We start from the raw sequence: 288,358 nt of genomic DNA on the forward strand, positions 1-288,358 counted from the left end.
GGGAAGGAGGGTGCTTACCACCTCCTGGGGCAGCATATTTTAAAACAAAAGTGATGGGCCCGGCAGCCAAAGAGGTGCACAAATACAGTGTCATGATGTCAGCAAAGAAAAGGAGGGTCCCTTTTCTTTGAAGAGGGCCACCCTCTTTCAGATCAGGCTCATTTGAGAACTTCCATTCATGCCACGCTGACTAGGAGGGGCCGGTGGAGACGCAACAGGGAGCAAAGGCTGACCCCACCCGTGGCGGGGCTGCTTCCCTCCTCTCTTGCTTGTGCTCATTGTCTCCTAGCCCTGACCCATCTCCAGGGCTCTGGGGTGACTGGCAGGGAAGAGAGGAGAGCAAGGAGGGAGACAGCCAACTTGGAGCCTGGCCCAGTAAGGAGGCAGAGCTGGAAGACCGGGCTGCATGCTAGGCAGATGCTGAAAGGGCCTCTCTTCTCGCCATCGAGGACTCAGGCAAAGTAAAGTGAATATTCTGGAAAGTGTGGTCCATGAAGGAATGTTCCTCATGGCAACACCAGCCATGCCGCAGAAGGGCCGGGACAGGCCAGCTAGTCCATGGGCATCACAGCTCTGCCGCAGACCCCTCCTCTCTCTCTCCAGGCTGCACCGTCACCCGGGAGAGCAGGGTTCTGAGGCCCTCAAGCCTGACTGGTTCTATGGCAGCCTCTCCCTGGGCAGGGTCAGGTCCAGGGACGAGCCGCATATTAGCTTTCTTGTCACTTAGGGTTCTGAGGTGGCCCGCAACAGAGCACACATCTGGGTAATCTGGGAAGAAAACAAACCTATTGGACAGACACCAGAAGAGGAGGGAGAGTTGAGTAATCAACGTCTGAAAGAACAAGAACCAGGGCAATCTGGGACCTGACTGGCAGAATCACGTCAACAGGCCCATTGGGAAAATCCATGCCTATTGACCTCATGGCTGCTCAGGAGAAAGAGTCTGACAGGCCAGCCTGGTGGCTGTGGCCATTGCAAGCCGGTTGACGGTCCCACAAGGATTGAGGGGAATCCTGCTGCTGGGGCCAAGAGAAAGAATCCTGGGCAGACGAAACGCCTGGCACAATCCCACCACCCTCAGTTCGTGGTTTGTGTCCTCATGTGCCACCGGGCGTGTTCCGGTAATGTGGGGCTGTGGAACACACGGCGCACTGCCCCTGTGTGCACCAGCTACGCTGCAGCTTCCTTCAGGCCCGCCCCCCGCTGCCTGCCAGCTGGGGTTGCCAGCAGTGAGCAGAGCAAGTGGAGAATGTGGATTCCAGGATGTGATAGTCTCCCAACCCACCAGCCAGGTTACGCTCACACGTGTGTTTCCCAGGACCCGTAGTGTGAACCAACCTAAACTCAGACTGAGGAGGAGTTGCCCCTGAACATCACGGGATGATCTTTCGAAGTTACCTCTGTCCATCTGGCTGAGCAAGTCCCACATCTTCTTCCCTTGCAAGGCCTGCCCCAAACTAGGCTTTCGGAAAGTCTTAGGTCTCTTCTGCAGGCTGTGCTGGGAGACTATGCAGATAGAAGAAGAGGCCCACAGGCCTGAATCTAATCTGAGCCTGGCCCCGTAATCCGCACCAGCTCCCAAAGTGACAAGGATGAGGAAGGAGGACAAGGTTGGGGATAGGACAAGGGAGGACAAGAGGCAGAGGCAGGGACCGCAAGACACAGGATGATGGAATGCCTATCATCACAAACTTAAGGCTGGAATTCTTAAGAATCCGGTTAACTTCACTCATTCTTCGGTAGGTCCTGAACTCCTGGAGGGTAGGGCTGCTCCTGCGTTTTGTTTACAGCTATGCCTTCACTGCCTAGAGCAGAACCTGACCCATCTGGGAGGTTTTTGTAGCACGAAGGGGTAACAATGCTTTGTGTTTATTTCAGAACTAGTTTGGGATCTTCTTCCCCAGTAGCTGGGCCCGTCTGCTGAGAAGGGCTAGACAGGCACCTCTGCCATTCGGTCCTGGCCATCGGAGGTGGCTGAGTGGCCAGGCCAGGCAGCTGGCCAGCTGCTCTGCAGAGCTCAGGGCTGGGGTGAGTCAGGAGCTCCGCCTTCAGCGCTTAGCTGCAGAGGCTGTGACGCACACAGGCCGGTGGCCCCTCTGGGCAGTCGCTTGCAGCGAAACACGCAGACTTCCACAGGGACCCCTGAGCTACAGAGGGCCGGAAGCCGAGCAGCGTGGTTATATAAGAGACAGAAGGGAGGGAATCAAAGGCCTGTGCACACGCTCCCCCACACTGCACTATTCCTGGGCTGCTTTTCTCCCTGCAACTCCAGAGGATGTGATGAAAAGGAGGGAAAAAACCTGCCCCTGAAAGAAGCTTCCTTCACTGAGCTTGGGAGATGAACTCTCATCTCAAAGAGCTCAGACTCCTCAGGTGCTGAGAGAGCCCCAGGAGAAGTCCCAACCCATACAGCCCGGCTGCTGGCAGGGAGCTGCTGGTTCTCCTTGGGGGGCATCCTGTGCAGGGGCGGATTCCCTCCCAGCCCCCACGGCGACGCTGTTGGCTAAGCCCAGGGTTGGTTCCCGTCCCTGTTCCCCATTCCTCCCCTGGGGCTGTGGATCTGGTGGTGATCGTGGTCCCTTAACTGCAGTCCCTCTCGGCACCTGCTTCTGCTTCTCCCCATGGTTTCCGTGCTTGGAAAGGACCTCCCTTTGACAGCCACCTGTGCTGTGGCGCTGAGCGCCGCCTGCCAAAGCTATGCCCCCAACAGCCTGACAAAGCTCTTTCCCTGCTTGACCCCTCCCACAGCTACTCTGAGCCAGTCAAGGAGCTCATTGCACCCCGAACTCGCACCTGAGCCTTCTTCTCCTGTACCCACCCGGGAGCAGTAAGGGGAGGCTCAGAAGCAGGGCCCTGGAGCCAGATGCTTGAGTCACAATCCTGGCATTTCCTCTTGTGAGCTCCTACCAGGGTACCCCAAGAAGTGCCCTCAGCTCTGCGTACCTCACCGTCCTCATCTGTGAATGGGGCGTAATGACAGGACCCAACCTCAGAGCCCCCCTGTGAGGAGGAACTCAGTTAACACAGAGCCTAGAATGGCTCCTGGCAGGTAGGAAATGCTTGACAAATACTTTTAATTATTACCACACCTATCCTAACCCCGCCTACCCTCAGGGCCTACCTGGAAGTCTCGTGAGGTCTTTTTCTTCTCTGAACTCCCAGAGAAGTCTCCTCTGAATCACACAAGATAATGCTTGTGTTGCATAGTGGCAATAGTTTGGGGGACTCAAACTATTCCCCGTACTCCATGGGGTTGCCTTTGCTCCTCAGCGAGATGCGAGTGCCCAGCTCAGAATATGGCCACTCATGGTCATCAGTTGCCCTGAGCAGCACAACAGCCTTCATGAACTAGGTGTGTGTGCGTGTGTGTGTGTGTGTCTGTGTGTGTGTAGGTTAAAGGGAGCTGATTTCTTACAAACTGATTTCAAAAATCTTTTAGGTTTTTCATATTTGAGCTCGAACAACCAAGGAATATTTTTCACAAGTCTATGTTGTGTGTTAAGTACCATGGAGACAAAAACCCATCTGCTCAGTTTGAGCCAGAAAGTTTTGAGTCATCTGTGCCTTGCTCGCCCTGAGCCCCCGCCTGAAGACGGGCTCGGCCCTGTGGCTTTCACCGCATCCTTCCCCTGCTGACTTCCTCGCCCTCCGCTGGGCCCTCTGCTTCTTGCCTAGGCTGCTGCAAAAACTCTTGGCGGGTCTCACTGCCTCCAGTCCCTACCTATAACCCCGGAGGCCTCATACCAAAATACAAACCAACCCCGTCTCTCCAAGAGTTAGAAACCATCCATGGAATAAAAGTTCAAATTCCACACAAGGTCACTATCAGTGTGGTCTACAACCTTAACCAACTCAATGCTCACCATCCCCACTACACACCTTCCAGACATCTCATACCCACACCTTGACAGAAGTCTTCCTTCTGCTAAGAACAACTTTCTTCCCCTCTCTGCTTGGCAGCCACCACCCTTCCCTCAAGACCAGTTCAGATGCTGCTTCCTTTAACTTCCCCAAAGTTTGTCTCTGCCTCTTTCTGCTCCCACAGAACTTGGTGTTATCCGTTATTAGAATACCCATCACTGTCTGTAGATGGATTTCATCTGCCGGGAGGCTCCTCCCAGCGGGAGGCATGGCTGCAGGCTTGCTCTTTGGGCCCCTTCCCTGGCCTGTATTCATTGATCAAGAAAGTTGGGCTTGACCTAGTGCCAACAGCACCCTAAAGGGACTTACCTTACGTTTTTCTCCTCCCCACCCCCAGCAGTTTATACTTGCTGCCCCCAGTTCTGCTGGCCCCATTCTCTCTTGAATCCACCCAGCCAACCGCTTGCTCGGACCCCTTCTCGTCAGGGCACCAGCGACCCCCATGTTGTTAAACCCAGCGGTCAGATCTTTCCTCATCTTCACAGTTGATCGCTCCCCCTTCTTCATCATCTCCTCCCCCAGTTCCCAGGACACACAGTCTCCTTGTGTTCCTCCCATCTGGTGGTGGCTCCTCCTCAGATGTCTTTGCTAGTTCATCCTCGTCTCCCTGTCTTCTTAATGCTGGAGAGTCTCAGAGCTTGGTCCTTGGACCTCTTTTCTATCTACTTTCTGTCTCGCTCCCTGGGTTACCTCATCCAGGCTCATGGCTTTAAGCGCCATCTTCATGTTGATTATCCCTGAAGTGTGGCTCCTGACTATCCTCCCTTGAACAGAAGGCTCCTCTATCCAACTGTACACTCGACAACACCACTCTACCTTCCAAACATGTTAAATTGAAATCCTGACGTGCCCACGCCCCAACATCACCTTCTCCTGCAGTCTTCCCCGTCTCAGCAAACTGCATCTTCTTGTTGCTCAGCCCGAACACCCTGAATCAACTTGGAGTTCTTTCTTTCTCGCGCACCCCACCTCCAACCCATTACCAAAGTTTGCTGCTCTACCTTCTACGTAGATGCAGACTCTGACCACTTCTCACCTCCCTGGCCAGTCTCACCTGGACTATTTCAATAGATCCCGAACTAGTCTCCTTGCTTTGGCCTTTGTCCCCACTAGTTCATTCTCAACGCAGCCACTTCAAGGATTCTGTGAAAACCTAATCCAGATCCTGTCACTCCTGCGCTAAACTCTCAGCGGCTCCCCTCCCACTTCCAAAGACCTGGAGGGCCCCGTGAGGTCTGGCCCTATTCCCTTCCTGACACCATCTGTACCTGCTCCCTCCCTCCTTCCCTCCCTCCCTCCCCGCATGACGGTCTGGCACACTCCTGCCTCAGCGAGAGGCTCTTACTCTTCCTCCAGCCCCGGGTGCTTCCCAAAGGACGCATGGCTCCCCACCTATGACCTTCAAGTCTTTCAAAAGGTCACGTTCCCCATGAGGTCTTCCCTCAACACCTGTTAAAATATTAGTAATTTACTTTCAAATATTTTAGTGGCATCGGTATGTGCCAGCTCATTTAAGTTTCAGTTCTAGAGATGGTCAGTTAACAAGCGATCAAGAGGGCTCTGCTGGCCTTCGACCAGGCAATGCCGCCCTCCGCAACTGCCGCCGCAAGACTCCCTGATGTCCGCCTCTCAAACAGCGGTCAACACTTTGCTAGTTTGCACACTGAACTTAAAAGAATGGTCTTTATTGGTGAACTTAGAAACATGTTAAGGAGCCCACTGAAAGTGAAGAATTGGCTTTTTTTGGGTAAAATTAAAATGATTTCTGTGAATTGCCCCCCATAGGTGACCACAATCATTTGGGGCTTTTGGGACGCTCCCTGCTGTCGCGTGAACAGGGTGCAGGGAGCGCTGACTGTGAAAGGGACAGATAGGACGTAGGAAAGATGTTTTGGCCGGAAGCCCTGGAGCCTGCACCCTTCAGGAGAGACTTGTTCCCTATTCTGTCCCATATCCAGATGTTGATTTGAAAGGATTTGTGGTGCGTTATCCCAGCTAAAAGGCACAGAACATCGGAAATGGGGGCAGGTCCATGAGAATTCAGAACAGATTGCATGAAAAATTTGGGGCCTGCTTTGCTAACAATTATTAGGTTAATAAACATCATAAACAGCATCTGGTTTGAGATATGCTTTGATTTTTCCCTGACAGTGTCATTATGGGGGACTGGCTAACCCTCAACTACCTCGAACTCAGTAGCTTTGATTATTTACCCAAAAGACCCTAAGAATAGAGCATATGCAAACCAGCTTGGGTCAAATTTTCAAGACCTTCTTATTTTAAGTTTTTACCACCTTCCTGGCCTTGTATCTCTCTCCTGGTGTTATTTTTCTCCATGACTTATATTCAACATCTAATTTACTGCATATGTTACCTTTTTATATTTATTGTCCGTCTCTACCTGTAGATGATGTAAGCTCCATGAGCTCAGGGATTTTTGTTTTTACTTGTCTGTTTTGTTCATGACCATAACCAAGTATAAATAACAGCGCTAGGTATAACAACAATGCCTTGATATTTGTTTAGTGAATGAATGAAAAAAGATAAGGGAGTCCTTCAAGAGAACAGACAAAATGATGAAGGCGGTCAAAAGGAAAGAGGATTACTTTGGGCTGGAAAATGAAGGAAACATAGAATTTCGTTGTGCTGTGGAACAAAGATCACCAGTGTAGTCTAAACGCACAGACAGGAACTGAAGGCTTGCCAGGCAAAGAGTCCTCACATTGTTTAAGAAAGGTCAGCGAGTCTCCATGAACTGAAAGTGAAAGGGTCAGAGGTAAGTAATGTGGAAAGGAAGTTTTGTCTAAATTTCCAACTGATTCAAAAGTGAAGTTTGCAGTCTCCCTTGAGATGGGTTATTATTCTGGTTTTGCATCACTCCGGTGGGGTTGCATAAGGCCCTGGCGGGAGTGGACTGGGGATCACGAAGAGAGCACATTCGTGGGGGCACGCTCAGAGCTGGCGAGGTCGTTCTTCGACTGTCTCAAGAGATCCAGGAGAAGGGCATTTGGGGTGGAGAGAACAGTGGGAGCCAAAGCTCTCAGGAAAGAAAATACAGAGCTCATCCAGGGAAGACACAGGGCAAAGGGTGATTCCAGACGAAAGGGCAGAGATATTGGGGGCGGGGGTAGAGGTTCCATTGTAGACGCCTCGAACGTGGCCGGCTCCAGAGAGTCATCAGACATCTGGAGTCAGGAAATACGCTCAGAGCTGTGTTTAAGAACATTGATCCCGCGGCAGTATGTAGGATTCACTGCAGCGAGAAGAGGCAGAGGTCAAGTTAGGAGACTGGCACAGTTTGCAGGTGACAGGTGGTAAAAGCTGAAAGACTCGGAAACCGTGAGAAAGGCGAACCGGCTGTCAGGAAGGTCGGTGGTCACAAGAGGGCATGAGAAGTCGCAGACGGATCTAAGCCTGGCCACAGTCTGAAGCCCACTCCTGCGTGTGTCCCCTGTGCGCACACTCTCCCAGATCCTAAGTCTTGTGGGCTCAGCCAGGGGGCATGCTTGACACCACAGTGGCAGACTGGTGGCCTGCCACTGCAGTTTAGCCGGTCACAGGATGGAGGTGGAGGGAAGGGCAGGAAGTGCCCACCCAGGCCCAGGAGAGACTTGGAGCAGAAATCAGGGCGAGAGGCCAGGCCTGCGCCCGGGGGCAGACTCAGGGAAAGGCTACCACGCCAACCACTGGGGCTGCCGGCTGGTGAGGAAAGGGCGCCAGACACACGCCAGGCTTGCAGGGGACAGCGGTGCTGAGACATCTGGGTCTTAATGGCCACGCTGGGCGGGGCCGTGCAGCCCCCTTTTCATTCAGTCTTTCCTTCCCTGCTCTCCAGCGGAGCAGCAAGCAGACCCTCAGCTAGGGAACGGGCGTGCTCATTTAACCTTTGTCTTTTTCTGTTGCATTGGGAAGAAAGGGAGGTGCTTCTGACTACAAGATACCCAAATAAGTCTAACGCAGCCCTGCCAAGCAAAACAGGCTTGTTTCTCTGCCGCCTCTTCCCCTTGTTGCACCTCCTGAGGAAGACGGGAACCGGCTGTGGCGACAGGGAGATGGGCGAGGACTTGGCCCCCCACGGGCCAGCTGCCCCATGCAGAGCCCACCACGTGGCTGACCTCTCCTTCTCACCGTTCCCCTGCCAGAGGGCGCTGCCCACCGGAGCCCTGGCTTCAGTGGTGAGAGCGTGGGAGGGGCGGGGCGGCCCCTGGAAGGCACTGACCCCAGCAGCCCTGCAACCATCTTCTGATTGAGCAACTCCTTGCCTGTCCCCAGGGACGTCCTCCGCACGCGGCCATCGAGAGCAAGGACAGCCAAGCTCTTCCAGGGAACTGGCACCCTCCCCGTCCGTCTCCTTCCCCTTCTTTCTCTCCGCAACTGCCCTTAGCAACTGCTTCTGCCTCTCCTGACCAGCCACAGGTTGTTCCCCAGCCTGGGAAATTGCAAATGACTGGCAGCTGATAACTGGTACACGTAGCTTTGGTGTGGGTTCCAATCCGAGGCCTCAGTGTTCTGATTTCTGTCTGTGGCCACCCTGGCATCTCCAAGGGGAGACCCCTGCCCCTCCCCCTGCTTGTCGTGGGGTAAGTGCCCTTGGAGATGAGTCTCCCTAGCCGTCCGCTACCCCAGCCCAGCCGGGGAAGGAGCTTCTGTAGGGACCAGGAAGAGAGGAGGACCCCAGGAGACTGAGGTCCTTCCCTGGAGGTTCCGAGATGTCACGATGTGGCTCTAAGTGACTCACCCAGCAGGCAATTCATTGTATCTGTCTGCTCTCTGGATGGGTATGTCCTTGGGGACTGCAGAGAAACCCATGAGTCAAGAGGCAAGATAGCGGAACTGGGTACTGAGTCAGGTACCATGCCGGTTCTTTTACATCATCTCATTGAATCCCTGGGCTTACCCTGAGGTGGGTGGATCTTGTCACTACTTCACAGCACACGAAGCCAGGGCTGAGAGATATGAAGAATCCCACCCAATGCCCAGACCTGTGTGGCTCAGTTGGTTGGGTGTCATCCTGCAAAGCAAAAGGTCACGGGTTTGATTCCTGGTCTGGGCACTTGTGTGGGTTGCAGGTTCGGTCCCTATTAGGGGTGCATACGAGGGGCAGCTAATTGATGTTTCCCTTCCACATCCATGTTTCTCTCCCCCTGTTTCTCCCTTCCTTCCCCTCTCTCTTTAAAAAGAAAGAAAAAAGGAGGTAATTAAGTTAAAAATGAAGTCATTAGGATGGGTGTTCATCCAATATGACTGGTGCCCTTATAAGAAGAGGAAGTGAGGCCCAGGACACCCAGAAGAAAGGCCGTGTGGGGTCACAGAGAGAAGGCCGCCCTCTGCACGCCAAGGAGAGAGGCCTCAGAAGAAGCCACCCTGGCCAACTCCTTGATCTCACACTTCTGGCCTCCAGGACTGAGAGAAAAACAAATTTTTGTTGTTTAAGCCACTCAGTCTATGGTCTTCTGTCACCGCAGTCAGAGCAAACTAAGACAAGCGACCGTTCCCTAAGCATTCATTGTTGTCTAGCCCCTGTGCAGGTGGGTCACCCTGAGTTCTCTTCCAAACTGAGTGCCCCCAGGAGGCTGGCAGAAGGCGGAGGAATGGCTGGCGTCCCCAGAACCCCTGACTAAGGGCGCGCTTTGCCCACACATCTCGGCATGTGCCATGTGCCTCGGTTGACTATCTTTCCGTTTTAATTATCACGGTAACAGGACTTGAAGGAGCACAGGAGGGTGGGTGTCCGACGGACAGACACTGGCCCTCCCTGACTGCAGACAGGGCTGACCTCGAGCGCCTGAGCGGGGGGCAGGGGGTGGGGGGGGCAGGCGTTTCTTCCTGTGGTCTAAGTTGAGCAACTGCTTTTCTCCTGTAATAATCACAGGGAAACGCACGGTGCTTCGCTGCGGGGTGCTCCCTGGCCCCACCTGTCAATCATCACCCAGGGACTGCAGCCGACCTTCCAAAGTGATAACCAACCAAAGACGCATCGTGGGTGAGAAAACCCAGACTGGAGGTGGAAGCAAACCCGTCTCTGAATGTTTTGAGCGTTTAGTGTGAACACATCCTGCCACAAGGGAAGAGGAGTTAACACTCACACAAACGGCGGGTGGTGGGGGGAAAAGAAAGCCCCTCTGATCTGCAGGAGATGGAGGAGGAACAAAAGGGGTTTATGAAAACGAGCCCCAGTGTAGAGGCGGAGGATGCAAAGAGATGTTTCGAGAAGAAAAAGTAGACTTCATACACAGATGTGTATATACTCACATGTCCCAATGCACACGTGTGCACACATTCAAGTGTGTGCACACGCACCCACACACCCTTCCTCTCTGCAGCACAAGGCCTTCGGGGCTGCCACACGCGAAGGGCCGTTGCTGGAGCGCCCCACAGGGAAGGCTGAAGCCCACCCCCAACAATTCCCTTGATTCTTCCATCAGCGGGAGAGAAGGGACAAAAATAGGAGCCTCAAGAGTAAGAAACGCACCACCCCACCCCCCGCATCTGTATTTTTAGCATTCTTTAGTTTGCTATCCTTCAAACTCAGTCACTTCCAAATGGAAATCCTGATAATTTTTAGAAACTGTTTCTGTGTTTTTCCTGACCCAAAGGCGCAGAGCCTACTCTCCTGTCTTTCCCCTTCGACCAACAACAGATACCCCAGAAGAAGTCTGCTCTAGAATCGCATCTGCTGACATATGTGTAAAATACTTAACAGCATGCTTTGTTTACACTATTTTTATTCACATGTATAAAACCGAAGAAGGAAGAAACCTCCGGCTGACCTAATATCCTAGAAGAGAACACATTCTGATCGCACTTCATGACAAGCATGAAAAATATCCCTGCTGAAAGGGAAAAAATATACGTGGTGTTTATGCCTCAGGCCAGGAAGTATACCCTTTAGATTGCGTTCTGCTCAGAACAGTCATCTGGACACATCAGCGCGTTTCAGTGTAACTGCCTCAGTGCGTTTCAGTTGAGCGGAAGCCATTTCATCAGAAGTTCCTGCAACAAACACGAGAGGGTTAATAAACCTGCCTGTTTGGCACAGGCTTGGAAAGTACCTGGAGTTCTTAGCCTGTGCCTGGAGCTGAGGAAGTCCAAGGGCAGAGGCTGAGGATGTGGATGGGCCTCTGCAGAGAAGCAAGCTGTGGCCCTGGGTATCCCAGCAGCGAACTCAAAAACCACATCAAAGGGGCAGGAAATGGTAGCCAGAGAAACCGGCAGCAGTGATGGTGTGGTGAACAGGTAAAGCCTACAGAGTGTTTGAAACAATGTAAGGAGCACAAATAAAACAGAGACACGGGGCGGGGCGGGGGTGGGGGGTGTGGGGGTGGGGGAGGTGTAGGGTAGAGAGATGGAGAATGCCTGGCTTTTTTTTTTTTTTCTGAGCACAGTAATAATAAGTAATAAAGTAACAGATCTTTGTTCCCAGCTTTCTGTGCATGGCTCTGGCCTGAGGATTGTAGGATTGTAGAAGTGTTTTGAAGATCCAAGAACATATTTTATAGTGTTGCAAGATAGAGAATATAGACAGGGTATTGTCATGTGAATTTGCTGCAGTATCTATGATTACTTAATTCTGCTATGGAAAATGAGAGAAACTAAGTATAAAAGCAAGTAGCTTGCTATGGACTGAAGGTCTGTGCCCCCCACGATTTGCATGTTGAAATCCTAACCCTGTGTTATAGCAGGAAGCCAGGCCTTTGGGGGTGACTCGGTCATGCGAGCGCAGCCTGGTGAATGGGGTTAGTACCTGCCTGGGAAGAAACAGAAGAGAATTTCCTTCTTCTCTCTCTGCTCTGTAACATGTGATGATGTAATAAAAACCCAGCCATCTGCAAACCAGGAAGCAAGCTCTCACCAAACACAGATCTGCCAGCACCTTGATCGCGGACACAATCCCCAGCCTCCAGAACTGTGAGAAATAAATGCCTGTTGTTTAAGCCATGCTGTCTATGCTATTTTTGTTACAGCAACCCGATTGGACAAAGCCAGCTTGCCTAGTTGTGGAATTGGAGGCCACAACTGCATCAAGAAAAATTTTCATAGAATGCCAGTGAAAAGACAGGGACTGCACAGGAAAGAGTAGGAAGTGAGGGAGTGAAAAGCAGTAAGGGCTGGAGAAGAGGGGAGGATCGCCGTTGCTGCTGAAGGGGCCACAGGTTTCACCGCAACAGCGAGGTTTGTGCTTGGATGAATGGAGGCCCCTATGGAGACACATCAAGGGGACTGGGAGGAGGGGTCCCGGAGCCTCCAGGAGGGTGGGGGCACAGAAAGAATTGAGGAGCCTTTCATGTCACGTTGGCCGATGGGCGAAAGGCCAGGCAAACTCCTGGGTTAACAACTGAGCCATCTGGTCCAATGACACCAGAACCTACCTGTGCTTGCAGAGGTACCTGGTGTTTTGTCAATTGCATTTCCATGGAGAAGAACAATGTATAAATCAGAAATGCTGTCTCGAAGACATCTCTCCGCTGTCTGAAAAAACAATCTCCAAGAGAAAGGAAATAAGATTTGTTGAACAGCATTCCCAGTAATTAGTCTAGATGTCAGTAACATCCCATTGAAGAGATGTGGAAAGTAAAGGTCTGAACTCACCCAAGTTCCCCAGCTGCTAAGTGGCCAAGCCAGCCCTGAAAACCATGTTTGACTGGCTCCTAAGCCAGCGTCTGTTTTCATTGCACCAAATAAAACCCAGGTTGGAGAGGACACGGCTGAGACTCAGGGCGGCATCCAAAAGTGCCCTGGAAAAGGGGCCTTGGGCGCCTACAAGACACACATTGTTCCCTTGATACTTAATGAGGAGGTTGAAGACCGTGGGATAGAAAGGATGCAGGACTCTGGGAATTGGTGGGGGGAGGGGGGGGGAATATAGTAGATTGAAAATGGAGTGGGCTGGGTGTTAATTAGTCAACCCTTAGTAAATGGGATAAATAGCAGGATGTAATTAACCTCTGCTGAAAGAAGACCCTAGGTATTTCCCTCAATGAATAAACCCTCTGGATCCTTAGGTAATTCCAACAGAAAAGGTAGAGAGAGGCCACAATTCTTATCTGGAGAAGAATAGAATACATTTCATTGTATTCCTTTTGTATGTTAATTCTAGATAACCCGAAAGATTTTTTTTTAAGACAAAAAGTAGATTAGACAGAAGGTTAAATGATATAGAGGAAAATGCGCCCTATCCGAGGAGTAGCATCCTGGTGGCGGTGACGAGGGCCTCGTGCGGCTCAGGTGGCCTGAGCAGGTGGGGCTGTCTTTTGCCCACGTCCTCTCAAAATGGCGGCCCGCGGAGAAGCTTGAGGTGGAAGGTGGGTTCCCTTTGCTTCTCCTCACCTCGGCTTCCCCTTTTGTTCCTTTTAATGCTGGTAATCTGCGTATTCCATCCCACTGGGAGAGGCTGTTTATACTCTGACTTCAGAAAAGCACTATTTCAGCTAAAGTGAATCGATTGATGTCATGGAGTGTCAAAGGCCTTTTGGTTTTTGACAAAATAGTTAAAGATGGAGATTGAGGAATTGTTCCTGGTCCCTTCCTTTGTCTACCTGAAAATTCAGAAGTAAAGACCTTCGGGTTGCTAAAGGACTACAGGGTTTCTAAGGGTGCTGTTGGCTGAATGGAACTTGCTCGTCATTCATGCAAAGCTCAAGCTGACGTCCTAACGCCTCTCTTTGCACTGCTGACCACTTGGTCAAGCTGTGCTATGGTTAGGAAGGGAATCAGAATATGCCACTCAGGCAGAAGGATTATTTTGAACTAAAGGCAATTAAGAAGAGCAAGCATGAGAAGAGCTCTCTTCCACCCTTCCCGTCTGCCTAAAAACAGGCCCTAAGTTCCCCTGGTGTGGGTGTTTCCTTCTCTCCTACCAGGAACAGAAGAACAGCCGTTATCACCGGCAGTGGCTGGCGGCTGGGGAGATGGAACCAAGATTTGAGTCTGCATAGATCAGCTTTACTGAATAACTCTTATCTACCATTAGTTTCCCCCGTTTATTTCTTACCTTCCCATAATTTATCAGCTCTAGAACCCCAAAGTCCCCTTCCTTTGTTTAGTAGCTTCTTGACAATTTATTGCCCTTTGTTAAACTGGCACATATGCCCCCAACTCTAACTTCTTTGGGTTTTCATTTCTTTTCTGCAAGTCCCTGTGCAGATGTAAAAAGAAAAGAAAAAAAATCAACATAAGTTAACATTGCTTGTTTTTCCTTCTGTTAACCTGTCTCTGTCAGTTTAATTTGCAGGGCCCAGGTACAAACCCAAGACGGTAAAGGATGATTTTTTTTTTCTTCCCTACAGTTGTCATGAGAGTTAACCAACCATCCCACAAAAAGCCTTCAATGAGGTCAAGGTGTGGAGGGGAGGAACAACCGCAACATCTGAAAGGCAGGACATGCCCTGCTCACACTTATGAGGCAGGAAGGACTGTGCATGGCCCGAGACATCAGTGGCAGATGAGGACCTGGGGCGCCCCAGCGCACAGCAGTGCCAGGGGGAGTTCTGTAAATTTGTTTTGACTGTTTCATCAATGAAGAAATAATGCCCCAAAGCTCCAGATTTTCTTTGAAAGTCTTCATTTTGGGTTGTTTTTATTGCTTTCCGTAAAAACGGTAGAATATACATAAACAAATGTGACTTAATGTTTACTTCTTAATGAGAATTCTTATCTAAATAATTTCACAAGTCCAAAAATCTTTTCTGACCTCACACTCCAACATTTGGTTTGGAAAATATGTTTATTCCTGTATCCTTGGAAAGATGACTTAAATGTTTTGTTGTCATGAAAAAAAAAATAATTACATGATTTTTCCTAGCTTTAGGGATGGTAAAATTAAGGTGTAAAACAATTGACCTGCTTAACATGACAATGCAAATTAGAGAGATGGGCCCACAGCTAGGTCATCGTGCATCTAGGTCAGCTCGCTGTCCACCGCATAGATTTTCTACAGAGCCTTTGCATCATGTTGGCTCCCTTGCAGCTTCTGACCAATCACTCATCTATTTTTAGCAGGCAAACCCACTGGGGGAGAGTGAAACTAGCAAATGAAAGGAAAAGATATAAGGCACAAAGACCCAATGAATATCAGAGGTGGGAGAAAAGTTAGAAAGAAAAAGGACCATAAGAAAAGCCAAGGATAACTTGCAAGTAGATGAAATTCATTTTATTCAAATGCACTTTTTCTTTCATTTCCCTAGTCCAACAACACAGTTCAATTCCTTTCTAGATTGAATCCCCCTAACATTTTGGTTGTCCTTCCCTACTGATATTTTTTGGATCCTGAGAAGGATCTAAATGAATTTAGATATATTTTAGATACTGTGACAGTTACAGCCTGACCAGACCTACTAGATTATAAACTCTTTGAAGGCACAGTCAATGTTTCAGACAAATTTCTTTCCTCCATCTAATTCAACGGGTGTGTTGAATAAATAGGAAAGTATTCACAGCTACAGCGATTAAAAAAAACAACAAACCAACCAACCAACAACAACAACAACAACAACAAAAAAGGCGGAGCCCATTTTTATCTTCTAGTTAGGGAAGTATTTGGTTCCAACCTGTGATTTTGAAAAGCTGAAGAACTTGTGTGGGACATTATCACTTTACGAAACAGATAAATGAGAGCTACCAACTTTGTTTTCAATGAGCAGAGGTGGGACAGAAAAAGAGCTGGAGATTGTTCTTTGTGCTGTGGCATTTTAGTGCACCTGGCTTTGGGGAGGAGGGGACAGAGCCGTGGGCTTGGGTATGGCTTGATAGAGAGCTCTCCTGCTTAGGTTGCGCAGTGTTGGGAACAAACTGGACCTGAAACACTGTCCTGCCTAAACTCTTCCTTTGCTGAGAAAGAAACTGAGGCCCAGGGAGGTGGTCTTGCTTAGGCTCACTAAGCTAGATGGTGGCGTAGCCCAGACTACATGGTTTACAAATAAAGTAGTGAACGAAGCAATATATTAAACTTTTCTGCTAGAGACCCTAGGTGAGAAACCTAGCATTTAATTCATTCTAGGATATAGTAACATGCATAGACAAATAAATGGAGGACATTAAAAGGATCTGTGACAAAAGCAGGATGAAAAAAAACCCTTCGGGCTGTGGTTTTTGAGGTTGTTGGATGATGTTCAGTCTAAATGTTGCATCCTCCAGTTTTTGTAGTCCTGACGTGGCGGCTAGAGGTGGGCAAGGAAGGGCACGCATTCCTCAATTCCACTGGTTCCTGTTGCTTCATGTTGATTCATGGGACACAGTGGACATAGACTTCTTTGCTCTGAGGAGCAGGAGACAGCCTCCCAGTTCTTTTGAGGATTCCCATTCCCACCCAACAATCCACTCAAAATGCAGAAGGGATCACTCCTGTTCCAGTTGAGAGTCGTGAGGAAGCCACCCTCTCTGCTCAGAAAAGAGGAACCCACAGGGCCTTTCTCCCCATTGCCACCTTGATTAATTCATGAATGATTTTTCAGGCAAGTTTTATTCAGGCACTTTGGGGCAGGGCAGTGAGTCAGAGGTTGGCATCAAAAACCAGAATAGAAAGCCATTGTCCTCTCTGGGGATCCTACTCTGGGCTTTAAATTCCCAGATCACACAACTTCCTAATTTGAAAGAAATGCTCTTAAACAAGAACATAGGTTTTGCCAGGCCTGACAGTGACGAATAAAGTCGGTCTGAGGACTGTCTGATGAAAAAGAAGTTGGATTTACATGACACAGTGAACTTTTAAGTATTTTCACCTGGAGGTTTATTTGATAAATGTAAATAAAATTTCTCTCCTTGGGCAATTCCATCTTCTGCAGATATACTTTGGTTAATTAAATTAACTTTGAAATGACATTCAAACAATATCTTTCTTCCAAATGCCTTTGTTTTTTCCAAGATCTACTTATTGACAAGCTGTTTCACAAGTTCCTGTGTAAAATGATTAAGTGCCCCACCCCCAACTTGCATACTAATTGAGACGGTTAATTTCTATAGTCGGTATCCAGTAGCCCGAACCATGTTGCCATTTGTGTGCCCAAAGGCCACCACACAATACAAATCTATCTATCTATCTATCCAACTATCTATCTATCTATCTCTCTCTCTCTGGGGTTCTTACAAAGGATCCGGATAAATACAAAATTTAAATCTCATTTACTGAAACTCACACAAATGAGGGCAAATTCCTGAGTTAAGGGAGGATTTAAAAAAATTAGTCTCTTTCAAAAATCAGGCATTCGTTTTGGTAATAAAAGCGGCTCTTGGCTTAAATCCATTCAGTCCGAAGCCGCGGCTCCTCTTCAAGGTGCGGACGCGCAGGCGCGGGCACGTACACGTGGACACACAATCACTCACACGCGCCCGCCCACACTCCCGTCCCTGTGCATCGCCTGCGGGATTTACTGGTTTCGCCACCACGGATTACTGTCAGGTGCAGAGAGCAAGTCTTGTTCCGTAGGCATTTTCCTTTCTCCCGGATTTGACTTAGTATTTACGGGCCACGTGAGCCCTGGGCGGGGGTCGGTCCGCGGGAAAGAGACCCCAGCGCAGGGGAGACAAAGGCCAGAAGAGCGGGGCCAACACCGCCCAGGGACGTCTCCGCAGTTCCTGTGACAAATGCGAAATTGGCCTGGATCTGCTTGCGACTGCGAGGCTCTTGCAAGAGATATTCTGTCCTAGCCCTTGTGAAGGCGTCGGCATTTTCTTGGGCGGGGAGAGGGCCCTGCCCGCGGGCCTGGCATGGGCCGGATTCCGGGGTTCCACGGGAAAGCGAGTGAGCCCTGGACGGTCGGAGCACGGGGAACTCCTTGGAAATGAGCGCTCTCGGTGTTCCCGAGAGAGCGAGGCTCTAGACACAGCTTCACAGCTACGTCAGTCCTTGAGAAACGACCGAGGCCCCCTTTGCCCTCGGGAGGGAGTACGAACCCTTTCCCACCGGAGAGGCCAAGCAGTGAGCCTTTCACCGCTGACCTCACACCCGGAGTGCCCGGTGCCCGAGGTTCTGCCTCCCGGAGGCCTCGGCTGAAACGCGGTTGTGGCCCCTTCCAGGGCTGGGACTAGTGGGAGCAACGCGCCTCGGGCGCAGAATTTAAGGGCCACCAAAAAGTCAGTGGTCAAAATAAATATTTTAACGCAATGCTTTTTGAAGCAATTAATTGCCAAAAAAGTATGGTGAACAAAATATTAAATTCTTAGTAGGCACAGGTTCAACGCTGTGCCCTGCGGAGCCATTTGTAGCCCTGGGTAAAAGGGAGACCCCCGGGCCTGGGGTGCTGGGAGACTCTCGGCGCAGGGGGAGAGGAGCGCGAGCTGCAGGCTTCGGAAGCACAGGCCCCGAGAGGGCCCGGTAGGGGAGTGCGGGCGTTGGGCGGGGGCGGGCCTGGGGGCCGGAGGTGGAAGGTCGGGAGCGCTGCTCAGCCCGGAACAAAGGCGGAAAGCCAGTGGGGGCTGAAGGGACTCGAAGGGCTCCGCAGCCTTCGATGCCTGGGTCGCGCTTCCACACTGACCCGGAGTGGAAGACTCGACCGCGCTGCTACCGAGGCTGTGAGCGAGTCCTGCGATTCTCCAGCTCGCGGGTTAATTCGCACTAACAAAACTTGGCAAGATGTCGGGCGAATAATTTTTGGCTTCTGTGTTGTCCCCATCGCGACGCGCACAGCCCCCCTGCCAAAACAGCCTCTGGGAAATTAAATGCATAAGTAAAACTGGGGACGGGAAAAAATGCCACATGACCTGGAAAGAGGGGTGCAGTGCCCCGAATCGGCCTCAGAGCTTATGAAGTCCTTAACGCGTAAATTTCACAGGGTCTAGCTTCCCACCAATATGTGGACCCTTATCATCATTTCCTAAGAAGAGAATTCGCACATGTTTCAGATGGGGTGGGGAGTTTTCCAAAAAGGCAAAAGCATTGGTTTTTGTGTCGCCGCCCTCCCCCCCTTCCCCCGGTTAAACAAACATCTTTAGGAAGCCCGGACGGGAGTGGCAACCCCTGCCTTCCTCCGGAGGAACTACAATACATTCCGGCAATGAATGCCTCCCTCTGGGTCGTAAAGCAACAGACCCAACACCTAGCTCCCATTACTGGACTTCGGGGCGGGAGGGCTTTCTCTTTAATCTTCTAAGCTGGGGCTTGCCCAGGTCCTCGGGAAGCTATAAAGCTGATTTAATGGTTTAAGATGAAAATCGATCACACTAATGCATAGTCCAACGTCAGGGGAATCGCAATTGAAAAACCGACTAGCCGGACCGGACGCACTCCGTCAGCCTGGGACGAGGAGGTCCCAGACTCTGCCAGGTGGGCAGCGGTGCCACGATCCTCCCTTCCCCTCGCTTCGGGACCGGGGAGGAGGCCTGAGAGGATGTTAAGGGGTGGGGAAGGGGGACCACAAAGAATAAAGGAATCAAAACCGACCCCCCTAGTCTCCGTTAGGCCGTCTTCTCGGCCAGCTAATTCCTTTAAGCCCAACGCCGCAGCCGGACCAGCGGCTGCGCTGAGACTCGCGTTGGGTAGATCGCGCGCCGCCGAGGCTCGGGCCCGCGGCTGTCAGCGAGACGTGCCCCGCGCTCATTCACAAAGTCCAGGCGAGCAGCTAGCCTGCGGGTCGGAGGCCTCCTCCTTCTTCCTTTAGGTCCCGGTTTTATGAATGGGCCTGGCGACCGGCGCTCAGCGTCCTGTTTACTCCGCTCTTTGTGACGTCGCGTCCCCGTGACTGGGCGCGAGCTGCCAGCACTCCATTCACGCGCAAGGGAGGAGGTGGGGGCAGCGACTGGCTGGGCGGAGGGAGCAGAGATGGGGCGGGGAGCCAGCGCTGGGGGAGCCAGCGTGCGGCCCCGAATGGAAGGAGGCGGGGCTTCTCCAGGTAGTACTGAATCTGCCCCCTCCCCGGGGAGAGCTGAGGAGCGTTAATAAATCTCTAAGCCGAGGAGGAAACTCTGGCTGGGGCAGTGCGCTGAGCTCCGGCTGCTCGTGGAGAACGGCGGCCGAGCGGCAGCGCCGGAGTCTGCGGCGGCAGGAGCAGCACAGCGGGCAAAATACAAAGAGACCACAACAGAAAGGAGCCCTTGGCCCTCTCCCCTAAACACTGTCCCTTCCACCGTCGCCTCCCCTTCGCACCGCGCGCGGTGCTGCTCGTGCCCGGGGCCACTTGGACTTCTATGTGACCGCGAGACTGCCGAAGGAAGGATCCTGGGGACAAGAGGGTCGCCTGTGGGAGCCCCCGAGGGCCAAGTTTGCGGCCACTTTTGCACGCACCCGCCCTTAGCCCTCGCCAGGCCCTTTCTGCAGCCCAGCTGTCCCGGCTGTCCTTCGCCTGCTCGCGTGCCCTGCAGCCGTTGTTCCCGGCGACCATGGTGACCGTGGAGGAGCTGCGGGAGATGGACTGCAGCGTGCTCAAAAGGCTGATGAACCGGGACGAGAACGGCGGCGGCGCCCTGGGGCTGGTGAGCGGCGGCAAGTGCCTGCTGCTGGACTGCAGACCGTTCCTGGCGCACAGCGCGGGCTACATACGAGGCTCGGTCAACGTGCGCTGCAACACCATCGTGCGTCGGCGGGCCAAAGGTTCTGTGAGCCTGGAGCAGATCCTGCCCGCCGAGGAAGAGGTGCGCGCCCGCCTGCGCTCCGGCCTCTACTCGGCCGTCATCGTCTACGACGAGCGTAGCCCGCGCGCTGAGAGCCTCCGCGAGGACAGCACCGTGTCGCTGGTAGTTCAGGCTCTGCGCCGCAACGCCGAGCGCACCGACATCTGTCTGCTCAAAGGTAAAGGCGAGCGCAGGAGCGCGAGCTGGAAGCGGGGCGTAGCGGGGCTTTGGCGGCCTGCGCCTTGGTGGCTAGGGGAAAAAGTCCCCGGAAGGACTCGCGGCGGCGCGGATCCCCTCGCACTGCTTTGTGCGTGTTAGTGTGTACGGGTTTGCAAGGGTGTTGTGCGTTTGTGTTGCAGTGCGAGCTCCTGAAGTCCTCGGGACGGTGAGGGCACGTTTCCTCCGTCACCTGCAATTCTGCGCCCTTCCTGGCTGTTTTGCATTTGTTTACACTCACTAACGGTCAGGCCGCGCCGGCAAAATGCCTCTTCTGGTTTGCCCACCTTCAAGTCCAGGGAAGTGCTCCCAAGTGCCACTGTGCGGGTGGGGACAGATTAGGCCTGTCGGTTTGGCATGCCGGGGCCCTGCACGGAGTCCAAACCCGAGAACCCGAGAGGTGGGGAAGGGGGTGAAGGACAGAGCGCTGGTTCCACCAGGAACCAGCCCTATGGAAATGCGCACAGAAGCTCGGGTTTCGGACACGGAGCGATCTGTATCTCCTCCCCGACTGTCCAACTCCGAGCTCCTCCTGGAAGGTGGCCAACTCCTCCGGTGCCGGGCTAGACCCGGGCTCCCGGCGCTGCAAGCGGGAGGTGTGAGTAGTTGAGGAACGCAAGGCGAGACAGTGTCTCTTAAATATTCAGGCAGCAGAGAAGTACGACCTTTTGTTCAGACACGATTCTCGACGAGCAGATGGCGGTGCCGTGCTTGATTAAAGAGAACCCTGATGAAACTCTTTGGGGAAGAGAGGTCTTGTCAGATCTGAAAGTAAGACACGGAGCAAGGACCGCGTGCTGTCCACGTAACTGGAGGGACGGTGCGCCCGCTGGCACCTGCGGGCCGGGCCCGGCCGCGGTCCTCGGCGGCCCCCGCGCGGGGGGAGCCTCAGGACGCGTGGGGTGAGGGCGTCCCCCGGCCGTGCGGAGCCCCTGCCTCCCTCCGCCACATTCCGCGCATTCTTTCTCCCTTGTCCAGTCCTCGCCTCCGAAGCCAGAGGCGTTGCAGACCCGGCCTTCAAAGAGTCGCGCGGTTCCCCCCTGCCGGCGCCCCGCGCCCCCTCCCTCCTTTCCTTTCCTTTCCTCCCTGGACCTGCTCACCCTAGAGGAAGGGGAGGAGGGCGGAAACCTCTCCCCACCGCCCTTTCCAAAGGCACCACAAAACTGCTCAGTGGCGACGGGCCGGGCTTGCCCTGGTGAACAGCGGGGGGCTTTGTTCTCGGCAGTTGTTTCCTGGCCATTTGACCTGTCAGCTGCTGGGGAAATGCTGCTGTTGACCTGTGGTTGAACTACTAAGGCGATTTTGCTGATTTTTCTTTCTCTGTGAGGCTGCCTTTTGCACCTCCGGTGGAGCCCAATCCTCCTCCCCTCTCCTCAAAGCCCTTTCAGAGAAAGTGCCAGGAAAGGGCCAACCCCGAAAGGACCGGGCGCCCCGTGGCGGGCGCACATCCCCGCGTGCTCCCGCGTCCAGGTACTGGTTAGATCGCCCCTGTGGGGGTATAGGCAGTTGAGCACACCTGCTCGCGCTTGTCGGGTCCTGGCGGGAACGACAAGAGAAACTGCTTTGACACGAAAGTCCCTTCGAGTGGCCGGGTATAGCCAAGGTGTTCTCCGTGCCGCCCTGCCCTGGGTCCCTCCTGTGTTAGAGCCCCCGCGCTCTCCTCCCTCCGCGGGCCTCTGAACCCTGGACCTTTCTCCGGGGAGGGCAGACCCACGTGGAGTCTGGGTTTGTTTTGTTTTTCTTGGAAGAAATCCGGAGGGTCCCCCCTCTAGAGCGGCAGCTCGGGGACCTTGGCCCTTGGGCTTCCTGGCGCGCAGATCCGTAGGCCCCGCTCCCGGGGAGGGAGGCTTATTTTTAAGGTCCCCGGCTTGCGGCACCTGCCTGGTCCCCCGAATCCCACCGGGAGAGCCTGGAGCCAGATCGCTTGTGGGAGCCTCCCCACGGCTCTGCACGAGGCAAATGCTAATGTAAAGCTTGAGGAGGACAGGAGCCTCTGAGTAAAATGCTAGTCCCCTGACGGTTGGCGAGGTGCCTGGCCAGCGGAAAAGCAGTGCATTCGAGGCCTGCACTGCCTCCTTCGGTCGGACCTTGCGCGGGCCAGGAGGAAGACCCTGTGCCCCTCACAGTGGGCAGACCCACTCTTTCCTCTGAGATGCCGTGTCTGGGCCTGGTCTCAGGGTGAACTTGTCTCTTTAGAACAGGCCACGGCAGTAGCCAGGAGACTCTCAGCGGGTCTTCATAAGCAAAGGGAGCCTGCCTTGGGCATCTGCTGTCCGAACTTCTTAGAGGTGGCAATCCCGGCGGGTTCTGTTGTGCTGGTAGAATATCTTGGAGGTGGTTGGCTGGGCCATCGTCTGTTTAACTGAACTTCTTTGCATATATGTGTTAAGCTGAGGTCACCTTAACACAATTCCTCTTCCTTCTCTTTGCATCCTACTGGAAAAGGCTTTGGCAGTGAGGGCAGAGAGAAACTGGGCAGTGTCTGCTCCCACCTCCATGGGGAAGCTGCCCTCGCGGAGGAGACCAGTGAAGGCCTCCCCACCCCCAGCTGAAGGCAGGGGAGTGGAGGCGCTGTAGGGGGTGGGAGGGGATAGGGAGCTAAAGGGAAACTTTGGAAAACACCCTTAGATTATCTTTAGTAAAATGCCTGAATTGATTAGGGGTTGGGTAATTTGGTTCCTACCGGAGCTGTTCCTGTTACTTTGTAGCTAATGGGCCTTTCTGCACGTCTCATTTCATGGGTGGTGGTGGGTGTGGAGTAAAAATGGTCGGACACTGAGCCAGTCAGTGTCCAGTCAGCCAGTCGTTGGGGGCTGTCGTCCTGCAGGGGCAGTAAAAACAGCAGGGTCTTTTCAAAAGTTATATTATCCTTCCTGGCCAAAGGCTATCTAATTCTACCAATTCATTGAGTTTAAAAGTTTGATTTTTCTCTTTCTGTCTCTTTCAAGGGCAATTGGTTGGCTACTCGTTGCAGGTCGTTAAAATGACTGATACTGCAGTCAAGAATTCATAGTTAAGAGTAAATTTCACTTAATAAAATGCTGCCTAATTTTTGCATTTTGTAACATTACCCGTTTCGCTAAAAGCAATAAACCCAAGTCACTAAATTATTTGGCCTTTTTGCTAGTAAAATTCCCATTGGGGAAAACTTTTTTTTAAACCTAATTTTATTTAAAATCCTGTGAGGCATTTTTAGGGGCCGTTTAGAAGCTTCAGCTTTTCAGATTTTATTACAGTACGCTGCTCCTTTCAAATCTCTCTCCTACATACGTGGATTAGGGTTATAGGTGCCACGTTCCCCCCTTCATTAGAGAAAGACTAAAAGAGAGTTTTCTTATCCTAACAGAAGTCATTCTTTACCTCCCATATTCCCCAAATAACCAATCAGTCTGTTATGCCGGAGATTTCAGATATAAAAACATTATCTCTCTTTTCTGTCTAAAATTAATCTTAGCTCGTGACTTTTGCCTGATTTCACGTTCTTGATTTCAAAGCTCTCCTGGAACTGTTCTGAGAAATTTGGAGGATCAACCAGATTATTTGAGCCCCTCCCTTCCCATGGGAGCTCCTGGACTCTCCAGTCCCGAGGCCTGACCCTTCAGGCCTGACTCTTCAGACCCCGACATCACACTTTCTGTAGAAACAGCTACTGAGACCGATAATGAAGGAGATGGGGTGGAGCTAGTAGCCCTGGCCTTTCAGGTGACTGCTGAAGTTGTACACCTCCTCCACCCAAAGGGACTGGCTTTTCTCCTTACAAGTGTCACCGTGGCTGTGACAGCCAAGGATTGTTAGAATGACAAAAAGTGGTGTGCCCGAAAGAGAATTTCTATCCTCTATTGTAATTTCTTACAGAATTAAAATGATTGAAGCAAACTTGCTACTTTTTGCATCATTTGAACTGCATGATCCCAACACAAAACTAAAGATGGTGTCTGTAAGTTGAGTGTGAAACCTGGATCGTTATTAAGCCAATGAGCTCCCTTGGGCTTGGCCTTGCTGCTTATATTATAAGAGAGGGGGGACGCCCAGCGACTTAGAGGTGGCAAGGGAGGAAGGAGAGGATGGCCTTTTTTAAGGAGCCAAGAAATTTCTTTGAAGAATCAGAACATCTGAAACCAGATAGCCTGTTTCCTTACTGGGAGGCAGTTCCCGCCTGACAAAGAGGAAGTTTGACAGGAAGAAAAGGTCACTCTGGAACGGAAGCCAGTTGCTGAACGAAGCAGATCGCCCAGGACCGCCTGGGAGGGACCTGCAAACTAGAGCCAGCCAAGAGCCAGCCGAGTGTGGCCTTAGGTGTCAGCCAGCTCTCCGGGGACAGACAGGTCTGTGTTGGGAGTCCCAAGGTGAGGAGCCCACTTCAGAAAAATTTAAAATCTTCCCAGCATGATATGGGCACTTTCAAAGTCAACACCCACCTCAGGGGAAGTTCTCAAAGCCACATGACCTTCAGATGACCCCAGAGTTTCTTGCTGGGCAACATTTGCCTCGAATTGATACAATGGCCCAGGAAGCAAGGCCTTGAGAACGGGGATACCCTGGGCTCCGAGGGGGAAAAGCAGCAGCCGCATCGAGACTGGTGACCCTGGTCACCGCCAGTGACAGTCTCCCCCACCGCACACCGTTAGGGGTCTTGTTCTGGTGATGGGGCAGCCCTGCCCGCATCGCCCGTTCTCTCCAAAGCACCCCACACCCCTACTGCCTCAGCCCTGCACGGGCCCGGACTGAGGCCAGCCGGTCGTCACCTTCAGGAGACTCTGGAAAGCGCCTTGCTGAGCGAGTGAGTGTGTGAGCGACACAGAAGAGCAAGGAGTTGAACTGGAAATGTAGTTACTCCTCAAGGAAGACTGGTGAAAAATTACGTTCCTTCCCCCCAAGTTTTCAAAGTAAGATGAGAAAATGAGAACTTTTTAACACTACAAAGCCTGTTATTAATTAAGAACATGGGAAAAACAGGTCAAAATGAGTCACTATGTTGTAGGATGACATATACTAGGACGTAGGAAAAACAGGTGGAATCTGTTGTGAAATTGTTTTCAGAAGGTAGAAATGGGGATCTTGGGCCCCTAATGTCAGTCTGTAGTTTGCCACTAAGTAAGTTGTGGCCGTTAGGGATTGTGGAAGATTGGAATTTAGAGATGACATAGCCTGAAAGCCTCCCATTCTTCCCTTCCGAGGGCAGCACGGCCGGGGTTGGGGGAGCCTGTGCTTGCCCCACCCCTGGCTGGCGCCTCGCCGGTGCCCTCCGGCCTGCTCGCCTGCAGGCGGCTCGGGATGCAGCCAGCCCGTGGCCTCCGGGTGGAAAAAGCCTTCCTTCTCGTAGGTTCTGGATAGAACTGGGTGATCTAAATCGAACTCCTACTCACAGGGCTGTGGCTGTGGTGTTGGCACGGATTTGGGGGTGGGGAGGGGAGGGGAGGCACTGAGAAGTCTGGGAGCAGCCTTTGGACCCCACCTACAGTAAGAAATCGTTTTCATTTCCGTCATGATCCAGTACAGGGGTACAGACACACCTGAAACTAGAGTTCCTTGAAGTGATACCATCTTTAAATGCAATGCAGTCTAGTCGTTTGTTTTATTTCATGAAATTGAAAATGCTGGTCACAGCTCCTGAACGACATCCCGTAGTTAGGAAAGCACTGGGAAGCAGCAAGAGTTTGGTGAGATGGCCGCAGTGTTCTGTTCAGAGGTTTTTGCACAGTCTCTTCACTCGAAACGGGCAGGCGGGCCGTGCCCCCCGCAGAAGGACCACCAGGAAGGCAGGCAGGGTGGGCAGTGGGGCGGGCTCCTGACAGCTGGTGAGAAGTTGCCTTTGAGGCCAGCGGGCTGAACGCTGGCCATGCCCTTCGCTGGGGGCTGCCCCACAGCTCAGCTTCCTCTTCTGTAAATTGGAGGAAAGTCCCATCATCCTCCAGGACTACTGGTTGGACACATGTATGGGAAGAGCCTGGGATGCAGTGAGCATTTCCTCTTAAGAGTGCCTGTCATTTTTATTAACACAGATCTGATACCCAGAGACCATGTCCTGCAACATGGCCTTGTGTGGGGGTGGCCTTGGGGGGTTCCTGCCTGGGCACCATTCCGGGTGTACCACCTGCTGTGAGCTTCTGGCCCCGGGGCAGCTCCTGGCTCCCCCAGGAGGTGCTCCCTTTGTGACGCTGCTTGTAACAACCAGCCACAGACCCGCCCAAACCGCAGCTCGGGAGGAAAGCCCCTTTCCTGGCTGCCACGGCATGGATGTGACCCTCCCACGGCTCCTGTCCCTGCTGGTCTGCTTCCTCACTTCCTTCCTTTCTGCTCATTCCCTAAAGGGCCGCCAGAGGAACTGCCTCTTCAGCCATCATCTTTCTGTTCTGTTCTAACAGCGTCTTCTACTGACCATTGCGGGTCTGGCCTCTGTCTTGTCCCCGCCTGTCATCACACACCCTGGGGTCAGCAGCTGCTGCGGGTTCTGCTGCCCCCCGGGGTTGGTTGATGATGGGAGTGATGGTGGCGGCGGATGTCCCTGGCTGGGGAGGGGTCTTCAGCTCAGGAAGTACAGTCAGTGTCTGCCCTTTTGCTGTGTAACTCCACCGTCTCACGACTCCAGCTAGAAAAAATCAGGAAAGCCCAGGAGGAGGCGGCAGCGGCGGTGGCTGCCCAAAGTCTGGAAAGTTGCCAGGAATGCTGGAGTCCCCTTGCAGGTGCCTAAAAAGGAAACCTTCATTATGTGTCTCCCCGAGGCCAGGCGCCGAGCACTGGCTGGACCAATCAGTCCTCGAAGGGTGCCAGGCGGGGATGTTTCATCACAGCCTGCAGATGAGGATGGCGCTCGGAGGCTCCGCGGCAGCCCTGGGCCTGTCCCCCAGGCCTGTGCGTGTGGCTCTGAAGGCAGTGCGCTTTCCAGAACTTGCGTCTGGTGCCCTGTCCTGTACCTTCTCAGCAACGGGAAGAACATTCCTTCCACCACCTGAAGCTCCTTCCCCTTCTGCCCTCAGGGGTGCTCCTCTCTGTGACCTTGGAGCCTGGCTCTGGCCCTCCTGTGCCTTTCCCTTTGCTTTTGGGTGGGTGCCACTCTTCTGACTGTCCCGGTGATGAGCGTTTGGGGGGCACCGCTTGTTCCTTATATTTCTTTGGGGGCAGGGGAAACATGCTTTAATAGCTCGTATTATGTAATAAATGCAGGGATCATTTTTTTGTGTGTGAAAATGCAAACCCTGCAGAAGTCTACAGAGTAACACGTGATGACTTTTTATATAGGTGTTCAGCATGGTCTGTGGATTGATCCATTTCCGTTTCTCCTTTGGAGGAAGCATTTACAAAGTTTCCCGTCCCTGACTTCAGCCAGAGCTGCTGGGTAGCTCTTCTCCCCACCCCTCCCCCAAGTCTGTTCCGTCTGGGCCAGCAATGTCTGCAGCTTTAGAAGGAAAGAGGGAGCAGATGAGGGGAGGCAGGGCTGGGGAGCTGCTCCTGTGATGAGGCCACCACTAAGACCACCAGCACGTCTGAAACTGGCAGTGAGGGCAGGTCCCTCAGCAGGTTTTCTATCCCAGGAGGCTGGCCATTATGACTCAGCGGGAGCAGGTGCCTGTGACCAGAGAGATCTCCATTTATAGCCCGATGAGGGAGGGGGAGGGGAGCAGGGGAGGGATGTCTGCCCTGCCTCTGGAAGCCCTGGGATGTGGCAAAGGATCCTGCCCTTCCTCTCCGAAGCAGTTTGTAGGGTCGAGATCCTGGGCAAGCAATGGACTAACCATCACGTGCCTGCATATTGGAAGATTATTCTGCATGTTACAGGAAACAGTGGCACCGCATCACTAGCCAGAAAGGTTTAACAGTACTAGCTACATACACGGCCATCCGCGGAATGGGCCCACGGCGGTGGCTGCTCCACACCATGCAGGCCCCACTGAATTATTTTGATCTAAGTCTGTGTACATTTTTAAAATTAGGTATAACTGACATGTAGCATTAGTTTCAGGTATAAAGCGTAATGATTTGCTATTTGACTATATTGCAAAATGGTCGCTGCAATAAGTGTACCTAACATCTGTCTCTGCACATGGTTAAACATTTTTTCTTATGAAGAGAACTTAAAGATCGACTCGCTCAGCTGCTTTCACATGTACAACGCAGTCCTCTTAACTGGCCGTCCCCGTGCTGGACATCGCAGCCCGAGGGCTCGTTTATTTTATAATGGGAAGTTTTGATCCCTTTCGTCTGCTGAATTAATTTACAATCCATCTTTGGTCCTACAGTAAAAAGACAAGCAGGGCCAGACATTGACAGTAGATGGTAAGTTACCCACAGAGCAAAGGCCCAGAGATCACAAGATAATCGGAGATGGAGGCTGAATGTTTCTTCTTGGAGCATTTCCTGCCCGCCTCTGCCCAGCCAGCGCTGTTCTGCTTGGCACTAACGTGATTCCATTCAAGTTCATCTCTTTTTTACTTGAAAGACCTCCCTTCCCCGGAAGGTGATCCCACAGATAACCATTCCTGGGCTTAGCAACTCTCGGGTCAGGAAATCCTCCCTTGCCCCAAACCTGTATGTAGCAAGAGGGATTTATTTAGATTTAAGCCCATTTCCTCCCGTTCTGGCCCTTTGTTGGTGGAACAGCTGTTCACAGGGCCGTGCGACTGGCATCTGCTCTGTTGCTGAGATCCAGGAGGCCGGTGCCGGTGCCAGGTTCTCCTCTTCCCTCCCACACTGAACCCCTCCAAAGGAGGTGCTCAGGCTGGGGAACGACAGACATCTTTGTGGGTCCCAGGGCCCAGTGGCCGGTTTCTCATGCTCATGGAAACCCACGGTGGCCTTTCCGTCTTCCATGCCTTGTTGTCGCTCTTAGGAGCTTTTCTGGGGAGAGTCCCTTTTGCATACTCCCTGCCCATCTTCTGTGTGTCTGCATCCCACACTCAAGTCTTGACCACAAAGCTTTCCTCCAAGGCCTCCGCGTGCAGTCCTGGCTGAAGGTGGACCCGGCATCTCTGAAAAGGCTCCATAGCCATTATCTCTGGGCCCACAGCGCCACCCAGTGGCAAATGTAGAGCTAGCCAGGCCCAGCGTCCCAACAGTTCTCCTCAGTAAAGGGTTAGGATTCAAGATCTTTGTGGTTTCTTGCTGGCTTAGTGACCCCACTAACTTGAGCTTCTGTCTCCTTTGCAGGTGGCTATGAGCGGTTTTCCTCCGAGTATCCAGAATTCTGTTCCAAAACCAAGGCCCTGGCAGCCATCCCGCCCATCATGCCCCCCAGCACGGCCGAGTCCTTGGACCTGGGCTGCAGCTCCTGTGGGACCCCACTGCACGACCAGGTGTGCGGGGGCGCGGGGGGGCTTCTCTCCAGAGGCTCTGGGTGCAGAGCCTCCACTGCGGGGAGAGTGGTGAACCCCGATACTGGGATGGGATGTAAGGTAGTTTAGGAATACATTCCATTTATTCCTTGGAATGCTTGCTCTCCGCTCTCTTATTACCCTCACTGAAGAAAGCGGCGCGGAGCCAGAACTCCCTGCTTAGCCTCCAGCGTTCTGTGCAGACAAACGAGGAGGTGGCTGAAGCTGGAAGTGGTGTGACCTGCCCTGGGGGAGGGAGCGGCCTGTGGACCCCAGGCCCAGGCCGGGACAGTCGGGCTGTCTCCATTTACGGGTCAATCGTAAATGCCAAATGGACATGAATGGTCAGCAAACCCTGCCCCAAGAAAACCAGTGTAAGCCATTGCATTTCTTTAAACCCACCCCTTCCAGGACCTTCCAGTTAAATGGCGGGAGTGAACTTACGGAGTCCAGCAACTCTGCTCCCTAAACCCCAGATTTTGAAAATTGCCATTAATTTAAGCCAACGTTACCTAGTTTTGCCAAGAGGCCTCCTCCCATCTGTGAGGCCGACATGATATGTGTTCTTGATGTACCAACCAGATAAGTCCCTCAACTTACACCTGGTGACTAGCAGGTGTCAACTCTCAATGTCACAGCGGTGGGATAAGCCAGCACTGTGTCTGCCTCCTCATTCACCACGCAGGAGGCGGGCTGCTTGAGCGACGCCGCACCCCTCCTGGCCTCTCTGCAGAGGGCAGTGTCCCAGGGCGCCATCGCTTCCCTCAGGAGCCCCAGCAGGATGCGGGGACACCGAGGAGGGCTGTGTCCACAGGTGCTCTCCCCAGGGCCTGTGAAAGCCACCTCTCACTGTCCCAAGCACCCCAGCCTCTTCCTGGTTGCTCGACACTCACGCTGTCTGTTTCCCCTCTGGCACAGGGAGGCCCGGTGGAGATCCTGCCCTTCCTCTACCTCGGCAGTGCCTACCATGCCGCCCGGAGAGACATGCTGGACGCCCTGGGGATCACGGCCCTGCTGAACGTCTCCTCCGACTGCCCAAACCACTTCGAAGAACACTATCAGTACAAGTGCATCCCGGTGGAAGACAACCACAAGGCCGACATCAGCTCCTGGTTCATGGAAGCCATCGAGTACATTGGTAGGCTGGCCCTGGCTGCGGTCTGGGGCCAAGGCTGGGTGGGCGGGAGGCGAGGGACCACTTGCCCCTCGGGTAGGGAAGGAGGGATCTAGGGGGCGCTACTCACAGTGTACCCATTCCCTGCCCCCCGGCCACCCCCCCACCCCACGCCCCCTGCTCGTGGGAAGTCCTGCCTGTTGCATGTTGCAAATTTTGTTGGGCAGGGAGAGGAAGAGGGATCTTGCTCCCTGCCGTTGGCTTATGGAGCCAGTAATCTTTTGCTTGGGTGTCTCCAGGTGTCTAGATGGCAAGGCTCCTGGGATGGGGAGGAAGATAAAGAAAGGGAGAATTGGGTCATTGTTTTTCTTCCTGCAAGTGGAAATCCTTGCATTTGTGTTAGGGTGTAGCATGCGTTTTTTTCCTACCATAGTTTGGTTAAGTCTCAAAAACAGCCTAGCCTGGGTGGGATTCTGTAGCGCCTCCGCGTGGGGGGGCCCCCCTTCTTCCCTTCGGTGGGACTGCCCCGATCTCCAACACCTGTCCAATACCCTCCTCCCCCGGCCCCCAGGTCTGGCTGAGGCCGGCTGCCTTGGCGTTTGGGCAGAACGGGGCCTGCCGCGGGCGGGCGGGACACTGACGGAGCGCTCTCTGCCCCAGATGCGGTGAAGGAGTGCCGGGGCCGCGTGCTGGTGCACTGCCAGGCGGGCATCTCGCGCTCGGCCACCATCTGCCTGGCCTACCTGATGATGAAGAAGCGGGTGAGGCTGGAGGAGGCCTTCGAGTTCGTCAAGCAGCGGCGGAGCATCATCTCGCCCAACTTCAGCTTCATGGGGCAGCTGCTGCAGTTCGAGTCGCAGGTGCTGGCCACGTCCTGCGCAGCGGAGGCCGCCAGCCCGTCGGGGCCGCTGCGCGAGCGCGGCAAGGCCACCGCCACGCCCACCTCGCAGTTCGTCTTCAGCTTCCCGGTGTCGGTGGGCGTGCACGCGGCCCCCAGCAGCCTGCCCTACCTGCACAGCCCCATCACCACCTCCCCCAGCTGTTAGGGCCGCTCCGGGAACCCCCAAGCCGGGGCGTCAGCGACCCGACGGGTGGGGGCCGCGGGCCGGCAGCCAGTGGGGCACTGACCAGCCGGGGGCCGAAGACCCAGCCCCTTCCCATCCGCCTCTCCTCGGCCGACCACCAGGCCGCCAGAATGGCAATAAGGACTGTGAATACATATTAAAAACAAACAAAACCCTCCAACTTAGAGCAATAATGGCTGCCTCCACGGGCAGGGAAGACCTTGGTTTGGTTCATGTGTCGGTTTTACGTTTCAGATAGGAATTTCTTACCTCATTTTCTTAAAGCAGTAAGGCTTGAAGTTATGAAACCCACAGGTCCTGGCAAATGTGCCCACCCAGGCTTCTTAAGGGGGGTGGTGAGGGAGGGAGAGAAATAAGAAGAAAACGAGTTTGCCAGAAGTGCCTGGTTCTGTGTGCTTGGCCCTTTTTTTTGTCGTTGAGGCTACAGGATTTTTTTTTTTTTTTTAAGGAATCTTTGAGGACACGGTTTTCTAAGTCACAAACACGTGAATCATTATGCTTAATAATAAATAAAAGTATTTATTACGAAGTTCCACAGAGTATCTAAGTACGAGGGGTCTAGTGGCATGACTTCCGGATGTGTTTATGTTGATGTCGGTCATCGGAGCACAATGGCGAGCTGATGCCACAGCGGTGGCATTCAGTGGTACCCTTTGGTGTGGACAAGTTAGCCTGATGGTCTACTGGGACCTGTCACTGAGAAGCAGGCAGGGTTGGGGGAGAGGAGGAAGAAAGAGACCACTTTTTAATGACTTTTAACTAAGCTGGTTCCTGGGCAGGTGGTCACTGAATGATTTTAAACCACAACAACACAGCCTCTTCTCTCTGATGCTCACTAATTCAGTTTGGCGGTGGGAGCCTTTTCCTCATAGACCTGCCTGAGGACTTGCCCATCCTCTGTGACAAATGCCATATCAAATTAGGTGCTCCTGAAAAAATCGGGTGCCATTCAGATTTCCCTACAGTGAATCACTTGGTGAGGCCCTTGGGGAGCCCCACCAACCCACACACCGGGAAGGAATCCTTTTGTAGGTGGAAGCACCACCTTTTTCTTTGGCGTACATTGGAGTTTTTAATTTTAGGGGGTTTACTTGGCATGAAGTATAACCAACACATTCAGATGCCTGGTTTGAGGTGAATATTTGCAGAAGCCCTCTTTTGATAAAAAGGGGTGGGGGACCCCACACGCAGGTCTCCTGAAGTCTAGGCTGGCAGGAGCATTAGTGTGGCGTCCGGTTAGACCCTGTGCTCGGGAGCTGACTCCTGGGCTGCTGTGACAGGCATCAGGAGCACTCGGGTGTCCTTTTAGGATCCTTTCTTGGGATAATGCCATTTTAAGGGGCCTTCCCAATGGAGGAGTGGCTTTAGAGGGACAAGGATGTTTTCTGTGGGTGGGGCTGGGGGGAGGGAGATGGGAACAAGCTACATGTTGTTTCATTTGTAGTATTGTGGAAGTGTTGTTATGGAGTGCCAGATTAGAGGTAACTGCAAACTTGTCTAGAGATGAGAGCATGTTTGTTATTTTTAAAGCCCTTTGAGAGTCTAGATCTAAACATTCTTGTTCACACATAAAAAACTTCCAGCCTCAATGTCAGAATGGTGTTGCAATGCGCTTTCTCATCCTGGAGGTCCACATGGGACCTGGTTTGTTACATTTCCTTCCTTAAATGTGAACCTGTGTTGGCATTATCAGCCTTGCTTTTGTCAGGCCCCATCTTTGGGTGCTGCCGGAGCTCTCACATCCTATTTTTGAGAAAAGCCCGAGGCTTCCTCCTCTCCGGGGGCGGGGGGGGGGGCGGACGACACTTGGCTGAATAGTTAGAAGTGAGGGGCAAAGGGGTAGGGGTTCGTGGACAATGGAACTATTTAGAGACAGCACGGTTGGAGATTCCCACTTTTTCCTTGATTCCTGGCAGTCACTTCATGTTTTGTGACAAATGGGGTCCAGTAGGTTCTGCAGCTGAACAAGCTAGGGACCCCACAGTGGATAGGCCTGAGAGGAGGGGGCTGCTGGAGGGGGAAGGGAAAGTAGCCTGGAACAGATTCCCTTTTTCTAGAATGAGTATTCATTTGCCAAAACCTACGTCTCCTGCTTTCCCAGACTGGGTTCTTAGCCACACTTAGTCAGAGCTCAGGACCAGCCCCAGACAGGCCTCCCTGCTTCCCAATTCAGGTCTAGCACAACGTCAAACTGCTATTACAAAGCCATTTTCTGTGTGCCTGGTAACGGCCTAAATCTCAAAACTTAGAAATAAAACAGAAAAATTGGCTTGACTGGCAGTGGGGGTGTTTGGTTGTCACTGTCTCATGAGAAGCCACTTCGATGACTTGGAATAGCTCCAAAGAAGACTCAACCATGGGGTCAGTCCCAGGGGCTAGTGGGTTTCAGTAGACATCCCGCCCACAAAGTGATTTCCGGTGATGCGAAATTTCTGTAATGGCCAGAAAACATCGCCACTCCCACCAATTTTCAACTGTGCTGTCGGTGACAAAAGTCCATGGACTGTAACTCCTATAGAGACCAAGAAACGCTGCCAGTTCCCTTTCAGATTCTGTGTGGCCCACGGGCATTGGTGGCGCTCTTAAGGGAAATGGACTTGGCCCTCCCACGGAGCTGAGTTAGGCTGAGGTCACTGTGAGCAGGTGGCCAGGAGCTCCCAGCTTCAGTCATTCCCTCCTGAGGCCACCGACCTCGGGTGCTCCTTCCAGGTGGGTTCCAGGCAGCATTCCACGAGGTTGGGAAGTCGTGGAAAGTTTAAATCCTTGGGCAGATGGGACAGAGAGGTGGGACAGCTGATTCCAATGTGAGAAGGGGCTGGTCCATCTTAAAGCAATGGCTCACCTTGGCTGCCTACTTGCATCCCTTGGGGAGCTGAGAAAACCTGCTACCAAGCTATCCCAGACCGATTAAACCAGGACTTCTGGAAAGGGACACAGGCATCAGCCTGGGTCAAAGCCCTCCAAGCGCTCTCCAGGTGGAAGGTAACTGCAGGAAGCTGTTTTCAGGGTGGGGCAGGTGCTGTGGGGGGGGGGGGGGGGGGGGGCAAGGTGCCCTTGAAGGCTGGGTCTTACTCTCAGAACTAGCTTCTTTCTCAGAAACACCTCCAGCAGCTTTTCACTGGCTCATCCTGGCCTCCCTTTCAGTTCCAGCCCAGCTGGGGACAGGTGGTTTTTCTCAGGAGCTCAAGGAGCACATGACCTGAACGGGGCACCATATCATGCTCCCTGAAAGCTGATCAGGGGAGCAACGTTAGGGAACTGAGGACAGTGTCTGCATGTTGACGTTTTTCCTGGGAAGTCTTGTCTATTAAGAAGAATGGAGAGCTTTGCCTCTGAAGATACCCCTCCCCCCCGGAGCATAGGAGCAACCTGTCCTTCCTTAGAGTTTGAGTCAGAGCAGGAGGAGGCTGCTTCACGGCACAGCAGTGCGACCCTGGTAACTTCTGTAAATAGCCCCATCTTCCAGAGTGATGTCATTTCTACATTTGATATGCTTGTCTTTCTGTAGGATGTATATAGTGTAGGGGATTTTTTTGTTTGGTTTTGTTTTTTAGAAAGGTCAACATGTCTGTTTTTATTTATTGCTTGAAGAAAATCATTTGAGGAATAATAAATACATTTTCCACCACCTCTGGCTTGGTTTATTTATCTTTCTGTTGGAAATGATGCTGTGGTTGCTGACTTGGAAAGGGAGGAGAGATCTGGGCTGTTTGATAATTTTGTGCACTTAGTAATATCCATCGTGGAGGCTGCTGGTAAAGTTGGTGAGCCCAGTGTTGCTCTTGGAACAGTCCTCAAGGACGGTGGCCAGAGAAGGCCGATAGGAACCTGTAAGAATCTGACAGCTCCAGCGGAGAGGCCAACAGAAGAGCTGAATGAGCAGAGAAAGGGAGTGTCCTTCCTCTGAGAACCTGCTTCGTGCCCAGCACAGGATGGAGCGATAAGCGTGGCTCCTCAGTGGGAGGCATCGGTCTTAAACAGCCCACGCACAAGGGGTTAGGGCTGGGAGAGTGTAAGGGATTCCCGCACTGCTGGACAACAGCCACCTCCTTCCCACCCCCTGCCCTTCCATAACGTTCCCACGCTGGCTTTATATGTACTTTTGTTACTAAATTTACTAAAAAATCATGTCACTACTTTTTTTCCCCACTAAATTTACTAAAAATCACTGAACTGTGTACGCTTCAAAAGGATAAATTTGGTGTTATGTCAATTACACACCAAAGAACGCTTCGTGTATGAAAACAAAAAGTTCAAATAACACAAATACATGAGTCAAAAGGGGAAGTTCCTCCTCCATATCCCCACCTTCCATCCCACTTTTATCTTCAGTAACCAAAACGAACACTTGGTGTAATTACTTGCTCTTCATGCATCTTATACAGTGAGGTATTTGACAGGACACTCCTCGAGGCTTCAGCCAAGCCCTTCTTTCTCCCTTGGTGTCCCTGACACTCCTGCCCTCCCCTCAATTTGCTCGGCCATTTCCCCTTCCTTCCCAGTGGTAGGCGTGGCGCTGCTGGACCCAGAAACTGGAGAATCGCGTCCTCATCTCTTGAGTTGCAAAGGCGCAAAGCAACGTGCTGGAGTTGGGAAGGGGTGTTTGCTCAGTCAGGCCCTCCCGCCCCAGGCCATGGGGGAGCACCCACGTGGGTCCTCAGTGGCTCTTTCCTTCCCTGGCACAGTTCTGCTTCGCCCTTCTTAATGGCTGCAAAATATTTGATAATAGGGACCAGTTCTTTATTTCTAAACAGCATTAAATTTCACTTGACCACTGTTGACTTGGTTCTTGACCAAGTAGTTCATAGAAAGAAATGCATTGATTGTCCAACAAAATTTCAGTTCTTGAATCTGAGCCTGACGGCCCTTTCATGCTGATAGATGTATGATCAGTCATGCATCTCTCAGGTGACAAAGGAAATTTGGTTTTTGAACAAATCTCTTCTTGAACAGTTTTCTGTAAATAATTAAGTTCAAGAACGAAGGTTCTACTGTGGCATTGTAAGAAACTGCCAAACTGTCCCCCCAAGTGGCTGTACCACTTTGCACTTCCACCAGCAGCAATTGAGAGTTCCTGTCGCTCCACATCCTCACCAGCACTTGGTGTTGTCAGTCTTCCAGAGCCTGGCCATTCTAATAGGTGTTTAATGGCATCTCATAGGTTTAATTTGCAATTACCTAGTGACCTGATGTTAAACATCTTTTCATATGCTATTTGCCATGTGTTTATCTTCTTTGGTGAGGTGTTCGGGTTTAGGGCTGTTTTTTTACTCAGGTTCATTTTCCTAACACTGAGTTTTAAAGAGTTCTTTGTATATTTTGGATAGCAGTTCTCAATCAGATGTCTTTTGCAAGTATTTCCTCCCAGTATGTGGTTGCCTTCTTATCCTTTCCAGTGTCTTTCACAGAGTGGAAGTTTTAAACTTTAATGAAGTTTAGCTTGTCAACCTCTTTCTGCCATGGACCATGCCTTTGGTGTCGTAGTTTAAAGACACTGTGGTATGGGGTTTCCAGTTCCATGGGTAAGGAGCTTGCAAGTCGCCAATCTGTCTTAACGACATGTAAAAGGCTGAACAGATGCAGAACAGCTCTTCTAGGATATATAAGGGAGGTAAGGACACAGGGAAAACTACCGTCCGCCAGATTGGAAAGACTGACAGGTGAACACAGAACATGACCATTTACCAGAGATGAGACGCATGAGGGGAAACCACTGTGGGAACCAAGCCCAGGTGGGAAAACAAGACTATAATTAATGAATTGCTGGAGGCTCGGGGTGGACAGTTCTGGAGTTAAAAGCTCCAGGGGTACCCAGTCATAGGGGCCAGTATAATTTTGAGAGATTTACTTCCAGGAGCTCCAACAGGTTCCCACAGTAAACACTGGAGAAACATCTCCTTGTGCCTCTGGCCAGGGGAAGAGAAAGCCATTCTGGGCTATGCCAGAGCACTGCCTGTCTGGGAGGTCAGGGCCCACTCGGCCATACCCTTGGTTCCAATCCAGCAGGAGGCTCTATCTATTTAATTCTCATGGCAGCTCCAGGGAAGAGTTGGGATAACTGAGGCACAGGGAGGGTAAGGAACTTCCCGAGATCATGTGACTAGCAGGTGGCAGAGCCAGGCTACAAGCAGGCAGGTGGACAGCGGTGCTGGTCTTAATCCTATACAGTCTTTTGGGAAACTTGTCCACTAACCGGACCACCCAATCATCTACATGTCTTGTTACACTTCTATCTTCTTCTGAGGACCCCAATAGCATTGGATTTCTAACACCTTGAGCATCTTCCAAATATTCCTATTAAGTACCCGGCAGACAGTATTCCTTGATGGTAGGTATAAAAGTAGAGACGTACAGCCTTCATCGAATTTCCCAGGAGCTGTGAAGCGGTTCCGTGGGATGTGGCGCCACAGCTCCCTGGTAGCTTCGGCGCCCGCACACCTCCGGTGACTCACACCGGTGCACTGTATCACGCGCTCCTGATTCGGAAGCAGAGTTATGCAAGTGAAGATGAATAGACGTGGCAATCAATTTTGGGCCAGGAAAATTGTATGTCAATAACCCTATTAAAAAAATAGAAACGTTACCTACATCTCCTAGTCTTATCTACATATACTGTCTCACTTAAGCCGAGCTGTTTTATTAGCATGCTGACAGGTGGGAATCAGTCAAAATAGAGACATACACGCCTCCTTCCACTTGCTTCTCAGTCCAGGTCTTCAGGGGAGATGCCAACCCAGAAAACCTGGCAGCTAGGTCCCACCTTAATGGGAACAGATGGCTTTTTATTATTCCTAATGTAGTGCCATGTGCTCCTTCAGCTTGGAGGCCTATTGTACTGCCTGACAACTATAATCGCAAGGAAAAGTGAACTGTACCAAATGATAAAGGTTTTCAAGTCCTACACAACACAGCGGGCTGCCGCTAACCTGAGACCCTGGGTCACAACCACCAGGCACTCAATGTAGAAAATGTCATTAAAAAACAGTCCTTCAAAATTTGCTGCCCAGAAAAACACTACCCCTTTATAGTAATAGGAATTTAGTTCTCTGGGAAGCGATTTTCTTCAGAAAATAAATCCAATGCAGTAACCCCGCCTCCCACCAACCTGCACCCACACCCACTCCCGGTCCCTTCAGCCTGCCGCAGTTCCAGCTATAAAAGCAGGCCCTCGGAATCATTCTCATTCAGTAACCAAACCAAGCTGTGGAATTCTAAGTTATTTACTTTATATTCCACTTGCTTTTTACGCACAATTCCGATCATTTCTATTTTCTAACCCAGCAATAACCAAAGGGGAGCACCTGAGTCTGAAGGCATTTAGGGTCTGATCTCAGGAGACAGGGAGGACAGAAAGCCACGCACACACGTCACCTCGCTGTTTTCCTTCCTGCTAACGCACTCACACTCCACACACAGTCAGAGTTGGTGGTGCATTATGGGTCCGTGCCTTAGTCAGTACAAAGAATTCTGGGATATAAAACAAATGTTTTTACCACTTTGAGTGCCAGTTTCTTCAGCTGTAAAATGGGGATTAAAAAACCTACCTTGCAGGGTGTTGGGAAATGTACGCAAAGTACCTGGTTCATCTTATGGGCTCAGTGATAGCTATTGATATGTGCAGGGTTGTTACCAAGGACTTAATTTATGTCTTGTGGCAACTCTTGACAATCCCTCTGGCAAAGAAATTAGATAAAATCCTAGCTTCCAGTTTACTATGTAATCAATCACTAGGTAGGGAGAAAGGGGGAGAAAAAGAAACAATTTTCTCAGTCCTATGCACCAGGCACTGTGCTGGGCACTCAATGTTCACCGTCTCATGAGGTTCACCTCTCTCTCCTCCAGTGCGGCCGGTGGGGGGCTGCGGTCTGAGCCACAGGGGCTGGGCAGCGCCTCTGAGCAGCGCTGGTGACTGGGGTGGGTCGGCCTCCAAGGCCTGTGCCCCTTTGTTTCAGAGATTTTTCTTTTCTTAAAGATTTTATTTATTTTCTTTTTAGACGAGGGGAAGGGAGGGAGAAAGAGGACGAGAAACGTCCATGTGTGGTTGCCACTCACATGCCCTCTACTGGGGACCTGGCCTGCAACCTAGGCATGTGCCCTGACTGGGAATAGAACCAATGACCCTTTACGGTTTGCAGGCAGGCGCTCAACCCACTGAGCCACACCAGGCAGGACTCGGAGGTTTTTCTAACAGGAACCAGCGGCTCTCCTGCGACTGCTGAACTTCAGTAACCCCCACGTGGGCTTCGAGGTGAGGATAAGGCATTTCCCACACAGGTCACGCTAGATAGACAAGGGGGACAATTGTTATTTATATTCTGACAGTTTTAGGTCATTTAAGGTTGGCCAGGCTGAGATGAACACACGGAAATGAAAACACTTCACAGCTAAATGCTGTCCACATACAGTATACTTTAAAAATGTTTTTATTGAATATTAAACAATTACAAGTACTGTAAGTTAGACATTTAGCCAAAGCACAATTACAGGTTAAATATAATCATAAAGATGCCTTAAATAGGAGCCCACCGTGCAGGCAGGTTAAGTTCCTCGATGTCCTCTTTTGGAAAGTAGAGGGTGGTGGAGAAAAAGGTCTTCCATACCACAGGAAAGACAGTGAAGACGCAAAGAATTTACATGCTGTCAGCGATTTCCCATGACCGAACTGATAGGGTTGCCAGATTCAGTCAAATAAAATAAAACAAAGCAAAAAAGCCAGGATGCTCAGCCAAATTTGAAGTTCAAATAAATAGGAATTTTTTTATTGTAACTATATGGCAGGTAATGTACGAAACATGGTTAAGCTAGAAAACTAGTTATACCTAAAATTCAAATTTAACTGGGTGTCTTGTATTCTATCTGGCAATCCTACAAACAGACAAATGCAGAAAAGAAAAAGGAGGGGACTGAAACCTCCTGCCACTGGTGGGTCAAACAGAGACTAAAGTTTAAAAAAAAACCAAAACAACACTAATAATGAACCAGAGTCACCACACTGGTTACTACACAGACCAACAACACGTTGAAAAAGTACAAGGACTATGCCAAATGCTGTTGCTAGGAAACATTTTAGATTTCCTCCAAGCTGGTTTTGTAAATGTTTTTGAGAAACCTTGTTGATAAAAGTACCTTTTTAGTTTGTAGGTATCAAAGACAAACACTACTATCACAAAGACAGGATGAACTTGAAACAATGGAAGCAGAAGCAGGCATTATATATGCACAGGAAGAGTTTAAGTATTTTGTGTAATGAATACAAAGGTTATATAGTCAGGGTCTTCATCTTCTAGGTCTAGGCTATCGGCCTCGAAGACTTTGGTTGCTTTCTGATTTTTACTGTTGTGTTTTCTAGCTTTTTATCCTGCACCTTGGGAGGGGCACAGGGGTGTGTGTGTGAAAGGGACACCCCACTGTCAGAGTTTAACTGCATTTCTCTGCGAACACTTTTCAGGGGAGTCTGCAGAAATGGGCAGATAAAAACTAACAAAACAATCTGAATTGTGGAGAACAAGAAATTTGCCTGAAAAGATGGGTGGCAGGGTGGGTGTGGAGATGGGAAAGTGTAAAACAGAAACGAAAATGTGAAAGGATGAAGAGCCAAACTGTAATCCTCTCTGCAGCGTGAATGTTATTTCAAGGCAGGCGGCACGCTCCGGCAGACGCAGGAACTGTCGCGCCCGGAGCATGCTTCCTGCTGCTTTCCCCGATCACCATGGCTTATAGTTTCAAAAGATTAAAAAACAGCTTGTGCAACACTTAAATTATACAGGGTACCACTTGGTGAACTGTTGCTGCCTCCCCACATACACAAAACTTAACAGGCTTTAACATTTTTTCTAGCATTTCTCCTCCAAACCAGATGATCTGGTAGCTGGGGAATTTCAGACAGAGAGAAACTGGAGCAGGCTGATTAGATCTGCTCCTTGGCGCGTAAGGGAGCGAGGCTTAAGAAGTGCACCCCCATCAAAACAGCATGACAGGAAGTGCAGTACACAATGTTACACTGGCTCACTGACACCTTTCAAACACTAAGAAACGGAATTACAACTTATTAAGATATAAAAGGTGAAAAAGTTTCTGCCACAGTTAAGGCTCTCTTAAGAATATTTAATTGTCTATTAATTTCAGAATCCACAAAAGTGTCTGAAGAAGGCTCATCTTCCAGGGTGGTTTCTAAAAAAACGTATTTCCTTGTCATACGCTAGACATGTCCAACTGAAGCTCAAACATTATCTTCATAATTACTTTCTTTTCATTCCTCTGTTGCTGATTTGACATCAAACAAGCTTAGTTTTAGTCTTGAAATGAATTTCTGACACATGAAACTTTATATTAATGTCAGTTGTTAGTGTTCCCTGAATGACTAAAATCTTTTTCACTGTGCAAGATAATAGCCCAAAAGACACCTGGCACACCGCAAGCACTTTCGGTAAGAAGGCCGTTTATCACAGATTACCATGCACATGGGGTCTGGACACACTGGGGGAAAGGTGCTTAAAATACACACCATTTCCGTTTCAAAGGCAGTTTACAGAAATCCAGAGTGCATGGATTAAAAAGAGGGCAGGCAACATCGCCACTGTGCAATTAGGAGATGCACTGAGAGAGAAAAACCTAGACAGCTTATTGCATTCTAATGCTGTTCTTCCAGAGGACGCTGACATTTTTTTGTATAAAGGTTGTAATAACAGAACATTGATCTATGTTACTTTATTTGCCATATTCAGGTATTTACGTAAATCAATGCACTTTGCTATTGTTAGAGCAAAGGGAAACTAGTCTAGCCACCAACATGAAGCTCAAATGAGCACAAGGATGCTATTTTGTGAAAACATCCTAATATTGTTTATTCTACTCATTTTATTGAAAAGCTAAAAATTTCAAATTCCACAAAGAAAAAGGTAAGTAAAAATCCTGGTTGTACGGCTCTCATTTTTCACAGAATTCTAACTCTGGGTCCCATGCTGCCCTTGGCTGATGATGAGGCACAACTTTCCGAGCAGAGCATGGGGGGCCTCGTACCTGGTTCTGGTTGTGACACGGAAACAGGGACAAGATTCAAAATGAACAAAGGAGGAAAATGAGTGGGGTCAAAGGTAAATGTCAGAGCTAATTATGAGCCCAGGCTGGCAACCTGGGGAAACGGGAAGGAGGCCAAGTAGAAGGAGGAGAAAGCGTCCAGTCCAGAGCGCATAACTGACACCTGACTCAGGCCGGCAGGCCGGCCAATACCTAATAAACTGGGCCCATCCCGCCTGGAGCCTTGTGGTTGCAGTACTGAGGTGAGGCTGGGGGCCGTGTCCAGTGTCCCATTTGGTGTGGGGAACAGAGGGGCCAGTTCCGGGCAGGCCATACTGGAAGTCCTCAGCTTGCTTGTGTTTCTATATAGTACAAATACGAGAACTTACATGGATTTCTGCCTAATTCAATGCCATGCTTTTGCATTCCAGAGGGTTTTTCGCATTGCTATAGATGCAAATTCCAAACGTAATCAACTTTTGCTCATTTGAGTGCACTCATGATGACCTTTGGTTTTCAAGTTTTGGGTGAAAAGTTGTATTTGGCTCCTGTGAGATACCAATTAACCCATTTTCTTTAGCCGATGAATAATATGTACACACTCTCCCAAGAACTATTATATACTTGAATTATTACAAGACAAAAAGCACCGCAAGTGTCTTCCTCACACAGTACCTTTACTCGGCACACAGAACGCACGATACATAACGTTGGCAATTTCAATACTGAACCATGGTTTAACTTGTCAAGTGTAAGGCTGAAGTTTAAAACTGGCACATCCATGAATCTAGTTAGTAGGAGGGAAATGACACATGACCACAGTTGGGTAGTGGCTTTCGGTATCTATACTGTATTTACTCTTTCACTTAACTAAAAATCACAGCTGTGTTCACCATTTTAAACTATAGCTAAGTGGAGAGGCAAGTAACATACACTTTCACAGCTACTGAAAACTACACAGAATGTTGATGCCTTCAGCCCAGTATTACACACAGCAAAACAGGAGGAAAGGAGAAAAGCCCTCTTAGTGAACATCAAACTTCAAAGCTTCATGTGGAAGCCTGGTGCTATTAAACGAGCAGCCAAGACAAAAACACCCAGCTCAGTCCACTAAAACTGCAATAGAAGCGAAAACGAAGGCTAGTTCTTGATTTAATTTTGAGGACCCATGCAAGATTCAGCTATGAAACTCAATCTAGTTCCCAATGCCTAGATCTAGCAATGGACTCAAGCCAGAAAGAAAGCAAAATGTATTATTTTAAGAGCCTATTATAGAATTTTTGCAGATAACTATTTTATTTTTATTTAGGCGATTAAATGAAGTCACAGCTTAATCAGCCTGTATTAAAAACACTTTAGTTTTCAGGACTTTAAGTTGAAATGCCAAGTCTGTGCCACACTGGTTTTCTTTTTATACACTACATATTACTTTTGCTTCAAAGCTGAGTAGGTGCGCAGCATGTCCAAGTAAATCAACGCACTCAATTTGACATTCAGTTAAGATGAAAAGGGCAAGCGTGAGAACTGTAATGGGTAATGTTTTACAGGTATTGATGTGCACTTGGCAAATGTTGATTAAAATGAGCAAAACAAAGTAGTAATTTCAGAAGTAACAGTAAAGTATTTCTCCCCCTTCATTTAAAAAAGTAACTGAAAGAGCTTTGGTTTCAAGTTTTTGTTCTCCTTGTCTATTACACTGTTTGAAGAAAGGGTTCAAAAATTCAGTGCAGGGACCTCCATAAACTATTTGAAGCACCTCACTCAAAATAAACCCCGAATCTGGAGTAAACAGGAAAGTTCTTGCATTTGTGCCTATCCATCTACTAAACAGGATTCAAAGCCTAGCTTTCTAACCTAAACGAGAGAGTAAAATTTTTGTGACTTCAATGAAGTACACTAATTTGACTGAATTTGGAAATAAGGCAGCTAATTTGGGGGGCGACAATTCTGGCGGGGCGGATCACGGAAGAGAATTTTGTCCTGTGAGGAGTCCCCGCGGTCCTTTTCCGCCGCAACAGGCCAGACCCACAGGCCCCTCGCACGTGCTGCGCGGCTTCTCCTGCGCGGCCCTCCCTCGTGGTCTCCCCTCTGAGCCTGACGACAGCGTCACTCAAACCTCTCCCTGCCTGTGCTCCTCTGGGCTCCGGCGCCCCGTCCACCTCGGCCCAGGCTTGTGTTGGAGAGAGCAGGGGGCCCTCACCGACCCGCCTTCTCTGACCGTGAGAGCTCCTAAGTCAGGTTGATGTCTGTGCCTTTCCCTTGTAAGACTGGCCAATTAATAAAAGGACGGAAACTTGACGTGTTTTCTTTTCATCTCAATTTATGTGTTTAAGAGGTACAGATATAAAATAAATCAAAGTGAAAAAAAGGTGGAAACTAGTGTTCCTCAGCCAGAAGCTTGGGCTGCATTGCTACTGATTTTAGTCAGTGTGACTTTGTGTAAAGTATCCTCAAGAAGGCTCTCTGGCTCATTATCAAAGAACAAAAAAGCCAATGACGCATGTTTAGAAAAAACTAAAAATGAGCTGGCGTATGCATACTTGTTATACACATGTGCCATATATATAACAAAGCAAAGCAAATGTAGTGTGTAAATTGTGAACATTTGGGAAAGTATTGGTTGTTTTCTTTGTCTCCATTTCCAAGTCTAGATCAAAGCAATCTTAATTTAGAAATGGATAATTGCAATGAAAGTGAGCCTGAGATATATTAAAAGGCCGCCCCTGTAAACATTTCCTCAACGGGAACAGCAGCAGTTGAGTATGTATCAGTTACTCATACTATATTCATCACTATCGCAATGCTTCATAAGACAAACAGCTTATTCTAGGCTGTCAGGGATTGATAGAATATTGACTTTGTTGGAAACAATCCATTACAATCCAGTCCCAGTTTAGATCCGATCTGGCCTGCACCAGTGGGCATTCACTAGGTCTTCTGCTCCGCAGCCGTGGCAGTCTGTGATGGAGCCTCGGGCTTCATGATCTGGTAGGTGATGAGATACTCCGGGTAGGCCTGCAGGCGACAGGAAGAGAAACGGTGACCCTCCCAGCAGTGACGGCAGTAAAGCCTCACGCCCCGTGGAGGCTTCAGAGGCTGCTGCTTCTAACTAATGTTCTACTCTGGCATATAAATGTACTAACACTGATGAAATCACTTCTTTTTTTGATTATATTAATACAAATTTCTAGAAGGGGAATTACTGAGTCAAAATAAAAGCATTTTCCCTAGAAGTCTGGAGTTTCTAACTTAAAAATTTGACAAATTTATTAAACTTTTTATTTGGAAGCAACTGCATGCTCACACATTAAGTTGCAAAAATGAAAGCTGTACCCAAAACACCTGTATACTCTTTACGCACATACACCTAGTGTTAAGATCCTGTTTATTCCATTTGCTTTATTATGTTTGCTCCCCCCACCTCTGCATGTGCCAGGCAGACAGACAGACACACAGACATTTTTTTCTGAACCATTTGAGAGTAAGTTGTGTGTGTGCGCGCGCGCGCATGTATCTCTTGTCATGGTTCTTTATCCCCATATATGCCAGTAATTATTCCCTAAGAATACAGATACTCTCTTACAAAAGCACAGTCAACCATATAATTTTATACTGACAGACTTTTATCTAAGCACCATTCACATTCCAACTTTGTCCGGTGATCTAATAATGTCCATTCTCTTCTAGTACCAGATCCAATTTGGGGACAGTGCATTTAAAGTCAGTTGTCCTATCTCTTGGGTTTCGTTTAATCTGGAAAGTTTTCAAAGCCTTTGTCTTTTATAACAATGACATTTTGAACAATCCAGTCTTCCCACATTTTTAATGAACAGAACGCTTCTCATTTTGATTAGACTGAGGCCATGCATTTTTCAGCTGGAGTGCTGCGCAGAAACCGTGCCTGTTGCAGAGCAGCGCGCTGGAGGCATATTCTATGTTTGCCTGCTCTTCATGGTGATGCTAATCCTGACCATCTGATCAGGTATTGCTCCCCCTTCTGCAGTGTGTGATCGCTGGGATTCTTCCTCCTTTCTAACTAGTAAGAAAACCATGCAAATATCCTTTTCTTTGTGAAAAGCATCCCCTCAGCATCCACTAATCATTCTTGCCTGATGCAATTTTTACAATGGTTGCAAGATGATTTCCCAAATCCAGTGCTCCCTCCACATCTACCCACCTGCTCTTGGCTTCCTACTTTAAGCAGAAGCCTCCTCTTCCCTTCACCTACTTATCTAGTTGTTATCAGAATCATGAATTCCTTTTGTTTCAATGGTTTAAAATTTATTATTGCACTTATTTGGTGTTCAACTTGTCCCAGACTTGGCCAGTGGAGTCCCTTCCAGCTGGCTCAGGGTCCTTGTTACATGTCCCCAACTTTTCTATTCTTTTTTTTTTTGAGTACTTCATTACCTTTTTGCATTCTAGATGTTTCAGGCTTACCTTGTGCCTATTCTGCTCCAACCCTGGAATTAGCTGTTTTTCCAAAAAGCCTGGGACCCTTCCAGTGGGGAATGGTATTAGAGACCAAGATCTGAGCTCTAGAGGTGCTCACTGCTACTGGAGATTCTTTACTTTCAGCAAATTCATGCACAAACACTCACAACATATACATATGCTTATATTACTCTTACACATAAACCTGTATATACACACATGTGTGCACATACAGAAACCATGAGCTCCTACCAACACCTCCTATTTCAGTCCATCCCTGAAGTGCCACCCTCTCTCTCCCATTCCATATTTGTTTGTCCCTTCTTCAACAGTGAAAACTCCAGCTCCCCAAATCAACACACTGACTCATTTGCTCAATCCTATGATACACCTAGAAGAGGTTCATTGCTTTGCCCGTACCGCCACGATCAACACATCTACTACCAGAGGTGCCCAACCTGTGGCTTGCGGGTCACATGCAGCCCAGGATGGCTGGGAATGTGGCCCAACACAAAACTGTAAATTTACTTAAAACACTGAGTTTTTTTGTGATTACATGTCGTAATGTATTTAATGTGTGGCCCAGAGACACCAAAAGATTGGACACCTCAGAACTCAGGATTTGTTTCCAATTCTTCCCCCTAACACCGCACTCCATCTGGCCAAAGACTAAGGGAATACAATAAAATACTGTTTTCATAGGTTACCTGTATTTAGTAAATTTATTTCTCCTTTTTACCTCTTCACTGCCAGTAAAGTTAAGTAACCATTTAAAATTCAATTAAGTTCAGACAAATCAAATTTTGTTCTTAGAAAAATTGGTAGTATTCAGTAGTATTGTGAAAATTAAGTATTGGATTGAAAAGGATGGAAAGTTTTCCTGCTTGCTGACAATTTTATTTTGGAGCCTCAAGCTATTGGCAGAATTTAATGTAGTGTAGCTTTATGACTCTGAAAGCTATCATCTATGTAGTACCATGATCAGAAGTACAGACGGTCCCTGACCTATGATGATTAGACTTAGGATTTTTTGACTTTACAATGGCACAAAAGTGATACACACCAGTAGAAACTGGACTCTGAATTTTGACCTTTCCCAGGCTGCTGACACGTGGCGCAGTGCGCTCTTGTGGTGCTGGACAGAGGCGGCTGTGGCCTCCGGCCATCCTCGCGATCATGAGGGGAAACGACCTCATTCTGCAGCGTGCTGTATTGCCAGTGGTTTTCGGATATTGTTTTCGCATGCGTCACATCTACAGAACACATGCCTGTGTGCCCGTGTGTTCTCAGTTGTGTACATAATGGTGAGTTTAACCACTCTGCTTTTCACTTTCAGTGCAGTGTTCAATAAATTACACGAAATATTTCAATACCTCACTATAAGATAGGTTTTGTGTTGGGTGATTTTGCCTAACCGTGGGCTGATGTAAGTCTTGCGAGCACATTTAGGACAGGCTAGGCTGCCCCGGCGGGTGTGGCTCAGTGGACTGCGTGCTGGCCCGTGAAGTCAAAGGCTGCTGCTTTCATTCCTGGCCAGGGCACGTGCCTGGGTTGCAGGCCAGGTCCCCAGGTGGGGCCGTGCAGCCAGTCGATGTTTCTCTCCCTCTCTTTACCCTTCTTCCCTTCTCTCTAAAAATAAATACATACAATCTTTAAAAAAGGGGATAACTAGGCTGAGCTACAATGTTCAGTAGGGTGTGTGTACTAAATGTATTTTTGACATAGTATTTTCAACTTATGATGGGTTTATTGGGATGTAACCCCATTGTAAGGCGAGAAGCACCTGCAGAGATTCACTCACATGAACCGCTTGTGGCAAGTACGTCCACAAAGAAATTCCATTCAATGGCAGCTGCTCTTAGCTCTCCACTGCCATGTTGGGGCATGAAGGACACAGAGCATTAGTGCAGAGTCGCAGGCCTTAAGAACAGCATGAGGTCCCATGCCTTTACTTCTTAGATGCCCTCTTATTTACACTGTGTTACTTGGCTGACATGACTGATGGGTTCTGTGTGTAAAGCTGACGTCAAAGAATTTTGATATCTTTATTTTGACCTGAAGTAACTGATACTATCAGACTATGCAGCAGATATCTTATCAAATGGTTTTCTTTAACTCTTAGGTGGTCTCCATATTCTGCACAGTCATATTTAGCAACTCTGTGTGTTTATCCGATGAGCAACATACCTGTTCTCCCCTGTAGATGACGTATTCGGCGTACGCCAGCCCATTCACACTTGGTCTCCCAATAACCGAGTGATGTCCTGGAGGGGCATGAGCCATTTTCATGGTGCTGAATTGCAGAAAGGATTTTCCAAGGGTCACTCTACAGAAAAGCATTTGTCTAAAGGAAAGAGAAAAGCACTATTTTGAAGGAAGCTTTAAATCTTGAAAGGATATAACTGTTAGGTTTATTGGTTTAAAAAAAGCTTAACACAAGGCAGGTTAATTTAAATGTCCCTTTCATATTTATAAGCAGGAATGGGATGAGATTTCATATACTGATTTATCATAAATAGTAGGCTCAATAGTTACCCTTGAAGTTTAAAGTAGTTTTGGTGTAGCTAAGGAATCGATCACGAAAAGTACCTAGTCTGTTTTGACTAGTGGAAAAAGAAAAGTACTAGTGAAAACCGAGTTCTTGCAGGGAAAGATAGGAATAAAGTGAAGAAAATGAGCAAATGGCAGCAGCATCTGAAATTACAATTTGATTTTACTCATTATAAATTAGTAAAAAACTGGGATGAGAAAAATAACATTAAGAGTGGATCATATAAGCTTAAACATACGCCTAAAAATGACACTACCTGGGTGAAATGTGAGCTGGGGGCGGATATTAAACATTACAGAGAAGAAAAAAGGTTGCGAGGGGAGAAATTATGCTAAATAAACTAGAGGTTAGCAAACTACGGCCTATGGGCCAAATCTGGTCGGCTGCCTGTTTCTGTTAATAACATTTAAGTGGAACATGGCCACTAATTTACATATTGTCTGTGGTTGCTCTTGCACTGTAAGGGCAGAGTGGAGTCATTATGACAGAGAGCGTATGGCTTGCAGAGCCTAATATATACTGTGGTCCTTTAAAGTTTGCCAACACAATAGAAACAATAAACATTTAAACTATACAGTAAGGCTGGTCACGCCGTTAAAGGTAAGTAATTATTATTCAAATAGTTTGTTTCTAGTAATGGAATATGATTAATCAGAGATACTACTGTCACTCAACTGAAAATTGTGCCACACCCAGTAGAACTGGGTCCTGACTGAGCTGGCTGGGCTCGGTGTGGGGCTACTGGCCCTCTGGGTGGCCGGCCAGGCTCGGTGTGGGGCTACTGGCCCTCTGGGTGGCCGGCCGGGCTCGGTGTGGGGCTCCTGGGCCTCTGGGTGGCCGGCCGGGCTCGGTGTGGGGCTACTGGCCCTCTGGGTGGCCGGCCGGGCTCGGTGTGGGGCTCCTGGGCCTCTGGGTGGCCGGCCGGGCTCGATGTGGGACTACTGGCCCTCTGGGTGGCTGGCTGGGTGGCAGCCGTAATCTCTTCTCAGACCCAGAGGAGAGGGTTTTGTTTGACACGAGAGGGAGGTTTTCTGAGCTCCATCCCCACATTGTGGCAGCACTGTGGTGTCACTGGACTCTGCCTGCTCAGCCGGCTGGGCCTAGTGCCGCAGCCACTCCCAGTCCGTGTCACACAAAGCTTGACCAGACAGGCCATGCCTCCTGCATCTGCTTCCTTCCCCAGGGCTTCGCGGTGGCTGCGGAGGCGGGAGGAGCAGCAGGACGGCCCAGCGGCCCACGAGGCCACAGGTCCTCATGCCCAGGTGGAGAGCACTGGCTCCTGCCTTGCCCTGCGCATCGCCATGCAGTCCTCGGATGCAGCAACCCAATGTGCCGGGGCGCTCGGGGTGCCGGGGGAGAGGTACTAACGGCCGGCGGGGCAAATGCTGACCAGTGCAAGACAGGAACCAGCAGATAAACCCATCTCCCTCCTCCCACCATATGTTGCTGGGAGATGTATTACTCCAGACAGCTTCCCTGAAGATGTCTCATGGACCGAGTAGCCAACTGTGCTTGCTCGGAAACTGGTCAGCTGCTGCTGACCCGCAGTCTGTTCTGCCACCTTCTGACTTCACTTCGTTTTGTGCCCTCACTCCTGCCTCCCTGGGGTTGCACTTGCCAAGACAGTGCCAGGATCTAAGCTTTGGCTTCCGGCTCTGTTTTCTAGAGAATCCTGGCTAAGACATAAAACTGCATTTTTAATTTTAATAAGCAACTTTTTATCTTCATCTAGGTTCACTTTTATTGCTTATTTCCATTCATTTTGTTTTCAGAGGAATTAGGTTTGAAGCAACAAAGAAAAACTTTTGCATATTACATATTTCTGGGAATTTTGGTGTGTTACTAACCACAGCAGACTTAAAATTCCCGTCTGGACATACGGCATCCATCTTAGAACTGCTGATGGCTACAATTTGTTACAGTATCGCTGAGAGCAGTAAGTTTCAAGTCAATTATTATGAATTTTAAGGTTATATAGGTCTTCTTGATATTTTAACTGAATCACAAAATTTCTTATTAACCCAACTTTGCAAAAATAACATATTTGGTTAATTTAAAGAGAAATGTAATGAGCTGCAATCTTTGTAAAATATAATTTTTTGTATTTTTTTCTATTGGCAGGAAATGGAATAGGGAAGGGAATTTTCACTTCAGAGAGAGTATATTATTATTCTCTTCAACTTTCGAGTTTTAAAACCCTACTTAAAAAGCTAATATTCACTTGTTTAATAATTCCAAAGTTAATATTCCAAAATTGGACTTTTTATAGGCAATTATATATCCTGCCTTAAAATATCACAAGCAATATCAAGCACATTAAAGATGCAACTCGTTTCTTAAAAACTTGTAAAAAAATTTTATTTATTTTTAGAGAGAGGAGAAGGGAAGAAGAAAGAGAAAGAGAGAAACATTGATGTGTGAAGAAACATCAATTGGCTGCCTCTCGTGCACCCCCAACTAGGGACCTGGCCCACAACCTGGGCACGCGACCTCACCAGGAATTGAACTGTGACCTTATAGAAGATACGTGTCTTAGTACCAATGTGACTCTCAAGACAGACAGGGCTCCCTCTTCTAAAGAAGTAATTCTCACCCCTCTCGTACCCATTCAGAAGCAGGAAACATGAAGCCCAGGGAAAAAGCCAAAATGGAGGGAGTTGCATTGCAATCTATGATTGGTACACCGAGCATTTATCACCACTAACACCAGCCCCACCAGAGCGCACGCTGATAAGCTATTCCCACCCAACCCCCAACGTCCTGACTCCTCAGGATTAGGACGGGATAACTTCTGCACAGCCTAAGAAACACACCTGGTTGGGACCTGAGCACAGCAACTGTAACACAGGGGCCAGGGTGCTCACCTGTGGCATATGTAACATGACCGATCTTTGTGTGTGGGGCAGCCTGTTCCTCCTCCAATCCCATAAACATACTGGTTGCTTTTAGAGGAGTTTTCAGCAAAATAAATACCAGCACCAAACATTCCTCCTATGTATGCATGGCGCTCATCAAACCCTTTATGAATGATGGCATTAATGAAAGGAGAACCTAAAAATATAAAGATAGAAAAATTAGTTTTTGAACACTTTTCTAGAATATCAATTAGCTACATACTATTTGCACTTGGCAGATTGATATTAAGTAATTAATAATACATAACTTAAAAATGTATTTTGCCAGATGTCTACTATACATAAATTATCATGTACTAGAACCTTATCAAGGACCTGTAGCACTCACCAAGGCAGGATGTTATTTTGCAGATGGCATGAGATTTTAGATAGCAAAGTACAATGTGGCTTTGAAAAATACAGATTATTTTATACCCAATCTTACTTTAAGCAAGTACAGATAATCTGATAAACTAAAACAATTATGCTAAACAATGAAAATGAGCAACGAAATAAAAACATTTCATTCTCTATATGGCTCACATTGCAATTTAAGTTCTGAAAAAATTTCAGACAATTTGTTTTCATTGTATATGCCTTGAAGTGTACAAGCATGTAATGCATTAGAAGGCTGGTACCAGCATGTAATTATTTGGGAAAAAATCAAAACGGACCATTTTGAACGTAACACTATCACAGTCAGTAACACGGGCCTTGCGTGCTGCTGGGCCCTGCAGCCCAGAGACGTCCGGGGCTGCGGGCGGGACGCTCACCGTGAAACAACATGCGCTCGTTGTGATGGTTATGATTCTCTTCAGACACTTCCTTCTGTCTGTGACAGAACCGTTCCCTCAACTTCTTGTTGACAACTTTTTGAATCTTTAAGGAAGAGGAAGAAAAAAGCAACTGAGTGTAATGTATGTTAACTGGTAATTATGATTTAAAATGGAAAGTATGTTTTCCTGGAGGAAGGTCCCATTTTTGTATTTAAAAATGATAAAGTGGCCAGGTCAGTGCAATTCAGCTAAACTCTGGCCTTCGGTGGCATGATTTCCAGGTATGCTTTTTGTTTGTTCTTCTGCACTAGGCCTGGCTACATACGTCAGAGTTACCTGAGGAGTTAAAATAGAAAAAAGATGAAGAAGGTCATTCCTAGATTCTTCCCCAGACTTACTGACTTTAGAACGTAGGGCTGTAAATCTGTGGTTTGCTGCAGGCCCCCTGGGCTACTCTGATGTGCACTGGTGTAACTCCCACCTGTCCACTAACCCAAGGGTTAAATCAGTTCTCAACAGACTGCATTCGTCTTCACGGTATCCTTTGGAAAGAAAGCATATAGCGGTCTTCTATCCCATATTACTGATTAAGGTACTGAGATGAAGAAATACGTGCACTCTGATACAATCGCTGACTCAGTTAGATGGAAAACTCCAGGCCTTTAATGCTACCTTGAAATGGTGATAATACAAACAGCCATCAGTTGTTGTCTGAATTTATGGATGAGTCGGGAGTCTCATCGCTGTGTCTGCATTGCCAATACCCGCGACCTAGCCGCCCGCTGGCAGCTTTGGTGTTTCCTGGGCGTCTCTACTTCTAGTGAAGTATGGTCTCGGGGGAATAAAGATTATATGGTAGTGGAGGGGGTGACACCTGACTGCCGTGCCAGGTGAATGCTCATCCATGAGTTTGAAAATAGGGCTTTAAAAAACAGCTTTTCACTGTTTACAGTTGATTTTCAGGAAGGCTTGCAATCTAATTTCTGTTCTAAAAACTTACTCGAATGACATTATATCTGTTGAAGATACCGCCGGCATTACCACCATCTCTGTGCTCTCGAATTGTACTTTGCATCTGCAGAATAAAATGAAGTAAAATAAAATGAAGTAAATTAGCTTTCTGAAAATACGCAAGTGTATAATTCTAAAGATACTTCTTCCATTGTTTTCAACATTTCAATTCTATCACATTGTTTCACTGATGAGTCTAAGATTTAGCACTTTATAAACAAATACAAGTCTACTATAAATTGATCAAGAAGTTTAGCAGATATTTCTGGTGAGAAAATAGTGATAAACATAAATATTAACCATCTGCATTTTCTTTCTATTTCCTAATAAGAGCCTGGAAAGAGTTTGTAAACACAATGAAGAAGCATAACATATCACATTAAGTTATCTACATTACTATTTTATGTTATTGAGAATGGGGGCAACATTGTGACTAAGCCAAACTAAAACTTTTTGTATTCAATTAATACCCCACTGGACAAATGCTAAAAACAAACAAAAATTTTAAAAAATCAATAATTTTTTTCCCCTGAGGTGAAATACTTCATGTTATCTTCTTAATTTGGGAACTCCAAGTACATCTACACAGACCAGGAATAACTTTCTTCTTCTACTTTCCAAATTAAAAAGAATTATTACAGAAAAGTAAAATGTTCTGAAGACCTAAGTTTCTCATAGAATTGAATCTAAGAGTCAATTCTCTACCACTCCATTATGAAGTTACTCACCACATTTTGATATTATTATCAGAATGTACTAACTACTAGTAGATTAGGCAATAAGGCACTAGAAAACATGATGCTTTCTTGAAAAACTGGCAAAGTATGAGCTACAGTACTACCCTAAGGTAATTGTTCTGAGTTTCCAGAATGGGAATAATATGAACACTAATTAAAAATGAACAAAAATGCAGGCATGCTTTTCTACACAGAATAATGCCACTTGGCCACTTTGTTTATTATGTGTCGGAAGAGAGGCAGAAGCCATGAGTAGAGGGGGCACCTGGACAGCATCTGTCTACCAGGAGGTTCGTACCATTCGCTATGGTGCTTTAAAATCATTGTGACTGGAGAAATGAAAGGTGACTCAAGTTCTGAAGCATACTTTCTAAGCATATGTAAAAATCAGGCCTATTATTTTATAATCATGGTTTATAATGCTGCACAGAAATCAAGATGAGACTGTATTTGCTCTCTATCTATGAGGCAAGGTTCTCACTCCATAGCATTCTTAGGTAGCATTTTAGCAATATAAAAAAATAATTCTAGAAGGGTCGTTACTTGTATGAGTTTCGAGAATGTCTCCAGAATAAAAAGGCAGATCTGAACCATCCACTGGGAAACCTTATGTTTCCGATGTGAAAGCCATGTGGCAAAGTTCTAATCCACAATCCTATTTTAATTTTGGCAATATTCCACCACACTGGTTAAGGGAGATAGAGTAATACATAGGCAAGTGACTGTAAGCCAAAGTAAGACAAGCTTACCTCTCCTGGAAAATAAGTTTAGCCATGGATTTCAGGAAAAGATAACTAAAAACTATGTACATTACCTCTTCTTCTACTGACTGATACTCCTTATCTTCTGGAGCAAGATCCAACAAAATAGTTCCCTGATTAACACAGTGAAAAGTCAAATAAGGGTTGGTTCCTGTAGAAAAAAAAATTAACATAGTTAACAGAAGTCTACTAATCAGGCTCTATTTTAGGGAAAGCTTTGTCACAAATAATTGATATTTTGGAACAAGTCTAAACTACTTGCGATTTGAACCTAATATTTAAAGTTATATAAACAAGGACATCCAAAGACATGTGAATGGAAGTGTGTTTGGGGATTGATTTTATTGGTTCTTAAAGAGTTCCTTGTATATACAGCAGGGCTCAACAATTATTTGTTCAACTAAATTTAACCATGAATGCTTTTATAGCTATGTTTGATACAAAAGAAACACACTGTAATTACAATGTAGTCAGGTTTAAATTTTAAGGATTATCCTTTTCTAAAATCTCTGTGAGATGGCTTGAAATGTTCATGTGATATGTTTAAAATATACTATTCTTGTTAATTTCATTATCCTTGTGCATTTAATCCAGATAAATAAGATTCAAGCTTGAAACGTGCTAATGTTTAGTTTCATGTCACTCTTGCAATTTATTAGCTCTGCACACTAATCAACTAATTTAAGTTGTTTCTTTTCTCTCCTCTTCCTTTTCTACAGTAAAAGCACTTCTATGGTGGACCTTGGAAAACATTGTGCTAAGTGAAATAAGCCAGTCACAGAAAGACAAATACTGTATGTTTCACTCATATGTGGAATACAATGAACAAACTGAACTAACAAAATAGAGACAGACTCGAGAGCGGATGACAGCTATGGTGAGGGAGGTGGGGGGTGGAAGGATTGAGCAAAAAGGAGAAAGGACTCATGGACACGGACAACAGTGTAATGACAGCAGCGGGAGGGAGATATAAGGGGAATAAATGATAATGGAAAAAATACAATAAAAAATAAATTAAAACAAACCAAAAAAAAAAAAACAAATAGAGAAATGATAAACACAGAAACATACAAGATATGTTTGGAAAAACTCCAGCCATTGTTTATATGAGAATAGTTTATGTGACATTGATGTACCTGGCAGCCAAGGAGAGTGGACTGGAACATGCATGCACGAATAATGACAACTTCACTGTACTAGTCAGTGGGGGCCGTGGGGGCTGTTGAGTGAGCACGTGTACTGTGTGACCATTGCATTCAAAATGACTGGGCAAGTACAGCAATGAATCTGCGTCAAATTTTGCATGAAGCTTGAATATTCCTCTGTGGAAACTATTCCAATGATTCAGAAGGCCGCAGCTACGGGCAACTGGTGATTGGCAGCTTCATTGTGACAACATGCCCACTTGTGCATCACATCTCATGCAGTTTTCTGGTTAAACATCATATCCCCCAGGTGACTCAGCCCTCCTATAGGCCTGATTTGGCACCCTGTGACTTCTGTTTTTTTCCCCAAACTATAACCATCTTTGAAAGTGAAGAGATTTCAGACCATAGATGAGATTTAGGAAAATACAATGGGCAGTTGATGGGGACTGGGAGTAGTGTGTGAGGTCCCAAGGTGCCTACTTTGAAGGGGACTGAGGGGTCATTGTCCTAGGTACAGTGTTTCTTGTATCTTGTACCTTCTTTAATAAATGTCTCTATTTTTCACAGCGCATGGCTGGATACCTTCTGGACAGACCTCGTACAAAGGAGATAGGGTTGTAACAACAAAGTATGATGGCAGAAGACTAAGCTGATAGGTGTAAGGGAAGGAGAGGGGTTCAAGATGAGTAAGAGAGAAAGGTCAGATTACAAAAAGCCACGCTGTGAATGTCTGATTTTATCCTAAAAGCAAGAGGATCCTATGGAAGGGTTTTAAGCAATGAAATGATACTGAAAGGAGCCTCTGGTTATAGTGTAGGGAAGGTGCTGAGAGGGAGGCAAAGGTGAACGTCGAAGATAAGCTGGAAGGCAATTGTGACATTCCAGAGATATTTAAGGTATAAAATGTGGGGAGAGAGGCAAAAATGGCTCAATTCCAGCTACAGCAATCAGAGGGAGAGTGATGCCCGTCAGGTGGGATGGGGAAGGCAGGCACTGCCACGCGGGCCGGGGACGCGAGCCCCAGGGTCAGAGCACCTGAGGTCAGAAGCCAGCCCTGATGCTTATCTGGTACCACTAATACCTGAAATTGATTTTTTCTGAATAGCTTACCTTGTTGTCCACCTAAGAGTCTTTCCACTCCTTTGATTAGTTTATGGCGGTGTCCATATGCATTGATGCCTATTTCTTTCAACTCTTCATGACCCATATCAGCCAGTACATCTAGCGTAATCTGAAAAGTGAAACAAAATTAATTGCTAAATCTTTAAGTTCCTCAGATGATGAAAGTGATGAAAACTCTTCCATTTGTCTTCAATGGAAAATATGCATCCATTCAAATTAAGAAAAATTCTTGTTTCCATTATAAGCATGAACTTAAAAACTTCTTAAAGTTGTCTTGATAACTTTATCAGCTTTTTGCTCACTTTAAATACTCCTTAATTGCTTTTAGTCAATGGAGAATTAAAAACAGGAGACATAATGCTATAGAAATATAAAATCATCATCGCTGTATTTCCTTTTGATTATTTAACTCTACCACCCTTTGTTTGCCTCAAAATATAAGAGGGAACAACCAGCAGGCCTGAAAGTGGGGAAATACCAGATCCCAGTACCCAGCAGGTGGCAAACGTGAATAGTAGGTAAAGGCAGAGGTGGTGTATAGCCCAAAAAAACAGAATGTGGCAAAAGGAGTAAGCATATTCAGGTAATGAGGATTTACAAGAAAGTAAGGAGGAGCTTCTCAGAGCTAAGAAATATTCAAGCACGAAAAAAGCTCCCTTTGAAAGGAGTGAAATTTATAGCACAATGTATTTATTCACATTACAGACCATTTTCTATAGAAGCTATGTAAAGAATTCCAATCTGGAGAAGAGAGGAAATGGATTTTAAGTTCTCTCATAAATTCTCAGATTTAACAGCTCCTCAGATTTAACAAAAGGATTGAATTTTTTTTGGTACAAAATAAGAGTTTTTAATTATTGGTTATTCATCTTGGTAAATGGAAATGATCCAAAATTATCTAATTCTTTTGTCAACTAAAAGTAACTGTGACTCTATCGCCACCAAGTGGCAGTGTTCTGAATGTACAGGGTGGAATCTTGGGCGACCACATTTCTTGAGGGCTAAATATACTATTTTCCAGCTCAGAAGAAGGTGGTTCTGTGACAATCCAAATACTACATCACAATGTTAGCCTTAATTTTTCTTTTTCCTTGGAAAACTGAGGAATCTTTCTGAAGACACCCCTTTTCCAACTCAAACGAGATATGTTTTAATATCTCCATAGCTTCTCTCTACTTTTATACTTGTACATAACATTTAAAAACTGCAAATGAGGCCTGGAGCTCTGCTGATTTTTATTATCAGAATGAAATATTACATAATGAACCTGATTTTCTCAGCACAACAAGCATTCATTACTCAGTCTTTGGAAATAATTTACTATATTGCTCCTAAACGGCCATTTAAAAATAATTCTATTGCACAAAATTGGCAATTTACTTCCAATCACCCAAAGGAAGTTTTCAGCAGACCTTTTAAAAAGCAACATAGTTCTGAAATATACATCTTTGAGAAAGAAGAGTTCACAATATAATAGGGGTCTTTACATTTTTAGCTAGATAGGATTTTAATATAATTTGAAACATACACAGGGTTTTTATTATTGACATCCCATTTTTTTCCCTTCTAAATATGCTAAACTTCAGTTCAAGTAAGAGTTGACGTAAGAATAGGATTTAACATTTATGCAGTAACTTTAATTCAAATAATCCTTAAGCTTTTCTGAATTGATGCACACAATGCATATCTGGAAAAAGCAGGAACCAGGTCTGGAAAACACACTATTTGTCAATTATATAGCTTCAATATAGAAAATAAATACTGCGTTTAATCCTCACAACAGCCCATGAAGTGCTATCCCTTAGAAGGGAATCCAGACTCAGAGAAGTCATAAAAATCATACAGAGAAGAGCTGAGAAGTATTACCATTTCTGTCTTTCACTTGCTTGTCTTTCTTAAAAGGGGTGACTAGAAAGCTAACATAACTAAATGCTGAATTTAATTTCTCTGACTTACATGGCATCATACTGGTCCCACATTTATCAGGCAGTAGCCACTGGAAAACTTTCGATGACAAGCTAAGGAATTCAGATTCATGATTTTTCATTCATACATATTTAATGAGTACCTTCTATATGCTATTTCCCCAAAAAGTAGCTAATGAAACATTTCATTTCATTCTCAAACAACCCAGTATAGCTCAACTTGAAGTTAAATAACTGGTCCAAAATGACAGAACAGAGCGGTGCCAGGAAACAGAGAACTACCACCAAGTTCACGCTATTTCCTCTACCAAGGAGATAAAAAAGTGAACACAAACACATGGTAAAAAATGTTCAGTATTTTGGAAGGCTCTCTATAGGAACTCTGAGGACGGTTACCTATTTGGTCAAGGCTGTAAGGAGGGCAGGGAAGGAAGAACAGGAAATGTTCTTAGAAGAAGACAATCATTCAGCTAAGAGGCAGGAGTTAATCAGACACAGGAAGGAGGGAAGGGTATTTAAGACAAAGGGAATAATATCTGCAAAAGGAAAATCAAGTAAGAGAATACAGAATATTTGAGACTCTAGGTACCAAAGTTCAAAATAGAGAACAATGCTCTTAAGGCACAAAAGAAGAAACGGAGAAGCAGGCCAAGAGCAGATCTTAATGGGCTCTACAGATCCAGAGAACATACTATTATACAGTCCTAGGAAGCCTTTTACACAGGAAAAGTTATATTTTAGAAGACACAACATAATGCCACCAATAGCATTATGAAGGGCAGATTTGGAAGGGAAATGACTGAGAACAAGATCGGAGTGGAGTGGAAAGAATGAATCAGAGGGCAATTTTATAAATTTTTAAAAATACACTTACTGATTTTAGGGAGAGAGAAAGAAAAACATTGACGTGAGAGAGAAACAGTGATCAGTTGCCTCATGCAGGCACCTTGACTGGGCACCAAACCCGCAATCTGGGTTTGTGCCCTAACCGCTAATTGAACCCGCGACCTTTCAGTTTATGGGATGACGCCCCGCCAACGGAGCCACACTGGCCAGGGCCAGAGAGGGCGGTCCTGAAGGGAGAGACATTACAATAAAAATTAATTTGACTGCTTAATGATTGGGCCAGAAGACAGTCAGACACCGTTGAATACAAAGAAAGGTAGTATCACTTATCTGGAGGAGGGGGATTGTACATTAAGTAGAATAGTCAACATACTGATTAAAAAAAGGACACAGAAAATATTCTGGCAAAAAGAAAATCAATGGAACCATTTACTCAGAAAACTGCAGTGACAAAGCTAACAATGAGACCCATGAAACCAGGATAAGCTGTCAAAAGGAGTGACTGTAAGACTAAACTATTACACTTTTAAAATCAATAAAATGAGATAACCATGTCATAGGAAATCAGTTACTGAAGTACTAAATATAAGGTAAAAGGAAATTAAAATTATGATGCACAATGACTAAAAAGAGTAGAAACTATCCTTTGAAAAACTTTCAACAATCAGTCTTTGTTTCGTGCAGGAAAGGTGTGTGGAGTCTTGGTTACTGCGGACACAACTAGGGAAGAAGGGATCTGGCAGCAGCAGAGGATAATTAATGCTTTTAAAACAGCTTTAATACCTTCCGTGGGGAAACAGGGAAAAAGATTTTTACAATTTAGGATATTACCATGAAAAATCTCCAAACCAGAGGGTGAATCAATAGTAGGCAAAGCTTAAAGGAAAAGAAACAATGACACGAGTCTCTTAAGTCCTACCACCAGTTAGAAGATACATCTGCTGCTTCATCAAAGCGTATTTTAAAAACCGGCACAGCAGCACAGTATGACCAAGAATTTTAACTATCTGGACATTTAAAGGTATTATTTTACAAGTAAGGAAAATGATAGATTAAAAGCCTCACCCAATGTTACACAGCCTGTAAAAGGGAGAAAATAATCAGAAACAAGGTCTTCTTTTAGTTCACTGCTATTTCTACTCCACTGAGAGTGTTCAAGATGAACTACAATAATGATATAAAGAATTTCAGCTAAAAACAAAGACATTAGAAAATGTTAACAGTGTAACTGATATGAGAAAGACCTGAGGTCTTTAATTAACTCCAAACTGACTACAAGCCTACAATGAAACCAGAATGGGCCAACAGGCCAGTGATGAATTTGGAAACTATGTTCATACAAAGGATAATTGAAGAAGATATATTTATCCTAAAACAGGAGAAACTTTGTGGGGGTCGGCAGGTGGAAGGGTAAGTCCCTTCCTGTCTGGAAAGTTGACTAGGTCTTAGAGACAAAGAGTTACACGTTGTGTGGTAGTGAGCTGAACAGTTGTCCTCAACAAGCTGTATCCATGTTCTAATCCCTGTAAAGAGCCTCATTTGAAAACTTTCCCCACATCTTTGTAGATGTAATTAAGAATCTTGAGGGGCGGAGACCATCCAGAGTTAAATGGGCACTTCAATTCAATGCAAATATTCTTATAGGAGATACACAAAAGAGAAGACAGAGAAGGCGCTGCGAAGACAGAAGCAGAAACTGGAGTCACGTGGAGACAACAGCCAAAGGGGCCCTCGACCACTAGAAGCTGGAAGAAACGTGGAAAAGATTCTCCCCTAGAGCCCTCGTGTTGGGTTATAGCCCACATGACCTCTTGATTTTCAACTTCAGGCTGAAATAAATTTCTGTTGTTTAAGCCAGGGGTCCCCAGCCCCTGGGGCCACTTTTGGGCCAGGAACTGGGCCATACAGCAGGAGGTGAGCGGCGAGCTTCTTCCCACTACTACCTGAGTTCCGCGTCCTACCCCCACCTGCCCGTGGAAAAACTGTCTTCCACGAAACCAGTCCCAGGTGCCAAAGAGGTTGGGAACCACTGGTTTAAGCCACCAAGTTTGTGGCGATTTGTGAAGCAGCTCTATGAAACTAATACATATGTAGACTAGAGATTAGATTTCTCTGCAAAACCGGGTAAACATAAAAAAAAAAAAATCAATGAATTTTATACATGGGGGGATTTTGGCAGACTTTAAATTATAAGCATTTTATTACACTTGCCCAAATTACAACAAGTTATCTTCCCATATGGATGTTAAAAGGGTAATTCCTACGTCTGGAAGAATAACTTAATCTCCAATGACCTTTCCCATTCTAAGATTCTATGGATATCAATAAGCATCGATTTAAACTCAGGAACTTACTCATTTTTTATCCTTATTTTTTTGAGATAAAATTGACAACATAACATTAGTTTTAGGTGCACAACATGATTTAATATTTGTATATATCTTGAAATTACGATTCAGTATTTACCATCAACTATGGTAAAAAAATCATATAGTAATAAGTTAAAAACTTCTCCTGTATAAGAACAGAATGACAAACACAAGGATCTTAATTCATAAATACTCTAATGATGACTTCATACTAAGACCTTTAGAGACGCTCAAAATGTATCCAAAAATAAAATAGGTCTATTTGAGTATACGGCCAAGTATTGGTTCAACATTATTTTAGACAATAGAAACGTCATAAAGGGCCAATTTTGAAAAGGTACACGGTCTAAAGCATTACTTTGCTTTCTAATTTAATGAACAATCTCTTCATGTATATTTTGCTAAATACTTTATATAAGAATTTCTCATTGGTTGTAAATGAAGTCTAATCACATCAATAATGAAATAAGCTGAATAAATGCCAACATTTTTTGGAAAGAAAATAATGAAAATTTTTTAAACGTTCTTTTAAGGCCTAAGTTTTGACATGTAATGAAACATATAGAGCCAGGCTGCTTATAAAGATATAACAAATAACAATTAAAGACTCTCATCATCTGTTAGACCAGCGATTTTCAACCTTTTTTCATTTCATGGCACATATAGACTAATTACTAAATTCTGTGGCACACCAAAAAATGTACTTACCAAAAATATATTATACCAAAAAAATAGGTACAATTTTGATTCACTCACACTGGATGGTAACTGTCATCAATGGCTGTTGTCATTCTTTTATTTGACAGTCTAAGGGGAAAGAGGCCAGTGCCCCTGACTAAATAGGTAGTAAACATTTTAAAAACTCTCACGGCACACAGGGGTGCCTCTTGTAGCACACTGGTTGAAAATCGCAGTGTTAGACAATTTTGGGGAGACGTATAAACTACTGGAGTCCCCTGGCTTCTTTAGAAATTTGTTGTGGTTTTAAAAAAAAGAAAAGAAAAAAAAGAACTCAATATTTAATTAAAAACACTCAAAGAGGCCTTACCTGTTCTGTTTCAAAGATGTCTCGAAGATGTTCAAGACCAAGGCTTTTTAGAAACTGACTGATATTCATGTCAAGCCCTGCAACTAAAACAGACATAAAGCTCCTCAGCAAACAGTTTATTAATCTAAAGGAAGTTCCAGTGTTTTTTTAAAAGTTGTGGCTCTCTGACACCCGTGGCTGTGCAGATGATTTTACACAGCATAAAGTAATCCTCAATTTCATTCAGACACTTTGAGTTATCTCTGAATTTGGTTGAGAAATAAAAGCAGTTTAGCAAATCAGCAGTATTTATATTAATTTTAAAACATTTTAAAAATATTTTATTTATTTCTTTTTAGAGAGAGGGGAAGGGAGGGAGCAAGAGGGAGAGAAACACCCATGTGTGGCTGTCCCCTGTGTGCCCCTACTGGGGACCTGGCCCACGACCCAGGCCTGTGCCCTGACTGGGAACTGAACCGCTGACCCTTTGGTTCGCATGCCGGCGCTCAATCCACACCAGCCAGGGCTAATTTTAATATTAGAGAACATAAGATAATGCTTTTAGTAAATGAAATACTGAACAGTAGATACAAAATTCCAAATTTACCAGGTATCATTTTAGTTTTTACTCCTTAAATAATCTGTTTTTTCCTGATACATTTCAGGATTAAGACTCACTCAGTAGTTCAGTAAGATATACTGCGCTTTGCAATGGATGTACTGAGATATATATAAGTAAGAAAAATGCAGATACCAAGGAATTTATTCTATGAAAACATATTTTTTATAAGCTGTTATATATGACAACTGACAAATAGTTAAGGTGTCTGTAATTGAGATGTTCAATGATTACCAATAAAAAAAATGAATCTGTTAATTAAAAAACAGAACAAAAGACAAGAACCAAGTAAGCAGTCACAGTACTCACCTTCCCCTTCCTTCCTTTCTGTGCCCGCTGCGCCATCCCCGGTGTTGGATGCTCCTCCCACCGCCAGTTCTGCTAACGGGACAGTGAGGTTGTCTATGCTGCTGGCGGCAGACAGGCAGGAGGGGGTGGATGCTGGTGAGATTAGAGAGGCACTCACTACAGTAGCCTGAGGTTTAAAACAGGTGGGTAAGGCCTCTGGGGGCATGGCATCTATCAGCAGAGCTCTGATATCATCAGCCTAAAAAATACAAAAAGCGCAAAAATGGTACATATTAAAGTTGTAAGTTTTTCACTAAAAACCAAGTACTTTGTGGATTCGATCTTTAATAAATGCCTCATTATCCTATTTGTTTTTAATAATTTCTTTCTCTTTCCTTCTCTTATCTAAAAGGTCCAGCAGTTTCAATAGGCAGAACTGGGAAGAACATTAATTAAAAAAAATTTTCATTTTTGCACAGCTAATGTTAAGCTTGGTGACTATAGTTAACACTGCATTATATACTTGAAATTTGCTGAGCGCAGATTGTCTTTTGTCCAGACACACAAGAAGAGTGAACCAGAAGAAAAAAATCTAACAATGTGGACTATGTTAATTCCTGAAAACGCTTTTTTATCATTATGTGAAAAGTGTACGCACAACTGTTCAGATTACATGTGTATTTAAAGGATATGTAAGTTAATGAAGATTTGAAGAGTTATAAAAGATTTCATCTTTCATTAAAAAAACACATTTCAGAGTGTTGACTTTCAATCTCTTCCCTTAGAAGTAGTTCCCATATCTATAAACTGTGTTTTGTTTATGCTTTAACAACTACAATAATTTTTGTCCAGTGATTTAGTGCACACCTAATTTAATGTACAATTAAGAGTCCGGTGAACTTTTAAAGGAACACTATTTTATTTGGCCAGCTATTCGTGAACGTCCCAGTCGGTCAGACACAACCGCTGTTGGGGGATGCGGGAGGGCGCTCCAGAGGGCGAGCACGAACCGTTCCTCTGTGTGCATGCACGTGGCCACTGCTCCCTCTCAGAGGGGCCGTCTATCTCCCTTCCCTGGAGCCTGGGCTGCCACGCGTTGCTGTGACCAACAGAACGCAGAGGAAGTGATGTTCTGAGGCTTCTGAGGCAGGCTTCTTGGAAGCCACCCTCCGTGCGGTAAGCAGCCTGGGCTAGAGCTCTGAGCCTGGTGCCCGCGGAGGGGCCCAGCAGGGTGAAAGGCTGCGCTGGACGCTGCAGCTGCAGCTGCAGCAGAGGCCCCAGGAAGGGAAGTGCACGCGCAGCAGAACTGCCTGGCTGAACCCAGTCAACCCACAGAGCTGGGACAAATAATTAATCATTGCATTAAGCCACTTACTCAATTTTGGTTAAATTACAAAGTGTTTTCAATTCATCTGTTACTTAGCAATGGCTGTATGAAACAGAATGTGGGTTGGAAATGTATTTCTGGCTTAAAAAACTGTGATTTTTAGAAAGTTTGGGGAAGACAGTGTTGTGTTTAATTTTGTAGTTACATTAATTTTTAATTATGAAAACTTTATTCCTAGTTTTGAAAAAGTATATCGATTTACTTTTCCATATTCAGAAGAATAATGTATGGCCCAGAAATTGACTGTGTCAAAGCCCCAGATAAATTATGAGCAACAGTTGCTCTATCCCTGACTGGTGAGCCTCAGCTGGTTGGGCATCGTCCTGCAAAGCAAAATGTTGCGGGTTCAATTCCTGGATCAGGGCACATGCCTAGGTTGGTTTGGTCTTTGGTCAGGGCACATACAAGAAGCAACCAATGAATGTATAAATAAGTGGGACAACAAATCAACATTTCTCTCCTTCCCTTCACTCTCTAAAATCAGTAAATTTTTTAAAAAAATTTTCAGAAGGAAGTTTGTTTTTATTCTAAGTAAAATATGCATGACCAAAGGTAAACCCGCTAAGGCCTGGGATTTAATGTCATCTCTAAAAGTATAACAAGCAAGTCTGAGTCTTTGAAATGAGGACTTACTGTTGCCAGATCTAACGGCGTCTGACCTTCTTGGTTCTTCATAGTGGGATCTGCTCCATGTGCTAGGAGGAGGGCACATAACTGGGTCCTTCCTTTCTGGGCTGCTTCATGAAGTGGAGTGAACGCCCACTTATCTGTTGCATTTACACATGTGTTGTATTTTATCAATAATGCTGCTATGTCCACATGCTGGAGAAAAAGAAAAGGAGGTGAAGAGTTAAGAAAGATGACCTGTAATGCTCCATCAAATACTCTTGCTTTTATTTAACAATTCATTCTCTCTGTATCTCTATTATCATCCTTAATTGAAGTTTCTTGTATAAAAAAGAGTATTTACCCCACTCCTCTCCCTGTATTCTGGACTCCATCTTTCCTTGCCTCCTCCAGAACATCAGTCCCACAATTATTCTTTTACCCCATAATTCTAATTCTTCATGTGGCCATTTAAAATTTTTTATTTAGCCCTCTAACATATTCAGGCCCATCTTAAAAACAAACATTTCTCATCTAACCCATTGCAAGCCTGTCTATTTGTTGAAATACTCATCTCAAAGCTTCTCGATGTTCTTTTTTTCCAGCCTTTGGAAAAGTAACATAACACAACAAAACCACATTTTTCAAAAACTAGTCTCTCATGTCTCCAATGCCATAGCAGATGAAGGAAATGTCAGCAGCCGACACATTAACAAATAGCCTGGGCATGAGAGGATGAGATCTTCTGTGAACTGTGAACTGGGGTGGCTAGAGAAGAAAAAGAAGAGCTAAATTTGAGGAATTTTGAAGGAAAACAATATTTGGTTTTAGAAAAGGCAAATTAACTACAGAGGAAGAAAAAGAAGAAAAGTCAAAGATGACTACTACCTTTGTAGAAAAAGTTTAAGTAGGAATGAAACTATTAAAAAAGATAAAGTTCACTCGGGGTATATCGTTTTTGAGGTAAAGTATCAAAGTCAGGAGGTTCTGTAAATAGTCTGACACAAAAGGCTGGAGTACAGATAAAAGGCCACCAATTATTTATTCACTTACTCTCATACTCACTCACCACCAATAAAACATTAACTGAACACCTACTAAGTGCTTGGCACTAGAGACAGGGACTCGAGGGGAATGACAAAAACGGAATATTGAGCAGAAAGTTGTAGCTACTTGATAAATGGGCTCATTAAGAAAAGGAATACAGAAAAAGGGGAATAAAGCTGTGAAAACAGTATTTTGGGAAAGGAGAATGGAAGACAAACAGGGCAATAAAAACAGGAGAAGAACTAAAAAGAGGTGGGACTATTGAGAACCAATGCAGGAGAAAGTTTCATGAGAGTAGATTCTCTCAAATAATAGCAGAAGCTTTTACTTTCTTTCTGAAAATTCTTCTAAATAAGCCTAAGACAACTGATTATGCAAAGGTAAAACTGATTCATGATTAGGCTTTTGAGAATAATAAAGACAAACTTTATTCTTAGATAACCATTTAGGGATGCTAGTTTAGTTACTGATTGAGTATTTCTGAAATCCATTTCAACTCCAATATTCTATAATTTTTGTGTGATTGGAATATTGGTGTTCTTTATGGATACAGTTCCTGGTCATAACTTGATTACTTTTGATAACTCAGGAGCACATTATCAGTTGAGAACAAATTTCTAATTCATGCTGTTGATCAACTGTAATATACTGAGTTATCTGAAGGTGACTTCCCTGAGACTGGGAAAAGATGGCGAAGGGAAAGACAAAGATCCCGAGATGGGATTTAGGGTATGTTTCTTCATATTTTCTGTAAGACAGTCGTGGCTCTCTTGAAGATAATCACTTCAGAAAGAACAGGCACTTTTTCCCCCCTCTAAGGTAGTATTAAAGTTTTTTAAAAAAATATATAATACAAATACTTATTCACTTTAAGAAAGATAATTTCAGAAAACAAAGAAAACTTATTAGAAAATACAAATCAGACGACTTCTAATAAAGCTTCCATATTTACTTTGACAACATAAAGACAAAAAAAGTATAATCAGACTAGGGCTTTTGAGAATAGGGGTATGTTTTATGATTTTTTGGGGATGACAAACAATATCATAAAATTGATCTTAACAGATAAAAACAGGCACTATCTACGGTACTATATCAAAATCACTTAAAACAAAACCCACTATTTCATTGCCCTTATTCAATTGATATATGTTGAAAAGAATAGCTATTTTTGTTCAGTAAGTCCAAAAGCATGGAATAATTTCAAGCTTCTCCACTTATAGGCTATTTAAATTGTGTTTCTGATGATTAATTTTATTCTATTTCCATGTGTATTAGAAGAATAATATAACTTGGTAGGCTAATTTGCATAGGCTTCCAAAATTAGTCCAAGGAAAATTGTGTGTGAGCATAAAACGAATTCCATATATAGTATATATTATTAAACTTTCCTTATATTGACTTTATATTTTATGCTTGGAGAAATTAGTTATATGCTTTTTAAAATTTGCCAACAAACATCTGAAAAACGATAAAACAGAAAGGAGTATATTACTACCCAAGTGCACTAAAAACATAATTCTTAAGTCTTAAATATCTACACCACTGGGGCAAAAGTAGAAATTGAAATTTAAGGCTGACAAACACAATAAATAAGAGCCAGGTATTGAACTGGAAGGTAGAGAAAAGGAACTGAACTCTTGGAATGTTTTCAGGAGAAAGAGTCAATTTAATCTGGTGTTAGAATCCAGCTGCAGCACAGATGCTTTGAATGACAAATACAATGTAACAAGACTAGGAGAACGGTGGGAAGCAGGGAGAAGAGAAACATGCTTAGTTTTTGCAAGGAGCATGAGGATGAGGATATTCTCATTATGAAGGGCAAACAAGATGAGAGTAGAGAATGTAAAAATCTTGGTGACTCATTTTTATTTATAGTTTGCTAGGCTTTGGCAAATCTAGAAACTGCCCTCATCAAGAGTGAGTGATTCCAACTGTGAGAACCTCTGGGATGTACAATCTGGCATCTGTGGATTTTTACAGCTAAACAGGGACTAAGTCGATGAAGAGACAAGTGCATGAGCATTCACGCCATTCCTGCGGGACTCATTCGGTCTGAAGGGGGCCTCGGTGACCCCAGCAGTCCGCCTCCACAATGGCATCGTGGGAGGCGGTATGTTTCTCTTTCTCTTTTGGCCTGCGAGGAGTTACAGTGCTTTGAGAGAATGACTGGACTTTCACCATGGGACTTTAGCTAGTCAATTCAAATGCTATGAAGCCATATATTTGTATACCAATAGCTCAACCATTTACTTGATTATTTAAAGAATGCTGATGATAAACATGAGCAACCACAATTTCCATGCCTAAAAAGGAGCCTCCTGGCTTTTATAGTTTCTAAAATCTACTTGAGGTAGAATATTACCTGTACCAATAAATATTAACTGAACAGCTATTATACACCTATGATTGTGCTAGATAATGCTGAAGAGACCAAAAAGCTATAAAAAGCGTAGTCTTTGGCTAAAAAGAGTGCTTAACTGGGAAGGCTAGAAACACTAAGAATAGAAGATTATGATTGTGCTAAATTATGCTGTTGGTTAGATTATCTACTTACTTCATGCACAGTATACTTTTAATAAAGCAGTAAATGTCAGTGAAGTTTTCTAGATTTGAACTCTAGCATGCTCACCCCATAGGATGCTGCATTATGAAGGGGAATTAAGCCACCTTTGTCTTGTGCATTAACATCTGCTCCATGCTCTAGAAGATATTCAGCAACTTCCAGGTTATTGTAGCCAGCTATTAGAGTGAAAAAAGGCAAACATGTCAGCTTAAAATTAAAAAAAAAAAAAAAAAAGTATATAAATAATAAGGACTGGAAAAATGTTAAAGTTTTAATACTTCTTGCTTTAAAAGTGAATACTATTATTACATAATTAAGAGCCTTTACAGTAAGAAATGACATAAAATTATGTCAGTCGAAAGTGCTTTGCTAAGTAATACTCTCCACGGTCAGCATTTCTTTCACCTCCTGGCAACTGGTATTAGGTATCCAGGAGTGGACGGCGAGGCCTGGGGGTGCTGCCGATGCTCACCTGCCAGGTGCAGAGGGGTTGAGTTTCTGCCCTGGGTGTCTCTGCAGTTGATATTCTCTGGGGTACAGAGCTTCTGCACTCTTGCCAGGCAGCCCTTCTTGGCAGCATCCAACAAGGCAGCATCTCCTCTCAGCAAGTCCTGAATGTCTGTGTCCCCTTCTTTAACCAAATCTAAAGGTGTATTTCCATCTCTGTTCTTTTTAGTTGGATCTGCTCCATGCTGCAAAGAAAAACCAAATGGGGTTTGTATTTTCTGTAGTATCCTTCTTCAGGTCTGTTTATTTATTTTTAACTGCACTCATCCAAGGAAAGATATCTATTCTACATGCATTTTGAACAGAGGCAAGATCCCGTTTTATTTTGCAAATTCCCTACTTAGCAGTATACTGGAGCAGCTTTCCAACGAATACTCAACCAAAGCCTCAAGCCTCAGGATCACTGGTGATGATGGGGAAGTGGGGATGGTGCTGAGGACCTTTTCCTTTTCACCTCCTACCCTGCCTCAGACTCCAAGCTTTGAAAGATGTTTTTGAAAACATCTTTTCCTTTAAGAATGGTCTGGCTGTTATTTTTACCAGATTTCAACTACATAAAGATATCCAGTGAATATCATGAAAAAGAACAGAGAAGAAAACACACAGGTAGAAAAAGTATTGATTCTAGCCCTGGCTGGTGTGGCTCAGTGGACTGAGTGCCGGCCTGTGAACTGAAAGGTCACCGGTTGGATTCCCAGTCAGGGCACATGCCTGGGTTGCAGCCCCGGTCCCCATTTGGGGGCACGTGAGAGGCAACCAATTGATGTATTTCTCACACATTGACGTTTCTCTCCCTTTCTTTCTCTCTCTCTCCCTTCTCTCTAAAAATCAATAAATAAAATCTTAAAACAACAAAAACAACAACTTGATTTTAAATGCAAAAGAAAGTTTGGTAATTTTAAAATATTTTCATTTTAGGCCTTAATACCTATCATGAAATTAGGTATAAATATGTTAACAATTAATTTGATTTTAACAGTTCACATATACTATGAAATAAAGTAATAGTCAAGGATTTTTATTATGGGCCAGGCAGTCCGTAACCTGCCCAATGGAGCATATCTGTAAGATACCAAGCTAGACAATGAATTTACAGTGACTTGCAAGTTATTTCTTACTAACCAGTGACAATAAAAATGACCATCAAATACAGTGTTATTCTCAAGACTCTAAGAACATATTTGATAACATAAAAGGTGAAATAAGAATTTTATTTATATTTAACCAGGACAAGTTTTTCTCTAGTTAAAAAAAAAGAGAGGAAGAAAACTACACACACACACACACACACACACGCACTCTTGACCATTTTTCACATCCTTAAAAAGACACACACACACAAATTTATTTAGTTTCATATAACTACCAGTTTCTACCATTTCGTGTATATCCCCCAAATTTATAAAAGTATCTGCTGAGATATATTTTAATAAAAAATCTGATATTAAAATAAAGTTATTATAAGATATATATTTAAATAATCTTTAATAATGAGGGATGAGTTTGTTAACAACAATAAAGTAGCCAGTAAGAAAAAAATAAAATTTGGTCAAAAACTTGTTTCTCCTTCTACAAATGTTTTCTAATATTAATACTGGAAGCATTAGATATGCAATGCAAACTAATTCAACTCTTTCCAAAACCTACCTTGATGAGCTATGATTAACTCAACTTAATCAAATCAGTTCAGAAAGGCACTTCAGACAGTACTCAATGCTATGTAAATATCATATCACACTTAAACATCCCCCTAAAATGCAAAATGGAAGTGTCTCTATAACACTTACTATACTTAATAGAATAATTTACTTTGATGTAATTTTACATGCTAACCAAAAGTAAATATAATTACTTTATACTTTATAATTTTTAAAATTACATACTTTTAAAAGGAGCTTGCAGATTTCGTATTTGCCTTTCGCTGCCGCTTCATGGAGAGGGGTAAACTTCCACAAGTCCGCAACATTGACAGAGGCCCCGTGCCTCACCAAAAGCTCGGCCACCTCATAGTGTCCATACGAACAAGCATTATGAAGGGGCACCAAGCCACTAGATGGAAGAAAATTATTTTTAAGACACATAACAAATCTTTGAGTTAAAATGATACTTCCGATAAAAATAATGTAATTTTTCTACTGCATTGACTATTTTGAAGACTCACTTAAAAAGAAAGAAATGAACTGGTCTTTAAGATACAGTGATCCATTTCCAAATAAGAATTAGTAATTTTAAAAATGTTCCTTTTAATACTAGGACTTTGTACAGTTTCTTGGTGATAGATACAAATTTCACAGCAATCCTTACCCTTAAAATACATGTATCCTTAAAACACACACACACCCCCGCCCCACACACACACACATGCGCGTGCGAAAAGATCCCATCATAATACTTTTAATTCAGGTTTCATCCTGGCAATATAAAGCAACACTACAAAGTGATTTCAGGAATAATTAAACAATAATTTGGGTTATCACCTCTCAGATTTTCTTCCATTTGGGTTTTCCTAATGAAAACTGCTTTTAAAATACACAAGGCAATTCAGTGTACTTATTTAGACAAGTTCTACTTTTTTTTTTTAATGGTTTCTGTGAAAAGGTTTAAATATTTAGGTGCCAAGCAACAAAAACTCAAAATCCAAGTGATACAGGCTCCAGTATTTAGCAAGGAAAATAATGGCATCAACCATAAGCTCCACTCAGCTGAGCAAACCCAGCTGCCTCATTCTAAGGAAACTATTCTGAGATGACTAGGCAGCTGACATTCTAAAGGGACTGAGAATGTTCCCATCAGAATGGGTGAATCAAAAAGATAAGTTTAATTTGCACTTTAGACATGGCAAAAACTGGGTATGAGTGCCTTTTTATTTAGTGATCAGTGCTTTTTAAAAAAATCTTTTGAAATCAAAATACTAAGTGCTAAAATGGGCAATAGAAAAAAAATGTTGGTTGTTCTCCAAGGAGCTATAATACTTTAGAAGAGCTGATGGTATTATCATTGAATACTAATGTCTGATATGTCTCTTTCAAAAGATAAATAAATTCATAACTATTCATTGGCGTCTAAGTTGTACAGTTTAATTCTAGTAGTACCCTGGTATGTAATTGTACACAAAGGTGCTTACTTATATATACTTTCAGCTGATATGAAATTAACTCAGAATATGGAAACTCATTTCAATTAAACTTCCTTCTTGCATTTCTAAATAGCTTCTATGGTGGCTTTAAAAACTGTCCAGAAAAAGAGAGATAATTTAGTAAACTAATATAAAGAATATGTGAACTAGTAAAAAATAAATTAATAATTTTTATTAATTATTAATACTGAAGACTTTGGAATGGATGGCTTCTTTTTGGAAGAGATTATACATTTTTAATAGCAAAACAAGAAATAAACAATAAATTATAAAGCATATAAATGCATTCATACAATGCAATAAAATACTATATACCGCCATTAAAAGGATGAGATAAACCATAAGCACTAATACGGAAAGATATTCAAGATCTATGACTGGATCAAAGAGCACGTTGCGCACGCAGTGCGCTGCCTGGAAGGGTGCCCTCCTTGACGGCAGAGACCACTCCCGCCCCCAAAAGCAGCCGCACGTGAGGAGCGCAACCAAATTGTAATGTGAGCTCTAGGACGTGAATTTTCACTACATTTCTATAATGTTTTAACTTATGCTTTAAACTTTAGAAAACATGCATCACTTTTTAAATAGGGAAGGAAATGAAGGCTTCAAAAATATTAAAGTAATTTTTTAAGTCTCAAAATAATGAATCCCAAACAGCTAAACTCCAACACATACCCTTTGTCTTTGGCATGGACGTCGGCACCGTGGTGTAGAAGGTACTCCACAACAGACACACGATTGTAGCCTGCCGCAAAGTGTAAGGGTGTAGAATGGCGGCCCTCCAAGTCTCTGCAATTCACATTTTGAGGGCTGCAAAGTTGCTTTTAGGGCACGTACACACAGACAAACACAAAATGAATATTAATATTTATTCACTGATTTTGCTCCAAAATATTGCAGGCATCTTGGACAACTGTGATTTTCTAATGAATGTTTATTTCCAAAGGTTAGATAATACAAGTGATGTTTAAAAATCAGCACTATGCTCGGTTTTACAGTGTCTAGAAATAGTCCCACTGTTCACAGAACAACTGAACCTTTTTCATCATTTCCTGGCCAAAACCCTAACGAAAAAGAAAAACCCATAGTTAAGCAAGCAGCACTAGGCGACTGATGCCTCCCCTCTTTGCCTTTATAGGCGGCCCTCCCTGAGACTGCCTGTCACCTTCGCCATTCTTCGCTCAAATATGAGCGATGCTGGCTGACTGCAGAATTACTGAGTTCTTGTCTCCTCTGATGTGGAAAGAAAAAGGCTCTGAGAAATTACAGTAATTTTTCTTGGGCCACCCACTTGGCCCTCTGATCCGCTCAACAAAGCCACACAGTCCACAGCGCTTTACTGGCCCTTCAGGGGGTGTCTGTCTAACTCTGCAAGTCAACCTGATTCTAACCCTACTGTAGTTTTCGGCTTTACTTCCATCTCCTTCAGCGATGCCCTCTAAGTTTCTCCTCTGTCTCCTTTTCAGTGTTACCATTTCAGCACAATCTGTTAGATTACAAGCAGTAGGAAGCAAAGTTAAGGACTGACAGGATGTGGTGACAGATGAATGACAAAAATATTGGAATAATTTACAATCTATAAAAATTTCACATTCCTTAGCGAATTACTACCTATCTGTGGAGTTGATCATTATCTCCATTTTACATATAAATAAACCAAGGTTCAGCAAGGTTAAGTGAAATCCTTTTTCATACAGTTTGTAAGGGGTAGTAGCATAAAGACTCAGACCCTGTTTTCCTGATTATTAATCTCTTGATCTTTTTGCTGCATGGTTGGTTAAAAACTAAGAAACTGTTTCTACTGATACACTAACTAGGGGCTTTCATGCTGGTAGGGTAAAAACAGGACTTTTCAGGAGGTGTAACTTTGACATGACAGAAAAAATCTGGGCAGTACAAGGGAGTGCCGACAATTTCTTCAACTCTTAAGTGGAAAAGCACCAGACTCTCAATTCTGAAGAATCATTATCATCTGGGCAGTCAAATACCTTATCTTTTCATGACATGTGAGGCTGTGGCTATATTAATACATAAATGAGAGAATTAAAAAATTAAATAGAAGTGAATAAATTAACAGGTAAACTAAAAAGGGTGCAGAGATTGGTGGTAAAGACCAGAGGTCTTACATGACAAGCTGCTTCCTGCTGCTGCTTTTTCTTCTAGTTCTTATTTTCTAAATTAATTTTTTTTTTTTCAGAGAGTACTGGTGAAATAGGAATGAGGGAGAAAATTAAGAAACACAACCCATTTTCCCAGGTCAAAAATAAGAGCCCATTCTGCTTATTAAATATTTACTTCTTAATATTTGGAAGTTCTTTATTCTCTCTTCTGTTTCATTTTCTTTTTGAAAGGCAAAAGCAACTTTGCATCTTTTCTGCCTGTTTTACATAATTTCAAATATGTTACTTAGCAAACAGATTTTTCTTCTAATATCAAATTTCTAATACTTCCTAAAGCCTCCAGGGAAAGAAATTTATCAGGCTTTACCTTCATTTAATTTGTGCTTTGTTTTTTCCTGTCACTGTGATTCCATTAAAAAAAAAAATAGCTGGCCTTTATTTTGAATAGACTGTTTAGGAAACCTGAAAGGTGCAGTATATTGCCTGCTACATACAAAAGATACTGAATTATGTTACTTTATTACATTAAAAATAAACTATTAGTTTTATTATAATGGGTACATGCAGCAACACTAGTGCTGAGATTACCATGCTGTGACACGGAGAAGGAGTCCTAATCATTTTTACGCTTAAAGATTTTCTTTTATTAGGATACATTACCAATGACAGAAGTATTTTTAAGAAAAAATCCCGTAATTTTAGATCTCAGAGAACTTGAAAATTTCTTCCCAGTGGCTATTAAAACTGATACTATTATTTTTCTTTAAATAACGTCGATGTTATTATAAGATGAGAGAGAGGTTGGTAGTGACCACATATTAAAGTAAAAAATAAAATTTCTAGGCCAGAGCTTAGAAAGTGTTTACAGTCATTTCAAATAGAATACATCATCAAGCATGCTAAAATTAGCTTACTAAAAAATCACAAAAATTAAGTTTGCATAATAATAAGGAACAAAGTTTGGTCTGTAAAACAATAATCTGGTATGACTGCTAATACTGGCATTGTAATTGGCCTTTCTTAAAAAAGTGAAAAGAAAAAGAAATATAAACAAAAACAAAAGCCCTTTGTTATTTTCATCCTTGCATGAGTGATTGTAGATGGCAAGTGTGTGTGTTTTTAAAAAGCATATTCAATTTTAGAAAATAATTTTTATTTGAAAAACATTAAATCTATAACCACTGTTTCTATACCACGCAAAAAGGGTTGATAAAATTTTCTTGGCAAACAGAGTTACATCGGGAAAAAACCCATCCTCTGCATAAAAATAATTCCAAGTGGTTGCAGGATCATAATACTTTCCCAGAGCAAATTTGAGAATCTCTTGGAAAACTTCAAGAAACACCGTTTCAAACACTACTGTACTATTACCTGGGCTTGAACTAGCTCAGAAATTTCAGAAGGCAGCAAAAAGTAACATTTTAATTAATATAGTGAAAACAAAAGAGCTATCATAGAACCAGAAGAAAAGTGACTAAAAAGTAGGTGAAGCAAATGGATGTAAGGCACGTCCTTGGACATTTTTTGTGGTTAAAAATCTCTCGTTTATGTATCCATTCTGCTCAACTCTTTCATTGTTTTTATTTGAGTAGTGTCACTTACAAGTTTAAAATGAATTGATTAGCAAGGGATCAATGATGCTACTCTAGACGTTAAAGACATTGACTTACCTTCACAGTTTCCAAGTCTCCAGCTTTAGATGCCTCTAAGAGTCGATAGTCAACGTCAGAAGTACGTATAGGTGTACTTTCTGCATAAAAGGAAGGAAAGGTTATTGCTGGTTTTCAAGGAATCATAGAGTAGTTAAGAAGGGGAAGTTATCTGGTGAATGGAGAGAGAGATTGAGGGGTCCGATTCTAAGATATAATAATATAGGGTTCCCCCCCAATCTTTACTAGGTAAAACATAAGTGGTTTCTTACTTCATTCTATATCCATCTCATCCTAAACCAAATTTAAATAAATTCTAAGACACATAAGTCTTCCTCCATCCCTACGAGTCTATCCTTCAAATTTTCTGGTCAAACCTGGCAAAGGGGAATGAAGAAACATAGGACCATGAGCTCACGGTCATCTTCGTGGTACACTTGTCTTACAAAGTGTTGTAGCAAAGCTTTGCCATGGATTTTGTTATGCAGACCTAGGGAAGCCACTCAACTGTCAGTGCTTACTTAATGTTCAGCCTTTCTTTTGGGCCTCAGTTTCCTTAAAATGAAACAGAAGTACTACTCCTGAAATCAGTGATTCTAGAAAATAAAATCAGTGTACAAAAACGGCCTACTAAATACAGAAATGTAATTCACTCTTATTAAATGGCTTCAGGGAAATACAATTTAAAATGTCTGTAAATTGGGAGGTGTGATACAAATGCTAAGGAGATTATAATTAAATCAGGCTGTTAAGTCTACACCTATGAGGCTAACAAATGAAGCTTTTTGATTAATCCAATGTAAACACACCAAAAATTCATTACAGGTTGGCCTGAATGAAAAGGTTTAAAAAAAAAAAAAATCTGAGCTATATCACTCAAAATACTTCATGAACATTAAGTGTGGCTTTTATAATGCGTACACATACCCAGATAACGCAAAAAGGGACCGGAGTCCAGGAGACCAGTATTTTGACTGGCTCTATTAACTGTGACAGTGGACAAATCGCTTAATAGCTTAGTTTTTGCTAAGTGATTTAGGTGATTGTTAGTCTCCTTTAAATTCTCTCAGATTTAAGACTGCATTATTTTATGATTGGAGACATCTTTCTGGAGTCCACTGTACAAATGAAAAGAGCAACTGTTGCTAAAAAAAGGTTTTAGATTTCAGAAGAAATACCGTGCTTCTCTCTAGTCTGAAGTGCTTCGTTCAGGACAAAGGCTTTTACAGAGTAAGTTATGAGAACTCTTCAATGGAAGATAAACTGTATTTCTTTAGTCGTAATAATAACAGCAGATGAAATGTTAAGATTAAAGGGAGGAAAGAAGAGAGTATTTCATATAATAAAGTATGTTTTTGAAATAACAATTATGTTTCTTTAAAAGGGAGTTTATTATATTTGTTAATAAATATATTATATACTTATAATTATTATATATTTTAAATAATATATTATTTTAATACTTATTAATTCATTATAATATAATAATTATTATATAATAATAAATAACATATATGTTTGTGGAAGGGAACTGTTGAGTTAGACATCTTTATACTCCTTTTCACATGGAGAACATTCAGAAAGCATTTGCTGAATTCACTTCCATGCTACATCTACATTGGGGCCAATGTATATGTCAAATCTTAGCTCTTTGGCTTCCCTTATTCTGTCCTTTCCCATCTCATTTGCCTCCACACTCACGGTGCCTGACACGGCATCTAATGCGGGTGTGCTATGTCCCGATGGCAGTGGTTCTGGCAGTTGGTATAACTCACCGAAACAGCCTAAGGAAAGCCATAGGTACTATTTTTAGTTTATCATTTCAGCAGAATAAAATGACAACTGTTTATGTATACAGAGTTAGAACTCTGGATATTTTTAGATTCTAGCATTTTAAGGATACAATTAATACAGCTCAATTTTTTTAAATTCTGAAAACTATTTGAGGTTGGCACACCTGTCTTGATGCAGACTGGTTTGCAAAGGGTATAATTTCACAATCAAACAAAAATTGTTATGCAAATATAAGAAAGAGTAGAAAGTAAATAAGTTATTTAAAGCTATTGATTAATTACCATACAAGTTACAGCGCTTTGCATCCATTATAAATCCTGAACAGGGTTGGGACAGATTCATTTTTAGAAATCTCTCTCTCTCTCTCTCTCTCTCTCCCCCCCCCACACACACCCTCCCACACACCCACCCCCCCACCCCCAGAACTTTGTATAGAGAGATACACAATTTTTACAAAAGGACACACACGGACACACACACACACGCACACCCCCCCCACCAGAACTTTGTATAGAGAGATACACAATTCTTACAAAAGTATATAAAAATAAATTTAAAAAGGAAATACAGGCAAAAGAAGACTAGCTGATATGCAAATATTGTATTAGTAAAATCCTTTATCAGCACACTGGTTTTTGCACAGCATGAAAATAAATATTTCACCTAGAGTTAAACGCTGGAGATAGGTTTCTAATTTTCTCTCCAGTTCTATTCTGTTTTACCAGAATTAAAAACGAAACAAGAACCCCTAAAGTCTCAAAGTTTAAAAAGCAGTTGGCTATTTAAAAAAAGTCTCCTGTAGACTTGCTTAGTTAGTGTTAAGATGACAGGACTGGCAAAAGGTCTTAGTGGCTCATTTCAAGGTGCAAATGTAACTGGGGATTTCAGTTTTACCTTAGATATCGTGAGCCCCCAAATCCTTACCTTTGTAAAGGGTTAGGTAAAAGCAATGCGATAACAATATTGGAATACACAGTCAGAGGAATTCAGGTCAAGATCTGTTCACAAGAGCTCTCCGTGAGGCTAGAACTGTGCTTTATCTGTGCTAATACAGCAGCCACCAGCCACATGTGGCTACTGAGTACCTGCAATGTGGCTAATACAACTGATAAACAGATTTTAACATTTTCTTTAATTTAGCCACATGTAGCTAATGGTTACCACCTGGGCAGAGCAGGTCTAGAGAAAAAGGTCAAATCTTCTAAAACAATTTAAAAATTGCTCATTTATTTAAAAAACTGCTTATTTTCCTTCATGCAACATTAATTTCAACACAAATATTGCCTGTAGTTTATAATTAAAACTTTATTAATTTTGACAACTACAGATTGGGAACTGAAAGTGAAGGTCTCTGAAAGTAGATATTAAATGTGGTATTAGCAGGTGTATTTAAATAAATCTTTACAATGTTGCAACTTACTATGCATTCTATATGATTGATACATACTTTTGGGAGTCATTACAGATATAACCTGGAATGTGATTAATTAATGTAGGTATAATTGGAAAGTTTACCTAGTTCATGGTCCACAGACTAAACATTCAAGTTTCCTGTAGAAATATTAGTCTAAAAATTATATATATTCTCTTCCAAAAAAAGAAACAATTCCCATTTTTAGAAACCCTTCTAAGGACAAGATTTTACCATATAATTGTGGTATCTTTCCAGATCAATAAAGAATATGAAGAATTAAACTAAAAAGTTCTGGCATGTACTAAATTAAACATTTAATAACCTATCTTGAGTAATGATTTATCTCACAAATCAATTTTTAAAAGAAGAATTATCAAAAGTATTTCACTTGTGATTCGGTATTTAATATTTTACCAGGAGCCATATATCCTAACAGTATTAATTTAGAAGACACTTTAAAAGCTTTAACACAATAGATCTCCCCTGGCTGGTGTGCCTCAGTTGGTTGGAGTATTGTCCCATAAACCAAAGGGCTGAAAATTCGATTCCCATCAGCGTACACGCCTATGTTGCTGGTTTGATCCCTGGTCGGGGTGCGTGAGAGAGGCAACTGATCAATGTTTCCTTCTCATATGGATGTTTCTCTCCCTCTCATTATCCCTCCCTCTCTCTAAAATCAATAAGCATATCCTCGAAGAAAGAAAATTAAATAAATACATGCATTAATAGATCTAACATGCTTAATTTATTCAACCCTTTCCTCCTCATTTTGTAAATTATCTCTAAAAGTTATGTATTGTTAGAAATTTCGATACGGTAGTTATATTTGCCTGATTTATAGTTACAACTTAAAGAAATTTAAAATCAGTACTACATGGTTCTTAGTGAAAAGTTTAAGAGGAAAATTGAGAATGTTTTATAAAAAAATCATACCTTTTAGAAATTAGAATTTAGTGAGAAGGCAGAAATATTTTCTAGTTAATGACGGGCTAAGTAAATGTATTATTGCTAAGCAGAAACAAGAAGGTAAATGAAGTTCTGCTTTTCATAGTTCAAACTTGAAATTCTGTAATAGGAAATTTTATTCCTTTAGACAGATCTTACTTTTTTTAATAGTAAAAGATGCCCTAGACAGGTCTTACCTCAAGTGTCTAAAAATCACTGTCTAAAGCTGAAGTAGAATGATCACTATTTAAGAATGAACTGGAATGAGGAAAATAAATCCTTATCAATAGCTTTCACAATGTAGCACAGTTACTCTTATGAGGCTGGTTAGCTCTGGTTCAGTTCCAGTAACACATGTCATGATCTCCAGAAGTCTGGGAAGGGCCCCTATTTCAGTACGTAGTGGTGATTCTCAACTGGCTGGGCTTTCTAGGGGCCCTAGAAATCTGTGGGGTTATTTTTTGTCTTCTAGTATAGTCTTGCCTAAGCCATTACTATTATAATATTGTAATTATAGCTTATTTTATTATGACTTACTGCCATTTTCTCTTCCTGGTATAGTTAGGACATTTAATACAGCTTTTTGAAAGATATTGTATAGTTAGACCATGACCACATCATTTATGAATTCATTCTGGATCATAAAGGGGATGTTATAAAATATTCACTGTAAAACGGGCCCTGCATCTGATAGAGCGAAGGCCGGGGCTATAGGCAGGACCAAGGACTGGGACTTCGGATTCCTAGCCTGCTGCCTTCCTCATCTTATTCTTCCATTTTGTTATGTCATTTTGGATCAGATAATTCCACAGACAAAAATGAAAGAAATGAGAAAGAAGAGTTGATTATATGAATTTTTTTTTGTATCAAGTTCATCATCTTTCAGTAGATGGATTATGTTATTTTTGTCTAATTTTAGGGCTTCAGAAACTAATGTCTACTTTTGTATCAGTTTTATAATCTTCCTCAGTAAACTAAGAACTTAAAGTATCAAATACTATACTAGGAAGGCACTGTTTACGCTCAGCCAGGTCTTATAATTATATTTAAACCAGGAAAAGATAATTTCATAAAAGTGCAATAAAGTTAAGAATCACAAAACACAGCTCAAAATATAACACATGCATGAATAATTAATTAAAGATCATTACCATGTAAATAATGTGTAATTTTCTCTACTGATAGACTTTCGAACTACTGTAATTCCACACTGTTTACATGAGCTTTAACTACTTTTTGACCGTAACACGTAAGTCAGGTTTTTAAATTTAAAATGAAAAAAATTAAAGGGTGTATTTGCTTCCTTCTCATGACACCTACCTCCCCGCAGCAAACAAGGCTGGTAGTCAGGGCCACAGGCTAAATCGTAAGCAAGGAAAGGCCGGAAAAACATTGAAACAAGCAAACATTCCAAAGAGCCACTTAAAACAGGAGGTACAAAGTTTGTCTGTGTTCAGAAGTGGACGTGCAAGAGAAAGAAGAGGACGCAGCGGCCAGCTGCCGGAACTCACCGCTCAGGATCTGCTGCACGGCTTCGTTCCCCATCTGCGCCGCTGTGAAGCCTTGTAAGGAGATGATGGAGGGGTCAGAGCCGTAACTCAGCAGGAGGCGGCAGGTCTGCAGGTGGCCGGCAAGGGCGGCTCTATGCAGAGCGGTCTGACCGAGAGTGTCCAGTGCATTCATCTGAAAAATCATTGGGTGGGCACATGAAACTGAGCATCGATTTCTGTTCCTTTTCATACTTAAGCAAATAAATTCAAATGAGAAGAAACAATTGTCAAAGCTTTTTGAAAAAATTCCAAGGATACTTACTGGTTCTCAAGAAATACCATCGTAAGCCACCCTTCTCTGACCACCTTATTGAAAATTACAACTTAACTATCCCTTCCCGAAATGACTGTCTTTCTTTCTGTCCATCCTCTACTCCCTGCCATTCCCCCAGACAACGAGAATGGGGCCGGGACTTCGTCCAGCATCCCCTGCCTATCACATTAAAAATGTATGTTAAATACTTTTGGATGAATTGGTTTTTATCGAACTTGTTCTCAGAATATAAAAATAATATAATATGTAAAAAAAGATAGTTGAAGTAGTTCATTACATTTCTTTTCTAATTTTATTAAATTATAACACAGTGCCCTAACTGAATTACAAATATATTTAAGCAAAAAAAAAAAAAAAAAGAGAAAAGAAAGAAAATGATTTAAAGGTCAAATGTTCCATTTTTAAAAGTTTGAAGGGTATAAAGAATAATATTTGAGCTCGTTTTAAAACTAAAATATTAAACTTTTGGATCATGTTCACAATTTGATCAAAGCTAAATGGCCTTAACCTGTGTTCCAGAATGTCCCAGTAAATACCTTCTCCTGCCGTCAAAACCCAAGTCCCTGTTCACTGTACATACGGCTACTTCAGAGAAGCCCTTCCTTCTGCCTTTAGGGATCAAGAGATCCAGCCCAAGCTACCCCTCTTCTAAGAAGCCCTTCTTGATTACTTGGAGCCTTGGTAATTACTTCCTTTCTGAACACCTATGTCAACTCAGTGCTATCTTATAAATTAAAACATTAGAAAAGCTTTTGTTTACCAAGTAAAACTAAGGTTATTGACAATATAGACTGTATTAGGTTTTCTGGGCCCTCTATAAAGCTCCTGTTAATGGTGAGGAGCAAATTCCCAAATATATGCTTCTTGGTTATTCAAAACATTTGTGTACACCCACCAAATGCACAACACAAAAAGAGGTTTAAACAAAATGATCTCCCCGTCTCCAGTCTATCATCGTTACAGGTAAGGCTGTCACATCTGTTTAGGCAAGGGCTCACCTAAATCTGTAACGGTGTTTCACAAAATTCTCCACAAAATACTGACATATTTAATTTTATCACCTTTGCAACAGAAAAAGGACTGTTTTATATACAGGCAGCATAAAAGTGAAGCCGTTAGCACGTACTGAATGGAAAACACAAACTGCTTGAATTTTTCTATGAATATTTCTTTACTATTTTTTTAAAACCTGTTTCTTTTTAAATCCTCACCTGAGGATGTATTTGCTAACTCCAGAGAGAAAGTAAGGGGGGAGGCGGGCGGTAGGGGGAGAGAGAGACAAGAACGTCAGTGTGTTGCCTCCCATACACACCCTGACTGGGGATCAAATCAGCAACTGAGGTATGTGCCCTGATGAGGAATCGAATCTGCAACCTTTCCGTGTACGGGATGACACTTCAGCCAACTGAGCCACCCAGCTATGGCTTTATTACTTCATCACCGTAGGAGGAAAACATCAATTTCAGGATATTCTAATTATTAACATTTTTCTGGAAATTGGATAAGAAACCTACTAAATTCTTTAATCATCATGATGAAAATCCTCAATGCACCTTGTTAAACAATGGGAACATGGCTTAAGAATTATGTGAGAATTATTACTCTAAGATACAGAACTTACCAAGTTACTCCTCAGCTTAGTGACTGTTCAATGCCTTCATTTAAACTTAAATGAATTCCTCAACATGTCATTTAAGATTACCTACCATTTACTTTTATACTATCCTGCTTTCTACTATATATATTTTTATGACAGTCTAATAGAGCTGTTATGCCCCAGCTTTATTAGATTATACTGAAGCCCCACTTTATGAAGGCTAGATTCTAAAGTCATTGCAAAAGGTAAAATATGCGTCTGGTCAAAATTATCCTTGAAAACACCTTAGCAATGCAATGGGAGAGAGATATAAAATTTCTTGGTAAATCTAACACCAGCTAGTTTTACCTCCAGTGTCTGAGCAGACTGACTAATAAACAGCAGATAAAATACAGACAGTATTTTTAAACATTAAAAACACTATGTGTAATAAGAGGTTCTCTCTATAAATATGTATGGTGAAACTCAGCACAATATAGAAAACAGCAAATTCACATTCTTTTTTTTTCTTTTAAAGATTTTATTTATTTTTGGACAGATGGGAGGGGAGGGAGAGAAACATCAATGTGTGGTCGCCTCTCGCATGGCCCCCGCTGGGGACCTGGCAGGCAACCCAGGCCTGTGCCCTGACTGGCAATTGAACTGGTGACTCCGCAGTTCACAGGCCAGTGCTCAATCCACTGAGCCACACCAGCCAGGGCAGATTCGCATTCTTTAAGAATTATATTTTAAATGGCTATACAAATGCCTACATAAAATTGTCGATTTTGTGTCTTGGCCTACCAAGCCTAAACATTTGCTATTCGGACTTTAAAAAAAAAAGTTTACGGACTATGTTCTGAAGTAAGAAAGAAAGGGAAAAATGATTACTGAATGAAAAATCAACTATCTACTTGAGTCATTACAGATCTTTAAATTGACTCAAAATTAAGAAAAAATTTAAGGTTCCTAACTTCTTCTTCTGTTTAACTGTTATCAATGCTGTTAATGTTCTAGCTTTGTTTACTCTTATTCAGTCATGGGATAAAATCAGGACTCTCTAAAAAGTGGTCAACCTCATTTTTTCTCCCACATATTCTGAAGTGGTTCAAGGCCCAGAAGTACAAAATTTATCAGGCCTTCCTGAAAAATTTGTTTTTTGAGGGTAGCAGTAACTATTTTACATGACTACAGATCAATCTCCAGCCCCTGACTTTTTAAAATGGGTAATCTAGAAGGATTTGTATTACTGCTCCAATTCCAATAAACAGTGAAGAAGAGTGATACTTTGGAGCTACAATAATTTTATTGTGTTGTGATTCTCAGATAATAATAGGGAACTCTAATTGTTTAAAGAAGGTTATCCTAAATTTGGATTTATTACTCTGATTTCTACCATAAGTTAGATAAATAGCAAATAATAGTAATTTACTCTCTTGTTGAAAAAATATAGATTAAACGACTTGTGCATATCACTGAGAATATCAATACTGGAAGCACTAACAAAAAAGGCCAACTGACGTACAGATGATATAGCCTATGACCTGAAAAACCTCTGAGGCAACCTTATTTTTTGTATTTTTGACTTTGACAATTTTGACTCACACACTGACAATTATTTACTGAGGCAAAAGAAACTAAAGCTTAATAATATTCAAAATATTCTTTATATAATAAGAATCAAACTCTTAAAGAAAAAAGAAATAGAGCATAGTATTATACATACAATTAAGTGCCTCAGTGGTTATCAAGCTGAACTATTAAATAACTAAGCTATTAAATAACTGGGACTGCCACTCATAAGGATTCTAGAACTTTCAAATTAAATGTATACATATTGCTGCCCATAATATGTATTTTCAACTTGGAAGATATATTTGACAGGTATATTTTATATACCTCATCATTAATTTACACTTCATATTTTAAGGACATACAATTTTAATTCTTAATATTATTTGGAACTACCAGCATACATATTTACTGAAGAAATTAAGGAATGTTAAATCAGTTTTTCTGATCAAGTCTTTTTTAGACCCAGTGCCCTCTATCACAAAATCCACCATGATATGCTAAAGGACATCCTTACCACTCAGCACTAGAGAGGTTATTTTCACTAAAATACAGAAACTACCTCAAATAAGAAAAATGCCACATTTAATGACTTATACCCCAACTGTGGTAATTAATCAGTTAGGAATGGCTTGAGATATACCAGGTCTGTCTAGAAAGTACTATGTACTACGTACTATGAAAAATAGAGACATTTACTGAAGAAGATACAAGAAACATTGTACATAGGACAATGATGCCTCAGGCCCCTTCAAGTTAGGACCTTGAGGAAATCTGCTTCTTTGGAGTGGATTGAATCAAGTCATTCGCAACTGCAACATGATGTTCCTTCTGCTCCAGCAGTAGAAGCCACAGAACGAATTTTGCCACAACACATTTCGTGCCAAGATTCTGCATCGAAATCTCGGACACAGTAGTTTTTGGAATCCCCAGATCAGCTTCTAGCTTTCCCACTGTCAGTCGCCAATCTTTGTGGATCGCAGCCCATATAACATTCCACATTCTCAGGTGTTCCACTTGGTGCGGGCCTTCCAGAATGTCAGTTTCAACAGGTTCTCGACTGTCTTTGAAGGCTGAGTTCATCATTCTACTAAATGTAAAGCTATCATTGTCTACATCGCTCATTTGGTAGTAAGTCCTGAGCTGTTCTGTGACATTTCTGTAATCAGCCTTTTATTGTTAACGCACCTTGTAATTTTACTTTAACTATGAAAACATATGCATCTCTAAATCTTAACCTGCTTTTAAGTACCTGGGAGTTGACATTAGTCTCTATGTTCCTTTAGCTAGAGTGACAATGTGTATTTTTCCTCCAAACCCGGATACTTTGTGGTGAAAGTGAACAATAAAAAAAATGAACAGGCATTAATAAATATATCATAGAGGAACAAAAGATAGGGATCTAGAAGAGGTTTATGTCCTGGTAGACAGAGACTCTAACCTAGGGTACAGGTGGTGGGCATATTACAGCCTTTTTAGTTCGAAGGTAAAAAACCTTATCTCATCCCTCTTTACAAAAATCTTAAAAAGCGATTTTTGTTGAATAGTGCCAAATGATTATGCAAGCTATTATACATGTACCTTGAGTCTGCAAGTCTGTAACTGGTTTTCTAAGAGAAAGCAGTGTCCTAGGAAGAATGTATCTTCTGGAAGCAGGATTCTGTTCCTGCCACCTACCTATTCAAAATTTTCCAATGGCTCTCCAAGTACGACGAGAACAAAATCACGACTCTCCATTGATACTACCAAGATCTTTGCAGATTTTCATTATTCCTCTGTACAAAGTGGACTAATCATAACTTCTGACCAACAAATTCTCTTTAGCTGGACTTGACTGTATTATTATTTGTGAACCTTCAAAATTCACATGAAATTAAAAAAAATCAAGTTCTCCAAAAAGAGGTATATACAAATATTATAATAATATATGATTTCTTTGCTTCAGTAAAGGACTGCCTGAGAAAAAACTGAGTGCCTGAGAAATAAGTCCCTGAGCATAGCTGGTCAGACTAATCACATGCCCTGAGTGCCTGAGGAATAAGTCCCTGAGCATAGCTGATCAGACTCGAGGATGCCAATCCAATAGCTGTGCTGAACAAACTGAAGTCTCATTCATGTTTTCCTTGTCTTGTCCCTGAGACCTGGGAGAGCTGGTAGCTGCAGGAAGGATATCTTTAAGTCAAAGACATACAGTCGGGGGTTGCAAAGACCACAGTTAGGCCATAAAAAAGTAAAACAGAAAATTATAGTCTATTAAAAAAAAAAAGAATGAAACAGATGCACAAAGACTTACAGAAAAAAGAAACTCCTGCACCCGAGGAAGAGAGACAGATGAAGGGGGAGAACAGCACCCAAGGTACTCAACAGTTCCCAAATTCCGTGTTCTAGTCTTTTGTGAATCTTAGCTACAATTCTTGCAGATTATTTCTGCAGAATAACTATATGATTATCTCAAAAAAAGTAATAAGCATACATTTATGTAAGTATGGAATCGATTTCCGTTTGTGCTTAATCTAAATTTACTTGTTCTCGTACTGGCAACTAATATGTCTTTGAGGTACTGGCCTCTTTGGTCTGTATTTTGCTATCATCAAACCTCAGATATTATTTGAACTATAAAAGACGCTTTGGAACTATAGCTTTAAAAGCACTTTACCACCTTTGGGCTAACAGAATCTGCTTATCAATCCACTTATGAAATAGAATTAATAAAACCCTTCCAATGAGCTAACACGTGAGCAAAGACTCTTGATCAATTCTCAGTGTGAGAAATAAGCCCATTTAATGCCAATTACTATTGACACAATTTCTTCTTACATACAATACAAATAAGTCGGTCAACTTAAGACATGAAAAATCAAAAGAAATTTAGTTATCTTCTACACATTTAACAGATGCTCACTAATGACAAAACAGCAGTGCTTTTTTTGTTTGAAAACAAGCACCTCTGAATGAAACCTTTTGTTTTTAAGTATTAACAATACCGTATGCAATCGGGGCTCAAGATCTACTTAATAATGATAGCAGACAAGGCTGGAGCAATAGCATGCAGAACGCCAGGGAAGGCTACCAATAATAAAGAAAAAACTGATGTACGAAGGATAAAATCTTCATGTCACTCCTGCTTATGCTTTACAGTCATCCTGCGAAGCAGGTGTTGGTAGAGAATTATTAATTTTTTTAATATATAGAAGTTGACTCCTAGAAAAGTGGATTTCTCACATAAGTTGGTTAATATCCTCATTTTAAAAAAAAATCCTCCTTTCCTTACTAGCCATTTGTATTCTGTCTTTTTGCTGATATTGCTTGTTTGCCCCTCTGAGTCCATATCCAGTCTCTGCCCTGCTCTGTGTCTTAGGAAAATCAGTCCCATGGATCACACTAATGGGCTCCTGCAGTCTTTAACTTTTTGCTGCATTTGGCCAATGGGAAGCAATAGCAGGAATAGGGTTGGATACACCTCTATCAAAAGCTGCAGGTGCAGTCAGGTGGCCTCTTCCACACAGCTATTCTCTTTTCCTTTCTGTGTTCCTTTAGGCCTAGGGATGATATTATCTCCCCATTTGCTACTAGTACTACCTCATCCCTTGATTTCCTTAAACCTTCCCCATACCTTTGTATATAATTTCTTTATTAGACTGTCCTCAAATTACCCAGTTTGAGTGTGCTGTTTATTGCCAAAACCCTAATTTAATTGTTTACTTCTGTATCTGTGGAATGCCTCCTTCCAAGGCTACCAAAGCCCTCATATGAGAATTGCCAAATTAAATGCCATCGTCTACCTTGATCATCTCTTCTTTCTTCATCCTCATTGCACTCAGTAAACATTGGGACAGACCTTTCTGTCTCCTCTTCCCATTACTGCTCTATAACCACGGGCAATCCTCACAAGCTCCTTCCTTAACTCTCAATGCACCTCTCCATATTCCTCCATCAGGAGCCCTACTCATTCTTACAACCTACGATCACTATGTTGATGGCTATCCCATTGATATTGCTACCCTAAACTCTCTTTTACGTATATTATAGTGCTTTATTTCCACTGTTAGTTTATCTAAATGTTCTTCTATCACTGCAATTTTCAACCGGTGTGCTATGGCACGCTGGTGCACAGCAAGAATTTTTAAAACATGCCATACCTGACGTCAGGACACGGACCTCTCTTCCCTTAAGACTGTCAAATAAAAAAGGGACAAGAGCCAACACAACTTCCAGTGCGAATGAATCAAAGGTATACCTATTTCTTTTTGTTGGACTGGCAAAAAATAAATTTTTTGGTGTGTCACAGAATTTTAGTCATTAGTTTATGTGCGCCATGAGATGAAAAAGGTTGAAAATCATTGCTCTATCAATGTTAACTTCAAGTACAAAATCATTATCATGGCACAGGAAACCAGTATCTCTCCAGCATTTTTACTTCCATTTCCTAAGTTCATTCAAACACCCAATTCATTTTCAAGTAATATAATTATTTTTTACAAGTGGCTTTCTTCCCTCACCTTTTTCTTCCGTCTTCATTACTATGCCATGGAATTCAATGCCATGAAACCAGTTTAGGGTTGGCTTCACATTTGATAACTGATAACTGCACTGACCTCTAAACCGTTATCTCCCTCAGTATCCAGCACACAGTCTTGACCATTTCGCATCTCAGCATTTGTTGTTGGTGAATCAAAAAATTATAAAGGGGTTACACACACACACACACACACACACACACACACATACAAGTTTTATATAAAAAGTAAAATATTTAAGGGGAATACATGGTACATAAGTCTGAAAAAAAGGTAGGGAAAAATGTAATGTTCATACTTAATGGTAATCAAAGTATTGCTTGTGAACTCAACTGAAGTTCAGGGAATTAAGCCCAAAGTCACAAAACTAGAACGTGGAGGATTCTAAGCCGAAAAGTATGTCTATTGATGTTAATATATACAATATGTTTAGTCTAATATGCAAAGGAATGCTTTGGCTTATATAATTATTACTAAGTTCTATCTGTCTAAGTAAGACGTTAATTACTGGTGTTAACTCTCCCTGCCAGGTTCTCTGCCTTTTCTGATTTAATAGCCTCAGTTTGAGAACTGACTCATCATGAAGAGAAGGCGGCATGATGGTAGATGCAGGGTAAGAGGCAGAATCTTCATCCAAGGTTGGTGCTGCTGGTTTAGAAGGTGTTTTTAGAATCCAACGGGACACCATGAGGTGTCTGAAAATCAAATTGAAACTACAAGTTCCCCAGAAAGAACACTAAGCCAGGAAACACGGGGTCCATGGTAGCAAAGCTGGGTTTTTACCAATGCATCGGTCACCAGGTAAACCAACCCTGAGGGACAGCAGCCTGTGTTGGAACCAGGGAATGAGTGAATGGGGTGACGGTAATTGGTCTCCATTAGTTTAGAACCCCAATAAATAGGATTCCCCTCCCATTTTAATGTACCTAATAACAGGTATTCTGAATTTAGTTGAAATTCTGTGGAAAATCTAGGGAGAATATGCTAGTTTAAAAGTCATTCTATATCAATGCCGGGGAGTTTAAAAGTATACATGTCCTCCTGATGAATTTTGACACTACTGATGAGAATGCGTTATGAACATGAAACATGAAAGGCAGACAAAGATTGAGAACCACAGACCTAGAGTAATGCTGACTAGGACAAGTTATAAAATAATGTTATTTGTCACTGAAACTTCATGAAATAAAATGACTCATGGGCGACAACAAATAGATATTTTCCTAAAATGACAACCATTGTTCATGTTTTTTTAAGAACATTATAAATGACATAGGTATTTTATTATTAGTATTTTCAAAGATTTTATTTATTTATTTTTAGAGAGAGAGGAAGGAGGGAGAAAGAAAGGGAGGGAAACATCGATGTGTGGAAGAAACATCAACTGGCTGCCTGGCTCGCAACCCGGGCATGTGCCCTGACCAGGAACTGAACCAGTGGCCTTTCCATTGATAGGCTGATGCTCAATCCACTGAGCCGCACCAGCCAGGGTGCCATAATGTATTTTAAAAAACAGGTCAGTGATAAACATGTGATGTTCCTAAGTGCAGCAGAAAGCCCACTTAGTTTTTCTTTCTTGAAAAGCAACGAGATTCTATCTCTATAACAATGTAGTATAGTACCATCAAAACAGGTAATAAATCTGTGAAACTCTGTTTCCTTTCATTCCAGCTCATCCTGATTTTTTAATTAAAAACAGTTGTCTTTTTAAAGCGAGGGTATCCACATTTTTGGATCATGTACCTCATGAATGAAAATGTTTTAAGAACATGCAATATACATGTGCTCATGTATAAATTACAACCAAGCAGAGTTCTTCTAATACATAATAAATATGTATAAAGCTTATATAAAAAGAGAAATTACTAAGGACAGGAAAGAGATAAAACAATTAAAATTTTAAAAAATATTTTAATTACTAATGGTACACAATACCTTTTGGCTCAATTAAAACTGAAAAGTCTTATAAAAGTTGTGATGGAGATTTGAGGGTCTGATTCGAAGTTAATTTTTAGTTGGTCCCAGTGGCTAAAAAGATTCCACACAGATATGCAGAGTCACTGGACAAAGTACCTTGTGAGCAATGCCTTCTAAATCACATTGCTTATTTTTTAATGTAATTTATTAATTTATGCTAAGGTTTGAATTGACATTCTGCTACGAAAATTGCATCTTTCTTGATGTTCTTAACTCATAAGGAGACGCTGTATTAAAATGTTTTTAATAGGTGTAAAAACCATCTAAACACAAATTAAGAAAGACTTTTAAAACACTTTAGAAACTTGTTTTTAAGTTTTTTCATTATATAGCTAGGAGAGCTGGTAATATATTTATATCATTTTGGGGGCAACAAAATAAAAAAGACAGTGGACATTTTCTAAAAATCTATTTTCAAAATATCCTCTTCATTTTTAAAAGTTTCTTTTAAAAGTCAGTTACTTTCTCATTTACTTTAAAATATGTAACTTTTACATTTAAGGGTCTGATTGTGTTTTGTTTTTTAAAAAAGTACCTACATACAAGTAATAGTCATTTGTCATCCAACAACTATCAGCAAATTTTGAACTCTCTTATTTTCATTAAAAAAAGAACACCACTATGACGATTCCTGAAAATATTAATTCATGAAATAGCCAGACAACCTCTTTATGCTATAGGACTGTTGCAGCCATTCTCTCTTATCAACAACACTGGGATTAATAAAGGTCCTATTGTACTGTTTAGGATACCACCCATAAATCTCCTGATGGGACACACGTAAAGTGCAGGGCGTCACAGCACGCTGAGAGTGAACAGGTGAGTGAGTTTTTCACACCAATCCCCTCCTACTCAGGCTCCCGTTCTTCCTTAGGAAACACCTCGGACTGGGACACGGCTCCGACAGGCGGACACATGGACCTGATGAGGTTGCCAGCATATCTCTGCACATTAACTATCGACTGATCTTAATTTCTTTATTCTTTTTAAAGATTTTATTTACTTATTTTTAGAGAGGGGGAAGAGGTGGATAAAGAGAGGGAGAGAAACATCAATGTGTGGGTTGCATTTTGCACACCCCCTGCTGGGGACCTGGCCTGCAACCCAGCCATGTGACCCACATTAGGAATCGAACTAACAACCCTTTGATTTGCTGGCCAGCGCTCAATCCACTAAGCCACAACAGCTAGGGCAATTTCTTTATTCTTAAATAAAGATTACTCTTTTAACAAATTAAAACTTTTCAGTATTGAGGTTATTTGAAAACATCATCATTATCAGTTTTAAGAAATACAGATGCTTGTTAAAATAAATAGCAGTATTTTGGCTATCATTTACCTAAATTATTTTCTGATAAACTATCACTGGTATTAACTAAAAAAAAAAAAAAAAAAAAAATCAATTCCACTATTAATGGAAAATAATGCAAAGCTGAAATGTATTTCAAATGATAATACTGTAGTTACATTTTATTGCTTTATAGAAGAATGATACTAAATTATAATGAAACAAAGGTAATTATTTTTTCTAGTAACAAGATTTAAATCAGCCTTAAAGGAGAATCAATGAATTCAAACACATGTTAACAGTCCTTTATAAAATTATTTTCTCTGACTTTCCTGAAATTACCAGTCTTCAGAGCAGCTAGCTCCCTAATGCCAAGCCCGGCACTTCGTTTGAGGGGTGCGCCTTACCTTTGCTCCATGCTTGTGTAGAACTTCCATGACATCATTGTGAGCTCTTTCTGCTGCAACATGCAGAGGAGTCATGAAACTATGGAGAGAAGAAAAGGTGGTTTACTAACTTTTATTGTGTTTCCCCCTGTAAGAACTGAACAACTGCCCTGGCTGGTGTAGCTCAGTGGATTGAGTGCCGGCCTGCAAACCAAAGGGTCGCCAGTTTGATTCTCAGTCAGGGCACATGTCTAGGTTGCAGGCCAGGTCCCCAGTAGGCGGTGAACAAGGGGAAACCACACATTGATGTTTCTCTCCTTCTCTTCCCCTCCGTCTAAAAATAAATAAATAAAATCTTAAAAAACAAAACAAAACACAACTGAACAACTGCAATTACACTTACTCTTTATTTTTTTCATTAACATTTGCTCCTTTTCTAAGTAACAATTCTGTCACTTGTTTTCGCTTGGGATGGAGGGAGGCCACAGCACAGTGCTGTAAAGTAAATAAAAGTAAGTTTGTGAAAAAAACTTCTATTTAAAAGTAGATTTCTGAATGAGCACATGCTGACTATTTAGAACACTGTTAGCTCAAAATACACATTTTACATTATGAAGATGATCAAAATTCCTCCTAAGTACACTGGGAGTACAAAACAAAGTCTTGAAAGATGAAATTATGCTCCCAGTTAAGCACTTAACAAAACTTTTTTCTTTTCCTTTAGCCATAAATAAGTATCCAGTCTGTATTTACTTGTAGGTATCAGAATACTGCCTCTTCCAGGCTACAAACTTCTGTAACTAAATTTCTCAATTCTCCATTAAGCTGTCAGCCACACAATCGTATTTCTCAAACTCCTCCACAGAAGTGCTCCCAGCACTATAGAAGAATGAGCCTTTATGCCCAGGGAGAGGCAAGGAGGTAAGAGACCCCAGACAGTTTAGGGGGAGAAGTATTCTCAGAAATTTTGTTTTATCCTATATTTACACAACTTTTATATTCAACTCCATTTTATATTAATGTTTGTATTAAAATTTAAAAAGTAAAAAGCTATTCACAATAAATAAAATGAACACTCCAGAAAGCAGGTCAATTTTATTCTGTGACTTGGAGTATCTCCTGGCATAATGCTGTGTAGCATGAATGTATCTGAACACCAGTTTAAGAGCCATGTATTTAGGTGTACATGCAGTTGGACGATTTGAGTTTCGTAACACTTTTAATGTTGTTCCCACATGTACTGATGACAGTAGGACTATTTTCGTGCCAGGTATATAAGAGAATGTTCACTGAAGTATACTTACAGATCTGTGACAGAAGTATCACAAATGTTTACACTCTGAATTTAGGAGTAATCTAACCAGCCCTATACTTGAAAGCTAACTTGGTCAGTTACAATGAAAATAAACTAATTTTTCTAAAAGTACATTAGAAGGAAAAACGTGAATAATGAAAAATTTCACAATCTTACCATTTTCTATAATGAATGTACTAATTCTTTGAATGTGATTACTCCAAAGGATAATGCAAGTGTCTCTGAAAATACTTTAATCTTCATTAGAAAACAAATATGCATTTGTCTGGCAACCACCAGAAAAATGATTCTATAGAGAAAAATGATTCCATAGAGAAAATCGCATCTTGTATTTATGAAAGCACTGGCCACAAAGGTGGAGTTGCTATAATACGGTTGGGTAAAAACAAATGTAAAAATAATCCCCAAATTAAGGTTGAGCAAAAGTCTGTTCCCACGCTGGAAACGATCGCCTCTTGAACCAAATTTAAAAATTAATGTAACTAATATTAAAATGGAAATCTCTGTCACTTCAGATACCTGTTACTTTAAGGTTCTAAAATAAAAATCACATTTTGTACTCACACCACTATTAAAAACCCACAGAATGGATTAACAATAAAATCTTACCAATGCAGTTTCATGAGACTGTGGTTGTTTGAAATTAATGATTTCCAAGGCAAGTGTTTTTTTAACTTTGGCTAGGTCTGCTTCTCTGGCTGCTTGTAGTAAAGAATGACCTTTAAATTCATCTGTTAATACAATAATGGTTGACATAACAAAAGTTTAAAACCTATAAAATCATTAACATAATTATAAATTACGAAAATGACTAACTTTATACATCTCTAGCAACAGCAGCAGCATGACGATACAATGAGAAAGGTGCAAATGTTGAGGGTATAGGTTAATGAAAAATTATGAATTATGTATGCTCTGAAATAAGACTGTCTTATACTGTTAAGAGTTCATAGAGATATACATGCAAATATACTCACTCCAGGAAAGTTTTAAAACAAACATCCTAACTGTCTACCCAATGGAAACCAGTTAAATAACTTTTGAGCACTTACACACTGAAATACTTTGTGGCTCTTAAAGAGAAAAGATAAATCTGTATTTACTGACATAAAAGAGTGTACTATTAAATGAAAATTCAAGTAGCAAAAGAGGAAGGATAAACTGACCCAATTTTTTTGTACTGTTACTACTATTGCTACCATAACTAAATGTAAATAATGATATAAAAAAGACATTTAGAAAAATATTCACCAAAATATTATATGATGATTATGTCTTGACACAGAGAAGGATGGAAGTGAATTATGGAGAAAGTGCCAGAATTGGAAATTTTCAAAGGACAATTAATATTTTATTTATTTTTGTATAAGCAAGTAAGAGATTATTAAAAAGGGGTTTCTAAGTTAATTGCATAAATAAGGATTCAATACTTTTTAAAAAAATTTTTAAACTTTTTGTGAAAGGGTTTTTTCTTTTTTTTAAGACAGAGGGGAAGGGATGGAGAGAAAGTGAGAGAGAAACATCAACATGTGGTTGCCTCTTGTGCACCCCCAACTGGGGACCTGGCCCGCAACCCAGATATGTGCCCTGACTGGGAACCGAGCCGTCAACCTCTTGGTTCACTGGCCGGCACTCAATCCACTGAGCCACACCAGCCAGGGCAGAATCCAATACTTTCATTTATTAAAAACATATAGTTTAATTTCTATTTTACAAGTTTGGTTTTATTTTGATATGACAGCTTATTAACAAAAAGCTGAAAACTGTTCCCCAAGACACACAGATGGCTGACATATAAAAAGATGCTCAACATCATTAATCATCTGGGAAATGCAAATCATAACCTCATACCTGTCAGAAGAGCTAACAGATAACAAGTGCTGGCGAGGACGTGGAGGAAAGGAGCCTTTGTGTAGTATTGGTGGGACTGTAAAGTGATGCAGCCACTATTGGAAACAGTGTAAAGGTTCCTCAAAAAAGCTAAAAGTAGAACTACTATAAACCCAGCAATTCCTCTTCTGTATATTTATTCAAAGAAAACAAACACTCTAATTTGAAACAATATATGCACCCTATGTTCACTGTAGCATTATTTAAAATAGCCAAGATATAAAAGCAACCTTTGAGTCCAACAATAAATCAATGGATAAAGATGTGTCAAAATAAAACAGAAACACATTTATAGATACTGAGAAAAACTGATGTTTGCCAGAGGGAAGGCTGTGGGAGGATGGATGAAAAAGGTAAAGAAAAATAAGAGGTACAAACTTCCTGTTATAAAATAAGTCACAGGATGTAATGTGCAGCATAGGGAAAATATGAACAATACTGTAATAAACTTTGTATGGTGATAGATGGTTACTAGACTTACTGTGGTAATCACATCAAAAGGTATGTGTTATACAGCTGAAACTAATGTAATGCTGTTATGTCAACCATACTTAAATTTAAAAAAGAGACACAGAGACGCAGACACATGTGTCGCACGCACTACTGCTCATCGTTCAAGGCCTCAGTTTGGACTCCCCGGTAAGCCTCCCTGTGAGGTCCATCGCACTTACATCCAGCCTTTTGTCTAGGGCGCATCACCGTGCCCTATTGCCATGGCGGGCCGATTGCCTGCACAGTGTGTTAGGTACTCGGTATTTGGTGCATGAATGCTGACTTAAAGAAAGAATTTTTTTTCATATGACCTCTGGTTTAGCGGTACATTATCACTGCTCAATTCCTCAAAATATAGGACTTTCAAACTTCAGAAACTCCAAATCAAGGTCAAATGAAAGTAAACAGTATTTCAAACAACAAAACTGTAGATTATGATAAAATTAGGAATAAAGTGAGAGAATTATAAACTGTCATATGTAAGGAGCAAGACTCCTGACAACTGGGAAGGAAGGCGATGTAGTGAGAACTGATTTCAAGTAAAAAGTATGGTTTTGCTTTGCTCATCCATTAGTCTCAAGAAATTACTCGTTTAAATTCAGTAAAGTTGGCTCAGGAGAAAACTAAATGGGTAAATTTATGAAAAGCATAAACAATAAGACTGCAGTATTAAGGAATTATGGAGCAATAATACAATTAAACAGCATAATATTTTCTCAAATAACAAGAAGTAAAATATTCTGTATCTTTGCTCTTTAAATAAAAGTAAAGATTTCTGCTCAAATTGATTTTCAAATTTAAAATATTTAATTAACAAATACTCAAGATTAAAAAAAAAAAACCCAGAGTATGAAAAAAATTCTATCAATTATATAACTGTCCTTCTAAATGCAAAGGTTACAGAAAGGTTTGTTTTTAAAGCCTTAGTTAAGTAGTGAAGAAAAACTGGTAAAACTGCAAATTACTCAAACTAACCCTGAAAACTTAATATTTATAAAATGTCTTAAAAGTTTCTCTAAGTGCAGTATGAAGCAAGAATGAAAGCTGCAGGAATTTTTAGCTCCAATTATGTGCAGAACCCAAACTACCTTGTTCATCTGGCTTCATAAAAACAGCAAATTAAAAAAAAAACAGACAAGAACAGAAAAAAAAGTATGTGCTGAAAATGCTATAATCACGGGTCTGATGAAAATATTGTTTTTTGTGACCTGTGTAATACATAATGTTCTTAGAAAGAATTCTGCAGTTGTAAATGCCTAGGATAGAGCAGTGGGCATGATGATGAAAAGTGGAGTTAGAAAAGTTCCAGTTTTATTAAATCCTTTTCTTTAGAGAATTCCTTGGTAGAGTCTTGTTTAACAAAATAAAGGAGATACTGAGAAGTTCAAAAATTTCTTCCTTTATAAAACTATAGAAATTTAGGTTAAATCTTAATGTTTATGTAGGATCAGACCAATGAAATATAATTCGAAATCTCATAAGAGTAGTCGTAATTTGCAAAATGACTGAAAGGGAAAACAAGAGTCAAATGGTGACACAGGGCTTAAGCTGAGCCCAGGGTATAAACTAAAAGAAGGTAATGGGAAACAGATTTAAAAAAAATTAGTTTTGAGTTAAGTTAATCTCAAATCAGTGCACTTGAGCACGTGCACAACACACGGGGCCAGGTGGGGGCAGGTGGAGGCAGAGGCCCCGACACACACACCGCCACGCAAGGCTCTGTGCAGGTGCGAAGAGCATGCAATTTGAACTTCAGGTCTTTCTAAGAATTTAAATTTCTCTGGGAAAATAGGACATACACAGAGAAAAATAAACTATATAATGCAGGATAACATATGGCAAGAGTCATCTGAGTGTCAGGGAGAATAAATGCACTTCTACGAGGATTCGTTGCTGAGACATCTGCCAGGTTTGTGCTGGCCTGTAATCTAGTAGATTCATCTGTTCAGATAAATAGGTTTAAATTTCCACTTACGATCAAAACTGAAAGGATTTCTTTCTGTTTTACCATCAACTAGTCTAAAATTCGCTTAAACTTAAAAGATGTTAACATCATTTTGACTATGCCCTTTTTCTAAAGTTACTGTTTAAAGGTTTTCTCAGTTGTTTCAATAGAGTTACCTGATTCTTAGAACCCCTGATGTAAGAGAGAATATCAACCATAGGACGAGTTAAAAAATAGATAGATAATGCCTAGTTCAACTTAAACCTGAAAATGCCCACATATAGAATTAAGTATATCTCAATATTTGATATGACAAGTAAATGTAATGTGGTATCCTGAATGAGATCTAGAAAAGAAAATGGATGTTTGGTAAAAACTAAGAAAATGTGAATAGAGTATGGCCTTTAGTTAATAATGTATCAATACTGGTTTGTTAATTGTGAAAAATGTACCATATTAATGTAAGGAGTTAATAATTGCACAATCTGGGTATAAGGTATATGAGACCTCTGTACTATTTTTGTAACTTTTCTATAAATCTAAAACTATTCTAAAACAAAAAGTTTATTTAAATATATGCATACATAAATAGATAATATATATGAGTATTTTAGATTACTTCCACTGAATCTTAAAATTTATCTTATATAAATTTGGGCAAGAGATTTTTCTTGGGCTATAACACACAAAAGAAAGAAAACATGACTGTGCAATGCTGCAGGGCTTGGGAACTAGTGAAAGCTCAGTAATGTTAGATATCATCTCTCATAACCAACAGCACAGGAATATAAGAGCTCTATGAGCTCGGAGAATTTTTTCTGGTTTTATGTTGCTGTATTTCCAGTGTATGGCACATAGTAGGTATTCAATAAATGGTTAGTGACTGACTCATCCTCAGCCTTAAAAAAGGTGGAAGGAGGGGCTTTACCTTGTGAATTAGAATTAGGTTTGAATAAACACAAATATATATGTAGTATATGAGTATGAGTTTCCTGCAGAATCATGAAGAAAAATATATGATCAGAAATGAGGATTTTAAACTAGTACATGTGCAAGAATGGAAGCATATTTTCCAAGTCAGACACAACACTGGCCCTAGTAACTAAGCAAAAATGATATATTCTAATTTGCAACAAACAACAGCGATTTCAAGATATAAATACATACAAGTCAATCTCTCCCGGAGCTCAGGAGTTGGAGCCATATCCACAGCGCTTTTCCCATGGCAATTGACTAGCGTAGGATCAGCACCATGGCTAAGTAACAAAGAGCAGACTTCGACACGGTTCTTGGAAGCAGCCTCATGGAGCGGAGTGAACTGCCAGAGGTCCATAGCATTAACACAGGCTCCATGCTGGGTTGAGAAAAAGAAGTTTTAGGTCAGTAATCATTTCCCTGGATCAGATAAAACCCAGAAGACATTTACTTCACTGTAAATGTCAGATACAACTCTTTCAAATGTCAACAAGTGTTTTAATTATATTAATTTTAGCTTTAAAAAAATAGTTTAAAATAAGTTGAATGTTTAAAAATTTTAAGGCAATGATAATACTTTAAAAAACTGTTTAATTCTCTTTAAAAACCTTATTCACTAAAAAAAGCACATGCAAATTCTCAAGTTAAAAAACGCAAATAAAATTCAACATTTTTTATTTCTTTTACCTTTAGTAGCAGTTCTGTGACTTCGTAATGTCCATATGAACATGCATTATGAAGAGGCACAAGTCCACTAAATGAAAAAAGGCAAACGGAAATACTGAAATGTCAAATGACTTATAGTCATCTATCCAAGAAATGCTAAGAAACAGAAACCTAGTAAATCCCAATATAATTATACTAAAATATTTTAAAGTATTTAATTAGATGATACAAAACACAGTTAATGTTTAACCTTTTGTATCTACCTTGTATTTTGTGTATATAATCCTTAAATATATTGATAAGAACACCAATTAGGAGAGCATTTAGGCAAAATGAAGAACATGTGCTAACTGATAATTGCATGCTTTATATACGAAGTATTTACAGTAAATAAATGTTAATTGATAGAGAACTGAAATATTCCTACCATTTTGTTTGACTTTCAAAGTAATTACCAGCATAAGACTGAAATGTCCAGACTACAGTAACTTGCATTTCGAAGTATAATTCTACATGAGTCAAAGACCCTCTTGTGCTGTACTCTCTTGACGACTCACCTATTGGACACCCATCTGTTTTCAGACAGGCACAGGGACACAGAGACGCACAAGAGCATCAGGCATTCATGCCCCTGTACTACTGGGACACCACTCACATGCGGCGTAAAACCTGGCTCAGGCAAGAGAGAAACAGAGCGTGCAAAGGAGGAGGTTTGAAATGGATGGATTCCCCCTTTGATAACTGTCTCAGGTGCTAAGTTCTTTCTTCATTTCTATTTTCCTGACATGGAAAGGGGCAAAGTGAAAGAAAACCCTCCTCCAGGGCTTCTCCTCTGCATGCTGCCAATTCCAAGTGCGTAACACTAATCTACTTCACCTGGAGAGTAAGGTCAGATTATCTTTTTGATTTTAAGGTGGAATAATGAGAAATATCGGCCCATCACATAGCACAGCAGACTTGATTCCTATGTCCCTGGAGGCTAGATGGGGGAACTGGTACAAAGTTTTCCAAAATATACCTACTCATAAAGTAAATGACATAACTGCTTTCTTGGTGTCCCCTCCCCCGGTCACATCAACCTTCATAAGGACCGTTAGGTTTTCCCCGGTCAGATATCAAAGATTTCATCAGGAAAAAGCCAAATTAGAATACTGCATACTTATGATTTTGGTTTATTAATAAGAGATGATCCTTTCAGGAGAGATGAATATCATAACTATATCAATAGATGATCAGAATTTTCAATTTGTTTTATCTGTCTTTCTGAAATGCAACTTGAGTTGAAAAATAGTAACCGCAATTGAGAGAAACAAATTTTAACTTCAAATATTAGAATTGCAATAAAATTAAACTAATTAAGGAATTTATTATGAGAAACACCCTTAATAAGTAGTATACAAAAAGAAAATCACATCAAAGTTGCAAACATTCTTAAAATGCAACCCAAGCTCTAAAAAATGTGACATATGACTTTCTTTGCCTAGTGCTCAACAACTTTAGCATAACAGATGGTGAAAACAAAGCATAACAATCCATGAGCAAAACCATTAAAGGAAATAAATTAGTACACCTACCCTTTGTCTTTTGCATGAACATCAGCACCATGCTGGAGAAGCAGCTGAACTATGCGAACTCTGTTGTAGCCCGCTGCTAGATGCAAAGGAGTAGACTAGAAAACCCAAAGGAAAACACATTCACTTCTTCAGGTAAATAATTCTTGCTTTACCATTTCATCTAGATTTGTTTAGATTTAAACCAATGAATGTTAACATACACACAAAAAAAGTACTGAGTTGAAGTGCCAAAAATTCATATTTCCTAACTGGATGAGAGACAATTGACTTACTTCCAGAGTAAATTCTAATTTCAGTATCATCCACCTGTTCCTCTTACTTGTTTTTAAAGGCCTTCGGTGATCAAGCCCTACCCTCACTTCTCTCCATTACTTCTCCTTCCTTCCAACAAGAACCACTCTCGCTGTTCTGAGAAGACATGTTAGGGCTGATGCCCCTCATACTGGAAACATTCTTCCTTGATCTATTTAAATCCTGTCCACCTTTCAAGTTCTAACTCTTCAATCCCATTTCTATCATAAAGACTTACTCAAAAATTGTCTTTAATAAAAGTCTCCCTCAGGAACTATTTGAAGAAACTTTAGTGGAAACAAAAAGGACAATGGACTATATTCATTCCACGTGGCTGCTAGCAATGGGTCAAAAGTAATTTGCTGCATTGCATTCAATGAAATATGCCAAGGTAGTATTTAATTCTTTTATTTTATATACTCCACATACAGTATAAATACAAGAAAATATAAAGTTTCTTCCTAGCTAATTTCTGCCACATTTTAATTTGAATCAAATTATTGAAACGTTTTCTGTTGAAATTTAATATAGTAATTAAAATAAGCTCAACTTTGAAAAAATCAGAAATAACATTATTTAATTAAGTTTCTCTATGACCACAGCAATTTCTCCACTTTTGCTCATTTACTTTAAGTTTAAATACTGTGACATCTTTTTACACAGGGCCTAATAGACTTTTATGCACCCTCATTTTTCCTGTCTTCTATTTGGGCCTTCAGATTTAATAAGATTTTCAATTTATTTTCTTTACATGCTACTCCAAACTTCAAGATACAAAAGAAATATTAAATACTGTAATAGCTATTACTGCATGCATAGCACTCCACACATTTTATATATTCTGATTGTCTCTAAGTTTAAAAAGTATTTTTTGAGCAAAACACAGCTAATGAGGTGGACTCATTACAAGAATACTGAATAGGAAGTCAAGAAACTTGATTACATTCCTGGACCTTATGAAACTGAAAATCGTATTACCTATGTATTTTAGCTTCTTCAGGTGTAAAATCACCCACCCTAGCTATCTTAAAAATGAGCGAAAATCAAGTTTTCTCCCATAGAAAAGCACCTTTAAAATGTAAAATGCCATATAAAAAACAGATTAAAAATTGTGTATCATCAAGCAACATGTCCATCCGAGTTTCTACTTTCAGACACATGTCAAATGTTACTGCAAATAATATGTCCATGGTGTATCAAGTTATTTTCAAGGACTGTTTGTGCCCTTCCTTTACTATTTTAAAGATGTGGTTTATCTGCTGGCTTGCATTGTGTCAGACTAGACATCTGCCAACATGCTTAACTCTGTTCCTTTGTATGTGTGGTTATGTGGTTTTTTCCCCTCTGGATGCTTTAATACATTCACTTTATTACTGGTTTTAAGCAATGTGATTGTGATATACCTTATTACAGTTTTCTTAATTTTTCCTCCCTTTCTTGTCTCACTAAGCTTGTTGAACCTGCTATTTAGTTTTCACCAAATTTGGAAAACTTTCCGTTATTATTTCTTCTAATACTTCTTCAACCCTCTATTCCACCATTCTCTCCTTCAGAGTCCCCAATTACAAACATACTAGGTTGCTTTCAAAGTTTGCTTTTAAACTTCGTTAAGCAGGACTAATTTTTCTTTTTCAATGAGGCACTACCCTTCTGAGTACTTTAAGGTATCTAATGAATTATGAGGTTTGCCTACTCTAGCAGGTGGCAACAAAAACGATTACAAACTGTGTGTGTTGTTAGGATCACTATCTTTAATCGTTTTTGGGTGGTTCTTCTATCAGCCTGAGGCAGCTTCTTCTGTTAGTACTCAGCTGAAGTCAGTAAAGAGACCCTTTGGCGCTCTGTGCAGCATTCCTTTCCCTGGTCCTCCGCCCTACTGACTCGTGCCCCTGGTCTCCTCATGCTTCTGAACCCATCTTCTCAAATCGGGAGACCACTGGGCTCCTCCCGGGTTTCCCTTGCCCGAGTTAAGGCCTGCAAATGTTGAGGAGGCAGTCAACTCAAGAGCAATAAAAAAACTCAGCTTATTTGATTCCTTTCTCTCAGGGATCACTGCCAGGTACTGCCTGATGTCCAATTTCCGAAAACCATTGTTTCATATATTTTGTCCTTTTCTTTTTTATTGTTTCAGGAAGGAAAGTAAAACTAGTCCCTGTTATTCCATCTTGGCCCATTTTCAGGACAAAATTGGACTTTCCACTGCAGCTGGGAAGCTTCCTCCGGAGACAATGATGGCTTTGGATGACTGGCCAGTAAGTCAGTGAGCTCTTTTAAAAGTCGCAGCTGACATTTAATATTATATGGAAAAAGTGCCATCGTCATTGCTGATGTACAAAAAGATTTTCCTTTTTCATAGAGTAGCTTTAGAAAATTGTATGTGTATATAGTTGATTCAATAATAGCGTTATTTCTTATTTTTGAAATTGAACAAAGTTACTAAATAAATGAATCACAGTTTATTTAGAAGGACAGTAATTAAAAATCTAGTTTCTAGATTTTTAAAAATCACTTTGAGACTATAATGCTTTAAAATGGTAATCTATTTAGTTTTTAAACTGCTGAAATTTAAGTAACAAATGAGAGGGCCCTGTAACTGACAAGGTATAACATGATAGGAAGCCTGAAATAAAGCAACCGTGAAAAAATGGAGCTGAAGAGTGAGCATCACAAACTATCAGGAAGCAGAATTGATAGAATCTGATAACTGACACAGGTTAGGAATATCGAAGTTCTAGTTCAATGTCAGTGACAAATGAAAGAAAGGAAGGAAACAGGGGAGGAAGGGAGAAAGGGGAAGGGCAGGGAGAGGAAAGGAGCTCAGACAGAACGAATGTGAGGTTTGGGTTTATTGGATTTCCTAGTGATAATGGTTCTAGAATTCAAGAGAGGTGAAGGCTGAACACAAATTTGGTCATCACTGGTATTCATTAGAAATTTTAGCATCTGCTACATATCTGGCACCATGGTAAGTGCCAGGGATAGCATGGTAAATAAGAAGGCTCCATCCTTTGCAATTATGGATTTGCTTAGTCCTTAAAAACATAAAGTCCCTAAATCGAATATATATAAAATAATTTTTTATTCAGGACAAAAGATGAGGAAACAAAAGTCTAATTTCTGAGGAGTCAACCAGAGAAAGGAGACAAATACAATTAAATGTGACAAATACTAAGGGAAGTGCAGGATGCCACGAGAGGCTAGAGGACACAGACCCACAGGACTCCAGAAGCTAGTAGAAAGCGGAGGCGGGTGGTCAGGAGGAGTCTCAGAAGAACTGCTCCCTGGGGGAAGACTTGAAGATAAACCTGAAGACTAGATAAATTTGAAGAAAGACTCGAAGACTTGAAGATAATCATAGAGGCAAAAGGGTGGGAAACTTTATTCTAGGTGCTGTGAAGAACACATATTAATACCCAGTGGACATAATGTAACTGAGGAACTAAAAATATTCCAGTGGCTAAGCATATAATAGTATGAGATTGGGGGAGATTTTAAGAACAATGGGAAACCTCTGAAGGACTTGAAGGCAGAAAATTACTTAAGACTGAAGTTTTGGAAAGATCATTCTAGTTACTCTAATGATAATGAGTTGGAGGGGAGGGCAAACCCGATTCCAATAAGACAGAACAGAAGATGGTGGAACTAATCTAGGGGAGAGTTAATGACAGTGTCAGTTAGCAAAATTGATAGCAGCATCAAGCAGAGGTAGCTGAGCTATGGGAGTGGATGAATTCACAGGGAAAGTAAATATAGAACAATATGGATGAGATTTTCCAAGTAGTCATTCTAATGTGGATGCTAATTATGCAAACTAAATAGTATCACTAGCAGGCACATAAAAAATCTGTAAAATGCATGCAATAAATTTGAGGAAATGGTAGAAAGCAAAAAAGAAAAAAGTATAAATTGAGAACAAAGGATGATTTAAACAAGCTTATACTACTAAGAGCCCAAAAGTTTTTCCTCTAGAAAAAATTTACAACTAAACATTATATACACCAAATGCTATCTTTTGATGCAAAGCAATTAACATCATGTGGCCCAGACTAAATTTAATGAATGGTTACCACATAGTGCCAAGTTTACACCCCAACTGCCAAGTGGCAAAGCAATGATAAAAGTAATTTTCTAAATGGTAGGATAATTAACAGAACATAATTTCAGTTTTGAAAAGATAAAGCACACCCATTTGTAAAATACTCACACATGTTATTTGATAATTTTGTGGTGGTTGTAAACTAGTGAACACAAGAATCCAACATTTAAGACATCATTATACACTGTCAGTTTGTACACCTCAGATTTATTCTTGAAACAGATTTTGTTTTTGATTGGGAATGTTTTAAAAGTCAAACAGGAACAGTGATAAAGTATGGAACAATTGCAAATACAAAAACTATTATCTAAAAATCTGTCTAAATATTATTCTACTGTAAGAAAAATATTATTACTAATATTTTCATATTGCAGAATGTTTACAAAAAAAGAATCCTTACTTAAAGAAGACCCATAATTCAAAGTTTTCTTCTTGGAATCAGGCCATTAAAAAAAAAAAAATCCTGCATACATACCTATGCCTTTTATGATACAGATTTGCAGCAAGGTGTAAAGCATTAAAGGTAGCTTATCCTACACATACGTGCACAGCTAAAATAGTGACAACTGACAACCCTGTTATAAAACTGGGTGCAACTTTAGCATCAGTCCAGGCAGCACGATGTAAGGAAATGAATAAAGGCTTTTAAGCTTTGGGTTTGCATTCTTCCTTTGCAAAATTTTAATATATGTGGTTTTGGACTAATTTCTTCATGTCTGTGAGCCTTGGCTTCTGATCTCTGTAAAAGGAGAATTATAATTCCTACCATAAAGGCTATTTTATGGATTAAAGATGAATATATAAGAGAATATCACATAGCAAAAGCTCAACGAATGAATTATTACTTATTACCTTATCAACTATCTTACACACTTATAAGTCTTTATGTCCACGTGTCAGTCCTCTTCTTACTTTACCTATCAGCACTATTTGATGTAGCTGATCCCTCTGTCCTTCTGGAGGTTTTCCCCACAGTGTCTAGGACACCTAGACACCTACCTCGCTGGTCCCTCAGTCTTCTTTCCTGGCTACTCCTCATTTTCTTGACATTGGTGTACTCCAGAACTGTGTCATTAGAACTCTTTATTATTATATTCATTCCTGTGGCGATCTCATGCAGTCCTGGGGCTTTCAACAGCATTCATATACTGACAACTTAATTTATCTCCAGCTCAAGTCTTCTTTGCTGAACTTCGGTGTCTCATAATCTAACTTGCTGCCTGACATCACCACGGGGATATACAGGAGACATCTCATGTGTGCCATGACCAAAACTGAGCTCCTAGGATTTCCCCCAAATCTATTCCATAGAATTTTCTATTGCTGTTAATGGCAACTCCATCCTTTTAGTTACTCAGGTAAAAATCTGAGAGTCTTTCTTGATTCCTATCTTTCATACCCTACGCTCACTGTGTCAGACAGAATTTCTGTTGGCTGTATCTCTAAATATCTCCAGAGTCCCATCACTTCTCACCCTATGAATTGCCACGATCCTGGTCTAAGCCATCGCCCTCTCTCAGCTTCTTGGTTGTAAAAGCCTTCAATTTGGTTTCCTTGCTTTCAGCATACTCTTCTTGGAGTCTACACAACATAGCAGGAGAGTGACTCTGTTGAAGTACGATAGATACACAAGGTCTTTGCTCAAAATCTTCTAATGGTTCTTCATCTCAGTCCAAGGAAAAACTAGTCTTTATAATTGTGTAGATGGCCACAAAAGATCTCTCCCATCACCCCCTCCAACTTTCTGACATCATCTTTTACTCTGCTTCTCTTGGTTCACTGTACACAGCTTGAACGCCATAATTATTAATTAGCTGAAGCCACTGGGAATTCGATTGTACTAGGTGAAATATCTTATGGAGAATCCTCAGGTCCAAATTTAACCAAATCCAACTAGGTGTAGGGGCTTCACTGAGTGCTTTTTGTGTCTCCTCTCATTCAATACTCTCAAGCCCTTACTACAGTGCCTCCATTTTACAGATGAACAAACTGAGGCTTGTGCCCAAGGACACACAGCTGGCATGTGGTAGAGCGGGGATTCGAACCCAGTCACTCTGACTCCCTTCTTCCTCACCAAACCAGGCAAAACCTTAATAAAGAAAACTGAAGATGGGGGGCGGGGGGGAGGAGTTGAAAGGAAGGCTTCAACTTTTTATTGTATACACTTTGGTATTTTTATTTTTTACAAAAACATGCACTTGTTAAGTAATTAAAAAGAAAAAGTACTTAAAAAAAAAGTGAAATGCCTTCTGAAAATGTTAAAGGCCTTCCAGTAACAAAATATGTTCCCACTTAAATTTAATTTCACATGACTTCTTAACAATTCCAAACAATGAAGACAAAATATTCCTCAGGGTTAGAAAGCAAAATAAAAAATCTCATGGATACATAATGCAGTTATCGGCTTTGGAAGTACATGCTATCATGTGTCTAGAATACTAAAATTTAGTTTCTAGACCTTTTTTTCCCCCACTGAGAAAGAAATCATGGTAACTGTTTCTGAAGATTTAAATGTATTATCACATATTCAATCCCAAGGGGATCTTAGCATTTACATTCTAACACAAAGCACATGTCTCTTTCGCAAATGGCTGCTGAGTACAGGGGAGAGTTCCCTCTTCTAATGGTGCTGAGAGCTCCTGACGTTAACAGCTACCGTACAGGCAGAAAACCCCGACCGTTTTAACTTTGCATGTAGGAAGCATAAAATATTAGAAAAAATTAAGTGTTACTTACTTAAAACTATTACTATTATTCTATTTTTAGAAACTACAAAGCATTCCTTAAATAAGAGAGTCCAAAATATCAATACTCCAAAATGATTATTTCTTTTCCTTTTGTTCTGTCTTTGGACAATATTTTTGCAGTAAAAACAAAAAAAAAATTTACCAAAGACTGGTCCTAAAACTATTTGCCATAATCTTTCACTAACACTTCTCATAAAATAATATAGTTATTTATTCATGTATCTGTCTCCTCTAATCTACATTGAGGTTTCAAGGGCTTAACATAGTACTTCATAAGTAGTAGAGTATTAAAAAAATGAAAGTTATTGTCAGCTTTCGATTTGTATTACCAAAAAAGAACAGAGGACAAGAATAATCCAGCTTGGTGAATTTAACTTGAAATTTGTGTGAAAGGTTTACGGCTACATTTCTACGCAGGCCTGTGTGACGTCTGATGCACTCCCTAGGAAAGAACAAAACCACAGCTGTGAAGCCATGATGTTAAGTCATCAGAGCGAGCTGTCTAACCTCATGATGCATAGTGCACACTGGTTTTCTTTAAGATGGAGACTCAGTTTGAATTAGATCAAATCCTTTACAATTCCCCAGAATAGGGTGACCAACTCATACTGGTTTACCAAGGACTTTCCTTGTCCCAGGAAACCCACCCGCACTGGGATGGTCAGGTGCTCTACTCTAGCCACACTTAATGCTGAACTCGTTTCTCGGTTTCCGGAGTGCCCCCACGTCAGAAAATTGTGTGTGTCTGTGTGTGCACGTGCAAGGGCACCCGAGCATTCGGAATAAGACAAGGCTTATTATTACTTTACCAAATTAGGAGGAGAATCCTATTAGGAGGCAGCTCAAGAGATAAACAAAAGGTATTACTCTTTCTATCTAACAATTCATTTCTTAAAAAGACAAAAGCGTAGTTTTTCTCAGTTCCATACAAGCTCAATGATATGTCATACTATTCAAATTCTTCCTCCAAATTCTTGCTCTACTGTTACAATTACAAAATGGTCTCATAAGATAAAACTTGGTATTTTCAGCACTTGAACACTCACGTACTCATGGGCCAGATTCAACATACAGTAATTATTAAGACTTTGTTACTCAGTCTTCTGGTATCACTTTTATCTTTTATTTTCACCAAACAAATTCAAGACACTGTAACATTTCACCCCTAATACTTTTGTAGGTACCTCTAAAAATTATAGGCATTTTCTTTCAAAGCACTAATATTATTATTATATTGAACAGAATAGTGGTAAATCCTTGGTTACCAACTAATGCCCATGTCAATGTTCAAATTTCCTGATTACCTCAAAAACTTTTTAAAGTTGGTTTGCTGGTCAAGGTCAATACATTTGGGTGTTGTGCCGTTAAATCTCTCTACATTCATACCAGCCTTCATCCTCTTTTTTGTTTTTGTTTTTTCCATAATACTAACTTGTTGAAGAAAGTGTTTGTTGTTCCCTTTTCCTGTATGATTATTAACTTGTGCCTATCTCTTCTGTACTTTATATAAAATGGAAGTTACTTTCCCCACTTCAAATGAAACTAGAATATTTCACAGGTAGTACTTTTATCACATCAAATGACACCCTGTATCTGGATATTTTACTTTTAGTGATAAGACTGCTCAATGTACCACCAAGTTTACAAGTACCACTTCTCTGAACTTGTGAATCCTAGATATCACCTTTGTAATATTAACTTCCTGCCATCTTCTTGATAAAACATATAAACAAACACAAAATCATTACACTTAAAAATTTCAATATGTGCTTCTACTTTTTTTGATATATACATCATGCCTTTATTCAGATTTGGTTTAAAAAATGAGGTACTACACAGATATTTTCTCAGTTTTATCTAGTCTCATTATCAATTACTTTACATTTACTCACCATTCCCCAAATGAATTCCTTTCTGAGTTAAAAAAAATAACATAATCCCAAATAATATAAAGTAAATTGTTCTCTCTCTCCCTCTAGCCCAACAAACCCCTTCTCAAAGGTAGTCAGTTTATAGTTGCAAAGTATCATCTGAGATAATTTTTTCTGTATAAAACATGTTTTTCTCTTGAGTTCTTTTTGCTGTTGTTTCATCTCTTAACGTATTAGTACATATGGGACTAAGTCTTTGTACAGTATTTCCATTGCATAAGTAGACTGTAATTTATTTATTTACCCATTACCTATAAATGGATATTTAGGCTATTCCATCTCTATTCTGGCTATCTTAAGAAAACACATCTCTTTCAAATTTATTTGGTTAAGATAGATCAATTTTCCCTTCTATGCATAAGATATTGTATCAGCCATTAACATAAAATTCCCAGGAAAATATAATAACTACATAATCAAACCTTATTAAATTTCTTTTAGACACAGAGACATGATTAAGAAGTTCTTTGAGACAGTGATACATAAAGCAGAATCAAAATAAATTAAAAGCTGAAGAATCAATACAGGCATGAGTCCATGGAAATAAGTACATCTCAACCCCTCTGCCTATCTTTTGAAGGGATATTTTAAGTAGTATCATAATGAATATTAAACAGTGTCCTTGAAGTTTCTCAACTCTTGGGCTATTATGAAGAAAATTAAAAAGAAAAGCTATATCTGGAGAATATAAATTAATGAACCAAAGTAGAAACGAAATTTAAAATATATTTTATTTATATTCTTCTTACAAACTATGTCTCCTTAACTTGATTTTTCCTACAGATTACACATTATTAGACCCTCTTACAATAAAGTTTTCCTTCTCATTATGAGTCTTTTCCTCTGGTCCTGGATCTCGTGGTCAACTGTTCTCTCAAACACTGTGCCTAGAGCAGACCATGCCTAGTCTTAGGTATGGGCTCATCTCAGTGGGTTATTTCGGGACTGTTCATTAATAGACATGACATTACTCCTATAACCTAAGAGCGTTTAATGTTTTAACGTTTTAAAGTCACAATCTTTGTAATGGGGGGAGTTGGGTGACAATAGTATGTGGCTGCCTCACATAGTTATTTTCAGGCTAAAAAGAAACAGAAGATACAAAAACATTTTGAAAAAATACAAAGTATTTTTTGAAAACAATCACATCTACTGGGTATCTCCTATGTACCAAGTACTACTCAAAGTGTATTATATGCATTAACTTGTTTACTTTACCCAACTACTACCAGAGCTAGAACTATTAGTATCTCCATATAACAGACACGAAAACTGAGGAATAGTGGGATTACTACAGCAAGTGAATGGCAGAGTCAGAGAGAAAATCCAGGTCGTCTGACTTCAGAACTCTCGCTCTCCCTTTTTTCCCCCTGGGCTGGGTACTGAGCTTCTGGAAGGAGTGTTTAGAAAGGAACTAGTACAGCAGGGCGGCAGGAAGAGATTTTCTTGAGGGGCAGGGAATGGTAGTCCTGACTACTCAGCACTCTGGCCCATGGGCACCACACACCAAACCCTATCGGTAATAAGGGTGTGGCCATACCATTGGAGGAGCACTTTGGAAATGTAGGGCTTGTTAACAACAGAAGTTGTCTAAAATAGTTAAGTACTGAAGGACAAGGAAAAGTAATAAAATTCTGTAATTAGAGAAGATAATTTATCTGCCTCTTTCCCAGTGCAGGATTTTTCTACATATCTCTAATAGATAGTCATTTGATCTCTGCTTGAACTCGATCCCTCCAGTTGCCTCAATTGCTTTTTATAGAATAACTTCCTGTTCAATATCCCTCCTGAAAGTCTGAAACCCTAAATTCAACACTAAATTCACACATGGTTTGATACAAACCAGTGGGCTCTCATTAAAAAAAAAAAATTAAAAAAATATATATATTCCCACCCCCCGCAAGCAGAGCAGATGACCAAGTCACCTGGCTGTCAGTTGCCGCAGGTAAGGTTCCCACACTGCACTGGGAGGTCAGATGAGCTACCACTCAACTCCTCTTCCAAATGAGAGTCTATGAATTCTAGAAAGACAGAATACTGAACACAGGCAGACTACTGGATTGATATCTTACCGCCTCAGAGAGGAAGGTGTTTTTCCAAAGTAACATGTGCAATCATCTTCAGAAAGGGACCTAAGGCACTTGAAAGTTTGTTGAATTTATCAAATATCTTATAAAACTAAGTTTCTATACTTTACCTGCCATATATAGTAAAAATTTATTTTTCAAATGATAATAGAAAGGACTGTCTTTATCTTAAGTGCATATATTGGGAAGAGAAAAAGAGAAAGGAACAAACAAGAAACAACAGGAAATCCATAGGGTAATCTTGGTGACAATAACACTCTGAATGCCAACTTAATTCAATTCTGACTTAATGTTATCATTGTGGAAACTCCAAGGGGATTCTTCGACAGCCAAAAAATTTTTTTTCCAGTCTCAGAATCAGCAGAAAAATTGAAATGTATGCATGAAAATGAATTTCTAGAGTCCTCAGGGTTTATATGAAAAAAAGTTTAGCACTCTCAGAAGGTGTGACATTAATTTTGCATTGTTTAATGAGAAACAGCTGGCATATTTTATGGAAAACAGGTTTCCTGGTCTGATAGCAACTTGATGTCTTATAGTTTTAAGGAGAAGAGTTTTCACACTACGCAAACCTCACATGAATTCCTTTTTACAGTTAATATTTACAATATTAGGTTTTCAAATCTAAACATCCACGATTCTAACTATTCAACAAATAACTTGTTTTTGAAACAGGGGACATGTTACACTGACTGGCATTCAAAGACTACTTATGAGAGAATCATTCCACTTTAGATCATTAGACAGACATTTTAACTGTGTAAAGAAGGAGAAAGACATATTCCTTTAGCTGATTTTAATGTGGCTGAGAACTCTAGGACTTTCAAGATATGTTGTCACCTCAATATTCCCTCAATGACAAAGTCCTTGTTGTTTCTGAGTTTGCACGTGTGAATTCGGCAGCCGGAGGGACATAGGTGGAGAGATCTCTAGTTCTGTTCCCTGCCTCAGGCTCCTTCCCCAATTCTCATGGGTTCTGATCCCTCTCTGAGACTCAAAGATTAACTGAATGGCTATCATGGTAGGATATTCAGGGTAGGATATTATGATGTTACTATTAAAAAACTAAAGTATCTTTTCAGAAGGAAAAATCAATATATGAAACATTTTATATTTGGAGTTAGCCTTCTTCCGAATGTACTTACTTGGCCAAATATGCATTTCAAAAAATTATGCAAAGTATTTATAGTGTTTTTAAAATTTTACTACTGATGCCATTCTTAGTATAGAAAGATGTTTTATTAGTCACTGAAAAGTCTTCTTTTAAATAGAATATTATGGAAATTCTTGATGCTTCTGACATTTCCCTTTATAATTCTAATTTAGTTGAATGAGTGTGTGAATGGGTGCATGTGCTTGAGGGGAGAGGGAAGAATAGGCTTCCAGAGTGGTTACACTTCTTTAAAAAGAAGAAAAAAGTGGTGATACAAAAATAACCAAGTGTTACAATGTTTGTGTTGCTCCCCCAGACTCCTAAGTGAAAGCCCTAACCCTCACTGTGATGACACTTGGAGACAGGAACTTTAGAAGGTCCTCCCGAAAAGGGAGCAGTGCCCTTACAAAGAAGAGACCCCCAAGAGCTCGCCTTCTCTCGCAGCACGCAGGCATCCCTCCAAAAGCCAAGGACAGAGACCCGCATTAGAAACCAACCTTAGTCTTGGATTTCCCAGCCTCCAGAACTGTAAGAATAAATTTCTGTTCTTTAAGCCACCCAGACTATTGTATTGCAGCTTGAACACAATGAATTAAGAAATCAATAGTTTATGTTGGTTTTGTATTATGGCCAAAACAACTGTTTCTAGTAACACTAATTCAAAGCTACAGATAGCTTCAAAGTTCTTAAATCCATAATTAACTCTTCACTTTTTTCTGCTTCTCATCAGGCCAGAAGGATTTCTGAAAGCAGACTTCTCTCTGTGCCTAAGTATACCTTTTTACACAGTAAGGTTCACCCTTTACTGAAAGGATTTTGGAGCTTTATGCAGAATATTCCACTGTCGACTGATACTAACTGAACAGTTTAAGCCAAAGAGATCATAATCATTATAGGGGTATTTTAAAATCTTTTTATCATGTAATAATTGACACACAAAAATATGTAAATGACACCACCCACTATCCCACTTAACTGAAGAACCACTGAAGCTACTTTGTGTGTTTCTTCCTGATCCTCCTTATTCCCTTGCCACTCAGCCAGATGGGTATTTTGCAGCTACTGCTGCAGTTGTAATCCACCCTACCCTATAGAGTTTTTAATTGTAGAGGCAGAAAAAGCAGTTTTAAATGTCAATTTCTACTATTTTGAAAGGATATTCAGAAGTGTCAATTTTTGTAATTTGGCTTCTGTATCAATTTTTAATAATGAATCACATGCACAGGAAAATGATATAGTACTCACTCGTTTTCTATCCCTCAACTACAAACTCAAAACTCCAAGAAAACTTGTGCTTTTTGAATATGAGTATAGGAGAAACCAAACTTAGGAGGAGGGTGGCTAAGCACAACTAAAAAGAACTCCCGGGTTTTACCACCTACTTTTTTACACTATGGCCTCTCTCCACTAACAATTCATTTCTCAAAGAGAGCAGAGCTGGCACGGGTCCTAAAGACCCTCACCAGCAGAAATGTCATGCTTGACAAAATAGGGCTGTTTCAGTAGAAGTGATTCCCTAATGAAAAATAAAAAAGACATTGTAATCCCTTGTTACAAAAAGAATATACATAGCATAAAGATTTTATATAACACATCCCAACATAAGTAGGCAACAAAACTTGCTCTAAGGGATTTCTGCATTACAATAAGACACGCATCACTCAGCAAGATATACTTTAAAGATGTGACTTGATTAGATATATAATTAAACCTAAAGTACTTGAAGAATTCCCTAATGAAGACTTATTGCATATTGACCTTCCTGTAATCCCCAGCAGCATCTGAAGTATGATCCATGAAAGCTGAAAATTAGAAAATGGTATGACCTTTTTTCTACCAAAATTTGGCAAGAACAGAGAATGATGATAAAGGCCACTAAAGGCCATAAGGAGTCGGGCATGTGCCCACAGGTAATGCTAAAACTTTCTCTAAAGAGAAAAAGGCACTATATAAACTTTTTTCCAGATATCAGAAGTGTTGCCTAATGTGACTCTACAGATTCTTATATAATCCAATTCTCTTATGGTAATTACTACTAATTGATAAAAAAAATTACCAAATATATTATAATCTTAAAATGTTAGAATTGAAAGGCATCTCAGATCTAATATGGCCTAATCCTTATATTTTAGGCTAAAGAACTGAGAACTCAGAGATACAATCAAACTTGCCATGATCACAGAGCTAGTAACAATGTTAACTTAAAATTTGGTCTTCTTCTTTCAAGTTCCTGCTTTTTCTCATAACACCATAACCCCAAAACCTGCACATGAAATTATTTTTTGCATTCTGAGGGAAAAAAAATTTTAAATTCTAAGATACAAATTCAATATATCTAAAGAAATAGTATTTGGGGATTTATTTTAAAATCTTCACTATTCTTCCACAGAGCTATATGATATCAAAGAACCATTTTCAGTAATCCACCTGAGAAACACTGCCATTTTTCTTGCCCAAAAGATAATAAGCACTGATTGAATTATACTTCCTTAGAGTAGCGCAGTTCAGTTCTCTATTACTAGATAAAAAACTATTTCCAAAATGGTGGGTTTGCTAGGATGCAAGGATGGCTAAGGTCACCTGGACACTGGCCTGGGAGTTCAGCAGAGGCTAGGACGCCTGGGATGCCTGGATGGTTAGAGTCCTTTCGAAGCATAACAGAGCTCAGGTGGGTCTCTGGCTAGAGGCCTCGGCTCTCCACGTGGACCCCTCCACATCGCTGCCCGGGCTGCCTCATGGCATACTGCGGACTTCCAAGACAGAGCATTCCAAAAGCAGGAAACTAGCAGCTGCCACGCCAGCTCAGGGGCTGGTCCTGGAAATGGCAAAGCAGCACTTCTGCTTTGTTTTATTCATCAAAGTGGCCCCGGGCTTAGCTCGTACTCTGTGTAGGAGGGGACTAGACAAGGGCATAAATAATGAGAGGCACAGTTCACTGAGGGGTCTTCAAAGTACCATCTACCATATAAGGATTGTTAAAATGCTGGTCTAACATGATATTCGGAGAAGAATTACACTGATGGAGGGAGCTGTTTGGCAAGAACACTGTGTTAGAATACGACAAGTGTATATAACCCTAAAGTTTAAATATAACCACAAAACACGACACCAATCCTATATGTTCTTTGTGCTTCATGGTTGTGCTTCATGGAGTTCAAATGAATACTGTGGCATTATTTTCAGCCAAGTATATACAGCTCAAGGACACACTTCTGAATTTATAAGCTGCTAATTTAAATAAATGTATTAAATGTGATGGTGGGTGGTGAAGGGGTAAAGGTCAAACTCCAAAATAATTAAGTCAGTTATATGCTTTGTAGATTACCTGGTAACCTACATTTTAACCAAATGCCACCTGGGACTAAGTCTGAATAATAAAGACAATTTAAATAGGGAAGTGTGGTATGTTGGAGTACTTAGGATGTATCCATCCTAAATATGTTCAAAAGCTTCAAAAATGTATTGAAGGAGTAGAAATCTTATTTACTAAGGTTCTACTATGTGCTACAAACTGTGTATATTAATCACATTATTTCACTTAATCATCTCAAATGCCTTGTGGAATGGGATGATTATTATGAACTGTATACATTAATCACATTATTTCATTTAATCCTCTGAAATGCCTTGTGGAATGGGATGATTATTCCCATGTGAAGAAATACACTGAAAACTGCACAGCCACAGTCACACACTTAGAAAGTGAACAAGCAGAGAATCAAATCCAATCTGTCTGACCTCAGAGTCCATTCGCTCTTTCAATTACATCACACAATTTTTTGTGTCTTCAAGGGATGGTACTAAATTCTACTTTATTTCTGATCTCTATTTAAAAATAGTTTTTAAAGCACTTCAATTTTCTGTTTCCAGAGTCTTAATCATTACTATTTTGTGGAAGCAAACATTTACACAGTAGAAAGGTGACATTTTAAAAAAAACCATTCAGTTAATCTTTCTGAATTTAAATCATGTTCTTCCAATTGTCTGTAAATCTAAACCTGTGGTTTCTTACGGAAGAGAATACATGTCTAAATGCTACTACTTTGAAAATAAACGGGTCAGGAAAACAAATCTCACCTTAAATCTACACTTTATAATTGAACCACAGCAAAAGAAATCATACTTTTTTTTAGTGTGTTTGTTTCAATGTATAAGATAATGTCTTAATCATTCTAACAATTTTTAAGGTCCTTGTAAACCAATACCACTAAACACATATTTATCTCCCATAACACTTAAAACAGTTATCTATACATGGTAAGTATCGAGTGTTGGTTAAATGAATGAAAGGATCAGAAAAAAATCTGAAGCACCATAAATTACATTGAACATTTTATAAAAGTAAATTACCAACCAAGTATCAGTTATTTTCAATATTTGATGACATAAAATCATAGCAACCATAGGTATTGCAAAGATACATAGTATTCCCATTTAGGAATATGTATATACAGTAATGCGCAACTCCAATCTATTCATTGTTATAAGGAGGTGATAAATTTAGAACATTTGTTTTGAAAGAGATAAAGGCAGCCAGGAAAAGAGAGTAACAGGAGAGGGACCAAAATGAACTCTGAAGAGGATTCAATGTTAAAATAATGAGATGTATTCTATTATTTTCATTCATTGTAAAAAGGTATCCTTATGAAAATTAATATTGAAAAACAAGAGACCACCACACCTTAAATTTACATATCAAACAAGGCCAGAACATTTGTATAATTGCTAATAAAACATCTGATATTGAGAGAAAATACTGTAAAGGAAGATTAAAGACAATAAATCTAAGTTTGAAAACATAGGAATAAAAAATTCCAGAAAAGAAAACAATCTGGTTTAAGGATGTGGTTATACTTCATTGCAATTCAAAATAATTGTGGAATGTTATTCTTAATTGTAATGGGCAGGGGATACAAGAAGAATAAATTCTATCCATGCCCCTGTTTCTAAAGTGACCATCATTAAAAAATGTACACACTTCTATAAAAGTAGCATTTCAGAACAAATTATTACCAAAAAATGTTTTGCCTTTGCTTTTTAGGGAAGAAAACAACTGGAAATTTCTAGACTAGTCAAGTTCCACTTTGATTTGCATGTAAAATAAAAGCATAATGTAAAAATATAAATTACTTATAACTTTATTTCACTATTCAGAATTCTACAGGTTAGAAAAGCAAATGTCTGTGGAAAATAATATTAACCATTCACATATTACCTAATTAGATAATTATCCAGTCACTGTATAGAATTTACAAAGTATTTCAAAGATACAGTCATTGTCTAATCCCACGCATCATATTAAAAAGGAATGCTGAAGTCTAAAAGCCCCCACAGATATCTAGGCAAATCCTCCACCTATTAGTTAATGTATAAGGAACAATTCTTTTCTAAAAGCATTACAAAATTGACATTTCCATGGGCCTTTTAATTTACAAACCAGGAATCTTAGTAAAACCAGAGAAGGCAAGGACTCAGGCAAGCATTGATATAGTCATTTAGAAACTCTGTAAAAAGGAATTTGATTCTACACTGTGTTCTAAAATGCAAATTCAAGAAATAAAACTTTATATACCTGACTAAACTAAGTGTAAAGTGCCTTTATCCTCTTAGTACTCGATCTGACTTCCTAATTCTAGATAAAGACGTGGAGATGGCTTGAAAAAATATTAAATATAAAAATCAGACCTGTAATTTAACAGAGAGATTTGCTTACACATTTTCTTGACATCAAAAGTGAGAACACAAAAGATAATGTCATAACTAAGGAACCTTATCCCAATCTCCATAAGCATCCAGAGTATTTACTGCTTTGTGGCTTTACTGCAACTGACACATTTAATAAGAACTGCTCTATGCCATGAATAAGGACAATATTTAAATATAAAAAATATTCAATTTTAATTATGAAATTTTATTTGCATTTTGCATACCAATGTACAATTTTAAGTGACTTTTGTTATATGCATAAATAGCACTAAAATCTAATAAATGCTTAAGTTTAATTTTTCTAATTTGAGATAACTGATAATCTAAAAAATAAGAGTACATTTAGAAAAATTATTGCATTATTTATATGCAATATGAATCCTTCAGTAGAATAATATTTAAGACATGTTTAAAAATGTTCTATACATTAAAATATGTCATCCTTCATAGTATAATTACTCAAAATAAATTAATAAAATAGTACTAGCAATAATATATAACAGAAAACATAAAATCCCCTATTCACATATTTCTGCGTTAATTATCTAAATGGCAAAGAGTACAGGTGATTTTTTTTTCACTCAGAGGATAAAACTGTTTATCAGGGAACATATACCTTAAGCTCCTGCTACATACAAAGTGCTTGGCTTAGTCTGATGCAAAATACAACAGAAAGCTAATAGATTAGTAGAAGAAAAAGTCATGTATGAATAGCTATAACTCAAGAACTCTGTGGTAAATGCCACAGAGTAATGCAGAAAATGAGCCATAGGAATTTGGATGAAAAATACATTGGATGCAGCTAAAAGGAATGAAGGAAGTGTAACCTCCCTTGAGAAGAAGGAAAAATAAAGGAGTTCTATATATTTGTGTAGGGGGTGAGGCAGGGAGAAGTAATTTGTTAATTATTAGTGTTCACACTCCTTAACTAGTATGATTTTCTGAGCTACAAATGGGACTGCCAAGGTATAAGGGTAAAGATGGGAGAATGAGGCTGGGCTGGCAATCAACTCTTGCCGTAGTAATCGCACATAAATTGTGGAAAATTAAAATGGCTATGGAAAACTGAAGTATGCTGAGTCCTAAAAAGGGCTCTATCTGAAGATATAGCTGCACTTACCATTGATAAAAAGGCCCTTTTCTGTACGGTGTTAAAAGTCACTTTATCTACCGAGAGGATGCAAACTAAATCTGGAGCTTTAAAGTAACTCAAGAATGTTAAAATCCTCAAAGCAACCTCACAACTGAAGGAAAAAGGAGGAATTACTTAAAAAAATCTCCAAAAAGCTACCAGGAGCACTGAGTAAACCATTGCGAGTTTAGAGCTTGATATATACATAATTTGACCTTACATAAAATAGAATTCTCTCCACATTATCCAGGGAAACCAAACACTCATCAGGCTGCATGAAATAATGTGCAAGCCATCTACAGTAACAAATAGCATATATTCTGAGGGGTACAATTACATGGGTTTCATCAGAACGGGAAAAAGTGTGAAGCAGTAAAGGAAAACTGAATAATTTTGATATAAAAAATTATAACTTGGAAAAACAATTTTTAAAGGCAAAATAGTTTATTATTTCTAAGGGGCACCGGTCATCCTGATATTTTTCATAGCATAGTTTCAATATAAATAATTGCAAACAAATTCATTAAATATTAGTATGATTAAGGTGACTTCCCTCAGTATGTGCAGCGTAACTTTTAAAATACTTTAGATTTTTAAAATATAAAAGCAATCTTTTAACCATTAAAAAATGAACTGCCATTTTAAAAAAGACGTTCTAGTACAAAGTACTTTGTTTTTCAATATCTATTAGGTAAATAAATCACTGTTCAACTTTTCAGTCAATTACCAAAGGCTATAAAGGATTGTATTTCGGTCTATATTCAGCAAGAATATGAAGCAGATAATAAGATGCCAGCTGTACATTTTATATACTACCTTACATTTATGACAACTGCATATTAATATTTCTCTCTGCTTTGGTATATTTTCTTTCAATATATCATGATAAAAACTTAGCCAATAAAAAATAATACACAAAAAAGTAGGGCTATCACATAAATCTAAAAAAAAATCACTAACAACGTTTTCTCAGCTTTAAATGGAAAAAGTGTTGGTATCTAGTAAACAAATCTTCCTCTGCCAAATAAGAAATCAAAAATGCATATATCCTAACCAAGATGGGTAAGCAGGAGATGAACAGGTATTTCCAATTTCCATCATCATACACAGAAAATAATATACGTTGTTATAATTCTAATCACTGACAAAGCTGCAGTTTCATTTAACAAACAACTTTCAATGTCTGACATTTAGAGAGAAAAGGCTTAAGATCCATGCTTCACCAGCTCTATGAATATGTCACAACTGCCAATAACAGATACAGCAGCATTTCATTTTACAGTGAAAAGATGCCAGTAAAAATACAGCTACATATGCGTACATATATATGCCAACTTCGAATGTTTTAACTGTAAAGCAAAAATAAATTACTGAAGGGGACTGTTTTATTTTAAATAGCTTACCTTTCGTCCATCACTTGCATGGCAATTCACATTTAGAGGAGTCAGTAAAGCCATTAGTTTTTCTTCATTACCACTCCTACGAAAAGGTATAAGTCAATTCTTTTAAAATTATAGAGCTTCTTATGAATATTTATAGATATTTTTCACAAGAAAGTGGAAAATAATATGGGTTTGCTTCGATTTCTTTTATATGGTTCTGAATGAATCTCTTTTGCCATATTCAATTCAATTAATATATTCCTAAGTAATTCCTGTTAATCATCATATAGTTGTACAGCTTAGAAAACGTGGCTTTCTACATTTTTATTTGTTTTCTTCATCTGCATAAAGTCACCTTCCTAATTACAAACTTTATTCCGATAAGTGATCTAAAACACAGGAGTTAAAAATTCATACAAAATGTTGTAAAAAGCTAATCAATTAAATTATAAATGAGCAAGAACAAAAGAAAATGGATGAGAATTTTAACATTTACTTTATGCCTCTCCTTCAAGCTTTTGAAAACTAGAAAAATTTTTAAAGTAAAATGAAGGTGTAGGTATTTAAATACTCCGAGAATATCATTGGAAAAGCTGGGCAACTACGGTTTGCAGGTACCTTAAGATTTGTTCCAAATAAAATTAACCTTATAATCATCACCATACTGAAAGACTACCTCATTTCATAGACTAATTACGTAAAATAAAGTACACAAAAATTCAGTTTAAGGTCTTATCTGCATTACTGCATAAAATCCAAGCAAGACAATAACATGTTATAATTTGTATAGTCCTCCACCTGCCCTCCCCCTTTTCTCCCTTAAATGCATTATACTCACTTAAAATGAATGGAATCACTTACCTAGCAGCTTCTAGGAGTTCGTCTTTCTTGTATTCACCTAGATGATTGCAAAATATCATGCTGTTAGCATTTGGCAGAAGACAGATTAAGAAATGCAGTAGGCAGCAAATAGAGAATTAAATAGAGAAGAACAGAAAAAGATAGTCCACACCCCGCTGGGTGATGGAGCCGTGACGTTAGCCAGCTTGTGAAGGCAGCATCACCAGTGCCTTGGAGACGGGCAGCAAATTGACGCAGCTTCTTGTCCAATCCTCAGATGAAATAGCTTCCTTCAGACAACCAATGAATGCTAAATCTCGTGTCCAGAAACACATTCCCTCTGATAACAGCATGCCAGCTGAAGACAATGTCCCCTCCCCCCCCCCGTTTCTATTCAGCCTGTCACAGTATACTTGTGAAGCATAATACAGTCTGAGACAAAAGCAAAATAATGTGGCTCTTTAAAGGTATGAATTACTTGTCTTCAAAAAATTCAATTTTATTTGTGAAGATATGGAGAGTTAAAAAAAAAAACATTAATCACGACTGCTGAGCTTATAGCGACAGGAAAAAAAAAATCAGAACCCTGAAGCCTTTGCCTCGATTAGGGTAGGTCTGTAGACTAGCAATACGTGAACAACGTACCAAACGCTATGAACCTCTCGGAGGCAGCGCTCCAAAACCCAAAACAGTGAATACATTCTTAAATGACAATCATATTCTAACGTGCTATAGCCTTTACACTTTATACAAATTCAATACCAAATTTTAACAAACAACAAATCTTAAAAATATTTTTAAAAAGAAGGCTAGGGTTTCTGGGACAGAGCAGATATCCAACTATCGAGATGTGAATCATTTTTCTTCATTCTATTTTTTTAATATAGCACAGACTGAAAAGAGGTATATAATTTAAGACCTTCAATACAAACTTAGGGTAGTCAAGATCTAACAAACTAGATTCTTTTGAAAGCTTAATTGAAGAACAAGAAATTTTAACACCAAGGTATTTGTTCATTCAAAGATAAAAGAATAGCCAGGACTATGATTCAGCTAGAATACACCAACTCAGTTTTGCTATATCATTAAAGAAATAATTATATTTTAATGCTATTAAGAAATTAGCTTAGCAAGAAATAAGCTTAAATTATTTTTAAAAATCTTACTCGTAGATATAGGCTTCTTTGCATTCTGTTTCTGTTTTGTTACACAATGCAGAATATTGATGCAAATACTATAAAGGCACCTCAGGACCACCAACACATGTTTAAGTTCTATAAGCTATTTGTCTTGTTTCTCAAAAATTACATTAAAATCTGAACACTCTAACAAGTTATTTTCAAATAAAGAAAAAGTTTCTAAATATCTATTCTTCCCTAAGGAAGTTCTGTACACCAAGAAAGTCACAGGTTCAACAATATACATAGGTAAGTTAGAATGCATGATTTGTGATCATAAAGAGATCTTTCTAATTTCCCATATATTATATTCCAGATTCCTTAATTGACTGACAGTTTAAGATTTATATTATTACATCCCTTTCCAATAAAGTTCCTGACTTCCCAAAGCCAAAAACCTATCTTTATCAAACATTTTAGTTGGCAACATGGCAGTTAGTGAGCCAATTTAAAAAACTTGTTTGAGGAAAACAGCATAACCCACATCCTCAAATACCTTAACTATTAAGAGCAAAGTCAGCCAAATTATGGACTCATCTATAAAAGTTATTCTGTCAGTCAATGAACATTTATTTGAAAGGCCTATATGCCAGATTCAAACCCAAAACATACACTATCATCTCTGAACTCAAGGAATATTAGTCTATGAAATGAGGTAGACGAGTAAACAAATGATTGCAGTAGAGTATAAAAACAATCTTCTGAAATGCTATAAAAAGCTTAAAGGCTAGTCTAAATGGGATTACTAAAAGGCAGGTGATTGCAGTTCAAAGAAGGCTTCCTGTGATGGAAGAGGGGAAACTTGGGCAGAGTTTTGAAGGAAAAACAGGCGATCCCCAGGTGAAGAAGGGTGGGGCAGAAGGAAGCAACCAAAGTGAAAGAAATGACAAGGGAAACCTAAAACTAAGGACACTTGGAGGGGCATGGTTAAGAATAAGGCAGAGAAGAATGAGATCATGAATGGCCCTCTGAGAAATCTGACATTATTTGGAAAACAATGAGCAAATACCGAAATATTAAACAGGAGAGTACAAAATGTATTTGAAAATCTGTAAGTCTTGAGATTACGTAAACTATTTCCATACTCTACTTGACCGAACTTCTGTTGGGAAGGAAAGTGGCCCAAAGTGAAGAGGATGTGGGTAGAATGGGACAATGAATTCTGACATAGTTTATATTTTGGAGTAAATGCAAATTCCTGAATGTACAGTAAAAAACAAACAAACAAACAAACACACGTTAAAATTGGGAACTGAAAATAGCTACTACTGAAATTTAAGTCATAGTGAAACATGTCTCCAATAAGCTAGGTCATAAAACTGCAATGTATTTAGGATTTTCAAAGTTCAAATCAGTTTACCTACATAAACATCTCATCAAGTATAGCTTATTGATGTTTTCTCCAAAAGGCACATTTTTGCAAAAATGTTATTCCCTCCTGGATAAGCTGATAATAAAACAAAGCTTTCAAAAGGAAAAATTTGAGTATATCCAACAGAGTCAGACAGAGGTGTACAAATGGCTTTCTACTGGTACTGTTAGAGATCCCAGTACTTTAATCAGCTCTTCTGCAATACATTCCAACATCCACTATCTGGTGCCCAAGGACCACAATCCATACACAGCTGAAGCTATTTTTCAAATGCTACATTGCAGCTACAACTAACATAATGAATTTAAAGGTCCTTACATACTCTGACAACAAATCTGAACTACTTACTTAACAGCCAAACCTCAAGTTCTGTTTCATTTTAGCTGAGAATCTGAAAATATTCTGGCTGAGACTATGATGCTCTACGGAGCATTTATATTCTTTAATAACATTCAGATAAAGGCTAGCAATAGATCAGCCAGAAAGGAAACTAGGCAATTATAGTCAAGATAATAGCAGGCAGGAATGGAGAAAATGGATGGCTTAAAATATTTTCCTTTGATTAGAATAAAATAAGTGGGATAAAAAAAAGCAAGCCAAAAGTTTACTTCCAAAAGTCTGAACTGTTGTTATTAGTGAACTAATGAAGGATACATGTAAAGATAAACACACACACAGTATACACACAGCAGGGTCTATTAAGTTAAGTGTTCAAGAGGTATGTCATCAGAAAGAAGGTTAAAAATAAAACTCCCCATTGGCCCTGGCTGGTGTGGCTCAGTGGACTGAGTGCCAACCTGTGAGCCACAGGGTTGCTGGTTTGATTCCCAGCCAGGGCACACGCCTGGGTTGCGGACCAGGTCCCTGGTAACAGGCACATGAGAGGCAACCACACATTGATGTTTCTCTCCTCTCTTTCTCCCTCCCTCCTCCTCTCTCTAAAAATAAATAAATAAAATCTTTAAAACAAAACAAAACTCCCCTTTGTATTTCTCTGAGGTAGTCAGGAGACAAATTACTTTTTGAGTAAATATGAAGAGCACCTCTAGCAATAAATAGAAGTCTTGATTATTGACTTATCTCAATTTTAACATATTGAGGAGCTTTTGCCCCTTTCTTTAGCAACTGACAGGACCTGAGTAGATTGAATTTTGTACAAATGAGTTCATTTGGTATTATTGAGGTAGAAGAGCATGGAATTATGATCATGAAATCACAAATTCTTAAAGCAGTAAGGAATTAAAAAGAATTATGACCTTTCTTTTTCTCTACTTTGAAGCCATGCATAATACACGCTTATCAGTAACATCTTGTTATATGCCATGAGGGGGGTGTAATCTGAAAGTCACCTTTCTCCTGTCACCTCGCCTTCAATTTCAGAATCGCTCTCCTGAGGGACCATCTGCAACAGATTCATTTACAGATAATGAAACTGACACTAGGCAGTTAAGTGAATTGTCTAAGGTTTCATAACTATTATTCACTATTTGTTAGGCCCTGAACGAGGCTAATATTTGAGCACAAACTAAACAAATGTGAGCTTTCAAAGAAGCAAAGTAAACAAAAGAGTAACACAAAAATAACAGCAGAACAATTTTAAAAATAATGACAATAACTATAAACAGATTAAGCATATTTACACAATATAAGCCAAATATTACCATCAAAACTATTTTAAAGCACTGGCGCTTTCATATGAGCTTGTAAACATGGGCGAAGGAAAAAAAGGTAATTTTAGTTTAATATTTTGGACCAAGGGAATAGGAATGAAGAAAATCTACTCTAGATCTATTCAAATGATCGATGCGTTTTGCATTTCCCATAGCATGCTTTAATTCCTCATGCTTTAGATATCTCAAGGGAAGGGCTATACATAGACTTCAATCAAGAACCGGACTCAGAGATATGGAGAACATTTCGACAGTTGCCAGATGGGAGGAGGGTTGGTGGGATGGGTGCAAAAGATGAGGGGATTAAGAAGTACAAATTGGTTGTTACAGAACAGTCATGGGAATGTAAGGTACAGCACAGGGAATATAGTCAATAATATTGTTATAACTATGTACGGTGTCGGATACAAGATTTATCGGGGTGATCACTTTGTAAGTTATATATTTATATGTGTAATCACTGGGTTGTACACCTAAAACTAATATAATATTGTATATCAACTGTAATTGAAAATTAAAAAAAATTTTTAAATAAAGAGCCGCAGTTACCAGGTATAAGGACCTTATGTTGCCAATTACTAAGTAGTTACCATGAGTTGAAAATTTTCATATATTTTTTTCATCAACGTACCAGCAACTATAAGAGATGACTGATTCTTATAACTAAACTGAGAACCTATGTGTGGAATAAAATATTAATTTAGGTGTTTTCACTAACAGTTTGAAAATTCAGAACCAGCTATGTAGTTATGGAAGGAATTTCACTAAAACACCAGGAGAAAATCTAATCTCAAGAAGTTAAAAGTTACATCTACCAAGAGCAACTGCAGACTAACTGATTATCTACTATATGGAAACAATGACTCCAAGAATTTTTATTTTTTTCTCTCTGAAATCTCTCATAAATATTTTCCAGACAGTTACCAGAGTTCTCAATGCTTTGTTTCCCCTACTTCTGAATACAATTACTCTTTCCACTCCTTTTGGTACTTGCTTCAAAGTCCACAGCATTAGTTAAGTCTAGAATTATGATCTATTAAACACGCCACGGCCATTCTAAACATGGAATAATCTGGGGCTTTCAAATTTTAGGCTTGAACAGAGTATCTTCCTGGTGGAGACCCTTTCCTTCTTTTGCTGCCTACAACTTTCACCTTTTAATTAGCTAATATAATATTAAACATAACTTATGCTATAATACAATATCTCCATACCCTTTCAAGTGCATTGTCCAATACAGTATCCACTACTCTCACATGGCTACTTACTTTTAAGTGAATTACAAAAACATATTAAAAAATGAAAATTCTGTGCCTCAATTGTACTAGTCATATTTCAGGTTTTTCAACTGGCACATGTGGCCAGTGCCTACCACACTGGAGACAGAGAGAATGTTACAACAGTTGAAACTTTTTGGGGACCATGTTACTCTAGAGTGTTTTTAATGACAATCTAAGAAGTAATCTTTTACTCTAATAAAATACTTTCCATATTATTCTTACATTTAAAATTGTTCTTGCCAGAAGTCTCTAAACATTTTTTCTCTCTACTAAATATCACACAACTTCTTCATCAGCATGAAATACAGGGGAAAACACTGAGCTGCATGATACAAGATTTGGAGGGTGTTCTAACTCTACCATCGATTTCCTTGTGTGACTTCAGGAGAGTCACTTTAGTTTCCAGGAAGCCTTCATTTTATTGTCACTTGGAAAAGTGAGAGTGAAGGGTTCAATGATCTCTGAAGTTTGAGCTCTAAAATTCTCATCTTGTATTTGATTCTCTAATACTGCTCAGATCTTTTTCTAAGATAATTTTAATATTGTTCTAAGTACACTTTAAGGAAAAAATAAAATCTTGGGGGAAAATATCTCTACTAAACTGTTATAAAAAGTAGTACTTGGAATTGTAGAGTAGGTATAAAGCAATTTTACCCAACCTGCACTATTGTCTATTTTGTTGTAAATTAAAAGAAGAAAAAGTTCACCTAAATATAGAGCTAGACATAATCCGAGAAGATTATTACTTAAGAAGAATTTTCCAATTCATTAGAAAAAAGGAGATCTGTCTCACTCCCTGTGGGGCAGCTAAAAATCATTTTTCAAAGAAAAAGATCCCCAAGGATAACTATATTATCCTGTGTCACAATATTTAAGTGATAAAAATTATAAAAACCTAAACTTATGTCCTAAAACATTTCAAAAATATAACATTCAAACATAACAAAGACTCTGAAAAAGAATATAATGTAATCAATAGATAATATGATTGTTAGTAACTAGTTTCTTGGAATGCAATACTACTACTTCGCTTAGCCCCAGCAACATCTAAGATACACATCCCATTTACAGATACTTATCAGGGTTTTAAATAATTTATGCCAGTTTCTGACATTCTGTCAATTATATTTGAAAGTAAGACTTTCTGCTGAAATTTATTTTTTTGTTAAAATCTAAGTATTAAAATTTGGAACATAAATATAAATACATACTGGTAAAAAAAGTTGTATTACAAGATATATACATTCTCTGAAGTTGGATATTAAAAGTTAAGAGAGAAGTCCCTATAGGATGTTGTTAACCAATGAGATTCTGCAAAGTTTGTCTGGTTATGGACATTTTGCCAACAGAAATGAAGAAAAACAAAAAAGAAAAAGTTGACTATTGAGAAATATGAAAGTGCTGCTGCAAGCTCAGAGCTAGAAATCCCAACTGTGCCTCTTGGGGGGGCAATTCAACTCACTTGCACACCTTTCTGTTCTTCATTTCTCACTTGTTCTCTTTCTTTTATATATTTTTTAAACAGGAAAAACGTACATATTTGATTTCTTCATTCCAGAAACTATTTAGTATATAGTACCTGTAATCTCAGAGATGTGAGAATATATGAACAAAGTATATTTTGATTCATAGGAACTATACAATTATCTGAAAAGAAAATTACTTTCCTGAAGTCCTGGCTCTTAAATCAGTATGCTTGGCTTCTCGATGCATCAGCCTACTGAGGGCCTGGAGTTAATGACACCTTAACACCTTTTTGGAGACTGTCAGACTTCTGCTTCTTATATCAAATATAAGGAATGAAGGAAACAAAGGCTAACACAGAAGTACAAGTGACTATTTTTGAATGATGTAAGGACTGCCTTATCTACATTGTGATAACTGTGTATGATTGCATTTTATTCTTTGAATATTTTGTCCTTGGTTTACAAAGTCTCTGAAAGGTGTAGTAACTTTGCAGTTTTGGTCTTCTTGAGAAGCACCAATTATGAGTTAGTTCTTCAGTTGCAAATGCTTAACATTTTTTTTTTCTTATATCTTCCCAAAAGTGTCACTCAATCTTTTATTCAGGATTAGAGTTAATTGACTTCAGTGAAGTCTGATTAATGGTATTACCCTAGGCATATAATCTTTTTCATTCAAACTCTCATTCTTTCCTTAAAATGACATTCATTTAGTTCTCCTTTGAATACCATCATTTATTTATTCATTTAACAAATATATTTTCACTATCTCCAATATATCAAGCATAATATAGCTACTGCTACTTTATCATGTGCTGAATCTTGAACCAGTAGGAGAAAAAGTGATATACTAAGGGCTTGCACACCAGGAATGGCACACGCCCACAGAAGATCTTAGGCATCTGGCAGGCCTTTTGTTCATGGAACTGTATCGGTTATGTAAACATTATCTGTCAGGTGGGTCAAGGAAAAATGGCTGAGGACCACTTTTAGAAGATAATGGAGCTAAGTGCTATGTCCTTCTTCAGATATTTACCATTGAGACTGACAGATAGACTGAGACACTGTGTATTTTTCTGTAAAGAAAAGATTTACATCAGGGAAATGATAGTTCCTAACCTTTTTTGGATAATGAATCCCCTCTTAAGGAGCTAATGAGAGCAGCCTTAGGCTATTCCAAGAAAGAAAATACTTTGAACATTAGAACATAAACTTAGTGTTTTGTCTGTAGTTTTAGAATTCTTACAGACGTTTCGGAGTCCATGAACTTACCCCGAGTTAAGAACCTCTGTTTTTTTTTTTCTTTTTAAAGAACCTCTGACTTATACTTATTAATTCTAAATATAGTCTTAGAACAGGCTTGACAAGATAAACTTGGCTTGATATCCTTATTTTACACATGATTCAGTTAAAACCCAGAATGGGTAAATAACTTGCCTAAAATTTTAAAATTATGTAGTGGCACAGCTCGAACAGAAATATATGCCCTTTTTTTTCCATTGGAATGATATGGAGGGATTTAATAAAGCAAATCACATATATAACATTGGCCATATACTTTCAGGCATGATTTTAACATGGCAATGGAATGGAGGCTGGATAATTATCAACATGAACAAATAAGTTCATTTTCAGGAAAAAAATGCATGATATATTTGGGGGACAGTGACTGATGTCAAACTTATAGTCTATGTTGGGAACTGGAATGGGGAACATTAAATAATAATTTAAAAAAAAATATGCCCTATATTTTAAAGGATCTTGACTATTAGATTGTAGAGTTGAACATTATTTTGCAAGGCAGAGGAATAGGGAGCCTTTATTTTTTTATTTTATTTTATTTTATTTTTGAGCAAGGTAGTAAGCGAATTAAGGCTGAACTTGACCTGGTGACCCAGCGGACTAAGACCTAGAAACTGGGCTGCGGGTGGGAGGGTGGCAGGGGGAAAAGGCACACGAAGTGGGCCTGGTAAGAAGGGAAAGAACGTCCAACAGAGAGGAGGCATTTAATGGGTCAAAATGCAGCGGAGCTTGTAATTTGATGTGTTAGCTCTATGCGTGACCAGGGATATCATGTTACACAGCTATAAACTAATGGTAAAATTTAAAATATTTACATCTCGATCTTAGATTAATACTTTGCCCAATAATCTTTCTGAACATAATCAAGGCAGCAACATTTGTTGATTCAGCTTGTACTTACTGGATATACCACCACAGGTTCAGACTTGATACGCTGAGAAATGCCCAATCAGTTAAAATAAGCTATTTAAATAATATAGCCAGTTTATTTACTTATTAATTTTGAACAGTCTTTGATTCTAGTACAGCTAGCTTCAGAAGAGACACTGAGTGTTCACAGTTCAGCTACAAGGCATATTAATCTCACTCAATGCCCCTCAATAAATTTTTTACTGTAAGTTCACAACTATGATGCCATGTCAAGAATTAGGAATACTGTATCTAAAAGATTATAAAGAGAGCTATTGAGATAGGATGTCTGGAAAGCCAGTTTGTGCCTTTTCTGAGCTTATTAGTTTTTAAAAATTCCAATACAGTTGAACATTCACTTTATTTACTTACCTATTTTTTTATTATAAAGTTGATACCATGGGCTATTTATTGTACTATCACATGATGGTATTGGTTTTAACTTTCTTGATATTTTTAATTACTTTCCTTATTTTGTCCAGTTGAGAAAAAGATATGTGAGGATATTTACTCAGAAAAATATCAAGGAAATATTTTAAAGTTGAGAGAATGAAGAGCACATATTTGCATATTAAAAAAATTATTTTGTAGTATTTTGCTGTTTCAAGTCTGTCTAAATATTAAGTTGGAACTGATGAAGAGGAGAAATAGAAGTTCAATATCAGATAATCTTGAAATTATCTTGCTGAGAAGCCTTCCCTTATGTAGGGAGGGCATGAAGCCACATGTCAACTGTACATTTTAACTTTCTTATTTGAAATACATTTAACCCACCCTTCAGTATCAGTTTTACTGTCTAGTTCCTTCTTATTTTAAATACCTAGCAAAACAGGCCAGCAACATTTCCATCAGGAACATATATAAGACAAGCTAATATTTATAATAATTAAATTTGAGTCAATACTCTTGTCTTTTTTGTGTGCCTAGTTATTATTTCTTAGAGGGCAAAAATTAGATCTATAAGGTTTTCAGTGCTTGATTATTATTTTTTGGTGGATTCAGAACTCTCTTGTCCCTCATTTTTTTTTTTTTTTTTTTTGAAAAGCTGCTTGCATTACCCTGAAATATACATCCCTTCATGCATACAGCCTGGCCATGATGTTCAGACCCTGATGATAACATCAGCTTTTCCAGGGTTAGGTTTTAGTTTTGCATTATTCATAACTTTATTGCATAATCTGCCTGTGAGAAATGTTTGCCGCCATTTTTAAACAGAGATGACCAAAGACAGAGACTGCAGGTGCTACGTACAAGTGTCTTGAATAAAGAGGTAAATTTGTGTACTGGTTTAAAAAAAATGAATTCTTTCTGAAATAATGATATTAATATAAATACAATACTTCACATCAAATATTAAGAAACATAGCGAAAGGAAAAAATGTATTTTTGAGTATTTTGTTATATTTACTCTTTGATAGACTTATTTTCCTCCCATGAATTTATCAACTACTGTCATATAAAAATTACCACTTGGCTTTACTAAGAAACCACCACTATAAAAATGAACTTTCTTGGAACACTCAATGACTAAATCACCCTGAATAGCCAAGTTTTCAATATAACTGCTAATTTACTTTAATTCCTCTGCTCTTGATGGAATTTCTTTCTGAAATATATTACACATTTCTATGCATTCAAATATAGATTATTCCAAACATAATTTCACCTTATTTGACAAATGAGGGTCTATTACTGTAAACCGCCATGAGGTTGTGAAGTAACACAGCCATGCTCTCTGGGCCTGTGAAGATGTGCAGGGACAGTTATACCTGTGTAAAATGGCTATGGAATGCCACGCATTTTATTGTTTTTTAATGTAAAATTCATTTTTATCTTTTCCTGTGTGTTAACCTCTTTGTGCATTTCCTTTTAATTTACAGTATCTAAAATGTCCAGTAGAAATATAATGCAAGGCACGTATTTAATCAATTTTAAATTTTCTAGTAACCATTTTAAAAAGGCAAAGAAACAGAAGTCACTAGTTTTAATAATACACTTTATTCAACCCAATTTATCTAAAATGTTATTTCCAATGTGGCACTGGGGCTGTCTCACAAGTTCAACTGCCACCTGTCGCTAGGGGCTCCTGCACTAGAGAACAGTGCACATCTAAAATTACCACGTGCTGAAAGGTTACAAAACTTAGCAAACACTGTCACTAAAGAGCACATTCTCTCTGCATGATGTAAGAAGGGCACGCCAACGTACAAGGAACTTCTGAGATCCAGAACATGACTTCCGACCAGTTGTTTGGTAGAAGTGGAGTGATGAGTGGGAGAGAGGAGAAAAGGGAAGGGAGGGCATGAAGGGAGAAGCTGGAGCGAAGGACAGCAATCAAGGAAAGGTAGGAACGAGGTCAGGAAGGGGAAAAATCGAATAATAAAGTTTATGAGGTGGACACCAAGAAGGCTTGAGGCTCAAAGGTGAGTAAAACGTAAGAAGTACTGAGCATTAATGACCAGAATAATGCAAAATGAGGCTTTCTTAGTAGGTAATCAAGGGAAAGAAACATGCAATAATGATGAGCATTCACAGGTATCACAGACTGAAGAATCCTTGCACCATGCTACAGTATCCAGAGAAAAAAGACCAGGGGCAGTTACTGATGACTCAGAGAGGCAGCGCAAGCTTTCTATCAGGCTACTCAAACGCACACGCCAGGGAGTGACTGAGAGTGTGCTTAGAAAATATGTCAAGCACACCACTAATCACTTTTATGGAACCTTGTAGAGATGAACAACTTCACCAGGAGAAATATAGACCATGTCTAGTGACTCTTAAGTCCTAGGCACGGGACCAAAAAACTTGGCAAATTCATCATTTTTCTTGCTGACTAACTTAAAAGAAATGGAAATTTGAAGAAAAGGAACAGCTAGCTAGCCATGAAAGAACAAAATCTGGTCTTGAGGAACCTGAGCTTAGGATACAAAATGATGGCCACTGATGATGAGCACTAAAAGAACACAAATAATGAGGATTAAATATAATGTCCTGTTACTAGAATTAAAAAAAAAAAAAGAAAAGAAAAGGTCACCTGGCCCTGGCCGGTGTCGTTCAGTTGGTCAGAGCACTGTCCTGTAACCCAGAAGGTCACAGGTTTGATTTCTGGTCAGGGCATGTGCCTGGGTTGCGGGTTTGGTTGCCGGTCAGGGCACACAGGAGAGGCAACCTATCAATGTCTCTCTCTCACATTGACGCTTCTCTTCATCTGTCTCTCTCCACCTTTCACTCTCTAAAATCAATAAGCATGTTCTTGGGTGAGGATTAAAAAAAAAGGCAACTGTTTAAATATATAAATCAAGACTAAAAATTCATTTAAGACTAGCCCAGACAAAACTACCTTGAAGCTGGTTTGACAGCAAGCTCAGTGAATCACTGTGACAAATTTACAAAAAAGTAAATGGAAACTTATGTTGTATCAGCAGAATTTTTTAAAAAAAATGGGAGTGAGGAGGTTATTTAGTCTACAGTAGGAAAGACTGAGGTGGCAGAGGTGATTACAGTTATGGGAAGAATTCTAACTGCTACTACCAGTATTTCAGAGGAAGCCCTCAAAAAGAAAAGTGCTTAGTCACCCATATACAATGTAGTTCCAAAAAGAAGTTACTGTATTTGGCTTAACAAATGGGGGAAATATTTCTAACCATTTAAGTTAGTCCACAAAGGACTGATTATGGCAGATGGCTCATGAGGCTACAGCATAGAAATGCCACGTTGGAATATGGTATCGAATCCTTGAAGGGCAGTGGATTTGATTAGGTAACCTCTAAATCGAAGGACCTTTCCAGATCCATGATTATATGTGTAACTTTCATGATACAGTAGTATACTTGTTAATTATAATAAATTTGGACTTAAATTACACATGCATGCATTCTTTACTATTTTTCATTAGATCCAACCACTGGTCTGTAAACTTAGTTCACATATATAATTATATACAAAATGCTCTGATTTGACAGGCACTTTCCTTGAATGAACTCATTCAATTCTCAAATAATGCTTCTGTTCTATTATTACCTCCATTGTACAGATGAGAAAACTGAACAATAGAAGGTCACACAGTCAATGTATGAGGTTACTTATGTTATTGTAACAAATTACTAGAAACTTAATGGTTTAAAATGTAATTTTACTCTCTTACAATTCTGGAGGTCAGAAGTTTAAAATGGATCTTTGGGGCTGCATTTCTTCTGGAGGAACGAGCCCATTCTCTTGCTTTTTCTTGCTTCTAGAGGATGCCTGCGTTCCTTGGCTTATGGCCCCTGCAGCATGATGATCTCTGCTTCCCCATCACATCTCTTTCTCTGTCTGACCCTCCTTCCTCTTTTCCATAAGGACCCTGGTGATTTTACGGGGCCTACCCAGGTAACTTAAAATAACCTCCCATCTCAAGATCCTTAATCACATCAGCAAAGTTTCTTTTACCCCCGAAGGTGACATTCACAGGTTCTGGGGATTAGTACGTATATGGATATCTCTGAGGACCCATTATTGTGCCTATCACAGCTTAGTGTATGGCAGATGGGAGGATTTTTAACCACACTGAATGTTGCCTCTCAAATACTGTTCCTCTATAAGTGGAAAATAGACGGACTATACTCTCTAAGGTATTCACTAGAAGCTGCTAGGAATAAAGAATTTTCTTCAATGGGGCATGTGAAATTTAACACCTAGGATCACAGACTGTAAAGCAACAAATAGAATTCTACCTGGTATGACTTGCTTTTGGAGACTAAGCTGTTTAAAAAAATTTACGGTGAACATGTAAAGAAGGCAGCTACTCTACTTTTTGGTTAAGTTAGTGATAATATAAAAAACATTATCAGGAAAAACATATTTGTGTATTCTGAAAGAAAAATTCCAGTGAAATTCTGGGGACCCACATTCATACCTCCTTTTCAATTGCAAAGGAATTAAAATTTAATTAAAAAAATTTTTTTACATAAGGAACATTCCATTTTTAGCTATTAGTACAAAGTTAGAACTAGGGGAAAATATAAATGTAAGTAAAAAAGCACAGTAGACACGTTATTTTTGTCTGCCCAAATACCTGCGGAGCGCTCCTTCCGGGAAGCGCTCTCCCTTGGTTTGGGGATCGGCCCCTCCTTTACTCCGACTGTGTGATTTTGGTGGAGTTCTCAGCCACGGGGTCCTGCTCCACCCTTGGCCAATCATCATGCTCCAGCCACAGACTAGCGACTGATCCAGGTACTGATAAATGACCCACGCAACTCGGGAGTTCATCCTTCAGACTTTTCACTAGACAACTGGGGAAGAGCCCTCTTTCTACATGAGAAAACTAGTAAAATCTATAGTGTTGTATCCCCAGAGCTGCCAATAGCCATGCTCTCAGACACATGAAGAGCTTAAGAAAACAAAAACACACAGTCAGAAAATGGAGACAGGAGAGGCTGAGGTCACTGGGCAGTGGAGGTGGGAAGGAACAGAGAAGACAGAGAAAGAACAGGAAGAATGCTGGAGGGAGAAGGTGTAAGGGGGAGGGGGAGGGCGCAGAGAAGACGGCAGAGAAGACGGCAGAGAAGTGCCCAGAAAGCGGCACAAGGCAGTGGGTGGGTTGGAGAAGCAGTGACAGCCTGATACTGCCGTTTGGGTCCCTGAATCCAGCAGACCCCGATGCCCCATGTATCTTTGCCTTTATATGGTTAGTGCCCTTCACCAACAAACTTCTTATTTTTGTCAGCTTAGCAATAATAATTGGATTCACAAGCGTTATAATGTGCTTTGTTATGTTCCATTTAACTTCCTCCCGTTTCACCTTTAAAAATACTATCAAATTCAAAACAATCTTTAGCAGCTGAAGCCTCCAACCTACTTTTTAAATAAAAAACATGGCATTAGGTAGATTCTAAGTAATTTAACACTAATATGATTTAATTCAAGTTCATCTGCTTCATATTGTTTTTTTAAAAATGTTCACATTTATTTTTATGTAAATCACAAGGCCCTTTAAAATGCACATTACATAAGCAGTACCTCACTCAGAAATAATTTGACCCCAGAACAAAGTCTTTTGGCAAAAATATTTGACTCTGGGATTTTCACAGTAATCTTTGATATTAGATAAGATGGGTTAATAATAATAATAAAAGACTGAACAGACATAATAAAAAGAGAAGCTAAAAAGTTCTAATTTAGGATGGTGTATTATAACTGTTTTTAATATTGTTCTTCTTGTAACTTTATGACTTTTATTGAAAAGAGACAATAGGTCCCAAATGGAGTCACGTGTGCTAAACCCACATCATCAAACCAAGACTTAATACCTAACCTACTTGTAGTTTTTGGGTATTCCTCTCTAAGGAATGTGACATTTAACCAGCTGATCTGCAATTACCTGGTTGGCACTAAGGTGGTAATCTGCCCAATAAACCCCTTCTATGACCCACAGAAAGATGCCCTTGCCTGAAACAACCCGCTTTTTGCTAGAAACTTCCTTTTCCTGCCCATTTCAGCTTATAAAAGCCTTTCATTTTGTACAGCTCTTGGGAGCTCCTTTCCATATGCTAAACGGGATGAGGCTCAACAGATGAACTGTTAAATAAAGACAATTTGATCCTCAAATGTACTCAGTTCAATTTTGTGTTTCAATGCTACTGTCAAAAAGATGGGTGCACGCACACGTTCCCGGGGGAGATGGCCTGGGCCTGGCTTGGGGATCACTGCTAAGTCATAACAAGGAGCATCATCTTTTGCGCCAGGCATTTTGAAGGAATCCTGGGTCTGCTCCTATCCAGCCACGGAGTTTGAGCAAATCCTTTAACCTCCCTCTGAGCTTCATGTTCCTCATTGTAAAATAAGAAAGATAATGCTTATCTTATGGGTTGCTCTGAGCATAAGGGATAATATAAATAGAAAAGCCAATAATGCTTGACTCATAGTAAACCTCCAACGCAAGATAATAACGATGGTGGTAATAATAATGCTTTTCAAATTTTAAAGCATCTGATTTTTCTAACAATTGTTTATTATTTCTCCCTATAAACAACCAAGGAAATGGAACTTCTTTTTCATTAACTTCAGTGAAAGAATTTTAATTAAAAAAAACAACAAACATTTTAAGAATCCAAGAAAACAGATTTCTCCATTATAATAATAATATTATAAACCTTTATAATAAAGCTTTATAATAAAATAGCTTTTATATAATTAAAATGGGGGAGGGGGCATTTGATCTTACCGTGCTAAAAATTTTGCTCAGTCTTTAGAATGTTATAATCACAAGAAAAATAGAAATGGATGTATACATTAATAAAATAGTGGAAAAAATAGAGGTTTAAATAACTTCCAAAAAAATTAAAAACTATTCAGAGGAAGGTAATTAGAAAAATCATGCAGATGAACTTTCCCTTCTCCTCTCTACCAAAAGAGAGAGAAATTTATTGAGATTGATGGAACCTTACAAGGGGCAAATCTCTCTGTCCTCATTAGAGGAAAAACCTCATTTAAAAGGAAAGATACATGTATTGGTAGTAAGTTCCTTTCACACAGATATTTGATATTTCTTAATATACTAATTGGTGACCTTCTGACTTCTAGCAGCTTCAAGTATATCCATGTGTCAGTAATGATAAGCCATAATGGAAAATATGAATTGTTACTATATTTCATGTATTTCTGTTGGTTAATTTTTAACTTTAGATTTCAAAATGTACCAACCCTGCAATGTAGCAATCCTTATGAAACCTGACTAAAGGTTAATATGCAAATAAGTAGTCATTATTTTAAAGCATGCACTTTGAGATAAACTAAAAACAAAATTAATCTCAGACGAGTACTATGTTAAATACTGAGGAAGTGTAAGTCAGCGCTACTGACAATGACTGTTTCCAACAGGACATGGACAAGGCCACAGAAGACAAGCTTCCTCTATAAGGCCATGCCACAGCTATAAAAGTGACCCACAGTCCTTTCTTCTGAGTTAACTGTTACTGTCTTAATAATGCCATGACCAGCCGGATTTCAGGGTCAGGTCTGCTAGTCACTGATTACCCAGGCCTCTGGCTGGGTGGGTGCAAACACCTTTAGTAAACCAGCCGGAGTAAATACTAAATGAAGCACAAATAACTATGATTTGCAGACTGGAGATATCTTGCTTTTTCATTAGCAAGATATTAATCAACACCTTAGAAAACTAAAGAAAGGGCACTTTTGGAACTCAAGTTAAATAAGTTACTGCCTACTAACATCTTCAGGAAAAGATTCCAAGATTATACAAGCTTTAACGTTAAAAGCAAACAAACAAACAAACGAACAATCACCTAGCAAACCAGTGCATGCACACAGGCAAGCACACTTTTATCCTCGTTCTAGACAGTAATCTTCTATATTCACGGCATTAATCACCTGATGCCTCCTGATGGATGCAGAAGAAAGTGCTATCTATTTGGCAGAATGATACTATTGTTGAGAACAAGCTAGAGAAAAATTGTGTATTTTTTCCTTTTGTTTAGTTTGTTCATTTCATTTATTTTGTGTCAAGCTTTCAGATTATGACCCAGAAGCAACTGGAGAGTGAAATTGAATAATATCATGTAAAGCATTATTCTTTTAACACTGTTGAGCAAAAAAAAAATTACGGAAAAACAAAATATTCTAAATGGAAAAATACACAAAAATGTTAGACCGGAAATACTAAGCCTCAAATGTAAATAGAGAACAAACCAGGAGCAATAAATGCTGAGTTCTTGGCTTTACTAATTTCTACAGGGAATCAATTGCTCCTTCTTCTGTGCTCTGTAACTTTCTATATTGTAAGAGAAATCATTTGGGGTCTGTTCTTCCTTGCCCAACTTGAGCTTCTAGAAGTCAGGGATCATATTTTATACTCATTCTTACATCTCCATTTTAATTTTTTTAAAAAAGGAACACTTTTTTCACTTCCCCATCCTGGAGTTGCATATATATCTTAAAAAGAATGTCTTATCTAGAGAAAAGCTCCACTGCAACAATGGAGGAGTGTATTGCATTTAGGTTTAGAATTGAAAATGAAAATACCACAAGGATACATAAGAAATTCCTGAAAAAACCAATAGGATAGTACTAGAATATAGATTTAGAAAACAGCATTATTAGTAAATCAGGATAAATAAACACAAAACTTGATGTGGCAATTTGAAATTGCTGAAAACGGTATACTTTTAATTCAGTCAAAAATTATAAACAGCATCTGTCTGGAAAGTATCCAGCCATGCGATATGAAAAATAAAGGTATTTCTTGAAGAAGATACAAAGAAACATTGTACATAGGACAATGGCAACACAGTCCCCTTCAACGTAGGCACCTTGGGACCTCACACAGTTCTCCAATTGCCACCAGCTGTTCTGCTGTATTTTTCTGAATCTCATCAATTGTCCAAAATCTTTTCCCTTTGAAAGGTCATTTCAGTTTTGGGAAAAGCCAGAAGTCAAAGGGCACCAAATTTGGGCTATGCTGGGGCTGAATCACCTGGGTGATTTGCTGTTTCACCGAATGATGCATGAATGGATGTGCTGTCATGATGAAGCTGCCAATTACCACCATTTACCCATAGCTGTGGCCTTCTGAACCACCCCAATAGTTTTATGGAGGAATGCTCAAGGTTCGCAAAATTTGATGCAAGACGCATTGCTCTACTGTCATTTTGAATGCGATGGACATAGTACACATGCTTGCTCAATGGCATCTACTGCCACCACTGACGAGTACAGTGAAGTCATCATTGTTCACGCATGTCCATTCCGGTCTACTCTCCTTGGCTGCCAAGTTACATCAATGTTGCACAAATCATTCTTGTTATATTAACAATGGTTGGACTTTTCCCAGACAGATTATAGTGTGTATGTGTACATATATACATATTCACGCATGTGCATTCTAGTCTACTCTCCTTGGCTGCCAGGTTACATCAACTTTGTGCAAATCACTCTTGTTATATTAACAATAGTTGGACTTTCCCCAGACAGATTACATACACACACACACACACACACGTATGTGTACATATATATACATATGAAAATATGTACATATACATATACTTTCCAGTACAAAGTCTGGCTTGCTGTATAGCTTGTTAGCTTTTTAGAACCTATCTAATTGAATTACTGTGGGAAGAAAAAAAAATTTAATAGCAATCAATAAACTAATCAAGCATATAGCCATTTATGTCATGCAAAGAGCTTGTACTTTCCTCTTCAGGAGAACACTGGACTAATTAAAGTGGTGAGCTTTTATAAGAATGAATAAACTACATTTTAGGTACATAGCACATTTTATTTACCCATTCTTCTCTCAGTGGACACGAGTTGCTTCCACCTTTTGGCTCTTGCTAATATCCTACTATCAATATGATTGTACAAATATCTCTTAAGAGTTTCTGCTTTCAATTCTTTCGAATATATATTCAGAAGTGGAATTGCTGGACCACAATATTTCTATTTTTATTTTTGAGAAATCTCCATACTGTTTTCCATAGTAGCCACACCATGTTACATGTCCACCAATAGTGTATGAGAGTTGCAATTTTTCCACATCCTCACCAATATGTTATTTTGTTTAATTTTAATAGTCATCCTAATGTGTGTGATGTGGTATCACCCCAAAATTCTATTTCTTTTCAAGACTATGTCTAATGAGTAAATTTTTAATAAAAACTGACTTTCCAAGAGTCTATAAGTGATTTCAAAATATGGGTAAAATGTAAACCTATTTGAATAATTTCTCGTATTATTTTAATAAAACAGATTTTGGGTTTTACTTGATCTGTGTTTTTCTTTCACTAACTTAAAATTTATATAAAGATAGATAAAATATTCATCTTACTATTATGGGAGCACAGTATAATCAGCTACTTTATGACAATAGGGTATAAAGAAGTATACTACTTATATACTTTTAGTCAGGTTGCTATTATGATAGGTCATCCAAATAAGGTAAAATAGTGAATTTTCTATGTTTCAATTTGAGTTTCCATGAATTTTTATTTATTTAATAGTATTTTCTTTGCCGGTGTAAACCAAAATTCATATGCTAGAAAGAGTTAACACATTTTTACTAACAGTACTATTAGTTCGTTTTAAGTAGAGAATTAAAACATCTCCAGAAAAGACCTGATGAGAAATTAAGAGCTAAAAAATGATGGAAGAAAATGGTGCTCAATATTTTACACTAATTAAACTGAGTCTTATTTCAAGGATAATATTAAAAGACATTTTATACATACAAGAACAGTCTGACAAATTACACCTAGAGAGTTCATGGCTGGTCATGTTTATGAAAGATGACATTATTCTGGCCCATCTGCCACACCTCAGATTATTTGCTGCCAGCTCAAAAAGTTAACAAAGCATTCAACTCCTAAATGTTGGAAAAATAATATATCTTAAAAGTATCTACAAGGAAAGTGTCAATGCCTTCCAGCCAAAGACCACCAAAAACACACCTGTAGTTGAACAAGTTGAGTTTGTTACTAGTTAGAATGAGGGGAACACATGTCATGGGGACCAGTGGGGCAACTGAGTAAGAGGGTATCAGAAAGAACCTGTGATAACATCTGAGATTTGCTGGGAGGCCCTAAGGGAGCAGAGGTTTATTCGGATTGGACACTGTTAGAAAATGGGGGCAATTCTATGACTGGGAAGAAAAAAAAAAGCAGCTGTCTCTCATGATAGGCAGATGATGATGTGTGACATTTTGTGACTTCACAATGCCCTTCTTTTTGTCTGTGGCCTAGCTGTCACAACAGTTCCCATATATAAGGCACTACTTCCTTTCTCAAAAAGAACATTCAATCGATAATGGAAAAATTATTCCTGAGTACAAATTAATAATTTTTTCAAAAAAGATGAACCTGTCCTGGAGAATGCTTAGTATGCTAATTTAATACTCAATCACTAATAACCAAAGACAGATTCCTGAATAAAATGGATCCAGTGAGACAGTAATTTATTTATTTTCCAATATTAGAGTCTAACTAAAAATGCTCTGGGGTACGTGAACAATTCTCCAATAAATAACTCAAACAGTATAGTCTTGTATTTAAGGAAAAATATAACCTTGGCATGATCACGATGTAAGAATATCACTTTTCAGCCAAGGAGCTCAAATATCATGGGAAAGAATTACCAAGGTCCATGATGCTTGTCTGTAATTATCTTTTGTTGAGTAAATAAAAGGAAATCTCCCATTGCTCCTAAGCTTTCCTGATTGTGTTGAGACATTTAGCTTTATACATTTTACTGAAAGACCTATGTAGAAAAGAGTTTCTAAGGGAAAATGATGAAAGACACTAAGTATAGGGGCTGAAAGTACTCAAAGAAGTTGTTTCGCTTCTGCACGCTCTTTTACTCACCACTCACTTTAATACACTCACAACATAAACCAAAGTCCCCTAGCTATAACACTAAAAACTCATGGTAGTTCTAGGAATAGCCTCAGTGGTTAATTAATCCATTTAGTTAGATCAGAGATAAATACAAAAGTTACTGAACTGCATTAAGCACATAAAACATAGTAAATAAATATTACATTCTCCTACATAATAAAAAAGTAAGGTCTTTCACTGAAAGATATCCAGAAAATCCAGAAAGTCATACAAATAAAAGACTAAATGAACAAGATTATACAGTGGAAAGAAAATCAAGTATGTAATATATCTTAAAGTGATCATATATTTCATTATTTCAACTAAAAACTAAGTTTCTTTCTCCTTATTTTATTTTATTTTTTAACCAATGGAGAAATGATTGGTCAAAATCAAAACAAAGCTGCTTTTACATCCTACCAATAAAAACTGTTGATAGGCTCTTTTCCCGTGTATAAGCAGCTTACAGCTTGTAAACACGGGTTAATTTGAAAGCCTAATTGGTTTTTAGACCAAGTAAAGACAGGTCTGTCTAAAAGCAAACAAATAAACACCTAGTGTTCCTGAATTTTACACTTCAAGAATTGATAAGGCAGCATTATGATTTGCTTTAAATAACAACACTGGGAACATTCAGACTTAATTGTATCACATTACTGGACAATGGCAAATCTATCAGTAAAGTAAGATGATAAAAGTCTTGAAATATTTTCAACACAGCTTCATAGGAAGAAAGCCAATTTAGTAATAGAAGTAGGTCAGAAAACCATTTGTTTTGAGGGAAAACTCTATTGGAAGGCGGTCATTTTGTAAAAGTCTTTCTGCAATCTATGTAGCTTCCTAAGGACTTCGTTCACTTTGTTCTCTATGTGAAAAATTTTTAGGTCATCCCCACCCTATTTCCATCTCTTTTAATTAAGTTTATAAAAATTTTTTGCAATCATTCATTTTTTTAAGTCTTCTTTGGCCCTGTGAACTGGGCACCAATTTTGTAACATATACACATTTATTTCTCCTGTGGGGCTTTCTGTACATCATCTTCTTACTTTTTTCCATCCCAAACAATATACCAATCTCCTTTCTGCTCCTACAGCATGTAGCACATTGAAAAAAATTTTCTACTTCACATTTTCAAATGTTTCTTAGGGGGGACTATCTTTATTTTCATTCTTTGGCCAAATCATGTTGAAAAATATCATCTTAACTTTTGTTTAACCATTTTTCTCTGAAAAGTATCACTTAAGGACCTAAAGTGAAAAATATTTGAAATAATCGTTTCCATTCTCTTTTCTTTCAGAAACAAAATATATATACTATCACATTCAGTACCATTCCTTTGTTCTGGGGGAAAAAAAGTAATCAAGTAAAACATACGTGTGTGTGCATATATAGACATGGACATGGCTGTACGATCATGGCTATTTTCTTCTCCCGGAGACCGGTCCAAAACCTGCCAGGATTCAAAGTATCACCTACAGTATTTAAGCGTGGCATTTGGCCCAAGCCATCCTTTAACTAATGGAGAGGACAAGTGGCAGTCACATGAGAGCTGTGATTAGGGTAGTGAATACATATAGGGGAACATGAAAGGATCCAAGAGCCTGCTATGAAGCGCTAGTCCTTCAAGCTGTCAGATGCTCCCTAATTAAGAAATAAAATATTGAGACAAACATCAATAAAAATATAACCTCAAGAGAAAGGCATGAGTAAAATCACAAACTTTTGGTATAGTAGTACTAATCATAAAGCATTAAAATAATGCTTCCACTTTTAATTGAGTTTCTCTTCTGTATTCTTAGCTAGCCTCTTTTATAAACCATCATTAATATTTCTATTTGGCATGTTTTTATTTTACAAAGAGTATAGGCAAGTGGTTATTTTATTTTCCTACATTACGTTTTAAAAATAAAAGAAGACCTATTTTGCAAACAAGTTCAAAAAATTTGTTGCTCTTCTGGGGAAAAGGATATTCTGCATGTCTGTTATTGCCACTGGCATTCTAATAACTTCTTAAAAACAAGAGCCATTTTTATGTCCTGTCATAAGCAATATATCATTCACTTTCAGTGCAATGGAGGGTAATAGAATAATAGAAAAACAACATATGGAAAGCTTAGAACATCAATAGAGAAAAAAAGATTCTTTTTCACTCACCTGGGGCCTCTTTCCAAACATTGAAGCCAAATACATATAGCTAGAATTATAAAGAGCAATGAATTTTTCCCCACAAAGAAAAAAATCAGAGGAAGAGAACATAAATAAAAACCAATACACAGAAGGTTATCCTCTTCAGAAAGAGAAAATATGATACAAACTGGAGTAAATAAAGTTGATCATCTTCAAATCAATGGGCAGCCTATTTGTAAAGCATTCCTTACCTAGCACTGATTTCCTGTCTAATTAATCTCCTAAAAACTAATTCTAAAAATCCCCACATCTAAGAAAATATTCATAGTCATTTCAGATCATTACACAGTCTCCACTTTCATTGAAAAAGACTTGAGCAGGCCTATGATTCACTGTGCTCGTCTCTATGCCCAGTCAGGCTGTCAGTTCAGGTGATCTTCGGCGTCCACTGCAAAAGCTGAGGATGATGATCAAATGCACAATTTTAAGAGACTCTAAATTACTGACACTCTAAGTAAGCCTCATCCTTTCCCTGAGAAGGGAAAACACTGCCCACCTCCCTATCACAGTCAGATGCATAAAGCTAAGAAGGCTAATCTGATTTAAAAGCTTCCTGGGAACTAGTTAGTACCTACCTAAGGTCCACTAACATAATGTATCCTCAAAAAAGGAAGTGAATACATGCTTACCCAAAGTGGAACACTCAGTTTGTTGTGTCCTTGAGTAAAGGAAAAGAACAAAAAGGGTACAGATATCACACGTTTCAAAAACAATCAACAAATTTAATACCCAAGAGAACAAGATAGAAAACAAGCAGAGTTAACAATTATAATAACGTCCATAAGATGCTGCTCTGATCTAAAAAAAGGTAAGGGAACATTGACTTTCATTCACAGAAAAGAAACAAGTATTTAATTTGAGGCAATAATAAATAAAAAAGAACAGCAATGCAATGAGAAATAAAATGTGAAGAAAAAAGAAAGGATTGAGCTTTTCTTAAAAACAAATTTAAAAAAGAGACTATGTGAGGCTGAAAAGTAGAAATAGTAATTTATTGACCTATTATTTTACATTTTCCCCAGAGTAATAACTCTAAAAAATTTTTATTTGAAATTATTTCAAAAAGAAAATTTGCAAAATCAGTAGAGAACCCCTGTATACTCTTTGCCCAAACTTACCAATTTGTATTAAATACTTTGCCCATGTGCCTATATCCTCTGACCCTCACCTCTCTATGTATTTATGTATTTTTGATTAATAATTGTTCTGAATCATTTCAGAAAGTTACAATACATTGTTTCTCTTTGCCTTTCATTATTTTCGTGTCAATTTCTAAAACACAAGGGTATTTTCTTATGTATGTACTGTACAGTAATTAAATTCAGGAAATTTAACATTGGTACTTTTACCTAACAAAGAGTAAATGTTTCATTTTTGCTATGTTTTAATAATATCCTTTATAGCATTTTCCCTCTCCAGTCTAGGATCATAGATTTTGCATTTAGTTGCCATGTCTCTAATCTTTAATTTGGAATGCTTCCTAAGCAATTTTCTTTCAAGACACTGATATTTTTGAAAAAATACAGGACAATTATTTTGTTGAATGTGCTTAAACTTGTATGTATCTTCTGTTTCCTCGTGAGACTGAGTTATGTATTCCTGGCCAGACTATGACATAAGAGATGCTGTGCCCTTCTCAGGCAGTAGACCTGCTGGCACATAGTGTTCATTTGACTTTCACTGGTAATGTTAATTTTGCCTCCCCAATAAAGGTATTGTCAGATTTCACCACAATAATTACTGTTTTTTCCAAATAATCAATCTATGGAGAAATACGCTGAGAACCATGCAAATATATCGCTCCTGACAGTATTTGGTCCTTGAGATTGAGCATTCACTAATGCTTGCCTTAACCAGTCTTCACTATCATGGTGATTTTCCAACTCCAATAGCCTCTCCACATTTATCAGTGGCCATTCTACAGAAGAAAGCTCCCATTCCCTCCTTCCTTCCTTCCTTCCTTCATCATCACTGCATGAACATATATATTCCTATTTTATCTAATGGGTTTACTCAGCATTACTATCATTATTTATTTTGATAGTCAAAGTGTCCCAGATTTGGTCAGTGGGGTCACCTCCAAGCTAGCTCCAGTGCCCTTCTGACATGACTCCATTACATTACTGAGCTCTTCCTTACTTTCTAGCTCAAGATAGTTCAGGCTCCTCTTATACCTTTCCTGTCCTAGTCCTGATATCAGTCAGTTCTTCCCCTAAGATTTCTTTTAATAGCCTGTAGAGGAATAATGCACAGAAACCAAGATCTGGGAGCCAGGAATGCCTCATTGTTACCGGGGGTTCAAGTGGGGAGGGGGGTGAGAGGACCGCTGCTTCTCAGCCTTTTCTGCAGCAGACCTAGGAGATTTCCCACCCCACCCCACCCCCACCCTGGATTCTGGTATCTACAACTTCAACCCAACTCCATAAGGTTTTCTTCTATTCCACATTTGTATATTTCTTATTCTAGAGTAAGACCCTTGGTTCCCAACACATTTATTCAATTTTACAATATACATAGAATAGTTTCAGAATTACTACACTATAGCACTGCAAAACGGATGGACAAAAAGAATTTAAAGTTTCTGTGAAATTGTCCCTTTCTTCCCATTCTACACTTAGTTATAAATTTAAAGTATTATATTCAAAAGTTACTTGGATTCGTTCTGTATTTCCTTCAACGTGGTTATTTATTCTTCTTTTTCCCCACTGAGATAAAAACCTTTTATTGAAAAATAAAAGCAAAATTTACCTTATATAACATATTAATTCCAGCTTAACTTATTAAACTCTTAATGCAGTTTAGTTATTTGTTCCCTTAGAGGCAAGACAGCAAACTCACTATTTCCAGAAATAAATGAAGAAACCCAACAGCTGAAATTTTGAGAAAGCAGTTTGTAGACATCTACAACTAAATGCAGGCTTGAGACAGACAAGGAGATTCTTAGAAAAGCTTTCCCTGTTACACCTTTACATACATTCAAACTTAGAGACTGAAATTAATGTTTCACAGAAATTCTAGAATAACTATATAAGGAAACTTTAAGCAAAAGCTCAAAAATACTGTCAATTCTGAAAGTCTTAAGTATTTGTCACCCAACAGCGCGAATCATTTACATATCATTGCCTGTGGTAGCTACGTGGAAACACATGGCCTTGAAGAAACATACTTGTGTTTCCCACAGCAAAACATGTCAGAATTTGGTATTCTCTGCACCCTTGGGGGGTGGCTGTTTGCAAGAGGACGCTGTCCCTTTCTGTGAGGAGAGCTGTGGTGATGAAGACACAGTGCTGTGTGTGACAGCTAACTGCAGGTCACAATGGACAGCAAAAACTTAAAGGCAACCTGTGAGGGGCTGCAGCTGAGACCGTGGAGGAGGTTCGGGAAGAACGTGCAGTGGTCTTAATGAAAGTCAGACACGGGTAGCAACACGAAACTATGGCAGGGCAGCGCCCAGAGCAGCCACGTGCTGCCCATGTTCCACGGCTCCACAGGGAAGCTGCAGCGACAGCTGCGCAAGGGCGAGTTTGCCATGTTCAGGCACAGTCCCATGTTTGAGAGTGACTTCATCCAGATCAGCAAAAGAGGAGAAGTTATCGATGTGCACAACAGTGTGCAAATGGTCACTCTGGGCATCGCATACAGCAGTCCCAACCTCGTGATACCTGATGTCATGCTGCTGGCACGGCCAGCTGCCAGTTGTGCAGTCGATGGCAAACATGACCAACACACCCAGGGAAGCGGACTCAAGTCAGCCAAGAGCTTGGAGCTGACCAGGCTGCTTCCTTTGAAGTTTGTAAAGTTGTCTGTCTACAGCCATGAGAACAAACAGCTCCACTTGAAGCTGGCCACTGGCCTCTCTTTCTACCTACAATTATGCCCCGCTTCAGATGCAAAAGATCTGTTTGCACACTGGGAAGACCTGGTGTTCTCCCTGCAACCGCCAGTGGAGGCTTACAGCAGCACCCACGCTGTACCCGCTTGTGACGGGATGGACCTACCTGTGCTGGAGGCAGAGGACAGGAAGAGCCCAATGGTAAGTACATGCAAAGGCTCTCAGAGGGGCAGCCTGAGAGCTCTGGGAGGGCAACCGAAGACTTTCTGGCTGGCCTCCTTGGCTCACAGGGAAACACAGCATGAGGAAGGGCTCAGGCCAGACGAGCCACTACGTGGAGCCCTTGACACTGGGGAGGTCCCGAGTGCCTCTAAGTGTCTGATATCCCTTAGATGTCAGCTCCTCTGACCCCATACCTGATGTAGAGCTGTCACCAGCATCCTGACCATCCAGTCTGTCCTGGAACACTGACATGCTACTATGGACTCCGGCAGTCTGATCTGCGTGGGACATTTTTAACTATGGGAACGCCCTTCCTCTCTTTGAGCCATGAGCTGATTTTTGTATGAACCTGCAGTGCTGCAGCATGCTCTGCACCCAGGTGCACAACTGGCAGCAGCTGTCAGGATGTAAATCAGACATGCTTTTCACACACAGCCTCCCTTCAGGAGTCTGTTGTGTGGAAGCGCTGAGGCGCGTGCCTTCATGCAGGTGTAGGGGTGCTCCCTGGTGAAGCATGCTCGCTCTCCCCGCCCTGGAACCACCCCAGCAACGCTGCAGTGACCCTGGGGGGTGCCGCAGGCAGGTTTCTGCCTCCATTGGGAGACTGCACTTGGTGACTTTAAAGGCTCTTCTATCGATAAGCTCTTGAAGACAGGTGACCTTTCTAATCTCACTTACTTTCTTCTCTACTTCCCTGTGTCTCCTCTCTCCACAGGCCATGGAGAGCCATGGAGAAGGTGACCAAGACCAAGTCAGCATTAGAAGCCTTCCCATGGTCACTGAGGTGTCTGGGGCCACCTCTCTTGCTTATGCTGGCGGGGAAGAAGTCCAAGAACATGCTTCAGACAAATACTCTGTGCCCAGGATCACACTGTCTTTCCTAACCCCGGCACCGGCAGGGCCTGACCAAGGGGCAGAGCCAGGAGCAGCAGCAGCAACCCCCCAGGGCAGTGTGAGTGAGGGCGCAGGAGGCAAGGTGCCCAGCAGCCCTGTTACGGAGACCATGGAAAGTCCAGGAGCTGAGCCCTTCGTCTCAGCTTGGCCGAGTGAAGACAATGTGAGTGAACAGACTGGAGCCCAGAAATTCTCCCAATGCCAGGCTGAAGCCCTTAGAAAGGGAAAGAAAAAGAAGAAAACTCCCACCAAAAGGCCCTCCCATTCTAGTAGGAAGCAAGAGGACAGGTCAATCCCAAGATCCCATGGAACCACTCAGGGAGAGCAAAAGGACAAGGACCAGAGCAGCCTGGAGGGCCAAGGACATGGCTCCTCTCCTCAGGAATACAGGAGCCTCAATGTCACCCAAAAGGGGTCTAGGTTATCTCAAAAATCGGTAGGAGCTGATTCAGAGTGAGTTCTGCAGGTGGGGGCATATCCAGAGATCCGTCCCTCATCCCTCCCCCTGCTGCTGAAGATCTCCCGAGTCTAGGAGGGAACACTTGCCATTCACAGAACTTGTGGATAGCGACTAGGATGAGTCTCCAATGTTACGATCCACCCACCCATTTCAAGATGGGGAAACAATGCCTGTTATATGCTTTAAAAATAAAGAATTTATAAATTGGTCTGATATGGCCTCAAAGAAATTCCAATTTGGCTCCCTTCTGTCTATCCAAGTTGAAGTGGACATTGATTCATTGTTTATGCTTGGCTTATTTGGACAAGAGCGTCAAGATGCACAAAGAGTTTGGTGTGTCCAGAGCTACCACTATGCATCAGATTGCCTGTATGTTGAGCTTGCCAGTGTATGACAAGTGACTATGCCTGAAGTGCTACATACTGCGAGCCTATAATAATTTGTGTCCAGAGAGTTCAGTGGGTTTGGAACGGCCCATTTGTCTACAGTACTTGCTTTTTTTTCCAAAATGGTGCTTGTCTGACACAACTGTGTGTTTGAAGGAGTAAATCTGTCTTGGTTATTAATATGTATAGACTGGTAAGATTTGTTTGGGTATATTTTGGTGTTGGCCATACTACTGCATTTACCACTGCTTCCCACATTCCAAGAAGTTTTGACCATGGCCCATTCTTCTAGCTGATAATGTGACCCAAAGCAAAGGTGGTAGTGAGTGGTGGGATCCAGTCTGTCAATGCTCCAATGTGAGCCCTGGCACAGATGGGATCCCTGAACAGGCCATAGGAAGCATCCCAGCTACATTAAGATGGGGAGTCAGTCCATCGTTACCTGTCACAACTATGCCCCACTTGCCACAATTCCGAGTCATATACTCAGTATTCCCATAAAAAAAGACGGATACTAATTCTGCCCCCGAGAGTCTCATATTCTAAACTCTCATCCTCTCACTGCACCTCTACCCCAGGCTGGAGGCTTCCACACAACTGTCATTCCAAAGGCCCCCTCCTACCTTTGTACCTCCAAATAGTGAGGGCTTATATGAGGCTGAAAAACAGGATTATCCAGAGGGAATGTAGACACCAGCATTAGTTAAATTGAGCTTAACCCCAGGGTTTCCCATTCAAAGGCCGTTTTGACCAGGAAAGCAACATTTAACCTCTCTGAACTCTAGGGATGATGACGACGACGACGACGATGATGATGATGATGATGATGATGATACCACAACCTAACCAACAGGGTGTTGTAAAGATTCAATTAATCTCAAATTCAATTCAGTTAGTCACCTTAGGTGCCTAAGTGGAAGACAACAGTTATCGAGATCCTTAGGTGCCACCAGGAAGACAACTGGAGAATTGGGGTTGTTCAGGCACCAGCCCAGTTGGTTTCAGGACACTGTCAGGAGATAGGGTGGTCGCTTAAGAGCGCCACTTGGGTGCTATGGAATGTCAACCAAAGGTCACTGGTACCAATTCAAAAGCCAACAGAAACCCCCAATTTGGTGAAGAAGGAAAAGTTTAGTGCCAAGAACTCAAAAGTATTACAATGTGGCTGGGGAAACAGCATTGCTGTGGAAGAGCTGGGCAGCGCTACAGCCTGGCTGTGAGGCTGCACGGGGCCGGGCCCCTCTTCAGCAGGGCAGCTCTGCCCCGTGATGGTCCGCTCCCAGGCAGCCCTGCGGCCAGGACGCACTCTCTCTTTTTCTAAGTTGAATTTGTTGGGGTGACATTAGTTAATAAAATTATATAGGTTTCAGGGGTATAACCCTGTAATACATCATCTGTACATGTTGTATTGCATGTTTACCACCGCAAGTCAAGTTGCCTCCTATCACCATTTATCTCCCTCTATCCTCTTTCACCTCCTCCCACCCTTCTTTCCTTCTGGTAATCACCATACTGTTGTCTGAGACTTTTTTTACCTTAATCCCTTTACCTTTTCCGTCCAGCCTTCTTACCCCATGTCCTCTGGCAGCTGTCAGTCGGTTCTCTATCTACAAGTCTGTTTCTGTTATGTTCGTCAGTTTATTTTGTTCATTAGCTTCCACACATGAGATCACACGGTATTCGCCCTTCCCTGCCTGGCATATCTTACTCAACAGAGCATTCTCCAGGTTCATCCACGCTGTGCCAAAGGGTAGGATTTCCTTCTGTTGTACAGCTGAGTAGTATCCCATGCAGTCAGGCAGTCCCCCTGCTCCGCTTCACTCTGCTCCAGCGAGACAGCTTCAGCGTTTCAGCTTCAGCCGGGGGAACACAGACTTCGGTCTTCATAGAAAATCTATTTATACTAAATGCAGATGGTTCATTTGTTTCTGTCTGCATTCAAGTTTTAGGGGTTTTCACCCATCCTTGATTTAATTTTATTTTTTGAATATGTAAAATATTAACATACTCTAGAAGTTAAACCTATATTTCTGATCAGCAGGTAGATTTCTAAAAAAGGTATGCCACAAAGATTCCTACTCCAAAAACACATTCTTAACATTTGTACATATACCAAAATAGACCCCATTCTGGGAAATAAAATCAAAATTTTTGTTTTTGTTGAAAAGAATTGAAAACATTAAGAGTGTTGTCCAACTACAATGGAATCAAACTAGAAGGCAATATCAGAAAGGTAATAGAAAAATCTCCAAACACTTAGAATTTAAACATACTTCTACTAAATAATCCATGGGATAAAAAGGAAGCCTCAGACAATTAATAAAAAGAATACATTGAACTAAATGAAAATATAAATATAGAACATAACAAAATTTGTGGAATACAGTTAAAGTAGTACTGAGAGGGAAATTTATAGCATTAAACATATATATTAGAAAAGGAAAAAATCTCAAGTCAATTTTCTAAGTTACCACCTCAAGAACCTAGAGAAAGAGTGAAACAAAGAAGATAATTATAAACATAAAAACAAAAATCTATAATACTGAAAACAGAAAATAAAACAATGAAATAACTGATTCTTTGAAAAAATTGATAAAATTGACAAACTTCTAGGCAACACATAACACAGAAAACACAAATTACCATTAGGAATGAAATGGGTCATATCACTACAGATCTCGCAGACATCAAAAGCTGTCCAACAAAGGAAAACTAACAACTCTACACACAGAAACTGGACAACTTAGACGAAATCAACCAATTCCATTAAAGGCATAAACTATTCAAACTCAAAAACTCAAAAAACACAGGGAGAAATAAATAACCTAATTAGCTCTATTATCTATAAACAAATCGAGTCAATAATAACCTTCCCAAAAAAGAAAGCGCCAGGCCCAGATATTTTCACTGGTGAATTTGACAAAACATTTAAGAAAAAGAAAATCCTCCAGATAATAAAAGATGAGACACTTCCTAACTCATTCTATGGAGCCAGAATTACTCTAACACCAAAATAGATATAGTAGGGAAAACTACAGAACAATATTTGTCCTGATGGAAATGTTTTGTATCTTGGTTGTATCAATGTCAGTATCCTGGCTGTGATACCATATTACCGTTTGGCAAGACGTTACCACTAAGGGAAAATAACACAGAGAGGAAGTACAAGAGTCCTTCTCTGCATTATTTCTTAAAACTGCATATAAATGGACAATTATGGCCAAATAAAATTTTAATAAAAATTTTGAATAGAGCTATTAATCCTTATAATATCGAATCATTCCTGAACTCTAATGTCACATGAGCTATTTTAAGAAAGCAAATATTAACAGTAATTATTATTAGAAAAATTTTAAAAAAACATTTAAAATAGCTATTTGGTTGTAGGTGAAGCTCTAATACAAACGGCAATGAATATGCTACAAGGTTGCTACAGTTCATAGGGAAAAATGACAGCCACTCTCAGGATCGACTCTGATACGTTATTATGCTTCATAAATATGCCATTTTTGATGAATTAAAAAATCATGCTGGTTTTAATGATAAAAGCCTGCTGGCTTTAATTATATAAAAAGGGTGATGGGAAGAGTCTGAAATAGAGTGCTGGGTTGTCGAAACAAAGTATTTCCATTTCCTCCCACTCCATATATCTATCTAATCTATATCTGTATCTGTATTATATATCTGTCTGTAACTCAAGTAAGACAGTATTTGAGCTGTCTCTTACTTATGAATAGTTACAGAAACATTTTGAATCTTACATCTTTCCTTACAGATTCTAAATATTGTTTTATTAATGCTTCAAATGAATGGCATTCAAGCCTACTGACTAGAGACTAACGACTTAAGAATAGCATTCATAAAGTTGGATAAATCAACTTATTACCCAATTAATTAATTTTATAATAATATGATCATAAATCATGCAGATCATATTAATCTAATATTAAAGTTAAATTTTCTTTTTTTTAAAGGAATTATCTTTTAAGCTAAGAAACTAGTAAAACGTTATATTAACAGATTGGATTTAAGTCCTGAATTTATGGGTCAGTCAGATTCTTTAAATGATAAATATCCTTCTAAATAAGTAAGTAAAAAGTCTGATTCTATATCTAGAAGAGCACTAATCCTGGGGCCAAACTGCTTGAGTTCAATTCCCAATACTTTCTTTTAATGACTGTGGCTTTGTAAAAATAACTTAGCTTCTGCAGCTAAAAAAATGGTACAATGATAATATCTATCTCCTAGTGTTCTGCTGAGGATTCAATGCCCTTAGAACAATGCTTAGCTCACAGAGGCACTCAGGCGTTGTCAGTTGTTATTGTTATTATTACTATTAATATGGCTGCTATATTCTACATAAAGATAACTTCCAAAAGAAAGTTTAACTTGCTGTATTACCTAAAAAACAATTCAATAATCACTACCAAGTAGCTGCTAAAAAGAAATTAATTACCTTCAAGTATATCTTTAACTTGTTTATTCAGAATAAAAATAACACTTTAAAATTTAAATTAATGTGAACTAGATGGGTATGATCTTTTAGAAAAGGTACTAGTTCTTTATTTCTCTTCTAAATTATCTTCATATTTTTAAGGTTTAAAAAAATGCTTCAATGACTTTTAATAACAAAATCTTATATTTTTCTACTCATGCCCAAAATTATGACAGATCAAAGCATTAATAAAATTTTCTTAACAATTAGTTAAGGGATTAACACTTTCAATCTGTCTTTAAAAAGGTATTCACACTATTTTATTGCAATGAAAAGTTGTAAATTTCTTGATCTAATACTAAAGAGAATTTTTTTAAAAATCAGGAATTCATCTATCATAAAAATAATAAACTGAGACGAACAAACATATAGCTTTTCTTAAAAACTAAAGTATTTCTTCTTATGGCTTATTTTTTAGGAAGAATGCTGTAGTATTAGGCTTCCTAATAACTTATAAAAATAGTTCCTAAAGTTCAAATTAAGAGCATTAGAAATCTGTCTTTAATCATGTAGGCTGACAGAAAAAGGGTACTACACATGATATGCAATATGTTACACTGTAGTACAGCTAATATGCAAAACAATGCATTAAAAGAATAATGACAAAAAGAAGAGTAAAAACAGGCCCTAGTTTGACATCTGGAAGTCTGATGTATGACAGCTGCAGGAAGTGGGATCTTTTCAGAATTGAAATGTTCTCAAAGGAACTATCCAAGAAATCTGTTGATAAAAGGGTCAGTACCTACCTCACGCATCATACCAATTAAAAACTATTTTTAATGCAAGGTTTTAAGAGGTGTACATGACTATCAGCAATTCAAAACAATTTTTAGGAAACAGAAAACTTAATAGACTACTACAATATAGCATGAGATGTCAAAAAATTACTGGCTAATAAGTATTTGTGGGACCTGGAAAATACGCTGCCTTGTTTTCAGTTATCAGACCTGAGATGTATTTGTTTACTTGGGCATTTATGTACTTGTCTAAGTTCTGGGCAAAATGAAGTAAGCAAGATGGACAGAGGGCCAAATACTTAAGAAGCTTTCATTCCACTGGGGCAAACAAACACAAATCAAAAAATGATCAATTTCAGATATCAATAAACTCTTGAAAAAATAAAGTAAGCTAATGGGATTGAGGACAAGTAGGCATCTCTGAGGAGTAAACCACTGAGTGGAGACTGAAGTTATGGGGCAGTGTTCCGGTTACAGGAAATAGCATCTGTTAATCTAGACACAGAAAGGGCTTCATCTGAATGAGGAACAGCAAGTATCCAGCTGTAGCTAAAGCAAAGAGGTCAAAGACAAATGCAGCAGAAGACAAGCTCAGAGGTATGTAAAGCAGGGGCCAGATCATGGTAGGCTATGGTTAAAAAGTTCGGATTTCATTCTGGAGTAATGAGAATATATTAAAGAGTTTTCTAATCATAGGGCAGATTATGCTTTAGAAAGCCCCCTTTGGCTATAGTGAGAACTGAGTGAAGTATCAGTGGAGGCACAGAGACCAATTATGAGGCTGCTGCTGTCATGAAAGAAAGATGGCTCTGGCCAAATAGCTCATTCCAAACTCCAAGGTTGCCGGTTTGATCCTCAGTCAGGGCACATACAAGAAGCAACCAATGGATACATAAATAAATGGAATAACAAATCTTTCTCTCTCTATTGCTCTCTCCCTCCCTCTCCTAAAAAAAAAAAAAATTTAAAAAACCTCACCATGATGAAGGTATGTACTAGGGCTGAAACAGTGAAGCTGGTAAGAAACAGTGGGTTTGGGGATTTGAAAGTATGGTAGGCCCAAATTACTGGCAGGTTAGATACAATGTGCAAAAAAAAAGAAAGAAATCCTACACTTTGGCTTGAGCAAAAACTTAGTAGTTAAATCTATACAGGCATGTCATATACAGACCCTTCAAGTCATGTAAGTCCTCACTGACCATGTTGAAGCCTTTGGTTTTACCTGAAAAGCAGTAGTAAGCCCTGGAGAAGAAAAAAAGAGGTAGAATTCCAGGTATATTTTGTTGATTTAACACTGACGGCTCAGCAAGCACACACCAGGACCCTCAACACTGCCTTCAGCTTGAGCCACATCTGATTCTTTCTGGAAAGACTAGGAGCCAGCCCATCAATCAGATTAGGATTTCCTCCGAAGTGCAAGGAATCCAGATTAAGCTTATTCCTGAGACACACCTTGGTGCAAATATATCCTTCTTCTCTACTCCTGTACCCCTAAATCTATTAGGAAACTGCTGGGACCAATGATCACAACAACCCTGTGACCATCTAAACTCACCTAGTTTACATCTCTGTCAGCCCTGGTTCTGCTTTGGTCACCTATCCTTTCGCAAACTCTCAGGATCAATCTATTGTTACCTCTTCTCCTGACCCAACTTCCCACTGTCACATGATTAATGAGCACCTCTACATGCTTACCCTCTTCAATAAGCATTCCTTTTGCCAACCACTTTTAACTTCAGTGTGGCTCTCTCAAAATAACACCACAAACATTGCAGCCCCTAAAAAGAGAAGCTCCTCCTTCTCCAAATCCTTTCACGTGCCAGCCAGGAATGGAGAGATATAACGTGTGTGGATGCTAAGACTGAATATGGTAGAGAAGTACAATTCCCAAGGAACTGATAAAAAGACAAATTCATAAAGAAAGCAACCTACCTAAATACTAAACATTAGAGTACTGGCTAAAAAATACCTAAACTATATCCACAGAAGGTTATTAAAGTCATTATAAATCGATGTTGCAGAAGAATACTTAATGCCTTTTAAGAATATTTAGGTAGCTATTAAAAAAAAAAAAGGATTATTAGGGCCCTGGCCAGTGTGGCTCAGTTGGTTTGGAGCATAATCCCATACACCAAAAGGTTGTAGGTTCGATTTCCTGGTCAGGACACATACCTAGGTTGCAGGTTCAGTCCCTGGTCAGGGTGCATACAAGAGGCAACGCAGTAACATTTCTCTCTCACATCGATGCTCTTCTCTCTTTCTCTCCCCCTCCTTTTCCTTTCCCCTCTCTCTAAAGTCAATAAACATGTCCCTGGATGAGGATTTAAAAAATTAAAAAGGCCCTGACCAGTATGGCTCAATTGGCGGGGAACTGTCCCGCAAAGTGAAAGGCTGCTGGTTTGATTCCTGGTCAGGGCGTGCGCCTGCGCTGTGGGCCAGTCCCCATTTGGGATGTGTGCCATGATTCTCTCACATGTTGATGTTCCTCTCCCTTTCCTTCTTCCTTTCCCCTCTTTCTAAAACAAAATAAGTAAATTCTTTTTAAAAAAATTTAAATGATTATTAAGCAATATGTAACATACAAGGTTGATTTGATTCAAAAGAAAGAAGACTATAGAGTATATGTGCTCAGAAAATTATAAACTGTACCAGAATGTTCTCTCTAGGTGGCAGAATTACAAATAATTTTTTATTTCTCACTTTTCCTATTTTCCTTCATTTCCACAGTAAGTGTAACTTATTATAACTGAGGTGAAAAGGCCAAAATAAATAGTAAAAAGCCATAACTGTAACACACCAAAACTACTCTTCAATATAATTTACATAAGACTTCTCATGCCCCCGTTTCCTAAAAAACAATCAAAACCCCTTGTAAGTCCTTTAGTTGACTGCTCAGAACTTCACAGAGTCATTAACAAAAAAACCCCAAACCCTCAAGATTGCTTCTAATCATTTCATTCATTCAACATAACAAGTCAATAAAAAGTTGATCTTGAAAAAATAAAGTAAGCTAATGGGAAATAAATAAATCAAAAATAAATCTCTCTCATTAATTATTCTCTTCAAAATTCCGAGGTGGACTATCCAAAGCAAGGGGCTATTTGCTGGGGTTCATTAACTAAAAGTTGTTTACTACAGCTTTGTAAAAATCCATGCATTCTTCATGCAGAAGAGGTTATTACTCAATTACATATTTTGGAATATTCTGTAGAAAGAGATTTTCATTTTGCTAATTTCCTTGAAGAAATATACATATATATCTTTACATAGTTTTGGGTTATGCACAGTAGTAATATGTAAAAACATACTGTAAAGTCATTTTTAGCAAATATATTCCCAAAAAGGAAAAAAAATTAAGAACAGAAACTTTACTCTCAAGGTAATGGAGTACTATGACTGCATCTGCCATAAAAATAGTGACAGCTCACCCAGAATAATCTCTAATAATGTTGTCATTCCCTTAAAAAAATTCCTTTCTTTTTAATGAATGCTCAATCTTTTAAATTTAGCTTCAGAAATAATACTTCTACTATAATTCCAAAGAATTGCTTAGAAGAGAACCTGTGTGGGAAGAAAAACATTTGGAAATGTATTTCATTTAAGTGTTATTTCACTGCATTATATAACACGAAAGCGTAAATATCAGTGGCTTATGTTTTCCACAAAGTTTACTACTATTACTAGAATGTTCTAGAATGCTTTTCTTTTAAATCGTAACTGAAAAATTGTATGTTATTTCCAAAAACTGTAATTATTCTTAAAAAGAATAATTAATGAACATTATAACCAAGAAGAATTAATATCCTCCTTATCTAAGCAAGGTGCAGTGTTAGATGCTTCTTAAATCATGTTTAATATAGATACGGTATCTGTTCTCCAGGAATCTTCAGTCTCCAGAGTTACTATGCCACCACTGTCTCCCAAACTAACAAAAGCCAATGGGATATCCCCTAAAGTCCATTCCAAATTAGGACATAGCTTCTTGGTTTTAATTAACTTTTATATTTAAAACTCTGTCTTTAAGAAAAATATAGGTGGATCTACAAGCAGTGCTGCATTAAATGAGTCTAACAAATGAACACAGCAGGAGTTGAGGGCTGAAGAGAAGGAAAGGTCAGAGGGAGGACAGTCTTGGTCAGTATTTATAATCTACCTCTGTTACTGGGAACCATATTTCTCCTTTCGTCAGAGACCAACCCAAGGTTGCTATTGTTGCCCAGGGCTTTGTTAAAAGATGGCACATAAAGGCTGCAGAGCCTGAGCAGGCCTGAGGCTACATATTTCGATTTCGTTATTTAAAATTTTATAATTATATTTAAATTTCTTCTTATCTACACTGTTTTAAAATAGCTTTATTCCTCTAATGTATGTTACCTTGATTCAGCATCCCATTCACCTAACCTTGCAATGGGGAGAAATCATACTATTCTGATGTAGCAGAGATTATATTAATTATAACACGGTGGGGAGGAAGTTGTCTTTCTATACAGAGTAATTAACCAGAATTCTGCATATTTTAAAAGCTTTCTGTGTATCAATGTTTTCCATTCACCTCATAATCTTTGTTAAGGATGCACAGCATGGACACGAAACTTAAAAGTGAACAAAGATTTATTTTCTTCAAACATGGGCATATTCAAAGGAAATCGAGTCATTTACTTGCACACAAGCACTTAAACCAATACTCTGAGCACTGCAGTGACAAAGGGGCTCCAAATTACATAGGTCAGTGAAGTAAAAGAAAGCAAAGGCGGCAGAAATCAGTTGCTAGGAATAAAAACAGAAATAGATCCAATGCAGCATTTTGAGAATGAAGATCAATGAAAACAGTTGTTCAATACCATATTACTTATAGCATTATTTTCTATACTATTATGACAGATCCTTTCTTCTCTGCAGGTTCTTGACATTTGTCTTAATAAAAACAATGCTTAAGCCAAAAAATTTTCATTACCTGAAGTAAAAAGGTAATACCTTGCCTTAGTTAAAAAGTACTTAAGTAACATGGTAAAGTGAGAATATATGAGAGAAATATAAATAGCGTGGCAAGGAAAGAGCAGTATCATATTTTATTTACCTATTGATCTAAGTAATAAGGCAGCAGGTTGTCTTTCCGATCAAAACTACTTCTATAAAGTAATACAAATGCCCTTGCTTGCTCCATAGTGAAGGTCTTCAAAAGAACCAACTGAGATGAGGTACAAGAAAATTATGTACTAAAGCATGAGTGAATAATGTATGCTGTCATTTAATGCTATAATTCTCAGAAATTTTACGTAAACAATCTTATTGCTTAATGCTTGTAAGAGCAAGCACAGAATTAATGAGACTGTTAATGTATCAAGTCAATAAGGAAGTAGAGATAATGGCATATATATTTGTTGAGCTTACTCAGTAGAAACAAATGAAATTCAGTGCATAAAGATTTTCTAAAATCCAGCCAGCAGTGCCATAGATAAAAGAACGCAGTGGCTCTCGGTTTGCTTACCGGTAAGAACGGCTTTTGCGGAAGGGTCGGCCAGGTCCAGGGCTGACTTCCCGTCGGTGTTCCGAATGTTTGGATCGGCTCCGTGCTGCAGCAGCACTGTGCAGGGAAAGCAGAAACAGTATCTTACCTCAGGGACACAAAGATTATTTACTGGGAAGTGTCGTCTCGGCATGGTGTAGGCATACACATACATTGCACAATGTTTTTCTCTTTCAAGAAAAAAAAAAGGAGAAAGAAAGAGAAAGAACGGGAAAAAAGCACTGCAGCAAAGGATCCTCTCTAGAGTAAAGCAAAGTTGGCAACTTAGGGTACAGTATCATCACATGACTGAACATCATAAACATGAAACCAGGAAAATCTTGCCACGGACAGTTTGGGTTTGCTGCCTCAGGCAGCAGGACGGGACGCTGTGTGCTCACTGCCTCACACTGTGCAGTAGGCAACCCGTGAACCGGCCCTATCTTTACTACCACTGTGGCTGCTTGTTGCTGCTGCTGCTTTCCAGCTGAATTTCCTAACACTTCCTCTCCTAAGAAGAGTTGTAATACTGTGCAAGCCTTTTAGTGGCTCACCGCTTACATATAAATCTCTCACCCTAACATACTGGCTTGCTTCCAAGAAGTTTCACAGACATAGCAATGCATGCAACTCCGGTCCCCTGCAGTCGAGCTGCAAAAAAGAACTGCCTTCTACAATAATTCTTTCCATCAAAAATGTTTAGAAATAGAAACTCAATCACTGTAATATATGCTAAGGAATAAATGCTGAACATGCTATATTGGGTAGAAAGTAGCTATAGAGAATTCTTAGATATGGGGGCTCCCTAAAGACAATCAATCAATGCTTAAGTAAAATCCAGATATAATCGTTTATCACTCTAAAACATTTCTCAACTACATGTGGTGTGGGGGCAGGGGGAGATGAGAGATGGTGGTGTAGCACTACCCAGCCAATGGTTAAATTGGTAAGTACAATAAAAACTAGTCCAAGTAAGCACAGGTCAGTCACAAGCTATTCTAATAGTTCAAATAGTTGAGATTTTGTGTACTCCTGAAGAGAGCTGCATGTACATTTAAAACAAAGCAAAAATATTCAATTCAAATAAGTATTTAAAAATATGTTACATAATGTCTAAAAACACCTGAGCCACTACCGCTTACGAGTCCCAAATTTTCATTCATTAAGAGTTCCATGCTAAAGTATATACATTCTTTTGGAATATGTGGAAGGCAGTTCTCGGAAGTCCTGCTGTTTATGAAGCTCTTCCTCTTTCTTTAATGCACAAGCCATCTAGTCGATGGCTTTGTTATAACATACAGAGGAAGAGCCCTGTCTAGAATGAGGGCACGTCTGCCGGGGCACCGCTCCTCAGCACTCCTGCATTAAACCACAGGCGCTCTCAGATCTGAGGACATAAGAATTAGCCATGGCTTGCAAAGGTACAGTGAGATTTTGCCAAAACTTTCTACATTATTTTATTCTTAATTAAGCAAGAACATAATTATTTTACAGATGTTTATAAACTGACTCAAGAATAATTACAGCAAGAATAAAAATAGCAGGTGCCAATATCAAACTGTACTTACTCATTCATCATAATGAATAAGCTTTCACAGATATAGATATATATATACCTCTATATGTATATATATATCTGAAAGATATATATTTTATAGATATTTTATTCCAGGAGGAAATCCCAACCTGAAGATTTGGCTTTTAAAGGGTCCTTATCATGAGCAGACTCATGTATCAAAGGTAAAGCTGTGGCTGTCGTTGTATCATGAGAGCAATATATTGCTGAGGGATCACATGCAAAGCCAGGAAACAAAGAATTAACAGCTACCATGGAAAACAGAGGTTTTTACTGCATACATCAAGAAAAAAACCACAATACGTTAATTTACCAAGGCTTGACAATAACATGATGGGGGCTTTTATTTTACAGGTTAATGAGAAAGAGAGAGGCAAAACAGAGAAAGCCTGTTGTTCCTCCAAGTCACGTAGAACCTCAATCTTTTTTGTTGTGACCAGTACTTCATCTACTCTATCATTGCTATTTTGAAACAGAAATATGCCATGAAAGTTTAGTTGCAGTTTCTTTACTTTACGTAATTTTTAAAGAACCATCTTTTTACTAGAAATAATCTGTTTTCTAAACATTTCTGAGTCATACGTAACTCTTTCCTTGGACCTGAACACACAGAAGCATCCACTGCAGAGTAATGTGACAGCAGGGAAGCAGCTGAATTTTCTGAACCACATGCTGATACCAAAATCCACACTAGGAAATATTTACTGATTTCTAATTCACCAGATATGTGTTTAAAAAGCAAAACAAACAAACAAAAAACCCTGAAAATAGAGTTGAGTTTTAGGAGCAAGAATGGTATCTAAACCTAGACCATAGGGATATAAATTTATCTAACTTTTATATAAGATTACTAAGAGGATTAAATAAGAACAAAAGTGGCAGAATATGTATCAGCTAATAATATTTAAAACACATTTATGAAATGTAGACTGTTTGTACTCTCACCTCTACCACTAACTACTAATTTTGTCCTGAAGCCATATCTTCATATCTTTCCATTTTTGTAAAGTGCCATATAGTAAGTATGTTAGTCTTTGTAGATCATAGAGTCTCCTCAACCGCTCATCCCTGCCCCCACCCCAGCAGTACAGAGGAAAACGCAGCCACAGACAACACTAAAAGGATGGCTGTGGCTGTGGTTCCAAAACAATTTTATTGAAACACACTGAAATATGAGTTTTATATAATTTTCATGTGTCATAAGACATTATTATTGTAAATTTTAAAAAAGCATTTAAAAATGTAAAAACAATTCTTAGCTTGCAGGACACACAAAGAACAAGTGCCGAGTCAGATTTGGTCTACAGACCATACTTTGCCAACCCCGGCCTTGGCAGTGATACACACAGCGAAGTCTATGGACTGTTCTAGTCCCAGAATGCTTTGTAATCCATCCACACTGAGATAAACAAAGAATTAAGAGGAAGCATTTAGAAGTATATATGTCATTTTTAGATTATATTCTCCGATACTTCATTTTTATCATAGTTTACAAACTGACTGGCCTGTCGTGAACAGGGCAGAAGTAGCCTGGCTCTCCACCAAAGACGGTATGCAAAGCTCTGAGCCAGGGCACCTGCCAATTCTCTGGGCTTCGGTTCCCGGGTCTCTGAAGTGAAAGGAGCCGGTGGGGGTAGGTGATTTCCAGACAACTGGCGGGGGCGGGGGGGGGGGGCGGCTCAAATCCCCCATAATGCTTTTAGAGTTATGGCCAAAACCCTGAAGCATTGTGATCTAAGTTCTTTAAAAAAAAGGGGGGGGGGGGGTATCTTCTAATACCGGAAGAAGAGCACATACATGGGGCAAAGGTAACAGCAGCAAAGGCTTTCAAGAACATCAGTATGTCTCTGAGGTGGCAAATAGGACTCTTTATTCTGGATGCTTCAATATATGCTTTAAGAGTTCTTAACTACTGAATGGAATAATAAAATGTGACTACTAACACATACTATAATTAGAAATTCATTTTGTAAAACCAATATACATTGACAGCACACAAACATAAAACAAATTCTTTTAAAGTAGCACAAATATGTGAAGCAAAATTCCTAAAATATGCAAATATACAGAGTAAAATTTGAAAGAAAAACAAGGAAATTAAAATGTGAGTAACATTCAGTACATAAATTCAAGACTAGTGTGGGTATTCAAATCTCCTTGTACTATCTCTTTATACCAGTAAGGCCATTATCAGACCTCAAATCTCAAACAACTTGGCTATATCCAGTTGTTCTACTGATGCATCTCAGATCCATTTATCTCCTTTTGATATGGGAAGGATAGAGAAAATATAGCAGCTGATATAAAAATTGATTGTTAAAACTAAGGTAGGATAACAATATTCAAAATGTCACTCTCAAAAAGTGCTTATGGCAAGAAGGACATGTGATTCTCCTATTTCTGCTGCAGATGTTTAGCTATAGTGAGCCAGATTCAGAAAGCATGTCTTTAGCCTGTGACCAATGCAGCAGAGACTAAAACTATTTCATTTAATTCCTCAAAACTATTAAATTTAAGCATTCACATCATTTTAGTTCTTCCAGATAAAAATATTTTTCCATATATTCAAAGTTTCATCCTGTTAAACTCCTAGAAATATACAAAGTGCTATATGATAAAATGCACTTAACTTATAAGAACATTATTAACTGATTTAATAAGACAGAATAAAAATAATATGAACTTCCCAAATAAAAACAGTATGAACTTCCCAAATTAAAAATGCAGCAAGTCTATTAGGTAAATTATCAAAATGGGTTTTTAGCATAGTTTTCACTTTAAAATACTGTCAAATCTTTGTTCTGTGAATTTTAGAGCTACATTAATGGTCTAAAACTGCTCCTCACAATGAAAATTTTTAAAAGAAGTTGTATTTATGTTAAAATGTTTTCCAAGAATAGTCATCTTACTCTTTAAGAGTGTAGACATATTCATTTGACCGAGTTTTAAAAATTCAGTCACACAAAGGACCAAGTTCAACAGATATGTTAGCAAATAAGATTATTTTTAAAGCAAAATATCAAGGGATCACTATGTTACAGGAGTTTCAAAAACATCTTGGGCTTTCCACAAAATGCGATAAAGCATAAAACCAAACCTCTAAAAGCTCAAGGTGATTTGTCAGCAATTGAACTCTGCTAAAACAAGAATAAATATTTTTCAGAGGAAGGTTAAATGAAAATAACACTGCAGAGTCTCTACAATGTATATTAAATGCAAAATTATTAGACATATAAAGAAAAAGGAAAATGTGACCCACAGTCAAGAACAACAAAAAGCGGTCAAAAGAAATCAAATCTAAGATGGCTCACATGTTAGACTTAAGAGACAAAGACTTTAAACCAACTATTATAAATAAGTTCAAATATTTACAGGAAAATATGGCATGAAGAAGTAACAGAGAAAAATATTCTAAGAACCAAGTGGGAATTTTTGACCTGAAAAGTTGAAGGAATCGCGCTACTTAAGATTTATTATAAAGCTATAGTAATTGAGAGTATATTATTGCAATATTTAGATCAATGGAACAGGAAATAGATCAACACAGGTATGGCCAACAGATTTTTTTTTTCCCCAAAAGAGGCAAGGTAATTCAATGGTAGAAAAAAATAGCCTTTTTCATAAAATCATGCAGAAACAACTGGTTATCTACATAGAAAAGAAAAAAGAAAAAAGAAAAACATAAAACTTGATTCTTACTTTACAGCAGACAAATAAACTGTACTTTTAATCTGAAGGAGACAAAGAATATCTCTTAAATTTTCATTCCTTGGGAAGTTTGCAAAATCTTTTTTTTAAATTTAGTTTTGTTTTTCTTTGGATTCAATAAGTTATCCTATTAGCAACTATTCTTAATGATAGTACTCAGTCACATTTTTTATATCCCACCTCAGTTCCTTTCCTCCTTGTTTAGGAGAAAAAGATGTTTTTTTTCTTTTAACATAATTCCTCCTTGGCTTCCAATTCTCTCATTCCTAGTGCATTACAATTTTCAGAAACAGCAACTATAATACATGCCCTCTGGCAGCTTGGAGAACTATTTGCTCATAATTAATTCGCTTTAAAAAACAATCATTATTCACACTTCTTCACTTTCAGACACTATACTCAGTCACAGCCAATCACCAGAACTTCATACTCCTGCTACTGAAATATCTGTGGGGAAAATGTTTGAGTTACACTAATAATTTCCCATTATCCTATCTGCAACATCTCCACTGATTAGGTTAAAACACCTAATGGCAATCGAAGAAAGGCTGATTTCATGTCTTACCAAATCAGAATTCAAGTTTACAAAATTACAGAGGAAATGAAACAAAGGATATAACATTAATTCACACTGATGGTAACAAAGAGCAGCATACGTATGTTCTTCAGCTCTTCATTCAGCTCTTACTGAGAGTCAAAATACAAAACTGATCCACGAGAACACCTTACTCTTGCCACCCATGGGAGAAGAGTGGAAGGAAACCAGCATTTACTGGGGCTCTTCCTGCTTTATTATTTCACTCACTTCCCACAACAACCTGATGCAGTAGGTAGCACGCTCACTTTATAAACGAGAATATGAGGTTCAAAGCAACTAAATTATTTGTGCAAGATCAGTTTTTAAATCATAAAAGGGAATTCATACTTAATTCTAAAGCCAAGCATTTAATTTGTATCTTCTCGTTCTATACAAGTACAAGCCAAGGTCACCCCCAGAACTGTAAAATTCAAGTTCTTCCCGCTACGTGAATTCTGAAAGGCACACATTTGGTCATAAATACCTCACCACCCCTCCTATGACCAATGTCCTCTTCCTAATCTCCTACCAAACAACCCTCTGTGGAAGTGTGAAACCGCAACTCAGAGGAAATGACGTGGAAAACGTCCATGCCAGCTAGGGCTCCCTTTTAGGCAATCCACTAGAATGTTTCCAAATCTGCTCTTGCCCCCTCAGTCCTCACACTCAAACATGTTCTTTCAGAGACCAACACTCAAAACTGTGCCCCAAACAGGCAAAATAAAACATTTTCCCTCTATCTCCAACCATGATTATTTATATGACTGCAAATTTTGAAATTTTTAGGTTGGATACAAAATAAATATTTAGACACACAGTAGGCTTTCTTAATGTCTTATTTCTATTGTCCTATCTGAGGGCAGGATGAAGCAACTCAGAGCGAGGTTTACTTCCTCCATCCTGGATTCTGTTTACAGATTGAAAAGTCTAACACCCATCTCAATTTAAAAAGACAATTAATAGATTCCAATAATTCAAAGAACAAAGAGAGTACATAACTTTATTTTAAAGTCTGACACTGCAATTATTATACTTAACAACTTTCTATTTTGGTCAGCTGAGAAGGAGGAGTGAGAAGGACCCATAAATCTCTACTGTCAACCTGGACCTGCCTCTAAGATCTCAGTGACCGCAGAACTGCACAGAGCGAGGACACAGTCCTAATGAGCAACGAGTTGCAGATGACATGGTAACCATGTGAAGCAAGGACTGAATGGGCTACAGGAACCATTGGCTTCAAATACCATTCCATACACCCCAAGCTTAAGCCAGGCATCTCCCTGAAATCCACAGATGGTTCTCAAATATCACAGTTAGTCTAGAAGTAAATGCAAATGTGTAAATAATTTCTTTAATGGACAGATTGGGCAATAAGCAAAGCCTTTTTATCACTTTAAAAAATGAATGTGATTTTTTTTTATTTTTGTTCTGTTTTTTAACATCCCGCCCCGTCCCAAATTATGCATCTTTCACATATTTCTTAAGAGCTTAGGAGAATAAAGGTATACATACTGGTGCTTTTCAGGGAATACTAATAAAATGCAATGTACAAATATAAAACTCAACATATATATTTGCTACCATTATCCAGAACGCCTACTCAAGTAGTCTGAAATTTATCAGGTTAATGCATAAAGACTCTAACCTTCTTGAAAATAGCTACGTAAGTGAGCAAGTCATCAAGATAACGGTGCTCAGTGTCAGCGGGGATTATTTCAGAGGGAAAAAATCACTATCATTCTTGGCTTGTCTTCTCCTTTTTAAGTATACAGATAGGGATTTTTGCCAACTTTAACTTTTTATGAAAATGCTACATTGAGACTTTTTTTAAAAAGATCATGATTTAGTTTTTACATGAAAAACTGCTGTTAAAAATACAAAAGGGAGGTACTGTGTCAGAAAAAGGGAAAAGAGACAATAATGAAACAAAAGCAAATGAATAAAATTCTCAAGGCTCTGCTGAATTTTCAATGAATTTTGGAAGAAGTAAGGAAAATGTGGGAAATGCTTTTTCTTAACCTAGCAAATTTATGGATGACATATGGATAGATAACATGATAGAGCAAATAACCCGAACCCTAACCCTAATCCTAACCCCTAACCCTAACCTTAATCCTAAAATCAAAAGCCCTGATGCCCGAGTTCTCCAACAGTAACAATCTCTTCAGTTCTTATTAAGAAGCTGTGGCTTTCCAGAATCTATCCTATAGTAATTAAGGTTTAAACATATATATAATGAATGAAAGGGCTATTCCCTACAGTAGTGTTTATAAAACAATAAAGAAAAACAAGAAATAACATAAATGGCCTAAAGGAGGTGATTGATTAAAAAATAATGGTTATTTCTATATAATTCTTCATTGTCTTTAAAAATGCGATTAGATAGAAATATTCACTGATAATGAAGTATGTTCTCAACACAATGTAAAAAAAATGAGAAAACAAACATTTAGGCATGGAATGATCCTTACTTTATTTTAAGAAGCACTACGTACACAGGTACAATGAATCTGACAGCACTACCTAACAGGACTTTCTGTAATGATGGAATCACTCTATCTGAACTCTGTGATAAGATAACAAAGAGCCAGATACGGTTATTAAGCTCTTGAAATGTGACAAGTGCTACTGAAGAACTAAATTTTTTAATTTTTAAAATTTTAACTGATTTTCATTTAATGGTTATCATATTGGATAGGATAGGTCTAAACAGACATATAATGTGTGACAGTTGTATTTTCTCATTTTTCCTTAATGAATATCCATTACTTGTAATAGTACTATTAAGACAAAACCAGAAAATTGTTCATCTCTAATATACTGTATTTAAAATCATAGGAGATAAGATTATACCAGAGTTAGTACCACACTGACCCTACCCTTTGCTCCCCTCCCCCAATCCCACGCCACTCCAAGTTCCAGGACTTTTAACGTTATCAAAGTGCAAGTAACCATGGGAGTGATCAGGTAACGAAACACAGAGTTTGTACAAAGAAAGTAAATATATCTTTCTAGACAGCAGATACATAAAATGGAGTTACAATGAAATTATAAGAGGGATACTACTTTAGGAATAAATTATAAAAATAAAAACTTGGTTTAAGTTTTAGTAGATAATTTTAGGATTTTGTTTTTATTTTTATTTTTGTTTTATGGTAAAGCTAGGTAAAGATAATCTGTCACTGTAAATTTGCTAAATATCAGATGATCTAAAAGGCTAAAGAATAAAGAACAATTTGTTTGACAGACTTAAAGAATGAACTTTTTATGCTTAAAGAAATGTACTCTTAAATCCCACTAAGTGGAGAGAACTTTCAGTTCTCAGTCAAGAAAACATTTCTATTAAAACAACTCTGTATCAGCTCTATAGACTGTAGCAAACTAACAACTTTCTCCTTTCTTCACTGGTAAGTGGCAGAGAATCTAAATCATTTGCCTCTTACATAGGATAAAAGTGTTAGTGAAATTATTTGGCTAAGTACTTTGAGCTGCCTCTTGGGAAAACATTCACTGTGCATCATCTATCCATAGCAATTTTGGGTAAATTTACAAGCATCACCTTGTTCTCTCTTCTTCCTCCCTAAGTCAACTCTTCAGTTCCTAGCAGAAACAACTCATGGGTTTAATCTGCATGTAACAAAAACAAATGTTTGACTGCCCATTCATTATTTTAAAAAATCCATTGTAGCCCTAGCTGGTGTGGCTCAGTGGGTTGAGTGCCCAACCTGCAAACTAAAAGGTCACTGGTTCAATTCCCAGTCAGGACACATGCCTGGGTTGTGGGGCAGGTCCCCAGTTGGGAGCATGTGAGAGGCAACTATCAATGTATCCATCTCACATCAATGTTTTTCTCCCTCTCTTCCTCTCTCTAACAATAAATAAATAAAATCTTAAAAAAAGAATCCATTGCAACCAGAAGTCAATGCATGATTAGAATCAATATCCAACAATCCATCCTAATGATGGACAGCAATGATTTCACAAATGGCACATAATGTAACACAATTTATGTCTGACTATAAAACGTGTCTTATATTTATATATGAATATGAGGGTGCTAGACATACTGCAAATTCAGATTACTTTAAAATAAAAGAACCTCAAAATACCACCTAAGCAAGAAGTAGAAAATTACTCGGCTTCCTTATCTATACTAACACAGACTAATGCAAAAACAAACAAACAAACAAACAAAAAACAGCCAGATAGAACTGAGCTGCCATCTTGTGAAATTGTCCATCCATGTACATTTCTTGAATATACAATTAGATACCAGTGAAAGACCATAAGAATACAAATATGAATAAGGTTATTGTTATTTCCCTACCACAGAGAACTAAATCAACCAGGCAAAAAGAAACAACTAAGATCTAAGCAGAATACTACAGGAATATATAACAAGGCACTAACTGATTTGGAGCATGTTCTAGTTCACACATTACCTGACTCAGTTTAAGAGACTGTCTCAATACTGTGGGACTACGAAAAGCTATGAAAATTCTACCCAAGTCAATCACATGAAAAAATAGGTCACAAAAAAATCTATGTGTATTTTGATCTCAGTAAACAAAGAGAAGGCATAAACAAAAAAAATGCTTAACTATTAGGAATTAATGTGTTCTTTTATGGAATGATTCAGGCAATAAGCATTAAAAATAACCTATTTCCCTAAATGATAAAAATATACTTCCAAATTGGAGGGGCAAATAATGTTATTTTAGAAATAACTATGTATTTTAGGGAATTATTTTCTAATTAAACAAGGTCTACTGATTTTTACTCTTAGATTTTAAAAATATGCCACACAATATATTCTACTTTTCATCATGAAGTAGATTATTCTTTCATTTTAATTTAAAAAATACATGCTAAACAAGTTGTTATAAAGTACTTCAGAGATCCTTAAACCAAAACCTGCTTTCCTGCATTTCTGTATGTAATTAAAAACATAATCTTATTTCACTAGAAACTGTTTTTAACCTAAAAAAATTGTCTAATAGAGATCTTATTATTTTAATACTGGTGAGGCGCCAAACACATTTGTATTTTAACTGATAGATTAGATTTCACCAACATTAAAAACATTCTCTTGTCTAAAGACACCACTAAAAGTCAAAGCACGGACTGGTAGGAACCACGCACAATACACACATCTAACGAAAACCCATGTCCATTGAATATGCTCACAACTCAACAATTGTGGTACCAAAAAAGGTCAAAGATCTGAACCGAGGCAGCCCAAAGAATATACACAAATAACCACTAAGTACAAAAGAATATGCTCAACACATTCAAACATCAGAGCTTCTCTATCAAGTTCAACATACATGTATCATTCTACTCAGCAACTGCACTCTTAGGCATCCACTCAAGAGAAATGAATGATTTGTTCACACCAAGACCTAAAAACCAATGTTCACAGAAGCCCTCTTCATGACAGTCAGAAACTGGAAACAACCCAACGTCCGCCAACTGGGCTACATCTGTATGATAAAACACCACACAACAACAAATAGGAATGAACTACTGATATGCACAATATACACGGACAAAATCTAAGCTTAAGCAGATCCAGAGGAAAAAAAGACTTAAATAGCTAGAATCACACGTGAAAGGGGGTCCATTACTACCAAGTTTACCAAAATAGAAAAGATTATAGAGGAACGTTATGAAAAACTGTGGAAAACCGGAATGGGCACAGGTATAAGAATGAAGCTGGACCCCTTATCTCACATCATCCGTAAATATTAACTACATGCTGACCATCCTACCCCTGGGTTGGCCTAAAAATAGAGGTAAAGCTATAAAACTCCTACGAGAAAACAAAGGGTTAAATATTCATAACCTGGGATCAGGCCATGGATTCTTAAGTTTACGACAGCAAGCACAAACTAAAAAAGAAAAAGCAGACTTTTTACTGCTATTAACAAATTACCAAAACTAAAAACTTGTTGGCCTCAAAGGCCATTATCAAGAAAGTGATAATACAGAATGGGAGAAAATATTTTCAAATCACTTATCTGGTAAGAAATTTATATCTAGAATACATTTTTTAAAAAAACTCTTACATCTCAATAACAAAAAGACAACCCAATTTTAAAATATTAACAAAGTATACAAATAGGCATTTCTCAAAAAAAAAAAAAAAAAGGTATATAAATGCCCGCGAAAAAGGACATGAAAAATGGTGCTTGATGACATTACTAATCCAGGAAAAGCAAGATAAAACCAGAGTGAGGCTCTGGCACAGAGTCCCCATTCTCCCCTGGAGACGCGCTGGGGATCAGGCAGACAGGGCCCCCGTGTTTCTATTCAGGCAGAGTGGACACAGCACACAAGAGAGATGAAAAACAAGCACATAAATACACCATGAAACGAATATGTAATTTCAGGTAATAAGTGCTATAAAGTAAAATGAGACCTGGTGAGGGAAACCAGACCAGCAGGGCAGGTTAGGAAAGGTTAACAGCGCCCTCTACACAGAAATCCCGCTAAGGTGCTTTACTTGAATTATCTCATCTAATCCTCTTAACACCTACATGAAATATAGTTTTAACCAACATTTTAATAATTAGAAGAGAATAAGTAATTTGCTCAAAGGCTTGGGTCTCTTCGATTCTATCTAGTATGACATACGCTATTGAGAGTGGAAATGAAGCTTTTTTTTTTTTTAAGTTCTGTTAGATTTTAAGTAGCAGTTTGAATTTGGGGCTCCCAAGTAAGGATCCCCTTAGTCTCTCCATAGAGGACAAAGGAAACCTAGAATTATCTGAAAGTAAAGAGGAAGAGAAAGCAAGTGGCAGGAACTTTGTTTCTTGAAAATAATGTCACTTGCTCTATTCGGTCTTTCTTCCTTCTCCAAAGAACTGCTCTTTATTAAGAGAATTACAGCTTAATGCTTTTCTTCCAGGAGTGTTTTAGAAGGCACTCCTGGAAGGTGGGGGGCATTCCACCCCCTGTCTTCAAGCTCTGAAAGTTGTAAATGGAAAGTCTTTCACCTCCTTTTTCCCTCTGGTAGGCACCTTATTCTTTTCCACAGAAAAAATTCATACATCTTCCTCAGTGTGTCTTCCCATCAATACAGCAAGGAACTCCATCAGCCTTTTCGACCTGAAGACCTGGGTTTTTCTCTGCTTATCATTTGTTTCATTATTATTAATCTCGTCCATCAGTTATTTTTTCCTTCTGGAAGTCCTATCCCCATGTGAGGTTTTAAAATAATAATGTTGACTTCTTAATTTACTTACCTTTTCCTTCATGATTCCCATATGCTAACATTTTGCTCTGTGCTGGGGAATATTTCTCACATATGATTTTCCAGACTACTATTATGATCTTTCTTTAATTCGTCTGCTGAATTTTTTACTTTAGAAAAAATGAGATATAGTTTTGGCCCCAGAAATTTTCTTCCATGCTACACTTCAATTTCCCTGAGGGATCTTTTTATTTTTATCTCTTCATGCAGGTGTTTATCTGCCCCTTAAGCAGTCCTGGATGTGTATTCTGATTGTTCACTCAATCTCCCTCTCTAGTTGACAAAGGCTGTTACTTTTGATTAGCCTTTCTGGACTTCAAGTCTAGATGTCGGGGTATTCCAAACACTGAAAACACCACAGGTGTTAGAAGACCATGCATCTCTATTATTCTGTGGGGCTGTTTGCTGGGGAAGCCAGAAAGCTCTGTGTTCCCTGCTAAGGAACCCAGAAATCTCCAAAGGACACATGCTCTGTCCTCTTCTCCCTTGAGACTGGCAGAGCATAAGGAGAGATGGGAGTGTGGTATCCATGTAAATAGTGTGAAGGCAGTGGGAATTGTTATATAAAGACTCAAGAGATCTCTTTATTAGTTTAAAGGCCCCATAATAGAACTTCCACTTCATTATCTTTTCAAGATCTCTGCATCAGTTATATGCATTTGGAAATATCAGAAACCAATTGTGTCTACCTAAACAGAACTGACAGGAGGGCGGAGGACCAATCTCAGAAACTAAATTAAAAGCTGTAGCGCAAGTAGAAGGAAGTACATTATTTTAGCAGGAACATTATAGCCAGGCCCCTGCCAACACTTTAGCAAAAAAGTTGCTGCTGTGAATGATTCCTTGGTACCTCTAAGACTTTGTACTCAAAATTCTACACTACAGAAGGGTGTGTCTGATCAACCAAACCACGGCCATCCTGACTGCCCAGGGGTAGGAAGAAGGAAGATCTGAGTCCACAGGCTTCTGTAGTCTTCCCCAAAATGACAACTCAGCATTTCAAATGTCCAAAATCAGTAAAGAAGTTGGATACTAATCAGTCAAACTTAATAAAGGAAAAAAAAAATACATGTCCATTATGACTCCCAGACCTTATTATCAGGTGATTTTGTGAAAGATGTACCTACAGTTTGCTTTTAAAATGGAGTATGAAAACACTAACACCTGGAGAGTCTCAAAAAAATCATATGACATATTTTCAGAAGAGAAGACATTATATATCTGGGTGTAGGAGAAATGAATACAATCTAAAGGCAGAAAATGTTGATTTTTAAAGTAAATTAGATTAAATACAATATAAAATTACATCATCAATACCACTGTAATGAACTCCAGCATTTAGATTATTTTTTAAAAAATAATCTCAGGCTATATTTTGTTCTTTTCAATGGTAACAAAATTGCACTTATGAAAGTAACATGGGTTCTTAGGCTTTTAAATTGAAATTTTTTAAAAATGTCAATAAAGGGCAAACAAGAGGAACCAGGAAGTCTGTATCACACAGCAGTAATAATTTTGGTTGAGATTTTAGCCATAACAATAGTAATAATAGCAATCAATATTTATTTAATGTTCACCATACCAGGTACTCTAAGTACTTTACATGTATTACCATGCTGATCCTCCCAAGAACCGTGTGATATATGGGTAGTATTCCCATTTCACATGTATTGAAACATGGAGGTGAGGAAGTAGCCCCTGATCTCACATGCTGCTGGTAATTGGAGGGGTCAGGATATAAGACCAGGGCACTGGGTTTTTGCAGCAATCCATTCAACCAGTGGTAATATGGCTTGGGCTCTACCTTTATAAATATCAAATGTATTCATTATTCTATATAGAGATATGATTAATCTAAAAATAATCAAGCCAGCATTTCACCATCCAATCAAAAACCTTTTAAAAATTAAGTTTGCATAGTAATCACTCCAAATCATTATTCCAGTGAGAAGGTGTATGTGTGTGGCGGGGGACCTTCCAATTCTTTTACCCAGTTGTCCCAAAGAGGAGATACGCCTAATAGAAACATTGCAGAGTTCCTTAACTACACTCAAATTCAGAAAGCATGATGTAGAAGCTACCAGAGGTTTCAGTGTACCTAAGGATAAAGTTAGTAGTTTTCCTGAAAGCTAATTAAGTGTACAGAAGGGTCTACAACCACTCTTGTTTCCCACGATAACTGTGTTACATACTTTAATAGCAGGTGTAGCCTCGATTATATTTTGATTATAATTTCAAAAGAGCTCTTTTCCTTCTCTCAACTTTAACAGGGCCTAAGAACTTACAGGGAAGGGGTGCCAAAGCCTACTCAGGGCAGCAGGAATAGGAGAATGTGGGAATCCATTCTTTAAAAATTCAAATCTTACATCTTGTCCTTTATTTCAATGGGACCAGTATAAAAGGAACATACTGCATTATGTACTTTGGAAGGGGGATTAGGAGAAGGAAAAGGAGAGGCATATTAATTTCAATAAGACATTAAAACCACTAATAGAATGAAAAATTCAGAGAGGTACAGATAAGAAAACAGAATACTGAAGCACAGAAAGGAGAATGTGCAAAAAAGGTGAAAACTATATAAAATTCTATGACTTATGACAGAAAACTCCAAAGTATATGACAAGGTAAAGCAATAAGGGATGAAGGTAAGGAAGTCAAAAGTCTAGAAGATTAGATAAGAATACGAATCTAGTTCCGTAATAGTTATTACACAGTAACTTATCACAAATAACTTAATTTCAAGCTTTTCAGGGCAGTGTTATGTAAGGACTTAGTCCGCAACATGGCTGTTTTAATCAGAGACTTAGGAGGTAATGGAAGAATCAACTAAAAATAGAAGATGTCAATGATCAAAAAGGATAGGATATCCAAATGGTCATGTTAATGGATGTTAAAGTGACAAAAGATAATGACAGAAATGTGATTTAAAAAGTTATATGTTAAGCAATGCAATAATCTGAGAAAAACCGAAAAGTGTTAAGGCTGCAAAAATCGCTATTTAGAGGGAGAAAATCTTAATGGCACCACTACTCTGTCTTTGAAAATGACATTTATATTTGAGCCTTAGCATAAAGATAACTAAACTGAACTGGACATCATCCAGGAAGACAACAATTATGGAAACCAACCTGCCATGGGCGAAACAAACATCCACCATCTTGAGTGTGAAGAAATAGATGATACACTCAAGAGAAACTATGCCTGTCCTATAGAAGCTTGTTTTAGATTTTAAAATGAAAAATGTTATTCAATAAAGCAAAATCTAAAGTGTATATATATTTACATATATAAAAGAGAAAGAAATGCTGATTAAATACAATTTCATATAATCTCAATATTTACAATGGTTGAAAAGCTCAATTTTGTTTGAAATTGCTTTTTCTCTAGACTGTGGCACATACTGAAAATATTAAGCTTTGAATTACTGTATTTGAACTAGTCACTCAAAGCTTTCCAGTCCTAATAAAATAGCTGGCATTCAATTTAAGCAACATAAAGAGAAAGGCTTTGCCTCAGTACTAGATAACTTTCCTTGAATCAAACTAAAGCTTCCAAATATGGGATCCAATTCAGTATGAGTTTGTGCTTTATGATGGCTCTCATTGATGCTAGGGTAGAAAATTTGCCACCCTTTGGAGACAAAATTAACTAAATTTGACAGCAGTAATCTATCAAAATTTAGTTCCACACCAGTTAGCATTTGACTTGCATTTGGAGTGTTAATGTTGTGAATCTTGTTCTTAACCAACTTTAGATTACCATCTCTTTATTTCACTTTTGATGGAAAACCGATGGCCTCGAAGAATAAGAAATAATAAAACCCTCTCTGCTTATTCTAAGGGAACACTATTTCCACCACAATAAAAACACAAGAGAAAACAGTAAAGTTTATTAAGATTGTATACTGTCAGGTTGATCTTGTAATTTAGATATCCTCAAGTAATACTTACCAATACATACATCAATTTTCCCTTTAATAGCAGCTTCATGCAGAGGAGTGTAGTTCCAGTTGTCCCTGGCGTTTGGGTCGGCTCCCTGGCACAGTAACAGACTCACAACCTCAGCATGGCCGAAAGAGCAGGCGTTATGAAGTGGGATGAGACCTCCGTCGTCACGGGCATGGACGTTAGCCCCCATCTGTAGTAAGTGTTCTACGACATCCTTCCTTCCAAAACCTAAAAATAAAGAGGGAAACTGTCTTATACATTAAATCAATTTTGTAAAAAGATCGAGTAGAATTCCTTTAATGATATCAACAAATAAGAATTGAAGTACTATATTCTAAAAAGGGTTAAAAAAACCAAAAAGCTAATATTCAAATGAATTCTTTCATTTCACAAAACTTAGAACTGAGAAAGCTCTTTCTTTAGTCTGTGGGCAGTTCATTGAAAAAAGCCCAAACATTTATTCAATTCCTATATGTGCTGGGCAACAGCGCCAGACGAGACTCCTGGCCAAGGCATTCACCTTCCCCTGGTGCGTCACAAGACAAAATCAAATGTATAAAATCCACTCCTGTATTTTAAGAGATAAAGGTTATTTAAGTACTACTGACAACCAAATCACAAGACTCAACATTACAGTAGGTAAATTGGAGAAAAATGTATGGATACCAGAAATAGGCAGTGATAGTCTGTTTACAAGTTATTTAAAAAGGAAGAATTAAAGGTAACATCAAAATATCCCCCCTTGGGACTAGTGGCCAAACTGAATGAAATAGATGGTTAAGTGAAACAACTCAAGCTTGGATTTACTGAGTTTGAGGAAACAATATGACAAACAAATGGAAATATAGGCACTTAAAAATACCGAACCAGAACACTATTTAGTAGTACCACAGTTTTCAGACAGAAAAAAAGGGAGGTGAGCCAGAAGTGATCTGAGGCAGTAAAAGGACTAGGTAAACACTGACCAAGGAATAAAATACCATGAAAGCACATTATGGAAGTCAAAGGGCAGCAAAATCATGCGATGTCCAGCACGATAAGGATTTCAGTGAGAGCAAGAGAAGGGGAAAGACAGCCAATGACAATTTAAAATTAATTGTATTACAGTGATGAAATTACAAGCTACATTGCAATGGGTTAAAAAACTGCAAATACTAGCGTTTTTATCTTTATCAACTAAAGCTTTACTAATGATTCCTTCCTACTTTAAATTTTATTAGGTCTTATTGGCCAGGTATCAGTGCTGCCATGCTATTACTTGCTGTGTAATGCTGTTAGAGAACAGCATCTTAAACAAAACTAAAACACAGTAAAAGAGTCATATTTTCCTTCATTTTATGCATATAAAAACTAAATAACTGTGTAAAAAACAGAAAATAAAAAGCGATTTATTTCAACATATGTTCTACACACTATCTACCGTAAAAAGTCACCAAAGTAAAATATAAGTTTCCACCAATATACGTATATCTAAGTGAGAATTAGGTTTCCATAGAAAATATCCTTCAAATTAAGCTGATATTTTGGGGTAAAAATAGGTCAATATTTTATTAGTAACTGGAATACCAAAAGTATAGGAAACATGCTAATGTAACTATCTTGCTGCCCTTTTTTTTTTTTAATATGTGCAGAACTTTAGAGATGTTAGGTTCTGTTTACCTCTCTAACTTCAATGTCCTTTTTCCCTACTATCACAGACCTAGTCTCCCACTGGACAATAGGTGCTTTCTTTACTCACGAAGATTCAATGACCTCCCTTCTTTATAAACCTGAGTAAAGCCTGAGTACAAACTCATATTCCCCTAAATAGTGCATTAACAATGTTTGAGAACAAATTTCCTTTCTTCCCTAACAAAGTTAAAATAAGATATTTTATAACTCATCAACTGGCATTTTAGAAAAATATCCATTATAACTTGAAACAAAAGAGTGAAGTCTTACTAAAACTTTTTGATCTAAAATATAAAACAAAAATGCTCAGTATCAGAAAGAATGTGGTGAAACTGAAATGTGCTCACATCAATAATGTATAAATCGGAACCACATTTTAGAGTAAATGTGGCATTATCATCAATAGGCTTAACACATATACCCTCTGACTCAACATCACTTTTCACATTTTAGCATTTAAAAAAATATTCACAAATGAACAAAGATTTTGCATCAAGAATGCTTGTCATAACGTTATTTATAGGAAACTATGGAAATAATTTAGATGTCCAAAAATAAAGGCTCTGTTAAATAGGTGATGGTTTTCATATATCGCCCCATATTAAAAGGATGCTATGGACCATTATGAATGTACTTAATGCCACTGAATTATCGATTTAAAATGGCTGAAATGATCAATTTTATTTCTAAACAAAATTTTAACATTTTTAAATGTGTATATTTTGCCACAATTTAAAAAAATCACCCAAAAGGGTACAAACCATATACACAAGAAAAAAACAGGATATTATACAGAGGTGAACAAAAGTAGGTTTACAGTTGTAATACAAATAAATAATGCAATAATTAATAAACAATAATACAAGAATGCACTGTTTCATGTGTGTGTACCTGTAAACCTACTTTTGCCCATTGCTTTATAAAATTCAAAAACATAAGTTGTTTTTTAGATTAATCAGTCTTTTAGATTAAAAACAAATATGATAAAAATTTATATACTGGAAATATATATGGATAGAAAAAGAGACTAAATCATTGGTAGAATTATGAAATGTTTCTTCCTGTTTAACGGTTTTCTATTATAAAAACACGATTTTGTATAAAATATATATATATCTATACATACACATGTTTATAAAAGGGGGTGAGGTGAACAGTCAAAATCAGTAAAGACATTTTATGCAGCAATCACAAAGTCATCTCTTTCAATTTGGTTTTGAATTATTAAAATACATTATTTAATAAGGTTTGTTAAAGTTTATTCAAAACATATACTCTATTCTACTGAGTACATATCATAGTCATCATTTTATCAATGTTAAATGCTTATACATTATTGTTCACACATAAAGAGAACTCATTATATCTGATGGTTATACAAGGCCTTTGTTCATAACCAAAATCTTTGGTCACAATCATCCCTATGATTGATTTGCTTTTTTGGGTTTAAAGAACCAAATAAATAAATAAATAAATAGGATCAGTTCAAAGAACTACACAGAATTTGAAGTAACTTATCACTAACGGACTCTTAGGACAATTGTCTTGAACTGAAAACACTAGACACTTAGTGTGGAACACATCTTTAGTGTCCCACGAGCACATGTGAAAAAAGAGGTAATTCTTTTAAAAGAAATTATGTTGCTGCTTAAACACATATGTATGGCTCAATTTTATAAAGTACAAAAGAAAAACCAATGAACCCCCTCTATGATCCAGCAATGGTTATAAAAATTGACAGTGTAAAACTAATTTTTAGCAACGCACCGTATGCTGGAAAGAGCTCCGATCTGAGAGGTATACATAAAGTATAATTTAACCTTTACAGAAGAAATCTTTTCACTCACTGTACATGCCCTTTTCTTGACAACAATAAAACAATGGTAAGTAGCAATCATTTACTATGCTCTTAGGTGTGTCATGAAGTATGACAAATGCTCGACATGCACGAGCTCCTGCGGAAACACCCGCGCGAGATGCCATTACCCTCCTTTGATCGTTGAGGGTTCCTTCCCTCAGTTCTGACAGCGGTGAACTGTACTTCCAAACACACACCTTCAGTCTGTCTGCTCCCCAGGGCAAGCAGCTCTGTTTCAAGTCCCACAATCTCTTGTCTAGATGTCAGCATATCACCTTCTAACTGGTCTCTCTGCTGTCCCATCTGCCGCCCTGCAATTCATCCTTACAGAGTAGGCAGAGTGGTCTTTTCAGGGCATAGATCAGGTCACTTCCTGGCTCGAAATTCTGCAATGGGTTCCGATGATACATATAGTAAAATAATAATACTAACTCCTTATGATCTACAAGGCTTTGTGTGAGCTGGTCCTTCTCACCTCTCCTGCCTCTTACTGAGTTTCGCTCACCCTTTCACTTTCTAGTCCCTGAATACGACAAAGTCCTTTCAGCCTAAGGGACTTTGCACTTGCTGTTTGCCCTGCCTGAAGTCCTGGGACCCAGACCTTCACATGCCTAGCTCCGTCTTTCATCCAATTCTCAGCTCCAAGGAAATGCAACTCAGAGACACTGCGGCGAGCCACCCGGTGTAAAGTCACTCCAGCTCACACACCCTCCCCATCCCTGTTTTCAGTATCATTCAGTTTTACTTTCCTTCTGGACTGAATTACTACCTGAAAATGCCTTGTTCGTTTATTTGTGTATTTGCCTTTTGTGTCTCTCCCCATTCAAGCTGTTCCATGAAAGAGGTATCCTGTCGGTCTTATGAGCTGTTCTTATCTCCAATACCTAGAATAGTGCCTGATACACACTCAATAATGTATTTGTGGGCTACATGAATATATGCGTACATTAAGTTTCGTTCGCGAAGAGTAGACCAGAATAGTAAGTAAGCAGCTCTTAATTTTAATTTTATATTTTTAATGTACAAAAAGAAAACAGATTTAAAGGTTTTCCAACTACAAAAATATCAGAAATACTGAAAAAAAATCAGATAACTACCATGAATATTTTTATGATTAAACTTCCAGATTTCTTTGTCCAAACTTTGTCCTGTAATTCGATCTATCAATTTCCATTTTTAACTGAAATACTTGAGAATATTCATGTCCTCATCCTCAGTACATTAATATAATATACAAGCTTTAAAAACAGAGGCAAAACATAAGAATGTTATTTACATTTATGGTTCAGGTATCTGCATTTTTCTTTTGAAAATGAATACAATTGAATCTCTTAATCCTCCTTTCTTCCCCAGACATATCATTATGTAAGTCAATGTTTGTTACACCTCAGCATACCTTTATACTGTCCATGTTTTTAAACATATAAGTTTACATATTTATAGATTACCTAATTATATTTACATATTTCTATGTATTTCATATTAATATATTTATACATTATGTATTTTACAGTTCATGTTATTAGAATATATTTTATAGTCATATTATATCCTCAACATCACTAGATTCAGCCTATATTAGTGAGAGGCTAATAATTACGGCAAATATCCCCTCTTCTTGCTGGCAAAGAAAAAGTCAATTTTACTCAGGAATTGGACAGAAAGTAATATGGTAATTTTAGAGATAATAACAGAGAAGGTAATCCTTTCCCCAGTTTACGGAGTAAATCCTCATTACTCTATGCCAGAAAGGTGATTTGTTCCCCTCTGTCAGTAACTGGCAAAGAAACTGAAGGAAAAATCTAGAAGCTTCTGGAAAGATTTTTTTCCCCACTAAGAAAAGGTATGTGGAGGAAGAAGGCCCCTTTCTCCTCTCTACTTTCAGAAAATCTTCATATAAGGTCATGACATTTGGAATTGCTGATACCATGCTGGGAAGGTCAACAGAATTATGAAAATGCCGACATAGAACCCTACTGTGCTCATGGAGCACTAAACCAATTCCTGAACTTCCTACCTCTAGATTTATCAAGCAGGAAATAAATGTCCTTGGCTTTAAGTTTCTGTCAGATGAGGTTTGGAATACTTATAGCTGAACCGATACAAACTGATGTAATTATCTGTTCATATGTTTACTGACTATTCAAGTTTCACCTGATAGCTACTGGTTCATTGCCTTGATCCAACTTTCAATTTTCTGTTTGTCTTTTTCTTATTGTTTTGTAGGAGTTCTTTATATATTCTGAACACAAATGCTGTGTAGGTTATATGTGCTATAAATACATGAGTATACTCTCCATTTATGACTTGTCTTTAAACTCTGTTTACAATGTGATTTCATGCAAATTTTAAAGTTTAACAGAGTAAAATTCATCAACTTTTCCCTATACGGTTTGTGCTTCCTACGTGATCTTTAAGACATCTTTTCCTAATGCCACATTTCCTTCCAGGTTACTTTTATAATTTTGCTTTTCATGTTTAGATCTTTAATCTACTTCTTTGATGTGAGCTATGGACATTAGTGTTTTCCATATTTTTTCTTTTTGGTCAGTTTACCTGTTTAATAATTTAACTTTAAAATAAGTATAGATATTGAATGGGGCAGTGTCCATCACTTTGTTACCCTCGAAAAATTATCTTGGCTATTAATGCTTTTGGATGTTCGATAGGAATATCTTAAAGTTCCATGAAGAATTCTGTTAGAAATTGTTTTTAAAAACTCACTAATTAGAATTTGTCTTGGAAAGTTGACAAATTTACAATACTGTCTTCTAATCCATGTAGTATATAATACACCTCTCCTTCAATTCTGGTCTGTTAAGTTCTTCTATTTTGTGTGTTTCCCCATTAACATCTTGCACATATTTATCAGGTATTATTGGGTATTTCGATGTTTCCGTTGCTTTGGGGATGGAGAAGGCAGTGGTACATTAGGGGAGGTCAGTAAAGCCCAGATCACACACAACTTCTGAGACCTAAGTGTGGAGTTTGGATTTGAGCAGGGGTTTGCCTGCTAGCTGATATGGCTAGAGGATCGTGATGGGGTCAGAAAGATGGGCAAGGGCTAGTTCATATAGGGCCTTTACATTGGTTAGGAACATATTCAGATGCAAAAACAGAATACTTAAAATGGCAAAGGCTTAAAGAAAATGTACAGATTCACATCTCATACAATTTGTCTTGTCAAAGCAATCCAGGCTGGCGTTGTAGTTTAACAATGGTACTCAGAGCTCTTTAAAAGTCTTTCCACTTTGGCATCCTAAGCATATATGAGTTTTCTTCCACTTGCTTGTCATTTCCTCTTCACGAAACAGAGCGACACCTCCTCCAGGCCTGTTTTCATTGAGGTTCCCATACAAGAAGGGAGTGAAGGCAAAGAGAGAAAAAGGCTTTCTCTTGGCCTTTTTATTATTAAGGAAGTCCCCCCAGATATTTCGCCTGTATCTATCTCATTAACCAAAAATGTGTCATTTGTCCAACTACCCAAAAAGTCCGCAAAATCAGGTTTTTTATAGCTGGGCACACTGCTGCCTGAACAAAACCTAAAGTCTTGGATTAAGATTAAGGGAGAAAATAAATTTTGGGTGGATGATCAACAGTATCTCGACCACAACTCTGTAAGTCATGAGTAAGAAGGTTGGGCTTTATTGTAAGCACTTAGGAAGTCATTTATAAGAGAAATTACATAAAAATAGATTGGAGAAGGTCAAGAGCAAAATCAGACAGACAGGTTAAAAAATATTTGCCACAGTCTAGGCAAGAATTGATGGTGGCTTGGAATAGGATGGTGGCAGTGTAGGTGGGTCAAAATTAAAGAGAAAACTGGGATAGTTTTTAAAAGCCAAAATGACTGGCTCCCAAGTTTCTGGCTTATGCAACTCAGCTTATGGAGGTGCCATTTGGGGAAGGGTTGGGGCAAACAAGTAGCGATAAAAGGTTCATCCTGATGAACTGCTCTTCTCCAACTGCTAAACTAAGTAATATATAAACGTATTTTGTAAATTCCAACACCTTCTTTCTCCTGAAAAGTGTGTGAGGAAGAATTGTGTTATTTCACATATTCAAAGAAATTTAAAAATATACTATGCAGAAAGCATTGTTGCTGGCACTGTGAGAAAAAATTGAATTCATAGCACACAACCTAACCCCAATATACTTAACAATTTTCCTAATTATAATGTTAGAGTTTCAATTAAGGCCGTTTCAAAATGTTTCAATATCAAATGTAAGGCCACTGATGTCTATTCACCAGGTGTGGGTTTAGAGACAGAAAACTGTATCACTTACGTTCAGCATTTTACTGCCTAAAATTAAAGCTTCAAAGGAACAACGCTGGCCAATATTAAATCTTGTACCTAACAACTACGACTTGTAAAATTTAATAAAAGAAGAAAAACCTACAGTGTTTGCAGTATTTTAAAGCGATGTTTTTATTTATAGTAGCAAAATCACAGCTTAAAGACATTTTTCACTCTGATTGAACTGTCAGCAAAGCCATGACCCCTGTGCCTCCTTTGAACTACTAAACCCATTGGCCTGTACTTACACACCCAATGAGAAAATTTATATTCTCTCCTATACTTATTTATTTTTAATTTTTCCCCTTAAGTGTAAAAATTTTATATCCAAAGATACCTAAAGTGAAAGTAAAATAAGTTTGGGATCGTCTGGGAAAAAACTCATGAAGTCTTATACATATTATATCTATTTTCTAGATATAAAGGAAATCACAAAAGGTAGGCTAGGAAAGAAAAAAAAAGGTATTTGGTGACAATGTGACTTGTTCATTCTCTCTAAAAACATTAGAAAAAATTGGAATCTAAAATATTAGAATGATTTACTTACTATCTTAAGCATTATTAATTTGCTTCCATTCAAACAAAACAAAACAAAACAAAAGCCTTCCGAAGTATTCAATTTTACTGCATTTAAGGGAGAAAAGTACATACCACAGTTTCTGTAATCTGGGGGCTGGGGAAAATCTTGTGACATTCTGTAAAAGGGGTTTTCCATATACTGGGTTAAATTTGTGCAGTCCAGCACACACAAAACCATAGATACCCAGGAACAGATTCCTGCTTACTTTATAATAAAGTTCTATGACTAAGAAAAAACATTTTCTCTTTAATATTCAAAGTCATTATTGCTTCCTCTTCTCATTTCAGTTCTAACTACATTAGTCTTTAAATAAAGAACTATTTTATACTTCATTAGATCAAGAGCCACTGTTAAGCAACAGGGAGTATGCTCCCCATTGCTTCTAAAATAACAGTTCAGAAAACAAACTACAAAGTGACTTCTATAAAGTCAACCAAGTTGCATGTTTTTCATTTGTCAAAGGCAGGCTCTGACAGATTAATTTTTCCATTTTACAAAAACTGATTTAGAAAGGAAAACGTTCATACTTAAAGAAAAGTATTTAATTAGCAAGTACAAGGTTTGTCCAGAAAGTACCCAGCCATAAGGGTGTGGGGGAGACATTTATTGAAGATAGAAGATACAACCAGCCATAGGACAATGACACCTCAGTCCCCTTCAAAGTAGGCACTTTGGGACCTCACATAGTTCTCCCCATCACCATCAGCTGCCCTGTTGTATCTTCCTGAATCTCATCAACGGTCTGAAATCTCTTCCCTTTCAAAGGCAATTTTAGTTTTGGGAAAAGCTAGAAGTTGCAGGGTGCCACATTTGGGCTGGGGGGCGTTGGGGGGAGCGGCGCAGCGGGGGCTGAGTCACCTGGGTCACCAATCTTTGCTGACTGCATCCCATACATGTTCAACATTCTCAGGTGTTCTGCTTGTTGCAGGCCTTCCAGAACGTGGGTCACTTTCAACAGATCCTCAGCCATCTTTGAAGCGTTTGTGCCACACTTTTATTTTCACTGCACTCCTTGCATCATCCCCGAAAGCCACCTGAACCATCCGAATAGTTTCCGCAGAGGAATGTTCAAGCTTAACACAAAATTCAATGCAGATTTGTCCCTCTACTTGTGCAGTCATTGAATGCAACAGCCACATGGTACACATGCTCCCTCGGCGGCGGTACTACTGTCCTCACTGTACAGTGAAGTCATCATTGTTCACGCATGTGCATTCCTGAACACTCTCCATGGCTGCCGGGTTACATCAATGTCATGCAAACCACTTCTGTTATATTAACAATGGCTGGTCTTTTTCCAGACAGACCCCGTATAGTCAAGAATGTGTGCCTTCCTCAACCCAACTGAGAAATCACCAGAAGCAAAAAAGGGTAAAGGAGGAATCCCAAATTACAGCTAACAACAAAACAAAAATAGAATGACAACAAAAAAAATCCCAGCACTGTAAGAAATCACTCCTCCTTGGGGAGGAAGGAAAAAAAGGCTGGGTGTCACTGTGAGAAGAAACATCAGCTCAAGAGCTACCAATCAGGTAACCTAGACAGAGGACAGGCCAGGGCAAAGTGTTCACTCCTTCGCATTGTCACACCGTCCCCCATGCTACTGCAGAACAGGAAAGCAGTGTTTCCAGCGGAGCTCTCGCCAAAGGAAGAGGGGAAGCACCAAGGCAACTTGCCGGGGTGGGAAGTAAAATACAGGTAGACGCCCCATTAGGTATTTGCAAGGAAGGTGACAGCACTTAGAAGAGGGCTGGGGAAATCCTGGGCAACCAGAGTGTGTTCAGCAAAAGCCACCAGCCAGAGCCTCTGCATCCTGAGGCCTGGTCCAAAGTGTCTCAACCCTGAAGGACCAAAACCTAGAAAACGGGCCTTCACCACCCATAAAACCAATGCCCATCAAAACCCAGCGTCCTATAAAAGCGCAGTATTGACCCAAATAGCTGTTAGTTCTAAGGGAATATAAACTCAGAGTGGAAAATAATGATATGTCTAAGGAGTGCAAGCACCATGACAGAACAACAAAATGAAACTTGAATTAATAGACCAAAAAGAGACATTTAAAATTGGCAAATTAAATGTTGCTGGAGAAAAAAATGGAGAATATTAAAAACATGACATGAGAAAAATTTATCAAATAAAACCAACTGGAAGTATTGTCATGAATATAATAGCACAAATAAAAAATACAATAAATTGATTGAATAGTAACAGGAAAAAAGAATAAAACCCTGAGAAAATCAGGTTTAAGAGCTCTTCCGAAAAGTATCTGAAAGTGATGAACAAAACAGAAGGAGAGAATGAGAAAAGATAGGAGAGAGAGAGAATAAGAAGAGAGGAAACATAGAGAAGTAACAACGGGACTTCTCATAATTAAAGGAAAATATAAAATTTTACATTAATAGAGGAGTCCATGAAGTATACAACAGAATAGATACATTACAGTTAAGTCTAATAATATTAAAGGCTATGAAATTTCTAAATCATTTAGAAAGGAAACACAGATCTGAAAATAGCAGGAATCACCTGACTTCAGACTAAAAAGTCAACCATCTCTATTTTAAGAAAAAAGCATTTGGATGCTTAATTTCATATCTAGCTAACTTTTTATTTACATTTAAGAATAAAATTAAAATAATCTCAGATATGTAAAATCTTAAAGCTAAACAATAAAAGATCCTAGTTGAAAGTACTCTCATAAGAACACTTCAACATGATGAAAAAGGAATTCAAGAGCACCGTGGCCGGAGTGGCTCAGTTGGTTGGAGTGTCAGCCTGTGGACCAAAAGGTCACCAGTTTATTGCAGTCAGGAGACATAACCAGGACGCAGGTTCGTCCCGGGTTGGGGCACATAAGAGAAGGCAACCAACTGATGTTTCTCTTGCATCGGCGTTTCTCTTTCCTTCTTTCTTTCTCTCCCTCCAAATCCCACTCCTCTCTCTCTAAAGCAATGAAAACAATGTCCTTGGGTGAGGACATTTAAAAAAAAAAAGGAATTTAATAGTATGTGTGTGTATCTATACAACATGAATTTATTCAGTAAAAATCTATTGCTGTTTCAAGGAACATTGAACAATAAACCTAACAAATAATTATACAACGTATGGGCTACAAAGAGTACACAGCAATGCAAACTTAACAGCCTGGGATAGGAAAGCTTCCCTAATAAAGTGATATTCTGAGCTAAGACCTGAAGAAGAAGCAGATAACAAGACGAACAATAGGGATAAATATTTCAAGGAGGACAAGATACAGTATATCCAAATGTCAAGAGATAAGAAACATACTATATATTCAAGTACCTAAAAGAATTTCAGAATTGTTCAGAGAGACTGTAATAAAGATGCTGAAAGCAGCAACTAACTAATTAACTAAAATTAATCAGCAGCAACTGAAATTAACTAACTTCCTTCCACAAAAATCATGAAGAGAAATAGGATCATCCTCAAAACCAACGTATCATAACTAAAATTCCTGTGGACTGTACCCGTTGGTGCGAAGGCTACGGCTGTCCCTCCCAAAGTGGCACAGTCAGAATGTCTGCCATGTGAACTTAGACATCAGTAAAGAAAAATGCACCATGTAGATGAATAGCTGTATATATATCAACCTGAGAAATTAGAGGAGAAAAATCTAAAAGGACTCTTAAAATGCCACTGACATTTTTCAGTCTAACTCCCTTTATTTCGACACAGAATTTACTGCAGAAGTTACTTTTATTGTGTTGGTAAAGAAGGTATGGTTAAACAGCACAATGAATTAACCACAATAACTAGCTGTCAAAGGAAAAAAGCAAAATTTCTCCTAATAAATACTTTTGCTTTCACCTATAGTAATAAAAAAATTCCATCTTTCTTTTTATTTTAATGGCTGTATTTATTATTAAATAAATGGTTGAAGCAAACGGGCTACCTGCTTAGGGAAAAAAACCCTAACTTTTTAAAATCCTTACTTCTCAGTACAAAGCAAAATAAATTCAAAATACATTAAGGTGCAAAATGTCAAAATGATACCATAAAAACTTTAGGTAGATTTGTATGACCTCAGGATGAAAAAAAAAATTTTAAATATAAAGTAGAAGAAAAGAGAGGGAAATTTTAAAGCCAACTGATTTGAAAAGTCTATAGATAAAATTAAAAAACAAACCAGAAAAATATTTGTAATGATAGAGAATAACAAAAGGTGAATTAAAAAAAGTATAGAGAAAGAAGAGAATTCACAAATAAAGTGAATACCAATTATTTTTAAAAGTAAAATCAGTTACTACTACAGATATAATTAGAGAAATGCATATTGAAACATGAGACTGGTTATTTTAAAATAAAAAAGCTAAGAACTATGTTTCAAATAGTAACATTTGGAGACATGTATAAAAATGCTCTTAGGAGCACTATTCATAATAGCCAAACATATGGAAACTACTCAAATGTTCACTGACAACAGAATGGATAAGGACTGGTCTATTCTCACAATGAAATTTTATATAACAATGAAAATGAACAAACTCCAATTGTATAACATAGGTGAATCTCAGGCAAAGCAGTATATACTATATAATTTATATCACGTTTAAAAACAGACAAAACTAATCTCTCAGTAATGGAGATGTAGTGACTCAAAAGACACAAGACAAAGGCTTCTGGGTCACTAACAACGATCTAATTCTTGATCTGGGCACTAGTTACCCAGGTGTATATACTTTGTAAATTCACCTCACTATACACTTATGATGCGTGCACACTTCATAAATATGCTATATTTTAAAAAACAAACTATGATAATGGCTGGTGTTGCCAAGGGATACATATTAGAACCTATTAGCAAAACAAGTTTAGTAACACATATCTACATGCAAACATTCTCTAGGAAGAGATGTATAATATTGTCTTAAAAACTTTCAGCAATTTTAGTTCATTTCACAGGCTCAAAGCCCAGAGTTCTTATAACTTTACAACTTCATGAATACCAAGCTAGGTTTTTCCTCTGGGTTAATAACTACTTTATAAGCTCATAAATAGTAAGTAATAATTGTCAAAAATACTTTCTAAATCATAGAAGGTTGTACAAATATTCGATGTTCTTAATCTCACTTGACTTGTGAGTCTTACCCTAGGTTCCCTATGTCCTCAAGCAATGCTTCTCAACCTTGCCTGCATGTAAAAATCACCAGAGGAATTTTAAATAAATTAATAAGTAAAAGCCCTATCCCTACCTGTGCAATTGGATTTAATTGGTCTAGCGTTAGGAATCATTGCTTTCAAAGTGAGCATCAATATCAGCATGCTGACGGGACTTGTTTAAAACGCAAATTCTCAGACTCTACTCCAGACCAACTGAATGAGAAATTTTGGAAGTGTGGCCTACCAACCCATATGAGAACCATAGCTCTAGTGCTTCTGAAAGTTTGTAATCGTCTGAAAACTACATGTAAACTTTGATGTTTAAGCATATCCTTCTGGTGAAAATGTCTATACCTTTTATGGATAATCAAAAGAGTGTTAACAAAATTAAGAACCATTTGCATTAGCTCAACAGCTTCCAAAGCGTGGGGATCTAAGGTCAAAACTACTTACAAAATAATACTAAGATGATTTTGTCTTTTTCACTGTGAAGACAATGCTTGATTTATCTCAAGTGTTCATCTTTTGGAAAATGGACGTATGGTGTTCTTGATGACACAAAAGCAATGGTCAACACAACTTGGCATGAATCGAAACAGTGGCACCCACCTATGTATTGGTCATTGTATCTTCAACACCCAGTTCTCACAGGTAAAAAAACAAAAAAAGAAACCCAGTGTCTGTTAAGAATATCCTTCATGAAAATGTAAATATTACTAATGTTATTAAATTCCAATGCTTGAGTACATATCTCTTTAATATTCTTGTGACAAAATAAGAAATACACACTAGTCACTTCTACTACTCACCAAATACAGCTGTCCTGAGGAACAAAATGTATACACTTGTTTGAGCTCAGGTTGATCTGTGTGTTTGGCAGACATTTTTCCAAGAAGGAACAAAGTGAGCCTGTCACCTCAAGGAAAACACTAGGTAATATCTGTTCCCAGTGATAAAATTTGAGCTTTCAGATAAAAATGAGAATTTTTTTTAAATGGCATCTGCCACCACGAGTGTAACAATTTCCAAATACTTAAATACTTTTGCAATAAGATTGGTGATGATATTAACAAATGTTTTTATTATATAAAAGTGAAATGTGTCAACATTTGGAAGATATGCAGAACCCAGTGAATTAATATTTTTGAAATGACCCAAACATGCTATAAGATCCATTCGTGCAAGATAGGCTAATGGATTTTAGCACAACAAAGAATGAAAAATTTACTGATATGGCTTCAGAGTCCATATTGTAACTAACCTTTAGGAAAATGCTATTTATCAACTTTGGGAGTATCAAAAAAAAAAAATCTAAGGTTATCTCAAAATGCTATGAAAAGATTCCTTCACTTTCCAACTACATAGTTATCCAGGATTTAAAGCAGAATTGTCTTCATACACTTCAATCCAAATAATAAAGCCGAACAAATGGCATGCAGAAGCAATGAAAATTCGCCTTTCTTCTACTAAGTCAGAGGCACTGAAGTGATTTTCAAAGTGTAAAATAATGCCACTTTTCATTAACCTTGGTTTTAGAAAATAGTTTTCATTAAAAGTGTGACTTACCTTTGACACATGTGGACCCTAAGAAAGAAGATACATACCAAGAAAGGCTCCTAGTAGCTAACTGGGTTCAAATTTAAAAAACAAAACAAAAAACAAAACAAAACAAAACAAACTGGGGAACCTAGCAGTCAGTTTTAAACTGGGGCCTCTCACACAAGCCATGCTTCAGGGAGAAGCCTGCAGAAACTCCCTGTCTCCCACATGGAACTGCTTGCCTGCACTATGTCCCTGCCAGCTGAGCAAGCCCTTATAAAGCAGTTCCTGGAGTTGTATTCCAACCAGTAGGGTGATGCTTTCCCCCATCCAATCAGAGCTGCACAGCTATACCCCCCATCATCAATTTTACTGAACAAGCAAAGCAGCTCCACTCTGACCAATCAGGGCAATGCCTTTTGGACCAATCATGCTGCAAGGATTTGGAATCCTCATTTGCATGAGGATGAACCAATCAGGGACTAGGGCTGGGGACTTCTGTTGATATAAGTCAGCTCCCCTCTGGCTCAAAGAGCACACTTTCCCTTTCCACGGAACACTGTGTATCCCTGGCTGGAGCTGGAAGACCAAAGGTTGGAACAACTGAACACAGCTCCCTGGACCATGGTGGAGCAGACTGGCATAGGGCAGAGCAAAGTGGACCAAAGCAGGTGTAGTGGACCAAAGCAGAACTGTCCAGTGGAGGAGGGGCCTCATCCCCCAGAAGGCCACCTTGTAACCACTCTGTTCCTCAGCCATGTTGTCTCTTGATTGAGCTGTAACACCATTAAGCTGTTCTCACAGCTGTGCTAAATCACATGAGCTTTTTGCACTAGTTTCCTTCTTTACTCCAACCCAAACTGGGGATTCCTGTTGGGGTTAAATTGACACCAAGGACCATCGGTTGACACAGAGTTTGTTACTGTTAAATTTTAGTTTCTCGGTTTTAATTCCTAATATGCTAAATCTCTATAGACATAATCCACATAAACAAAAAAAGCTCTATCAATTATTTTTAAGAGTGTAAAAGAGTCCTGAGGTTGGCAAATTTGAAAACCACTGCATTTTAACTACAAACTTTCTCAGGAGCAGGAAATAATTTTCATCCTCTTGGTCCTTAGAGTACTTACATTATTGAATTGTTACTTAACGACTATAAAAAATTAGGGTTCATGCCAGATTCCTAAGAAACAGACCAAAGCAGAGAAACACATTATGGAACTGTCTGTCCCAGAGACTACTAACTAAGCAAGTTGCATAAATTCCTGTAAATTTCTATAACCACTCTATCACTGCACAGTTGCATAACGGCAATGAAGGACCACATTTACTCTCAGAAATGTGAAGTAACAGAAGAGATGAAAGAGTATCTTCAACGTAGCATGAACATTCACTCCACTGAATAAACTATTTCCCATATTTCATGTTGGTAATATTAAGAATTGAGTTATTTCTAGGACAATAGGAAAACCAAAATGCCTACAATGACAGATCCTCCTCATTTTACAAACTTTAATACTTAACTTAAATACTTATAACAAATACTTATAAGTATTTGTGGTAAAATACTTATAACACAAAACTTACCATCTTAACTATTTTTAAGGGCCAGGTCAGGACATCACGTACTTTTAAACTGCTGTGACTCTCGTATATCTTATTTACTACTCAAATTCTTTTTTCCTGACTGCTTCCATGAATGAAAACACACAGTTTATCTTCAAGACTTTTCTAACAATTTTAAGTAGTCCTTTAAAAAAGGAGTTGCAAAAATATCCTTTCCACTAAATTATGAGGTTCTCAAAGACAGGTTATTTTCATTCACACTTCATGGTTATGAAGCAATTGATCAAAAATCAGAGTACAACATTCTAATAATTACTGGGGGAAAATATGTCCAAAAGACTATATGACCGGTCTGACTTGGGGAGTGAGAAGATGGACTGCTTTTTACTACACTTTCCAAAATTTGTTCATTTACTTTTATTTTTAGAAAACTGTGAGAAAGCAGTAACTATAAAATTATAAAATGACTTAAAAATTATTTCTGACCGCTATAAATGTTCTGTTGGAGTAGCATGGGCCAAATGATTTGAGAACAGCCAGATACAGGCTTACATCTGCCTCCATCACTTAACAGCCATGGGACCTTGGACAAGTCTTTAACCTTCCTCAGATGGCTGCTGTAAGGACTAAATAAAATTACATAGGGAAAACACAAAAATCACTCTAAAGCAGCTGTTGCTATTTTTGTTAGTTTTTATAACACTATCAAAATGAAGTTCATTCACGTATAAGCCAGCAGAGCAGTGAAAGCACTTTAATGGCAAAGGGCTGGCTAACATATAAGATTATTTACATATTTAAGAAAGTCAGATCAGAAATCAAAACTTACTCAACTATTTATAGAGCACATACTATGAACAATTCACTGAATTAAATACTGAATCTTATTACATACCTCAGTTTTATTGGATTTCATAAAATTCCAATAGGGCAACAGTTACACTTTCCTATCGTTAAATCTTTGTGGACTTTGCGCGGGGCAAGGGGTGTGGGGGCACGGGCGGATAGCCACGTCTTTGATAGCTTGCTGTAAGTTTTTAAATTAGTCCAAAAGTTTTTTTTTCCCCAAATAAGAATATTTTCCTTCAAAACCAAAGAGCGTAGGTCGACATCACTCCTCAAGACATTAGAAAAAAAGTTAAATGTGTTCATTAACTAAAGTCCCATGTCATTTCTTTCTGAAATAACAAATTTCCATAGTCGACATGAGAACAACCTGAGCTGCTGGAAATGAAGAACTGCACATCTTATTAAACAAGATGAATGAGAATGTCAAAACGGTTTTCATGGTTGGTGAACATATCAGAATGAAGGCATCTTTTCAGTGTCTAGTTAAACACATACATATTCTAGGCTTTCAAAGGCATTATAATGGGGCATTAACTAAGCATCAGGAGGTTTAGGTTATTTTTAAACTAGACTTGATGATACAGGGGACTTCAGCTTTAAAGATTTTTGGTCAATCAATAAATTCAAAACAATTTTTTTTTAGTTTGTCGTTAATAAAAATTATATGCTAACTACCAAATGTCTCGTCACTTTCTTCTGAAATCTACCACAGGACAAAAAGCGTTGCAAGTCCCAACAAACCAACAAATAGCTGTCACTGACCATTAGTTTAGTTTGTGTTATATCAAGAAGTCAAGAGGGAAGGGAAACTTTACATCACTTTATTTCCCCCTTTATTTTACAATTAAAAAAAATCACTAGTCTAAATTGAATAGGGAGGTGACACAGAAAACGTTTTTTTGAGAAAACAGCCTCAAAAGAAAAAATGTTTAAGTTCACACTGCTGATTCATCTACACACAGATACCTGAACAAACAAGTAAAACAAGTTTCCACTTGACAAAGAACCCAGCAACTCACAGTGAGGAAAAGCAATCTTGGAGAGCCGATTGCTCAGAGAGCTTACACATTAAAAGAAAACCCAGTAGGCGTACAAAAACAAAACACTCAGAATTTGCACCGATTACTCGAAATCAAATGCTTTTTAAAAAATGACACTCAAAGTTAGCCGGAACACCTAGGCTTTGGTAGAAATCCCAAAAAACCCACCCTACTCAATTCTTAGTATAATCCACACTGCTGATACAAGTCATTAGGTCCCTCCAAATTAGGGCTATATGCCACCGTTCTGAGAGTTTTGTCAGAACAAACACAGGGCAAAGCAACTTCAAGGACCTGACATAGGGGAAAAATGAGAACTTAAGAGACACTCATCATTTCAATTGCATCTACTGCATATGTTACAATCAACTACCCAAAAGATTTCTTTGTCCATGAAGCAAAAGCAGGCTATTAAGTACAGTGTTTTCTACAGCATTTCATCACAAGATTCATAAAGATGTTTACTCCTTTCTAAAACCTAACACTACAATGAAATAGATTTTCTTAGCATCATTTACATTCCTTGATTACTTTCTTCTCCTGAGCTCTAAGCTTAAGATTCCATTTTTCAACATATTTATGCGCACAATTTTGCCCTCTATCATATGGCTTCCACCCCCCAGATGTGTTTCTTTGGCCTTTTAACTGCTAAAGAATCACCTCACATCTGAAAGGAAGGAAATGCTCCAAGGGAGAGAAAAGAAGGCAGGTGACCAGACTAAACTTATCCAAAAAAAAAAAAAAAGGACTCCACAGTGAAAAAGACTGTGAGGAAATCATCTTATCTACAAAACGTTCATAACAGAACGTCTGATTAAGGCACCCCAGAAAGTGGTACAGAGGCTATGCCAACTGAGATACAAAATAGGGACAGTTCATAATTCAAGTACGATAAGAGATGATCCGGCAAACTCTACTGAGAGATTTCATCTAGTCTAGGTCAGAGTTGCATGTTGACATCAGAAGATAAGACAAGTGGAGTTACCCTGAATATCTCAGACCTCTATTTTTATCCTTGAAATTATTTAGCAATTAATTTCTATAAAAATGAGCAATGGAAAAATATTGAGGTCAAAGTTCTCATAAGGATTTGAGCAAAACTGAACCCCAAGAGACAACATATACCAGAAGAAAATGTCTTCTATGCAGACAGAATTACGATTTACTAACTCAAAACTAGCTAAAAGATAATCTGAAAAATGATACAAGGTATGAAAAAATAGCATATATCTAAATTAGAAATAATATGGTAGAGTTCAGGAAAAAATTAAAAATAAAAGAAAAATCATTTCAGAATAAAAGACTAACAAAGAAAAACAAAAGAGAAAAAAATTGCCGCAAGTAATGCATTATGACAGGGATTAGCAAACCATGACCCATGCATCAAATGTGGCCATCACCTGTTTTTACAAATAAAGTTTTATTGGTACATAACCAACTGATACCTTCACAGTACAAAAGCACAGCTGAGTATTTGAAACAGAGACCATACAGGGCACCAAGCCCGAAATACTTACTGTGTGGCCATTTACAGAAAGAGCTTCCCAACTCCTACAGTAAGAGAAATGGAAGGTAAAAGGAGAAATTTTTTGAAAAGCAAAAATAAATGAGGATACATATTTTTTTAAAGGTTTCAGGAGTAAGCGACAGCGATCAGTGGCTGGTGGGGAGGCGAGAATGGGCAGTTATTATTCAGACAGACACAGACTTCCTATTGCGGATGATAGTTTTGAAAATGGACAGTGGTGATGATGGTCGCACAACACTGTGCATGTGCTTAATGGCACTGACCTTTACACTTAAAATGGGTAAAATGGTAAATTTTATGTTATGTATCTTTTATTACAAGAAAAGAGCCAATGACAAATTTAGAAGACAGGCAAGGTTTCAATACACATAAAACCAAGGAAAAAGAATAAATACTAAAAACTAATTCAAGAAAACTTCTAAAATAAAAGATCTGAAACTACCCTCAAATGTAACTACCCTCGAATGTAATGAAAACGGCACATCATATTATCTGAGAAAATGAACTTAGACTAAAATGAAGGTATACTTCATCAGAATACATGGACTTTAACGAAAGAGGAAAAAAGAATCCTTTGAACAACCAGGAAAAATGACAAAGGGAAAGAAAATCATCAAACCATCAGACTTGCAACATTAACACTTTTTACTAAAAGAAAATGGAGTAACTTTTTAAATACCCAGGAAAGAGACTATGACAAAGGTTTTCCCTTCAGTCAAACTAACTTCCAAGCATAAGGCAAATGACTTCGAAAATTTTTCAGAAAATACTGATTCCAGGACATCACCCTGAGTAAACTCTGTAAGATCAAGTGACAGGCCATCAAAATAACTATAGAGAGACATCCATATAAGGAACAGTGACATTTGCAACAGAAATAGTTCATGATTTCAGGTATCTATTGCTGTATAACAAACTATTGCAAACTTTGGTGGCTTAAAGTAACAACCACTTATTTTTTCTGGTGATACTGTACATTAACTAAGATTGGTCATCTCGATGCTTGATGAGGCCAGAGTATCCAAGCCTCGCTCTCCCAGCAGTCAGCGGATACCGCTGACAAGCCTTACCTCTCACTCCACAATCTTTCTCAAAGCATGGTGGCTGGATTCCAAAAGAAAGAGTTCCCAATGCATGAAAGCGAGTATTTCAGATCTCTCAAGGTTCAGGTATAACACGGCATAACTTATGCCACATTCCAGTCACCCCAGCAAATCACAAGACCAACTCAAACACAAGGGGAGAGAAATAAGAGCCACCTGTTGGTAAGTGGTAGAGTATACATACACATGAAGGAATACATGGTAGCCATGTTTGGGGACTACCTACCACACATATACCTGTAGAACTAAAACTAAATGAAATTTATAAGAGAAAGCATGTAACAGTTACGTCCCCGAACAATGAAGCAAGAATAGTGAAGCAAAAAGTAGTATAGTATATGCAAAATATTTTTTAACTGTTTTCAGCAATCATTTTAGTGTCTGTGTTACTATTTTGAGATTATTTGTGCATAAAGCAAATTATGTGAAATTCTGATTCTAAAATCCTCTAGGTTCTTGAGAACCAGAAATCTAGGTATGAAAGAAATGATGTACAGATAGAATATTGAAAAGGTTAAGTAAAAACTCTGAATTTGAATTTGAGGTTATCAATATAAGTTAATGGGTTAGATGAAGAGAGGGAGATTATAAGAAAAGCCAGACAACATTCAATTATATACTGTCTACAACAGACATACTTTAAATATGAAGACACAGGCTGAAAGTAAATGAATATAAGGAATAAGAAATATGTATATACACAAAAATATATAATTTAAGATATAAAAAAGGTATATGATCTGACCAACAGTATCAACTACTTTGATTTATTTATACCATAACCAAGAACTACAGAATTCTTTTCAAGAGCACTTAACAAGCAACTTCCAGTCAAGATGGCAGTGTAGGTAACCTCAGTACTCGCCTCCTCCCACAACGACATCAAAATTATTATACAACTAAACTACAGAACAACCATCATTCAGAGCTGCCTGAAGTCTGGCTGAATAGAGTCCTACAACCAGGGAATTAAAGAAGCCACAATGAGACTGGGAGGAGAGGCAGAGACACAGACCAGGCTGCTCCCACACCTATGTGTGGTGGATTAAAACTGCAGAGTCCCCCCTGAGGAACAAGGGGTTCCCCCCAGCCCAACGTTCCAGTGCCAGGAAGACAAGTCCCAATAACTTCTGGCTGTGAAAACCCGCAAGGATGGGCCTACTTTTCTTTTGTTTCTTTTTTGTATTTTTTGTAATTTTTAGTGTAGGGGTCTTTCATGACATTTGTTATTCCTAATTTTTAAAAAATGTATATTGATGTATTATAATGGATTCTAAAAATTTTTATTTTCCAAATATTCACCATTAGTATGATTAATTTGTTTATTAACCCCATTGAACTAATTAGGTCTTTCATAGATTAAGATTTTCATTAAAGAATCATGCGATCTGCAAATAGAGACACTTATGCCTTGTATTTCTTTTTCTTGACAGGGTTGAATAAAAGTGGTTAGAATACCTATTTTCCTTTTTCTAGCAGTTAAAGGAAAAATGTTCAGTATTCACCACTAAATAGGTTAGCTTCAAGTTTTTCATAGCTGGCCTTTATCAGAATGAAGATGTTCTCTTTAGAACCAGCTTGTTGAGTGGTACCTGGTACAAACCATGGGTTTAAAGAAAACACTACATAAAAGATAATCCAAATTGTAGCCAACAATTTTAAGCCTGGGAAGATATTTATGAAACTAGTTCCTTTTCTTCTATTACCAAATTAGACCCATCTTAAATCCTGAGGCAGGGCATTTGCTTAGAAGTATAATCAAGAACATTGCCAAACAACGAAAAGTACAAGAAGATTCCCTCCCATGCCAGGGCTGCGCACTCGGACTCCTTTTCTTTCCCATTAATGTGCAACAGTGTAGAGGACAAGTGTTTTTTTTTTAGTAGCAACTACATTTGTACAGTGATAAGGAAAAAAAGACAAGCATGGTCAGGCTGACAAACCAGAAGAGACAGGAGTAAGTCAGGCATCCTCTATGTGGTTAAATGCATGTTGTTGGAGATACCATCCAAATTAAAAGAAAGCATAAAACTGCCATATATACTTTGCTGAGTTTGATACTGAAATATCTCATATTACATATCATAATCCAAGTCATATGCTAGTGAACTACCAGGAAGCCTATTTCAAAATATATTCGATTTAAAGTAAATACTATGATATCTCAGAATTCAATGCTTTGTTAAAAGCCTTTTTTTAAAAAGACCTCACCTAAACTTTTCTTTAAAAAGAGACCTCATCAGAGTCCTTTAACAAAAATATGTCACTACGAGGCACTGAAATATGAGGATATCATTGTTTTAAAATGGTACTATTTATAAAGTTTTGGCTGCTGTCCTTTGAAAAATAGAAAACCAGGGTCATGGATATTATCTATAGAATAGAAAGTTTTACAAAAACTCTAGTCAATGATGTAAGACTGGGTCATTTTGATATAGCCATCTTAAGAAGTCATTATAAATAGTATTTTGAGAACCCTATCAACAATGGAAACTGAAGATTGTGTTTCTAATTGTGGAGAGAGTCACTTCATTATTAACATTGTCTCTAAGCCATATTTTAAACAAATAATTATCACATTCCAAAATGGCATCGAAAGGATTCTTAACTGTGCTGCTGGAAAGAATTTTGGTTACTCTCACAGTAATATTTTTAAAAAGTCATAAGGACTTAAATATGACTTCACATCATTTCTGAGATCTTTAAAAGTGGTTTCAGTTCATTCTATAGAACTATAAACTCATTTTAAAACGAAAATAAAGGCGTCAATTAATATTCTCCCTCCCAATCTTCATCTGGCTAGCTAGCTTGGACACATCTTTTAAATCCCTGCTTCAAAATCTCTTTATCTGGAGACTTCCATATATTCTAAAACCAGGACAAGAGTCCTTATTATCTGTTCCAATAGTAAAATGTACTTTTCCTATCACTTCAGGTTTACACACTTTGTGGGGTGGGGTTTTTTTATTATTGTTCTTGTTCACTTACCCCATGCGGACTGCCAGCTCCATAAAGATACTATTTGCCATTTCAAAACTGTGTCAGTATTTAACACCTGATCTACGATAAGTAATAAAATACTTGTGAAAAATGAACTACAAGTTTTAGACTTTTCCATACAAGGGACTGTACCAATTTCCGATGTTTAAAACAGCTATTCCAGGATAATTCAAAGACTAGCATTCTAACCAACTTATAGTCAATTGAGAATTATTTTTAACTACTTAGCCTATACATGATGGAGAAGACTAGATTTGACAAAGCTCCAATGCTATGCACACAAACATGAAGTATGGTGAAACTGATTACAGGGTGTTATGTTTTTATACCATGGAGAGTTTCACTGTTTTTGTTGTCTGTTTTCCAATTGAACAAAAAAAAAGTTTTCTTCTGTAAAAATCAGTTCAAAGTTGGGGTCTCATAATTACAAAGCTTGTCTTCATAGCTTACCTGGGTACACATAAAACTCCAAAACAATAAAAAGTTAACTATTGTGGCAAACAGAAGAAGTGATTTGGGAGACAAACTCTATGTGTGGCTAATCCTACATATATTCATTATCACACAAAACAATATAAGTATCACCAGTCACTACTTAAAAGGCAGTATGCTGAGAAGTCACAAGATTTGTGAGGCAATATGTTAAAATAGTCATATTTGGAATAAAATACGCAAAAATAAACAACTTTGGGGTTAATGTATAACACCAGTCATAGACCTTTCATTTGACCATAAAAAAATGCTATTTCAGCTAAAATAAACAACATCCTTGAGCAAATATCTAGTCAGATGGAAGCCCATTTATTATTCAACTATTACATTCCCAATAGTAGTGTCTACTTGTCAAGAATGGAACCAGTAATTTAATACTGATTCCCTGTGTTTCTCATATTGTTGATCAGGGCCAGTTAATGAATCACAAACAGCATTAGTAAAAAGTGAAGTGGAATAGGATATAAAATATCAGAGTACAGCACATGTAGTAAGGAAAAGCATCGTTTCCTGAAACTTCTGGCTCAGTTTGTGTGTGTGACAATGTAAAATGCTTCTAAGTATAGGTTGCAATAAAAATGTGTGAATCTACTGTTGAGACATATGTCCCAATTATTTCCTTCCCCCAAAACTTGGAAAGTAGAAACTCCCCATCACAAATACAAAAACTAAAAGTGACATTAACTCAGGTATAGGTTGTAACAGTTTAATCCTGATTTCACAAGCTCTAAAATCAAACTGTATTTTAGTTCAAATCCAGGTTCCACTACTTGTGTGAATCTGGACTTATTTAAACAGTATGTGCTTCACTTTTGTTATCTGTACAATGAGGACAATAATATCTTTCAAGTTGTGGTAAAATTAAATAATACCTATAAGTTCTTAAATGTTTTACCATTAACAGAATAAACTAAAGGCATGACATATATTAGACACATAGCCTGAAACTTAACAGAGGGCATCTTTGGCTTATTAACTTTGGTGTTTGTGTGTGGTGCTTTGTAATTTTGTACGTTTTTGTCCTATATAAACTGTATAACGAATATAATATGCACATTTCTAATGTAATGTTTCTGATGTATATAACATAACATTTATTTTTAAATATGTCAATAGTAGCTATTAGGGTAGTGAATGTCCTTTGTTTTTGTTTGCTATTTCTGTATTTTATAAAAATATACTAAAAGTTTTTAAAAGAAAATAGTCACCTACTGGCTAAAAAGAAAAATAAAAGGACAAAGACAAAAGCATGGGGTCAACGGTTTAGGAATTAGCACTTTTTTTGGAGAATTTAGGTGCCAAATACTCCTCGCTAAATACCCACACAATCTTAGTATGTAATTTCTGCCCATGAGAAAACGGAGACAACTGAGATGATCTGAACTGTGTTAAACAACTAACAAAGAGCAGTGTCCAGAATTTCAAAGCCTGTATTTCTTCTATTATCATATAATGCATCCAAATATTCTTCTCAGGTTGTTTTAAGTAGGGATATTTTGTTCCACCTAATTAGACTATAAACTTAAGAGGAAAAGTTTCACAAACTGTAATCTTTCACTGGCTTACTAAGACTACGATAGATCCTTAAACACTTGTTGAGTTACTGTCAACTTCTTTTGTTCTAGTCCTCAGGAGACATACTTTTGTTTTAAAAACGAAATAAACTAGCAAACACATGACAAAACGAACACTGCCCGAATCTCATTATTCCTGCACGCTCGGAACTGCAAATGTTTACGTATACCCAGATACAGACACCACCACTAAAGGGATTTCGCAAAGAGTTACAAATAACACTGCAAACACCAAAAAGAATGGATTCCCACGTTCCCCTACCACGCCCCCGTCACCCATGCACTATCAATGAAAGGGACCTCTGTCTAGCCTTCCGGTGAGGTGTTAAAGAACCATAACCACGCCCCCATTTTGTTCCATCATAACTTGTTTTCTTTCCCTACCCGGACCCCCGTCCCCAACACCAAAACCCTTAAAAAGCAATTCAAAAGTATCTGACCTGCAGCGAAGTGCAGGGGGGAAGATTTCCGGCCGGCCATGTCCTTAGCATTCACGTTTGCTGCGTCCACCAGCCTCTTTACCCGGGACACGTCCCCATTGCGGCAGGCCTCCAACAGTTCCCGTAGGGCCCCGCTCACTGCTGGGACCCCCGGCCCAGGTCCCGCTGCCCCAGGCCCCACTGTTGCTGTGGTGCTAACTCCGGCCGCCTCGGGACTCTCCGCCAAGCTCGATCCAGGGGAGGACGGAGAAGAAGATGAGGAAGAAGTCGGGGAAGAAGAGGACGACGGTGAATTGTTACTGCCGCCACCGGCTGGGTTGGGAGGGACCCCGACGGCTGATGAAGCAGAGACCGCCGGGACCAAGGGAGCGGCGGCGACGGTACAGATTGTGCTGGTGGTGTTGCAACAGCTGGTACTGTCAACCGGGTCCGGGGATCGGGGCCTGTCGGGCGGATCCCGACTGCCATCCCCCTCCGGCAGCGCTAGGCCGTGCCGCGGGGAGGTAAAGGGGGCCAGGCCACTCGCCGTGGGGGAGGCTGGGGTGGTCCCCGGGGCCAGGCCGGGGCTGAGTGGTGGGGGAGGTGGTGGCGGTGGCGCCGAAGCCCCTGGGGCGGGCTGGAGCTGTTGTTGATGATGGTGGTGATGATGCTGAGAGCGACGCGACGCCGCCATCTTCGGACTCCCCCAGCACTGTCACTGCGGCAACGGCCGCTCCTCCCGCCCTCACTTCCGACTGCTGGACCAATTAGCATCCAGCACACGGGAAATGATGCTAGGTGAAGTGGGCGGGGTGAAAGAGAAGGAGGGAAGTATTGGGAGCTCGGAGAACGGCCACGGAAGGGGGCGTGGTCTTGTGGCAGAAGGGCGGGCTTTGTGACGCCTTGGCGGGCCGGCGGGGAGATTTGAAAGCTGGAACCAGTGTCTACAGAAGTGGGAAGCTTTTCTGCATTTCTCGCTTTCAGCTTGCTTACCTTGACCTGCTCCGTTTTGTTGCCGAGTTTAGTCTTCTTCATCTTGCCCCAGAGCCTGCTATTCTGATGTTACTAAATGCAAGAAGAGAATATCGTTTTTCATCTCTCAAGTATCCTCGTCTGAAAAATGGAATACCAGCTACCTCACAGAATTGTTAGCGGTATTCAATGAGCTGACATATGCAAGGCGTTGTGTCCTTTCTTAAAACATAACCATGATTAACCCATTGGTAATATTTTTCATGCAGTCTTCCCCTACACTTCCCCATTTATCCCCTTTGTCTCTATATCCCTTCTCTGTAAGTTTTCTCACTCTCTGTACTTTCTTCATATTCCTTTTTAAAATAGTGGTTCTGATTGCTACAGTTGGAATTAAAGCTCTTATTCCACTAGCTATGTAAATTTCAGCCCTCCATTGGACTATACGGTGTCTGTGGTTCCTCTTTGCAAAACCAACAGTGGAATAGATGTTAACTATTAAAATTATAATTTTTTCTGTTACCTTTTTACTTTTATTTTCACCTTAAGCTCGACTCAAATTTGTGATTATGTTCCTTTCTTTTCAAGTCTTTTTAGCTGAATCTGTCCACTCCACTCTTTTCACCTCTTTCCTCTCCCAAACTAAGATAAAATTCTCACTGCTATCCATCATTCACCTTCAGATGCCATTCTTCAGCAACTGCTTTTTCCTCTGCCTATACCTACTTTTTTTGTGTGCTATCAAAAAAGATGTGTAATGAATGGGATAATCTCATTGGGGTCTCCATTTCCTGCCTCCCATTCAGTAGTAAACTAGGCATAGTGGAAGTTTAGACAAACACCATTATTCCAGTAGAATGGACACACAGAGATCCCGTGTCTTAAGGAAAAACAAGATTTGGAAGGATCAAGTAGAAATCTACCACTGAAGGATATTAAACCAGGTGATAAATTGTTGTTTTGCATGTCTTTAATATAATACAAGGGGGAACGCAAAAAAACCCGAAATTTATTTATAAAAAATTGTGTATTTACTCTTACATGTTTAAATTTCAGTCACCTTCAAAGTACTCTCCATTTGATGCAATACACCTGTGGAGACATTTTTTCCACTGCCCAAAACAGTTTTTGAACTCATCGATTTTGATGCCTCTGTTGTTTTTTGTTTCATCTCTTCCACATCAGCAAAATGGTTCCCTTCAAGGATATTTTTCATCCAGGGAAACAAAAAAAAAAGTCACTCGGGGTGAGATCGGGTGAATAGGAAGGGCGGGGCAGAAGGGTCATGCCATTTTTCATCAAAAACTGCTGAATACTCATGTGATGTGGGCAGGTGTGCCTGTAAATCCATCGTGAAATGGGCAAATGTGTTGAAATAGTCTTCAAGAAAAATTCACTGAAGCCAAGCACAACCTCTCACAACAACGCCACCTGGTACACTGATACAGATGGATTCCCAGAACGCTCAACTAGTGGAGGAAGACTGTACTACAGGAAACTCACCCTCCAGAAGATAATTCCAGTTTTTTTGGGTCCCCCCTCATAAGTGTGATGCTAATATTCCCATCTAAATAAATTGGTAAGTTTATTTAAGACTACCATCTAAATATAACAAGGTGAGGAACATAATATTACGAGTGATACTTATTGTCATCTAATACAGGTTTACAGATTATAACTAACATTATCCATCTGTTTCATAGATTTGTGTCATTGTTCATAAATTGACAAATGTGTGGCTGGATAGGAAAACTCCATCAGTGCAACTAAAATCTTTCCACAACACACATTCTCCTGGTTTTGAATCTTAAATCAATGTACAGCACAGGGTAGCATTAAAGAGTGGGGATGAATTAACATGATACCTTAGATGTTTTTAACTCACCTTGGGGAGGCATAGGAATATCTCGTCTGATCCCTTGTTAGCCAATTACTCATAGATTGCAAGAAGTAATAATGTTCACCCTGATTTAAAATGCACCTGCTGTGACTGTTTACCCATGTAAAATAAGAAAATTTCTGCTGCAAAGAGATAAAAAGTCTGAATTGCCTGAAACTACTAGTAAACAGTCTGAAAATGCAGTCCATCAATGAGGAATTGCTTTTTTCCCCTCCAGCAGAAGGTAGTAAAAGTACTTAACATTAAGTATTTATAAGGTTTAGGTTTACATGGACTAATATTGAGCTCTAAACACAAAGTGCAGATATCATTACCTAACCTTTTACAGCTAAACGCAATTCCATGGGGAATGCATGATACCCTAGTGAGGAAAGCAAAGCATGGAGTCAAACCTGGGCTGGAATCACATCTCTGAAGATTACTATTTGGCTAATCTTGGTAGATATGCTTCAGCTCTGTCATCCCAAAATTCTGATCTTATTGTAGCCTGTCATGAAGATTAAAAGACCTAGGTGTTTTATAAGCCCTCCTCGAGTGTTAGTTTCATTCTCTTACATGGGATGGTGTTAATAGTAACTCATAGCCGCTATTGATAGCTATCTCCTCCCAACTTCCTTTATGAAAAAGATAGTGATGGGGAATAACTATGCACCATTTTAAATGTAACAGGAATTCTTAAGAAAGATCAGGTTTAATAATTTTCTCATCTGAAAATTTAAGATTATATGCAGTCTCTAATATCTCCAAGAATTGCAATAGTATCTTATTTTCAAAAATGTTTTCAGAAAAATCACATCCAAGTTGTTTAAAACATCGCACTCTCCTAAGTCATATTGTTGACGCAGAGGAGCACCAGTTCAAAGGGAGCTGCCACCTGGACTGTGTTGTGATGTTTGTTTTTCCCTAAGAGGATTATATGGACGCAGTTTGTAAGTTATACAATCATAATTTGTGCAGTTTTCATATTTCATTTACACTTGGCACGGTTATTTCATCCATGTACTTTTCCTTAGTCTGCTCCAGATCCAAGTTCACTGGTAGTATGTCGGATCTATTAAGTCCACCAAGCCATGGTGAATGATGATGCCAACATCTGCCTTTGTGTTGAAGGACACCACATACTGGCCATGGGGAAGCTCTTACCCCTGGTAAAGTCTGGAGCAAAGACCTCTGCAAGCAGAGACCACCAGACCTACAGGCTGGGAATAAGTGGCAGCCAAACAGTGAGAGGCACTAGGTCAATACCTGATCGCGTGGTGCCGTATCTTCCACCCGCTGTCTCCTTTTGCTTGTTTGTGATGGTTTGGCTTGTTGAAGGAAATAAATGACTGAAAACTGTTTAAGCAGTGTTTTGTGCAATTTTTCTTAACGTTGCCTACTCCTTCATATCTTGTCTTTGTTTTGCTGTTGTTGCTCAGAATTAAACATTGAATAATCCAGGAGAAGTCATTTAACCTCTCTGTAAAATCTTCTGCAAGGTGGGGATATTAAGAGTCATTATGAGACATAAATTATATATGTCAAGTGCTTAGAACAGCTCCTGGTACATGATAAATGCTATGTAAATGTCAGCTGTTATTATTCTTAAGAACTGGGGAAGACCCCTAGTATGGTATGTTAAAGGTTACCTGGGAAACATATTCACTAAAAGAACTGTAATGGGGTTAACAATGTCTTACCTTAGGGGCAGATCGACTTTCTACCCTCGGGTGATAATTTAGTCCACAGAAACCTTGATTGCCTTTCTCTTCCATAAGACATCACACTGGCCCATGACGATGATAGTAAGCTGATTGGACCTAGTGCACAAGAATTAAAAACTACTGTAGACTTATTAATTAATGAGACATTTGCATGTCAGAGGGGAGGAAATAAATCCAACAAAAATTCAGGGGACTTGCATGTCAGTGAAATTTCTAGGTGCCCCGTGGTTTGGGGCATGTCAAGTCTCCCTTCTAAAGTGAAGGATGAAGTATTGCATCTGGTCCCTTTTACAATCAAAAAGAGGCATAATGCCTAGTGGGTTTCTTTGGGTTTTGGAGGGGACATCTCCTAACAGTGTATGTGACTCTGGTCTCTTTACTGAGTGACCAAAAAAGGTGCTGAATTTGAATTGGGTCCAGAAGAAGAAAAGGCTCTGCATCAAGTCCAGGGTGCTGTGAAAGGTGCTTTGCTACCTGGGCTTAATATCCAGCAGATGCAATGGTGCTTAAAGAGTCGTGGCAGATAGGGATGCTCTTTAAAGCCATTGGCAGGCCTGCCTCTGTGAATCACAGCACAGACCCTTATGATTTTGGAGCTGTGTCCTATCATCCTTTGTGGATAATTACTCTCCTCTTGAGAAATTTACATGCTATTGGGTCTTGGTAGAGACTGAATGCATATGCATGGCTCACCAAGTTATCATGTAACATGAACTGCCCATCATGGGTTGGGTGTTATCTGACCCACGAAGCCATAAAGTTGCATGTGCACAACATACTCCCTGATCAAATGAAAGTCGTATATATGAGATGGGCCTTGAGCAGGCCCTGAAAGCACAAGTTACATGAAGAACTTAGCGTTACACTACGACCTAAGTGTCCATGGCTCTCATTCCTACACATTATTCTCTCCCAGCCCACAGTTATGGCCTAGATCAGTTGGTTGAGGCAGAGAAGGCACAATATGCAGGCACCACCTGAAATTGTACAGCTATAGCACTATAGCCTCTTTCTGGGACATCCCTGAAGGACAGTATTAAAGGGAAATCCTCCCAATAAACAGAACTTTGAACTATGTACTAGATTGTTCATTTTGTTTGGAAGAAAAAAATAGCTCCATGTGCAATTATTACCAGTTCATGAGCTGTGGCCAATGGCTTGGCTGGATAGTTAGGGACCTGTAAGGAATCACTCAAAAATTAGTGACAAAGAATCCTTGAGAAGGAGTATATTGATCATTCTCTCTAAACTGGTGGAAAAAAATGTAAAGATACTTGTGTCCCATTTGAATACTCAAAAAGTAGTGTCCTTGGTAGAGGTGGATTTTAATAATCAAGTGGGTAGGATGATTCATTTTGTGGACACCGGTCAGCCTTTTCTCCCAATCACTCTTTGTTATTATCCAGTCAACTCACAAACCAAGTGGCCATGGTGGCAAGGATGGGGGTGTGCCTGGCTGAGACACACAACATGAACTTCCACACACTGCTGCTGATCTAGCTATGGCCGCTGCTGAGTGACTAGTCTGTCATCTGACACCAAAATGAAGTCTCCAAGATGGTATCATTCTCTGGGGCGATTGGCCCGCTACCTGGCGGTATGTTGATTATATTGGACCACTTCCATCATGGAATGGACAGTGTTTTTATTGGAATAGACACTTACTCTAGATGTGGATTTGCCTTTCTTGCATGCAGTGCTTCTGCCAAAACTGCCATCTGTGGACCTACAGAATGCCTTATCCACTACCATGGTATAAGTTTATAATAAGCATTGCTTCTGGTCAAGGAACTAATTTCACAGCAAGTGAAGTGTGGCAATGGGCCCATTTTTATGGAATTCACTGGTTATCCATGTTCCCCATCATTTTAAAACAGGTGGCTTGATAGAACATTAAAATAGCCTTTGGAAGGCACTCAGATATAGCATAAGCTAGGTAGCAATACTTCGCCAGGCTGAGGCATTGCCCTTTTGGAGGATGTGTATGCTCTAATTTAGTGTCTACTATTTGATGTTTTTTTCTCCCATGATCAGGATTCACAAGTCCAAAAAACAAGGGCTGGAAATTGAAATGGTACCACTCACTGTTACCACTAGCAACCCAGGAGGAAAATTTTTGCCTCCTGTCCCTGAGATCTTATGCTCTGCTAGGTTAGAAGTCTTAGCTTCAAAGCAAGGAATGCTTCCACCAGAAGACACATGAATGATTTCACTGAATTGAAAGTTAAGACTGCCACTTTGGGTTCCTCGTGCCTCTGAATGAACAGGTGAAGAAGAGAGTTGCTATACTGGCTGGGGTGAGTGATCCTGACTACCAAGGGAACTTGAGCTGTCACTACAAAACGGAGATGAAAAAGAGTATCTCTGTAGTACACGAGATCCATTAGGGGATCTCCTGGGACTACCATGCCTTGCGGTTGAAGTCAATGGAAAACTATAACAGCAAGACTACTAATAGCCCAGAACTTCCAGAAATGAAAGTTTAGGTCACCCTGCAAGGCAAAGAACCATGACCAGCTGAGGTGCTTGCTGTAAGTAACAAAAGCATGGAGTGGATGATAGAAGAAGATAAATACCAACTACCATCACTTGGCCAGTTGTAGAACTTCGGACTTAAATATTACAAGTATTTTCTCCTTATTTTGTTATGAATCTATATGTCTTCTTCCCTCTCTTATCCCCTTATTATAATAGACATTAATAATAGTTAGCTTTTTATCAGAGTATTTAAGTTACACTTTATCAGGGGGAAGAGTGAAATGAATCATCCAAGTACTTGGCATCCTCTTCTAAGGAAAGGGTTACATTTTCAGTTGTACACAGCATACACTGAAATATGATATTTCCCTTGTATTTGGAGGTTAAGTATAGTTTAAGAAAATAGGTATAGGTGCCAACTTGATAGGAGGTGGATCGTAGTGCTTAGTTTTATGTGTCAACTTGGCTAAGCTGTAGTACTCAGTTTATTCAATCAAACAGAAACCTGATGCTACTGTGAAGATATTTTGTAGATGTTTTAAATATCTACAATCACTTAATTTTAAGTAAAGGAGATTTTCTTCCATAATGTAAGTGAATCCCATCCAATTGACTGAAAGATACCAGACTCAAGCTGGGTGAGGGAGTAGTTTTAATGTTCAAACAAGTTCCATTTTTAATATTTTCCTACTTTGTTCATGTGTATTACGAAATAAAGATTATCCTTATTTCAGTTATACTCTAAAACAGACATCATTGTTTCTTAATAACATCTTTTAATAAATAAAAAGAAAAGGTTCTTGAATATTGTCCCTGTTACACATTTGTATCCCTGTTATCTCCCTTAGATAACCTACCCTCCCATTTTTGAGAAGGTAGGACCTAAGTCTTTTTCAGAATGGGGTTCTCTATTACCACTACCTCCACTGCACTGCTTACTCTAGGCTTTTCCAACTTGTCTCAATGAACCTTGGTACTGAATAGTATTCCACAGTGACTCACTGGTTCAATCATTCTTTTGAGAGTCTTAGCTTTCTCCCAGCGCATGTTTCCTTCTGCATTCAAATGTCCTGACATTCAGACTGTACAAACCATACATGGAAAGCTGACTGTGAGTAAGAACAATGATGGGCCTCACTGAGGGTGGGCAGCTATTGCTGCAAGAAGGCACAGAAAGGAGCTGGCCTCCTCTCCAGTTTCCTGCTGTGCCCTGCATCTCTCTGAGACCCTGGGTCTGGCTCAGGAAGAAAATGTGTGCTAGTGGAATTTAGTCCCATGTTAGACTAGCATGGCTGTGCCATCTCGCATCCTGAAACCTACCCAGCTAGTCTAGACTTCTGCATTAAAATGGAGGAGTTCTTTCCCTAATGATAGAAATTGATCTCTTCTTTTAAGTTGTTTTGCTATGTGCTAAGGTAAAGTACACATGATCTAAATTGCTATTGCCACAAAAAGGCTTCTCTCTCTCTGATAAAAGATTCTGTCCTTTCAAAGATTCAGAGATGACTTAAAAATAAAATTTAAACTCCTTTCCTTCATCTCTTATTTGACTATTCTGCATCTACTTCTGTTGATCCTTTTACTCTTAGGGTTTAAGACCTCAAGGTGATTTGGTCTTCTTATTTCGGTTCTAGAGTCAGTAATATGTTTATGGTATAGTTCCAATAATGCACCCAGATTCTTTCAGGACTGATGTCCAGCTGGAAAGCAGTCATAGGGCCACATCAATTGTTGTTCACTGACATCTAGTTAACTGTTTGGTGGCTGGGCCATGCAGGTTATTAAATATGACATTTGTGTATGGGTACTCACATGTAGAGGGTTGCAAATAGATATCACTCTATTACATTGAAAGCTTCATGGAATCACATCTTTAATATCTGTAGTTCTGTTGTTTTGTACAACTGAAAACATCATAGACATCCAGTTAATACTAATCAGCCAGTTAGGTGCAGTGTATATTCATGAAATATCATCATTTGATTGCCCAGATTTTGTTATAAATGGTAAGTGATATTTATGGCATTATTAGCATCAGAGGAGCTGCCCCCTAGGCACCCAGGTCTCCTGTGCTTCGAGAGGCAGACAGATGCAGCATAGTTGGTGGTGCTCTGTAAGCAGAGTGCTCAGGGTCTTACCCTGAACTCTCGTGGGAGAGCTCCATGCCAACCCAAGGTCACCCGAGGAGAAGTTCTTATGAACAGTGATCCATGTCTTTATAGAGTGTCATCTCAGCACCTCAGTTGGACAGACTATTTGAACATCAGCTGGCAGTTACAGCTTTGTCTTTTGAACTTATATCTCAAGTGTACTTGCACTTTACAAAGAGATATGTTCCTTTGTCACAGAATTTTGTATTGGGTTCCCTTTCTAGTTTTCTTCAGGGAAAAAGCTGAGGGAAAAAATGGATAAAATGTGACTAACATGGATAATTATCTTTAAAATTCTCACCAATAAGTTATTTTTATCATTTTTCTTTTGGCCCTCTGAGAAAAAAATCTCTGTGGAAATTTGAACCTATTGAAAATCTTTAGCCTTCAGCCAACCCTTTCTAAAGAGCAAGAGCATCATTATGGCTTTTCTCAAGCACAAAAAAAAGGTGCTCAACTTTAATTACACCAAGCTTTTATTGATTTGGCTGACTTACTATTTTAGCCTGATTAACATTGGGGAACTTATAATCATCATTGTTCAGGCTTGGAGATGTGGAGGAGACACAAAGGTCAGCAGTGAAAGGTGGCCATCATTAGAGGAAGGGGACACTCCAAAGTGACAGAGATATGTATTAAAATAAAAAGATAGCTTATCCAATAAATGGTGTTGGGAAAATTGAACAGATACATGCAGAGAAATGAAACTAGACCACCTTCTGACACCACACACAAGAATAAATTCAAAATGGATTAAAGATAAATGTTAGACTCAAAACCATAAAAATCCTAGAAGAAAACATAGGCAACAAAATCTCTGTCATTGCTCACAAATATTTTTTTCTAATATATCTCCTCACATGAGGGAAACAAAAGAACAAAATAAACAGATGGGACTACATCAAACCAAAAAGTTTTTTCATAGCAAAGGAAACCACCAACAAAATAAAAAGACAACCCACTGAATGGGAGAACATTTTTGCCAATACATCCGATAAGGGGTTAATATCCAAAGTTTATAACAAACCTACAAAACTCAACACCAAAAAACAAAAAATCCAGTTTAAAAAAATGGACAAAGGACCTGAATAGACACTTCTCCAAAGAGGATGTACAGATGGCCAATAGATATATAAAAAGATGTTCAAAGCCACTAATCATCAGAGAAATGCAAATTAAAACCACAATGAGATATCACCTCACAACCATCAGAATGACTATCATCAATAAATCAATAACCAGCAAGTGCTGGCGAAGATGTGGAGAAAGAGGAACACTTTTGCTCTGTTAGTAGGAGTGTAGATTGGTGCAGCCACTGTGGAAAGCAGTATTGAGAGACCTCAGAAAATTCAAAATGGAACTGCCTTAGGACCCACTGATTCCACTTCTAGGAATATATCTGAAGGAACCCAAAACACTAATTTGAAAGAATATAAGCACCCTTATGTTCATTGCAACATTATTTACAATAGCCAAGATTTGGAAGCAGCCCAAGTGTCCACCAGTAGAAGAGTGGATAAAACAACTATGGGACATGTATACAATGAAATACTGCTTGGTTGTCAAAAAGGAGAAAATTTTACCTTTTGTGAGAGCAGAGATGGATTGGAGAACATTATGCTAAGTGAGATAAAGCAGTCAGAGAAAGACAAATGCCATATGATTTCACTCATATGTAGAATCTAATGAACAAACTGAACTAACAAGCAAAATAGAGACAGACATAGATAGAGAGCTGGCTGACAGCTCTTGGGGTGGGGTATTGGGGATGGAGAGGTCAATAAAAAAAGGACTCATGGACATGGACAATGGTGTGGTGATTGCAGAGGAAGGGGAGTGGGTGGAGGTGGAAGAAGGTATAAGGGGGATAAATGGTAATGGAAACAATTAAAAAGAAAAAGGAAAATGGTAATGCGGACAATTAAAAGGAAAAAGGAAAAAAGCTCAGTATCTCTTGGTAGCTTTTGAGAATACTGAGGATGCGTATTAACCTAAGGAGATATAAGTAACCAGAAAGTAAGAGTTTACTAAGAGAACTTCCTTCAAAGGTACACTGCAATTAGATAATAGGAATATCAGTAGCATCCATTTCTCAAGTGCATACTGCAATGCTTCTCAAAGTGTCCCCAACAAATGCAGACTGTGGACCCTCCATGGAACCCACTTAGAGCCCACCACCTTCAGAGTGTCTGACTCAAAGTCTGTGTCTTCCTGTTTTGTTTCCATTTTTACTTTCTTTAGAATGCCTGGCTTCTAAGGAGCGTTGCTGGGGATATTAAGATGTTACTGAATCAGTTGCAGAGACTCTTATCCTGCTATGATTTATTATAAGGGCCACAAGACACAAGCATGTGTAAGAGGAGAGTAGAAAAAAATGCTGACAACCACATGTCAGTATTACTTCCCTTTGTAACACAAGAGTCTAGGTCTTACCCAGCTGTGACCATGGAATACAGTCACATATTTACACCCAAATTTATACCTCTCATTTACCAAGTGATTAAGAAGTCCAGACTTTCCCTAGATTTTTCCTCTCCAAACATTCCCTCAAACCCCCAGAGTTGTTTTTACCTGCTAATAAAATCAGTTTTTCCCACCTGCTGCTGAAAGAGTGAGAACTTATCAACGTTGCTAAGCTCAGACCCCACTGTCCTTCGATGTTTAGGAGGCCCGGTCTGTTTGTCTCGGTCGTCTCCAGCCTTTGGCCTTGCTGGTGTCACTGGGCTGGCTGCAGCCGAGCCCTGGCAGCCCTGCCAAGATGGTCCCTGATTAGGAATCACCACCTGCTGATGGGCTGCCTGAGTCTAATTATTCAATCTGGAAAATAAAATGGGAAGATACATAAGCATGTTTACAGAAACCGTGTCAACTATCTTCCTTCTTGACACGCTTCCGTACTAATATTCTCAAAAGTTGTCATTAGCATGGAGAGGCAAATGCCATAAAGGTCTTTATTTTACAGTTCTGGTGGCTTTGTTCCAGTCATAGCGCTGCTTTTCTAAATAAAAAAAATTATAGTATTCAGGGGAAGACATGGAATGCTGGAACTAGAAGTAATTTTAGACAAACTCTTAATTTTATAGCTAAGACTATAGAGTTACCTGTTCTGTCCTGTAGCGGTGGTGAATGTCCTGAGCCCAGACAGTAGGGTCCCCATCCAGAGACCGTGTCCCGCCCTCTCCAGCCGATGCTTTTTTGAAGACAGAATTAAAGAGATCTTCATGGTCTGAGTTACCCCGTTGTTAAACCAGTCTGGCTTTCCAAGGTCAGGTTTTGAGAGATGGAGTGATGTTGGAGAGGAGGGGAGCTGCAGTCTGGTTCTTCTTCTGAAGTCGATGGTGGTGCCTTAATTCCACTCTCTCATGGTGGATGGCAGTTTCCTTGGAGCTTTGGTTCTGCTTTTAGGAATAATGCCACCGGGTTCATGTGACGGTTCACAGTTGACCAGACGTGCACACACATTCTTCCTTTTGATAATGACAACCCTGAGAGGTTGACCACGTAAAACTACCCCTAATTTTCAGGAAAGATCCTGAGGCTGGAGAAGGTGAACTGCCTTGTTCAAGTTCCTTCAGATCTTATATGATAGAGATGGCCCCAAATCTGAATGTTTTGGTGCTGAGTGTGGTATACTTTCCAGTAGAAGGAGGCCTTGTTCGCGGCATATTTGCCCATCAACCGCCAGTTTGATCTCAGATCAGCACTTCGCTTGTTCTGCACTGCACCACGTGGGACATTTCCCAGACTACCTTGCTCCTGGGCCTCCTGCAGGGCTCAGTCAATGGGAAACACTCATAGGAGGGGAGAAGGAAAGGCGAAGCCAGGATAATCCCCCATCTCTCTCAGCATCCTGTGGCATCTCTGGATAGCGGCCTTCCTTGTCCTCCTGCCAGAGAGCTTCTCTTTACTGGAACCAGATCCCCCTGTGCACGCCCCACCCCCAGAAGGCGCAGGCTTCTGGGCTTTGGCAATATCACCTCCTCCTATTGACCCACCAGCCCCAGGAGAGAGTGCTCGCGAAGCTCTGCACATAAAGCTGACTAACACCTTTGTTGGACGAGCCTTGGTCATGGGAGGGAGTTTGTCATATTTTGATCCTTGGTTTTAAAGAAACCACTTTAATAATGCCATTTTCCACATTGGCATTTCTTGGTTATTTGAAATTACACAAAAGTTAGCAAGATGAAGTTCCCTATGCCACCACTGCCACCCCTGTCCCCTTATACACACAGTCTTGGCCCTGTCTCTCCATTTTCACGAGCACAACCAGCAATTAGCACTATGCAGCCTGTATTTCTTGGAAGGAATTTTATCTTGCCTCCATTATTCTCACTTTGACACTAACTTCAGGTCCCTCTGAATCAGTGTTTCTCAAACTCCAGAATGCACCAGAATCACCTGGAAGGCTTATTAAAACACAGATGGAGAGCCCTGTCCCCAGAGTTTCTGGTTCGGTAGGTCTGGGGTGGCCCAAGGATTTGCTTTTTTTAACTTGATATTATGATATTAGTTGCTGAAAGGACAGGACAGAGAGGCTGAAAACCATCAGGCAGCTGAGAAAACCAGAGATACAGGTATAGCATGGGCTCTTGGAGGAAGCTATGCTGACCCGGGTGCTCTATAGTGCCAATCTGCCACAGTTACATACACACAACAGAATGTATCATTTTACCCATTTTAGGCATGCAATTAAGTGGCATTAGGTGTGTTCATAATGTTATATAACCATTGCCACTATTAATTTCCAATTTTTTTCATCATCCCTAACAGAAACTCTGTACCCATTAAACAATAACTTCCTGCACCTGGCATTCCACCCAGCCGCTGGTAACCTCTATTATATTTCCTGTCTCTATAAACGTACCTGTTCTAGGTACCTTATATAAGTAGAATCATGCGGTATCTATCCTTTCATGTCTGGCTTACTTTATTTAGCATAATATGTTCAAAGCGCATCCATGTTGTATCGTGTATCACAATTCCATTCCTTATTTAAGCTGAATAATATTCCATTATAAAATAGTATATTGTGTTTATCCATTCATCCCTTGACAAACATTAGGGTCATTTCTACCTTTTGGCTATTGTGAATAATGCTGTTATAAACATGGGTATGCAAGTACCTGCTTAAGTCCCTGCTTTCAGTTATTTTGGGTATACACCTAAAAGTGGAATCGCCAGCTCATGTGGTAATTCTGTTTCACTTTTTGAGAAACTGCCATGTCATTTTCCACAGTGGCTACCCTATTTGCATTCCTACCAGCAACGCGCAACAGTTCCAATTGCTCACCGATACTTGCTGTTTTTCTTTCTGTTTTTTTTTTTTTTAATGTCCATTCTAATGGGTGTGAAGTGGTATCTCATTGTGGTTTTCGATTTGCATTTGCCTAATGACTGACCTAGTGACCTCTGGGTCCCAAGCTTATTGATCGTAGTGCTCTAGGTTAGAGATGCCTGCGGCCCTCGCCCTAGAACACATCACTGGTAGAGTGTGCCACAGGCTCTTCTCCCCTGGGGCTCCTATTTAAAACCACAAGGGAACTTGAAAGTACAATATTTATTGCTCACAGGTCTTAGAGGTTCATGGGAAGGTCATGGGCAGAGAGGAAGAGAGAGGCAGAGTGAGAGAGAGCTCAGCGTTGGGGCTCTGCTTTTATTAGAGTCTGAGAATGAGGTGTCGAGGATTTTGTGAGTTCACCCTTTATTGGCAAATGTAAACTGCAAGAGAGGGAACCAGGGCACCGGGAGGGGAAAAGGAGGTCACTCAGGCGGTCAGTTATCTAGGCTGCCCAGGGCTTTCTGAAAAAGGGCCTTCATGAATGGGCAGCCTGACTCCTTACCTGGTTTGTTTGCTAGGAGCTGGCAATCTGTTTATTTGAAATGGATGTCTTTGACATGGAGGCCTCAGCAATCAGAAGCTTAATAATGTCAGGCACTCACACTACAGTTAACGATGCTGAATATCTTTCCATGTGCCTATTGGTGTCCCCTGGGTCCCCATAGGTGATATATATTGTGTGTATGTATATATAGATATGCATACAGATACAGATACAGATATAGAAGTATATATATTTGAGAAGTAACTATATAAGTCTTTTGCCCATTTTTTAATCTAGTTGTTTGTTTTTTTGTTGTTGTTAAATAATTTTCATTCTTCACAAGCTCCCAGGTAATGATGACCTGAAAATCACTGCTTTAGATTACATACATCAAGTGATTGAATGCCAGCCTTGTTTGTGATACAAAGTTGGATAACATTTGCTTGGTGTGTGCTTTTAATCACTTCTTAGGTGTCAGGCTTTTGATAACTCATCTGCTAGGGCAGTGGAATTGCTGGGTCATATGGTAATTCCATTTGACTTTTTGAGGAATTTGATATATTACCTTGTCCTGGAATTTTGATATGTTACTTTGTTCTCCACACAGCAGCAGCAGAAGCTAAGGTGGCCCTAAAATAAAAAACTCCTTGGGCTATGTCACCTAACACCTTCAAACCCACCAGAGATTGTATCTGGATGTTACCTCTTACTGAAGCAGGGCCTGAGAGGATGCTAAGACTCACCTGAAGATTTAGGAAACTCTTGTTTTATATCATCATGGAGCCTCAAAACTGCTGACCAGTAGGAGTCATTTTATACATTTAATATATTTCAAAAGAATAGTTATCTCAAAGAACTCTTGCTTAATAGACTGAGAAGAATTATATTGGCTACATGAATATGTAATTAACATAATTTATTTGTCAAGTACCGAACATACATAAATTTCCTATGCTTTCATTGAATCTGAGAAGTTAATTAGTGTGACTATTAAGCAAAACCTAGAAATCATTATACATGAAATATTTTCTTCTAATTCTAATAACCTGATTTCAAAATCTATTAGGTTTGAGATTTCATTTAATAGTTCCCAAACATTTTCCCCTTCTGTTAATGAAGCTCTTCTCACTACATTCTAGATCCACTTAATACCAGGTGGGTCATTAGGTAAATACAAATCAAAACCGCAACGAGATGCCACTTCACACCAATTAGAATGGACATTTAAAAAAAAACTGAAAGAAAGAAAAACAGCAAGTATTGGTGAGAAATTGGAAATTCCTTAAAAAGTTAAACAGAATTACCATATGAGCTGGCAATTGCACTTTTAGGTGTATACCCAAAATAACTGTCCAGTTCTTGCTGAACATACATAATTAAGTTTGTGTCCTGTGAAATTCTGTGGAAATGTTCTTTGGAATTCATGGAAAAGTAGAGTTTGTCTTATTGTTACCTAGTATTTATGTAGCACTTCATATTTCAAAATACTATATAATCACTAGTTCCTCTTGAGCTCTTTTAGTGTTATTAATTATACTGTTCCTTTCATACAATATGTGATTCACTTGTATTATGCCTTTTTATATTTCAGGGGAAATGGGGAATAAGATGGGCTATTATAATGCCTTGCATTGGGGGGTCCCCAAAATCACCCCAATTTTGATAATTCACTAGGAAGACTTACCGAACTACGTACTCATATTCACAATTATGATTTATTACAGCAAAATAATGCAAAGCACAGTCGGCAAAAGGAAGAGGCAAATGGGATGCAGTCTGGGTCCTCTCTCAGTGGAGTTGCACAGGATGTGCTCAATTCCCCCAACAATGAGTTGTGACAACACTTGTTAAAGGTTATCTCCCAGGGAAGCTCATTAGAAACCTAGTGCCCAAGGCTTTACTGACAGCCCATCACAGAGGCAAGCTCCGCCTAGCACAAACCAGACATCCAGGCTGCCAGAAGGAAAGCAGCCATTCAGCATTGTCATGGCTAATTTTATGTGTCAACTTGACTGGGCCACAGCACCCAGACACTTGGTCAAGCATTATTCTGGATGTTTCTGTAAGTAGTTTTTGGATGAGACTTACAGTAAAATTAATAGCCTTTGAGTGAGGCAGAATACCCTCCATAATATGGATGGGACTTGTCCAATGAGTTGTGGGCTTGAATAATAGAAACTCTGCAAGCTGAGGACCTTTGAACTTGAACTGCAACATTGGCTCTTCCTGAATCTCCATCCTGCTGGCCCATCCTGCAGATTTTAGACTTGCCGGATTCCATAATTACGTGAGCCAATTCCTTAAAATATATCTCCCCCACCCAGACACACATGCGCACATTACACGTTGGTTCTGTTTTCTGGAGAACCCTGACTAATACAAGAATAAACCATATAGTTTGTATAAACAGTTTAGACACAGCGAGCCACTCTGATCAGTTACTTGTGGGACATTCTTGAAATCTAAATTCCCAGACGCCAGCCAAGGGCCCACCTTGCAACATCCTTTTCAAGGAGGGCAGTCCAGGCGTGCTGTGCTAACTCTTTTCTGCATATACCCTCAGTTCATTTACGTTTCACAGAGAGACAGAAAGACAGAAGGAGCAGGGTCTGTTCTCTCTGTTGGGTGCTTGTGCAGATACAAGCATACCTTGTCCATAAACCACAGGACTGGAGGAGCAGTCCCTTTACAGATAAAAACATGAACAATCTGTTGCATTTCTATGCTTTCCCTCTTATTACTATTTTGCATTTCCAGACTATCTTGTCAGACTACGTGGCCCGGGTAAAGCGGTTAGTATCAAAAATCGTTGATCCAACTTTGTAGTCCTCAGATCGGTGCCGCTTGCAGTTTCTGTCCTGTGTTTTTTGAATGGATAACACAATTTTTTCTTTTAGCTTCACAGGAAATTTCATGCTTGAATGTTCCCTGAGATATGAAGCATGACAAGAACGAGCACCCAAGAACTTGTCAGAATAAAAACAGTTTGACAGCGGTTCCTCCAGGGGCTCGCCCCTCTCTTGCAAGCCGTCAACAGTGAAGATGCTCCTGAGATGGAGAGACGGCAGCTTCCTGGGCGTAGCTGGTGTTTTCAGATCTGTACTCCTTTACTCAGCAGGTCCCGGTAAAGGGCAGACATGGGTGAACACGAGCAAAACACATGTTTTGGTTCTTTGCCACCTCAGGCTTTCCTTCTTTTCTCATTATTGTGACTGTCTTATCTAGTCTCCCCGTGTCTTCTCGCCAATTTTCAATTTATTTTCTATATTGCTATAAGAATTCTTCTATACGCATTAATCCGGTCATATTGCCTCACGCAATCACAACTGACTTTACGGTCTACTGAATAAATTCTCAAGCCCTTGGCATTGCATTGAAAGAATGTCACAGTGTAGCCTGAATTTATTCTCCCAGCCACATTTCTAGCCACCTCTTTATCAAGGGTGAGTCCGTCATTTCCTCGTGACCTCCAAATCTAAGAATGCATCAGATTTTAAAGTTCTGTGGTTTTTTAAGAACTGCTATGGGTAAGATATTCATTCTTTCAAGTACACTTTGTATTGTGCACAAACCAATAAGTGTAAAAACCTTACATGTGAAGCTTGACTAATTTTTAAGATGAACATACCAGTGTAACTGTCCCCTAAATCAATAGAGACCATCACCAGCAGTCTCATGAGTCTCTTCTAGGAGGGAACCACATTCTCTGCCCCTTTGGCTTCACTCACCTGTGATTAGTTTTTCCTGTTTTTCAAGTCTATATAAATGGAGTCATCCAGTATGGACTCTCTTAAATCTAACTTCCTTTGCTCAACCTATGTTTGTGAAGTTTATCTGTGTATAATGATAGTTGGTTTGTTCTCTTTGCTCTATTTTGTTTTAATTTATTCATTTTATTTTGATGGACACTAGGTTTTTACATTTTTTTGGCTATTAGGAATATGCAGCTATAAATATTCTTGTGTATGTGTTTTGGTAACTGCATTTATGCATTATTATTGGCCATATACCCAGGAATAAAATTACTGGGTCCTAGGACATGTATGTACTTAGCTTTAGTAAACTGCCCAACAGTTTACTAAAGTGGTTGTGCCAATTTATATTATACCAGGCTCACAAAAAGAGTTGAGAAGTGTTTCTGTTCTTATATTTTATGAAAGGGTTTGTTATGATTGGTGCTTTTCCACCATTGATTATGTTTGGATGAATTTGCTAACAAGGCCACCTAGGTGGTTTTTATTTTTTGGTGAGAGATTTTTAAATAACAGATTCAACTTTTCAATAGATGTATGTTTGACATTTTAAACATATTAAACATTAAATTATGTTTTTCTTTAGATGTGTACATTTTGTCTAAATCATCAATTTATTGACGATGTTGTTTCAAATATAAGCTTTTAAACATCTGTTTAATCTGTAGTAATGTCCCTTTTTTATTTCTGATACTCATAATTTGTGTCTTACTTCTCTTTTCCTTATCAGTTGTATTAAATATTTATTGCCTTTAAATTTTTTTCCAAAGACCATCTCTTGTCATTGATTTTCTTGTTTTTATATTTTGTTTTATTCATCTCTATTCTCTGTTATTTCTTTTCTTCTATACATTTTGGGTTTAATTTGCTGTGTTTTAAGCATTGTTTGTGATGGGTACCAGTAAGACGTGCATTTAAAGCATCCTCTCGGTAGTGGTCGCAGGATGAATCACACCACTCACCTCTTCCCCATTGACTCCTGTATGACCCAAGTGTTTTCACATGATGGTCACCTAACCATCTAAGGATATAGTTTGTGAATATAAAAATCTTATTTTTTAGAGGGCATTTCCATCTCTTCTTGAGATTAATCTATTACTATGACCGTATTAGTTTCCTAAGCCTGCCATGGCCAATGACCACAAACTGAGTGGCTTTGCAAAACAGAAATGTGTTGCTTCACAATTCTGGAGGCTAGACGTCTGAAATCAGTGCATTGGCAGGACCATGCAACCTCTGCAGTCCAGAGGGGTAGAATCTTTCCTGCCCCTTCGCAGCTTTTGGTGGTTTGCTGTTCATCTTTGGTGTCCCCTGGCTTGTAGATGCATCACTCTGTCTTTGTTTGGATGGCCATCTTCCCTCTTCACATGTCTGTCTCCATATTCGAATTTCCCCTTTTTGTAAGGACACCATCATACTGGATTAGGGTCTACCCTAATGACCTCATTCTAACCTGATTACCTCTAAAATGACCCTGATTCCAAATAAGATCACATTTTGAGGTACTGGGTGTTAGGACCCCCGCAAATCAATGCACAACAAGGACAGTCTTGGTGCTTGTTGGGAAGGCTTCACCGGGGGACAAATGGAAAGTCAGACAACGGAGAGTGGAGGCACCCACATCCCATAGACAGACAGCCAGAACAATCTCCCCGAGTCTGGAGACAAACCGTCCAATCATGGAAATGCTGCTCCACAGATTCACCAGGCTTCTCAGGCAACGCGATTTTCAGCACGTGAACATGCTTGTTTTAGTCCTTGGAGTGAATGTCTAATAACATGTAGTTCCCACATGAACAATATAATTTGGTCCTAGGACTCAGATATATCACTGATAGGAAACCTGACTTAGCATTGTGAGGCTAAACTGTGCAAACTGCTTCCAAACCTATGCATGTTAAACTAAATCCATATTTTCAAGGTGGCAGTAACCTTAGAGAAAAGTCGTTTTTTAGAAAATGGTTAGAAGCTAATGCATGCTCTTCTAAAATACATCAAAGCTTCTCTCCGGCACCTCTTACCTTTCAGAAATTTAGTACCTACTCTGCTCCTGTGATCCTCTGTGGTTGTCTCAATGTTTCTTTCTAAATTGCACTTTAGCAGTATCACCCTCTAGGCAGCATCAATAGATTTTTAAGACCAGAAAGCAGAGGGGCAAATGAACTACTAAAAATAGCTACATTCCTGGGTCAATTAAATCTGACTTGACATCCTCAGTGCATCTGTAATGTGATAATAATGATGATCTACCTCATAGCGATGTTGTGAGAAATAACAAATTAATGATTGTAAAGCACTCCGAACACAGAAAGGGCCTGATAAAAGCTTGTCATTATTAACAGTAGTCATTTGCAAGTGACCTAGAAATTACTGTGATGCTGTAGCATTCATCTTGGCATCCATTCTTTTCTTGTAATTTTGGAACTTCCAGCCCCAACCTCCGTGTTGAGAGAGATTATATGTTGCTACACTGCAGCCTTCAGGAGCCATTAAGGAGAAACTTAGAAGCAATGCTATCCCTGTATCTTTTGCTTTTAATTTTTCCCCCTGTGGTTGAAATTGGAGATAAATTCTTGATATTCATTCATGGATCTATTCATCTATCCATCCATCCAACTGTTACTTATTTATCATCACAGACTTGGGTTCTGGGAATATGAAGATGAAAACAATAGACATGTTACCTATTCTCTTGGAATGTATGGTTAATAGAATTAAAAATAAAGTAATCTGGCAATTGTAAAAAATGTACAAAGTATACTGATCTAGGAATAGCAGAAGATGCCAGGAAGGGGCAAATAACCACACCCTGGGTACAGGAGTGTGCAGCCGGGGCCTGGATTGGTAAGGTATTGTTGAGCTGGAGCTCGTCTTCATGGTCACCGTGCTCCTTTCTAGCACAATTTCCTGAAAGAACAGTGCCCCTCTGCCTTAGTTCTCCAGGTAACAAAGTTCGTCAATGCTTTTTGTCCTTCCTGTTAAAAAAAACTGAACAGGAGAGGCAGATCTTTTACCAAGCCAAAAAGCACTTGCCCTATCCCCTCAGCTCTGCCGGCGCAGAATGAAAACCCTGGTAACCAGCCACCAGAAAGACGTGCGACTCTCTGTCAGGTTTGCACGTCTGCTGGACCTCGAGCCTCCCCTGTGAAGAGCACGGAGCCTCTCCTGGAGGTCCAGGGTTATCCTAAGACTAAAAATGGCACCAGCTCTGGGAACACCTTAGCCAGGACCTTGGGTTATTCGTCCTGTTATCCTCCGTGCCTCCAAACGCTGGCACCCTGATCTGTCCTCTTTCTTGTGTCTTGGTGATTAATTCCTAAATAATTTTCCAGTTCCTTGGAGGCAGGATAGATCCCTTTTTCTTTCCCCACTTTCTAATGACTGGCTTTTTAATCTTGCACCCCAGCCTGTCCTTGTGACTGAAGAATCCCTCAGGCCACATCGCCCAGGGACGGAGTCCTCAGGCACTCCCCCCTTCTGACAGTTGCCATGGCACAAATGGGAGCTCCGAGGGCTTCTTTTGTCCTTTCCTGACATACAACCCTGGATGCAGACTTATTTTGAATGACGTGTTAGCGGTACTTGAATCTGGTCTATTCACTTCTTTCCTTCCACCAATATTTATTGAGTTCCTCCTCTGATCTAAGCCTGACTTTGGGACACAGTGGTTTAAACTAACCTAGACTTCCCTACACAGCTTTGTCTAGTGTCACCAAGCCCAGGGAGGACCCATACAGCTTCTCAGCCTGCTAGGGGGAGGCACATGTAAAAATAAGGTCAGGTAAGGCCAGAGTTTGAAGCATTTACTTCAGAAAGTGGCTGCTCCCTGGGGAACTTCCCAGAGCAGCTGACCACTGGTCCTGGCCAGCTTGGATCTCTCTGTTCTGACTTTAGACTCATTCAGCTTTGCTCAGCAATTGTTTTTCTTCTATGAGCACAGTCTGACCCAACGACTGGCTCTTCTTTCTGCTCAACACATCCTGTAATTCCTGTAATTGTTCCTCCTCTCTGTAATGGGCTTTGATTGAAACCATGAATATATCTTTTGGGTTTGGCTTTGCCAAGGGCGCAGAGGGGATTACTTTCCTCTGCAATTTCTCAGATTTGACCTGTGGGTCAAAGTTTTAGAGCTATGTCAAGTATGTGAATTGCAGCACCCGTAGATACAGATCTTACTGCCTAACCTCATAACCCGCTGCACCAGCTGGACCCATCCTCTGGCTCTCGTCGGAGCATGGTTTTTGTGGAGGCGGGGAGGGCAGTGATTGCTTGCTTATGAGTTGCATGAAGTGATAAAAAGGACCTGCTGTGAGCTATTGGTTTGGATCCTGGCTCTACCACCTGCTGGCTGTGTGGTCTTGGACAATTGACTTAACATCTATAAACCTCAAATTCTGTTCTGTAACCAAGGGAGAGAAAAATCGATATAAGCAGGTTGTTGTGAATATTAAATAAGACAGTAAATGTAAAGTACCAGCACAATGCCTGGCATATAGAAGGTGCCCAAAAATGTTGGTTCGTGCCCTGACTGATGTGGCTTAGTTAGTGGGGTGTCATCCTGTGTGTTCAAGAAGGCAACCGATCAGTATTTCTCTCTCACATCAATGTTTCTCTCCCTCTCTTTCTCCCTCCCTTCCCCTCTCTCTAAAAGTAAATAATCTTTTTAAAAAAGGTTGGTTCTTTCACCATATGTAAAGCTGCTGTTTCAAATAGCTTGATCTCTCAAGTCTCCAATGGGGTCAGCTGTTCATTTGCCTCAGGTGGCACCTTGCTAATATCCTCGTTAAATATATTTCTGAACTAGACGCAGAAAAAAGGGAGGCAACAGGTTAAAATCAACCAATATTAGCAAACTCAAGGGAAGAGTGTGGTTTTATGTGTTCTTTAATTCATATCGACCACAGTAATGCCACCTTATAGTGCTTTCTAAGTATGTGTTAACCCCCAGCAAAGAGGAGAATGCGTCATCTCCTCACTTGTGTAATTTAGAAGGCAATCTTTAGGTTGAGGTTGGCTGCGTCCCTCACTGCTTATTTCCTCAACTCCAGGATTTGGAGAGAATCATAATTTTCTTTCCTTACAAAAATGATTTCTAAGGGAGGCTCGTAAAGCTATCGGTGAGAGCAATTATGAGGTTAGATTCCAGAGCTGCTAACCTGGCTGTCCTATTACGCCCAAGGACAAATTAATGGAAAGTGAGCGAAGAAGATCTGCAATTGTTACCTGGGGTAGGGCTGAGGAGGGCTCGTTAGGGAAGAGTGCCGTCTGAATGCCAACAATGGCCCCTCAGGCTGAGCGTTTCCCAGTATCTTAGGTACAACCTTGCTTTTGTTGATGGAACTGTTTCTAGTGAAATCTGCTCCTCAGGGGAAGTGTAAAAGGAACATGTAAGTCTTTCTTAGGTCTGCTGTTCACTTAATGAGGAAGAAGGCAGGAGAGGGTGATGGTTATAGAACAAGTATTTATCTCCATTTTGTCACTCACTGTTAAGCGTGGCACAAAGCAAGTGAAGCTGGGAGCCGTCGCAGAAGACGATTGCCGATAATCAAGTACATTACAGTTGTTATTTGGGGGACATAAATCTTCAGATGACGTAGCAAAGATACGATGACCCTCTTTGAATTGTCACCAAAGGAAGATGGAGCCCCAATTCCTCACTCTTCCGGGCAGGGCCGGGCTTGGCGCCCCTTCCTCCAGAGCCTTGCGGTCAAGGTATGCTGTTTCTTGGAAATGCAGGTGATGAAATATTATAACAAACCATAATTATACTCCTGATTTGTGAAATGTTTTTCTTTTAAATAATTCAATATGCTTTCACGTGTCTTCCCTCCTTTAAAAAAAACCCAAGGAAATCTTTTCCATACATGCTTCTATGTGTTTAGAACAGCGGTTTTCAATCTTTTTCATCTCATGGCGCACATAAACTAATTACTAAAATTCTGAGGCACACTAAAAAGTCTATTTTTTGCTGATCTGATAAAAAAAATAGGTATAATTTTGGTTTGGTCACACTGGATGGCTATTGTGTTGGCTGTTACCATTTTTTTTTTTTTTTTTTGGATAATCCAAAAGAGGTCAGTGCCCCTGACTCACCAGTCAGATAGTACATGTTTTAAAAATTCTTGCAGCATACTAGTTGACAATTGCTGTATTGCAATAAATGCCCTTGAGACTTTATTGATCCTACATTGTGGGATTATTCATTCTAAGGTACTCCTATAGGAAGAGGGACGGCCCTTGTGAATGCTTAACCAAAGGACTAGAATCGGTAATTCATAGTTTTAGTACATTTTCAGCCACTGCCTTGTTTCAGGTAGGTTTAAGCAAGGACTTTCACCTCCCTGGGGCTTCATTTTCCTCTCAGGAAGTGAGAGCTAACACAGAACAAACCATCCAATTGCTTTACTAGCACCATTTCCTGTGCAATATAGCGTCCAGTGCCCTAAGAGCTCCACATGGACCTCCTCCCAGGTTGTGAGTCGGGTTGGTGGTGAGGAAATGCAAGATGCTGGTGGATATCCCGACTAAGAATCTGCCCATTCCTGCCTCCAGTACCTTCCATTGGGTATCCCAGACTCCTCCACGTGCCTCTAGCTTGAAATAGGAGTAGACATCTGAGCTTCTCAGTGACTTCGGTGGAAACACCCACCTAAGCAGCCCCCACTAGAGACACGGGGAAGCATTGAGTTGCTGTGTCCTGTGTAGAGGTGCCCATGTGATTCAGTGCAATGGTCACTTTGCTCTGTCACCTTTAGCACACTAATATTTGTGGCCTTCTCCATGACTGTGTTGTAAAGTTAGGGCCATGTCCAGTTATTCACGAAATTTTAGCGAATCTGTTTTTCCCAACTTCTTTTCTTCATCCCGTTGTCTCATTCTTATTCTCTCGAAAGTGAATTTCAACCAAATGTTCTTTGCAAAAAAGAAATCAATAAACAGATATAATGAGTTCACAATTTTGTACCCCAAGGCTACTCAATTGTGTGTGTTTTCCTGAGATCAGAAGAGATCAGGTGTGTTCAGTGTGGTTTGGCTGTAGACTCAATTGTGTATATTTTTGAAAGCCAGGTTTTTATATTTGCACACAGTGTAAAAAAAAAAAAATTCTGAGGCACACAGAATAAAATTTCCTCTACTTCTTATTCTTTCTCAACTCCTCTTATCTTTAAGGATAACAAAACAAAGGATTTTAGAATAGAAAGAAACTTCCAGTGCTGCCAAGAATGGACTACACCAATTTATATCTTTAATATCATAAATTTTCTTCTCTACTAATACCTATTCTTCAGTTCACATTCACAATATTTTAAGCTTTGAATTTCATCATATTGTACCATGGCTTTACAGGTCTAATCTTTATCACTAAATCATAGTCCTGAGCTGATTCAACAGATTGAAGGGACTCAGCATAGGTGGGTCTGTAGATCAGTAGCTTTCTTTGATCTAAGAATCCGAAGCTAGCACTCTTGCCTTTGGGATTCTGCCAGTCTTTTATTTGAGAAATCCAAACAGAGATCTCTCCTTTTGACAGGGTGTACATTAGGGAGACTTCCAAACAGCATCTAAAAAGACAAAGGTGCCAAGAGATAGTAAACAACGTTCAATAAATAGAACCTATTTGGGTGAGTGCCTTCTGGTGTTGTATGTTTTGATGCAGTTCTTGGAAATATTCCCAGTCAGTTAATAATTGATGGGCTATTTGAACATACTGAGGCACAAATATACAACTTTAGGTAGAAAACCTCGTATTTGTCCTTATTCACTCCTCATTTGCCTCCAGTCATAACATTCTAGTGGTGTCCTTCAGAAATAATTCCAGAGTTTAAGAAGGAATTAAAAGACAGTTTTTTTGTTTTATTTTTGTTTTGATGGATTCCATACATTCTCCAAGGAACTCCTCAGAGTTGACAGTACCAGGTATTTTTAAGTTATTCCACTTAAAAGAGAATAAATGGGAACATTTTTAGAAAAATAATTATTTATAAAACAATGTTTTTAATTGGGCAAGCAAGTGAAAAGATGAATAACTTGGCTCCCATGTTCTTGGCAGGTATGAATTTTTCCCCCAGAGTTCTGGAAAGTTCATCCCCAATTTCTCTTTATTCTGGAATGGAAGCAACACAGCCTCCTGTTGTTCCTGAGGCAGGACTATAGCTGTAGCAAGAGCTGACAAGCCTCCAGTGTCCCCATCAGGCACGTAAACGAAGAGCCTGGTGCAGATCCAAAGGAGGAAAGCGGGGAGCTGAGTTTTCATTATTCATCAGAGAAATCAGACAGGATACAAAGGTACATAGAGTGGCTTACAAAAGCACGTAGCACACAACAATGCAGACAATAAGCAAGAAAGTTAAGAGGACTGGGGGTGAACGAGAAAGGAAGTGAGGGGAAGGATTAAGATGAAATTAGGGCTGGAACTGGTACCAAAAACACAGCTATGCAGCCCAGGACACATAAAGAGGACAGTGTGATTGGTTACACTTAAGACCAGCATAAGCCCGGCCTCCGGGGAAGCAGAGCTGTCCCATCTTCCAACCACAAAGACATTCCTCTCTCAGTTATTATCTGTAGTGTCTGCAACCTCATCCCCACCTCAGACAGTGGCAATCAGATTTTCTGTGGTCATTCAGGTTAGTTTCTTCGAGGCAGGCTGAAGAGAGATCCCATTCTCTAAAGTCAAATAGGTGTGACAAAGCTTTCTCTCTGTGATGCCACAACCTAGCTCTGTGTTCTTGTTCTTCTCTCCTGCCTCTCTCTCTCTAGCTCTCTATACAGGAGGGAGGACAAAGAAAAGGGAAAAAAAAATTTTCCCCTCATTGTATGCTAAGTGCTGGCCTAAGTGATTTGTATGTTATTTCACTTAGTCCTCACAATACGCCTATGATGGAGGTACCCTTTCTCCCATTTTGCAGGTGAGAAAAGAGGACTCTGGAGGTTAATAAATTTACTCAGTGCTTGTATGTGTCATAGGCAGGGTTCGGACTAGAAGCTGACTTACAAGATAAATCAGATATAGCTATAATTTCTGCTCAAATCAATCAGACAGCAAGATCTTTTTAAGACCTACCGTTTGCCCAGCCCTGGAGATGTTCTATAACTCCACCAAGCTCCCCTGTCTATTTGCTAACTCTCAGCATGGGGATAAGGGCAGGGAAAAACATCTGTGGCTAACAAAAAAAAAAAAAAAGTGAAAGGGATTAGATCTTTTTTATATTCCAGTGATGTTTCATCTTTCCACTTTATTCTTTTTTTTTCTGATCATCCTCCCTTAAGCAATATATTGGTCAGGATATTAAAAATGAACAGAAAACCATTTTTTTCCCAGCTATTCTTTATCTAAGCAGGGCATAGCTAGCTAGAGGTAATTTTAATCCATTTGGAGAAAAGACTGCCTGGCTTGGCATGTTTTTATCCACAATACTGCCAGGCTGTAGGTGAATTCAGGACAAAGTGTCTTCATTGTGTTATATGGGAGAGATGCAGAGTCAAAGTCATCTTCACTTTGTAATGAATAGCATTTTGTTAGAGTGAATATTTGGCTCATGGGAGGTTAAAGGAGAATCAGGACTAAAATGCTTTAATAGTCCAGAGACCAGCACAGTGAAATGAATTTATTGCTTCTAGTAGGGTCCCCAGTGGACGGCACATAATGAAACTCTCTCTCTGATAAGGCCGCCTTGGTATGGGAGCTGACTGGCGGGCAGGAGCAGCATACTGAGCACTAGCTGTCCGGAAACCTGAGGTGACCCTCACACCTGCAGGAGAGGTGGCAGATTTCTCCCCTGTCTGAGGGAGCTGATATGCAAAATAAGTGTGTGAAAGCTCTTGAGGGGTGGGTCACAGCCTGTCAGTGGCACTGCCTGAGACAGTTTATTTCCGAGGTGGCTGTCCAGTTAGGAGGCAAACTAAACACAAATAGGACACCAACAGCCCACCTGGACTTTGATTAGCTATAAAGTGAATCATACCAATTTGTTTTCGGAAGGGATTTTTTTTTCTTTTTCTTTTTTTTGCTTTTAAACAGTCCCAGAGGCTCAAGGAAGAGCTCTGGGTGCTGAATAGCAGAGTAAATTAAGTTAGCACTTCAGATCTCCAACAAGGCCACTCACCAGATGGAAGAAAACTGACAGAGACGGAAGGACAAACAACTATTGGAAAAGGGGTATAGGGGGCTGTTTTGTGTGGAAGAAAATAATTATGGGGGAGGCCCTTTAATTTTGCCAAGTAATGAAAAGTTGAAACATTTCTGGAGCCTCTAAGATGGAGAGGAATTCCAGAGACTCTAGATAGCACAGTTTTTAAAACTAAGAAAACAGGAGTAGGAGGAGAGAAACAGACATCTATTGAGATGTAACTCCAATGAATGTCCTTTGAGAGGGGAAGACAAATCCATTGAACACTTCCTCCTTATCACTAAGAGGCGTATCTTGAAGCTTCCATTCCATTAGTCACTCTATTTATGTGTGTGTAATATTAAATCATTTCATTAGTTTTTCTTATATTCCACTGGATTGAGTGTTGTCTAAGGATAGAGACCATACTACTGAGGGGAGTACAAATTGGCACGACCATTTTTTAATACAATTTTGCATTATCACCTCAAATGGAACCTTAACATACCCTGATACCTAGCAATTCCACTCCTAGGCATATAGCTCAGAAAAATTCTTGCACAAATACAGGAGGAATTATGTATAAGAATGTTCATAATACTAAAACCTGGGAACCAATGCATGTACTGAAGAGAGCAAATGAATGGTAGAGTCACGAAATGGAATATTATATAGTAATTGAACAAATAAACCATAGCAATTCTGAAACAGTACAGGTGAATCTCTGCAATATACTATTAAGTGGAAAAAATCAACACCAATCAAAATGAACATACCCTTTTTATAAAGTTATAAACAATTTAAAAGTATTTTTAAAGGACTACATGGCTATGCAAAGAACACACAAACAAACATGGGAATGATAACCATAAAATTCAGGATGAATTTGGGATGGCCTGGGGAGACCATTGGGTTGGATGTGGGTTTTCAAGATCCTGGCTTTCATTTTGGATGGTGAGTTTGCAAGAGCTTAATACAAATGACTAAGTAATAAATAAATAGAAATGAGCCACACATGGGCCAACAACGAGAGTATAACCAAGAATTATGATGATGAATTCAGTTCAGGCCACCTGTGATCCAAAGGGAAGAAAGAGAAAAATAAGAATGAATTATCATGGTCCCAGAGCACTTCATTTAGTACTTGGTGTTTAACAGGATTTCATAGCCACAGTGATGGGATAAAATATCTGAAGCAATCAGGCTCCTTGGTAATAGCATTATTCACATTCATTAATTCCAAGCAGCGTGGTTCTTACATGCTGGTCCAAGTTTTTGAGTCTTGAACTGAGCACTGACATAATTCATATGAAGAAATTATTTTTGAATATTCTAACACTTATTATTTTCAACATTTATTATGAAAATTTCAAATACACTGCAATGTTGAAAGAATTTTATAATGAACATTCATATATCTACCATCTATGTTCTACCATTAACATTTTACTCTACTTACTGTGTTGCATATTCATCCATCCTCCCATCCATCTATCAATCTACCTCAGTTTTTTGTTGTATTTCAAAGTAAATTGCAAATATTAACATATTTCTCCATAAATACTTCGGCAATCATATCTTTAACTAGTTCCAACATTTATTGTCATTTCTGACTTACAGACAGCTATAGAAGAAAAAAGTCAAGGCATTTTTTGTGTAAGAAAGAAAAGCGACTGTCAAGTCAATTTAAATCTGAAAGCAATAAAAAGAATGTTTGTTTGTTTGTTTTAATGCTCTTAATTAAGTGAGCTCCATCCAGCATCTAGAAGCAGCAGGACTAGGGAACAGAGTGTGGTTCTGTCAGCTAAGGACAAGTCAATTTTCAATGTGGCCCAAAAGAAATGCAATACTAAGCCAGACAGCGCAAAGGTAAATGCGCCTGAGAACTGTTGAGAGGCAAAATCAAATCCCTAAACTCTGAATAGCCCACATGTCAGTGAATGTGGCCTCCACTGAAGGAGTGTCTGTAGCCTTCCTGGGGCATTGTTTTGTTCCTAGCTGAACTGCATGTGACCCTTCAGGTAGGAGAGGCTCTTGCACAAGGACCCTTACAAGCAAACATGGCAGACTTTGGCAAGACATTCTTACCCCAACATGACATTGTGATTTTCTGACCAAGGGGACAAGATTCTTAGAGGGGAAAGACACTTTCCCAAATCAGTGTCCTCCTGTCAGGGACTTCCAGGTGCATGGAGGGTCTTCACTTCCGTGTTCTTTAAACTCTAATTCAGAAGAAGAGATTGCAGGTTGAGTTGCTATCATCCCAGTTAATCCCATTACATAAACCTTTCACCTCTCACCAAATAATCACTCCCTTTGTTTAGTTCAACAGAAAGCCATCTAGGAAAACCAATTCTTAATATTATGGGCTACGAGCAGAGGGCTCCAGTGAATGCACACATAACTTACAGAGCACAGATTTAACTTGGGTGGAAGTAAAATATCAATATATTTCGTTTGTTAGATTAGCAATCCATCATTTAGGAGGGGCCAACCCTTTAAAACAGAAGTCAGTAAACCATGGTTGGTATGTCAAATCCAGTTCAGAGCCTGCCTTTATGAGTGAAGTTGTATTGGGACAAAGCCACACTCATTAATTTACGGATGGTCTATGGTTGCTTTCATGCTCAACAGCAGTGTTGAGTAGTTACAGTAGAGATCCTATGGCTTGTGAAGCCTGAGACATTTACTCACTGGCCCTTTACAGAAAATGTGTGTGGACCCCTGGTTTAATGGCGTATATTTCAGAAAAGGTACATTTTGATGGGTGGGGAGGTATCCATGAACATGGAGTACATGGTTTATAGACCATTGTATGGCGTCCCCTATGGATGCGTCCTTCCTTCCAACTCACACTTCATCAGCCAGTGAAACTCAGCTTCGATTTCTTTTAGATTTTGGGTTTTTGCATAAATGTTCACTTGAACAAAGAGTTCTATAGCCTTTAAAAGTTAAACAAAAAACTGTCTAGAGCAGTGCTTCTCAAAGTTGGCTACAAAAATGGGATTGTCTGAGACCTTTTAAAATAAACCAACACTCCATCCTGGAATTGAAATAAAAACAAATAGACAAAATTAAACTTCCCAGGTGGTTCTACCATCCATCCAGGTTGGGAAACCGCTGGGCTAGAAAGCCAGGAGGTCCGTGCCAGGTGAGGTGCCCTGTGGAGGGCTCTGGCAGTGAAGAGGTGGAGGAGAGTGCTGACAACCAGTCAGGACTGACAAGAGGGAACCCAAAGGGGTAACAGAAACACAAAATATAGGAGATGAATCAGGACTTTCATAGGTCAAAGTTTCTTAAAGTTGATGTATAGCCGACTGGTGTATCTTTGTCTACCATGCAAGTCAGCTGAACACATTCCCTCCAGGCCACTTAAACCAGGATGACTGCAGTTAAAAGGTGCAATTCTGAACCATATTTAAAGTTGACCTTGACTTAAAAGAATAAGCTACCCAGAGTTTTTAAATATACAATGCTACCACAGAATTGTCCTGTACCTGGTCCAGTTCTTAGGACCTTGCAAGAGGTCGCTTCACAGAAGTGTAGATGATAAAATGACAGTGAGAGAGACAAATAGAACAAAAGATAATCCCTTGGTCTCCACTGGTTGGAACTTAGGCTACATTCTCATTCTCTTGTGAGGTTCTCTCTAGCATGTTCCCTGGCTACGCTCTGGAACTTGTCTCCAGGAGTCCCCAGAGCTCAGTGTCAGCTACACACAAGGGAGGGGAGGGACATGGAGGGACTGGGTTAGGATGCTCCTAAAGGCTACTTGAGTCAGAAGACTCTCTCATTCTACAAATAAGCAACCAGAAGCAAGTCACTAAGGGATCCCACTTATAGCCAAGGAAAGAGATTTTTCCATGTCCTTTAGAGAATAGTGCCAATACTTGTGAAGAGATTTCTTTTTCTTTTTAAAATTGAGGTATAATTGACATATAACATACAGTTTCAGTTGAACAACCTGATGATTTGATATTTATATATATCACAAAGTGATCACCACAATAAGTCTAGTTAACATGAGTCACAACATATAGTCACTCGATTTTTTTTCTTGTGAAGAGAACTTTTAAGATTCACTTTCTTAGCAATTTACAAATGTGCAATACTGTGTTATTAACTATAGTCACCATGCTGTATAGTGCAACCTCATGGCATTTATTTTATTACTGGGAGTTTGTACATTTTGACTCCCTTTATCTCCCCCCACCAAAAAAATTCCTGTTGACCCCCACTGGAAGAGATTCCTTTGGAAAGCCCACCAAATGTGGGGGGCGAGGGAAGTGGGTGAGTTGGGGCACACACAAGTGAGGAGGGCCGGAGCGCAGCTCTAAACATGCATTTTTCTCAGCCCTTTCAGACTCGGAACTTTTATTTTCCGAAGTTATTCCTTTCCCCTAGAATGCCTTGTATCTTCCTATGCCTGTCACATTTTCCCCTATTGCGAGACCACTTTTAAAGGTCACGATCACTGTGGAGTTTTCTTGGATGGTCCCTGGCAGAGCTGGTCACGCCCGATGTGCTTCCATAGTGCTCGGTTTCTCCATTGCAACCCTCAAGCCTGTCTGGCAGGAGGCTGTGAGCTCCTGGGGACAGAAGCAGTGTCACGGTTCCCTTTGTGCCCTGGTTGCCTGGCCCAGAGCAGACATACGATATAGACTTACGAAGAAACTCTACCAATGGTTTTGTTGGTTTTTGTAACCAGTATCTTAAAACTATATTTAAATTTTCTCTTTAAAAAGATCGGGTAAATTATGATTTAGAAGATACATTCAACTATAAACATTTATTAAGAACCAACATGGTTGTTAAGAGCCAGTCACTGTGGCTACACTGAGGATGCAAAGTTGAAGGGAACAGTTTCTGGCCTCCAGGGTGTTTCAGTTCAACGGGGAGACATGCATGGTTAGAAGAAAGAGAGCTGAACTACTTTAGAAGCCTGAGCAAGGCATTGTGGGAGCAGAGAAGGACGCGTTCAGCTTCCCTGGATATTTCAGGAAAGCCTGCCTAGACAGAGTGTGAGAATCCAGGCAAAATCCTAATAGTGAATCTTTGTGCATAGGGGTGTGGGGAGAGAGGGGGCATTTTGGAGCCTTTAGGTCTAGAATCATGGGGGAAAGAGTACAACAATGTACTTCCAGCTCATTACTCTGTGGGAAACCTGCTTTCTTTTCTTGGATCCCGGCTATTCTGGAGATGATCATTCAAAAAAAAAAAAAAGAAAGAAAGAAAGAAAGAAAGAAAAAGAAAAAAAAAGAAAAATGAAAAAAAAGAAAGAAAGAAAAAGAAGAAGAAAATGACCACTCTTTCACTCCTTCAGCCTACTAGTTTGACCAAAAATTGGCAACCCCCATTTGAAGGAAACATAAGATAGAAAAAGCTATTTTTTTCCCTGTGAAATTAGTCAGATTTTACACAACCCAGCAGGCAATAACAAGGCTCCCACATCATTTCATCAGGGAGAAGCCAGTAATTTCAGGGTGGGAATCCATCCATTTACACGAGAGATTTCCCTCATGCACAGTGTTCCATAGCAATTTGCGGGCTCACAGAATGCCATTTATAGTTCCTACAGTGGCAGGGAAATTACAGGGCAGAGTGATTATTATCCTAATGGCAAAGCCAAAGGATACATTGGTCATCCTGGTCTACTTTACCTTTCACGCCAGCCAGGAACTGCTCCACTTGGCTTTTTGCACTGAAGAAGCGGTGAAAGGGCCAGTCAGTTCCCCTCGTAGATGTTATCTGTCAGCTTGAAAGTCCTCTCATCAGTCGCTAACTGTAAGTTAGGGTCTGAACTTATTGCCCAGAATAATGCTCCATCTTCATTTGAAAAAATATCTTAAGCCCTTCTTTGGGGAGTCAACAACCTGGGCTCAGGAGCCTGAATCTCAATGAAAATGAGGCCCCCAAAGGTGCCCTGAGTGTATTGCATATGGCCTCCTGTCATCATTTAAGTGTTGTACTTTATTCTTGCTAAATACTTGGATGGTTCCCAATTTGCACTTTGAAAGGAAAGATAAACCTGATCTCCCTGTCTGGACTGTGTGGAGAGGTATTCATAGCAGGAGCTCCCTTTGTTGTGCTCAGCTAATTGCTAATTATGCAGTGATGGATGTAAATTGCACACTTGGCATTTCAGGTTCACAGGCTCACTATCCATTCCCTCTACTTAAAGGAGAAAGGCGGAAATATTAAGAGATTACCAACCATATCTTTATCCATGAAAATAAAGTCTAAAGGGGTCAAATAAGCCCTCGGAAGAGCAGAAGAGGTTTTAAGGAGGACCCTGGAGGTAGGTATTGCCCAGACTGCCCTGGTTTTACAGCAGAGGATCATGAGGAAAGTGTTCTGTGAGCCTCAGTTTACACGTAAGGATGAATGAATGGTTTTGCTGGCGAAGCAATACCTTTGGTCTCTGACTGCTGTTCAGAGAAGAGTAAGAAGTCATAATAGTAATGCCATGACTTTGAAAGGCATGTTGGAATTTTAAGCATTTCTCACATACTACCCCCTTGAATAGTCTAATAACACAATTATTGGGTGGGTCATATTGTTAACTCCATTTGGTACAAGATGACATTAAAAGCCAGGGAGAAGCCAATGATTCAGCCGAACCACTCTGCTAGTTTGTGGTAAAGGAGATAGTCCCGCAAGTCGCAGTGGTCATCAGTCTCATGCTGACGTGGCCGCCACTGAGTCTCTCTCTTTCTTAGCATTGTATTTATGTGATTTGAAATTTTGAGTAGAAGAGTTTTAACTTATGTCTCTCTTTTTTTTCTCTCTCTATTGTACCCTTGATGATGAGAAAGTAAAAATTAGCTCAGATTAAGAAAGTGAAATATCTGCCCTGCTTTATGTCTCCCTGGTAGAACAGATAACGGAGAGAGTCAACTGCTGCATCATCCGGCTCAGCATTAAGTCTCTCAAAACCCTGCTTTATTCTACAATGAGATACCACTTCAGACTTACTACGATGCTTATAATCAAAAATGTGCAAAATAACAAGTGTTGGTGAGGACGTGGAAAAATTATAACCCGCGTACATTACTGGTGGGAATGTAAAATGGTGCGGCTTGGCAGTTCTTCAAAAAGCTAAACATAGAATGACCATATGGCCCAGCAATTTCACTTCTGGACACAGGCCCAAAAGCATTGAAAGTAGGGAATCAAACAGATATTTGTATATGAATGTTCATAGCAGCACTATCACAATAGCCAAAATGTAGAAACAACCCAGGTGTCCATTGATTAATGAATGGAAAAGCCAAATATTGTATGTACTATACAACAGAATATTATTCAGCCTTAAAAAGGGAGAACACTCTGAAATGTTCCTTGGGATGTTATGGTTGGCATGGTTGATCCTTGGGGGCATTATGTTCAAAGAAACAAGGCAGTCACCAAAGGAGAGATATTGTATGGTCCTGCTGTTCTGAGATGCCTTATCAAATTCACAGACGGAAAGTAGGAGTTGCCAGGAGCTGGGGAAAGGGAGAATGAAGAGTTAATGTTTCATGTTATGCAAAACAGAGTTTCAGTTATACAAAATGAAAAGAGTTCTGTGGATGAATGATGGTGATAGTAACACAACCACATGAATGTACTTAATACCACTGAACCGAACACTTCAAAATGGTTAAGCTAGTTAAAAAAACAACAAATCTCTATACTTCAGTTTCACCTAAACCTCACTCTCCCCTGATCCTATGTTAACTTTATTTTTCCCTTTGTTTTGTGAGACACCAACAGTTTATCTAGGGTGATGCCTGCCTCATAGCTATGAGCCAATGAACCAGACTTTGTTGGTCTACAGGGTTGTCTGTAGGTGAACTTGGGTTGATTGGACTAAGAAAGTGTTTGCTATGTCTAACTAACTCAATCTTGCTGTGATGGAATTTGGGGACTACTGGCACTTGGTGACCTGACCTCCTTAGGAGATATTGCAGATTGACTCACTGGGCCGGGGGAAAACTTCCATCAGTCCCCAGCTGAGGACTGGTTTGCTCTCTCCTCTCCCAGGGCCCTGAGTTTCTGTAAAGCCACGGCTCCAGGCAGAAGGTGGGCAGTATTTGTGCTCAGCACCCTTTCAAGAACAGAGAAACCCTCCTCCCTGGGCTTTCCAGTCACGTGGCTCCAGGTTCATCCAGGGGGAAGCACTGTTTATCCTAGTCATTTGGAAGTGATGACTCCTCAGCCACCACTACTGGCTTCCGGACCTAAGTCCCAGCTGGGTTCCTTCCAGCTTCTGTCTCATTCACCATTCTGAGGTCCTGTTCTGTTTCTGGTCCATAGAGACACTTATCTTGCTTGTTTGTTTCATTGACTATGCCATTTGGTTATCTACCATTGCTGTTGGCTTCACTCGGGGGTTGAGGATGAGGGACAAGGATGCAGCAAAGGATGAAGACACCAGATCACCTTGACCAAAAGTTCTGGTTTAAAAACTACTACAGGCACTGAGCTCTAAAAAGATTATGGAGTATCTCAGCCATGTGAATTTAAAACTAAAATCCTAAACTATAAAATAGGTGTAAAGCCATCTAACAACTTAAATGAAGACTGTTTTGATTTTGTTCTTGTTAAATCAATTCTCAAATTATTTCCATTTTCTTTGCTACCTCTGCTTTGCTTGTTTCCCAACCATTTATATACAGTGTGGCCACTAGGTAACCCAGCATTTCACCACTGCAAGTGAGTAAGTACATGTAGACCTTGTCTACTAACCTAGTCTTGCAAATGTTGAAGTGATCAGTTTGACTAATAGCAATTTTGGCCAAGAAAACAGTAAATAGTGTTAATTTTTGAATTTTATCCTGAAGGGACTGTCAACTAAAATCACCTACAACTACTAATATGATTAGAAATTGCACATGGTGCCTTAACTCTTCCCAGGCCAAGCTTCAATTCCAGCCTTCTTTGCTCAGTTCTCAAGTTGATGGGGGGTGAGGAGGGGCGGGGGGAACAAAACAAAAACACAAAACAAACCCAAACTCAATTGTTCTTAACTCAGTCTGTCTAGGCAAAATTGTGAAGTTAGTAAGGTTACTTGAGCTTTCCCTTTTTCTTTCTGGGGACAGGCCTGCACAATCCCTGTTTCTTGCCCAGGTGTCTTGTACAGCCTTGGAAAGAAACCAAAGCTAAGAACAGGGAAAGGGCACACAACTGGAAATTAAAAACATTGGAGTTTAGTTCCAGTTCAGCCAATGGTTATCTTTGGGACCTTGGAACACATCTTTGGGTCTCAATTTACTCACCTATAAACTTGGGGGGAAAGGCATAGTTGCATGACAGGTCACTTTTCTCTAGAAATTTCAATAGTTTTAGGATGTATCATTCGAACTGGTATATTATCTAAGGAAGAGTTGTTTTTTCTCTGAGATTTAATAGGGAAATCTTGGAGAGCAAAAGACTGTAAATTCTTAAATTTTCAATGATGACAATTTCAGGAACCATGGCAGGTTGATGGAGAAATATTTTTCTGTGGAAATCTTTCAAGAGACCTTAATTTACACACACACAAAGTTGACTCACTTATATGTAAATCTGGAGGGAGGCAAGAAAGGGAAATGTGATTTTTAATTTGTTACCTTAATTACCTTCACCAGTTTGAAATTTTGACTGTGTATCAAGCACTACTGGGATGGTCCTGTGATCCCTTTGTGTTTTAACAAAGCGCATTCTGGGTAACTCCTCATTATTTTTCCCCGTACTCTGCTGTTTGTTTATGACTTTCACGCTATACGTTGCCTGTGGTTAATTTATGTTGCTAAATAATACCGTTGTAAATTAGGTGCTGCTATTTCCTGATCTTGTTTAGATCTCATCAGTGGAGCTCTATTAACTCAGATATTTTCAGTTACAGATAAATTGCTCTGTTCAATTTTCATTTCAGTAATTTTCTGATTTAGATATGAGGTTGGTAATGGGCATAATAACTCAGGAAGGGTGAACTGAAGGGAAGGAACCTCCTGAAAAGCTTGCATATTTAGCAACATTTCCAAATAGTCACTATTTTTTAGTGTACAGTATCTTTTTACATCTGAATAAATAGAAGTTAATTATCTTTATAAAGCAATGTTGGAATGGTATCAGCTATTTTTTTCCTCTTGTATATTCTGCTGTCAATTTGAATTCAAATTGGTTTGGTAAGGAGTATTGCCCCAGGGGTCTATTTTAATAGAAGCATTTCTGATCTGTCATAACTTACTGGAGTATATGAACTATTAAAATCATGATTTCAAAGGCCAGCTCTTAGAAGAAAGGCATCAATCTTTGGTTATGTGACTTGATTTCTGCTTGGGGCCTCTCAAATCTTCATTCTTCCTTAAGTCATTTCTGATAATTTCCTTTTACATTGTTCATCTCATCTTTTCAAAGAACATGAGCATTTTGAGGGACTTAGTTTGTTAACTTATAGTACCTAATCCAGTGCTGGACAATTAGTAGGTACATGAAAGATTAAATAGACTTACCTATCTAAATCCCGAAACATAGCACTTTTAGTTTAAAAAAATATCACACACAAACACACGGAGAAGTGGTTAGAAGTGGTTTATTGATTGGTTGCTTTGTCTTCAAAATGCCAAACAAATAGTCTGAATGACTTTTTTTCATGATTAAATTTACATATGTATATGTGCTGGGTGAGGACCTGTTAATCAACCATCTTGACAGGTTGTTTTTGTCTTCTGAAAACAGTTTTAAACAAACAAACAAACAAACAAAAAACTGGATCCATTAACTGACATGAAATTGCTTTAATCCCATGCACTGCATAAAATGTGGTATGTGTATGTATGTGTAAATATATTCATATACACACAATATTGAAATTATAAAGAGGAAAGAGCTTGACCATTGCCTTTTAAGGTGTTTCCCTCTCTTTTGAAAAAATAAAATAATCATACATGTCATGAAAAGTAAACACTATAGAAAAGAATAAATGACAAAAGAATTCCCTTTCCTAAACCTTCTGGAACCACTCTTCAGAGAATATAATTATTAGATGCTTCTTTTCTTTTTTAACTGCATCTTTTAGTTTTTATTTTTAAAAGATTTTGTTTATTTTTAGGAGAGAGGAAGGGAGGGAGAAAGAGAGGGAGAGAAACATTAATGTGTGGTTGCCTTTTGAGTGCCCCCTACTGGGAACCTGGCTTGCAAACCCAGTATGTGCCCCGACTGGGAATAGATTCAGCAACTCTTTGGCTCACAGGCTGGCACTCAATCCACTAAGCCACACCAGCCAGGGCTATTAACTGCCTCTTATATAGCCTTCCAGAGATGTTTAATGGATGCACACACTCACTATAGACTGTTTTGTTCATTGCTCTTCTCTCATCAAGATTGGAAGCAACATCATTCACTGAAGGTGCAGGTCAGGGAGAAGATCCTGGAGATTTGAGGAGAGAGATGAAGGTACAAAACAGTTGTGTCTGAGAGTGGGAGAGTAAATGGACTACGGACATGTAGAATGATGGCCTGAAAAATTGCCTGAAATACCAAAGACCCACTTCACATTATTAGTCTTGAGTTTAATGTGAGAATAGTCAGCAGGTTTGAGTGTTTTGTTGTTGCTGCAGCAAAATTCAACTGCACGGCTACAATGAGGAGTAAGCAGAACAAGGGATTTAACTGAGGTTGGGATTTTTCCCAGATGTGTTAGTTTGTTGGTGCTGCTACAACAAAATACAACAGACAGGTAACTTAACCAACAAAAATTTATTTTTTTTCCACAGTATTTGGAGATCGAGGTACATCAAGGTTGGCTTCATCTGATACATCTCTCCTTGGTTTGTAGGTGGCCTCCTTCTCACCGTGTCCCCCCATGTCCTTTCTTCTGTGCTCATGCATCCTGGGTATCTCTTTGCTTCTTGTAAGACACCAGTCCTATTGGATTAGGAGCCTATTCTTTTGACCTCATTTAACCTTCAGTACCTCTTTAAAGGCGCCATCTCCAAATATGCTCCCTTTGGGGGTTTAGGGCTTCAATGTATGTTTTTTGGGGGGACAAAATTCAGTGCATAACACCAGATGAGTTTGAATAAACCGGAGGGGGCAGGTGAGTCGAAGATAGACGCAAACTAGTGGTTATAATGATGGAATATGGAATTTAAGGTAAGTAAGGAATTAAAAACTCAAGGTGAGTGAGAGACAGTAGACTTAATGCTCTTCCTTATGTCTGTGGTAAGAGTCAAATTCTTGTTTAAGACAGGACACCAGAGAAAACCAACTGGAAATATAGAACCAGGTGGTCAGAAGGCAGAATGACTGATATTGAACCGTGCAGAGGTTTCAGGTATTGGTAATGAACTGTTTGATTATGAGAGAATCAGTAGCTGAGATAAGGTGAGAGACAATATCATTGGAAGAAATAAGGTCAAAGAACCCAGACGCCAGGATGTCACAAGGGGGATCTCAGCATATGTTGAAATCATGAAGAATGATGATGGGAATAGTATTGAACAGAATGAAAATGAACCAGGACTTAAATCTTTAAGAAAGGTAGGGAATTACTGTATGAATGACTATAATGAATGACTGTAACAAAGAATGTCCGTCTTAGTTCGTGACATCTGAAGTTGCGGAGGGAGAGCTGATGGCCTGGTTATGGCAATGAGAAGCTGGAGGACACTTACCTGATTCCCCAGGTCTAGAGATTAAGGGAGAGAGGAGAGACAACAGATGGCTCTGGACAAGCCTGTAAGGAAGCGCTGTGTTCCAGAACAGCCAGGTTGTAGTTAGAGTACGAAGTTGATGGGAATGCCTAGAAGAGAAGTCAAGCATGGAAGAGATCTGCTTTTGAATGACACACAGTGAAAGTTTCAGAAATTAGGGATGGGTGAGATGCGGGGTCAGAAATGGAATGTATGGGCCAAATGGGAGTAAGGGTCCAGATACTAAGGGAAATCTAGGCTTTTTGAGGTGAGTGATAAACAAGGATAAAGGTCAGGATGGAGATTAGTGTTGATGATCTCAAACAGGTTAATGATGGGGGCGGGGAGGCTATGAGGGTGAAGGTGGGGGGCTGGGGACCCAACCTGGTGGAAGAGGGAGCTTTGCCATGAGCACATCTGGTTGTAGGGCGGCTTTTAACTCCTGCCAATAGAGGAGACCAGGAGAGGGGTGGTCATATGTGTTGCAAATGCTTTTTTACTCAGATTGGTTTTTTGGCTTTATTAATATATGTTTTTTAAAACTTTTTTACTTGTTATATTGTCAAATTTATCAATCTTTTTTACTTTATGACCTTTAGGTATATTTATGCTTAGAAATGGTTTCCTCACTCCAAACTCACAACAAAATTATTTTTAGAAGAACATTTTAAAAATGTCTTGTTTTAGTATTTTTATTCTTTGTCTATTTTGGATTAATGAATATGTAAGAATCTGGATTTTTGTTTTTTCTACCAGCTTAAGTTTCCAATACCATTCATCAAACAGTTAACCATTTTTCTGTGTTATGAAATATCCTAAATTGCGCTTTGCATATTTACTTATCATGTAGTTCCCCCTCATAACCAAGACTTAGACTTAAATTTTCATTCCACAGCCTTTTAAAAGTTTCTACCATCTTATCTCTTGGTTTACAGTGAACATCTGAAAACAAATGTCTTCTACCTTTGAAGTCCAGATGTATCCTTGGACATTAAGAATCTTGGCGAGTTTGTTGCACCTGGTGCTTGGATGTTCATGCTAATTCTGCCATTTGTGTTTTGGGGACAAAGCTAATAAAATTACTCCTGAATAAACCCCCTCTCACTCAGTATCCTCTTTTCTAATGACTTGATTTTTGACTGACATACTACTCCAGAAGAATGTCAGCATGCAGAGCCATGAGGAAATGGGAATAGGATAGTCACAGTTCATTTACAGAATGACAACTCCAATAACTTTATATTTCGAAGTCTTACTGAAGGTATGCTTCGAGTAAGGTAGAAGGCCTTCCAGCTCAAACAGCATCATGGTGCTGCAGTTCCCACAAAAACTCCCTTTATCTCTTGTTTGTTTCTTATATTTCGAGTCCTGTCACTTCTCACATTCTTAAGTATTGCCTTCAACTTATAAGACGTTTGATTCTGCAAAAGAGGATGGACCACAAAAGAACATTGCCCTAGAGAAATCAGTAATAGCCCTGCGTCATTGATACTCACAATCTGTCCTGTCAGCCCGGAGCCCCACTCTCTTCCCACACTCCTGTTCATCCCTTATGCCCTGGAAAGTCACAGTGGTCTTCCTGCCTCCAGCTCTGTCTTCTAATCCACGGTCCAGATGGCCTCCCCAATTCTCCTACCAATAGGCGAGTGAGAACATGTGGCTCCCCCTTCTTGGGAAGTTCCCACGGCACTCCACTGCCTAAAGAATGAAGCCCAGACTCAGGAGCCTGACGTGCCAGATTCTTCACACTGACCCTCATCTATGGCTCTAGCTTGATCTCCTGCCATCCTCTCCACAACTGACTCCTATCTGGCTTCGCATTGTCTGGCCCCAAGTCTTGTTTACAGAATTCCCCATGCCTGCGATACAACCCCTCGCATTGTTTCTCCCCCTAACCAGGGAAATATGACAGATCCTGTAAGGCTCAGCTCAAACATCACCACCTCCAGGAAGCCTTCCCTACTCCCTCAGGAAGAACCCATCACTACCTCATTAGTATTCCTATAAAACCGACTTTGTAACATTATTACACGGAGCTCACAGGTACTTCTGGGGTTGATTAGGACACTGGCTCTCCCACTGAACTGGGAGGCTCCATCAGCAGAGACATAGTTAAGCGTGCTGTGCTGGCAGAGCTGCACGGCATTGAGCACAAGCATTGTCCTGTTTTATCTCCCAAACAATTCTGTGAGATAACCATTTTTATACTCTTTATTTTCAGATAAGAAAATTGAGCCTTAAAGAGGTTAAGTAACTAACTTGCAGACAGATTCGCTCAGAGTATTCCGTGCCTGGCACTCAATCCCTTTGTGAGACCCCAAAAGCCCGCGAATGAATTAAAGAATCGGCCCATGGGCTGCGTGCAACTTGACTTCTCCTGAAGGGATATCTCTTTGTGTGGGAGATCCATATGGCGCTGAGAGCGTCTTAGAGTCTGTGTGACCTTGGGCAAGTTACCAAATAGGAGTCTTTTGGGCTTGTATCTGTTAGACTAAGATAATGAACTGCTTAGCTACCTCACAGGGCTTTTAAAAAGATTAAGTGAAATAATGTATGCAAAAACATAAAGGCTGGCAGAATAAATTTGTAATAGATACCTTCTCTTCCCTTTTCCCTCAATGCCTTTCTCACAAAGACAGCAGAACGTCCTCAGAGGTCTATCTGGCTGTCCTGACCAGACAGAAAAATGAAGCAGCTGCCAGAGATACAGAGATAAGTAACCAGAGGGACGACAGGTTTAGACAGGATTTTCCATAGATAGAATCATGCCACTTCCATGAGAATCTTAAATGAATAATCATTTAAATGTACTATACCATTGCTTTTATCATATATATTTATTTGGGGGGAGAAGTGACCCCACAGAATGTTATAGGAGGAAGCAGTGACAAACAGTCTCTTTCTTGTCCTCAAAGGGATATCATTTCTTGCTATAAGGGCTCAGAGTTTGGACACTGGCTTTCAAAATCAAGAGGAAAACAACCCCTTAGAGATTCTTTTGATTTGCTATTTGGCACCACTAACACCATCATCAAATGACTTCAAAGTCCTCTGCTTTGGAGATAAGATTGCAGCTGTCATGGCCAGTGAGAAGCTGGGGACGGAACCTTGTTTTAACACTTTCGGGGTGTGGTTTTATAGAAATTTTTGTGTGTTTATTTCTTTCAACTTTCAGATATCAAGTATATGTTTAACACCTATGACATGAACAGAATTAGAATATCAAGATGAGAGCAGTTTTGGGACTCATCTAAGCTCTTGCAGTTTAGAGGCAAACAGGTAAAACACGGAAACCAGTTGGAATCATTGGTGATCTGAGCGTGAGGACTGTACCAGGAGACATGCCTCACCCATCTAAGAGTCAGCAAGTGCGTTGGTCAGAAACCACCCAGAGAAGGTTTTCCTAGGGTCAAAGTCTTGGAAAATGAGTAGGAGTTGGCCAGACTAAGAAGGAAGAAATGGCCTTTCTTATTCTAAGACTCAAACCAGCTACTGGAAATTAAAACGAATCTTCACCAAGTATTTAATCCTATTATGAGTTCCACAGACAGTATTTGATTTAATCTTCATACTAACCTTGTGAGATAATGCATTTTAGAAACAAGGAAATATAGAGCTTTTGAATGACCTTTCTAAGGTTCCACTGCAAGTCCATGGGGAGGTTGGGATTTGAATCCAGGTCAGACTCTACAATATTCGGTCTTTTTATTGTGCCAAGTTCATTTTACATAGTTCCCAGTATTATTTGCATTCACTACAAGACAATTATATTGAGAACTGTGACACCATAAGATCTTAAAACTGCATTTAGATACAATGTATATATGTTTTTAAAGGAACAAGAAAGGAATATTTCTCATATGAGTAAAAGTTGCAGCAACATAAATGGCACTTATGAGAATATGATTATTTTGGCAAAAAGCATATAAGGATTAGTTCTTTAAAAATAATGAAGAGCACATGCTTTTATCAGAATTAAATTTTTGTTATTCAAATTCTGTACCCAATGCTAACACTCTGAAACCAGTTAAGAATATTATTGTGAATGTGCTCTTAAAATTGTAAGTATAAAAAAATCGCATAAAGATTGATATGAATCTTTTTTCCGTCGAATCACTCAAACCCCTGTGAGTACCCCTCTTAGCTGTTGATAAGGCTGGGGTCATCTTCACTTTACAGATGAGGAAACTGTGGTTACGTGGCTCACTCAGTCTTAGCTGAGAGAACTGGCAATGTTATCATGAGAACGCAGGATTTCAGAAGCAGAAGGAAATTTATGTGTCAGGCACTGTGCATGGAATTTTCAAATAGCTTTACATTTAATTCCTGTAACAACCCTAGAACATAAGCAGTCCCCCACTTTTAAAAATGAGAAACTGAGGCTCAGAGATGGAATATGACCGAGTTAAAGAGCTAAAGAGTGACTGGGTTGAAATTGGAACCTGGTTTTCAAAGCCACATACCTATACATTCCTGTAAGCCATCTATTGTTTTCAGCTACAGTCCAACGTTGAGAATAGTACCCGTCACATTGTGGGTACTCTTTGGTACCCACTTTTGTGGAGTCATTAAGTGAAAGATAGAATGTTTGATAAATAGAATGTATGGGAAATACTACCAGGTAAAGTCTTATTGGGCAAAGAGAAGTAGAGAAAGTATTACTGAAATATTTTGGGTCTTTTCTGCAGACTCTGTAAGCATAGCATTGTCTGAAGTGCTTCCGTGGATCTCCAGCTGCCTGTGGATGGAAACACTCCAACTGTACCCTGACCCCTGTACATATCCTTGCCCATTGTCTGACCCTGTAGGCAATACAAGGCCTCTCCAGTTAATGTCTGACTGGAGCCCAAATGCAAACTACTTTTCCTTATTTATTTTGATTAAGGATGCCATTTGTTATAGATGACCATCTGCTGATGAATCCCATTGGCTTTGAATTGGAGTCTCCGTTACTCAGCAAATATTGATTAAATGGCTATTATGCATATGGGAGGACATTATTAACTTTCCATTATATGGCAGTGAAAACCTGCTGTCTCGTGACAGTTCTCAGACTTAGAGTTGTAGCCTTGGGTTCCAGTATCACCTCTTGCAAATTATTAGATGAGGTGGGCTTCTGAGCCTCTTACATTGGGCATCTGTACATTTACGATGTTCACTGGATCTCAGTCTATGGCCTGTGTCCTTAAGGGATATTTGGGAAAATGTGGGAGTGTATGGGGTCATCAAAATGATTGAGGGGTGCTATTGACATTTAGTGCCTAGAGACCAGAGATGATAAATGCCATGCAATGCGGGGGCGAGTCTACCACCACAAGAAAACATATTCTGATCAAGATTGTAACCGTTTCTCCATTGAGAAACAATGATTGAAATCCTTCCCAGTTTTAGTGTTCTCTAATTCTAAGACAGTGACTGAGAGGCAAATTACAGTTCCATTAACTTTGACAAAGTCAACAAGCAATGATGTTAAATATAGATAAGCCACTGACAAATTGCCTTCCAAGGAGCAAAAACAAAAAAAGAGTATTAAATACTAGTGTTCTTTGCAATGCATGCTGGCAAAGAAGTGACTAAAATACCACTTATTATTGTAGCACATTTTCTATTAATTATCTTAAATAATTTGTAAAGCAATAGTTTGAATGCCACACTTGGAATGTTAATTCCCCTAATGAATTTAGTGACTGTATTTTCCCTTGCTTATCACTATAATCTTAGCTCCATAGCACTTTGGTATCTACGAAAGGGCCCCAGACTTGGCACACTTGTTATATATACTGCTGACTTTCCTTCATAACAGTAACAGAAAAGCTATGTGTTCCTGACTTACTGTTTAATTATTTTATTTTGCCATTAAAGCTAATTGTCGGTAAGGATAATGAGAATGAATACCAGGCATTTTAGTAACTTGAATCATCCTAAGCCTCTCTGTCACATGACACTGGCTGGCACTGCCATCCCAGGCCAGCTCTGCAGCTGCTCAGCAGGCACCCCCTCTGGCACAGACCCATTTGAAGTTCTCTGTGCCTTGTGGGACTATAGGGTTCCAAAGCTTTTTGCGAACAATAGAATCTATTTTTAAAATAGGGGCATACACAAAAATGTTCTTACTGACCAAATCAAAGATTTGAAATCTTTCCCCAATTCCACAGAGTTCAAGAATAGGTAAAGCAGCCTGATTAGTCCAGTTTGGGATTGGGGCTAGGAGTACAGGTGGTGGGTTCTTCACCACCTCTCCATGTTTTATGGCTACCTGACCTCATTTCCTCTGGAGGGGAGAATCAATTAATATCACCATGTAATGTTTGATTCTTGCATAGACAACTCATTAGCATAACCAAACCTAGCTTTTGTTTGGAGCAGCCATGAGTCCAGCCTCAGGTGAATGGCAAACCTGTTTCTCAATTTCCCTAGTTCCTTCCTTTCTTGCAGAGAAGAGTTGCCATGTTGACTAGCTCTGGCTAATATCTTGAGACCTAAGTGGAACTCTTCTGTAGGGATTTTTAGGAAAACTTCTCTGTGTTTGAAAAAACAAACAAAAGAAAGGGCCAGATGATGCTTTGCCATTTCCCCTTGAGAGTGATGTGATTCCTGGAGATGCAGCAGCCACCTTGTGACCAGTAGTCTGGTTGCTTGATGACATCTCTCAGTCTGTCTAGACCTTCTTGCCCAACTCAGTGTTTGTTGGAGTGTTAAAAAAAGAAAAATTAACCTTTAGTTGCCTAAATCATTGTAGTAAAATTTTCTGTTATTTACAGTCGAATACAAACCTGGCTGACATACCGTGTTTTATGCTCAGCTGAAGATAAAACTCTGGAGTCTTGGAAAGCTGCATATGAGAATCTTGCTGACAGCAGTGAAGTGTGATGAACTTATCATTAATATTCGAAACTTCCCTTCTTTTTCCAGCTGGCAGAGATTTGGGTATGGCAATCATATTTGGATAAAGTGGGTGCTGCCATTGCCCCAGATGTGCTTCAAGAAGCCAAGCAAAATGGCATATGATAAGAATGAAAAAACATCAGAACAGACATCTCTAAGGTATGACTTCCATAAGAAATGATACAATTGGGAAAAGGAAAGAAAACAAATGTTTTCTGGATTGGATTGAATTGAACTGAACAATGGGAATACAGTTGTAAGTTGAGTTGCATATATGTCATATTATTCAAGTGACTGAAGAGGGTTATAATGGTGCTTCCCAATGGCAATAGACCTTCATCAACATTTCTGATTAGTGTCCTTATAAGAAGAGACTAATCTCTTTCTCTCTCTGTCTCTCTCTCTCTGCTTCTGTTGCATGTAATTCTGGTGTCATATCAAAAAAATTATTGCCAAGACCAATATTATAAAACTTTACTCTTATGTTTCCTTTTAGGAGTTCTATAGTTTCAGGTCTTAAAAGCCTTTAAGCCAACTTGAATTGATTTTTTTGTATGACGTGAGATAAGTGTCCAATTACATTCTTTTGCTCGTGGATAACGAGTTTCCCCAACACCATTTGTTGAAGAGACTCTTCTTTCCCCATTGTGTTGTCTTGGTACCCTGGTTGAAGGTCACTTAAGTCATATATATCTGGATTTCTCTCTGGACCCTCTATTCTGTTCTGTTGGTTTATGCTTATCTTTATGTTAGGACCATATTGTTTTCATTACTGTAGCTTTGTAATATGTTTTGAAGTCAGGAAGTGTGAGGCTTCTAGCTTTGTCCTTTCTTTTAAAGATTGTTTGGGCTATTTGGGGTCCTTTATAGTTCCATATGATTTTAGGATTTAAAAAAATTCTACAGCTGTCTTTCCATATATTCATGCTCTATTTAACTTCTTTCAGCACTGTTTTGTAGTTTTCAGTGTATAAGTCTTTCACCTCCTTGGTTAAGTTTAGCCTAAATATTTTCTTCTTCTCCTTCTCCTTCTCCTCCTCCCCCACCTCCTTCTTTTGATGCTATTGTAAGTGAGATTGTTTTCTTAATTTATTTTTTGAATTGTTTATTGTTCCTATATAGAAATGCAACTGATTTGGCACGTTGAGTTTGTATCCTGTAACTTTGCTGACTTACTTTACTAGTTCTGACAGTTTGTGGGTGTGTGTTTGAGTGCATGTGTAATCTTTAGGGTTTTCTATTTATAAGGTTTGGTTATCTGTAGAGGTACTTTCACTTATTCTTTTTTATTTGTAGGGTTTTACTTCTTTTTCTTACCTAATTGCTTGTGCAGGACTTGTAGCACTGTATTGAATAGAGGTGGTGAGAGAGGCATCCTTGCCGTGCTTGATATCTTAGAAGAAAACCTTTTACGTTTTTCTTTTTTAACTGTTGAATATGATGTTAGTTGTAGACCTCATATATGTTGAAGTAATTTTTTTTATTTCTACTTTGTTAAGTGTTTTTATTAGGAAAGGGAGTTGAATTTTTCCAAATTATTTTACTGCGTTTATTGAATTGCTCATGTAATTTTATCTTTTGTTCTGTTAATGTGGTATATCTTATTAATCAACTTGCTCATGTTGAACCATCCTTCCACCCCAGGGATAAATCTCATGGGTCATGGTTTATAATCCTTTAAATGTGCTGTTGAATTAAATTTGCTAGTATTTCGTTGAGGATTTTTATATCTATATTCATCAGAGATATTGGCCTGTAATTTTCTTATAGTGGCTTTGTCTGGACATGGTATCAGAGAGATGCAAGCCTCATCATATGAGTTTGGAAGTGTTCCTTCTCCTTCAATTTTTTGGGAGAGTTTGAGAAGTACTGACATTAATATTTCTTTAAACGTTTGGCAGAATGTTCCAGTGAAACCATTCAGACCCTCATGTTTCTTTATTGGGAGGTTTTTGATGACTGATCCTACCTGCTTACTCATGGGTCTGCCTCAGGCTTTCTATTTCTCATGAGTCAGTACTGGTAGGGTGTACGTTCTAGGAATTTACTCGTTTCTTCTGTTATCCCATTTGCTGGGGTGCAGGAGACTCATAACTGTCTTCTAGATTTCTTGCATAGGGAATTGATCCATTTACAGCTGTTGTTAAATCAGTGTTTCTGTTGGTGAAAGAGGATCTGGAGCTTTCTGTTCCCCCATTTTGTTTACCATGTTTGTATTGTTAAATTTTCTAGTAACATTAAGGAGTAGATTTTGAAACAAGTCCGAGCAGCCACTTATAAAAAGAAACTATGTTAATTTTAATAATACAGTCCATTTAACCCAGTATATTCTAAATATTATCATTTTAACATGCAATCAATCAAAAATTATTAATAAGATATTTTATATTCTTTTTTATACTTTTTTTGAAAGTCTAATTCACACTTTGAGCACATCTCAGTCCAGACTAACCACAGTTCAGGAGTCCAGTCGTCACAGTGGCTAGGGCAGCTGCATGGGACAGCACGGACCAATGATACAGAAATTACCCCTAACACATCAAAAAGAAGACAACCATAATAATAATAATTTGGGGCTATTCACAGAGGAGAAAATCAGAATGACCATTAATATATACAGGTTTAACTTCATGGATAGAGAAATACCAAATAGAACAATAAGATACCATTTTGAATTTATTGGACTATTAAGGAGTTGAAGAAAGGAAAAGAATAGTATGGAACTTTTGTACGATTTCTTTGTGGCTGCCATTTTTTAAATGAAAAGGAGCATTCTTTCCCTTTCTGCCTGATAATGAGCTAATTTGCATTTACATCTTCATTTGAAAGCAATAGGATGGAGCTATTAGTTCATTTCTTGTACTTACAGATCAGCCTCTAATTAAATCATTTGATTAATCAAATTTCATTAGAATCTAGTTTTTAAAAAACAAAAATATGGTTTAAATTTCTGTATATGGTATTATATTAGCATAGAATTTCATTATAGTCCAAAGGTTTATTTACATTTCTGAGAGATATTAATTTTTTATTGTTCTGACAGGTTGTCTTGAAGTTTCTTTTCAAATTAATTTTCCTTCTCTGATAAATTTTCCACCAGTCTTTAATTATAGTGAAAGATCTGTAAGCATTTACCTATAGGAATCAATCTTGGAACGATTGTTTTGTATGGAATCCTTTCAAAGGCTATTTTAATCTGTTAAAAAGTTCAGGGTTTTGTGTAGTATTTTTACGTAGGGGCTCACCTACCCTGGGTAAGTAGTTTCAGGCCACCCGCTTTAAGATCTGTCAATGCATATGCTGTGGTTAGTCTCAGACAAGCAGGGCCATTGATGAACAAGAATTCCTTTCTGTGCTTGAATAAAAGAATTAGGAAAATTGCCCTTAAAATAAAGACAAAAAAAGGGAAATGTTTTATCCCCTGTGTATTGTCATTGGAGAAGAGACCAGGATACAACAGCCTAGCTAAAGAATGGATGTCATTGAAACAAGAAATCTGGGCCAGACCAGCCCAGGGCACAAGGAATTGTGAGAATCCAATGCTTCTGAATGTCACTTAAAAGGGCTCCATCAGACACAGACACCTTAAAATGATGTTCCTAATTGTTCTTCCTTTTCTTTCTTTTTCTTTCAAAAATCACAAAGAAAAAGGTGAAAAAAGCCCAGCAGGAAGAGCCAGCTGCTGAGCCTGTTAGGAGAAGAAAGAACGTGTATATGATGTTAATTTTGCTTCATTATCTCACACTCTACACCCTGGCTGGCAGGTGAACACTCTGCCCAGAGAATCCAGGACGTTTTAGATCAGGAACAGCAGTCTGCCTGGTGTGGGGTGGCCACATTATCGAAAAATCTTCGCAAACAAGGATGGGAGAAAGAAACAAAAGCCTGTATGATTTCCATCAATTCTTCAAGGCTATAGCTCTCCTGGAGACGAGGAAAGATAACAGGCTCTGCTCTCCTCCACTAGAGAAATTCAGCTTCCAGAACACGGCACATTAAAGGGAAGCTGAAATGCATACTGTGATTACTTCTGGGGAAGAAAGGCTTTGAGCTGTACCTACATCAATAGCCCCAGCATAGGAAGCCTTTGCACAAGCTATTAAGCTGTTGTTCTCGTTCTCTCTCTCTCTCTCTCTCTCTCTCTCTCACACACACACACACACACACACACACACACACACACACACACACACTTCAGCATCACGAACACCCAGGGGACCACAATCGATTGTTTAAAACACAGTGATCCCGATCTGCCACTCATGAAATGCAAAATGCTAACTTTGGGGAGAGCCAAGGAATGAGAATTCCATTTAAAGCAAGAGCCATTTTCTTTTCTTTTCTTTTTTTTCTGAGAACCTCAAATTCCCCCAGGGAGACAGAAAGAGCAGTCTTGTGTTTTTCTGTTTTGTTTGTTTTCCAGATGGAACTGCTCAGACCACATATCTGGCCAAACCATCTGCCTTTGGGGCTAATTCTGTATGTGACTGAGACTCACACGAGGCATGCCGACATGTCTTCCTTGTGTTTTAGGCAGTTCATGCATGTTACCACCACTTTTCAGCTCAGACAATCACCTCATCTTGAAGGGTTAAAAGGGATGGTCCTGGGTCACTTCAGGCAGTTTAGTAGCCCATGCTCAACAACGCACCTTAGTGTTCTGTTCTTGCCATTTCTTCTCACCAGCAAAATGCCTGGTCTGCCGGAGGGAGATGTTGGTAGCTCCTACATCTGCCAGCCCTAGTTAAGACCATTCACCTGCAGTCCCACTCCATTCACAAGTCAACCTTGATCGGGGTAGAAGAGTCCATTGCCAGACTGGGCAGATCATCTGTTGGGGTCCAGAATTAGAACTGTCGCTCCAAACACGCTCACTGTCCAGAATCTCTGGTACGACGTCAGGCACCTGCATGCCTGCTGGGCTGAGGATGTTTTTTGATCACTGAGATACTGCATCAGAACCATTTAGGCTATTTTTAAGAATGTAGATGTCTGGATCTTGCTCCTAATTTATTACTTAAGGATGGGCCTGGAAATCTGAGTTTTAACACAAAAAGAATAGCTTATGAGAAGTATAATGCAATGATTAAAAAGATAAGCTCTATTTTTGTGATCTTGGGGAAAATTACTTAACCTTACTGTCAAATGGTGATATAATCTTAATATCTATGTTATAGAGAGAATTAAACGAGTAAAGCCATTTAAAGTGCCTAGAACAAAATAAGGCATAATACTTGCTGGCTGTTACTATTATTATGTATTGAACGTCCCTGATAATTATTTAAAATCAGTGTGTTCATCTTGAATTCTTAACATTCTTTTTGCTTATCCCTACTGAGCCCTTCTGAGTTTGGAGCTCCATGTTCTTCCTCCAACACTTTTTCCTCAACCACAGACCCGCTAGACTCTCATACATGGCTCCAATCCTTGCTTGGGGTGCCAGAAACAGGTACCTCATCTAGCTATTGCCTCTCCTTCAGTCTGAATGGGCCTGCCGCTGAGAATAGGGGTGTTGCTGTTGGCCTCAGGAGCACTCACTCTCCAAATGGAGAGAAAGGAACTTTCTGTAATTGCGGCCCTACTCTAGAGTTGGAAGTCCCTAATCATTCAGTATAATTCAGTGTGGATAATTGTTCAAGACCAGCCAAAGCTACTAGGCTCCTTCGGACACAGTATATTCGAAAAGGTGCCCTTCCCTTTGGGATCAGTTGGTCTGGTGAACAACTGCCCCAGTTTTCTTGGACTGTCCGGGTTCTTGCATTGAAAGTTCTAGGTTTCAGAAAACCCCTCAGTTCTGGGGGAACCAGCACGGTCAGCCCCCCTGTGCCCTACAGTTACTGGATTGCATCTCCAGCAGACAGGGTAGAAATGCTCAGCTGGACTCTCTGTTGTGAGGCAGGGGCTTAACTGGGGCCTAGACTCAGCCTTCCTAACCTTCAGAGGAATGAAGCTCAGACCTAGAGAGCTGGGTTAGGACTCTCACGTCTGAAGAACATATTAGCACTTTCTATTTGCAAGGTTGGCACAGAGCAGAATCATACTGAATGTCTCCTATTTTCTGTAACTCGATAGGGATCAGGGAACTTCCACGATATGATGTTTCATGTAAGGCACACAGAAGCCGCCTCTTCTGATCTGTCATGTTTCTGATGTAAACAAGAGCAAGAGCTATAAATAGCCATTCTTCCCTGGGTCTGAAGCTTTATATGCTGATTGCATTTCAGTTGGAAACCGGCAGAAGAGCTTTCTTTTCTACTTCCCCAAAAGAAGAGATTCAGGAGGGAGAAAATGAGAATCTACATTTGATAGAGTTGTAGAAATTGCAAAGGTTGCCAAGGCAGTTAATCAACATCCAAAGACAACATCAAGCTTCATCCTCTGCCTGCATGTCTATGCCTCTAACCCCAGTGGGCATGAGTAATCGTATGGAAATGAAGGAAATTACCTGAAGGAAATCGCCTGAATGGGACTGTTATAAGAGGAGGGTAGGGCTTACTTAATTAAAGTTCAGTTTAATTATTGCTATAACTTAAGGAAATGGAAAGCCATGCAATAATATGGGAGTATGAGAGGTTTGGGCTTTGTTGGATAACAATTAATTGCAAATAGTTTGTGAGGGGAAGGCATGGTTGAGCACAGGAACAGGCTGATAAATGAATCATTAGGGAAGTGCATTTTTAACTCAATGGAAATGAGTCCAAGAAGAATGGGGGGAAACGATTATAATTATCATTGTGTGGCCTTATTTTGCAGTCGAGGGAGGATGGTCTCCGGGATAGAGTAAGAGCCAAAAGGCTGACTTCTGGGCCTCTGTCTATTTCATGGGACCCCTGATATCCCCTGGGAACAGCTCAGGAAGCGGTAGCCCATTACAGCAGTGAGGCTGCTCATAAAAGCCCTGAGCTTCCTCTGTTCTTGGGCTCGCATCCTACTCCAGGCCACCCCTCTGTCCCTGCCGTCTCCAGGAAGCCACAGCGTCCTCCTGCGAAATCCACATAGGCCTTCCCTCTCTGCTGCCTCATTCCTGGCAAGAGGGTTCTCTTCCTAGCACTTCCAGTGTTTCCTTTTTTAATTCGTCAACTGGGAAAAAATTTCTCATTTCCTACCTACCTCCAAATAAAACGGTAAGATCAAACAACATAAAGTTCTCAGCCAGCGAAGAGATTTATATAGCCAAGAGAAAGCTGAGAAGAATATAAAATATCGTCTTTTCTTTCAGAGAACTGTCTGTGGTGAATGAGAACAGGAAGAAGAGGAGAAAGCTCATGGTACAGGCAGGGTTTTATACAGAGTGTGCTATATATAAATATATAACTTTAAGTTTTTTATTTTTTATTATATATATAAAAGTACATAAAACTTTAAGTAAGCCTTACCTTCTTCTTATAAATGATCCAAAATCATGAGTTTGTACTGATACTTTCTATGCCTATCGAAGCCCAAGGGGCTCTGCCTCACCTCTGTCTGGTCTGTATTTCCGATCTTCCTTCTTCCATGGTGAAAATCCGGGTTCCCAAAACATGATCATATATATTCTTTTGCTAAATCTTATAACACACATAAATAGTTAAAGAATTTCTATTTCTACATGACTAAAGAAAACAAAAAAGAGAAAAAGAAAATCTCTAACTTTAACCTTTGTTTGCTGGTTTTTCCCACTAGATGGAGGGCATAAAATCAAAGTGCTGTGTTTGAATGTTCCCTGCATTAATTAATTCATATTTTGCACCTTCAATGTGGCTATGTTTTTCACTTATAATGCTCTTGGGATCATTTGTTCCTGTTTGTATTCTTTTAGATTTTTCCCTCATCTTGTTAATTTTTTAATTTGTGGACATGTGTTCAAAAGTCAGGCCTATATAAAAAAGAGCTGCTCACCAATGTTTTGTTCCTTCTCTTAGCCTTTCTACTCCATTTCCTCTATTTCTTGGAGGTGACACATTTTATTGCTTTATGCTTCATCCTTTTTGTATGGTGTTTTTTAAAAAATCAGCATATTCTGTAGGTTCTCTGGTTTCCCCTTGTTTCTTACAGGAAAAGGTACTGTACACTATAAACTCTTTTGCATTTTGCTTTTTTCATTTAACAATATATCTTGGAAATCACGTAAGTTTACAAAGATCTTTCCTATTTTTCTTCCATTATGTGCATGTTCTGTAGTATTTCCCCAATCCCCTGTGCTTCGGCACTCACCTATTGCCCATAATTAGCCATTACAAATAATGACTAACCTTGTGCTTGTGTATTTTTGTATTGTCGTAGGTGTCTCTTCGGGGCGGGGGTGGGCGGCTGTGGGCTGCAAATGACAGCTGCTTCGTTGGGGACTTTGTAAGACTCTGGGCACCTGCAGTGCCGCCTGGGGACCCAGAGTGGATCATGCAGCCCAGGCCTGGGGAAAATGGTGTCATCCATTTCCCCACTACAAATGAGTATTTCTAGGGTTACAAAGGTGACTTGAGGGAACTTCATGCCATTTGTCATCTCCTCTTGAGGTGGCAAAGAACAGCTTTGCAAACTCCCAGAGACAGTCCCCTAGGAAGGACAGAGCTCATGCTTTGTTGCGACACCGAAAGCAGCGGCAAAGGCCAAAGCCACACTCTCTTGAAAGTGACCTGTCAGCAGCCAACATTTAAAAAGAGTCCCGACGAGAGGACTGTGAGCGCAGGTGACATCCCCTCAGAGGACACCCAGGACAGACCAGGAAGACTGAGGGGCGTGCGCTGGGGGCTGCCTCTCTGTACCCCTGGGTTTAGTGAGAACATGACCTGCTCCATGCTGTCTGATGGGCTTAGGAAAGCTCAGGCTATAAGCAAATAATAACTTTAAGTTTCACGTAGAGGATATGAGTAAAACATTAAAATAAATCACATGCTCGTTAAAATTATGATGTGACTAGGTGCTTTTGTAGTTTTGTCAACACATTGATAGCTGGGAGTAAGGGCAGACTTCCCATTTCTTGTTTATTACCATGGAATCACTCATTTGGGTGGGCATAGAACATGGAGCATTCATCCTGAAAGATTAAAGTCCAGGAGAGAAATGTGTTCAATGGGAGAGGGAGAGTTAGCTGTCCCTCTGCTGGATACTTCAAAGAGGAATTTACCTTGGTGATTTAACCGCAGTCCAAGGTCTGGCTCTGAGTTTTTCAGGTTCAGAAACTGAGAAAATTGGATTTGTCAGCTCACTGTGGTAAGATCAGTCGATTGGGCCCTCCATCATACTGACCAAGTTCACAGGACAGATGTGTGCATCAAAATGCCATTTTATTAATTTACAACAACAAGTACAATCGGCCAGGAGATCGGGCAGGCATTCTGTTTCAAGCACCTTCTCTGCCTGTGGTGAAATCTGCATGGGAAGTCAAATTATCATCAGAAGACAGCCAGGCGAGCCTGGGAGCAGAGCGAGGAGAGGGAGCTGGCTGTCTGACTGGAATGTTAACCAAAGGATATTCCTAGAGGGATCAGAGGCACTGCATTCTGGGGACAAGTTGTCTGCTCCAAGACAGACCTGGGCGTTCACAGCTCCTTCTTCGTCTTGGACACAGCTTTGTCCTTGCACTGACCACACCTCTGTGCTGACATGTTCTTTCTCCAGTTATGGAATTCCATTCCATTGACTAGATTACAGCCCCCACACGGCCCTCTTCTTTGACCTTGCTGTTGCCTTCACCCCTGCGCACCAGGGGAGGCTGAGAAAGGGACAAGTAACCCACAGTGGCCCTAACCTAGGACTGGCAGTGCCTGTTGTGTTCTGCTGAGGTTAGAGAGCCTCGTATAATCAATGCGTGATCAGTGTGTAAACCAAACAACACCTCCAGGCTTTGTCTGTCAACCTTCAGCCCAGATCCAGGGGGGCAGAGGAGGTTAATGAATTGTTAATGATGGTGGATCGATGCCTGTATCTTGGTACAGAGACTGCCTCTTCCCTGCAAACTGCTGCACTTCTGGAGCTACAGGCTCAGGCTCTGCCTTGGCATTCACACATGATGCTGAAATGCTCAGGATATTAGCTGACACCTTTATGAAAGTGAAGGAATAACCTAAAGATAACAGCTCTGGTTTGGCTTCTGAGGAAAAAGACATTCATGACATTCATCGCTCTGAGTGCTGGCCCTTGGTCTCATGTGTCACTCTTCCCCCATCATCCCTTCCTCAGGTACCGCTCCTGCGAACCTTCACTTGACTTACATCAGATTAATGGATGACAGCTACTGAGAGCTTGTCACATGCCAGACTCTGTTCTGAGCCTTTTATACATCAATTCATTTAGTCTTCACAATAAACCCGTGGAGTTTGGTGCTATTAAATATCTTCATGTTTTATAGATGAAGAACTGGGACATTGAAAGTTAAGTAACTTGCCCAAGGTCACCAGCTAGTTAGTGGCAGAACCAGAATCCAAACCCATCAGTCTGATTCCTGGGTCTGTCCTGTTACCTGCAATGTTAAACAGCTGAAAGTGTTTCCAATTCTCCATCCAGAATTGTCTAAGTTATAGCTGACTATTACCTGAGTTTCTGGCCATCTACTTATATATTGGAGTATTTTAACAAGAAATATTTGATTCTACTAATTGTATATCCTTATATATTATTTATTTCTCTGGAACTGATTTTGTTAAAAACAAGGGGGTTAAGTTAACAGAATTTGTAAGTCCCCTTCCACTTTTGACTTTCTGAGTTCACTACCATGACCACTATTACTACTTTGTATTTGTAGAGATTTTAAGAATTTACATAAATTATTTAGCACTAAATGAGCATTGGGTCAAGAAGTAATACATATTTGTTTGCCTTTATGTTTCCAGAAATAGCTATTACAGTGTTGGGCATAGTAGGTACTGCTTATATGTTTATCACTTGAACTGTTTTTCATGATCATCTTGCAAAATGGGCAGGTTACATCATCTTCATTACACAGGTGAAGAAACCGATGCTTAGAGAGTTTGCTAAGTGATCTAAAACCATAAAGCTTTCACCCATCCCTTCATGGTGTTGCAAATGTGCCTGTCATCCTATAATAGCAAATTCTGAAACAATAAACAACTGTACAGAGTGTATTTCCTAGGCAGCTGTCTGCCAGAGAAACAATAGCATTGTACCTGACTTAATGTAACTTTTCTAGCTCATTTAAGAGAACAAATTGTTCTAAGGTGGGTTTTGTAGAGCTATGGATCAGCTGAATACTGTGGTACATGTCATTTTCAAAATGAGTAATTGGTAGCAAAAGATGAACATTCAATTGCTTTTTCGTTGACTGAATTAGAAATTCTCAATGTTGAACAATGACTCATGCAAGATCACCCAGGAATTTGATGTAATGAATAGGTGCTCAAGTGACTCATACTTCAACATTGTAGAGCGTGACCACTTTCTGTTCAGGGGTAAGGTAGTCCAGATTCCTGCAAACCACAAGTCTAATGGAGGTGAAAACAGCTCACCAAGAATTGAATTTATACTTTGATCAATGAGGATCTTATATGTGACCATGATTGACTTTCAGCACCACAGGTTTTCCGAAGAGACACTCTTTGTGCACGGAGGAAAAAGAGCACTAATGATCTTTAGCTCATTCTAAAGTTTTATTCCTGGAGGCTCTGTTCTCTGGGAGCTATTTGGATTTCAAGCTTCAGATTCTCCAGACTTCAAAAGGGATGTTGGCCTCAGATGGGATGAACCGCTGGGAAAATGGAGCCCCATAAATACAGGACTCTAATTGTCAGTGTGAAAATCTTCCTTGGACAAGCTTGGGTAGAGTCAGGACTGGGAAGCATGTGACAAGAGGAAAGGGCTGAACGAGATGAGAAAGTGAGAGAGTCCCTTTAGCTGGAAAGCATAACATGCAGCTTGAACTCCTGTGGCCCATTAAAATTAAAAGCCTAGACACTTATGTCTAGCTATTAGGGGCACGTGGGTTTGCTTCCCTTCCTCGTGAAATGGCCTCTTTGCAGCTGCTGTTCTTTCTCAGGAATGCCTCTGAGGGCAAGAAATAAATATATCCATGTATTTATAAAGGGAAATTGTTTATCCCATTCATCTGCAGTAGTTCTCACATCCAATAGATCATGAGCAACTTAAGGGTAGGAATATTTTTCTTTTTATCTCTAGCTCCTTTCTGTCCTTCTCATTCCTGCATGCATAGAGAGGTTCACCTTTCTTCTTGAATGAATCTCTAGGGGGAACCCAAATAATATTTTAAATTAGAAAACAGTCTTCTATGAATTCTAGGAAGTTCACATGGCCAAGATTTGCTGAAAGGTAAGAACGCTAGATGTTTTATGACTTTTTTGCTATTGCAAGTGAGTGTTTCTTTCACATTGTGTCTTTTAATTAGCTATTTTTAATTGGCAGCATACTTATTGCATTGATTAGGTATTGCCACAAAAACGCTGCCTTACAAGCCACCTCAAAACACAGTGGATTACAACAATCATGTTTTTCTGGGGCCTGTGGGTTAGACGAGGGGGCTCCCAGGGGCTGGACCAGCCCAGAGGCCCTGCTCTGAGCTGTGGGCCCATCTGGCTGAGACGTCTCCTGCTCCACGGTGTTTATTTGGGCCTGGAGTGAAGGGCAGAAGTGACCCGGGGTAACTCTTTTCCTGGGGGTGGCAGAAGTACCAGGGGTCAAGCAGAAAATCCATATGCTTTCTAAAAGCTGTTGTGGGTTAATTTGTGAGCCCCAAATGAGATGCTGAAGTCCTACTCTATGCTCCATCCTTGAATGTGACCTTAACTGAAAATAGGGTCTTTGCACATGTAATCAAATTTAGACGCGGTCACACTGGGTTAGGGTATCCCTAATCCAATGACTGGTGCTGCTATAAGACAACAGAAATTTGGACACAGACCCCAGGGAGAAGGCCATATGGTGATGGAGGCAGAGGTTGGAATGATGCTGATACCACCAAGGAGCTCCAAGGATTGCCAGCAGCTGCCAGAAGCTCAGAAGCTCAGAACGTGTTCCACGTTCTCCCTCTGAGGTGGCAAGAAGGAACCTTCCCACACCTTGAATTTGGGCTTCTGGTCTCCAGAACTGTGATAGAACAAATTTCTTTGCTTTAAGCCTCAAAGTTCATAGTAATTTGTTCCAACAGCCTCCGGAAATTAATACAAGGCCCAAGTCTGTCCCCTGACCCATATTTCATGGGTCAAAGCAGGCCATGTGGCCCACCACAAAGTCAAAGGGCAGAAAGAACATGCGAAACTATTGAGGCTATCCAAGGCTGTGCATATAGGAACAGCGGAAAATTGGGAATAATCACTTAATCTCCTACAAATAAGATTTAGAATACATAGGATAACTTTGTATTCTGAAACATCTTTGATCAGGGCAGCAGAACCGAGTGGTTAATAGCATTGTAAAGAAATGCTTAATATACTAATAATTAAGGTCTAGCATTAAGAAAGATTTGGACTTGAATCCTTGTGCTAACACTTCCTACTTTTGTGATCCTAGGCACATTGCTCAACCACTAAGCATCAGTTCTTTTAGTTGTAAAATGAAAACAATAATAGTGCCTATCTCACAGGACTCTATTAATATTATGTGAATTGATGTTGATGAAATGCTTCCTTTAGTTGTTAACATAAAGTACCAGCCAAAAAAATGATACCTGTTACATTATTATTGCTGTAATAGCACCATAGTAAAGGACTTGGAAATACAGATAGTATTTTACTATCGGGGCTTTAAAGGTAAGAAGATTATCTGTGTAAAGGTTGTGAGACTTTAAATTTTGATTTAGTTTAAATATATTAATGATGCTTTGGGTAGGCGTGCTTTGTAGCTCATGATACAAGAGAAGAGCCTGCTTGTCTGGAGCACAGTCAATGAGTTTAAGGAGACTTCAGATTGAATACAATGGAGGATGAGATGAAGCTCCCAAACGCAGAGGACTAGGGTTTGTGAGAAAATTCTTATGGGAAAACACTGAGTGCTGGGAGGAGGTCAGGCAGAAACAGTTCTTGGAGCATTTGACAGGTACGGTCTATACCCATGTGCAGCCTTGGAAGTAAGTGGATATAACATAAAACTATAATCTCAGGAGTTGATCGCCTCAACCTATGAGACGACGCTCAGAATTTTAGTACGGAGGTGGGACAAGTATGCTGCTTCTCCGAGGGAGCCGGTGAGGAGAGGTGGGCTGTGTGCACCAGTATCGTGATATGGGTACCTGCCAGGAGCCACGAGCCTCGGGAGAACTTACGGGAAAAGGTCAAAGAGGGGGCTCAGTTAGTATTATTATTTGAGTATTCTTTACATCCTATGATTAGATTTAAAAAGGGAAAGGGTACGGGGTCCCTTGTAGCAAAAGCCAGATACAGAAAGGTTGACAGTGGCAGTGAGTGGCGGAATAGGGCAGGGCCTTGACCAGCAGGACGTGGAGGTCTCTCATTAGACTGAAAGCAGCAGACGGGATGAGCTATTGACCTTCCTTAGAAGTAGATGAAACAAACAAAAAAATGTTAATAGAATCTTATTTTTACAGACAATGAGAAATTTGTCAGGGGGGGAGTGTATAATATTAATAAATAAGAGCTAAATTACTGAGCGCTTTGTATGTGCCATGCGCTTATCTAAATCATTACATGCTTTATCACATTTAATCCTTGCAATGACCTTATGGGGCTGTTACCTTTTAATCCTCATTTTACAGGTGAGGAAATTGGTGCCAAAGAAACAGAGTCAATTGCTGAAGGTCACACAGGAAGTGCAGAGCTGACTCCTAGGCTGCATGCTCACTGCTGTGTCCCTCTGCTCCCACTGCTGGACGAGCAGGGAAGCCACCACTATCTTTATGGGCACGGGAGAGTTTGGGAAGAAGGCGACCCCAAGGGTCTGGTAGATGTGTTCCAAGTCGCCCACCTGGTGCTGGAGGGCCAGGAATTCTGTGCCCAGGTGGCCCACGAAGTAGGATTAGGAAATAGGCCAAAAGCTGCAGAGGCAATCCATGCTTTTACCGATTTGGAAGCAAAGCTCACCCCTTTGTGCAGAAATGACAACTGCCCTCTTGTTACGTGTACTCACTTCATCATTTCCTGAAACTATCTTGCAATTTTTCACTTTTGAATCTTTGAAAAGGCTGTTCCACTTCTTGGAACGTCATTTAATCTCTCCTCTGCCTGGCAAACTTCTCTTTTCCCTATAAGGCTCGGCTCCAGGGGCATCCCCTCTTCTGCTGCCTCTCTCCTCTCCCTGACGAGCCAGCTGTGAGCTCTTTGGAGGAGAGAGCACGTCTTCCTCACCTTCTCTGGGCACCCTAACACTAGCATGGTAGGTATTATGCATATTGAATGGATACACACATCAATATAAATCCACATGCTAGTCACCATAAAATGATCAAAGTGAAATAAGCAGCACACTGGGTTATTTGTCTAGTATTTTGGAAGCATGCTATTGCTTATGCTAATTAAAGGCAGGAGTTAAAGATGCAGGCAACCTATTTTCTTTTGAAGAAAAATTTGTCTTGTTCTTTTGTGCAAGTGGGTAATATATGCTCATAAAACAATTTGTTCTGGGAATGGAAAATGTTTCAGGGAAATTTCAATGGAATAAGTTCTTTGTAATTTCATTACCTAACCCTCTGTAAAAATGACTGAAAAGATAAAAGATATAAATGAGGAGAATGGCTCCAATATTACAGAGGGAAACAGAATAGGTGAGCAGGAATTTATCACCAGGGAAGATTTACGCAAATCTCAAGAGCTCCTTAAAAGTTAATCTTTAAAAAAAATCTGTTTAGTCTGAGCAGCTTATGCTTACAAAAATCTTTTTGAGTAAATCCATGGAAAAATGTTATTACATATTTTAAAGGAAAATAGTATATACCTGTAATAGCAATTTAAGATTTATTGCCTCGGGGAACATCCTACCAAAAAATGTTTATCATTGATACAGCTTGCTTATGTATTTTCTAGGTTATCTATGAAAGTTCTTATTTCAGCTAAAATATATCATTAACTACAATGAATCATTTAAATTTATTTTTCAAGCAAAATACTATATTAGGAAAGAAAACTGTCCTCTTTGGAGGATGAGCCCATTAAATTTTGGATTGTCAGAGTCTGTAGGCTGAAAATGATGACATCCAAACATATATTGCTCAGGTAGGGATGGGAAAAAAGCAATTACAACAAGTGAATCTCATTAATTGTTGATTAATACCCTTGCTCTAATCACCTAAGAAGAAAACAAGCCGCCAACATTTAGGAATGTGAACTTTAAGCATATATGTATCTCATGCTTCCTGTACAGGATTTGAAAAGAGGGAACAATAATTTTCAATTGCACAGCAGACACATATGCCAAGTATGGCCTCCTCAGATGTGCAGGTGGCTCTGTGCTATTGCCTCTTCTCTTTGTAAGGTATTTCTACTTAGACCCCACAGACTAAAATAAACTAGACCAAGACAATTCAGAAATAAGGGACTTCTAAAGGATTGCAAGAGCTACGATTTACTGAGTGCTTACCATGTGCCAATCACTGTGAGAAGCCTTTCGGGTGCATTATCTCATTTAAGTCTCAGAACCAGCCTATGAAGCCAGTATTATTAGCTGCAGCATACAGATAAGGAAACTGAAGCACAGGGAAGTGGATGCTCCAAGTCTTATTACTGGTAATTGGTGGACCTGGAATTAAGAGGCAGATCAGACTTGGGGTCCACCTTGAACTTGAACACTGCATTATTTTGATCTTGTACTACTCATTTCTCGTAAAAAAAAAAATATCCCACCAGGTAATTTAGCCCCTATTTGAGTATTTCATGATATTGTGAGCTCCATTAGATTAGAGGTGGTATGTGTTTTTTTTCTTACAATTGTACACACATTTACTGCACACAGCCTTGACAGCTATTCATATTTGCTACATGAACAAACACCCTTATGTGCATATCAAACTTTCATGTGTAGAGAACTTAAAAGAATTCTTTTAATTATATAGCTCTCCTGCTCCATTAAAAAAAGAAACAAATATAACTTTCAATGGGTGAGAAACACAGTCTAAACGGATTAAATGGGTTGACCGACATCCTACAGCAAGCAGTCAGTGGCTTCCACCAGGTTACCTCCTTCCTAGGTCTTTGCTTTGTTCCAAAAGATGCCTGTCTACTCTTTCTCTGTTTTTCTGTCTGCCTCTGCCTCCTGTCTCTTCATCTCTCTCTGCTTTTCATTTCCCTCCTCACGCCTTTCTCCTGCAGGCCAGGGAGCAGAGGCAGTAACATTTTACATGGCTTTAACCATCTCTGTATCCCAGCAGAAAATGACAATTACATGGATGAATCACTCATGAAGGCATACAGGTTTTTGTAAAAATCACCACCATTCCCTCTATTTTTAGACCTAAGACCACTCTCTGAGTTACAAAAGTTTCCATAAGGCACATTTCCCAGTTCTGAGAAACAATGGGAAAGCTACGGAAAAGAAGACTCACCTGATGTAATTCAATGGCCTTGTCCAGTCTGTAGTTGTGTCTGTACGTGGGTGTGTGTTTAATCGCTGAGAAACTGTATCTGTTTTTAGCTAATTATCTTCTGTGCCTCACTGATTAACATAGGTGAGTGTACTTACATTAGTCTTCTAGAGAAGCTCTAAATCAATCGGGATCAATACACAGATGGAGGGAGAATATGTACAATTCCACCTTTTCTAAGAGCAGTCGGCAATCCAGCATATAGGGCTCTTTTTTGTCTGAGGCATAATGAAAGGAATTTTCCCCCTACAAATCACAAGGCATCCATTCTGTAAAATTGCAGGCCATATTCAATAGCAGGTGCAGAATTGCTGATGGAATTCCAGCTCTAAGGGCCATATTGCAAGGTTTTCATGCTTATAAATGTGCTTCTTTGCTCTTCAGAAAAATATCAAGGATACATTTGGGAAGCACGAGAAAACTCGTGCCTTGTGCCCACATGTAAATAGGCTGATTTGTGGGCTGTCTTGGCACGGTCCTCTCCTTGGTTTGGCAATGAAATGGTTAAAGCACCTTTAATGATTCCTGCTAAGTTTTGCCTGAAAGTATGATTGCAAAAAGCATTAGACATCTGCTGTGAAACAGCAATGCCAACATGAGCTACAGGAATGAAGAAAATGTCTCAGCGCTGAATGAATTCAAGGACGCCTTAGAACTGCCATGCCTTGCAGGAATTGCTAGGGAGAGATATTTCAGAGTTTCATGTCTGCCTGCGTCTTCCCACCCTACCTGCATACAAAGACATTAATGTTGGTGGGCTGCACACGTGCGCACATGTCAGTGTTGTCTCAGGACGTTTCGCTGTTTGATGGGAAGAGCTTCCAAGGATGAGAAGTATGGAGTCTGCTGTTAGAGCCTAATTGTTTTATGTTGCAGTAAAAGAGTGTGTGTGTGTGTGTGTGTGTGTGTGTGTGTGTGTAGAGGGGGCAGATAACCATCCCTACCACCCTGGAAGTGTAGCAGAAAGAACATAGGTAGAAGGAAAAGCCCGTGTGTCCCAGTATTTGAAAAAGCGGTGAAGGTGAGGAAATGTGCGGTGAGGTTCTTCAGTTGTCGCCGAAGACAGCCTGGGCTCCATGGTTTCATTGCTCAGTCCCCTCGGCCCTCCTCCTGGTCACCTCCCTGTGCTGGGGGGTGGGGGTGTCCCTGTTCTCCACAACTTTTCCAGGTAATTCTGGCCCTTACAAAGATTTGCTAGGTCATGGTAATCACAGCCATTTTTTTTTTCCTAGTCCAGAAAGCTGCAATTATCTTTTTTTAGTCAACATCCCGAGAGGCGGTGGGAGTACAGTTGCCAAAGAGGCGGGGGGAGCCCAGAGTTGCACAGTACTTACCAGCTGAAAAGCCCTCTCCCACTTTATGATTTCACTCTCGTGGCAGCCCTGGGAGGCCGGGACCACATGACGCCTGCCTGTTTTACAGCAGAGGGAAGAGAAGAGTCAGGCATCGAGTGACTGTGCCAGGGCCTCGGGGTCGTGCGTGGCAGAAGGTGCTTGAACTCAGGCTCCCTGACTCAGAGATCCTCTCAGCATGGTCTCCGAAAGCACGGTCTTCCTAACAAGTTTTTCTTTGCCTCTTCTTCAGGTGGTAAGTTGGCATGAGATGATTAGGTCTCTAATGAAAAGGTGAGACATGGAACTGCAAAAGGCTGGGGTGGAAAGATGGCTCCTATGTGTGCTCTCCACACCCAGCAGCCCGGAGCCTCTCCCTCCGCCCTCGTTACCCCCGGGCTCCCGCGTCTGGCTTTGGAAGCTGCTTGCCCCTGAGTCCTTAAGTGAATATTCTGCCTCTATTATGCCTAGAGCTGGCTACAGCCCACCCAGTCACCAGCATCACTCAAAGGCTCTGAGATGGAGGGTGACTATTTCTCTAAATACAATTTTACTTTTATCAAATTATGATATGCTCATTGGTTTTTAAAACAACCATACATTGCCAAGAGGTTCACCTTGGGCAGGGCATAAGTTCCTTGTCCCACCCTCTACATCTCCAGTTTTCTTTCCTAGAAATTACTCTTTCAAGTAATTCATCTGATGTTTATCTCCATATTTTCTCTATAATATGAATTCACTGCTATTTCTTAATGCATTGATCTTAGATGGTGCCTATGAACCCTGTTAAGGATGATAAGTGTTTCTTTTTCTTATACCTCCACCTGTTTACCTTTTTTCCAGGGTGGTTATAAATGGGTCCCCAAGTGCCATCACACTGGGAGTTATGCTTTAATATGAATTTTGGGGAGACTCATTTCAGTCCATAGCACCTCATCTGCTTTCTGTCTTCCCCCAATTTATAGAAATCTTTTAGTGTCTGTTTTCTCCTTCCACTTCTATTTTCTTTGCCCATGGGTTAATGCCTTTAAAAAAAACAACAACATTTCTTTACTATTTTTTTTTACTTGAGGTTTTGGAAGGGAAAAAAGATAAACATGTTTGGTCATTTCTTTTTGTGTAACTGGAAGTCCAGGGAGAAGGTACCCACTTGTAAAATAAAAACTGTAACACAGAAATTTGACACAAAAGAAAGTCAGTCTGTAAACACTTCAGGGTGTGTGTGTGTGTGTGTGTGTGCGTGTGTGTGTTGGTGGCAGGGGCTGGACCTCCCAATGTGGCCCCAAATGAACATGGCCTTTTACAGCTCTAGTCTGGCAGAAGATGCATCTTTACACCTTCACTGAACAGGAAAACTCTGTCCCTTCTTGGCACCCAGGCCACCTTCCCGCATCTGGAGCCAGTGCTGCTAGCGTGAACTCTGCAGCCAAGGAGAGCAGATGGTTTTCAAGCTCTGATTAATCACTGCTCTTCTTTCGCTTAGGTTTCCAGCTGTGGTTCACTTTCTTCTTCGTGGCATGAGTTATTTCGGTTATTTTTTTTTCTCCTCGGCAAAATGTGAGAGGCACTCCTGACTTGGACTAAATCTGTTCTGGTCATCAGCTCCAGTTGCTCCTGTTCAGCATCGCTTTCTGGCTTATCTCAAAGCCACCCTTAGGCTATAATCTTCATCTGTGTTAGTGGGAAGAAAATCTATCTTCAACTACCTCTTTGACCTCTGATTGCATGGTTTGGTCAATAGCAAGCTGAAAGTCAAAGTAAAGGAAACCTCCATGGGTCAGAGAAGTCTTTCTGTATGTGTTCTACAGCTGGACCCAAGATAGAACTCACCCATGGGCTTTTTAGCTCTCTGTTTAGCCTTATTTCAAAGCCACAGAGCACATCAAGAAACAAAAAGGAGTTGTCAATAATGAGGCATTTGAGTCTGGCAAAGAGTTGACTACATTTGTTAGCACTGTAACACTAAAATAGTACATCTTATTTTTTTTTTCTTTTAGGGAGAGGGAGAGTGAGAATCAAATTGATTTTGTTGTTCCACTTATTTATGCATTTATTGGTTGTTCCTTGTATGTGCCCTGACCAGATCTTGAACTGTCAACCTTAGCATATTGGGATGATGCTCTAACTGACTAAGCTACCCGACCAGGGCTGAAACAGTACCTCTGGCCACATGGTTTGGGAGGAGTAGCCACCTCTCCTAACCACCTGTTTTCTCTAAGCAGTGGTTCGGAATTGGAGATGAACATCAGGAGTATCTCAGAAACTCTGATATAAGGCATACAGCCAGGCCCTGCCCTGAGAGTTTATTAAAGCCAAGGAATTTGCATTTTGGAATAGTTCTCCAGGTGACTTTGGTTAGGAAGCACAGCTCTGAAGAGGTAGGTCTAAAATGAAAGAGGTTCTCACAGTAGAATTATCATTAAAAAATAAAGGCTCTGGATACCTAGGCAGGTTCTGGCCCCAGCTAAGTTGTTTCTCTCATTTGTAAGGACATAATACATTTACTGTCCATGTTAGGCTACAGTTGAGAGCAAAAGAGGGAGCTATTAATAACAACATGAGGACAAGAGGCATAAATTGAAACTGGACAAACCTGTCACCCTCCTCATTAGTCAAATGAGAGATTGGAGCAGACAACTCTGAGGTCCCTTTCAGATTTATGATGCTGCAAGTCTTGCCCCATGGACAAGTGCAAAACATGTCTTCATTTAAAATGCGTGTGGAACAGAATTATTTAGGCACCATCCACACTCAGGGAAGCTGAAATGGCAAACATACAGAGCTTAGAGCTTGAGACTTGACTCCACTGAGGCTGAATGGCCAGGTGGATAAAGCCAACAGGGTGAGTGACCCTCCTGGAGCAAAGGCACCTGAAGATCAGTGGGGATGGGTTAGCCATCAGGGCTTGTCAGAGGCCGCTGCTAGTGCCAGCCGAACCCCAAGGACAGAAAGGAATGGCATTTGAGGTCTCGTGGCATTTGTGCGCACTTCTGAATAATATTCCATTATATTTGGAGACATTTACACGTATTTCTGTGTTATCTTCCAATATGATACTCAGAAACATTTAGACACACTTTTGTTTTAATTTCCAATATGTTGCGTGAAGAATTTGTGCAGGTGTTTCTTTGGTGCCTCTCTGCCATGTGGCACAATTGCAGAAGAGAGTGTTTGGGTCAATTTAATGCCCTGGTTGATGTTATGTTAGTTATACACAAATTTTTTAAAAATCAAAGTGCAATAAAATCTTCCGAATCCCCCAAACCATGATCACTTTACTTTCATGATCTGGAAAGCACTTCAGGGCATAAGAGAGATGATATCACACCATGGCTGTGAAAGTTCAGCCTAATGGAGCCCAAGGGGTCAACAAGTTGCCATGAACACAGGAGAGTGAAGCTCAGTGTAGTTTGGTTTTTACAGCTCTTTTCCCCCCTACTGTATTTTCTATGTTGGTGCTTATCAAGTGCATATTAAAGAAAATCTTTAGAGGGAGAGACTGGAACATAGTGGGGGGATTGAGCAGATGGCACTACCATCACAAAGCCCCCACGTTATAACTTCAGGGAAGTGGGCTGAACTCTCTGATTCGTGCCATGTTACACATCAGGGGAATTGGCAGAGATGTGGGGAGAGAGGCACATACAGAGATGAGGAGAAGACAAAGAGAAGGAAGAGAGGGAACGGGGTGGGCAAAGAAAGGAGTGAGGAAAAGAAAGAGACAGGTCGAGTGAAAGGAGGAAGAACAAAGAGGAGGGGGGAAAACTCAAATATATAAGCAGAGAAGCAAATAGAAATATGGAGAACCCCAGCCAGTGTGGCTCAGTTGGTTGAATGTTGTCCTGCAAACCCAAAGGTCACTGGTTCAATTCCTGCTCAGGGCACATGCCAGGGCTGCAGATTCAGTCCCCACTTGGGGTGCATATGGAAGGAGACAGCTGATGTTTCTCTCTCAGGTCAATGTTTTTATTCCTCTTCTTCTCCCTCACTTCCCCTCTCTCTAAAATCAAAAATTAAAATAAAAAAAAGATGGAGAAAAATAACAGAGGAGGGTTAGAGGAGGTGGTGTACAAGAGCGAAGTTGGATGTATGTGTGAGCGCACACACCGATTAGTGTGTCTGGCAGTGGGGAGGTAAATCCTAGGTTTGAATTTTTAGTCAAAACCTTGCAAAGGCTTGTGTCAAAATGTAAGAAATGGAACGGCTCACACAGTTGCTGAAGCTCTTTTGATGAACGCAATCCAGTTCATTTCATGTAGACTCAGGCTCACACTGTTTGGAAGGAAATTGCACACTGTGGCTGTGCTTCAGGGGTGTAATCAGAGGGACTGGCATTGACAGAAAGCTTCTCGCCATCGCTCTAGGATGCAGCCAGCAGACTGTGAAGAGCTCTGTTGCCACCACTGTGGCTGTGTCGCCTGTCTGTCAGAATCTGTGCGCTGCGTGCATTTGGGAAGTGAACATGCTTAGCCCAGGATTAGAGTTCTCCTGGCTGTAAAATCGTTTTTGCTTCCTGCTGAGTCTTACCTGTGGCAGAGAACGGCAGCACAGCAAGGTGAAATTGCTATTGTCTCTGTAGGAGTCGTTTTCACGGAGCCTTGGAGAGGGTGTCTGTCCCAGAGAGAGTGGAGGGGGAAAGAGAGCCAGGAGGTAAACATTTGGCTCATCAGCTGATGTGGGTTTATGTGGCCAGGATGACCAGCCCACGGTCCGTGTCTCCAGGAAGAGCTTTGAAAACAAATAGCAAACTCTTCCTTTCACCTGAGGAAAGTGATGTGTATTTCTCATCCCTGAAGTTCAAGAAAGGCAGAGTGGAGCTGGAGAAGGCACAGGGATGGGCCAGTGAAATGATCAAGGGATTAGAGGACTGGGCCGATGGGAAATATTGGCGTCTTCAGTCCAGAGCAGCAGAGACTAAGAAGGGATGGGACAGTTCTCTGAAACAGACGAATGGTAAGGACAGAGAACAGGGCATGAGCACAGATTCTTGGATATCAAACCCTTGAGGGTTTAGAAAGATCATATTAGGAGAAAAGAATTAAAGCATGAAATTTGACAGTGAACTATAAACTTAGGAAATTTGTAGATGGTTGCTAAACACCACTATTCACCACCCCACCAACTCTTATTGGCTTTGGGCATGAACTCTCCTGATTAAATCCAAGCAGGCAGTTGATCATTTGTCTCTCTGTCAGTGCTGAGTCTGTACCCTGGTATTTGCCCAAGGATATAGGGAGTTTTCCCAACAAAATTTGGAAAGCTGGTGGAAAGTGTACCACAGCCAAGTGGCAGGTATGGAGCAAGTAAAGGAAAAAGGACAGTGTTCGGGAAGTGAGCTCAATAAATGCCGTGAGAAACAGCCAGCATAGACCACGACAGAGAATCGTGGGCTGGTGGCACTGGGAAAAGTCCTTCGGTTATCCATGATTCACCATAGAAGGTGGGGAAATTCCCCTCTAGGTCATTTCAAAATCTTGAGGGTTGGGCAAATTTGATATATTGATGTCATTGTAATTAATGTTCCTGAGAACAGAAACTCAGATATGTACTCAAATTCCTCTTGATTGGTGAAGCTATTTCAGAAATAGAGTGATAAAACATTGCAGGGAGCACAGATAGAAATGTTGGAAAAACCCCAGTCTGGTGTAGACTCATCTGTCTCCCATTGCTCCCAGCGTGACTGCATCCCGACACTTGCCACACTTCATAGCAACAGTCTGTTTATTTGTCTGATTTGGCCACTAGGCTGTGAGCTTCGTGACAGCAGAAGCCCTGGATCACTCATCAACAGGTCTACTTGGCGTGTTCTCCGTATCTGATGGATGACTAGATCAGTGTCAACCTGGCCCTGGACAGGATATGTGGTTGTCAATGTGTCCTTTGTACGCTTTGCCTGCCCTTCCTGGAGCTCTTAGTGCCCTCCTTGGAGGGAGTCCTCCCTGGACTCCTCTGTCCTCAGGTAAAGAGACATCCCCAAGGAGGATTTGACAAGCCCTTAGAGAGCCTGGAACCCACCTCCCCCCCCCCAGCATTTTACAAAGGAAGAAACTGAGGTTCAGACAAGGAAAATAAATTTAAGCCAAAGTCCAGCATTCGGATCTGAAGAAAAACATTTATTACTGACATGGAGAAACAAAAAAAGCTCCTCCAATTTGACCTTATGTTCTGTTCTCTGAATGACCCAGAAAAGAGAAAAAGAAATCAGCTCTGGCTCGTTGTCTCTGAGGGGCACTGCACCCATATACAGGAGGAAGTCAAGCTATCTCTTTAAAGAAAGGCTGTGTTGATTTAAAAGTGGGCTTTGTCTACTTTTCTTCCTGCCCATTGAATAGAAGGTGCACATGTGTGGTTGCCTTGGACTGTCATACTTGTAGGTGGAAGGCAGGGAAGTGAGTGGAGGGGAAGCGAGTGACTCTGCGTGTCAGACCATGACTTATTACAGAACTTGGTCATGTGATAGTTTCAAATGCTGGGTGCCTGATTGATTTGTCCTTTTCCTAAAAAAAGAACTCATATATAAGTGTTTTGGAAGATTGCTAATGTCATGCTGATGAATCTTTTCAAATGCTCTTCTTTTGGGAAATAAAGAGCTGTCGTCTCCTTTTGCCTTGATATTCCTCATCTTTCCTGATGGCATTTTTGTGGAATAAATGAGCAACAATTTTTCTTGGTGACTTTCCATAGGCAGACACTAACACACACATGTTCTGGTTTAGGTTTTTTTGCCCTCTAGTCTACTTTTAAGGGAGTCTCTTACTTAAAGATAGACTTTTAATGTCTACAACCTCATCTGTGTATTATAGCTCCTCAAATACAGTCTTTTTAGAAAATGACAACACTGCAAGCTCAAAGACTTTTTCATCCTAGCAAAATACTGGACATAAAACAGTCAATCAAATTATTGGCTAACTGAGGCACCCAATTCTGGGGAAAGCCTTTCCTATGCCATGTGCACTGGGATGTCTTAGTCCTAAAGGAGAAGAGAGACCTGGGAATTTGGGGGAGACTGTTAAGAATGAGAGATCATCGTCAACAAGTTACAGGCCTTATAGGGTAACTGTTCAGGCCATGAGCTTTGGAATTAAGTAGAGGGCAATTGTAATCCTCTCTCTGATGTTTGCTAAGATAACCTTGAGTGAGTTGCTTAAATTTTCTGGGCCTCTATGTCTTCATCTGTAAAATGGGAACAATGTTAATATTGACTTCATAGAGCTACTGTGAAAATGAAATACATGTGTGAAGTGCTTAGCAGGGTGCTCAGCATCTGGAAAACACTCAATAATTGAGCTCCTGTTGTTATAATTATTGGAGTAACACAGAAGCCTTGTGGGTGAGGTAGAAAGAACATTAGCTGAGGAGCCAGTAACCTGAGACCCTGCATTTAAAGTATCAGTTAGAAGACGTCCATACCTGTCACCAAGTTCGCGTACGATTTCTTATTCTCCAACACTGTCTAAATGACAGTAGATTTGCAAGTCCTCTCTTCCCACTGAAATTCAAGAAATAAAAAGTCAAAGTTTGTTGAAGAGTGTCTCCTTTTAATTCGGGGAATAGGCTACCTTTACGGGCGTTTCTTAAAGTGCTTGAGGCTGAGTCAGAGAAAAGCTAATTGGAACATTTTCTAAGCAGAGATGGTCAGCAAGCTTCACCAGAAGAGATTGGGTCATCTTTCTCTTTTGAAAAGTGTTTTTATAAGGAGCTGCAGATGAGCCGCAAAACAACTAGATTCATCACCTTGGCAGGATGGTTTTCCAAGGGCCCTCCAGCGCCAACTGTACCCCTAAATGGCCATCTCTACTTATCTGGGACAATCTCAGAGAAAAGGAGGAGAAGCAAAACCACTTTCACAGAGTTCCAGCTTCTCATTTAGGTCTGTGTTGAACTCTCAAACAGCTTTACAGAAAAGGATAATTTAACATTTCAACTATTTCAGTGATCATTTCCTTCCACTGCTTGTCAGTATGGCCTTTGTTTTTACCCAGCACATGTACCCTGAGGATGACTCTTTCCAACCTCCTTCTCCTACTTGATATTATGGTGTATCTTCATAAGTCAACACAACTTACAGACTCATCATTTGTAATATTATTCAACTGTGGGTTTTCCATCTTTATATCATAAAACTAGAATTATAGAATGACATGGCTGGAGAGACCTTTGAGCTATGTTAAATATAATAAGAGCTAATTTTTTATCAAACCCTTACTATGTGCCAGGTGCTATGCTGAGAGCTTTATACATTTATTTTAATAATCCTATGCAATAGGGCCTACTAATCTATTTCACAGATGAGGAAACTGAGGTCAAAGGTTTAAATGTCTTGCTCAAAGTCATGCAGCCAGTAGGGCTAAAACTCAAGCACAGGCTGCACTGAGTCTATACCAGGCTTAATTGCTGTGCTGTGAGCTAGGTGTTTTTCACATGAAGATCCTGGGTCCCCAGAGCAGTGCTTTGGGTTTGATCAGAGCCATTAGCTGTTGGCAGAGTCGGGGCCGGAAGCCAGTTCTTCAGGCTCCCAGGCCCCTGGGCCCTCCACTGTATGTTCCACTCCACCTCTAACATGGAGAAGCAGAGCTCCAGAATCCTTCTGGAAGTCTTGTTTCCCCGCTGTGTTTGTAAAATTCAGAGTGAGTACTTTTTTAATTGAAAATAAAATTTTTATGTAAACTTCTAAAATGGATAGTTTTTGTTTTTCCATTCCTCCTCTTCTGGTCTCATTCTCTTGGGGCAATCTAAGCTTTCAGAATTTTTAGATTCAGAAAATTCACTTTGAGGAAGGCATCGCTCCGCAAACACATTCTCCAAGAATCCTCCTGGGTTCCTTAAATAAGAGCTCTGAGACAGCAGGATCCTTGAGACTAGAGAAGAGATTATTCTAGTTTCTCTGTTGTTAGCCCCTTGTTTCTCTAGAAAGCAGAATAAAACACCCATGTCCCCCCCAGAATGGAATCTAAATGAAGAAAATGATAAGATATCCAGATTCAAATTTAGTTCTATTTGGCTCATTTTCAAACTGTTCTTTCTATTCTAGGTTTATCCCTGGTAGACCCTGAAACAAAAGGTTTCAATATTTATTAAACACATCTGTCAAATATTGCATAAAGTCTGATCAGATCAGGATATATCTGTTTGGATCCCAAGAGGGGTGTGATAGATGAAAACTGCTCCTTATGTGTGTCACTGTTTATTTACTTTATGAATGAATTCATATAACAAGAAGACTCTGGAAGGGTTGTTAATTATCCTTGTAGTCTAATTTATTGCTTCAGGCACCTGATATGTTCTATACCTTGACTAATGTTAATTTTATTCTTTTGTGAGCTGAGCATGGTGTTTGGAAAAGCTATAAGATATAATTTATTTCTCTCCACTTGCCTTCTAAATATTAACTCTATTGAAAAATGATTAAATAGATTATGTAAATCATGGTCATTGCATCTACTTTAAAGGTTAATCCTGCCATCATGTAGCTGATAATTAATTTGAATTTGTTCCCCAGCACTAATTCTCAAGGAAGCTAAGATATAATGGGTTGAGTACCCTATTATGGATGTCACTGTATGCTTGCTTGTGATAAAATCTGGAAGAAACAAATCTCAGAGCCTTGAGCACAAAAGTTCCTTAGGGCTATTGAAAGGCCCCAGCGCATCATGGGATTAGAACCATACTTTTTTCCCTAGAATTTTAAGAGGTAGGTTTTACTGACTAGTCTACTCTTTTTCGAGTTTTCTTAGGTGTTACTTCCTTTGTTAAGAAGCCAGATCCGGTTTGGTTTCAGGGATTCTGGGACAGCCCTGCTGCTTCAAACAGGAAACTGCAGCCTCTTCCTGAAAATTCCAGGCCAGGAGAGGCAGATCGGATGATTCCACAGCATCACCTGCCCATTGCCCTCCCTTGTGCTGAGCACACCCTCTGCTCTGCTTGGCCACTCCCCCCTACCCCTCAGAGAGTCGGCCCCCAGCCAGGCAACTCTCCCTTCCTGGGGTGATAAGGAGTCCTCCCCACCAGCAGGACTCTTGAATCCTCGTCATTGTTTCCTGCTGCCGATACCTCTTCTGAATCCTCCTCTTTGGTCAGGGTGGGGCCAGGTGATGTGGAGCTTGAAGCTTTTTCCATTGCATGGGCCTCCTTTAGGAAAAGGAATATAAAAATATAAATTCAAATGTAAATACAAACATGAATATGTATTTAGACTATGATAAAAACACAGCCAAATTTTAAAAAGCTAATATTAACGTCACAAAAGTCATAAAATTATCAATATTTTTATTATTGGATTGCCTGCAACAACTTAACAATATATTTTCTCTCAATTTTTTGTCTGCCTCCTCTTTGAGTATAATTTTGTGATTATTTTTCTGTAGAGAATGGCAAGATAACTTGGTCTTTCCTCTTCTACAGATCATCAGAAATAGTTTCTTACTATCGATAGTTGGATTGAGTAAAAGCTACCAAATTCACACACAGAGACGCTTGCTGTTGATAGTACTGCTTGAAGTTCGGGTCCTACAAACAGATTTCTGATAAATTCTGTTTCATGCAATTCCCATCAAAAAAGAGAAAATAGAGAGACTGAATTTATAAGTGGTGTGTGTTACATGACCGTGCGCATTGCTGACCAGAGAGGCTTCCATTTGCATCAGGCAGTTAGAAGGACCGAATCATCAGCTGCAGTTTTACTCATTGATGATTAGAATTTTTCTTACACTAGTTCTGGCTCCAAACATCAAAACATTTATTTATTATCTGCTATCCAGGTCCTTCCCCGCCCTCCCACTGCAGAACCCGCTCATATCTCGATGTGACCCCAGGCCCTGCATCTTTGTATTATGATGTTGGGTAAATCAGCACCCTCAGTAGTAAGTATATTCCTGAAAGCCATTCCTATGTGGAATGACTATTCATGGAAATGACTGAACCATATTAATA

The 288,358-nt window shown here is 39.9% G+C and overlaps 3 protein-coding genes across 3 annotated transcripts; 2 read left to right on the forward strand and 1 right to left on the reverse strand.

The window, feature by feature from the left end:
• The first annotated feature begins 20,229 nt into the window (after positions 1-20,229).
• On the forward strand, positions 20,230-32,144 carry DUSP4 (dual specificity phosphatase 4). The gene is made up of 4 exons (XM_054565796.1): positions 20,230-20,638; positions 29,821-29,966; positions 30,903-31,122; positions 31,759-32,144. Exons 1-4 carry the CDS (start codon positions 20,230-20,232, stop codon positions 32,142-32,144), a joined length of 1,161 nt encoding a protein of 386 aa, XP_054421771.1.
• Positions 32,145-40,628: 8,484 nt separating this feature from the next.
• On the reverse strand, positions 40,629-210,911 carry TNKS (tankyrase). The gene is made up of 27 exons (XM_054566083.1): positions 210,217-210,911; positions 183,564-183,788; positions 166,480-166,575; positions 126,261-126,297; positions 125,421-125,496; positions 104,875-104,969; positions 103,322-103,388; positions 102,827-103,013; positions 97,942-98,063; positions 96,421-96,512; positions 96,039-96,117; positions 84,390-84,561; positions 78,747-78,826; positions 75,632-75,777; positions 73,704-73,869; positions 71,786-72,005; positions 71,380-71,489; positions 67,728-67,916; positions 65,729-65,966; positions 64,822-64,904; positions 58,622-58,742; positions 56,417-56,514; positions 54,855-54,929; positions 53,852-53,957; positions 53,049-53,235; positions 49,821-49,977; positions 40,629-46,214 (listed from the first exon to the last, which is right to left on the reverse strand). The coding sequence occupies exons 1-27, from the start codon at positions 210,887-210,889 to the stop codon at positions 46,128-46,130; spliced, it is 3,984 nt and encodes a 1,327-aa protein (XP_054422058.1). The 5' UTR covers positions 210,890-210,911; the 3' UTR covers positions 40,629-46,127.
• Positions 149,193-156,605, forward strand: LOC129064633 (Golgi-associated RAB2 interactor protein 6-like). The gene is made up of 4 exons (XM_054565759.1): positions 149,193-149,255; positions 153,408-153,998; positions 154,735-155,366; positions 156,545-156,605. The coding sequence occupies exons 1-4, from the start codon at positions 149,193-149,195 to the stop codon at positions 156,603-156,605; spliced, it is 1,347 nt and encodes a 448-aa protein (XP_054421734.1).
• Positions 210,912-288,358: the final 77,447 nt, after the last annotated feature.

Source organism: Pteronotus mesoamericanus, unplaced genomic scaffold, assembly GCF_021234165.1.
Source record: "Pteronotus mesoamericanus isolate MK-2021 breed Mesoamerican mustached bat unplaced genomic scaffold, CSHL_Meso_final contig_169, whole genome shotgun sequence".
Classification (NCBI taxonomy): Eukaryota; Metazoa; Chordata; class Mammalia; order Chiroptera; family Mormoopidae; genus Pteronotus; species Pteronotus mesoamericanus.

Excerpts from the sequence above, each read along its gene's own strand:
- DUSP4 (XM_054565796.1), top strand. The coding sequence starts at position 20,230 with ATGGTGACCGTGGAGGAGCTGCGGGAGATGGACTGCAGCGTGCTCAAA. Across the intron at positions 20,639-29,820 it reads CGACATCTGTCTGCTCAAAG|GTGGCTATGAGCGGTTTTCC; the intron begins GTAAAGGCGAGC and ends TCTCCTTTGCAG. Across the intron at positions 29,967-30,902 it reads GGACCCCACTGCACGACCAG|GGAGGCCCGGTGGAGATCCT; the intron begins GTGTGCGGGGGC and ends CCTCTGGCACAG.
- LOC129064633 (XM_054565759.1), top strand. The coding sequence starts at position 149,193 with ATGGCTATTTTCTTCTCCCGGAGACCGGTCCAAAACCTGCCAGGATTC. Across the intron at positions 153,999-154,734 it reads AGGACAGGAAGAGCCCAATG|GCCATGGAGAGCCATGGAGA; the intron begins GTAAGTACATGC and ends CTCTCTCCACAG. Across the intron at positions 155,367-156,544 it reads TCGGTAGGAGCTGATTCAGA|GGATGATGACGACGACGACG; the intron begins GTGAGTTCTGCA and ends TCTGAACTCTAG.
- TNKS (XM_054566083.1), bottom strand. The coding sequence starts at position 210,889 with ATGGCGGCGTCGCGTCGCTCTCAGCATCATCACCACCATCATCAACAA. Across the intron at positions 96,513-97,941 it reads AGTCTCATGAAACTGCATTG|CACTGTGCTGTGGCCTCCCT; the intron begins GTAAGATTTTAT and ends TTTACTTTACAG. Across the intron at positions 84,562-96,038 it reads TACACAAGCATGGAGCAAAG|ATGAATGCACTGGACACTCT; the intron begins GTAAGGCGCACC and ends ATGATTTTTCAG.